The sequence below is a fragment of the Pithys albifrons genome, chromosome 3 (genome assembly GCF_047495875.1).
Source record: "Pithys albifrons albifrons isolate INPA30051 chromosome 3, PitAlb_v1, whole genome shotgun sequence".
Lineage (NCBI taxonomy): Eukaryota > Metazoa > Chordata > Aves > Passeriformes > Thamnophilidae > Pithys > Pithys albifrons.
In genome coordinates this window covers 24,894,471-25,161,858 of record NC_092460.1, presented here as the reverse complement: position 1 = coordinate 25,161,858, position 267,388 = coordinate 24,894,471, and the positions used below count along the sequence as shown (strand labels likewise).

Genomic DNA, 267,388 nt, shown 5'->3' with positions numbered 1-267,388 from the left:
CAGACTTTCTTTCAAAACTTGGCTTTGTAGGGTTGTTAGTTTGTTGCTCGTAAAAGACAATCTTTTTTAATGGTGTGTAAAGACATAAAACGGCCTAAGCTCATATGACTTGTTAATTAAAGTCACAGTCAACAAGCATAAAATTGTACGCAGCCACCCAAAAAGGGTGAGTGTGCCAGTCTGTGCAATTCAACATCCATTTTAAATCACATCTATTAATAGCCAACTTGTTTATGGAAACCAGACCAGTAGAGCAGTTTATAACTTTAACAAACATTCATAGAAACTTTTTTTGATTTCTTCTTAATAAGCTACTCTAGGAGCACATGAAAGCTGACGTTATTAGCTTGCCTGAATATTGCTGAAAACCACCCACAGTACCTGACTCTGGGATTTCTTTTTTATTGGTGTGTTTCCTAGAAGAAATCACATGTTTAGTATAAGTCCAGAGCATTGCTGGTTATGCAGCTTGGCATGCAAAGTGTTCTGGGAGTAAACAGGCACTGGCTAGCAAAGGCAGTGTCCCACAGGCAGCACCCTCCTCTTCCTCCAGCTGCTACATGGAATTGGAGCTTTTTTTGCCTTTGCATATGGAATTAGAGCCTTGTTTACAAAGTCTATGAAATAATTCCATTTGAATGTTAACTTAGCAGAATGAAATGTTATTTTATGGTGGATATAGTTGTATCTGTTATAAACAATGCTGCTTTTTCAAAAGACAAAAAAATAGTGTTACTATTCAAAAGTAGAAAATGACATTATTATTCACAGTGGAAAATGTCATTGCTGTGCTGATAGCTGTTGACAGGTACTTGTCGTGGTTATGTGCTGTGATGTGCTAATTATTCTGAAGTTCAATCAGATGGCATTTTGTGTTTTCATTTCAACTGTAAAAACACAGTATTTGTGACATGTTGACGAGTGCATGTTTAATTGCTCTGTGGATATCTTCCAAGCTCATGTGTTTTTCACTTACTTTGTGAAGAAAGGTGCGTAATTAGCTCTCAGGCTACAGGACATGTTGCTCATTATTGTATTTTCATTTCCTATGCAGTGATAAATCCAGAGTGGTGACAAATATGAAAATCCATCTTTGATGCTGAATGTTACCTCAATTGGATTGCAAAGGTGGAGAGTTACGCCTGATTTTGCAAACCAGGATCATGAACCACTCATGGTAAGAGCTTCTTTTCCTTCTCAACTTCTCTCTGCCTCACTTCCCTTCACAGGTCTAGAGTAAGAAAAAAGGATACACATTAATCAAGCCTTTAAAATGTCATCATATATCTTGGGGATAGACTTTATCATTCATACTACTCCAGATTATATGTGTTGTCTTCCTTGCTTATCTCTTTGCAACTGTGTTCATTCATCTCAAAGGTGTCAGGGTTATGGTGTTCAGTGATGAAACAAGTCAAACATTACAATTGCTCCAGTCCAGCTGAAAGAAAATTAAAATTGGGCAGGTGAAGTCCAACATTGCTTTTCCCTGAATTTAAGGGGGTCTGGATCTAAATACCACAGCTGTTGACTCTACAGGTATAAAATGTACAGCCATTTATCGACACTGAATCTTGTCCCTTGTAGGTGAGCAGGATAAATGTTTTCCTGTGGTATATGAGCTCTCAGTCTGGAGCTGCGCAGGCCTGTACTCAGTGACTGAAACTGCCTTCTGGTCCTGTCTCTTATGGGCCTGCCCATGGTAAGGAGGCAATTGACAAAAGACTGGACTCAATGTGGAAGTTACAATTTTTACTGATGCCGAAAGCAAGGAGAGCTTTGAAAAAGCCTACTAACCAGGATGTGACTTAGGAGAAAAAAGCATCAAGATTACATACCCTTCCTCCTTTGCAAGCATGATCTTCAGTTGTTGTTCATACCAAGAAGAAGAGGAAGGCAATGGTCTTTGGGTGCACATATGCATCTGGTTGGCATTAATCAGGATTTATTGCATGCCTTTGTACAGAAATGATACTTCAGACACTTGGGTTTGTTGTTTTGTTTGGGGGTTTTCTTTTTGCCAAATACATGATATTGTTTGCCCTAAAGACAGATACACAAATCTCTTTTTTAGGTTAATTTTTTGTTTTCTGCTCATTTAGCAGTGCACCCAACAAGATACAGAAGTATTCAGGCTCACAGACACATGAGGGCAACCAGAAAGCTACTGCTCTGCTGCCTGGCTTGGTTTTGTCCTTTCAGAAACTGTCTAGATTGGAAGCATCATTGTCCCTTGCAAAGGGATTCATACTTGTTCATAACCTACATGACAGAGTTAAATGATAAGCTGGTGGTAAAAATCATTCTTGTGGCCTTATCTACTTGATATGGAAGAACTAAGTACATAAAGAACTTTCTCCTGCTCTCCTTCCCTGCACTGCCATCCCCTCCTGACCTGGGTAGCTGCTCTCTGGGATGAACCTGCCTCTCCCTCGTGCATCAACATGCTCCTCCACAGGTAGAGTTTAAATATAACAATTTGAAAGGGAGACTAGTTTGGTGTGGCTATGTGAAGGTGGACCTTGTCCTGTGTTTCTTGCGTGGTGTTCCATGACCGAGCATTAACTATATTAGGGTAATTTTAATGTTGAAATACAGTTCTGCCTCATTAATTCTTGCTATATTTAGAAATTCAGAACAGCTAAAGTGTTTGAAGAATTAGTCAATCAAGCTGTTCTCTTCTTGTTTGTCCCCTTTAACCTTGTAATTCCCTGCCTTTACTTGGCTAAAACCCTTGTGTTCCAAGCAAGCTGGGAAGCAAAACAGGGGCTCATCTGAAAGGGACAATCTCTCAGCCTATATTTCAGTATGCTGTCCCTGCTGCTTGAGCTGGGGGAGGAAAGGATCTGCTATTCCAGTTACATGCTTATGTAACATCACAATAAGCTTGCCAGGATCCTCCAGCAATGAGTATGCAGCCATGGCTTAATATTTATAGCCTATATAAAAGTACAGGGGAAATAATTTAATTAAAAACACAACAAATGAGAAATAGGACATATTTCTCCTATTCCTTTCTTTGTTGATGCAAAGACTAGCCACTGTGGTAGAAGACATGTCATCATCTGAGCCTTCTGCTTTTCTTTTGGAATGACCATATTCTGTTCTCCTTCTCTGCCTCCTAATGCTATTTCTTTAAAAATAGCTTTTTTCCTCACAAGACTAAGTCAAATGATTTTGATATGTAGGCTCTTACTCTGGTACTTGAGGGAAAATGCATTCATTTGTTTTCATACACTGATATACTGGCAGTGATCACATTTTGGATATACAAGCTATTCCCTGCTTTCCCCTGCACTGTGACAATTTTTGAGTATAATAGCCAGTGAAATGAGTGTCTTGTGGTAGTATTAGGAAACATGAAAATATTTAGCAGTGCAATTGCCATGACTCTCATGTGGCATGTGGAGTTTAATGTTTTTAGCTTGTTCAAAACTCTTTTATAGACTTGGTTCCTTGTGTTATGCTCTTGCCTGTACTTGGCAAACAAAACAGAAACTCTTGTCATCTGTACACAAGAATGACATTTTTCCTTCTCTCGAGGTTGACAGAAGGGAGACAGTTCAGGAGCTGTGGACTTTTGCGTATTTCTATTTTACACTAAATTTGTTTATTCCTATAAGATTGTAGATGTCCAGTGTTGTTCTTCTGATCAGCACTATGCATGAAAACAGACAGAAAAAGGTTCCTAAGTTTCCATATACACAAACACACAGAGCCAGAGCAGGCGAACAAGCCTGGGATTAATCAGGTTTCATCTTGAATGTGTTGCAAGAGAAAAAAATATTACTGTTCTGTCAGAGCACTCATGGGGGGGGGCTGCCACACCCTGGAGATGGCAGGACCACAGAAATATAAATGGAAGTTTGTGTTGCTATAGCTCATGCTACACCTGTTCTGCATATGAATGGAAAGCTTGAGTCCCTGCAGTTCTCATTTTGGCACCCTTTTTGCATTTAAATGTTACTTTGTCAAGATTTTCAGCTTTTTACAACATAGCAATAGCTGTTCCCCAAATGCCTAAGGAATACAGGGGGAGAGGTGTCTCTTCCAGCCTGTTTTTGCGTCAGTATTTTGGGGCTGTACTGGCACAAACACTGGTAAGTATTTGTTCCTTCAGAGGGAGACTGACTTGTTATGGTTTTTCTCTTGTGTTTGCTGGAGTGTTTAAGGGGGCGTCAGTGAATAAGGAGTCGGTCTGGCCTTTGTGGTTGTGACCTGACCTGGCCACCTTTGTGTTGTGAGGACTCAGCTGTCCAGTGATGCAGTAGATGCTCAGCAGCCCTGAAAACCATCACATCTCCTATGAATGACTCACACCAACCATCCAATATGCAAGTGGGCTCTTTCAAAAAACTGAAAATACAGACATTCCCAATATTCTAAATTGATAATATTCAGTTTATGGGTTTTATTGAAAGAGAAATAACCCATACAGTTAGCCCTTGACCTATGTACTGTTCAGAGGAGATACTTCTGGTGTTCCAAATCTGGCATATTTACGTTATATTCTGCCCCATAAATAATTATTCTGTAACAACTCAGGATAGTTACAAATGTACACTCCTAAGATTTACAGTGTTTCCCTACAGAAGGTGTGGAGACCTCACATATTTGTAGTAAAGGCTGTGATATTTTCCTGCCTCATAAATGTTTAAATTGTTTGCTTAGTGGGTGCATCAGCTTACTTTTATCTATATTCTGCTAACTCAGGCTTAATGAAAAAGGTCTTCAGACTTAGGTCTGGAAAACAACATTTACTATACAAAGTAATTTAAGGTCCATTCTTGTTGTCAGTGAAGCAACACCAGAGCAATTTTTAAAGTAGCTGAATTGCATTTAATTAGGTGTCAAGTGTTGCAATGTTCACAATTAAGTTTTTCTGATCCCCATTTTTCAGTACAAATCTCAACTGCACTTCTAGTAATGTCAATGTAATATGTTGTTGGTTAGTGATGTGAGGCTTGATTTTAACTCATTTTTTCAATTTTCATGATTTCATTAGTCAAAAACAAAACAAAGACATGATTGTTAGGCTACAAGGTTCATTGCATTGATGTCATTTATTTCTCCATGTACAACTATGTGAGGGTGAGCTACCCCAAAGATGAATCAAAGAACAGGGCTACAAGGACACTGTGGCCTTCTGGCTTAGATTTCTGAACAGGTTCAAACTGAGTGGTAATGGTTTTATCAATCAGCTTAAAATGTGGATTTTTGTTAATGAACATAGCTGGGATCCTTTCAGCCACACCAGTACCTGGTGTACCTGGTCAGAGTTCCTGGGACGAAGACTTGTACTTCAGATGGGAATTCTTCTCCCCTTGCTTCAGGCATCTAAAAATGTGCTTCTAATCAAGTTTAGGCATCAGGCTCTGCTCTGCAGCTGATGCAGAGAGGGAAAGGATGAGAGGGGACAAAGGACAATTCTTCCCACTTTTCTTAGATGTCTTTAAACAGACTGGTGGAAGAGGTAACTAAGTTTGATAAAAACCTCGACTACAGCATTAAGCAGTCTTTGGACTGTCTGTCTCAGGCATGAACAAGGTCTCAGGCTCTTGAGGCAAGATGATGCTTGTGCTGATCTTGTACAAAGTCAATGTTCTTGTTATTGGGCACTGAGTGCCTTGAGCATCATTTTAGAGAGAGCTGTCCCCACCAGTGAGGGTCAGTAGCACATCCCCACATCTGCATATTTAATCTTATTCAGGATGCTCAGAGATGACAATGAGGAAAGTCACATGCCTGTTCCCTGGTGTGGGAGCTGGGGAATTTGCTTGTGTCTTCTGCTTTCTCTTGGTTTTGTTTTTTTGGGGGGGTTTTTTTTGTTTTTTGTTTTTTTTCAATTTTATTTTATTTTTTCTCATCTTCCCACCCTACACACTTGACTGATGCTGAATACAGCCCATCCCTTTGGGAATGTAACTTTCATTTTTAGTAGGGAAATGGTCTTGCAATCATAAAAAATTGATGGCTGTCTGAAGCAGAAATTAATCTTGCTTGAGAACTGCATCATTAACCTACAGCACAACATACACATTATGGACACATTTATAAATGTGAGAGAGTGCAGACTTCAGTTTCTAATTTCCTTCTTGTGGAGGCTCATAAAAATCAGAGGGAAAACACTGCCTTTGACATGTTGCCCTGCCAGACCTCTCTGCTTCTGCAGTTCCTATCAGAAGAACGATGGTTCTCTGTAACCATGTCAGTGGACTAGAACAGAAGAGAGACTTTTTTACTGTTCCTTTGTCATGTGACTTTGACATCTCTGCAGAGATGCCAGATGTAGTGAGACATGTACCTATCACCACATGCAGCAGCCCAGAGCTGGGGGCAAGCAATCTGGAAGGCTCAGTGGGAATTTGGGCACAAAATGCGCAGCCTGTCAAGCTTTGGTCATCAGATGTCTTGACTGGCCCTGGACACCCAGGAAAATAGTTTCTCACCCTCAAAATTTCTGAGATGCTTATTCAGTTGGGATGTTGAATTTCCTGTCTGACCCTCTCAGCCCTCACAAGGCATTTTCCAATTTGACCATCTCAGTCAAATAACTTTGTTAGTCCCACCCATGATGTGACCTGAAACAGTAGGTGTGTCCTGAGCCTCATGAGAGGTCACATCATCAATAACAGGACAAACAGTGGGGGGCATCCAACACAATGTTGGGTTCTCCCTGCATCATGTTTACTCTGAGCAGTGGTTTAATATCTTCACTCACTGCAGTAAGCCCACACATGTGTGTCCAGAGGCACAAGGTGCTCTATTCAAATCAGGAAGGTTTGCTCCACATGGATTTTCTAGCTCAAGACAAATCTGTTTTCTTGTGTTGTCTTTTACATCCCTGTCTTGATTCATTTCTTCATTTGTGAAAAAAAGAGTAACAGTTTTTCCTTCATCTACCATTTGTTCAGACTAAACAAATGTTATCATTTATACATTATGTAAACTTTATATTAAACTGACAACACATGAGTAAACTTCAACCAATTTGCCCTATTCAGTGACTGAGATATGCTTTTTGTTCTGAATTGGTAAACTTTTCTGTAAAGCATTTTGAGTTTGGGCTTTTTACGAGCAACAGATAAACACGAATGTTTCTGTATATTTCAACTGAAAGGCACCAGTTTAAAAAAAAAATCACCATTCCATGCATCCCACTTCTTGGGTGTGTTTAGTCCATTTTGGTAGTGCAGTGGTACTCTAGAGGAATCTTGCAAGTTAGAGATAATAATGGAAAAGATTCCAGTCTGTGGCAAAAGAGGAGTTTTATTACACTAGGTACCCTAAGCAGTACAATTTGTTGTCTTCTGCCTGTTTTTCAGAGACAAAGACACTGGTTGGAACTGTAAAAAGTGAAAAGCAGTGGCTGAAAGCTTGCCGTAAACAAACATCTTATCAATCTGTGTGCGTGTGTCACTTACATATAACCTCGGAGGTGTTTCCTGATAAGACACAATGTGCTTGCTGTTCTCATAGTTTAAAAACGATGGCAACAGTACTCCAGTTCTGCTGTATCTTTTACATGTACTTTTCAAACACATAGGTGAGTGGCCCCCAAAAATTTTTTTCCAGGGTCTGTTGAGAGCTTGTAATTGAATGTCTTAACTCTCAACCATACTCCTAAAATTTCCATTCCTCCTTGTACATTCACTATGGAAATTAATTTGGTACAGAAAGGTTATTCTTGGCAAAACAGAGATTTGTCCTTGGGAAGTTTCATAGTGCAACCAGTCACTAAAACCAGACTTTGCTGCCCAGCAGCATACCTGTAAACAACTGGCAGTGAATAGAGAGCTTAGAAATATCCCTATGCCTAGTTTTTATTTTTTGTTTAGAAAACAAACAAACTGGAAAGATTTCTTTGCTCAGGAAAGGAAAGGACTGAAAGTTCTAGTGATAGCTGAGCTTAGTACTTGTAGGAAATGCATGAGTTACATTCAGTTCTACTAATGCCCTGTGTACCTGATGTACAGAAGTCTGCTATTTAGCTGGATCACTCCCAAGCTGTAGGATAAATGTATTTTCCTTACACCCTCAGCTTGCCCTCTTTAACCACTGATAAATGTGTCTCAAGGGACTTAAGTGTTAAAGGAAGAATCCTACAAGACTGTGCCCACCAGTAAACAGAAGGGAGAACATTCTGAGACCCAGATCCACCTGAGACCTCACAAGCTCTGAGTGTTGGATTCAGGGTTTGGCTGGACCCACATGTCAGCACCAGTGGGGCTTGACCCTTTGGGATAGTCACCACAAAAGAAAGGAAAGCTGTGAACTTGCAGCATCCACTTTGTTCTACATTCACTCACTGAGCAAGCCCTGTGTGTGCTCCCTGTGTATGAGGGAGGTTGTTTTGCTCCTCATGCACTGACAACAGAGCCATGTTGGGAGTTAATAGGCTGTGCGCTGTAAAGCACCAACTTGCTTGCTGCACACAACCTTCTTTGAAGGTGATATGCTCATCCTCTGCCAGGGCCAAAGTGCCTGTTCCCAGCATGTGCTTGTGAAGAATAGTCTGGAGTCCTGCTGTGTGGCTGAAGATTGTGGGGACTACAGTAACACAAACTGTATTGGGCAACTAAGGCTTTCCTCTCAGGCTGGACATTGACCTTCTGGGTGACTGTGGAGAGTCATCTCATCCCACCCATTTACCTTGCCTTGTCTTGGTCTGCTTGTCTATTTAACTCTTAAGTGCTGCAAGGAATAACAAATATTTTTAATCAAGTAATTACTAACAATGAAAATTATTTTTCAATTTGTTAGTAATGGAGGTCATGGGAGATTTCCACTTTGGAGCTAACTGTATTATATTTAAATTATATACTATTACTGTTCTATATATGCCTCAGAAATGGACTCAGCCACTTGCAGGTTAGTGTCAAAGCTGTGTTGGGAAGACCCTTAATGTGCCAGCTCAACAGAAGGAAAAGCCCTGAGTTTGTGTGCTGTGAGGTTTCTCCCATTCATCTCTGCTTTCAAAGCAGCTGAGGACATCTGAAGCTGAGTGTAAGCCCGGCATTTAACAGGCTTTGCACTCTATCCATGTTAAGTCATTATCAGAAATTGCTATCCCAAGGAATCTTAGAGGTACTAACCCTGTGAGCCCAGAGGCTTGTCATGTCCATAGGGTTGGATTTTTCTTTTGGGCTCACTGTTTCCCACTGCACCTATTCTCCAGATCTTACATATCCTAAGAGGATTAATTCCTTTTTCATGTTGAGATAGATCCTGCCATCTTTCAGCAGCAATACAAGCTCCACAATCAGACCTTGGTAGAAGTCCTACCTTGGTCAAATCTATGATAAATGGCAAGTTAGAGGGTCCTAACTGTCCAGTCTGGTGATTCTTTCCAGAGAGTGACAAATTTGCTGTCGGCAAGAGGGGCTTCTATATTGCAGACAAACATCTGCCAGAAACCAAACTGGGACCAAGCCAAAAATAACTACTGGAGGTTTAAGAAAGTATGTCAGAATTTTGCCCTTTGAACCTCAACTCCTTTACGTCACTCTAGATTGGAAGCTTATTTTTCTTGTTACAAATTAAATAACAATGACAGAGGAAAGTATAGTGAGTTATTAGAGTTGGTAGCTCAGTCTGACCTTTTCCACTCCAAAATCTAATCGCAAAGAAGCAGGGTTCCTGGAAATCTAATATTGCCTTCGAGGCTGATTAATTATTTGATCATGTAAGTGTTGGCCAGCTGAACAGTTTGTCTTTTCTGCATTGCTGCTGTTCCAGTTAACAATGTAGCCTCAGAGAACTGTCAGTTTAGAGTTTAAACTGAGGAGCTGTACAGAATTTCACACATTGTAGTTGGATTCACTCCCACACCTGTTTCTTAAACAAAAATAGGTGTCTGTATAAACACAAAGAAACACAGAGCTTTTGGAGGAATGAGGTGTTATAAACAGCTATTTAGATTGCTGGTGATATGACAGAAATATTTATGTGGTAGATATTTTACAGAGAATCACTTGGTTTTAAACAACATATATTTGGGACCGATAACCACTCAAAATGTGACAGGATGACAAAGCCAAGTAGCTCCAAGTGCTGAAGGGCGAAGGCAATTTAGGCACAGGTCACTGGCAGGAGAGCACTGCCACAGCTCTAACACAGTGGGAATAAGGCAGAGCATGAGGCTGGGGGCCAGGGTACCCAGTGATGCTGGCAGCAGGAGCTGCTACTTGCTCACTTCCTCCCACTGCCAAGACTTCAGACCAGACAGCAGTCCCTGCACCAGCCTTGAGGAGGCCTCTGCATGGGAGCTGAGCCATGCAGGGAAGATGTGCTACCGTGCTTGCTCTCTGCAGCCACTGAGATTATCCTGCAAATGCACAGGCTTGTGAAAATTTTATCATCTCTTTCTCAAAGTGTGTAACTGAGTGAAATGGCAATTTTTTTGACTTGGCTTATGGTTTTCTGCAGTGTCAATGGGAAAACATGTGAATAGGTATCTCATGCATTTGACATCCTTATAGTTTTTGTGCCCAGAAGTTTAGTCAGGTGGCATTTGAAAAATTTGACTACTTTTTTTGAGTTTTGAAGTGACCATCAGTTTTGCTGGATGCAAAACCATGCAGCATTACTGGCCACACCACCTACATGTGCTTATTTCTGTCCCAGGAGTTGTGCTTAGACAAAAAAATTCCACAGCAATGTGGACATGCCCACTGTAGCAAGGGCCTTTGCCCTGTAGCCTCACTGCACATATAATATTCTCTGGCAAGAAATGGCAATCCTGAAAAAACCTCCCACTTTTCAGAATAACCCTCTTTGTAACTTGTCATGCATCCCTCTTGATGGCATTTCTCCATTTCTGCTGCAACAAGGGCTCATCTGTAATTCTCAGTAGAAGTCTACATTATAAATACTTCCATATCCCCTGCCAAAAGGTAAAGGTGGAAACAGCAAACTAGTTGAGAAAGGAATTTTGTTAAAAGTGTGTTTCTCTCTATGGTAATGTGGTCTGGAGAATATTCTGTTTATGGAGAGTGCTTTCTCTCAAAGGGAAGTATCTGCCAGGAAGAATAAAATACTATGGTGTGATCTTCTCCCTCACCCTTTTCTGTGTTCTGAAGCCCTTACATGCCAGTTGTCCATTTCCCCTTCTAGTCCCCTCTGCTTGTGGCTTATGGGCAAATCTCAGTCATGTACTCTGAGATCAAGTTAAGTGTAGCAGGCCCAGCACAGGCTGGAGACATTCCTTATCTTATGCATGTCTTCCTGATCTCTGCAATGATCGTCTGACAAAGATGCAGACAAAAAAACGTGTTCAAAGGATTTGTAGTATCTGGGGCAAGAAAGAACTTCTAAACAACCCGTCTCATCTCACCTGCTGTCAAAACTCACCCCAAAAGGTCACATGGATGATCATATTCAAATTAGTAAGAGAAGGTTTCCTCTGAAATTACAGAGAATACCCACTAATTCCTTTTTGGAGCTGTACACATGGTAGCAGGCCCCTTCCCTCTAAAGTGATGTCGCAGTGCCTGTTGAGTTTGGTACGTGCCGTTGATGGGGGGCAGCAGAAATGTGGTGTTGGTAGTAGTCTACATGGGTCAAACCTGATTTTAAAATTCAGGTGAGCATTAAGATCACTGGTGCTGCTTCAAATCTGAGATGCTCTGGTGTAACAGCAAGGACCATCTGAGTGAATTTATCAATGTAAAATAGCAAAGAGAAAAGGCAGGATAAAAGGTGCTTTTACTGTTAAGCTTTATTTATAAAGGCATGGTCACCTTCAGCATAGCATTGTTATACCACTGCTTTAGCAGCTTCAGCTTTTGTCCAAGTGGAAAAAAGCTCTCAGGTCTTCACCTCTGCAAAATACCACATTGGTAAAGCAGACAAAGCTCCTGTATCCCTGAAACAAGCTTCAGGTTGTGAGTAATTATTTTGGGAATGAGGGAGGTGAAAGCAGCTGAGATTTTTTTTCCTTCCCATTTTCACACTTTCATTCTTTTTGCTCAGCAGCTCTGATATCAGGAGAAACCTTAATGTGAATTATGCTGGAGTACTTGTTCTTCTCTCCACTTCTCCACTGTGGGACTCATGTGAGCTGATCACAGAACAAGATGCCATTTGCACTCAGCTGCTGGCCAGTTATCCCACATTGAGGAAGGTCCAGGAGCTGAGGGTGCCCAGGACTTCCCTCTCCTGAGAGTGAGGTGTCCCTGCCTGGAGCCACTTTGTCACGTAAGTAACCCCACTCCTGCAAGTGGCTGCTGGCATGGGTGCCTCCACCAGGATATCCTGAGCAAGAAGTGATCCACAAGGATAATCAAGTCCAGCTCCTCACCCTTCACAGGACAGCCCCAAAAATCACACCATGTGCCTGTGAGTGTTGTCCAAACACTTCTTGAACAGGCTCATGGGGCATGTTTTGGTGCCCAACCATCCTTTGAATGGAGACCCTTTTCCTAATATCCAACATACATCTCCCATGACACATCTTCATGTTGTTCCCTCAGGTCCCATCACTGGTCACCATAGAGAAGACATCAGTGCCTGCCCTTCTGCTTCCCCTTGGGAGGAACTTACAGACCACAATGTGGTTTCCCATCAATTCTCCAGGCTACACAGACCACGTACCCTCAACTTCTCCTCATACATTTTCCCCTCTAGATCCTTCACCACCTTCATGTCCCCCATCTGGATGTGCTTCAGGAGCTCCACATCCCTGTCCCACCACGGTACCCAAACCCTCATGCCTTTCACAGCATGGTACCCAAACCCACATCCCTGTCCCAGTGTGGTACCCAAACCCACATCCCTGTCCCATTGTGGTACCCACCCGCACTCCTGTCCCCCCGCAGTACCCAAACCCGCATCCCTGTCACATTGCGGTACCCAAATCCACATCCCTGTCCCCCCGTGGCACCCAAACACATATCCCTGTCCCACCGCGGCACTCAAACCCGCATCCCTGTCCCCTCGTGGTACCCAAACCCGCATCCCTGTCCCCCGCCGCGGTACCCAAACCCGCATCCCTGTCCCCCCCGCGGTACCCAAACCCGCATCCCTGTCCCCCCCGCGGTACCCAAACCCGCACGGGCCCGGTCGGTGCGCACAGCCGGGACCCGCAGGTGCCACCAGGGGGCGCCGCCGCCTCGCGGGCCCGGCCCGAGCAGCGCTCCTTGGAGTTACCTGTTTAAATGGTGTTGAACCTTTAACTCCTGTAACAGAAAGAACTGAGGGGGGGGGGGGAGGAAAGACAGATAAGAACTTGTATTTTATCTAAACACATGTACTTTCCTTTTGATGCTAAAAAAATCTCAAGTTTCACATAATATTAGGAGCTGGCACAATGAGGCAAAAAGAGCTGTATTTCAACACACACACAAAAAATAATTATACCTGAATTTTTGGGAATGATAGTTGGCTTTTATTTTCTGTCCTAATAGCTGGAACAGAAGATGTTTTTCTGAAGTTCCACTGACATCTGCTTTGTATGCATCACATCTACGCATCTTTGTGTGTCATCTTTCTCCTCCTTGTCAAGAGTAAAGAACCTGGTCATAAACTTGAACTCAATATTCAGTATTTGTGCAGGCCGTTTGCCACCTCCTCTGTGCTCCCCTGCACCTCAGAGGGCAGGAAACCCTGCTGGCCCCTCTGGGGCTCTGCAGTAGGAGCAGGTGGGGTTTGATTCCCCTTCCATTCCTCAGGGCTACAAAATTCAGTTTTGCCTGGGCCTTGATCTGTTCCTGCTTCACCATCTTACAAAGGAGGAGGAAATTGCAGTTTAGCAAAAGGCCACCCAGTTAGCTGTGATCCTGGGCCTCCCTTTTGGGAGCAGCTCAGTGCAGGGGAATTCCTGTCCCAGCAAATGAAGCTCAGTGTAGGCAAGAGGGCAATAAAGAAGTCAATTTTCATGCCTGAGTCCTTATTTTCTATTCCTAAGAGACCTAGGCGACTCTGTTTTTCATTATGGTTTTCATTATATGTAGGACTGGCCCTGGGAGCCTACAAAAATCCAAAGTGCCTTAAAGGTATAGAAACACCAGACTCTCCTTCCTTTGTAGCAATCTGTTTAGTAAGCCAAATTTTGCAACTGAAGTTCATCACTGATTTCTCCCTAAGACCCAGAAGCAGCACTCAGAACTCCTCACTCCTATTTGTAAATGTGTGTCTGCTTGGGGGCAGAAAATGCTCATTTGGTCATCGAGAAGGGGCAGCACAGGTCTCCTTATGTAATCTAGATCTAATACAGCATCCCCTCAGGCTGCCCTACGGCTCTGCCCTGCCTCTCTGGTGGGGAGAGGTGGGCAGTCCCTTCTGTCCCAGTGTGCTTTAAACCTAGGCAATGCGATGGCTGCAGCAGCTGCTGGTCCAGGAGCTGCTGTGGCTGCCTGCCCTGGGCTAAGCAGGCTGAGTTGGTGTCAGGAATGTGCTGAGATGGTCCCTTGTGGGGAAGCCAGAACTAAAGCTGTCTGGAGTGTTGGATGCATCAATCTGTGGCTGATATTCAGAAGAGAAAAGGGAATTAACCAGTCACACATGATGTCTGGAAATGTTGGGGTAAGAACCAGTTACCTAATCATTGTCTTTTACCTGTATTCTCTGCATCCACATACTGACCCATGGTCACCTGCAGACTTTAAACCCTCTGGGAGAGGTGCTGCTTTTTCATTCAAGATGTATCCAGTACAAGATGCTGTGGTGGCCTCTTTCACTGATTAGAGATCTGTAATGACACGCTGGCTAATTATCAATGATGCACATTGATCACAAAAGCAAGGAGTGCAGAACGCAATGAAGAAACATGTTGGAGAATAGATGAGACAGGCCATAAAGAGCTGTTACTGATTGTGGGTGATACTGAAACAGTGCAAGGAGGGAGGTGACTGCTTCTGTAGGAACAGCTACAGAAATTCATTGGGATGAAAATATTGAAATGCTGTATTGTGCCTTGCTCTCCTGCTTTTGGTTAGGCCAGAAGTCTTTCCTCTTTCCTAAAGCATACAGGTGGCCCTGTACAGCAATAGCCACATTATCTGTACTTTGGAGGTAAAGGAGCTGAGGCACAGAAGATGAAGCACTGGCCTTATGTAGGATCTTAGAGGTAGAGGTAGAAACAGAATAAAAGTCTTCAGGTGACAGTACTAGAAATACTAGCTTACTTTTCTTCTGTATGGGAGAAGAGAGTACCTGGAGGACATGATGGTAACATGTCACTCTGTGTGAAGGATAGTGCTAGTTTAGAACTGGAGGTTGTCTTAGTGTGTACTGAACATAAATAATTTGCCTGGGAATCAAATGGAGAAACAAAGAATTGCACCAGCTTGCCTTTGAAAAATTGCCTTTATTAGACTGGTCTTGCAAAAAATTGCTGGGAGTAACAGATTCTGAAATTGAGCTACTGAATTAGTCTAAAATGGACACTGTGACAGCCAGACTTAAAGTGGAGAAAACTGGATTTAAGAATTGAACCTTGGGCATAGCAGGATGTCTAGGAAGTTGCTGTGTTGTAGCTGATGAACTCATGTGGAACACGGATTTCATGCTGGTGAATAGCAATATAGTAAATGTTCTACAGAAACATTACAAACACAGGCTAGAGAAAATCCCTTTAACGCGGTGACCCAGGTGAGAAAATGCTTTGTAGACAAGTAATCTGCTGTGAGCAAACTGCAGTCCTGGAGGATTACAGTTACTCTTACAACCGTGTGTGGTATGTTCCCAACTCATGAAGTAGGAGGAAGGAAATGCTCTTAGTGAGAATGGAATGGGCAAGTGCTTTTGCATGATTTCATGTGTGCAAAAACATTTCCAGGGTCAGGTTTCAGTGATAAAGACTCTTGAAGGAATGCACCTCTGGTAAATCAGGAAGCCCTATAGCAATGACAACAGCAGGTTCTGTCTCCAAAGGGACAGATAAGGAAAAATTGAAGGTAGATATAGAAAATTTTGAGAGAGTCTCAACACTTTGATAAGTTAGGTCTGAAAGGCTTTCTGGAGAAGACAGGAAGGTTTATTAATGTTCTTCTAATACCAGTTTGGTTCCTTCACACAAGGGGAAAAAAATCCATTACTATTACCCAACTCACAAGAAAGCATTTTGCATGGAAGAAGAATCTCTTTGAGAAATACTTGTGAGTACCTTTGGCTATTGGGGTGTAAAGGGGCATAAGGGTTCATGAGATTAGCACCTAAAAGGCAACAAAAAACCTCCCCTTAACAGTTCTACAGAACAATATTTTTTTCAAATGGATTCTCCTACTGATATGCTATATAACCAAATGCAGTACCTTTGTTGTATTAAACTAAAGGTTGTTGCAGGTTTTTTGGAGATCCATACTGCAGGTCTTTATCTGCCTGCTGGTTTCTGTATTTATATTTGGTGTCAGGACTCTCTCTAGAATACAGAAGTCATTCTTGGCACTAGCTATCAGTATATTCCTCAAAATAATCAAATGAGGTCACTGTGGTTTTTTTTTAATCCTGCATATAAATTAATAGTTTCAGCATTTTGAAGTTACTCTGTGTTAAAGAGTCCAGATCCACTGGCAAGCGCTGAGCAGAATCCTGGCTTAGCTGACAGTTTTAGTGCAGACTTTCTGTGTACTTCGGGTGATTTAACTTAATCCATCTCTCTGTCTCAGCTCCTTATCAGCAAGATGGAGGTGATAACACTACCCCATGGAGGTGACAGGAGGATGAATGTAATCAAGAGATTGTGCAGAGGTTAGTGTACTAACAACCGCAAAATACGTAAGATTTCTTATCTAAATATGAAGGTTAATTGCAGTCTTGAGAGGTGGCTTGCATTCTTTTTAGCTGATAACAGGGAGGACGCTTTGTCCAGTTTCAGAGCACTCATCAAGAATGCAGTCATATGTGACTGGACTTTTCAGCTGCAAAACGATTGCCATGGACAAAGCACGTGGGTATGTAATGCTATCCAAAATGCCAAGGATTGGATTTCCAACAGAGCTGCACACTCTAAATGGAAATTTGGCATTTTCTAAGGGATTCATCCCCCATTGAGAACAAAAAGAGACTCTGGGAGCTTAAGCACTTTCAAAAAAAATCTGGCCTCTTTGTGGGAGCTGAGCTTTCTCAAGGCTGAAAAAATGGATGAAGGGTGTGTGAAATCAAACCATAAACGAGCTTGGAGCAGCAGTGCCCTGTGACCTGGCTGGCAGATGGAATAGCCTGAGTATAATGTGCACCCTGATGGTGAGAGAGAGAATCATCACAGAACCGATGAGGCACCTGGATCAGAGTTTCAAAAGGTTAATATGCTTGTCAGGAGACAGAAGTTGGTCTCTGCTGGCAGCAATAGCTCTTCAATGCTCTTCTCACTGTTTTACCAGTGCTCTGTGCATCAGGATTGTGATTTTTAGCCACATATGTGGCCTTTAAGTCCTAATCCTGTTCTGGCTAGGGTCAAATTCAAAGGCTTTTCTCTGCCCCATACCATTAAGCCTCTAATATGACTTTTATTGTGAAGCAGTCAGGCATTATACTGATTCCTGTGTATAAAAATCACAGCTACATTTTTTTTATTATGAGAGGCATCCTGCTCTGTTCACACACACTGGACACTGTACAAGGTTTTTCCTTTTGCTTGGGTTGGAGAGCTTTGAAACTACCCAAATGATGATTTTTTTTTCCATTTCTGAGTCACTGCTTTTTTGCTCCTATTCTGAAGCAGTCTGTCACAGACATGCTGGAAAACCCATACACATCAAAGTGTAGCTGTCTGTCCTTTATAGCACCCTTGCCTTGGAGCTCTGCATGCCATAAAAGGACATGCCCAAACCTACCCTTCCAAATGGTCTTCTGCAGAAGGAACCAGCTTGGATCAGTAGGAATTAGTGTGGTATATTCTGCCTTCTATCAGATAATGGGTACCTGTATCTGTTTCTGTAGCAATACAAGTTTTCAGTAGACTTTGTTCGCAGTTCCTCTCAGTCTGTATGGATCCTCCCTCAGACACCACTGAGTTTGCTCTATGTAGTTTTCAGGGGAAGGTTTGCCATTCTCTGTGCTGTCATGCTTCCTTCCAGCTCTGTCTCTTGCCTTGAAATTCTGACCTAGGCTGCATAGTGAAATGCTCTTTAGTACTGGTCCCTGAGGTGTGAATTGCTGATATGTTCCCAGATGAACTACCTGCCATAAACAGAGGAGGCCTCCAAACACCTTCCTTAAGGAGATGAATTTTGTTAGATGCTAAACAGTGGTAATGGCTGTCTCTTTTATATCTCTTCTACTGTGCTGCTCAATGTCCACTCCACAGGTAATACCATGGATGAGAACTCAAGCTGTGAAGAGCAAGTGTATTTGCCCTGTGGTGTAGACAGTCCAGTTTCATCCAAGGACACTTGCAGTGTGGTTTCACCTCTTGCTCTCTGTTCCAGTCAAGTACCAGACCCAGGTACAGCTGTTGCTTGTGGCCTGCAGAAGATCCAGCCCAATGGGGATTATGACTTTACTTTCCTCTCTTTGTAACTGACAGGTTTTTAAATTGAAATGCGAGACACCATTAAACTGACATTTATTTGCCTTCCATCTTGGTTAACTGGTAGATTAATATTGTGGTTGAGAATATATTTTATGCTAAATACAATATTTTACAATATAACCAAACTGAAAACATAGAAGAGTTTAAATGTTTTGCTCTTCAGGTTTCATGTGCAATAAAATGATGACTGGTATCAAATAGGTGTAATGTAATTTTATATGACTGTTTCTCCCTCTCGAGTTCTCAAATAAAAGGCTCAGCATCTTTTAAAAGGCCCACCTGCACTAAGAGACTGCTTTTTGTTGGCCTCTAGAGCACTAGATTTAATTTGCTAACAGGAAAATATCTTTTGAAGGAGGATTATACAAGCTAAGAGACATTTTTAGAATGGGAGAAAGTGAAATAGCAGGCAATGAGTTCCTAGAAACAGACTCAAGCAGAGTATAAATGGGTGCAGACTTAACTGTGCATCCTCTTCTGCAATATATCTTCAAACTGTTTAAATTCTTCCCCTCTTACTTGTTGTACAAAGTGGGTCCTTCAGCCAGATTGTTCTGCTGTTCCTTGTGTTGCAGCTAACAGGAAAAAAGAGTTGCTACTGGTCTTTATAAAGGTGTTTTAGATTCTCTAAACCATTTGGTCCTGCTCATAGAAATCTCTTTGGTTGATCTTGCTCTTCATTTAGTCCAGGGTGACCTTCCTCTGCTATTTGGTTTGTCAGCATGTTTGGGATGCTGCGCAGAGAGGAGCCTCAATACATTTCTATGCAAGTGCAGATGTGGGAGGTACTCTCTGAGTTCAGCAAAGGGAACCCTGCTCTGCTCCTGGAGCTCCCTCCGTACTGTCAGTGCCAACATCTGTGCCATGCATGAAGTCAAGCAAAGGTAGCAGAAGGCCCACACTGGATGAATGAGAAGCTCCAGGCAAACGTCAAATATAAAAAGGAAGAATACAAGAAGTGGGAGCAGGGACAAGAGGAATGTAGAGACACCATGAGCGTGTCTTAGCCCACCTGAACTCGAAGTCAGTGAGGGCTGCAAAGGGCAACAACTTAACTGCGGGCTCTCAAGCTGTCATAGCCACAAAGAGAATACATGGAAAGGGACAAGACACAAGATGCAGTGTCTCCCACACCACCCTCTGAGGATGGCTCAGCACTCTATTCCTTGTCAGCACTGAGCATTTCTCTCCCCTGAGAGTATGAAGATCCCTATGTGAGGTTAAAATACCTAATTCCTTTCACAGATTTTCTCCTGAGAAGCTCCTGGTGCACAGCTGTGGTTACATTGTGTTACTTGTACATTACCTGTTTTTCTAACATGAGGATTTGCTGAATGAAGTGTATTTCTTTGAACAGGAAAAACATGGAAACCATCTTTCTTCTCAAAGCATATATATCCACATAACACAAATATAAATAAGATTTCAAATAGTTAGGGATTGCTGAACTGAGCTCATAGTCTATTGAAATTAGTAAAAAAAAAATTAAAATCTTACATTTCTTGTTGCTGTTTAAATGGCTCAAGCACACCATCTGCTTCTGAAACAGCTCATGTATTTTTGGATTTGGTTACAAACTGACCACAGCATTGCAAACAGCATTAGTCTGCAGAGATATCTGTTTTTATACACAACAAGAGACTGGCAAGAGAGATGTGTCTAATCAGTGTCAGACAGGAATGATCTGACTCTGGCTGGCACAACCACGGCCTTGTCATTTCAATCCAATACCACTTAATTTGTATAAAACAGGGAAAATTTGAAATGGATGTTACCATAATGGGAGCATCTGGTGAATCCCATCTTTGTGGCAAAAGAAAGCAGTCCATCTAAGCTGACTTCACTTGAGCCTTCTGTGATTCACATGGAATGTAGAATTACAGCATTTGTTTTTAAGCAGAATTATGGATGAGGCCCAAGACTAACTGACAGCCAAGTTATTCCTTCCTGATGCATTTCATTAATTGCCCCTGCACAACTCACCTCTATGAAATTGGCAGCTAGTGAGGTGCCTGTAAGAGGCTAATTGCCTCCAGAGCCAACTGTCCTGTCATTTGTTAATCTGCTGGTGTTAATTGCCAAAAGTGGGGGAATTCAGAGCAGGCAGGGGGCATAGGAGCTGCTTGCATATTAGAGCCATGTAGCAAAATGCAGGTGTTCCGCTGTGCTCCATGACACCACAGCAGAGCTTAGCCGGTTGAAACATAATGAGGCACGAGCTGAGTGTGAATCCTGAATGTTTGGCTGCATTTTTCATTCATCACCTTCAGATTGCTACTTTACTTGCAAGTTATAAAGCAGGTGGGGTGAAATCCGGGCCCTGAGGAGGTCAAGTTAAAAATATCAGGGATGCCTGTATGACCTGATGTTGAGATGACACTCACATCATCGTGTTGGTTTGGGAAAGAAAAATAACAGTTGTGTAGTTTAGTTCTCTGTTTTGCCATGGCTTTTCAATTTGGTGTTTCCAAACAGAAGACTGAATTTAATCCTAAGGTTAAATGAATCTCTGGATCTCTTCTAGTAACTTCACTTGAGTTGTTCCCATCTCCACAAAGGTATGTCTATAGTGTCTTTGGATCTGGTTTTCTAATATTAGGGGATTGCGTACCTTTCTGAAAGAGAGAAAATTGTGTTACTTTTTGGATAAGCTGAGATGCATAAACAACAATGAAAATTGCACAGACTGTAGTGTAAGCCAGAAATCTGACCCGTGTTTATGCTTTGTTAAGATAATGGGAGCAAGATATGTTTGATAAGATGTCTATTACGCACGTAATCTGTTGCAAAAACCCCTGTTACAGCTTCTTTTTCAGTCAGTCCCACTGGTGACTTTTGAGCATCCCAGTTTACAGCTTCTGTCTAGACTATGGTTTGACCTTTTGGTCCTGGTGTCAGATGGTGACTTTCAAGAGCTGGAGGCTGCTGCTGTTGGGCCAGGATGGAAGTGTGTATTCCGCTAACCTGAGCAGCTGCAACATCTGTTGGGGGAATAAAATGGTCAGTTGTTTGTCTGGATGTTTGAGTGATAAGAGACTTTGGTTGGGAGGCTTTTTCAGCATGTGTGACAAATGTTTTATCTCCCCTTTTACAGTATAATTCTTCTAAATAAGTACAGATTAATTTAGATCTATTTTTTTTTAAATCCCATTTTTTTAAAACCTGCATCCGGAGAACAAAACTGAAATCTTCTATGACTACTGTATATTGTAATGGACAGTTTCCAAACTAGTAACAACAATTACCAAGTTAGCTTACAAATTCCAAACTGCCTACATAACTCAAGGGACAGAAACACTCGGGGAAAAAAATCTCAAGATTTTTTGGATGCTGGTGACACAAGTGGGAAAATTAAAGAAAAAAAAAGAAAAAAAAAAGAGGAGGAGCTAGTATTACCACTTTGATAGCGTTATGGTTATTGAGCAGCATAACAGTTACTGATTCAAAGAGCATCTCTGTTTTGATGTAGTTTTCACATTGGCTACAAACTGTACTTTTAATACACAGTGTAGATATGCTGAAGAGCCATCTACAAAGCTCTGCCCGTCAGCATAATTTTTATTTTGTGTAATGTAGTGCATTAACTTGTATAGGAGCTGTGAAGGGAAGAGGAAATAAGCTTTGTGACCCAGTTTTATACACAAATTAGAAGGCTTAATTTGAGGTACAATCATTTCATCAGGTATGTGTTGCAACTTAAATTGGTGGTGGGATGATTGGGTCCCTCGAGAGAGAATTTCATTTTGATTTACTTTTTTCTTGCCCCAACTCCAAAGCTACTTGATATTTGCATTAATACATGTGGAATTGACACCTGCAGCTAGCATTGTGACAGATAGAGGTAGCTACAAAAATTAACATAAATTTATAAATAAAGTAATGAAAAGCACAACTGCAAGGATTAAGCTAAAGGCAGGGCCTGCCGCTGAACTTAATTATTAAAGAAATGACCTGTTTTTCCTTTCTTCCCTCAAGTCTCTACCTTCTGGACAGCCTGAAACTACTAACATCAAACCAAAGCAACAAAGTTTCAGGTAATTTAGGGAAATCTCTCCTATGGAATGGAGATGAGACCCTCTTATAAGGGAGCTTCTCTAACTGTCCCTGAAATTGCAGTGAAGAGAAGTGCTGTCCCAAGCCTTTGTTTGTTGCTTTACTCTTGCTTGCTACCCAGAGAGGAAAGACAATCTCCTGGCATGCTGCAGTATGCTCCCTCCTCATTGAGGCTGAAAGCCTGAGAGATCGACAGCCCCCAGAAACACAGCAGTGGCTGCCTGTACCTGATAAGTGCATTTTACCACAGTACACCTTAAAGAGGACTCTCTGCCTTCCATGCTCAAAGAAACCCATAGCTGGCCTCCAAAGGGAGGAGCTCTGCAGGGAAGCAGCTAGCGTGAAGAAGACCAGAAGCACTATTGCTACTGCTGAACACTTCTGGCGTTCACAGCCTCATGTGGGATTTCTGCCAGTGGCCTGGAATACTACTGGTTCAGTTCTGTAAAGCCTCAAATCTCATTTCAGTATAAGTTGTGTTAATGTGTACCCAAGCTGTGCGCACACTGCTAAAATCCACTTCCCTAAAGTGCTTTCTGGTCATGGTTTATGTTCTCCTTAGACTAAATCACAGCTGTTTTGTTGTTTGGGTTTTTTCCCCCTTAATCCCATCAGTTACATGGTGGGATAGCAGGCTTTGGTTTGAACTGGGTCTCTTTCATTTTTTACTTCACAAACAAACATGGTAATGTGGGAAAGGGAGGGGTTGAGAGGTTTATAGTCCAAACACTCAAAGGATGATCATGTCTACATCCTCAGTGTATTGACCTTATGTGTCCAGGTTTTGATAGCGGGAGGGCTGTAGGGGTGGCCTCTGTGAGAAGACACCTGGGGGTCTCCTCAAGCCAGATGCAGCTGGCTCTAAAACAGACTCACTGCTGTCCAAGGCTGAGCCCATCATTGAAGCTGGTGGCTCCTCTGTGAAAGTGCGTTTAACAAAGGTTGAAACATGCAGTTGTGAGAGAGAGGAACAAGGGGAAAAAAACCCAACAAATAACAGCCCTGCAGGCACCAAGGTCAGTGAGGAAAGACAGCAAGGATGGGCTCCAAGCACTGGAGCAGAGGTTACCCTACAATACCTGGAGAAGGCTGTGATGAAGCAGTTTGTCCCCCTCTAGCCTATGAAGGACCATATCAGACCAAATATCCACACTGCAGTCTGTGGAAGACCCCCATGCTGAACAGGCTGAGGAAGAAGGACAGGCAGAGAGGAACTATTACATGGACTGACCAGAAACCCCATTCCTCATCCCACTTGGGCCTCTTGGGGAAGGAGAAGGTAGAGGAGTCAGGAGTGAAGAAGTGAGCTGGAAAGAGTGGGATTTGGGGTGAAGGTGAAGTTATTTTTGTTGTTGTTGGGTTTGGAGGTTTGTTTTAGTTGGTTGGTTTGTGGGGTTTTGTTTTGGTTTTTAGTTCTGTCTCTGTTTCTCACCATACTAGTCTATTTCTAATTGGCAATAAATGAAATTAATCTTCCCCAAGTAGACTCTGTTTTGCCTCTTACACTAATTGGTAACTGATTTCTATGTCTTCTTTATCTCAACTCACGGGCTTTTCCATCTTGCTGTCCTGTTGAGGAGGGGGAATAACAGAGCAGCTGGGTGGGGGTCTGGCAGCTGACCAAGGTTAACCTGCTGCTCTCAGTTAAAATATGGCCACACAGAAAGTTTATTTGGCAAATGACCCACACAAAGGCAATGGAAATCTCTGGTCTTGGTGAGAATGAAAAGCTAGCACTGTGCAGAGACACAGACTTCTGTGAATGGATCTGCAGACAACACAGTGATCTCTCCATCCTCCACAGGCTGATGTCCTCCAAGAAAACCTCACTCTCCCTAGCAATGCCAAAAGCTGTCTTGATTGTATGGCACCCTTTACTGGGCACTCTGAATAGATCAGTTTGCTTTTCAATAGTCTGAGTTTGAAGTTCTGTCATTCAAATTGACCCTGTACCAGTAGGTGTTATTTATAAAGTGGTTTTGAGTCCTTTTTGTGTCACTGAAAAGGGATAGTTTGCAGTTGCATTGACAGAAAACTGTCTTCTCAGGGCTAGCTCTGTAGATTTTTTGGGAAAAACAATGTACCTTTCAGAATGCATTTGTAACATTATTTGATTTTGAGAGTCATCAGTCATAAACTTCTGCAGTCCAAACTATGTATATGCATTTTTTATTAGTTTTACTTAAATATTGACTAGAAGAGAATAATGAGACAGCACAAAGTCTCCAGAAAGCAGTTCTGGTCTATGTTTGTTTTCTTTTTTAATGATGAATTACATATAACAAATGGTCATTCTTCTTCCTGTGCATGGTCAGACAGACAGCTTAATGGTATGCGTTCCTCATCAACCTTTGACAGATGTAGAGTCAATATGGATATGTTATCCTAGCTCATCTCCAGGAAGAGATAAGCTTTGAAAGAATTATGGCTCATGTTTCATAAATCAGATCTGAAATCATACCAGAATGGATCAAGAAAATGTATTGTAGTTGCTGCTGTTACTCTGGAAAATGCTGTTAACTTTCTGTTCCAAAGAAAGGTGACAAATATCCCTTTCTGCCTTCTAGACTGCAGAAGGAAGACTTGTTGAATTACCAAAACTGGGCAACCTTTCTACTTGTGTTAATTTTTCTTAGTACAATTAAACTAGTGGTAAACTCAAACTTTTCCTCTTTCTTAGGTCAAGATGCTCCATATTCAGCTATCAACAGGGTTTATAGATTCTCTTTGCTGTAGCTGAGTCGTGTTCTGCTTCACAAACACTTCAAAGCACAGCTGGAATTGTAACTCCAGTGTAGGCAGTTCCTAAGAATAGGGAGCCACACCAGAGGGAAAGGTAAGGAGTACCTCCTTACACAAATGTGATACTTGTGGAGTGACGAATGTGTGATTTACAAAAATGTCTTTGCAGGTTGGATAATATTATTTCAACAGCTGCTGTGTGATTTATTACCTCCGTTAGCTCTCCTGTAATATCTCCTAGACATCCTTTAAATAGAAAGAGTCCCTGAAGTCACACATTTTCATTGTGATCGGATGGCGAAAGAGAAAAAATACCCTAACACTTAATTAGCTCTAGAAAATGCTTTCCTTTTAGATGTGTTTCTAAACTGCTTCTTATAATCCCATAGTACTTTTCACTTTAGCACTTCTCAAGCCTAAGGTCATTGGAGTTTAGACAGTGAGAAAAATCCTACTTCTAAGTAGGAATTGCTGCCTCTCCTGCTCAGTCTGATGATCTTCAGTAGTGCAATTGTCCTTTGGGCACAAAACCTACCTTGTTTTCAACTTTGGATCTGTTTTTAACATCCATACTTCTCCACTGGCTTCAGTGGATTTTTTTCTCCTAGTGCAAATGTTAAAAGAATGAGACATAGGAAAAGCATAACATCATAAAAGGTATGTAACTTTCCACTTAAGACTGTTGACTTGCTGTTGATTTTGGAAAATCTTCAACACGTGTGAGTCCTAAGGACTTTAAGCATACAATTAAATCAAATAGGTACATAAATTGAATATGTAGTAATGACACATGTAAAGTAGAATGAAAAATTGCATAGAACTCATTTTACCACTGAAAAATAATACAGGATTTTTCCAGCATCTGTTGACTTTAAATGGTCTCCTGAACAAGTTCCAGGTAAAGAGGATATGTGTTTGTCTTCAGTTTTAGCAAAAAAGGAAAAGAAAAAAAAAAGGGATTTACTGACAATCATAATGAATTAATATCTTGTATGAAAGTATTGAATTTTGAGATAGGGTTAACACTTTTAATAGGAAACATTTTATAAAGGAAAATATCCGATTTTTTTTTTGGTAGAAAAATTATAGGAATAGAGAGGACATATTATTGACCTAAAACAATCTCTACTGAAATTAACATGGTCAAGTACAATGAAAAATGTGGCTCCCACCTTTAACTATAAGGAAGGTGACAAGAAAACAGGATAAAATGTTGAACATTAGAGCACAGAAAATATGAGATTTGGCAGCATTTCCTTCAAAACAAAAAGAGGTTTAGAGGGCTCTGTTGGGATTTGTTTTCCCTAACTTTCCCCATGTACAATATAAGTGTCTGTAGCAGAGCTTGACATCCAGGAGTTTTTCAATGGATAAGCACTTTTAGGGCATGAGTCATCTCATTGTACTTTACATGTCTTAAACAGGGAAAATTACTTGTGTAATGTAAATGTGTTTTCTTTCCTGTTGACTAACCATGTATTGATGTTACACCAGTTGGAGACCAGCTGGATGGAATATGAGAGCTGGTGAGATGGATCTACCCTAGAAGTGACAATGATTAAGGTTTTGAAAGAGACACTTTAAAGAAAATACCAGCAATTGATTTACATACTCAGAAATAATTACAGACTGTTTCAGAAAAGCCTAAGAATCATGATAAAGTACTTCTAAAGTCCATAAACACAGAGGATTATTTTGGTTTTAATTAAAAAAAAATATAATTGTGACAGTCTGAGTAACTATTTTTACAGTTTCCTTTTTCTTTTTTGGGTGGGGTAGGTATTTTCCTTGTTCCCCACTCTCTACAATAATAATTTTTTTCTATGACTGTCTTCATGTCTTCTGCAAAGATTTTTGTTCCTTTTTAAGTATGTGTGCATGTTCCTGTTCAACTGAATTTTTTCCCCCACGAGTTACGAGCTACTCCAGCTCCTGGAGACAAATTGATTTGGTCCCGAAAGTAAGTTGTTTGAAGTTGAGCTGGAAAAGTGCTGCAGGGTGAATGGAGGAAGCGTGCTTATATTTTGTAAAGTATATGCAATTTGTGTTGTTGTGGTGCTGTGCTGCTTCTGCCATCCCATAGCCACTGCATCCTGCCTTCCTGGCTACTGGGTTTGATTCTGACGCCCTCATGCCTAATGAGCAGCATACCAGGATACCAGCAATATGTTATGAAGAGCATGAGTTATCCCTGGTGCCTCAGAACAGAACTGGGATGAGCAACCACTTGAAAAGTCAGCAATTCCTCTTATTTCAGCCTCTCTGTGCTCTGAGTCACACTTAGATGATGCCCCAAGGCCAGTCAAAAAAGAGATCTGAATTTCAGTGCAGATTAAGGGTGCACTGCCATTGCTGAGGAAAATACTTGTCCATTTAAAAGTCCTTTTAACAAAGGCAACTACCTAAATACAAGAGGATTTTGCATGGGCAGAAGAGTTTGTCTTGTAGCTGCTTTGGCCTTTACATTTGTTAAATTTTACTCCAATAATTTCACTTCATAAAAAGTGTCCTTAACTAGCAGTGGGGAAAACTGCCATGGAAGTATACAGAGGGTGAAAAAAAGAAGAGAGCTGAACTTCACTGGAATTTGGCAAATATTTTAATGTCTGCTTTGCCCAGAAATTTGTGTTGGCTGCTCTGGTTGTAGCTGTGGTGACAAGTTGCATTGGAATTTTTCTTGGATTTAACTTTCAAGGGGATGTTCCCCAAGTACAGCCATTTGCATTGCAGACAAAAGCCAAGCTCTACCTAATAAATGTCTCAATAAATGTCAGTCTTTTGGCAGACTTGACCACTTCTACCTGTTGCAGGGCAAACTGCTGTTTCGCCTGAAGCCAGTGAAATTGTCCTGGGCAGTGCTGGACCACTGAGTTTGATACACTACAGCTGTTGATCACAGTGGGCAGAAAAGATCTATCACCTCTAGAAATTGCATCCTTCAAAACAAAGCCTAAAAAATTGCTTCCCTGCCTGTCTATGTTTTTTCACTAAGAACTTTGCAATTAATATCGCAGTGGTCTTGAATGAACCACAGATTTTGCTTGTAGGTCCTACTTTAATCTTGAATACATCATATATTGCTTCTCTTGATTACTTCTCCTTATGAATTAAGTTGTTAGATGTATGCTTGTCTTATGTATTTTGTTTAACTTAACCATCATCCTGTATTCTGCCACCTTTAAATCAATCCAGTTCTACAACAGAAACTCCTTGTCAGCATTGTGAAGTCATTTAAATCTACAGCATTGTTCTTGATTTTAAGATACAGAAGCACATGAGAGACTGACAGCAGCACAGCTTAATGTGCTTGCACACCAGGCATGTACCATTCTGGCAAAAACATTTCTTGCAAGGGTTGCACTAGAGAGGAGCTTCATAAGCTTGCCAGGATGTTTTTCTATTGAGGATAATAATAATAAATCATTAATAATACACATATTAATAACAAACAGCAATAAAAGTAATAATAAAATTAATAATAGATAATACTAATAAAATTACCCTATGCATTTTGAAGGTGGAAGTGACTCCATATTTAGCTCTGCTCCCCGGCTTCTCAAACTCTTCTCAGAGAAAGAAGAATCTGTTCCCAACACAGGCCAAAACTACTAGTGAGTTTTGTGAGGAAGCAAGGAAGCTCTAATTCCTTAATGGACAAATAAAGTACAAATCTGACATGTGGTCTACCAGTACAGGAGAGGGGAAGACAACAATGCCTTTCAGAAAATACACATTGCATTCTTAAAAACTCTGTCTCATCAGTCTGGCTTCCATCACCTGGGGGACATGCAGTGCAAGAAGCCATAAACTTGTTCCTTCTAAATCAAAGGCAGATGAAATCCTCTCTGAAAGAGGAGGAACACAGCTGGGTATCAGAGTGACATCTAATACAATATATTTTAAAATGTGAAAGAAAAAACATGGTAACCCTCCTATTCACGGAAGAGGACACTGGAGATCTACCTGGGACCAAGAGTCTGATACTAGAGGACCATAGGCTTTCTTTCTAATTCAGTCCTTCAGGTTCAACAGGGCATAAAGATATTAAGGCATTACCTAAGGAGTCATCACAGAAAATGCAAGGTGTGTCAAAGTATTTCAGAAACACAGCAGATGCTTTATCATTGGGAACATGTTAGATGTGGGGGGTTTCTTATTTGGAGGCAAGAAGAAGGGTGCAAAACATCTGCTTAGTTCCAGAAAGGATCGTCTTTCATTTTTCTGTCGTTGTGGCCTTTTATTCATGGAGACAGTGAATTGCTGACTGAGAAGTATGTGTAGGGAAGTGAGCTTTGTCCTAATTCCACTGAAGTCAGCTGGGCTAAGGAAGTTCTCGGTGACTTTTAAATGAGCTCAGAATCAGTATCTTAAAAGACTGTCATACATTAATGTACGCACATACATTTTGACTGACAGGCAATCCTAGGCTGCGCTACAGTGCCCTGCAAAGGATGAGGTGGGAGGTGTGTCTAACTATTAACATGGACATTTGTTGTCTTCAGACAGCACAGCTTAGGGCAGCTGTTCAAATGCAAGGTCCACTGACTGGCTGGAATCATTAAATCAATGTGCTCTTTCCTTGCAGCACAAACCCCAAGACCTAGTCTATGGTATGGCAGTTTTAGGCAGAGAAAGTTAAAAACTATCCTCACATATCATAACCAGAAGACATGTCCAGAAGACTTACTCATCCACCTGACTAGACTGCTTCACGCTGTAGTGATCAAGAGTTGTGGTGGGATTGGAGTTATAACTGTCTCAGGTTAGATAGAGTCTGAAATTTGCTGTTTTCTGTTTCAGATCTGAAGGCAGTTTATGTACATAAAGCTTGTACATATTTCTTCAGTAATAAATATTAGACATTCTGTAAAATTTTCACCTTCTGTTTTAGGAGGATGCAGCTAATCAGTAAAAAACAAAGCAAATTCTTTTCTGACATTCTTTCCTTACACAGGAAAAGTTGCACAGACACCCATGTCTCTCACAGATACCTCTTTTCTAATGGGTTTCTGTTTCACATTTCAATACGCTCTTCAATATAAGTCTGCTTTCTTTTTTTTGACAAATTGCACCCTGAGTTTACTACATGCTGTATTTCTGTCTGTGCTGTTTTTCAACTGCAGTTTTGCTATTTTTAGAGCTTTATCAATAAATAGTGATGTGGGCAGTTTTGTTTGGTTAGTTGTTTTGGTGAAGTTTTTTGTTATACAAAACAATCTATAAAACACTTTCTGTATTCTTTTTGATGTCACTGGCATCTGGTTCTTAATCTCTTAAGTCTTTCTTTACAGACATCTCTTGGATACTCAGAGATACCTAATGCTGGTTATTGTCCTGGGAATGGCAGGTGATCACACCCAGAGGACTGTCTGGATTTCCTACTGCTCTAGAGCTGCCGAAGTTTTCACTCAGGAGTATGTTTTAGAAGAAGTGCCTGAGCTGTTCATGTATCTATTCTATAACTTGGTATCTACCTGGAAAGACAACTGTGTTTTCTTACGTTACCTCAATTATGCTCTTTTCTGTAGGAAAAACACAGCTGTCTCAGTCTCTAAAAAATAGGCTGCTGCATTTCATTGTCTTGACTCACTAGAAAGGTTGTCATGGTTGGAAATTTGCAGAGATGATGTAAGCATTTGGGTGGATGTTAAGTTTGTAATCACAATGTCCATAATGATGGTATTGCTTTATAATGTTCTTTTAATAGTAAATGGCAACACAGCTAGGGATTTTCTTCCTGCTGCTTTAAAATTCTCCATCATTCCATCAGAGGATGATGCTCAGGGAAAAAAAGATAACTATTGTTAAGCCCCACTGAACAACTGTCCACCTTCTCTAGAAGCATAAAGCATTTCTCTTCTTGTGTCACTTGACTGAGGATTGAGTTCTAGGCATTTGCCCTCATCCCTCGATGTCTTATCCAGATTCCTGGATACAGTCCAGTTGCTTCTGTTAAAAATACTGCAGTTGCTGTTGTGCTGCAGCACACGTATTGACAGGGGATGCTGAAATGCCAGGCTCTGCTTCTGGTTGACTTTTGCTCACTGCCTTAACGATCCACCACTTCAATGCATTACATATTAATACTTGTCTTTGTCTAGTGTTTTTCGTAGAATGCTTTTTATTACATTTGCATTTTGGATTAAAAAGAGGAAAATCAATTTAAAGTTTCCTTTACATTAGGAAGACTAGAAAATGGTCACTGCATATTAAAGCCACTAAAAGAAAAAGAAACAACAGAAAAAATCTACAAGAAAGTAAGCAAAATACTCTGTAAAACCTTCCTTGATGAACAATGGAAATTGTTGGTAAAAAAAGGAACTCTAGGCCAACTAAATAATCTACTCTGTTACAAATGTCTAACTAATTATTGGTTTATCCTTAAGGTAAAATCTTTTTAATTGGCTTGTTTAAAAGTCTGAATGGAAAACTGATGACTTCATATGTTTCAGTCACAATTACTCAGAAAGGAATACTCATACCTTTTGGATCTGTTGCCTGTTTGTTTTTTATTTTTGTTTTTTGGGGTGGGGGGTTGGTTTGTTTTTTTTTTTTGGTTTTGGGTTGGGGGTTGAGGGGGCGGGTGAGATGGAAGTGGAGGGACTTTTTTTAACTTAAAATGTTTAACCCCACTTGCTTCCCAGCTTTGGACTCAGTCTGTTTAGGGCTATTTTTATTTTACAGACCCCTCCCCCGCAACTCGTGGGAAGAACAGACAGAAGTATGAGGGGAAAAAAATCCTTTTACACATGAAGATGGCAACAGCATCAGTAAAATGATTTTCACTTTAGCAAAAAGAAAGCCAGTAGCAAACCGGTATTTGGGTGCATCGTGGGAACCAACAGAACAGTTAACACTGCCCTAGGATAAACAGTATGTTGTTAAGAAGACATTTTCATTCAGCACTGTACTTTTCAACACCTGTCTAGTTCATAGCAAGAAGGGAGTCCCAGTTTGGGAGCTATCCCGTGTGGTTCCTGTTGGAAACCTCGTTCGGGACTCGGCTGACCCGCAGTTCTCACACCCCGCGGCTCAGCAGCAGCCCCAGACGTCCCAAACCCCGAGGAACGCTTGGACACGGCAGATGCCTTTTGTTCTGTGGCTCGGAGCTCCTCTACATTCCTTCCACGTACGGTCTCGCATCTCATTGCCTGGTGCCGCTCCCGGCTCCCCAGAGGCAGATCCACCTTCGGTGCGCGATCCGCGGGGCAGGGACCTTTTGTTGGGCAAATGAGCAATGTTAGTTAATGCAGAAAACTTAAAAGTCTCTCTCACAAACAAACAGAGCTTTCATTTCGGACAGGCCAGGTGGCACTGCTGGCTGGGGATGGCTCGGAGCGCCGGGAAGTTGATGTGGACACCGCCTGTGACCACGCAGGGCTCCCGGCCGGGACAGCGCGACATCGGGAACGCAGGGCGGCAGCGGCTGCGTGCAGCATAACCTGGAGCCAGGGAAGACCTGGGCGGTGGCATTTAGGCTTGGCAGAGTGACAGGCATCACACTCATAGCGGAGTGAGAGAAGTGAATTCCTGCCCACAAATGGGTCGCGGGGCAGAGCCAAGCGGGGGTGGGTGCTCCTGCCCAGACCCCAAGCCCCTGAAGAGGGGGAGAGTGACCCCCAAAGTTCGGGGGCAGGGCCGGCAGCGCCCGGTGCCGGTAGACGGCGAGAGGTTCTGTAGCCGTCCCTGCCGGGGCTGTCCCTGCGGCCGCCGCCCCCGGGGCCGCCCGCGCGTCCCCGCCCGCACCCGCCGCCGGGCGGGACCATCTCTGCCCTTGGAGCGGGGGGGGTGGGCGCGCTCCGCCCCGGCTCCCCGCCTGGCGCGCCTCCCCCCGCGCGGCGCAGAGCGCCCCTCCGCCTTGCGCGCGCCGTGGTCACGCCCAGCGCAGCATTACCGCCCCCCGGCGCGGGGCGCGCGCCCGGGCATCCTCCGGCGGCGGCTCCGCGGGGCGGAGCGGGGCGGGCGCGGAGCGGTCCCAGCCCGGCCGTGCGCCCTCCGCCGCCCCTCTCTGCGCCGCCGGGACACGCCATGAAGCCGGCGGTGCTGGAAATAATGAGGATGAACCGGGTGTGCAGGATGGTCCTGGTCACTTCCGTGGGCTCCTTCATCCTCGTCATCTTCTATTTCCAAAGTATGTTGCACCCAGGTAGGGCACCGGCACCGCAGAACCGCACCGGCATCACTGGCCGCGCCGATGGGAGGGCAGCGCCTGCCCCGCGCCCGCTCCGCTCCCCGCCGGCGCAGGTTGCGGCTTCCCGGGAACGCTCGGTGGCTGCCGCCGGTCGTGGCTCTCGCCCCCCGGCGCCGCTGCGGCGGGCGCGGGGCTCGGCGGGGTCGCGGGGCACACATCTCTGCAGCCTCGTTCCGGCCGCCGCGGGAAGGTCGCCTCGCCCCCCGGTGAAAAACTTCCCGCGGGAGGGAGGAAAGTTGGGTTATTGCAAAACTGTGTTGTTTTCCTCTCCATGCCGGTGCAGGGGCGCGGCAGCGGCTGGTGACCCCGCCGCGGCGGAGAGCGGCGCCGGGAGCTGCCCGGCCCCCGCGGGTCCCTCCCCGCCGGCAGCGGGACCCCCAGTCCCCTCACCCGTCCGGGACCGCGGGTGTTCGTCTTCCCTGCTTTTCGTTTTCGGAGTTGACAGGGACACCGCGGCCGGGCAGCGGCACCGGCACCGCCGGCAGCAGCTCCGCGCAGGCTGCCCGAGTTGGCCGGAGCGGCGGGGACGGCTGCCCAGCCCTGCCTTGCCCTGCCTAGGCTATCCCTGCCTGCGGGCGCTGCTGCCCGGTCCTGCCTTGTCCGGGTGTTCGGACGCCTGAGGAGCTCCGGGTGGCCGCTGGCTGGGCACGGGTGTCCGGAGGGACCCCGGCTGCCGAGCGCCGTATGGGGTGCGTGGGTGTCCTCGGATCCACCGCCGGGTACCTAATGCGACTTCACTTCTCCAGTTTAAAAGCTCGGTAGAAACTAGGGATGGAGCTCTATAGGGGTAGCGGATGCTCGCTCTCGTGGAAGTCCCACGTAGGTCAGCTGCTGATTCACACAAAGGTGGGATGGGGCTGTGGAAACTGCATGCGATGTCCGCTGTGCGCACAGACTCGTCGTGGATTGCAGCGAGGCTGCTCTATACAGCTTGGCTACAAAATCTGTCCAGCAGGGCAAAAAAAATTAATTTTGATCTGTCTGTCTGTCTCACTTTTTCCCTTTCCTGCCTGAAAAGTAAGGTGGAAATGGCAATTGCAATGTTTTTTTTTGTAGGGATCTGACACGCTGAGCAGAGGAGCGAGGCTTGTAAGAGGGAGTGATACCTCTTGCGGGCCAACAGCTGTAGCTGACAGAGTGGCCACACTCCTCGGCAGGCGAGTCTTAGCCTTACTTGTTAATCTCTGCTGTCAGCTCTCAAGTGTCTTGGCTACACGCATAGAGCTGTAGCTGATAAAGGAATTGCAGCTTGGTAAAAAGAAAAAGGACCTATTCAGTTTGACTCTCTCCTTTGCTGCTTATGTCTACCATAGTTGCCACATGTAGATGTGGCACTTAGGGGTGTAGTTCAGTGATGGACTTGGCAGCACTGGGTTAATGGTTGGACTGGATCTTAGAAGTTTTCTCTAATGTAAATGATTCTATGAAAAATTATTTTTCCTTTAAGTTTTGGTAGACATTTTTATCAAATGGTTGAGGCTTAATGCACTAATAGAATTAGGAGTCAGTAGATATGCTGTTCTGTGGTGAAGCCAAGTCCCATTTGGTGTTGTTCTATCAGCTGTCTGCTCCTTCAGAGTTGGTATCATTTGCTTGATGGATGTGTTCTTGTATTGTGCCCATCTGTGTTAATACCTGCCAACTTCTTGGAAAAATTAGCATATTTTTTCCTTTCCTGCTGTGTCTTCCCCGTGCTTACTGGTTTCACAAGGAGTGCTCAATCCTTAGCAGACCTGGAGAACGCTTTGTTTCAGGTCTTCAAGGCACTCTGCAGAATTGTTGATTGTAACACAGCTTCACCAGTTTAATAGAATTCCACTGATAATATCGTTTGCACACATATTCCAAAAATTTGGCCAAGATTTATTATTTCCCCTTGTGTCAGATGAATTACACTGCTGAAATACAGACTCAGCATGCAGTAGGTGAGAGATTGGGTTAAATCTTCTTCTGTGAATTTTTGAATGTAGGAGAAATGCCTTTTAAGAACTCTCACTGTGCTCTGTAGTTAACTGTTGGAGATTATGGCTTTATATTCATTGTATTGTGACGCTATAAATAGGTTGAGATTTTAGTACAATTCAAAGGATTTAGCATAAACTCCGAGGAGGGAATGTGATGTTGTGAAATCACTGGAAGGATAACATGCACCCATTTTTGACACATATTTAGGTTGTTAGTGTGAGCAGAGTAGATATGGAAATAAATAGATCACCCTTACTTAGAACCCTTACTGTACCTTTTTGATCATAGCTGATTCTGCTTTTTTGTGGGCTGTTTCTATTGTGGAAACTGCTGGAAAGCTATTAAGCCCTACTCTAGTCCTGTATAGAGCGTGCCTGCTTGAGTTACACATGGTTTGTAAGGCTTGGACAGCTGCTTTCCCAGGTATCTATTATGCAGCTGTATGTGTTACCACCTTGGTAGTGCAAGTGAGAGATGAATGTAGAGTTCTTGAAGGATCTGGAGAGATGGAGGTAGTAGACCAGTCAATGTGATGTACACTAGGCAGGAGATAACTTTTAGGAATTAGATTTTTATTTTAAGATAAGCCCTTGTAACCCTTCTTGATGTATGTCTAAATTCACTGGAGCTGGACCCTGGGCAGTGTGCATGTCAGATGGGATGGGGCTGGATGTATTAAGAGCTTTCAAAATTTTGGCTAATGTCCTTTTGTTGTGTAGGGTGTTCTAAATTCTGGCTGGTCTCTGCTGAAGCAAGTCTTAGGACAGCTGCTGGAGGGAGCTGTCTCTCATATCCCGGCTTGCCAGCATCACTGTTGTTGGTAGCTTATCATGCTCTTTAGCATGAGCAGTTTGTAACCAGAATTAGATGAAAAATTCCCCCCCATATCTTTTGCTTGGAAAAAATAAGGTTTTCAGTTAAGTTTTCTGCAAGAATTGTCAGCTTCTTACTGTCAATTTCTTCCCCCTTGGAGTTCTGTTGGTAAAGAGGAGGCTCTGCTTACAAAGCTTTCTGAACAAGTTTATCTGTGAGACAGCGAAGGTGAAAGATGCCAGAAGGCCACCAAATGATGAGTCCAACCCCCTTGGGAACAAGACAGCTTTCCTTCTGTTAGATGGGAATTTTCCATTTTAGGAGGTCTGAATGTGGAACTCTTGCTAGAAACACAAGAGACAAATTTGTTCTCACAGCTTTTTATTTTCTTTGGGATAAATAAATAAATGACAATTAACAGAAGCCTTTCTTTAAAACAAACAAACAAAAAAACCCAATACAACACAAACACACACAAAACCTGAAGCTGGGAAGATGAACTAAGCTTCATCCCAAAAGATTCTGATGTGTGGTCCTTGTGCTGTATCTTAAATGCCACCATATTCGTATGGACATATTGGAAGGAGATCAGGTATTTTTTGCTCCCCTCCCCCCCTTTTTTTTATGGCTCCGTACCCATTCTTTGTTGGGGAGCCAGTGGTAAATGTGAACAGTGAAGGTGAACAGTGCTGCTCTCCAGAGCTCAGGAGCACTGTAAAGAAGACTTTGGAGATGATTCTGGCTGTTGTGGCTTGCCTAAGGAGTCTGTTTGTTCCTGTGGAAGGAAGTGGTAGTGTCGCCTGTCTAGCCTTTTCTGAAAAAACATTCTGCAGTGTTTGCTATAGCTGGACATACAGCAATGTATAGCTAATTTTCCCCTGCTCTTTTGCTCAGAATATTTTCCCCCTTCACGCTCCTGCCATGTGCTGTCTAGATAACTGAGTGCAAGCTGATTATTGCTCCATGCTCCTGGATGTTCTGTCTGTGTGAAATAGGTCAGTCTTTGGGGTTTATATGACAGCCCATCATAATTTTATCTGCTGCTTTTCCTGTGAAATCAGTTTGCTCACTAGTCTTTAGCCTGCTTACACTTTCACAGATGTGTTTTCTTTCTTCTGTAGGCATGCCAGCTGCAGTGAGCAGAGGGACTGTGAGTCAGTCAGTCAGGCAATAGCTGCTGTGCTAGGCTGAGAGTCAGACTGCCAGTGTGTTGGGATCCTCAAAATGTGAAATTCCTCATAATTAGTGCTATCTTTATCTTACCTGAGACATGTAACTTATTCTTAACCTGATCTCCTCCTTCCAACTAGAAGTTTTTTTCTTCGTTTTTCATGTCCTGTTTTAGACTTTCAGTGCTCTCCTGTGGATGCTGGCAAAGGTTAGATCCTCAGACCTGCCTCCTGTCCATGATCATCTCAGTTACATATGCAACACTGTATGACAGATATCTACCTTTGCTCAAATGTCAGAACAACTCAGACTGCATGGGAATTTTTTCCTTGTATCTGAAGACAAGCTCACCGTTGGTTTTGATGGTAGATTCTGTTTGAAAATCAGTGCAGCAGTCTCCCATCTTGCAATTGATCCTTGCTTTCTCCCCTGCTTATAAAGGAGAATGAGATCTGCAAAGCAGTGGGTGTGTAGCATTCCTTTGATGGACCCTGTATACTGGTTTTAAATTATTCTGTTTGGGATACAGAGAAATGGAGTTCATTTGACAGCCACAAGAAACTGGCCCTCATTTAATTGCATGCAATGAAATTCCTCCCCCAGTCGCAGGCACAGACCCTGCTGTGTGCCTGGGAGGGGACTGTGCTGTATCTTTCCATTGGTGTCCCTGCAAGCATTTCACAGGTTTCCATGCAACTGTCATCAGTGTGAGCAAACTTACTCTGGTCCCTCTTCTCAAAGGTAATAGTACTCTGGAACTGCTTTGAGAGTTAAACTGCCCTTTGTATCTGGTGAAAATCTCCCTGGTTGGTGAATATTAATCTTACTGGAAGAGCAGCTTTTTCTGTCGCACTACGTGTGAGCATAGCCTTTTGCAACAACTGCTTGCTGACCTTAAGAAATACAAATCTCTGTCTCTGAATGTGTTTAAGTAAAAATTACCAGAGTAATTACTGTCAGCAGTAATGTCTTATTACATTTTAACTTATCAGGATATTTATTACTCCACAGTTACATTTTTTCCATGTAGGTTTCTCTAAGCAATTTTATTTTTTTTATTACTGTATATCAATATTGGGAAACTATGTGCCGACTTTCAAAGCATTGACACTATTCACAGATGTAAAAGTGTCATGACTTAGCTAAAGTAACTTTTACAGAGATAATGTGAATGGAAACTGTTTTTTCCCTAGCAAAAAAGCATATAGAGCAGAAATTCCCAGTGCTTTTTATGAACAAATTAAATAATACAGTCGATCAGGTGCAACTAGTATCTCAATTTTATCTCGTATTCAGAAATAAGAGCATGTTTCTGAATTCTTAAATTGTTTCCATTACTTTTCAGAAGTGATAGGTAGTTTATCTTGTACTGTACCATGGAACTAACTCTAAAAGTGGTTCAGAGAATTGGAAGAAATTAGATCCATGTTACTTTTTCCAAAGCCAACACTACTGTATTTTGTTTGACTCTGTTGCCAGATGTACTACATCAAATCCTGCCTGACAAAGCTGCTGCAGTCGTCCTTGTGTGAATGTCATTTCAGCACAGTTTTTCTCCTCTCAAGCCTTTTAGGCTGATGCATATGTATTATGTATCAACTCTAAGTTGATCCTGAGGGAGTTAAGGACTGGGTTGGGGGACACAACCGTTTGAATCTGGTGGTTTTTCTTTCTGATTATTTGTGTTGTTCAAAGCAAATGTTTGAGTTCTGCGTGTGACTTGTCCAAGTGTCAACATACATAATATCAGGCATTGATGCATGGGTGATGGGCCCAGTTCAAATTAACCAAAAAGGGCAGAAGTTTCTCCCTTCGCATTAAAGAAATAAAATTAAGTTTAGGAATCGTCTACTTTTGTAGACCTGGTGTGTCCAGGATAAAGGAAAAGAGATGTCTGTGGTGGGTCATTTAGATTCAGTAGGAACGTAGTAAATTACAAGGATAACATTTCAAAGCTCGCTCATGTTTTATTGGTTGTTCTTGTTCCCTGTGGAGTCCGCTCCTGTAATATCTTTGTGGACAATGTGTTTGTCCTTACAGTTGCAATTCAAATTGCAGAGTTTGGTTAATCCTCATTGTGTTTCAGTATTCAGGTTAGAGATAGTGCCCTTTTGTTAGGGGCAGAATGCTTGCATGTGACAAAGTGTTGTTTCTTGCACAACCCTCATGCTCTTAACTAGAAGATGAGACCACCGGAGGCTACTGCAAACCAGTGAAACAATTCAGTTCCTAATTATCTCTGGTTCATACCTCCAGACATAGGGATTTTCTTGGATTTCAATTTTGTGAATGTAATCAGTGAAGAATGCAGTGTGTTCCCCCTTTCATGTAATTGTTTGGCACCTGAAACTAAGGTTTCATGGATAAATCAAAATTTTACTGGATATAGGCTTGGACTCTGGGTCACTTCTCTTGTGTAATGTTGTTATCCCCCATTTTTCATCTAACTCTGATCGATGAATGTGGTTTGCTTTCTTGCCCTCTCCATATGCTCCCTTCTGTCAAACTCAAATTGTAGGTTTTCGTATTAATGGACTATGTTAGATTTCAGCTCCCTCCCCACTTGTCCTCTCGTGTTGTCACACCACCTGTAGTGTCACTGGGAAGTACCTAATGAAAGGTGACCTCTGCACAGATAATGAGCACTTATCTGTAAGGAATAAGAGCATGGAGGGTGCTGGCAGTCCTGTGACAGTGTAAATCCCCTGCTCTGCCCGTTCTGGGATGTCCAGTTTGGTCCCTGCAGGCTGGTGGGGAGCCCCTCGGACAGAACATGGGAATTGCAGGCATGTCTGTGGGAGCTGGTTTATTTAACCTCTGTGAACTCAGAGGACTGGAAAGCTCTGTGGTGGCAAGTGTTGGAGAGCCAGAGTGGATGACAGGGCTCTCACTTCTGTAATACACTAACTTTGAATAAACAACATGGTAGAAGTAGGTGCAGCACAAGCATTTGTTATTTTGCAGTAAGCAAACTTTGTGTCATGTGAGTCAGGGAGGCTTCCTTGTATTGAATAAATTTCACTGTCTTATGCATTTAACATTTAAATCTCTAGGTTTTATTAATTTTAAAATAATAATGGGGTTTTTGGTTGCTTTTTTCACTGTGCCAAATGTTAGCAATGAAAGTAAATTTTTTACAGAGAGAGTAATCAGGCATTGGAATGGGCTGCCCGGAGAGGTGGTGGATTCACCATCCCTAGAGATCTTTAAATGCAGATTGGACGTGGCGCTGGGGGCCATGATCTAGTAAATGAACTAGAGTTGGACCAAGGGTTGGACTCGATGATCTTGGAGGTCTTTTCCAACCCAATCGATTCTATGATTCTATGATTCTATGATTCTAAATGACAGATTTGCTTTTGGGCATATTAATTTTACACATTAGAGATGAGGTCTTGAATGAGGTATTAACATTTAGTTTGTAAGCATCAAAGGGGGATGTTATTTAAAAGAAATACCATTAGATGGCTGATACTGAAACATTTGAAGTAAAGTGTTCCTAATTAACTACCATTGAGGCTAGATTTGGAAACTTTGTATTTCATTTTTTTTCCCTGACAAATTTGAATCTCTGCACTAACAAAGCTGAGCATGGGCACTTACAAAATGCTGACTGAAAAAAAAAAGGTGGCTACACACACGAATGTGTGTGAATGTGAACGTGCACTCACCCAACTTCACACTCTCTACCAAATCTGTAGTTGGTGGCCTGAGTAATCCAAATGCATTGATTTCTGAAGTACAAACCCTTTCTCCTAACAAGGCCGCTGTAAGGAGTATCAAGTTCTTTGTTATTAAAAGTAATCCCAGAAGCACCAAAGGCTCCACATAGGTGTCTGTTATTTTATTAATTGAAATGAGTAGTAAGTGTGATTTCTCCTTTCTGTTATTCCTTCTCAACTTATACATGTTTGGAAACACCCAGCTTGACAGATGTAATGATTTTATGAATTCTTTCTAGGCTGTGGAAAAGCAGGAGTTTTTATATTTTATCAGTGTATCAGTTTAAACAGTAAGAGTGACTCTTCAAGGTAGCCTTCATCTTTTTTGTGCTGGGCTGTAAACACTGAAGGATGACTTTGCTCCATTACTATCAATCACTGCTGCAATGGCTTCACACTCCTATGAAAAAACGTAAAAGAAGGTGCTGGGGGAAATGGAAAATACAAACAATGCAATTGAACAGAATTTCTCACAGCACTGTGATTCCGGGGGCTTGGGAGATGGTAACTCCATCCAACAAATGTCACAAAGGTAGGTGGGCTGCACTGTACAAAAACAGGTATGAAATGCTCACATCCTGTAAGTGTTGTCTGCTCTTCATTTTGCAGTGAGAAGTAGCCTTGATTTCAAGGATGTGAGCAAAGCAATGGATGTGTGGTTTTGCAGGACCAGGCCCCCCTTCTCTCCTCTGGTGGATGAAGGAGGAGGATATTGTTTTCCTCAACTGTGCTTAACCTGCAGAGGAACTGCTGCTGCTGTTTTGGGCTTTGTCCCAGGCTAAAATATGCCATATTAAAATATCTTAATATCAAAAGATTGTGTCTTTCTGTGTTTCTTGTCTGAGTGGTGAGAGATGACAGTTTTTAATTGCACAGTCCACTTATAAACACCCACAAGGAATAAAAGGCTTTGTTTGGTTTCAATTCACTTCTCAAACACATTGTATTCTTTAAAAAGTACAGGATTTTTTTCCTTTATTTTAAAAGGAGTTTCTATTAATTTTTAAGACATTGACAAATCAAGATATGTTTTGTAGATTGTGGAAAGGTGGGTTTCTCAGGACCCTCAGAATAATGCCTTCTGAATTCATTTAATAAATGACACTGTAGCTAGTCATTTCATGCTGTTTGGGCTGATAAATGATTGTATAAGGCAATCGAAAGATTTAAAATGGATAGCTTGTAGGGGTTTTTGAATTAGGCAAGGTAGACATATAATTAATAAGGTGACTATAATTGGATCTTATGGATGATACCTTGTCTTAAAACAAAGAGCTTTAAGTAGTTCAAATCCTTTCAAAGACTATTTGCACTATAGTACTTTAAAGTATGCAGGCAGAACAAAAATGTCTGCATCATCTCAAGTGACCTGACATGGAATAGCACATTCTGCACCCACGCTGGTGGGTAACAGGAGCCGAATATGTCCTTCTACTAATCTATATTTTTACAGCCTGTTTGGGAAGTGGGAGCAGAGAATTTATAGCAACTGAGGGAGTGGGCCTTAACACTTTTTAAACACTTGGTGATTAATAAAATGTGTCAGTTGGGGTCATAAATATAAAACTGATAAAACCTGTCTTGATTATGTATTTTGGTTTTGATTAACTTCTAAGATACATTTGAGTTTCCAGATGGCGATAAGCACTTTATCTTTAGAATTAAGCATGTGTATGTGTGCATGTAATTATGAGGTTGACGCTATTGCTGATCAAGTGGGACCCATACACCAGAGAATGGTGTACTGCAAGGGTGACTGTGGACACACACACTCTGCCTCCCAGGCTTTGCTGTGCCCCATTCACTGCTTTTAGTACTTGTTTTACAGGACCAATCAGCCAGACATTGTGCCAAGTTCCTGCCACTGTGGCACTGGCAATCCTGTGGACTGTGCCCACATGATCTCTGCCTCTGCACATTCCTTCCTGCATCAGATTTGGTTATCCTTTGTGGCAAGGTTAGGGAAGCTCAAATGGGATGATCATAGCTCCCTGCTGGGCTGTTGGGTTTGGGGTTTTGTCTTGGGCAAGCCATAAGATTTTATGACTTTTTTTTCCTGAATGATGTACACTGAGTGGTTTGAAATTGCTGGTGGCTGGATTGAATGATGGACTGGAGGAGTCAATGGTCACTTTTCAGTTGATTTTAGTGAGTAGTGGGTCAGGCCTACTGTGCTAGAGCAGAGGTTTTTTGAGTTGCTTCAAGGGCACACACCCCCTGTGGAGGAAGAAATAGAGGATGGCAGGCTTGGGTGGAGCTCTGAACTGTTTCTCCCTTTTAAATTTGGGTCAGTTCCATTCACTTGGTTCTACCAATCCTGGATCCAAGGTACTGTAACAAAAAGCAGAATTTTTCTCATTGTCTTCCTACAGAGCAATATACAGTAGAGTAACAGCTTTGCTTTTCTTTTTTCCCCACTTACTTATCCTTCACAGAGTCTTTTCTGCAGTCAGGTGACTGGAAGTTTTTTCCTATAGAGGTGCACAGCTGTAGTGTTGAAGGGGGTGCTGTCTATTTTCAATAGCTTCAGTAGAAATTCCATTGACACATAAGCTATATGTAACCATTAGCATGCAGATCATCAATATGATCGAAGTCTTGTCCTGCTGTAAGCTTCTCTATCTTGCACAGAAAAGGCTATTAATATTTCTGGTGTGACTGCAAAAATGTAATTGCATTAGAGAAAAAAACTGGGAAAAAGTTGGGGCTTCTGGAGCTGGTAGCTATTTTGAGTTAAAACTCTTCTGAGGTACTAAATGAGCTGAAATGGGTGATATGAGACAGACATGATTTAATTAAAATTGTCTTCATATTTGGCTGTCTTAATCCAGCTTGTGAGGGTTTTTGTGAGTTTTTTTAATCCCACAAAACACATCAGTGTTTCTGATGAGTCTTTCCTTTTTCTGTGCCTGTTTTCTGAACACTTTTTCTTAAAATCTTCCAGAGTAGAGAAAGGAGAATTTTTGCAGAGGATGCCAGGACAGTTCGCAAAACAGAAATATACGTGAAACTATGGTTTCTGAATGGTTAGTAATGCACGAAGCCCATACATCAGTATAATGTCAGTGACTTACAGCCTCATCCATCTCAAGAATGCTACAGCCAGTGTGGTAACACATTACTGTGAGAACTCTTTGTGCAACTAGAAATGCATCTCATTCCCCCCAGTGTGGTTGGGCACCAAGGGAAACAGGCCATAATTCTTATATGTCCAAACTAGCTTGGGGTTTTTCCCACTGCCAGTTTTTACATAGGCTTTTCCCCCCTTCGTTTTAGTTTTCTTTGTACTCTTCAGACCTTTTGCTTGTTTCTGCATTCATTGGGATATGACCAAGAGATTTATTTCACATTCCCTTTCCAGCCGTGAGGGGATCTCTTGTCAACAGATTGTACCTCAGCTGCTCTTACCTTGCCAAAATGGTTTATGCCTGGTGTACTTTTCCACCATTTTGGGAGCCTGGAAACACTACTGAAGATCAAGCCATAAGTGTTGTATGTGGGTTAATAGTGGGTTTGTGCTTTCTTGGTGTCTGTTGCAGTTGAAAGCTTTCACTAGCGGCAGGTCAGGAGCAGCGTTCCTGGAGATCTTTGAGAATTGGGTCCAAGTCTACTTCTGTGTTAGTAATACTTAATTTGATCAGAAGTCTTAAAAGTGGTCCACAAAGTAGGTCTGTGCTTTCTTTTTCACTCTATAGCTGGGCAAACTTGGGCATGGTCAGAAAGGGTGTGTATGCAGGTGTTGTTTAATGTTTTCCCACTAGGATAGTGGCATGTTCAGGAATAAAACTGGAGAGGAGGGTGGTTTTGCTAAGCTTGTGTGATCTAAGGGCTGGAATCCCCTATAGGGTTGGAATAGACCATAGTACAAACTAGATGTCAGACACAACCCGAGACCCAGCACTCAGGCTAAGTGACACCACTGCAGCCCCCTCCAGGTGTTCTCTCTGCTTGTGAGGATGACTCTTGTTGACTGTCTTGTGTCCTTTGTGGTGCTCCTGCCAGGAAAATGCTCCTGTTGCAGATACATGGGGCTTTGAGAGCTCCTTTTGATCACTGTTATACAAAGTGTTGCCTCCATAAGACCACAAGTTGTGCTCCAGGGCGTCTGAGTCCTGATGCTAAGATACAGGCATTCTCTGTTTGGTTGTACTACAGAGCAGAGGCATAAACAGTTCTTGTTTCTAACTTTTCACTGTGTTTGGCTTTTGTGTTTAGATTTCTAAAGTGTAAATCTTCCTCGTGTATGCCCTGAAAAATGTTGAATGACCTTTCTTTTCTGGATCAAAAGTTGAAGGCATACGTGAAAGAAAAACATCAAAGGCCCTCAATAGCTTAGGAAGTAATTCTGCTTGGTGGCTTCTAATACTTCAGCATTGCACGTCCAGTTTGAAGTCAGGTTGCATAAGTAGAGCTTGGAAGCAAGGAGCAAAACATTCACCTTTTCGAGCTGAGTACAACAAAGTTTGCTCTGCAGGAAACATCAGACGTCTGGTGCTTCCATTGCTTGAGAGATGCAGTCATTGACTACAAGCCTGATGGTAGAGGAATTGTTCCTGCCAGTTCTTTCCTGCCCCATGCAGACAGAATTTCAGCTAGTTTGTTACTCAGTTACCTTCTCCCTTGCGCTAGGTAAGCAACAGTTAGCCTTGTTTTTTTGTGGAAAGGTGACCTTCTATGCAGTGTTCAACAGAGAAAAGTAACTGTCTAGGTGGAGTCTCATGACAATGCTATTATACAACTGTCTGTTGAGATGTCATGTTATGGTTTGGGCATAGACAAACTGAGGTGGAGGCTGTGCCTGTGCTTAGAAATCTCTTTGGAATAACAAGTCTGTCTTGCTCCAGATAGTGTTGTGCTTGGACAACTTTTACCAGTGGAAGTTTTCCTGGATTGATGATCAATGTAAGTGAAAAAGAGGCCTGCCTCTTTCCTTTTTGTTTTCCTTTCCCTTTGTGTTCAGGTCTGCTAGAGGTTTTGCCAGCAATTCTATTTTACTAAAATAAGGAAGAAAATAAAAGAGCACATATAATGAAAGCATATCCTTTGTATGGTCTTCCTATGTCAGCAAAACTCTTGTGTTAAGGTTGAGGTATATGAGCCATCCTGAGTTTTTACTCACATGTCCATAACTAACATAGATGTAAATTAAAATAATTACTGTTCTGTAAGACGCATTGGTCCTTGCACTTAGCTCATTCTTATTTTATTGCAGTTTTAAAGTCCAAGTTCCTATCACTTATCAAGAAGGTAGTATCAGCTGTTTGTGTGATGTGTCACATCTTCTGGCAGCTGCTCTGCCAGATCCATCCCTTTTAGATCTCCATGTTTTCTGTGGTGGCTGTGGGACATCACTGATGTTCACTCCTTGAAACAGAAAACCGTGGTAGCATGTCATGGATGTGGTTGCTACTGCTCTGAATGGCCTCACATTTAAATCTAGAGCCTTTTTCAGTTCCTGAGAGTGTCTGAGGCATTGGAGGTAATGCTCCATCCAGTGCAAGGTGGGGAAATTGATGCTACTTAATGTGTTTGAAAGGTATTTTCTACCTCAGTCTTGGAAGCATAAAAAACTTCCCATGTGTCTTACTGAACACATGTGATTGTTTCCCACAGCTCAGTAGGACTAACAGCTCTAGTCTGTGAGCTGCAGTGAGGCATTTTGAAGAGGCAGGTCTTCCGTCAATGCTGCAAGGCATCTAGAAGTGTTTTTTTTCCTGTGTTTTCCCCCCCCTGCTGATCTACAAGTTTCTGTGTCTCCCTTATAGACAAATAAGTATAGCAAAAGATGTACCTACATCTGAAATTTTGGGCTTTGTTTGCTTCTTGCTCGTCTGTCAGAGATTAATTTTGCATTGAAATATGAAAAATGTTGCTCTGTCACAAGTTTGGGCTTGTAGTAGATTGCCAGCACACTATATCAATGTTAAATGTTCAAAAGAGGGACTAGTTTAAAATTTCAATTATAGCCTAAAAATAAGTGTGGACGCTCCCCCCTTTCTCCCCGCCCCCCTTAACTTCTGTGCTGGAAACAGCAGGGTTCTGTCATGTGTGTCATGTTTTCTAGCTGCAGGGAGTTTTTAAGCATGATATAGTTATGTACACCCATCTTCCTCAAGTGAAGGCATGTTGGAAAGGTGTTGTGGCCACGTCAAATACTGCACATGTGGAAATTAAAGAAGCTGGTCTTTGAGCACACAGCCACTGTTCACAGGTTTAATTTATTTAATAGCCCTTTCAGTTCCCATCTGTTCCTGTGCCCTTTGGCAAGTGGGTGGTTTGCTGTTTTCTATCATGTGAAAATGTTGTCAAGTTCAGAAAATAAGACTTGGATATTATAACAGACATAGAAAGCAGCAATTAAATAAGTCAGCCCTTAGGGAGAAGAGGTTGACCCCAGGAAGTATGGAAGCTTTGCCTTCCAAGGCTGTCAATAATCTGTCAGTGCAATACAAGATTGAGAGGTCAAAACTGCAAGTTAAGTTTATACCCCAAATGCATCTTCACTTTCTCATATGCAAGAAACAGCATATGAGGCAGCTGCGAGGAGATCATGGTGCAAATGGATGTGAGCTGAGAACTTCATGTTTGTGTTTCTACATTCATGGCTAAAGGATGACTAGGACTTACTGTGAAGGATATTCATCCGTAACAGAGGCTGCAAAGGTGAGTTCATATTCAAGTGGACCATAGCAATTAGCTGACAGGAAGGAGGAGCCTGTTCCTGCTTTGCTTTTATCTCCGTTTTTGGTCTTCTGCAGTGCCAGGGCCCACTCCCCCTCTGTGGCTCTGCTGAAGCAGACTCCAGGGGTGGGCACACTGCAGCCCAGATCTTGAGGGCAGGAGTCTGATGTGCCTGACGTGCAGTGGCAACACATGTAATAGAGCACCAGCACAATAGAAAAACAAGGTACTGCTGAAGACATCTGCTGACTACCAAAACTGGTGATTCTGATGGATTTATTCAAACTCAAGTGTGAGCCTGTGCATGATCTCACTTACCACTTCACTTCTGCAGTTGCTTTGAAATGGGTTTGTGTCAGATACAGACTTTATGGAAGCTCCAAGGTATGGATGGAGAGGACACTCACGCTTCCATTGCTGCCACAGTAAGAGTCCGTCTATCTGTGTCTGCAGCGTGGTAAGCCAAGCATAGATTGTCCATAGCTTCCTATTTGTGTTCTTCCCTGCCTATCTTGAAATGCCTTATTCCAACACAATGAGCTTGTGCTTGGTAGGTTGTTCAGCTGGCCTCCTTGCTGGAACAGACAGGTGTCCTGCTGTGTAGGTTGTTAGGCTGAGCTGGCTCTGTGAGCAGTGTGGACGCGACATCTGTTTCAGGATGAGCTGTGTCCCAGCACTGTTCTTGAACAGTGCTGCTAACAGTGGCTTTTGCAGACCATCTGCTATGTTGAAAGACCAGGTTGCAGTAAAATGGCCAAATCAATAAAATTAACCTCCTTCCTTGCATATGCCCATAACTACTCAGGAAGTGGCTGGAGGAGCCAAAAGTTCGATCTACCAAGCTCCAGGCTTACTACTGCGCTATCATACCTTTGGGCAGTGACAGCAGAAGGACAAGCAAGCTAGGAAGGAAGAGATGGTCCTGGTGACAGAGGTGCAGCTCTAGGGTTGTTGGTCAGGGCAGTTGAGATCTCTTGGTGCTCTCAGGCCCCTGGCAGTAGGTTTGCTAGCTCATTTTTTTTAATCTACTAATTTAGTGACTTATGAAAAAGCTCTTCTGACAGACATCACAGGTGGCCTTGTGCTGCAGAGGAGCACAGAAACAGAGTGAGCCCAGCGTGGTAGGCAGTGAGAAGAATTTGCTCTACCAGTTGTTGTGGCACCATGATCGTAAGGGTTTCATATTTTTGTAATGAGTTAACCTTGGTTCTTAGACTTGCCCAATTTTGCATGTTAAATGTGAAGATGCTTTGGGGGCAGAAAGGAAGCGCATTACGTAGATGGATCCTAGTAGGGATTTCATCATGAATATTTATGCAAAAGAAAACCAGTTACATTTTTCTAAATGGACACACAGAGCTTGGCACATGTTCAGAGAGTGTCAGGACTGACTTTACAAGCGTACAATCCCTGTCAGAGTTAGCTGGTGACATGCAAGAACATTGAAGGCCATGGCTTTTGTTGCTTCCTCTTCTTCTGCCATGAACCTGCTGGCCCTTTTATCTGGCTGTGGTGGTGCTGGAATGCAAACTACACCACTCCACTCTGTGCTGGGCCTTTGTCCTAGTTCAGCAGGCAGGACCAGTTAACACTGTGTGGGAGCGATTAAAGCTGTGTATTCTACCCCCTCTATTCATTTCCCAAGGACAGTGGACCATTAGCAGCAGCTGGCCAGGGAGTCATTAGCACCTTCACACCCAGCCTGGGGGGGGGGCATGGATACCCCATGACTCCCAGAGTTAATCACCCATTGTGTGAGTCCCCGCCCTGGGGGAGGGACTAGGTGCTCCCTGAGAGTACATAAGTGGTGGGTAAGAAGACCTTGGGAACCTCTTGTTGGATCCAGAGGAGCAGCAGGACCTCCCCAGGAGGAGACCACCGCTCTCGACCAGACTACAGCCATCACCTGCACCAACAGGTTTTTCACTTCCTTTTGCTTTGGACTTGGAGGAACCACGTGGGTCTCAACACAAGGGCCAACAAACCCCTTTGGGTTTGTGCCCCAGGACACTGGGTTATACTGCTAGGTTTTGTGAGTTGAAAGCAATTTCCCTTTGTGTCAGTGTGTTTTTTGTAATATTATTATTAAATTGTGGCTCTGACTTATAGTCTCTCTTGTGTTGAGTTCATTTCTCCTGCTGGTTTACCTTTAAACCAGCACAGACTTTCCTTACAGTTAATGTTGGTGTGCTTCTCGAGCTGGAACTGGTGGTGAAACAGGCAAAACCTGATCAAAGCACATGCCTAATTGGATTTTTACATCTTGCTTTAAAAATGTTGGATTTTTAAATACTCCCATTAGTGGTCATTAGTACTGAGAAGAAATGTGTCACCAGATAGGGTTTTTTGAATTTAAGTTTAATTAAAAAGAGATTACTGAACTTAATATTGTTAAAAGAAATGCTTTCATGAAATAAAGAACACCACTGGAACCTGTGGATGCACATAGGAAGTGTGCTCTGACCCGTTGCCTGCAGCTTGATGTTAAGGCAAGAGAAGCAATTTTTTGTAAGTACGGAAAAAGGGAGCAGATGCTCACTGAGGCTTCCTTACTCTTGGCTCTGCAGAAGGTTTGTTTGGAGGGAGGGAATTGTATTTCCAAAGGAGTGAGCAGAAGAAACATATGTGGGTTCAGCCAAGAAATGTCAACCTAACTAGCAACAGATTCTGCAAGTTTGTATTGGTATAATAAACGGATAAGTAAAACTTTAATTACTAATTTACATTTTTATTCTTTTGCTATGTATCCTAGTTAATTTGTAAATTAATATTCTTTGACTGTTTTGCAGTGCTTTTCATTCTGACAGTCACCACTGTAGGGAGTGGGTGATCAGTGCTAAAATGTACTTCAGAATAAACTGGGAGGTAACAGTGAGAGCCGTTTATCCTTAGTAGTAAGGACAAGTTCCCCTAATTCTCAATTACATGTCTCTCAATTTTATTATGACAGGAATTTATTAATCTTATGAGCAATTTAATATGCTATTTTCTACTACTGAAGACCACATTTTTAAGATGCAATATTGATTAGTATTGTTAGGGTTTGTGTTTTGCCATTCTTAGCTGTCTTGCACTTGACTGCTTTTCCTTTTCCTGAAATTTGTTACTCAGGGACAGTATCTTAAGGAAGACATTTTCATCTGTGTGCAGGACTGGAAATCCCAAGTAATTACTTGGCAGGATGGACAAGAATGCTTAGAAGCCATAGGAGAGTTTCCTAGGATGTTTCTAGCAAGACTGACCAGTGTGATTTGTTTGGTATTTTTTTCAATCTTTCCAGCATTGCTGCAAAACAGCACTAACATAGGCAGTCATGCTGCTTGGCTTTGCCAGGGACTATTACAATGCTAGAAGGAAGCTGCAGGCTACGGTGGTTGCTGGCTCTCCTGTCTTGAGGGGAGGGAGGCAAGAAGAGAAAACAGATGCATCACTGACATGAAAAATGACTGTATCTTGTGTAATCTTCATGCATCATCAGCAAAAAAACCCTCTCCTGATTTATGTTTGTCTAAAAGAGACAGATTTCATGGCATCAAAATGCTCAGTCTTGAGCTTGGAGTTCCAGAGAAGCCAAAGTTTAACTGGAGCTTAAATGGAAGGTTTATTGAGTGATCTGGCTGTAGAAAGTTAGACCTCAGGAAAAAAGAATTAAAATTTATGTCAATTTATACAATGTTGATCTCTGCCGAGCAGATCTTAATTGTAAGACTGACAATTTGGGTCATGTTTGCAACTGAATTAGGGTTTGGTCCTTGATAATTTTGAATCTGGTTCTAAAGCTGACTTGTGAGTTGGGATTGAGGATCAAAGACTAAATAACACTTTGTTTCCAGTTTGAGTGTCAGACTGAGGCATCTTGTTTTAAAGCGGGGGTTTTGTTGCATACTGTAACTTCAAGTGAAAAATGCACCATTGTACTGAAAATCTTCAGTCTTTGAAGCTTAAAAGACTTAGTGAAGAGGAAGGTGAAACTCTTTGTGCACTTTTAAACATTATAAGAAGAGACCAGTAAGAACAAAAAATTGCAAGTGACATGGAGAATTCTAGCTAAAGGGAAACATTGTCATGGAGTTAAAAGATGGATCTCTTAAGGCAATGGCTTTACCTATATTTGAAATTGGAGCAGTTGTGAGTAGGGATGCTCTGCCCTCTCTCAGGGAGGGAGGCCATGCAGGATTTGGTGGCCTTGAGAGGATGGCAGCTTGTAGCTGCCACTGCATCAATACATAGCACCAATGTGCTTATGGCTATTACGGTGATGAAAGCCAATGCAGAGAATGTTTTTAGAAACAGGTTTACAGACACTCCTGTAGCTGTAAGTTACACCTTTAAATCATGTTTACAGACATAACTTTCTAAATCAAGTCATTGGTGTAGCTGAAGTGGAGATCAAAGTCTTCTGTCCGATCCCCAATGGGAAAAATATTCATCCCATAGAATAATCTTCTTGCCTCTCCTCATCCGTGTGATGTTCTACAGCTACTACAGTGTGACAGCTGGGAGGTGAGGACAAACAGCACAGGACTGTCGGGAGGTCACAAGCAGAGAGCATAGGGAAATACTTGTGAAAAGAATTGAGGATAAAATAACTAAATGCGTGTGAAGAGTGAGTTTGTTCATTTTCTTGGACCCATTCTGTGTTTCTTACTTCAGTTATCTATATGCCACCTAATGCATGTCACCTGCATCCAGTTGTCTTTGTTCTGGGTTGTCTGCTCTGGCTCCACTGCTCTGGCAGCTCTGGCACTTGCCTGTTTGATCAGGCAGTTCGTCAGAAACCTTTTTTCCTTTTTGGAGGGGTGTATGTGCATGCATGTGCCCCAGGTAGTTGGTAGTGAGTTTACTGCCTTGGTGCAGGAGGTCAGTGTGCTGTGGTGAGCTGCTGGGGAGCTGTGGATATGAACAAGTGGTGAGGTGGGAGTAGCTGATACCAGGCACAGCCGCAGCCAGATGTACCTGTCAGTGTGGCCCTATCTCGACTCCATCAGAACTGATGAGTTTCAGCAAGAAGCAGATTTACTGTCATCTTTAATAGTTTCTCTCATCTATTTTCCCTTTCCAGTAAGTCGGTCTGGAGTGGACTGTAACAGAGCCAGTTAAAGATTGGTACAGGGAAGAGGCATGTCTGTTTGAAAATTGCAAGAACGAAACATTTGGCAATAACGGATATGTCTTTTTTTGGCAGGATCCAAAGAGCTCAGAAGGAGTTTTTTCTTCATTAGCGATCCAAATTTTATGATCGCTCTTGTGTTTTGGAAGCATTTTTGGCAAGGATGAGTAATTACATAAATTGAAGATTTCCTATTTTTTTATGAAGAACTTCAGAAGCCTTGAATGTGGGCTGGGTGCTGAAAACAGTTCTGGTTCTAAGTCACGTTTACATCTTCCTTGGGCACAGACAGTGCTGAAAGCCAAGAGGATCTATATCAGTCTGAGCTGCTTTAGGGTCTGCTGTCAAGCAAAGGCTTCCTGGGAATGCTTTGTGATGTGAACACAGATGAGATGAGAAGTGTTTTCTTTTATTTTTCTTTAATTTTTTATTTCAAGCTTAGTGTAAGCTTTGTGACCTCCAACATGCTCCTAACAACACAGAATTTTGGTGGTTCTAGGAAAACTTGATTTTGTTTCAAACTGTCTCTGGTGGCTTTCCAACAAGCCCCAGAGTCTTAATTAAACATTTTTGATCAGGCATGACTCCACAGCCAGTCAAATCCTTTGCCTTTGGTGTTTTATTTTATTTAATCACTGAACTGTTCCTCTGCATAAAACACTGCAGCATTCCCATTCTATTTTATTTCTTGGTGTTAGGAGAGCTTCCATTAAAAATTACTTCAACTGATCTTTTTCTGTCTTTTTTCAACTTTTCAATCTTAATGACCTATTCCTTTCTTTCTTTTTTCCTATGTCCTGCTGCAAAAAAGGGGTTGTTTTCAAAGTATTTATTGCTTTTCTGTTCTTGGTCCTTTTTCCTGAACCCTTTTTTTGTATTCCCTTCACTCTGGTATTGCTTTACATACAAGTCAGCTATTCCTCAGTTACCCACTAGTGGCTTTATCACAGGCGTAGGTGTGGGTAAAACTTCTTTGAGGAGTGAAGAGTTGCACTGTCAAAGGCAGCTTTGGGATCTCTGTAAATTATTTCCAATTTCAGTTAGTAGTTTTATCTGAATACATAATTCATCTCAATTGTGTAAAAACATACATAGAGCAGTATTTGGAATCATCCTCCTCCTTCTCACCAGGCTAGATTTCGCAAGCTCTGCTTTTTGACAACCCCCACGTTTGTTTACTTGCTTAAGGAAGTTGAAAATGAGAGTTCTATCTGCTTTTACCCAGTTGTGATGAATGAGCATCCCTCAGATGGCTCTCAGTGAAGCAGAGGACATTAAACTTGTGACTCTCCATTTTTCAGAAGGGAGCCCATGGCCCTCAGCTGTGGGTATTGGTGTCCCCTCCACCTTGTGAAGCTGTTCTTGGCCAAAGTGACTCTATAACCTCGTGGTTACACAATTGCCCTCCGTCACTTTTAATTGCTGTCTTCAATGAACAGTTTAATAAGTTCCTGCTTTCACATCTGCTTTGTGTTAGAAAAATTCAGCAAAATGAGAGAGGGGAAAAACTTTGAAACTTCTTTTTTTTGTGACATTGTGATAAACTATTTAAGAATAGACCAAAAGAAGATTTTCTCATGACTTTGTCACTAAACTAAAACAATGTTGGGTGGTTTTTTTTATTGCGTGGTTTTACAGGATCATTATTATCATTTGGCTCACCTGCAGCATCTGAAATTGCCAGTTCTCCATAGCAAAGTTCAAAGTGCTTGCCAGCTCAGTTGTGGGCTCTGCCTTTTGCTTCCTCATGTACTGTCATTAGCCTGATCGGAGTCCACGATTGAGATATAGAGATTAGAACGTGGTCCATCTTCTGAGAATTCAGAGAATTCAATACATAAAGTATTTACAAAATGCTAAAGAATTCTTAGACCTCTAACCAAATTGTAATCATATATATAATTTTTTAAATACAGAATCTGCCCTTCTGGAATGGCAACCAGTCCTCCTCCTTAGAGACAACATTAAAATAGATTTGGCATGTGCTTTATGTTGACTGAGGGGTTGCAGGGCATTAATGATAATTTGTGACAATGGTTATGAAGTATCAGCTGGCAAATGAGGGTGTTTCCTTTATAAATACAATGTTTCAACATGCCATGCTTTTCCTGCTGTATCCAGTGCTTAGGATGAGGTCTAGGAGGTTATTTGAATATAGATTAGCGCTAATGGCTCCAAGTTTAATTTGTGTTGTCCCTGTTGTATTTAGGAATTTCCTCTTCTGTTCTCTTCCCATTTCTGCTCCCGGGTATGTGATGACAGTGACCAATTTTAAGTCATCCTTTTTATCCTTTAAGTTTCTATTGTGTGATTTTTTGGTTTTGATGTAGTTTGACATTATCTGGGTTCAACTGGTGAATGTATCAACACAATGTTGGATCTATAGCAGTGTCTGATAATAGTTGCTCTGCGCAGTGGTTTCCAGCATTGCATTCGCAGTTCCCTGAAGTTCAGGGCAACACTGAAAAAGCCTAAAACATGGTTTAAAGTTAGCAAGTTTTTATGTGCTGTGAGACCAAATCTGAAACTTCTTGAAGGGCTTCATGCTCGCCAGAAAACTTCAAGAACTGCATGTGGAAAAGCCTGAAATTCACTGGTATTGGCTCACTTTTCCTTACTCTGCAGGAGCAACATTGTACTGAAGCAAGGCACTCCAATTTTCCACAGATTTCTAATAATGTTTTGGATGTTCCTCATACCCAATCTAACCCTTTCCTGGTGCAACTTGAGACTATTTCCTCTTGTTCTGTCACTTGTTACCTGGCAGAAGAGACTGACTCATACTTGACTACAACCTCTTTTCACTCAATAATGTCCCCAAAGCCATTGCTGAAGTAGATAAAATGTTTTACAGATGGGCAAATTTATCCTGAGCAGAGTGTTTGTTGGGAATAAATGAAGAAAAGCTTCATGACAGGGACTGCTGGAGGTACTTGCTTTAGCTCTGCTTAGACAAGCAGTATCATATGTTGGATCCAGATGTGGAGGCTGTAATGTCTCCTATCACATGGAAAAGCCACATGATAAAAATCTGACTCGCCAAGGAACCTCTGGAGAATTGTGTGATAGGCACAATCTTTGGCTATGTGAGTTGAGCAAATTAAGTGTCTGAGATGAAGCCATGTAGGTGGAAGAGCAAGATGAGTTGAAAGATGTCAACCAGGTATGCACCCTGAAAGCACTAAATGGTTATGAAACCCCACCCCAAAACTATCCTATCTCATGGTAGGCTTTACAGTATATAATAAAGCACATGACAGATTTCCTGAGGATTTGCTGTAGAACACCACAAGAGCAATGAAACACTACTAATAATTAACATCTTCAAGGCTGAATTTCAATGTGAAGCCTATACCATTAAAATGAATGAATGCTTGAGGGAATGGCTAAGGGAAACCTGTTTGTCAAACAAAGGTTCATGTTTTCAGATCTGCTCTATATCTCTTGGTAAATAGATACTGTAGGCGGAGGTGAATCAGTGCCCCTAATACGTGAAAGAAGTTTCAATTCCGATTTTTAAAAATAATTAACTGACCAGTGTTTGAATAAAGACCAAAATGTAATGAAGCATAACAAAAGAGGCTGCTTTCTTCCCCTCTCCTAGTTAATTATTTATGACTTCCCTAACAGTTCCAAACTCATCCATTCCATTGGATGCTGGGAAACAAAGAAGGAATTTGAGTTGCATACCTGCAAGTTGTTGAGTGTAATCTGTGGGGTGGGAGGTCACCTGGCTTTGTTTCCCGTTTTTCAGTTTGTGGCAGGGAACTGTTTGCAGAAGTCAAGTACTTAGCTATGGCTCAAACAGAGTGGGTTCTTCACTTTTTTCAAAGCTTACACTTGTATTGTTTGCACTGAGAGAGGTGCCTCCTTTGAGAGTGGAGAAATTTACCCATTTTGATCATTCCAAAAGTCTAAAATATGACAAGATGACGGCACAGTTCATGGGGTTGTTGCTAATGGCTTTTTTTGGCCAAATCACAGATCTCTTGGGGGATCTTACAGAGTGTAATGCAAAAGGTGCACATAGACTAAAGCACATCCTGAAAATGTGGAAAAATTGCAAAGATCTTGTTAGAGTTCTGACAGCAGGTTTTCTCTCTAAATCTCTCTGGCTATAACAAACTGCCACTCCCTAATAAAGTTAGCTAAAAGAGCATTTGGCTGCATCTGACTAAAACTGGTTCATCCTGCTGGGTATGGTTAAGCATTCAGATGCTGTGCTGAATCCTTTCTTGCAGCCTGATCCAGTTAAAATTGAACACAGTTCTTGTCCTACAGCCTGATCCAGGGGCCTTTGCTATAATAACAGTGCATTGTTTTTCCCACTAGGATGTGCCCATGAGACATTAGCTGCTGTATAAAAGCATTTTTCTAGTAAAATTGGATGTTGAGATGAACAAGGTAAAGTAAGCTGTGATATTAACTGCTTTTCTTCAGAAGCAGCAGAAGTCAAAGGAAGTCAGTTCAGTTCACTAGTTTTGTTGAATCTAATTGAAGTGACCTGATCTAAAAGAAGATGCTACTCCTTGATAGATCCTGCTTCTATGAAAGCCTTATGGAGCAGGAGCCACCATCTCTTCCTGCCTTGAGGCCACTTAAGTCAGTGCTTCTCTGCCTCGTGACTGGGACTTCTACAAGCAGATAATTACCTTGTGAGCGTGTGTGTCTCTGTTATCTTGACCTTGCAGCTGTCTCTCTGATCATAGACCATGTAGTACAACAAAAACTTATTCTTTCAAGCTGGTGGCAGTTCTCAGTATCTGTACAAAGCAGTAACAGAAAACTGCTTATTGTCACTGTTGTGCCAAAATAAGGCCAGCCTAACATGATAGAAGTTGGAAAAGGTTGGACTTGTGATACCATGGTAAATAGTAGATAAAGCTTGTGTTGTTTGTTTTCCCTAGTTGCTGTTCATCTCTTCTATTTTTCACTGGTAGTTTGGACCAAGGATGCTTTTTAAGCACGGTGCTGCAAATTGCTTATTCTTGTGTTTTAAACAAATCATTGTGGTTACTTTTGGTCATGGGAGCACATGACTTTGAAGCACTCCAACGCAGTAAAATTAATTTGAAAAAACTCCAGGTGAATAGTTGCTCTGTATAAGGCAGAGGCAGCCTAGTTGTTTTCCTGTTGCTTTTTGCCAGGCTCTGTTACATTGCAGTCATAGATGCCTTGTTTCTTGTTAGGAACTAGAAAGATGTCTTTTCATAACTTAGTAACTCTTCTCCAAGTATTTTGGTTCTTCCAACGAATATTCAGATTTTTTCTGTCAAGATTTCAAATTCACTATTGCTTTTCACACTTAACTTGGTTACTGCATAATTTCACTTGTGGGCTCTGGAAAGTGGGAGCTGTTCCGGGTCCCCAGGCTGGAGTGAGAGGTGTGTTGGATCCAACAACCCTGCGGTGCTGTGCAGGATCTGGCCTTCCTTGCTGTGGGCTCTGTGGGTGTGAGGAGGAGACTCCAGGGTTCAGACTGCAGAGGGGTTTGCCATTTATCATCACAAGGCTAGAGCATCTGAAGTAGAGTGACTCATCCCTGTCCTAGTGACTCACTATATGTCTTTTTCCTGGGTGGAAAAATAACTCCCTTGTTTCTAATGGGAGTGCAAAGTGAGAGTCAGACTATAGATACCAGTTTGTGTCAGTAAAAGGCAAAAACACATTTAAAAGTATTTTTATTACAGGAGTCTTGGTATCCTAGCAAATGCTTGCTCATTTGGTTTGAGACAAGAACTGAGTCAAAATGTGTATTCTTTCAGCTGCCAGGACTGGAGAAGGATGCTCTGGCACAGAAATGAAGTAGCTTGTACGCCATTGTACTGGGTTCAGTGCAGAGTCAGGCAACAAAATACATCTCCCCGGTTCATCTCTGGTCCTGTACACCATCAGCCACTGAATCTCTGAGTATTTCAGCTGAGTTTATCTTTTCTCCTCTGCAGTATGTCAGTAGAAGCAGACTTCTTTATCCTATATCACTGATAGAAGACCCTCTTCCTGTGTCAGTTTTCTTCTGTTTACTTAGTTGTTTTAGTTAAAGCACAAAAAGTTTCTCGTAGAAACTCTTATGCTAGTCCCCCACTGAAGGTCTGCCTCCACTGGTTTTTCAGTGTGGCATTGTAGTTGCAACCTTCCCTCCCCTGCTCTGGTGGTGTAGTCTCGTGTAACATGTACACTGAGGACCTGATTGAGCAGTGTCTGACTGTGCATTTACACAGAAATCTTTAATAGGGTTAATGAAGTTGAATTTTTGTCAAACCAAGTAATGCTGTCTTATGTTTTCATAGAAGTTTTCTCTCCTGATTTCGAATTTGCTTTTAATGTCTATTTCTGCCTATTGTCTGAAACTTTCAGAACCACACCACAGCTGTCTCTCTCTGGAAGAGCTGCTGCAGTACTTTTGCATTACCCTCTAATGTAAGCTCGCTGGTGAGGCTGCATGTACCTGTGTGGTCACCTTCTCACTGGGGAAGGCTGTGCATCACAGGGGCCCTTTGCAGGTGCTGGATCCATAGCCTGGCTGGGCAGCCAAGAGGGTGGGGTGGGAGCAGGCAGCTGACAGGAACCACTGCAGTTACACAGACCTGCAAAGTAGTTTACCTTTGAGCAGAAATAGATTAAGAGTTTTGTGGAAGGAGGGTGCTGAGAGTTCAGTGTTTTCACAATAATTCTGTTTCTTTCTGATAACTCTAAAATAAAAGCTTCTGCTATTCCTGCTTGCTAAGACTCGGCACTCAGATCTGCATATATTAGCCACTCCCACTTACAGCTTACTAAATTCTTTTTTATTACTTAGATTGAGGCAACAGTGAATGATAGAAACTTACTCTACTGGAAGTCTAAGTATGTATGTGCTCAAAAGTGAAAAAGTCACATTGACTGGCACCTGGCATGTGGATAGCAGCTTGGAAGTTCTGTGCCCCAGGCTTTGTGTGCATCACTGAGGGCCATGGGGTATGTTTGTGTTGATGTGAGGCTTCTGCTTGTTTGCTGTTGCTGTAATTTTTGTTTCGCCTTGTGACCCTAGAATGGCATTGCTATTGCTAATCTTAACTTTAAACCACTTGATACTATTTCATATTGGCATTGCCACAGGCAGCGGTGGGGGGTGGGGGTGGGGGTGGTGGTGTCTGGCTGGGGCTTGGGGAAGATGCAGGCACATCTGGTTTCCCAGATTTTCTCTCAGACACTTGTGTCACAGGGAAGGAGTAAGGATGTGGGCAGCTCTGTTCTGGTCAGAGTGTTTTGTGCTGAATATTGTTTTCCGTGGCCACTCATGAAATCATCAGGGTAGTTCTGCAACTGGCATGATCCGTGTGAGGGAAATCTTGTCTTCCATCTGTCTGGGAAGGAGTTTAGTGAGGCAGAGCAACATACCCTAAATATTTTACTGAATAATAAAGAGCATTTTAAACAGGAATGAATAATACAGATGCTGTCCATGTTCCCTTTGGCTAGTCAAGATAGCAGATCCAGAGTTTTCTGTTTCGTCAAACCACTGTGGTGAAGAATTGTGAGAAGGCTGGATTTGGGTTGCAAAGGGTGACGGGCTCTGATCAGGAACTGAAATAAAAGTCTGTCTGAACCATAACAAGTATTTTGTCAAGGTGATGCTTTTCCCAGCCTGACACTGCATTTCATTGCTTCAGTGTTTAGACTGAAGTGCTTCACACTATTTTTCAGCTCCTTTGTAACCTTAACAGCACTTTTCCCCCAACATAAATGACCTTCAAAAATCAAAGTGTCAGTGTAATAAAGATAGATGACTTTTAGTTGCAATAGCTTTTTGTTTGCTTTGCCTAAATTGAATTGTCTTGAAATCAATAGATGATTTATTTGAGGTTCACACTGTGTTGTTGACTTATTGATACTTTAAGTGCACAGTTTATTAAACATTAGAGTAATCCTCACAAGATCTGCTGGTTTAAGTTTTGAAATTTTTTGCATTAAAACTTCCTTTCTTTTCTAAAACCTTCTGGAAAGTCATTAACAGCTTTCAGCCCACAAAATTTATATAAAGAAGTTTTTGTTGACTCTGAATTTGTTAAATCTACATTAGTGTGAGATGTTACTCTTTTCTAAGCCAGTTCTTGTAAATTTGATTTAACATGTTCAGAAACATGAGACAAGACTGTCTTCAACTTGGAAAAAGATGATTCAAGATACTCATCTCTTCTAATGAACGATTGTCAGAGGTTGCTCAGAGTTCATGGGAAACCATGTAGCAAGTATGGACATGTGACATATGAAGGAAACATTTTTTAAGATGGGTTTAAGGCATTGCATCTTTATTTCAGGATTTCAGCACCAGGATTTGAAGTTCTTTTCTCTCCTTTTCTTTTCCAAATGTTCAGATTTGATGTAGGTGGCTAAAAAGGGACCAGATTATTGAAAAATTCATAGAACTTCGTTTCATTGAGCTTCTTTTGCAAATCTGGGTAGCAACTGCCCCAAATTCTGCTTCTGGACACTTTGCTTTTTCTAAATGGTCTTAGGGGATTTCAGAACAGGTTAACACGTTCTGAGATCTTAATGAGTAGCATTTACTGTCTTGCTGCACTGAACCAGGAGAGCAGAAGAGTAGCCAAGCAGCCTGGTCCTTTCAGATAGCATCAGTGGTAAAAAGTTGAGGATAATCCCTGGGCACCCTGGCTCATGGGTGCATATTGTAACTGTTGAGGAAAAGCGTACACTCACCAGGTACTGAAATAAAGAGTTTATATTTTTTCTAATCATTGCATCTGTCTTGCCAACCCTCAGAGTACAAAAGTATTGGCTTTGTTTTGGGCAACCCTTTCCAATAAGCCCTGCAATGCAGAGACTACATAAGTATGTAGGGTAGAAGCAGATGATAAAATCCTAGTTAAATCTAGAATTTGCATGTTATCTGTTTTTTGTGTGTGCCTGTTGGGTTTTGTTCTTCAGTTGCTGCTTAGCCCAGAGGGAGGTCAAAGTGTGTGTCTGCCATGCTGTGTCCCTTATTCTGCCTGCAGTGCAAACAATCCTGTGATGACAACTGACAGAGAGGCCTAGAGAGGCTGGTCCACAATTTAATTTTCATTTGGCAGTGTCTGATTATGGCATAGATGAAGGAAGAGGGGAAATTACATTTAAGACCAAACTATGTTGTATCATTTCTTTCACCTGTTTTTCCTAAACAGTCTGTTTTTTCTCTTTCTTTTCCCCTGCTCCTCCTCCTCCTCCATCTAGAGAGCTAGGCATTGCAGGGTTTTCCCCAGTACCGTTTGATGCTGATGTGTGGCCACAGGCAGCGCTGGGGCAGCAGTTCCCCAGCAAGCACTCTGCTGCACTTGGGTCTGCCTGAATCGATCACTTGGTTTCAAAAGGAGAAAAATCACACTATATTGAGAAGGGCAAGGAGAAACTGGACAGAGCCAGGCTCCTACAAGCCTGTAACTCTCAGTGGGTGCTGAGATATGCGAGGTGCACCCTGGTGGGCCACATCTGGACTCAGGTGAGCAGTTGGACACAAGGTCGCTTGTGGAGCTTGCCCAGCTTTGCTGCATGGTGTCTGCTCGGGGCTGCCCTCTCATTTGTCCTGTCCCAGGGCAGGTGGGCTGTCTGAACCAGCATCCTGCTTGGCTGCCTCTCTGCTTCCCTCCCTGTCCTCAGAAAGTAAGGCTGGGCACAGTGCTGCTATTTGATGTTAGTGGAGACCAAGCTAAATAAACATCCTCAGTCTATCAGTGAAGAACATGGCTTCACAAAGTAAGCAGTGGGGGAGTCCTGGGGGTTTGCTTGTGCTTGCTTCAGCACTCCTGTTTCTCCCAGGCACCATCTCCTCTTCTGATCCCCTGGCAGCTCCCCTAGGAAACACCATGAGTGAAATATTGAGGACTTTTCAGAAACAAGATGGAAGTTTTGCAAGAGTTGCCTGCAAACAAACATGAGGCTTGCAGTACTTCCTCATAATCCATAGGGCAAGAAACCTCAGTCGCCTTCCAGATTCCTGCATCTGTCTGACTGCCTGCTGTGGCTCCCTGGTAGATGTGGCATGAGCAGAGTCTGGGTTGTGCAGGGGCTCCTGCCACTGCTTTGGCTCATCTGCAGCCTCAGGGTAGTGGCCCCAGGTCTGTCACTGAGAGCAGCTGCCTCCAGGAGGGAAGCTGGAGGTGGAGACAGCATCCAACCATCTGCTAATGAGGCAGATGCAAGATTTATTTGATGCTGCTACAGTCCAAGTCCCTGGACACTGAGAGGAAGAGAGAGAGGTAAGGACTGCATTTAGTTTACCTGGCCACAGGTGTATAACAGGAGGAAGCTGGAGAGAAAATAAATGAAAGTGCAGATCCTGGCCCTAGCTGTTGCTCTAAACAAATGAAACCTGTGCTGCTCTTGGGGAATGTGTGTTTCCACTGAGGCATGGTCTGTGGAGACAGATATTTAGTCGTTCACACTGTTGGAGAGACGCTGTGACAAGCAGAGAGATCAGCCCCACAAATAAGACACATCTTTCCAGTGAATGCATTCCCCAGAGTGCAGCTGTCTTGCTTGCTTGTGCTGCTGCCTGTGGGTGGATGCACTGCCTTTGTAATCTCTGCAGTCACATGGGGGATGCTTGATGTCCACCAGGCTCCTTTACAAGGTGGAAAAACCTTTGTATGACTTTACTAGGCTTCTCAATCAGAAGGCATTGCATGTCACAGCTGGCCAGCTCAAAGATTACCTTTACTCAGCCTCCAGCCAGCTGAGAGCCTTCACATTTGAGGAGGATTTGAACAAGGAGCACTTCTCTGGTCAGCACCTGAGACTCTTCTGTGGCAGCACTTCATTGTGCCAGAGACATCTCAATACCTGTCCTAAGGGCTTTACTTAAACTGATGAGAAGGGAAAAGGTGGGAAAGACAGCATCAGCATGGAGGGGAATGCAGCCAGCCATAAAAGATCCTAGGTTTTTGGTTTCTCCTTCAGAAAACCTATTAATTAGATTTTGCTGCTGCTTTCTAAGCCCCTCATTGGGATTGGCTGTTTTAAGATCTAATGCCAGTTTTGAGTTCCACGTGGAGGTTGCTGTTGAATTATTTGACGTTAAAGACTTTCTGATAAGAACTTTTCATTGTGACTTCCCATGTGTTTAAGGCATTGCCATTTTAATTTTAATGGCTGTAAGGGAAATACCTTTGTGGAACATTAACCTTAATTGACTTTCTTTTAAGAAGCCAAATACAGAGCATAGTTTATTCTAGCTCATTCTTTGTCTATAGAGATCTTTCTTGTGTAGTAATCTTGTCAAAATTTTGTCCCAGACTCCCAAGAAAACTCTCTTGGGATGGGGACAGAAGAGTGTGGCAGAGGAGATAAAAAATAACAGGAAAGATTAAGTGTATTTTGGACTCAGCAGTCTATTAGTACATACTACCCCCAGTGCAGCTGGGGGGTATAAATGAGTGTCCTACACAACCAAAGTACAAGACTGCTCTGTGTGGTGGGTAGCACCTTGCCGTGCAGGTAGTCCCATCAGCTTCAGTGAAACTACTTGTACTGAAAGGTACTAAAAAGTGTGAGTAAGGGCACAATTCATCTGCTGTTGCACTGGCACCAGCTTAGGGGTGTATGTTTGCTGCTTCTCTTTGAGTATTTCTGCTGTTGCTCCGTGTTCCCTCTGTCAATCAGCTACCTGTGTCTGTCTCATTGTGCTCTGTGACTGATTTGAGTTTGGTTTTTAACCCAGTTTATTTCACAGGATCAGAGGAAGGCACAGGAAGGCATATTTTTGATTGTTCCACTCAAGTTTGCTGTTAGCTCTATCATCCTTGTTGTGGGTACAGTGACAGAAATAACTTATCACACAGGCTGTTGATTTTACTGACTAGCCTACAACAAAAGGTAAAACTTCAGGGTCTTTTCTGCATTTGCAGTATGCTTCCCCAGTCTCCCTGTGGCAGGCAGTATTGACCATGCTCTTCTGCTCTTCCATCTCCTCTCAAGAGCTGGTGGCCATGAACGAGCAGTGAGTCACACACTGCTGGTAGATCAGGATGTTCCTGATGAGCAGGGATGAGAGACAAGGACAGAGCTGGATGGCATCTCTGGGATCATGCATTCAGCTATTCAGGGATTGGAGGAATCCTGCCAGGGAGTTGGCTCCTCAGCTGCAGACTGCTCTGCAACCACCTGCCTACCTTGTGACGTGGTGTGTTGCTTCTATATGGTGCAAGAAGACTGCAGTGGGCATTGTCATTGCCAGATCATCACTCATGAGCTTACTCCTGGATGTTGTTAGATGTAAACTATAGAGTGCTGGTGTTTTTCACAGTCGTCATAGAATCACAGAATGGTTTGGGTTGGAAGGGACCCTAACAATGATGTAGTTTCCACCCCCCTGCTGTGGTCAGGGACACTTTGCACTAGACAAGGTTGCTCAATGCCCCATCCAGCCTGGTGTTGAACACTTCCAGGGATAGGGCAGCCAGAACTTCTCTGGGCAACCTGTTCTGGTGCGTCACCATCCTCACAGTAAAGAATTTATTCCTTATATCTAATTTAAATGCACTGTCCTTCAGTTTAAAACCATTGCTCTTTGTCCTATCCCTGTGTGCCCAAAAGTTCCCTCCAGCTTTCTGGCAGGCCCCTTTAGGTACTGGAATGTGCTCTAAAGCCTCCCTGGAGGCTTCAGTTCTCCAGGCTAAACAACCCCAACTCTCTCAGCTTGCTCCAGCCCTCTTATCATCTTTATGGTCATCCTCTGGACTTGCTGAAACACGTTCAGATCCTTCTTATGCTGGGGACCCCAGAGCTGGATGCAGTACTCCATGTGGGGTCTTAGGAGAGCATAGTAAGGGGGCAGAATCCCCTCCCTCACCTTGCTGGCCACACTGCTTTTGATGCAGCCCAGGACACAGTTGGCCCTCTGGGTTGCAAGTGCACATAGCAGCTCATGTGGAGCTTCTCAGTCACCAGTACCCCCAAGTCCTTCTCCTCAGAGCTGCTTTCAACGCATTCTCCTCCCAACCTTGATTTGTACTTGGGATTGCCCTGACCTTTATGCTTTAATGACAATTATTTATCACACTTCTGGTCTTGTACTGCTAGCATGTAGCACTGAGATCTCCTGCAAGGCTCAGATGGGTATCTTAATTAAAAAAAAAAATCTGCCATACTGTGTATAAATACATTTAGAAGTAATGTAAGGAACTTGGATAGCTGCAGATCTCCATGAGGGTATTTTCTGTTTCAGAGAGATTGCTGCTACTTATGGCAAGACATCTGTTATCTGAGCAGCCCTGCAAGGAACTGAACAATAGACCTGTTCTTTGGCAGGCCTTCACAATCACCAGCCTCCAAGAAGAGCATATGGAAGGTCTCCTCTCTATAGCAGTTGATGTTGATGCATACAAGCAGCTGTGTAGTTTTATTCTTCATCATATGGAGACTAAGACCTTAGTTGCTACAGTTTCTAACTTAGGACTGTTCATGGTCAAATCCTGGTACAACACTGGAGAAATAACCTCTATGCCCCTTCTGTTCAGGTGTATAAAAAGCCCCTTGGAACAGCAGAGTACACTTACCCACTGCCAGCACTACTGTGGGGAAGCTTGCTGCTACAGCAGTGGATTTTGTGCTAGGAGCCTCCTTCCATCTCACCTGTCAGCATCCCCTTCAAGCAAAGTTGAATTTCTGCTGTATAATGAGGGCTAAGACAAGTGGCAACTTTTTCTTTATGGAGAACAGTGGTAGCCTTTTCTCCTCTGCTGTTTATATTCCCAGGAGTTCCGGGATACTTGTTCTGTAGAAAGTTGGAGATTCCTATGTCATGTTTGGTTCAAAGTTCCCCTAAACTTAATAGGAAGAGGAACATGTGTATAGCTAGGCTTTGTCTTCACAGAAATACTGTATTATGGATGGAGAAGAAGCTTATAGCTTAGAAGATGTTGTTTTGGTTTTCTCAATCCTATCTTCAGGGTTGGTAAAAACTGGCAATTTCTGTCCCACTGGTATCATTGATCTTTGGGTGGAAAAACCTGAGACTGCTCCAATGCATCTAGAAATCGGAGACTTGGAACATTGAATTGCTTTCCCTGCTGCTGATTTTCCTGCAGGTATCTTTCCCCATTCCTGGAGGCAGTAAGACTTGGGTCTTTAAATCCATACTGGGTGGTCACAGAGGAAAGAACCATGTGCCATTTGAAAGCTAATATGTGTAATTTTTATAATTGCCTGCACACCTGATTTAGTTTCTTGGAGAAGGAGAAATCATGTGACAACATGCCCAACACCAAGAGGCAACTGGACCACTAGGCCTGAAGTCTTTCTAGAGACTCATGAAGTCCCTGAGAAACACTATAGTTGAGTATGTTCTTGTTTAGGAACAAGGGATCAGGGGAGAGAGCCAGAAATAGGGATGAAACTTCAGTTGATTTGAGCTGATGTCACGTTTGATCAGGCTTGCAATAGCAAATCTGGTGTAGAACAGGCGAGATGCTGTACAGATGGTCTGAAGGAATGGTCAAATAGAAGAAGTGAAAACTAAGATGAACTGACAATTATTCCTGCAGTTTGGAAGAGTATCCTCTTTGAGAGTGGAGTGGCTTCTGAGTGCGTTTTCTCTAGTAAATGGAATATTTTATAGCTCGAATCTGGTCTAGACAGTTTAGCCACAAAATTTTAGCATTCTTTTGAGATCATTAAAAAAAAAAGGTTACAGCCACACTTGAACAAATGGCTTTTCATTGACTGCTCACCCTTACTTCAGCCATAAGACTAAAAGGTTCTTTTTCTCCCTGGTGATCTGGCTGCCAAAGAGAAGAATAATTGTCCTGTGGACTAAATGTGGGGGAACAGGAAGAGGTAGTGTCTTTTTGATAGCTGTGTGTTTATTAATTCTCAGCTCAGCAGCAAGCTGCAGGGTTCAGGTGACAACTCGCTTTGCTTTGGGGCAGAATCTGCCCTCATGAGTTCCTGTATAAATCTGCAGTAGCTCCAATTGCCTCAACACTGATCCTGGTTTAGAAGTGACTGTCCCAGAGCAGGTGTGGGATAAAGATTTCCTGTGTCAATTTCATTAATTGTACGTCTCAATCCTGAGTAAAATGATGAAAAAATAAAAATTGAGTTAAAAAGTCACACTATACCATCACCACCAAGAGTACTCCAAACAAAAAACCCCCAAACTCTGCCAGTTAGCCTTATATGCTTTCTAGTGATTGTAGTGAGGTGGTTGGAATATCACTGAAAATAAGCATTCATTTAAGTGCTTGCAGAATTGGAGCCTAGAAAAGGGTGTACCCCTCAGAAAACAAGAATATGAAGTTAAATTTTACTCCTTTTCAGGCCTTAAAAAAAAGGAAGAAGAAAAAGCAAAGTACCCTGCCTCATTTTGTCTGATCTACTTTTGTAGCATTGAGTTTCCAAAGATAGTTTTAAGATGAAGGGCTATTCTGTATAGGGTTTTACAATGTTTTTGTATTCATTCTGTTTCCAGGAACATTATAAAAACCATCCTTGAAAAAACCCCCACATTACTATTTTTTACTGTTTCTTCTCTGGAAAGCTATTCCAGATTGTTCAGGCAGGACTAGATCCACATAAAGCCACATAAAGTTAGGCACCTGCTGGCAAGCTAGTTCAGTTGTGTGCTGGAGACAGGGCTCCTTTCCCCATCACTGCTGGGGAGTTATTGCTTTCATTATCAATAGGAGCAGCAGGGACTCAGTGGTCTTCAAACTCAGGCTGCTTTTACTTTATAAAGTAAAAAAATATGCGCTAGAATTGTTAGCTGGTATTGAAGTCCTGGAGGGTACAGTGGATATTTGTATATATTGCACTGCAGTGATATGACAGTTTTAAAAACATTCATGGAGTTTTTTTTTTGTTTGTTTGTTTTGTTGCTGTCACCATTCAAAACAAAGCTGGAGAGGATTTGTTCCTGCTGCAGTTACTGCTACTGTATTTCTGTATGTGGCTTTTCACTGGATCTGTAGCTGAGCCATGGTCTGTAAAGAGAGGGTAAGGAATAAAAACAAAGACAAGGACAAACTTTTAGCAGGGCCTGTTGTGACAGGACAAGGAGAATTGGTTTTAACATCAAAAAAGGTTTGATTTAGATTAGATATAAGGGAAGAAGTTTTCTGCAGTGGGGGTGGTAAAACACTGGATTGGGTTACTGGGAGAGATGGTGGGCCTCCTCCCTGAAAACATTCAAGGTCAGGTTGGACAGCCTGATTGAGTTGAAGATGTCCCTGGTCACTGCTGGGGAGTTGGACTAGATGGTATTTAAATGTCCCTCCCAACCCCATTATATGAATCTATGTGGCCCCTGGGACTTGTGCATATGTGCACTTAGGCCCTGTTTTCTGTTTTAGTGCTGATGAAATACTTCCATTCCTGTGCAAACATTTGTTCTATTTCCAAGTTTTAGTGGGCCAGTGGCGGGCCAGGTCCTTGGCCAGGAGGTATTTCACAGGCACTGATCAAAGAATGGGTATGGACATGTCCAGACTCAGACAGCAGGAGGAAACTAAGTAGTTTAATGTGAAGTGACAAGAGCACTTGTGCACGATGAATGAAGAGGGAAAAATCCACTTAGAATATATGTTGCTCTGTAGATTATGCAGAGATTGTGGTATTCCCTGGTTGTAGAGTAAGGGATGGGCAACCATCCCTTAAAAGAAAACAGACCATCAGAAGATCCTTTTAAGGAGGGAGTCAGGGAGAAATGCACACCGTGTGTGAAACTTCTCGTCTTTTAGGGGGGTTCAAAGGGTTTGCCATCTGACAGAGTTTGGGCCCAAGCTAATGAGCTCAGGGAAGGATTCCTGTGTGAGGAGTCAGTGCTGTGCAAGCAGGCAGGTTAAATGGGCATCACAGTCCATTTTCCCAGGTTATATCTTATTTGCAGGAGCTTTCCCTGTGACTTTGGCTAGTTGAGTATTTTCCTTTCTGTCCCATGTCCAGGTGTCAGCTGCAGAGCTGGACACCACCAGCTTGTGTGGGCTGTGCTCTGTTAGTTGCCCTTGCCCTCTGCTCATGGGATTTCTCCTGCCCATGAGGTTATTTTTGCAGTTTTGCAGTGCACATGGTCAGACTGACAGCTCCTAACAGTGCTTTTCAAAGCATGTAGACAAGGTCAGAAAAACCTTGGCTTGTCCTCACCTGCTATCTGCAGCACAAGGTGAAGTTTATGCTACTTTTGTTTTGAGAGCCACATGTCTCTGAAGGAGAGTGGGTTCACTTTTGCTTCATATGGTAATAAAAACTGCTGGTAATGAAAAGATTGCTTTGTTGTAACTGTCATTGTCACAAAATTGGTCACAAAAAATTATCTATTCTTTCATCTCTAATTGTGTTCCTTCCATCTCGAGACTTTTTTTTTAAATAATTTTATTTCTTCCTTATCTGGAATAAAAGTTTCAAAACCAGATACCAATATTGATGTTCAAAGCTTGGGAAAGTGGAGAGGTCATATGGAATGTTCTGACTATATCACTGTCTTTGCTTCACACATCAAAGCAATTCATCTTAAAGAAAAAAAAAGGAAAGAAAGAAAAGAAAGGGATAAGATAATCAGGAAATCATGCAAAGCACAAGAAAAGCATTGTTTAACTAAGAACAGGATTCTCAGAGCACTCTGCTTGGGGAATTAACTCCAGAGAATTTAGGAAAACATGTTTTTATAATGAGAACTTAAACTAAACATATTGGCTTCTTCATGAGAAAAGAAAACACTGGATTGTAGGGTATAACTGCTTCCACAAGGAGAACATCTCTCTTCCTGGGGGGTTTCTTTGCTTCCTGTGGTTCCATGTTAGTCAGCACAACTCGATCAAGAGGGGGGAAAAAGGGTATTTTTAACAGTGAATGCAGTGAAGCAGTGGAACTGATTATCAGCGATGTGGTAAATCCTCGGTTGCTCGCAGTGTTTATTTAAATTAGACGGAATTCTAAGTAATATGCTCCATGTTAGATGAAGGTTGTTGAGCAAAGACAATTGCAGTGAAAATGGAGGCTTGCTTTACATAGAAGATCAAACCTGATAACCATCAACCCATTTTACTTTTGCTGGAAACGGCAATCTGTCAAAAACTGGGCAGAGGCTGCAGCCCATGTTTGTTTCTTGATTGAAGCTTGCAGGGACTATATAAGACCTCTGTGATTTGGTTCTATTTTTGTTCTGTAGCTGAAAGCCAAATGCGATTTTATGGGTTTAAAAAGCTTGTGGGTTCTTGGCTACTTCTGTTATATTTGACACTGAAGGAGAAAGACTGAGTTGTCTGCTTGAAATGTTTTTAGCAATGAGATCACTGTAAAGCTGAGAGTAACCAGGTTGTTACTCACTAAAATCACATGGAAAAACTTCCAGCTTCTGTGGAGTGAGTTGTGGTGAGAGTCACAGATGGAGAATACATTTGTACCACATCTTTTTAATTTGTTCTCCATTTCTAGGAGTCTCAGTATTAATTAACAAGTGTCTTGGGAAGTTTTTATCATAGGGCTGGAGGAGGAGTGACCCTGTCACTGTGGCTTAAATGGGAATTTGAACTCCAGTTCTGCAGTGTGTTCCTGATGAGACCCAGATTGCACAGGTCCTCAAAGTAGAGCACCTGCTCCTCCTTCAAATCACTGAGTGACAGCTGCTACTGTGCCTTTGAAGGCAGAACTTTCATCTCTCCCTGAATCAGCTGCCTTCTGTGGAGTGGCAGCTGGGAAGTGCATCAGAGCACCCCTGTAGGACACAGAGGGTGGTTGGGTGGTGTACAGGGATGCTTTCCTGAGAGGTCCTCACTGGGGTATGTTCTGTAGCACAGCAGGCCCCTGGTTCTATTCTAGAGCTGCTAATTGAAGCTTCTGTTTAGCAATCACCTCATAATCAGTCTCCACCCCCTGCCACAACTGGTGCAGAGTTTGCCTTTGCAAGATTGAACTGTAATGTTCTGCTACCCATACAAAACAAGCACACTGTAAGTTCAGAGAGGGGAAGCACACTCTCTTGATAGCACTTGGATGGTTTACACTATCAATTTTGTGGAACTGCACTAATTCCTTTTATAAACAGGGCAAGGTAATAGTCATGGAAATTTTAGGTGAAAGCTAAAGTGTTCTGTGAAGTTGAAATGATTTTGATTCCCCGTGGCAGATTAAGTAGTTTAGTGTGGGACATTAATATTTATTGAGATTGGTAGTGATAGAATGAATTTTGCTGATTAATCCTTGTAGCTTTGTAACCATTACAGATATAATTTGCTAGCTGTGTAAATATACCAGTGTATACACAAAATGTTACCCTGGTTGGATAAAAATACCCAACTGTTTCTGTGCTTTTACTGTTTATTCAGTGAGCAGTTCTATCCATTTTGCTGTTACAGAGCAGCTACCAAAATGACCATATCTTATTCCAGTGGAAACTATTAGAAAAAATGTCTGTGACCTTTAATAGCAGCAAAATCTGTTCCAGTGCTAATACTTTCAAGTAACCTTTCTCAGGATAATAATGTACTATGGTTAAACTGTGTCTGTCCTGACGTTTAGTAGAACTTTCATCTCACCTTTTGAATCTACTACTTATAAAAAAAAGATAAAGGAAAAAAATTGCCTGAAATTTTGAATTTAATTGTTTAAATGGATTTATTTTTGGATAATGGTGCCATGAAGATGGGGGAAGAAATAGAAAATGACACCCTTTTAATATGTTCTTTTCTAACAAAGCCACATGTTCCTAATCATCCACTTTCTAGATTTACTAAAATTAAGTTTCTTATGCTTGTTGATGTGCAGGGTCTACAGTTTACTTCCTAGTGAACTTTAAGTTAAGAGATTTCTATCAGTTTAGTTCCATTGGGTATTTCTTTCATGTGTTAATGTTTTAGCTTTTAATTAGTCCAAATTAAGCTCATGCAACTGACTTTATGGCCTGTATTACATGAACTTTATTTAAAATGTTTAACCTCAGACACCTTCTAATAGTATATCTATTTAACTTTTTCGTAAAGGTCGATCTTGAGTGACTTCTGCATGGGAGGTCTCTTAAAAATAATTGGAGATATTCTTCCGAGTCCTCTAGACCTTTTCAAAACTTACCCAAATTACTAAAAATTTCATAGACAGCCATGGTGCATTGAAATAGCTCCCTTGTTCATAGAGATTGGACAGATGCTGAGAAGAAAAGGTCCCAGTGAGAATATTTATTCTGGTGCAGTAGCCAAATCTTACAGAGAATGAGAATAATTTTTAAATCAAGGTCTCCCTACAAAGAATTTTTCTGTGGTTTTAACTAAAAATTATGTATATTTTGTGGTGCATTTGCTTACTAATTTCACTCCAGAAATACAAGTTTGGTTCTTGCTATGTTCTGAAGGCACTACCAGGCCACTGAACAGAAAACCAGAGTATGTGGAACATACTGCACCCTGCTCTTGTGTGCCCTCTAGTTCTTCTAGTGGGTTCATAGCTCATTTTTTGGCAGCAGCAGCTGAAATAAAATACTTAACCCTTTTTCTTTTCCTTGTTGTCCTGCAGCTCTTTGGGGTGATGGGTGTGTAGAACTCAGGCTGAGGGACGTGCACACGGAACAGTCGTATGTTGGAGTAAGGAAAATGTGGAACAAATTGGCAACCTTAGAGGTCACTCATTTTTTTTTGTTTACATTTTTTTTCCTCCTCTTTGTGCATTGTATAATAAAGAAAATACTGATTGGAGAACAGGAGGCTTGGAGAGTAAATTGGCCAAGATTAAAACTGGATTGTAACAATAGTGATTTTGTTTTTCTTCAACCTTATCTTGACAGGGTGGTTTCTGAGTATTAGATTTCCAAAGATTGCATATAGAGTTGTACATATGTTCTTCATTAACAGGTAGAGCTTTTCCAACTGAGTCCCATGCAATCTGCCATGGATTTTGCTGGATCTGGAGGTCCCAGGAACTGCGTGATACATTCATGAGTGCTGTCTGCTGGCACCTTTGCCTGCTGGCTGATTACAGATGTATAGACAGAGGCAAACACACCAAAACCAGGGAGAGGAGGCCCCTGCACAGTTCAGCTCTGAGCTGAGCCTGCACATCCCACATCTGCACTAGGGTGCTGGGTGCTGCAACATGGTAGGAGCAGGCAGGGAGGGCAGTGTGCTTGCCTTGGGATCTCTCCATGTAGCTGTCCCTTCTTACCAGCCTGCCAGGGCTCACATAGGAGAGACAGCAAATGGGAGCTGCTGCTGGATGACATTCCACAATGTTCAACATCGATATCTCTCTTCATTTCTGCAGTTTCACAGCTCTCTAGTTTTGGAGAACCTCATCCTCAGTTACAGGAATTTAGAGGTGAGAGTGGATAACAAGTCCAAATGAGGAGAAAACATGATGCCCAGACTGAAGCAAAAAGCATCTGCATGGTATCCCTTCATGTCAAGGGTTTTCTTTGCAGTTAAAATTATTTTGCTGGGGTTTTTTTCTGCTACCAGAAGTTTTAAGTTGTTTAGAAACAAAGCCAATATACTGTTTTTTTAAGGATTCGGATTACGTGGATGTTGAAAGTCTGATACTTTTGTAGACTGAGTCCCTGTTCAAATTATACCTCTTAAAAGCATTTGATCATAGAATCATAGAACATGCTGAGTTGGAAGGGACTCATCAGGATCACAGAGTCCAACTCCTGAGCCTGTGCAGGACACCCCAATAGTCACACCGTGTGCCTGAGAGTGTTGTCCAAATGCTTTTTGAACTCAGACAGGCTTGGTGCTGTGACCATTTCCCTGGGGAGTCTGTTCCAGTGCTGAGCCACCTTCTGGGTGAAAAATCCTTTTCCTTTTGATTTCATCCCCTGCATGGTAAAGTCATGTGGCTGCAAAGCATCTTGTATTTAAAGACCACCTAGTGAAGGGAGGCTCTGACAGGCATAATGGTGACTTGGGAAGATAAGTGTCATCAGTCCAAACGTGTCCCCCTGCCCCGTGTTCTTCCCCAGCTTTGTATGCTGAGCCTGACACCATCTGCTATGGAAAATGCCTTGGGTCAGCAGGGGTCAGCTGGCCCAGCTCTGACCCCTCCCAACTTCTTGTGAACCCCAGCCCACTCTCTGATGGGGTGGGGTGAGAGGCTGAAAAGGCCTTGACTCTGTAAGCTCTGCTCAGCAGTAACTAAAACATCCCAGTGTTATTAACAGTGTTTTCAGCACAAATCCAAAACACAGCTACTGTGAAGAAAATAAACTCTATCCTAGTGGAAACCACTGCAGTGTGCCAGGGGATACAGTCTGAGCCACGCATGAGCATGAAGGACATGGCCTGATTCATCCTCGTGTTGCCTGCCTTGTTGCAGCTGCTCTCTGCCCCATTTGGAGCAGCTCATGGGGCAGCTTCACCTTTTGAAGACAGATTACCTTTTCCTTTTGCTCCAGCTGTATGCTGTTCAGAAAGGACCATCCATGAAGTTTTGCTGGTGATGGGTCCCTTCAACTTTTTTTACAAAACTTGGCATTTTGTCTCACTTTAGTCTTGACATGCCATTGAGTGCAAATATAGGTGTATTAAAACTCACAGAATTTTCTGAATACTAATGCTATTGAAGCCTATTAGTGCCAAATCACTTCAGTAGCTGTAAGGCTTGCATAACACCACAGCCTAAATTTAAAGAAGTGCTGGGGAGGCATCATCTTTGACAGCCACTCAAGAGCTTAATGCTGTGTGTTTTGCTGCTTGTCTGAGTGAACAAGTACAAGCATCATAGGGCCCCATAAGTGCAAAGATAGGTGCAGGGTTTATTATCTTTGAGCTGATTTCTCTGGAAATTACCATTTTTCTTTCAAACATTCTGGTGAGATGCTGGTGGAATTGAAGGAGTTGTTTGGGATATTGTTGAAGACAGAATGGTCACAGAAAGCCATTGAAGATAAATTGGAACAAAGGCATATGTACTAAAGATCTCTTTCTGTGTGTATAGTTCATGTCAGTCCAATGGAGAAAACTAAAGTGACTGCCTAATCACTTGTAGGTGACAGTTTGGGATATTTTTTTATAACTTGTTTACTCACTGTGGTCTTGAGAGCAAAATTGATTTGGGCTGCTTGCTGATGTGAATCTTTCCTTCCTTACTTCTCACTAGTCTCTGAGAAACAAATATTTTTCTTCAAACTAGTTGTTTTTTTTTACTAGTACTATTTTATGTTCATTTGTTACCTGTCAAACCTTAGCAAGACATTAGAAGTGCCATGGTGTTTAGAGTATGCTCTGTTGCCCTTGTACTGGACATTTATCCTGTGCTGCTCTGCCTTTCACCCATGATACTGGTGAGAGGGGCAGTGGCTAAGGAAATATATAACACAGGTATAAGATTCAAAACTGCTCTTAAATACAGGAGAGAAAAGTGTTGAGGAAAACCAGTCTGGATGGCTTGATTACACTGTCACAAGTGTGTCTCAGCACTTGGGGATGTAGACAGTCCATTTAATGACAGTCATTGCATTCAGAATAAAACTGTGTCTTTCTGCCTTTTCTACTGAGAACCTATTATCAACTGAAACTTTCATTGCTATTTTTGTGTCCTTGCTTTAGTGGGACACGTAGGCACGTGACTTAGCCTGAACATGTACTGGAGACAATGGGATGGGAAGTGGGCAAACAGGAGTTCAACAGGATTCAGTTCTCAGTAATGAAGTGGGAAGAACATTTACATCCTCAGGGAGGAACAGAGCCTTTTGAGAGCTCTAGTGAAGATGATGATCAACATTTCACTGTCTGTGCTGGTGTTAGTGAGGAAGTTGATGATGCAGAGCACTAATTAGGACTTCTGTGAAAAACACCCTACCTGGTTGTTTCATGGAGAAGTGCAACCTGGCAGTTGCAGGTGGATTTGTGAGGTGCAGGGCACATGTTCAGTGCAGTGTGTGACAGCTCCTGGCAGAGGTAACAAGGGGTTCCTGGCACTGTGGCACAGCAAAATGTTTTATTCCCTTCTGCAGTAGCATTTGGTGAAGTATTTCAGCAATCAAAATCATTTTACTACATGTTGTGTACATGAGGTATTTGCCAATGTTTTATGTAGAAGGAATGGATTTGGAAATTTCCTCCAGGGAGTCAAGATTCACAAGAGCTAAGTAAGATAGGACAGGCTTCTAGGCAACACAGAAAAAGAAAAGTCAAAACTTCTTAATTCCTGCATTATTAGAAAGAGGGAAGGAAAACTTCTGAAAAAGGCTTTTGAAGAAACTAATGCAGAGAACCTGAAAGACTTGTCCCAGAAAAAATGACGGTGATAATGAAGATATTTATTTTGCCATATTGGAAGAAGAAAAAGAAAAAGCTCATCACTATTTTCTTTAACATTCTGTGTTTGTTTCCATAGTAGTCCAAATGTAAAAACCCGAAAACAAAAACAAAAGCACGTTTAAGACTATAAAACATGTAAAATTTGAACACAATAAGAAAACATACAACAAAACACTACTGGAATATGATGAATAAGCACTCAAAGTGGGTCTTGTGGATGTTTATCGATTTCCTTATTTTATGTTGTTGAGGAAATACACTCCTTGGTTTTTGTAGCTAACTCTGTGATGTCCAATGGAAACATCCTCTCCAGCCTTACTGGTCCTTTCCAGCTATAGCAACCCCTGGTTTGGTCCCCAGTTAGGAGCTGTGCAAAGCCTCTTTTCAGACAACTGCTGGGTAACTTTGCTGCCTGACAAGGGCAGTGGCAAAGCAAACTTCTTTCAAGAGTCCAGATTAATTACAAATTCTAGGAAGCACCTTTTCTTTCTAAAAAAAAATAGTTCACACTTGAGAAAGCAGAGTATGCCAGTTGTTGGAGGAGAGATCTGCTCACTTCATGCTAAGCTGCATGGTAGCTGTGAAGGATTTCCTTCTGTTTTGGGGGAATCCGGATCTCTGTTGCAGCCCTAGGTTTGGCAAGATAATTCTTTCTCTGTCACATGCTGTGTGCCTGGGCAGCATTTTCTGAAAACATGACTCTGAACCTACCTCAGCCACCAGTCATACTTGCCAAGCCACAAAATGGGTGACAGATGAACGATGAAATAAAAGCCTGAGCAACACTATTTGTTGTCTGAGAGAGAACTGAAGGAATCAGGTGTGCACATATGGGAATGCTTTGTTATCTGAGGGCTGCTCTGCCAGGACAGCAGTAGCTGCTGAGGAAGGAGCAAAGACAGGTTATTTATTTTTGAGGAAAAGAGTGTTACATATCTGTCTCCTGTGCAGTGCAAGTGTCCCACCAGTTGCCATCATTCAACATCATAGCATGACACTGTATGAGCTAAATGATGTTGAAGGAGGCTTTCTTGCTTTGGGCAAAGTGGCATCCACAATCTATTAAACACCTTTTCCTGGCACCCTCTGTACAAGGCACTCAAAAACCCAGATGAAGGAGTGATTTCCTTCTTCTTTTTCTTTTAGAAAAAAAAATCAGCTAGCAGTTACCATCTTCACAGATTGAAGTTTTTTATAACTGCCCTGATCTGTCATAAGATTACCCTCTTCCCCAAAACAATCAGTAAGGGTAAACAATTGGCCAGCGTGCCAGATGTGTTCCCTGTTATGCATGCACTGGGCAGAAAGCAGACTGCCTTGGGCTGCCTCTTACAAGGCAGAATGTAAATGATTTTTCTCAGATTAGCAGTGTCTGAAATGCAGAAGCTCCAAATGTATTCACTTGCTTTCAGAGAGGATGACAAAGAGTAACTGCCAAGGCATTGCACATTCCCTGGCTTGGTTACTATGTCTTAAAAGTTTACTTTTCTTGGTAATGCTGTCTCTTACCCCAGGGGTGCTGCTGTTGAAGGACAGTGTGCATCAATGGGGTCATGCAGGAAAAATTAGGAGGCACTTTGTCAAAAAGTATTTTCAGATTCTGCTGTGAATGGAGACTGTAGCCCTACAATATATATATGTAGTTTCGTAAGGCAAAGTAGTTTAGATATGGAAAACCAACAGTAAGTCTTCACCTTTTCTAATGAACAGTTTTAGGAAATCTTGTTTTATGCCCTATATTTCACCTCAAATAAGTAGTTTAGCCAAGGGAAAAGAAAAATCCTTTTTTTCTTTTATTTGAACTATCTCGAGTTATTGACACTCAAGATTTTATTCATCCAGTATCAAACCACAGTAAAAAGCCAGAACAAAGTGACTTTAGTATTCCAGCCCTCATGTTGTAGCAAAAATATCAAAGTCACAGATAGGAGAGTATTCTAGTTATTTGTATGGTGTCCTTATTTCCCCAAGCCTCTGTTGCATCACTTCACAGCTGCAAAGACCTGTGTTTGGAAAGTTTGGAAATTGACGATTTTTGCAGCGAAGTAGCAACTCCCTCAAGTACAAGTACGTTCAACCTCCTTTCTAAGTGATGTTTTCGAAATCATTATAATTCATCTAATTAACTGGCATATTCTTTTTACGCTTTTGTGTCAGCAAGTGCAGTATCCAAATTGGCAGGCATGTGGGAATAAAGTCAATTTTAATATTTCACCCAGAGGATAAAATTGGCCTCAAAGTCTCATTGGGAAAGGTTGCTAAGAGTGACTCTGTTTCATGGACCACACAGCAATTTCTTTCCTTACACTTTTCCTTATGTCCCCCAAATTAAAATCTCTACTTCAGAAATATAGTAAGCCGAGTAAACAATAACATCTCTTGCTTCTTTTCACCCCAAAAGTAAGATTAACATAGCCTGGGAGATTGCTTGGACCAGATGGCAAAGTTTAAATTGCAGAAGTGTTTACCAAGTGATGAGAAAATATTTTTTTGAGAAATTAAACCCCTTCTGTGTAATGTCTTCCTTTTCCCTGAGACAGTGGCTGCGTGTCCTGCAGTTGTAGTTCATAGCTTGGTCTTAACCATTTCCTCAAAACTGGAGTATTGAGGAACAAAGGGGGGATAAAGGTAGTTTGAGTGTGCACGTGTTAACACCTACATTATGCCTCCCATTTAGCATCCCCTCAGTGCTGCTTTGGATCCTTGAGGAAAAAAAACAAACACAAAAGCAACCTAAAAAAAGTGATTAGTCTGGCTTTACTTGTAATTTGATTCCTTCTGTAATAAATATTTATGTTCTTCTCCAATACACACATATCATCTTTACATTGTATTAAGTGGCAAGACAATCAATATTTCATTTTATGCAAGCCTTAAGCAAAACATGAGGTTAATGAAGTTTACATTCTTGCCAGATAGCCGTTAGGGATTGGTTGGTTGTATTTTAGCCAGTGTAATGAATTGCTATCTTGTAGAACTGATTAGTTTTTAACAATTTACTGCAGTTTAAACAGCCTTGTAAGACAGAGTGACTTGGTTTATGGTCCTTTAAGTACATAAGCAGAAGAAATCTAATGCAAGTTTGCATTTGTTGTTATTTATTTTTTGAAATGGATGCAATGTGTGTTCTGAAGATGGTGATTTTTTTCAGAGTGTGTACACTGCTTCCTCCCCTCCTCTTCACCTGCATGTGAAATGGCTGATGGACATTTCAAAACAGGTCTAGCCAAACACATAATAGAAGCAGAACAGAGAGGCTAAGCCTTGGTGGTCTTCAGGACAGGGCTTAATCTGTTAATAGACTCCACCTAATCCCCCTTGTCATAATTCCAGCAGGTAAACTGACCCTCAGTGTTTACCTTGCTCTCTTCTGATGTGAGAATCCTGCTGACCACCTGTGGAGCTCATGCCGTTGCAGCAGCCACCCTTTCCCAGCAGGGACTGTCAGTGCTCTCTGTTCTCTGCACTCTCTGGCCAGAGGGAGCTGGGGGAGGAACAGGGTTCAGGTCCCCTGTAGGATGCAAGGCCTCCAGATCTGTGATTTCTGCTGTTAGGCCAACAAGCTTCCTGCAAATGCAGAGCGTTCCTGAAACCCAGGGAGCAACGTGTTGAGCTGAACCACGCCAGCTGGAGGTGGTTTGGTTTTTGTACAGAAGCCCTTTGCCTCCCTTCCTTGTATTATTCTTGTTAGACAATGAAGAAGTCAGTGTTGGAGAGGTCAGAAGTACAAAACTGCTTAATATAAGGCTTGGGGGAAGATAAAAAGATGGAGAGAACTGAACTAATGTGTCACCTATGGGAACTGTAAAGGAAAGGTGGTTGAGCTCCTGTTGTGGGATGAAGGAGAAGGGATGCTCTGTGTCTAGCAGGGAAGGAAGGCTTGAAAACCTGGTTTTGCTCTTCTCTTATGACGAGTACATGGAAAATGGTCTTGACCTGGCATAATTTTAGGTGTGGCTAGATAGTATTTATTATTAAGAATCTATGTGTGTAATCATTGGCAATTGAGGGAAAGAAAGCAAAAGTTTTCACTGTAGTTCTGCTATTGAGGCTGGAAAAGCAAGTTCAAGTTTTGCGAGAGTCCAAGCATGAAACTGTTTCCTTAATTACCATGTTATTTCTTGTAGGTAAAGTATTGTAGTATTTTTAGCTTTAGGTTTCTTTGCTGCTCAGGGCTAGGCTGCAGCCCTGCCGTGTACCAGTGCCCGAAGGGTATGAGCTGTGCTGTGCAACCAAGTTCTGCAAGGGTTCCTTTCATCTGCAGAGAATGATCTGAAAAAGTTAATGTAAGTGTAAATAAAGCTGACCTGGAGACTGTAACTAATTTGAATTTTCAAAATTTTCAAAATTTCCTTAAAAGAAGCTCTTCCAGAAAATAAATAGCCACAGAAGAAGGAGGCAGTTTAGCTAGGAACTAGGAATTGTTTTTGTAGAAAGCAGAGTAGAGAGTCAACACAAGCACAGTTCTTGAGTTGTTAGTTAACATTATTGGAGGTGAGTAATCTAGAATGAGGGCTAATTTGAGAGAGATCTGGACAGATCTTTTTTTAGTAAGAGATTTGAATATATGAACGTATGAGCAAGAGCATGTAATGAATTAATGTGTTCAGGCTGTTTTTATCCTAGAAGAGAAGAGAGATCTTGATTTAAAAGAGAGAGAAAAAACATAATTCTTCAATCTGACCACGCTTAGTATTCTATAAAGTGTTCTATAAAAGAAGTTGTTTGAAGTCAAAAGTGTAGTTGAGATGACCTGTTATTATTCCTCACATTGAGTTCCCTGGTCAAATACGTAAGACTTAAGTTGGTATGGTAATGATACAATCACTACTGAAAGACCACGGTGGGCGCTAGGACATAATTTTCTCTTTTGTGTTCAGCCCAGCACCAGATGCTTAATTGGATCCTTTCACTTTCTGTAGAAACACAGATGGGGCCAAAGCAAGCTGCAAGGTACTCAGGTGGACTAATTATCTTCTACAGCAAATTTTATACTTCTCTTCAAAGTTTTGCACTTGTTATGTATTCTTGTATAGGTCTCCTGCCCTGATTATGGTACGGACATGTGAGTCCACATCTTCCATTGGATTTTTTTCCTTCTCGGAAAGCTATTTTTCAAAGGTCATTTAGATCGCTAAAGCTTTCTCCTTTATTTCCCCTTTTTAGCCTCTGCCCTGCTATGTGCTATCAGGTTTCCCAGACCTCTTCTGGCTTTGTACTCTGGCAGCGTCTCTCCGTGTGCATCCGCCGCCTGTCTTCTCTTCATCAGTGAATCCAACCTGTGCTTCCTCCAGTGCTTTGTTGCAGCATGTCTTGTCAGTTTTCCTTAATCACAGCTGCTTTTTTATTTCATGTTTCTTTTTACTTCTGGCTCCGTTCAGTGCTTGTGATCCAGCCAGTCTGAAAACACTTGCCCTCTCTTTGATCCCTGTGTGTTCCCTGGAAGTGTCCTTATCTGCCTTTGCTGCATGGGATCTCGATTCATGTCCCTCATTTTGCTGCCTAAAGGCTCGTTCACCAGTTACAGAAGTCCTGGCTCACAGCTGTAGCTGTAGCTTCATGCATTAGCTTGCTGGTTTTCCTCTCTTCTGTTTTCCCTGCCTGCCCTCAACCTTCCTTGGTTCTGGCAGTGTAAATCAAGACAGGGATCTCTTGTTGTATCTCCTCTGTCTTTATCACAGAAGTTGAAGTTAAGTCTGGATTTGCAAATTGCAGTATTTTAAGTGTCATAATTGTTGGTTTTCTTAAATAAAGGCCACAGTAGAGACTACTCTTTTGTTAGTGCTTCACATCTATGGTGATCCACTTCTTGGTGTTACTTCTGTTTCTTCAGTTCATGTGCTAAAGGGACAAAGATACATGTTCTATCTTTCCATTTCACAGCTTGTGCTATTCCAGTTGCAGGTTTTAGCAAGGCAAATTAAATTAGAAAAATTAAGTATTTTAATCAGGGTAGTTTTCTTGGTTTAGGTTTAGAAGTTGGGTAAATAGTTTGAAAATCCCAGATTTACACTTAGCTTTCTGTTCTGCTATTTGCTTTATTTTTGTTACATAGACAAAGAAATGTCAGTAGTTTTCCAGTTATGCCCTGAATCAAGATAGGAGACAGAACTCCTCCCATTGAACATGTTTTTAAATGTGTCATCATTTAAAGTCGTAATTAATTCCAATTTACACTGTCCCTTTGTATATGTCCCTAACTGGGTTGTATAGGCTGCAGGAGAATATGCTGCTAAAAAATGAAATTAATATTTCTCACCTTGTTTTTTTGCATAGGCTGGGGAGGAATTAGTCCAAGATTCAGATTTTCTATATATGCTTTTGAATTGTAAGGATGCCTTTTCAGATATCTACATAAATCTGATTGCTTGTGTATGGCCTCTACTCGCTTGCTTTTGGCAGTATCTGCAGTCAATGGGGCCCATATTAAATGCAGCTAGAGTGACCTCACCCTCACTTTCTTTGAGTCCTGGATCAAGACTCCATGTGAGAACAAAACAAAACCTTTCCCTGCTGTGATGGCAGTGCAGCTGCCTTGTGGCTCATGTCCAGTTCGATGGCAGGAACTGTCTGTGATGTGGGGTGCTGGCTCCAGGCTGCAACCCAGATCCTTTCTGTTCACCCCAAAAGCCCAAGTCAGGGTGTTTCTGCAGGGGGTTCTGTGCTGACAGCTGCCCTGTGCTGTCCAAATAACATCCCACCACACTTTACCTCCTTGCTCCGTGGATTTGCTTGCTCCAGCAATTGCCTTGAGCAGCTGTAAGGTCTGTCTCAGCACAGAGGGTTTTGCTCTAACATGTTTAGCATTCACTTGTACATGTGCAGCCTTATCGTTTTACACTTGCTTGTGATGCTCTGTCCTGTTAAAAATGTGATTTATATCATCCATGTGTGGCCGAGTTATCTAGAGAACCTGTAACTAGATATTTTACAACACATGCCTGTGAGGCTTTACTTCTAGCAGGTTTTTGGTGCTATTTTGGGGTCTTTGTGTTATTTTCGGTGGCTTTTCATTTACTATGAGAATCCTAATTTGGAAATAACTAGATGTTTCCACAGTTTGTGGGATTTTTAAAAAAATAGTGGTTTTTTTTTTTTGTATCTTATGTCCTCCCTGCAATCGTGGTTTCATGGTCCTTTGAATAAATTATATATGGACTCTATATGTTGTTTTTAGAAAAGTGACACATTTTGTCTGCTGTCTGTAGTACATTGTTGTCCCATATTAGTAATAATGAGTCAGTAGCAATTTTGAGGGAATCTGTGATACTAATATTTAACTTAACTAGCTCAATATTTTTTGTTTTGTTTTAAATATTTTGTTCTTCTATGACCACTGTTTCATTTTGTCTGTTATGGCTTTGTCCAGAAAACGTAATCACAATGACTGCTTGCTTCCAGTAATGGAAGGCAACTGTAGGAGTGTAGGCAGCAGCCAGTGGTTGCTGTTATTTTAAGCAGCATGTAGTTTTTTCTTTTAGATTTGAGAAAGGCACAGTTTTGGTTTTGCCTGGGTGCATAGAAAGCTATGTCAGTATTTTCAGTTTTATCAGGAGCAGTCAGTGAGTTCTTAAATAGGAACCAAAATTTACAGTGTTACTGTTTTATTTGTAATTGTTAAGGCTTTGGGTCCAAAGCTCCAGCTGCTTTAGATTCATATAATGTTGTCAAAGTTAGTGGATTTCCTGAGATTTTTGCCACCTGTACATGTGGCTCTGTGTCTTTTGATAGCACTGGAAATAATTAAAAAGAACAAGGGAAAAGTCCTTTTTTTTCTTTTTCTCATAAACACCAGTTCTTCTCTTTTCTCAACTGGTCAGAAACCTCTCTTGCCTCCAAGCGCTATCATGTGTGCACATTGAGCAATCTCAGATGGTCCCTCACTCTCTCCTGCAAAGGCTGTTCATCCTGCCAGGGTGATACTTCATTGCTCTGTTTAATGAATTGGTCAGGAGAGACTTAGCAAAGTAGCTAGGAAAGAGTTGGGTGCTTGCACAGGTTAGTCGGTCAAGACCTGCTCAATCAGGAGTTGATTAAATAAATGTTTATTATTCATCAGGTGGCTGATCCCACACTGTCTTTTGTTCCTCAGCTCATGGGGCAGTGCATAACTTAGAATGAAATTCAATGAGAAGGGCGAAGGGATTTGCTACTTGTGGTAAGCTCTTATGCTGGTTACAGTTGGAAAAATCATGAGTTAGGGCAAGTTTAGAGGTTATTTCCATGGGCTTATGCAGTAGACACATGTAACTAACACTACTATGGTATATACTGCTCATTGTGGTAAGGCTTCGATATCTGTGCTTTATTAATGTGGCATCAATCTTTGCATCTGTGTCCCTGGTACATAAGTCTGTAGGGTGGAGAAGAGGATTAAAAATTAGTGTATGTTTAAACACAAAATTAAAACTCTTGAAGAACTGTTTTACCCAGGCTTATTGTCCTGCAACTGGTCCTCTGAGAGGTTGTGTCAGTGTGGCTGAGGGTTTATCACTTTGCAAATGCAGCAGATGTTGTCATCCTGAGCAGCAGGGAGTTGGGGGGAAGTCATGAGGAGCCAGCAGAGAGAAACTGCTGGGAAATGTGACTGTTTTCCCAGTGTGTTTGTGGCATTTAGGACAGCAGGGATGGAGCAGGGTAACAGGTATGCCTGTTGCCTGTGTTTTGTGGATGCACAGAGAGGGTTGTTCTCATCTGTTTCTCACCCAAACAGAAGTGGTTCAGGAAGACTCAAATAGGGGATAGTCTCTTGTGTTGTAAAGGAACCTACTGTTGCTATTCATAGAATCATAGAATCAGTTGTGTTGGAAGAGACCTCTGAGATCATCAAGTCCAACCCTTAATCCAACCCCACTTTGATCACCAGATCATGGCACTCAGTGCCACATCCAGTCTCACCTTAAAAACCTCCAGGGTTGGAGAATCCACCCCCTCTCTGGGCAGGCCATTCCAATGCCTGAGCACTCTCTCTGTAAAGAATTTCTTTCTGGTATCTAACCTGCACTTCCCCTGGCAGAGCTTAAGCCCATGCCCCATTGTCCTACTGTTGGTTGCCTGAGAGAGGAAACCAATCCCCACCTGGCTACAGCATCCTTTCAGGTAGTTGTAGAGAGTGACAAGGTCTCCCCTGAGCCTCCTCTTCTCCAGGCTAAACAACCCCAGGTCTCTCAGCCTTTCCTCGTAGGATTTCCTTGGTGTTGGTGTGTCCCATAGGTGTGCTTGATTCTCATCACTCATGTTATTGATGTAATGGGCATGGCCACCATTTTGATAGGTGAGATTTCATTTCAATGAACTTTGGTTTAAAAAAAACCCAAACACAACTCTCTCTTTAAATCTCACAATGTAGCAGATGTCATCCTGTGGCAGTGCTTTTCACCTTGCCTGTCTCTCTTTCAGCAAGCCCACTGACCCATGGAGTCATTGTGTAGGTATTGCTGGCAGTAATTTATCCTGTCACACATGCAGTGAGGAATTCATCATCAGAAATGTGAACTCTTACATATTTGTGAAGTGTCAGTTTGACAGAATTACTGACAGCCGGCATCCTTCCAACAGACTGGTAATTGCTTAACTGTGAAAAACGGCAGAAGATGGACGAATGTATTGGAAAAAGAAAACCTCTACAACACAGAAGTGGTGCTAATGTGGTATAATTCATAACTGGTTGCTGTTACAAAGAGTCACCTTCAAGCATTGGAAACTATTCTCCTTTTTTCTCTGGCAAGCGATTTACTTTATGATAGGTAGCTCAACAAACCTATCTGTCGGAAATCAAATGGTTTCTTCCCTTGTTTGGTCCTTGTCCACCTTCTTTGCCCATATTTTGAGAGCAGGATGGAACTGACCAGACTAAATGCATTTTCCAAATACTTCTGTCAGGTTACAGAAGAGCAGCTATTAAACATTAATTTCTAGTGAGGCTGAAGTGGGAATTTAAATATTTAAAGGAGTCATTTACATAAAGGGAATTTCTACCACTTCCTAAGATGAAGATTTCTCATAATTTGTTTTCAGATATCAGTGTTCAATTAATCTAAAATTTCTATTGCTTTAGTCTTTCTCCCTTTGCATTAGCTCTTTATATTAAAATGTCTTTTCACTACATGCCAGGAGGACTGTATTTTCAGCTAGTTATGATTGTCATCCTTATCATAGTTGATTACTTTTTCCCAAGGACAGAAATTGTTGGGCAAGTGGCATGGGGGTGGAAATTGGAGCTCTGAGCCAACAAATATAACAATGACAGAACTGGGACACATTACCTGATCACTGAAATGACTCAGACCACTTGCAAATGAATTGTTTCCCTCGTTGATTCATGCACACGTGGCCTGGAGGTTAAAAGGCTTGATCTTGAGATCAGCAGGTCTCTGCTTTATTTCCAGCTCTGTCATCAGTTTGCTTTCTGACCTTCAGCAAGTCATGACTGCATCAATATACTTGCATTGATTTTCAGCTCATATGCATGATGTGAAGTGAGTGCTTCAGTATCCTGCTGAATTCGGGCTGAAGTGATACCCCCAAGGTTACAGAAGAAGATTGTGAGGGAACCAGAAGTAGAGAGCAGAAGTAAATTCCAGTGGGAGGTATCAGCTATGGGGCACCTTTGCTTCCTGGGCGAGAATGTTGCCCCAAGATTTGAGTCTTATCCATGGACTTTGAAAAGTGTGTATCCAGATTTAAGAATAGGGCACAAGGTATATGATGATGATCTGGAGGAAAACTGTAATAGGATTAGACACTTCTCAAGTTGGATTGGTTTGCTCTTGCTAAATAAATAAGAACTGTTCTTTAAGAATGTTAAATAGAAACAAATAATAGTCATAGAATCATAGAATATCCTGAGATGGGATGTAGAGGGGTTTTGTTGCCAGTGGGGAATCTAAAGTCTGAGTATTTTTTGCTGAAGCTCTTCTTGAATTCTCTGTTTCAGACATGGTGTGTTTTATCATCAGCTGTGTTCTTTTGTTTTTTAATAGTGATATTTTGCTGTTTAGTAACTCAAAAATTCTTTGGGCCAAGAGTAAGAGTCACTGAAGTCAGTCATGGTGGGGGAAGGATGGTGGGAGGTAGCCAGTGCTGAGTAAGGTGAGTAGTAGTTCTGTGTATAAATTTGAGAAAGGCAATAGATCTGTGTCTCTTGCTGCTTTTTTCTCTTTGCTTCATACTGGAATTCAGATTTTAAACATTGAAAATTAGTCCTGTCTACCAGTGACTGGTTTGCTTCTGTCTTCCATATGGATATAATCCTAGTTGCATCTTTTGCCCCACTGACATTGTTAACTCTATTTTGGGTCTTCTCCCATGTGGTTTTTTTGCCCCAGCCCTAGACCTTTGCTGTAACGGGGATATTTTTGTCTGTGATGCTGAGAGCAGACTGGAGTTGGCTTGTGGCTGTGCTGCCATTGCCTCAGACAGTCCATCACACTTTGCTTTTCCCTGGAAGGGCTCTGCAGTGTGCATGGCAGTGGTGGAGCCAGCTGGGTGTCTGTGTGACCCACGTCTCTGCTCCCACTCGCCTGAGGCCGCTGTTGGGACCCCTCCACCAAGCCACACAGATTCTCTGCATGGCTCCCTTCATCTGGGTGCTTCTCCTCACTGCAGAACACGGGCAACAAGATAGGCAGGTGATTTGTGAAGTACTGTGCTTTTTTTTTACTCAGTGTAGCCAAGGCATTGGTTGTGTAACTCAAAAGAACAACTTAGTAATAAACCCCTGCTTGCATTCAAAATCCAGGCTGAGTGTCCCCGTTTGGCAGTCTCTTCTTGCTGCTGCTCTCTCTTTTGAAGTGGTTTGGATAGACATGAGTTGGTCATGCATTTGGCTACAGTTGGCAGTGTGGCACCAGCTCTTATTTTAGGAAACAGCCATAATTGAGGAAAGCTGTTGTGTTCAGCACTGGATTGTGCAATTTGTATTTTTAATAACCTTCTGGGTGTGACTTCATGTAAATTCAGTGCCACTGGTGCCTGTGTTGTGACAGCAATGAAATTATAGAGTTGGGTAAGAAAGTATACAATTATTTCCTGTAATGGCTGTCATTAAAAATAGAAAGGTAGTAGCATTTGGTCAGGGTTTTTTAAGAAACTTTTTTTTCAAGAAAAAAGCTTTTTTCATTTATTTTGATTTGTACCAAATAGGCACAGCTTTTAAAAAGTCTTATTTTTGCTTTGTCTCTTCATGTTTCTACAGGAGAAAGGTCATGGGAAGAGGAAAGGGGTGATTTAGGGAGGTACAAGTGTTTGCTCTTGCTGTGTTCTACACTTCTCAAATCAAACAGTAACGCTGGTTGCTGTGATGCCATATCTGTTAGAGAGAAATTGCCTTATTAGGCACCATTGAGGGTGGCCTGCAGTTCATCCTGCTTATCTCCTCTTAGTGGGATTTGGGAAGCAAGATGTTTCTAAGTGCTTGCTCGAGGTGTTAGCCTGGAGACAGTGATTTCACCAAGTGACTGGTGCTGGGGATGGCTGTCACCCTGTGCATTGTTAGCTTGGCACCTGGCCTTGATGATTGCTTTTAATGGCTACTTTTGCTGGGAAGCTGAAAGTCTTCCTTTGGCTTTTAAAATTTCTGTCGCACGTATTGTACTTGATGTGGCCAGTAAAAGACCTTTTGTATTTCAGACATTCCCTTACCTCTTTAATCCTGACCTAAGCTTTGCTGTGAGGAGGAGAAATAGCTTTGCTGGGAGGGAGCTTCTGGGAAGGAGATTGCAGGGCCCATGTGGCTGGCGTGACCACGTTGTGTCTGGATGGTGAGGAAGAAAAATGCTGTTTGGGTTTGGAAGAACCATTTTGGTCACTTGTTTCTCCATATTAAGGACTATCTGACTTTCTTAATCTCTAGTTTAAAGGGAGAGAAAAAGCCTTTGTTTTGTTTTGTCTGCGGTGAGCAAAGAGTTGCTGTTTGAAAAACATGGGAGAAAGGAAATGAAGTCTTGTGGTTTCTTCCTTCAGTGTTATCCGAGCAATAAAAATCCACAAGGGAGCTTGTTGACTTTTTGATTAGACAAATAGCATTGAGAAACCCCTGGTACTAGACACCCTTAGTCGTGTGCAGAGCTTACCGCTGTCTTGGCTGTACAAAGGGCTAGCAGATGAAAGAGAGAAACGCTTGTGTTTTGTTGAGACTTGCTTATGTTTCATTTCCCTTTTTCTCCTCCTGCACTGTGTGTTTTATTTGGGGTTGACTTAAGGATAGGGATGACTTATGGCCAGCGGTGTGTTTTTGAGGCAAGCAAATTGGGATGAGCTTCAACCTGCTCCCAGCCCAGAGCACCATGCAAAGGGTGTCCTGAAGATTCAGCTCCCACATGCCAATGTGGAAGCTTTTCTGAGGCTTCTTTGCATGGAAAATGGTGGGAATGTAACCAGGGCATTCCCACCCTTTTCTGCATAAAGAAGCATTGATGCAAAGCACCATTTCAAACAGGGAGTCTCTGGAGCAAAACAGATGGTTGATGTTGCGTTGTCCAACTGGAGAGAGGTGTTTAGCTGTAGCTGTGGTGGAGGTGACAGTTGGAAAGTTGGATGCTGCCATAAGATGTTTTGAAGAAAGCTGCAAATGGAAGCTTATGATGGAGTTCACATTAAATCCCCAAGCACATATTATTTCTAAAGCTTGCACTTTAGCCTAACACAGTTTATTTGAATTTCAGTACTTACTAGCATTACTTTTTACAAGGGCTTGGAGTGACAGGACAGGGGATAATGGCTTCAAACTGGAAGTGGGTAGATTCAGATTAAATGTAAGGAAGAAATTCATTACTGTGAGGTTGGTGAGGCACTGCAACTGGTTGCCTAGAGAGACTGTAGATGTCCCATACCTAAAGTGTTCAAGTCCAGATTGGATGGGGCTTTGAGAAGCCTGCTCTAGTGGAAGATGTCCCTGCCCATGGGAGCGGGGTTGGAACTAGCTGATCTCTAAGTCCCTTGCAGCCCAAACCATTCTATAATTCTGTGATTACTAGTATGGCAAGATGACACAGGTAAGGAGAACCTTCTACCTGAAAGAACTTTCCTCAGTGAGACAGGAATTAAATAAGGTCCTCAGTACTGGGGCTGGGGTGGGCAGATGCAGGGTACAGGCTTGAGGGCTGTTGTCCTCTCTTTGAAGAAAACTAGGATAGCTGCAAGTTAAATAGTTGTCTTAACATGGTAAGCAAAGTACACAGCATACCACTCTGTATTTTAATTTCCACATAGGATAAGTTGAACACAAATGAATGTATGCAGAGCATGCAATTAATCCTGTTCATGTGGGAGTATCTGAATGATATCACTTGTTACCTTCACTCTTTACTTATATTGCAGTTACCTCAGGGTGATCAGAAGATTTGATTTTTAAGGTTCACTCATATCCTCATCTATAGCCTTTGTATCCCTCATTATTTTGTGGGCAATGTGAAGCAGCAAAAAAAAAATACAGCTAAGTTCTTGAGCAGCAAAATTAGTCAGTGTTAGTGGTTTGGATTTGATTTTTTAAAATACACATATTCAGCTCTCCTTTGAAATTAGCACACATTTGGTGGTAGCTACAAAAGCAATACTGCAAATGCAGTTTCCACAAGGTTAATGGCAATGGGGTTACCAACTTGTGGTGTTCTCATTTTCTTTTCTATTCAGGAGTCCCATTACAAGAAAACATTCATAGCTGCTGTAGAGGTAGAGGTAATAGACAGTCTTCATTTACCTGAAATTTTTGTTTTTCTAACATTGATTTTAGCTGGAGCAGAGCCCTGGTAGGAAGAGTAAAATTCTTGTTCACCCTGTTATAAAGTAGTAGCATGTAAAGTCTTGGACTATTTTCCATATTCATAGCCTTTGTTTGAGGGGATGACTGCTCTTTGTTCAAACACTTGGGAAAGAGAATTGAAAGCAAGTATGTAAAATGGAAAAGCAAAGCTACTGTTTACTGAGAAATGGGGAAGCACTTGGCAACATCACTGCTGAACCTCTTGTCTGGTCATGCCTTTGTGTGCCTGTGACAATGCTCCCAACCTCGAACTCTGTCATCTTTCTTAACTATTTTAACTGCAGGAAAAACAAAGCCCCGAGCAAAAACTATAAATAAACCCAGTCATGCCTCGTGGCCTCCCTGCACTGTGGCTCTTGGCCTTGTAATTTGCCTGCCTCTCAAACCCCTTGTTCATTATTTTGCGTTCCAGCTGATGCAGGCTCCTGGGTAATGGGGTCTCCTGGGAATAGAGGGGAATGTGTGGAGTGACAGCACTGAGCTGGGAGTGGGGCACTGAGGTAGTGGGAAGGCTGCCAGGCTCAGGGTTGGGATTAAATCCCCCAAAATTTAGGGGGACACATGGGAGAGGGCTGTTTTCTGCTGCTTCTAGAGGAACTGAAGCAAAGCCTCCAATCTCTTCTTCCTGCCACCCTTTGCCATCCCTTGCTCTGTTTAAGTGGGACCAGGTTCCTGGAATGGTGGCCAGGTTAGGGAGCAAGGTGGGATGTTTTTCTTGGCTTGTTGGAAGACAAAAAGAGGTGAAGCAAGAGAATGATTAACAGAGAGTGAGCCTAAAGGCTTGGTAGACGGGTGTAGGGGCAGCAGCAAAATGCAAAAGGGTACAGTTTAGTGAGGGAAGAAAAGGAAAGGTCAGAGAGGAATAAAGAGAGGACAAAGATGTCAGCAAAACAGAACAGGTTTTGATAGGAAAATATTATGTCAAGACCTTGATTAAATACAATAATTGAAAAACAGGGTGTTCTGGAAAAAAATAAAGTTATTAAATAAGAGACTGCTATTAGATGAAAAACTCTCATTGCTATTTTCTCTGACTATTACTTAAGCTTTCAGCCTGGGAGCCCCCTAATGAAATAGATAGAAGCAAAATACAGAAGATGGAAAGGAGAAACCAAAATAAACTGCTATTTAATTGTTGTATTTGAACAGTAGAACATGATGCAGCATGTTACAACTCTTGAAAATTAAGTAATTACAAAATAAAAAAAATACCAGCATTTGGTGCTGGGTAAAACACTGGTGTGCTGTGTCAACATCAATAATGCAAGTATGTATTTACTCATATATGGGTGTAATGTAGTCACTCATATCATACCTGCATGAATAGCCCCATGTAAGCACACAAATGGTGTCCTTCCCAGCTGAATAAAATGATTTCACTGCTTTGCCTCCTGAGGACTCAAGCAGTCAATCTCAGTAAATCTTCCTTTCACTGTAGACAGTTCAGGTGCAATTCCCAGCCATGCAGAAGGACAGATCTGTTTGCGTTCATGGAGCTGCGATGGTTTATCTCAGCTTGCATAGGGGTAATATGTGACAACTTCTTATTGTAAATTTGAAATCAAATCAGGGTTTTTTTTCATTTGTTGTATTCTGTTGTTTAACAGAGCTTTTACATATGCTCCTTGGTAGTGGCTGATTAATATTCAATGAAGACAAATGGAGTTTTCAGAATAAAATTTAAAGATTGCCCCAAAAGCAGCAGCTGTCTGAGACTGTTCCCTTCAGATCATTCCTCTCTGCCACTCAACTCTGTGGCTTGAGAGAGCATCACTTAAACTGTGATTTTTATTCTTTATATCTTTAAGCTGAAAGTGTAAAATATTTTGAATTAAAATGCAGTTTTGTTGTTTCAGCTTCCAAAAATTTGTAATAAAATTAACCCATGCAGAGTTGAGAGCAAAGCAGGGCTGGAATACATCACAGAAGACTTCTCTGGAAGCCTTGAAGGGTTAAAGACAGACTTTTTCACAAATAAATGTTTTAAAGTTAATTCTCCAAGCTGATGACCCTCGTTGTTTTAATAATACAACATTTGAGTGTCAGAATTATTCCTATAGAGGTGTATATGGGACTTAACAACCCAAAAGTTAAATTGGCAAGCAAATGCATATCAATCTGGCACACATAATACTGATTTTAAAAATGTTTGACAGTTTGTAAAAATAGCTGTAACTAAGAAATCATCACTAAGCAGATACATTTCCCATGGGATCACTGATGCTTGTTAAATGTTCTAATTTATCATCCATAACAAAACATTGTCATTTATTGACCCGGTTTACAAAGGATGCAAAAGTTAGGGCAATGGTGAATGGAGAGGAAGAGAACTGCAAGTCATTAATACAAAGTTGTGAATACCCAGTAACTTGGGGGGCAGCCCAATTTTATTCCTTCTTGTAGGGTGGAAATGCATAGAGGAATAAAATCTAGGTGATGCTTACTTAGTAGAGGATAGTCTTTTGTTGAAAGGCAGGTCTGAAAAGGGATTTGAGGGTGATGATTCACCACCTGGCCTGCCTGCTGCCTGGCCCACAGGACAGCTAATGCATCCCAGCACAGGAAGGAGTGGAAGACAGGGCTGGAGAGGGAAGGTGGCACGTGCTCATCCTATGGGTCCTGCCACAGCCTTTGCTGTGGTACTGTGTGATGCAGGGCACCCTGGTTTCAGCAAGTTGTAGTGTTAGCTTTGAATGTGTTCAGCAGAAAGGAAAAAGAGGGATAAAGTGCCTGGAAGACTTGCAGAATGATGGGAAGTTAGAGGGTGCCTTGATCATAAGGAATAGGTTCCTGCATAAAAGAGAGGAGACAGATGTACCACAAGATCCAGTGGCTGGAAAGTGTGCATAGGTCACATCAGCTTAGCAAAAAGATATGCCTGGGGAGGAGAGTTTTTCAAGGTGAATTTTCTGCTCCTGGCAAATTTAGAAACAAGATGAGTTTTCTTTCTGATATATGAACTTAAATATAACTTAAAGGGAATTATTTAACTTCTGAAATAAGTACTTAAATATAACTTAAATGAGAATTATTTCAGGGAAGTCTTCTAGAAAGGGTGCTTTCCTTTTTTTTCCTCCCCTGCTTTTTCTGTGCTTCTCTGCATGAGACCTCACAAGTGCAAGGACAGCACTTGTTCCCTGTGGAAGAACTTTTTAAGTCCATGGCTTTGACAACCAGTTTTGTTGCCTGTCTCCTTCAAAATTATACTATTAGAGAGATCCTGGATTTTAGACACTTGCTGGTCACCAGCTGCAACACTAATAGAAATTCCACTGTATAGTTGGCAAGCTATTAGTGATGGAAACTAAAGCCTGGTATTTTGCATGCTAATTACGAAATGCTGTTATTACTAGTAGAGATCACATAGGTATCCACTATTTTGGTGCCAACTATGTGTTGAAATGCTGTGTAGTTCCTTCATTCCCATTTGATACAGAAGAAAGCTACTTGCATAGTGGCCTCAGGCTATATGTGCTTATTGCTTATATATGCACATACCATATCCATACTACTTGGAGGAAGAGACCCTGCCAATTGAAAAACTTAAGTCTGTCCAGCATCCTATTTGTTGGTGATACAAGAATGTGCCTGTTTTGGTTCCCCTTTAAATGCTCTCTTTGCAAGGAAGATCACAGAGAGATCATTCCTCATTCACTCCTTTTTCCTCTGGGATGTGCCTTCAGTAGGTGGAGTTGGTGTGCTTGGCCCACCCCCTCTGGTATGTGTGGGGCATGGCTGCATTTCCTCACTGCAGACAAAGTGCATCAAAAGGTTTTAATTAAACTCATTGAAATGATGGGAGCAATGGAAGGAGACAAATAAAGGGAACAGAACTGCTGAAAGATAAGCGGGTCCTGAGAGCTCATGCATTCACCATTCTGAGTAGTTTCCTTGTGTTTTGAGAATTCCTCCTTAGAGAAAGACAGATCCAGAGTGCTCAGTGCCTCACCCGAGGTTGGCTGTAAAGCTGGGCTCTATAATGGAAATAGAGATTATGCTAATTGAGATAAAGTTTTATAGTGCTAATGTGTATTTTACTCTTCTGTGTGGTGAAGTGCAGTCTGTGTCTGTGGGAGCTGACAATGTCCTATTCATATGTAAAATGTTGTGAAGGACCTGTGGTTTGGGATATTTCAAAACTGCTGCATGAGGGGATTCTTGCATCTAAAAGCAATACTATCCGTGTAGAGCTCATTGCTATCAGAGAGAGAAGTGTGTGAAAGCAGCTTCCCATCCTCCGTGTATGGGTGTGTGGATCCTGCTGGAAGAAGGCAGGAGTGGTGGAGAACTTCTGTGGTCCAATGGGGCTGGACATGGAGCCAGCAGTGCTCTGCAGACCTGGACCTGTCCTGATCCCGGTCAGCTGAGGCAATAAAGAGCTGCTGGGAAAGTAAAAGATCTTGCAAAGAAGCTGATTGTGTCTCTGTGCCTTGGGATTACTTGGAATTTAGAAGTATTAAACAGAATAAACTTGTGGAATCAGTCAGTAAGCCTGGCTGTGTATTAATTATTGGTCTGGACAGCTTGCAAATCACAGAATCAGGCCTTTGCTGTCTGTGATACTTTTTTCCTTTTAATATCAGCATTTGGCCCTCACATTGCCAAGGAAGTAGCATCCTTAATTTGTAGGAGCTCTTGTGCTTATCCAACAAGCTGCAGTCATAATCCTCTTTGCCATAATGAATGACTGCTCTGGAAGCGATTACTGCAGGATTTCTTACTTTCTTTTCCGCTTATCAAGTTCTTTAGTGTTTCTTTTTTGTAAAGAAAATTGTTGTTCATAAATCACAGTGAAGTATCAGGAGGATGTGATTGCACTAAAAATACCTGGGGCACTGCTTCAGAGGTGGTAAATCTTGGTCCAGCTGGACATGTCACTTGGACAGAAATGACCTGTGTCCCTTGATGTCTGTTTGTGACGGCCCAGGTGTGCATATATGTGTGTGCCTCAAGGTCAGAGGCCAAAAGTTTGAATCTCTCATGGCTCCAGGTTAAAATGACTGCTGCAGCTCTGTTTTCTATTCTGCTTGACTTCTGAGAATACTTGCTGTGTGTTTCAGTATATTCTTTGTATATGATTTTGTGTTTCATCTTCAATGCACATCTGTTGAAGAACAGCAAAGAAACAGTAGCTTAAATAGACTGCAGCTGCAGCAGCCGTCGTCTTCATTTTGACTATGATTCATGATAAATGCTTTTAAAATTACAGCTTTCTAAAGAAACCTTCCTCCTTTAAGGGTTTTTCTATCACTTTTTTTTGTGTGAGCTCAAATCATTTCTGTTGAGTAGACTGGTACAAACAGTGTGATGGAAGTAGTGGGAAATACAGAAAAAGAAATCCAGCTTTATATTTTTTAGGACAATGCAAATGTAGCTTTTTTTCTCCTTGAATCTACATTTACACACTTTATGTTTGAACTTACATCAGAGAGATGGGATATAGCCAACTACCTACAACCTTGAAAACAAGGCTGATAAGAAGAACAGAGGAGAGCATTCAGTTCTTTGCTGTAAAGACAGCCCAGCAGCAGATGTGCCTGCTGATGTTGTTACACGGAGTATCTAGAAATTGGAGGGAGGCATGTGTAGAAACCTGTACGTTTCACTAGAAATTTTCCAACCTTCCTAGGTCATTGCAGTCTCATTTTGCAAAACACATGGCTAACTTGTAGTGGAAGAGTAGGAAAAAGTGTGATGTCCAGAAAGTTTTTCTTTGCATTTGATATACTGGACCCACAGTGTCCCTTTGTGCAAATACGTGATGCACATGTCTGTTTGTGAAATACATACAGTTAAAATCACAGTTCCTAAGTTTCTAACTTCCTTTGTAGAATGTTGCATTTGAGGAAAAAAAAAAAGGAAACAAGGAAATTCTTAAGTTGATGTGGATGGTAACATTTTTAAAAATTTATGTACAAAGACTTAGAAGTAGTTTGGTAAGAAAGGAAATAGGGCATTTTGATCAATATTTTGGGACTTCTGGCTTTGCTAATGGATGGCATAAACCAGGGCATACACAGAGTGAGCAAACAGCCAAGGTGGTCACTGATCCATCCAGAGTGGACCTGTGAAATATTGTGATGCCCCCAAATCTGCATTTCATGCCAGAGGAAACAAGGTTGTATCAGAAAAGTTCTGACCAAGTCTAACATAGTTTGTAGTTTGCACCCACAAAATCTTAACCTCATTAAAAGCAGCCTGTGTGTTCCAGAGATAAACAAAATAGAGCCCTCTTCATGGGAGAAGTAAAGCCTATGGAAAAGTCTCTTGATTTAGGTTTGTGGATGATTTCTCAAGACTTCTAAAGAAATGCCGTATGGATTAACATTTTTAAAAAATTACTGGAAAAAAGTTTCTCATTGTTCATGAACAGGAAAGAGGTTGTGCTAATTTATGCCACATGCAGTGTCTGTGGGGTGGCCAAGGATCTAAGTCTCTGCATAATTTCACCCAAGGATATTAACTTCCCCACTGTGCCCAATTAAATCCATCCCCATGCTAATCTGAGAACAAACAGGATAAAATACAAATTTATTTCTGGAAAACTGTCTAAACCAAAAAGGAATTAAATATATCTCTATTCTTTGGGGGGCTTTTACAACCTTTGTAATTAGTGATTAGAGCTAAGAAACAAATGTTGAGATTCATTTCTTTACTGTGCCAGAATTTATTTCATGTAACTTCAACCATCTAGAGTTGCTGGTCAGTGGAAAGGAGAGGAGCCACCTCCAGAGCTGCATGGGGTGACCCATCTTTGCAGCTGTGGTTCTCTGTTAATTGCTTAGATTAATAGCTTATAATAGAAATCTCACTTCCTAACATGAATTCAGTCTGTAGCAACTAATTGGTTTTGTGGAAGTTTTTAACCTCTTTGCCTCTACTTTTCTGACCTGAGGATTCTGGTCCCTGGCCCCATAACTTGCAGCTTTTCTGCCCTTCTCAACCATAATAATTTCAGTAAGGTGTGATCTCTTCATTTTTCATCCTTCACTTTTGTTGTATCCATTTTTGTTTGTTTCTCAGGCTAAGTAAACCCTTGGTTTTGTACTTACTCTCTAATGTAAGGTAAAATCTGGCTCTCCATTAATATAGAGAATAAGAATTAACACGTTCTCTGCATTTAAGACTCTGACATGCTTACATAAAATGCCTAATCTGATTTTTACTTTCTAAAAATATGTTTGTCAAGCTCCAGCAAAGAAAGCTGCAGTTTTGCCTTAAGAAACTGAAAGAGGCCAGATGAGAGGTTAGTCATAAATCCTTGTACCTGTGGTCTCCAGATGAAAGACCGATAATTTAGTCTAAAATCTTTAGTGAATGCAGAAAAGCACAAGGCCCCAGATGTCACAAAATGTTGCTATCAATCCATAGATCTTTGTGAACCCTTGCTGAAGGATTAGTGTTCATAAATCATTGCCTGGAGAGCTATCTCAAAGTCTCCTTACTCAGGCTCTGGAGCCAGTGCTGGGTGACAGCATTTGCATTCACTCTTCGTGCTCCTGTTGCTGATTAAAAATTAACCGTTTCATACCATTTGGTGCCCTTCTCCTGATTAATCTGTAGAAGGGAGCATAGGAATTTTAATGATATTTGAAATGAGGAAGTCTTTTTGTCGCTGAGTTTCCAGTTTTGCCTGTGGTTTGGACTTGGCTGAAGTCTTGTTGTAAATTATTATGGAAGGCTCATTTTCTTGAAGCAGAATGAGCCAGTTACTAATAACAAGCTTCTTCAGCATGATTTTAGCAAACTGTCTGAAAGGTATGTGGACAGGATGCTCCAAACTGCAAAAAAATTTAGTCCAAAACCTTTGGCAAACTCTGGAAATGAGCTGCTTCCTAGGGTCACTTACTTCAACTTTGCCCCAAGTGTTCTCATGCTGAAAGAATGTTGCATGTGCAAAACGTTGTTGGATTGAGCCTTGCTTGGTTTGTATTCAGATGTGACCAGTTTGCCCTAAGCATAATTCTTGCAAATACAGGCAGAACAGTAGTTTTATAATACCATTTACAGACGTATGCTTATGACTGAGCTGTGTGTATCTCCATTTTTTGTGTAGTATTTGAATGTGTATTTCAACGCGTCATCCTATGTACCAAGCAAAAGTAATTTTCTGTCCTGCTTTAGGGTCATAGCAGAAGTCTGTGCAAGAAAAATCATGTCAGAATTTTTAGCTGAAGAGATTCTCTAAACCTTCAGTATGGGTATAATTAATTATTCTTACTTTGCTTTAAAAATTCAGGAAGTTTGAAGACAGTAGTTTATATAAAAATGGCTAGAGATGCCGAAGATGTTTTGATACTACTACTGTCCTGCCTCAGCCAAGTGGCACTCATTTTTCTGTCTAGGTTGAGCAGGGAATGTTTAGGTGAATGGCCAGCCCTAACCTAGTTGTTTACAGCTCGAGGAAAAGCTACTGTGTTATGTACCTGTTCTTTGCTATCAAAAAGATGCTCCATGGGAAGCATTAACTCTGGCCTGAAGTTAGGGGTAGTTGGACAGGAGGAGAGCAGTGGGTTAGCTAGAAAGCAAAAGAAGCAAGCAGAATGCTGTCCATTTACAGCCTCTCATACAAAAACTGGACCAAAAAAATCCAGACAAAATGAGGAATACATTTGGTGACTTTTTTCTTTAAAACAAGAATAGGATCCCATCTTCAACCTTACCCTACTGCTGCCAATGCATCCTTTTTCCCTTCTCAGTGAGACCACTTGTATTCCAATAAATGGAATGAATTATGTATATCAGCCCTAAGCAATGCTGTATTAGGGAATTTTGTCTTTGTACTTTAGAGCAGTGTAATGAAAAGTTAAATATTAATATATCCTCAGAACTTCTCTCAAATATTTGTAATATGAGACTGTTAATTTAAGAGGCAGCAAAAAGAGGTAAAGGTTTTACATTTGGCTTTTGTTATCGTGCCAGTAATTAGAAGAGTCCAAGCAATGTAAATTAAATGTAGAAGCAGTTGCTAGCTAGCAATTGGGAAACTTTTATTGTATGGAATTCTTGGAAATTGGAGCCTCTGACATTTACAAGTCTGTAGGATGGTAGTGATAGAGGTGGCTGCTGAATTCATGCACCCAGCATTTGGAATGTCACTTGTCTCTGTAAATCCAGTGGGAGAAGTGGCACTTGTTTTGTGTGTTTCTTCCAGCAGAGTCCCCTCTGTGACTCGATCCTAAACAGGTTTGTGAGAAGGTGACCTTTATGGTTGTAAGCCTCCAAAAGTCTTGGTTCCCATATTCCACACCCCCCACCTCCTTTTCACTTCTGTCTAGGTAGTCCCAGTGTTTCACATACCTTTTTAGGCCAGTAATCTCCCAACAGAAGTGCTACTATGTCCCCTCTCTCATTTTCTCTGTAGCTTCTGATAAGGAGAGGCAGAAATTGCATTGATGTGGTTTCTTATTTTTGATATTTTCTCTGGAGATCTCCCATTTTGGGACAGGGTTTTTGTAGATTACCAGGTGCATTATAAATGCCATCTGCCAAGTAGAGGTGACAATGTAAGCTTGGTTCACATGTTTTCATGTGAATGATCTTCAGTTTCTGAAATGTCATGCCAAAACATGAAGGCTTTATAACACACCTTCCTGTGTGTTGCCCTTCCCCACCTGTGCCCATTATTCTAAGCTAGATGCAACCTGGTGGTGCCTCTTGTAGATGCCAAGATCTTGCAGGTGCTTTGCTGTGTGCAGTTACTCTGTCACTTGTAACCTCGGCTCTGCCATCATGGGTTTAGCACCTGGGGGCCCTGGGGAGGAGATGTTTGTAAGCACATCAATTGTTAGACCATGGCATGAGTTTCAAAGGATACCTGGCTTTGGGGCAAAACCTTTGGACTTTTTTTCTAGATTGTCACAAGAAAAAGGAGTGCAGTGTTCTTGTGTTCAGTGCACTGGAATTCACAGGTCAAATTCCTGTTTTTGGTACTCATGGGTATAAATGGAGTTTTCTGGAAGTTGTGCACAACTGCTTCTGTTCTGAGATGATTTAAAGCCTACATATGTAGTTTCCTTCTTTCTGTGTTTATATACAAAGCTGATTATTGTGTTGATAAGCGGGGCTGTTTATCTTTCTCTTTTGAGAAACTGAGATTTGGTGCCTAGATAACATCCTCTCTAAACTTCCTATTAGATTAATAGCTAATGATTCCAGAGATTTTAGCATGTTGGGCCAAGACTGCATTTTGGACAAATCATTCCTGGGAATGGAAGAAAGGTCGTGTTTTTACAGCTCTTGTATTTCAGTAACAAACTAACAGTCCATCCAGTTGCTCACACTCCTGGCTGAGTTCAGGATATTCATGTTTTTGCTGCACTTGCAGTGTTAGCACTACTCTTTAATCGTTAAAGGCATTGAATGCTGCTAATCTTAAAGGTCTTTTCCAACCTAAAGAATTCTAAGATTCTTTGTCAGCTGCTTCACACTCTTAGTGTGCACGGACATGGTCTTTTGATCAGTTCTTGGAGCCATGCATATGCAATACTTATCATTAGATTATAATTAACTGTAATTATGTATGGAGATCAGCCCAAGCCATAAAATGTAGATTTAGATATTTACTATGCTAATAAGAAGATTTGGTGAGGATAAAGGGCTTGATTTTTTTAAATTTTCACTACCATAATAGTGTGACGGATTCTTAGCAAAAGCGTTGTTAAAATTATTATAGCTGAAGTTACCATTTATATTGGCTTTCTTACTGCAGATTGCTATGAGTGAGATTCAGGCTCAAAATGTTGTCATTTGCATGATGAAGCGCTGCCTCAAGAAGCTGAGAGGGTAGAGAACTGGTTGCAGGAGCCCAGAGAGATGAGTTTGTCCCCAGACATGCCAGCAAGGCTGAACAATATAAAAGCATTCTGTATAGCTATTCACCTAAGGACAATTCTACAAACAGTGCAAGTGGGAGTTCTTCTGGAGAAAGGGGAATATTCACCTTTATTTTGATGCTGTAGTTAAATTCCAGGCACAAGTATTTTCCAGGTGTGCACAGAGGTGCTGTGTACAGCTGCATCAGGGCATGCTGTTCCTGACACCAATAAACAAGGAACTGAGTGCTGTGTTGCTATGCTAACCCTGCAATCTGCTTCTCAAGGCTTACTGAAAAAAACCAAAACAATTAAGTAATACTGGGAATGGTAAAATAGATTGAGTCACCTCTGTGACTAAGGCTCTACACTAGCATTTAGCTTTTGCTGGAGAGGCAGTTGGTTTTTTATTGCTGTCTGTTTACATGTGGAAACAGATCTTGCATGTTGTGTAAATAATTTAATCTTTATTGCTGTTACTGCTGCATACAAAGTGTTGCTGTGTTGATACCTGCTGGCTAAGTGAACCAGGAAGGGATACATTTATCCACTCTACTGTTTACTGTATTTAATGGAAATGAAAAGTGAAATAATAAATTAGGGAACACCACACTAGAATTATTATTTTTCTTCATTTTGGAACAAAGCATCAATGTTCTAGGATCCTAGTTAATCACAGTCTAATGACCTGAATACACTGAAACATTCCCCTCTTCCTTTCCCCCTGCTGTGGTGTTTTAAATGGAAACTGTGTGGTTTGCTGTTGAGTGGAAGGCTTCATTTTTGAAAGATGTCTTTTGTAGGGGTAAGTGCATCCCTTAAGGAAAGCTGTTTGGAGGTTCTACCTTAAAGAGAACAGAGCTAGCTGGAGTATGTGTGGTGGCTAAGAGACCAATAAGAGGCTGTGGTGTATGCAAGGTGAATTGGTTAACCAATTATGTGATAGCATGTTGGATGTGGGAGTGCATAAAAGGTGTGGTTATTACTGTGTGTGAGTCAGTCAGATCTAGATCTACTAGGATGTGAGGTGATGTAATAGGAACTAATAGGATCTAACTTCTACTGTGAGCTATAAGAACTGTCTGTTAATCTATCTTGAATAAACTCTTAAGTTGTGAGCCTTCTGATGACTGCTGTGCTGAGCTCCTCTGACCGTCAGTCCACAGCCCAGCTCGGTATAAGGGGCTCCCCCTATAGTCTTTAATGAGGAGGGGGCTACAAAATTATTTGGAAAGCATCTCTGGATCCTGGTACAAGAGTATGGAGAGGGATGACAGACAGGGGACAGGATGGAGAGGAGCTCTGTAGTTAGAGTGGCTGCTATATGCCTCACATCCTCACTTTAATGTTTTCTTCCTAGAACCCCTTCCAGGCTTTGGAAGCTGACATTAGTCATGTGAAATATTTTTAAAGTTTTAACTTTTAAAAACACATCCTAAGTTATCTTTTAAAAGGGCACATTAGCACAAAAATGGAGGAATTGCAATACTTGTCTGCATGACTAAAGATGTTCAGAATTTAATCAGGTGTTCAATTGTGTCAATTGAAATTATAGCTTCTAGTAACATTACTGTCCTAGTTGTGAAGAAAATAGAAACATTTAGCCAGTTTGTTTACTAAGTATGTATGTCTGACTCCCACCACAAGACTCGTGGAATCTGCCTGCTCAGGGAAAATCAACCCAGCGTTTTTTTAGATAATTACCTTCTATCGAAAAATAGACATGTAGTGAGTGAAGGAATCAATTATGTTTCCAGGGAGGACTGTATACAGTTTTCTATGGTTTATACTACTTGATGTATCAATTATGATTGCATATTATTAGCCCTCAGTATTAGAACAGACTGGACTGTATTCTCTGACTTGGCTTGAAGCTTGAAATACCATGTCTGCAAGTGGTGCAGCTTATTGCTCTAGGACACTTCAATAGCTTCTGGTTACAAAACGTGGCAAGAGGTGATAATAAAAGCATGCCTGACCCTGCCTAACATGCTGTTCCCAGGAGGAACATCTCTTTATTCCTTTTTTTCTTGACTATGACTTAATTAAACCTTGATGAGACCAATCTCCCCTTGCTGAGATGCCTCATGTGGGCGTCTGACAGCTTGATGCTTCTTCCATAGTTCTGAGGGCAAGCTGAGTGCTGAAGAGTATTAACAGTGGAGGATGTGGGCCACCTGAGTTTAGAAGCATGCTCTTGTTTTCCTCCTGAGTAGAGGAGGTGCGTGGAGCCAAATGGCTTCCCATGCAGAGTTTTATGGCTGCAAAGGTCTAACTTGAGACTGTTGATCTCTGTACCCACTGGGACTCAGATCAACATTTCTCATGAAAGTTGTTTTGCCACCCAAAATTCTCCTTGATCAGACTCTTGACAAAGCCTCTGGTTTGAAAACCTGCTTGTCTCCATTGGGGATAACAGAGCATATGCTGGTTCACAGATCAGTCAAATTTCCAGTTGTAATATGTAGAGCAAAATAGTTAGGGGTAAGAAGTGTAGCAGTGACTGACTGTATGTGTGTTGTGTACTCTCTGTTCTGGAAGAAACAAAAAAGTTAGTCCAGCAGCTTTAAAATCATGTGTTTTATTATTAGGTTTCTGTGTATATCTGTGTTGAGGCTGAGAGAGGCTCAGACATTGCCTCTCAGAGATGTTCCCTATAGGAATCTGTCCAACTCCTCCTTGATGGTGAAAGAAGCAGGTACCTGGCACTGCTGAAGATTGTGTTGCTTTGGTCCCTATGCTTGAATATTTGTGCACCCAAGCTGGGAATTGTTGCCCAACAGCTTTTATAAGAGAGCTTTTGTTTTTAGTAACTTCCACAATAGATAAAGGATTAAGCTCTTGGACAGTTTCTAGGGAAAGTAAAATTAGGAGTTAAGGGACAACACTGTCTAGAATCCCATGATTGCTCAGAAAATCTTTTCTTACTGTAGGTATTGCAATTGATTACTGCTAACCAGTGTTGCTAACCTGTATTAATTTCAATTTCCCCTTGCAGTAATGCGTAGAAATCCATTCGGAATGGACATGTGCTGTCAGAAAGGATCCAGAAGCCCACTCCAGGAACTATATAATCCCACCCAGGTGAGTGTCTTGTGGCTATGATCAAGCTTCCCAGCCCAGCATACAAATGCAGTCTCTTCTGAAGATACTTTGATCTGGTTTTTTTGCTCATTTACATGCAATAGCTGCCTTCAGTATGGAGAACTGATCCTGGGACCTGCAGAGTTTAGCCATAAAGTTCTACAGTTTGAGCTAAGGGCCCAATATTTAAACATTTTAGCCATCTAATGATGTGGACTCCTGCAAAATGTCTTCTCAGTTACCCAAAAGCCTTTAAAGAGTATACTTTTTAGATCTAGCTAGAAGCTGAGGCATTGTATGAACATAGAGTGGGAGGGTGGATTGAGAAAATGTGTCATGATCTAAATGAAACAAGGAGTGTGGTAAGACTGTAAATTGCAATAATCATACATGAATATAATTTATATGACTTTCATGTAGCCAACTGCCTTTCCTGTCCTGGTTCATTGCTTGTAAGAAGTCTAAGCAAACACTGTAAGCTTGTGCTCTTCCTTATATTGTGTGCTATTCAACACCTGACTGTTCATGGGAGCTTAGGATAACCTCAGTTATTGCTACTCTTGTGACAAGCAGCATAGGAAAGCTACCTGAAATTCATGCTCCTGCTTGCTCCTCTAGATCAATTTATTCCCTACATGTGGGCTGAATTGGCACATTCAGGAGCAGCATTTCCTGTTGGCAGCCAAGAGGAAGTGCTGCCATTGAGAGAAAATGCCAGCTGACTATTAAACATATTTATTAAAGTTTAACAACCGCCTATTATATATTTATCCATCAATGAATACATTGAGTTTTCCTAAATTGGCTATTAAGACAAGTGACTATCCCAGTAAATCTAACTTGTTAGATTTAACAAGGCAGTAAATGTTTTAAATACTATTTGATTATGAAGAGACTCACTATACAGTGTGCAAAACAAAGTCTAAGGGATTTAAGGTATTTACATAAAGAATTGACAGCAGTCCAAAGATATGTGATATCTGTTGTGTAGCTCAGTAAAGCTCCATTTGCTCGTTAGTTTTGTTTTTATGAACACAGGCTGACTTTCTAATTCAATTTGAATTCTGCACATGGCTGAGAATGTAAGTTTGTCATACTAGTATAGTGGCCTTTATTGACCATTATGGGAGTCAGCAATGCATAAATGGAAAGTGCACATAAAAGCCCTGAACAGGAGTAATCCAGTGCTACGAAGGAAAACTGTTAGCATTTGCAGGTTAAATTTAAAGACTCTTTGCAGATGGCTCAAGAAGAGCGGGTAAGGGAAAAGAGACTGAGTAATTAGTGTCTCTGGGGTCTGCTGTGTGTTAGTCGAAACCTCTTTGTCCTTTAACATCATTGAAGGCCAACACATAAGTAAAAAACATCCCCATCCATTGAAGGGTGGTATTCCAGAGCCCTTAGAAGCTTGGACAACTGAAAAGATTTCCTGAAGCACAGGACACAGCTGGCAGCTCCTTCACTGGCCCTCCTTCCTTTCTGTGTGCCTTGACCAAGCAAACCATTAACATCCCTTTCCAGGCTCACCGGTGAGTCAGCCAAAAGTTGGTGTTCAAGGAAGTGCAGCAGTTCTTGCAGCTGATGTTGAACTAGGGATAGGACACTTTTTATGCAGAAGTGTTTCCATCACCTAGCTGACATCCATTTTTATCAAGCATTTGGGTTTTGTTTCTTTCTTTGTTCTTAATTGGTGTTTGGTTTTTCTGGAATGGGCTTTGCATGCTGCACTCAGCACTAGAGAGACTGGCAGTGGCAGACAAACGAGTGCATGCAATGTGGGAAAACAGTAACAAGAAAAGGCAGGGAGTAGAGGCTACCAGAGAAGACAGCAGAGTGGAGATGACCTCTAGAATATTTCATCAAATACATGGTTCATCTTTCTGTTTCCATTTTTCCTACCTTTCTTAGGATGGCAGATTAGAGACTGGTCTGTATTCTGGCAGTAGGGAACTTGTAAGGATGGAGGTTGGACTTCTAACCTTTCCTTGCTGAAGCAGTCACAATCAGCCATTTGTAAAGTCAGCTCAGAAGTCAATATATAATAAATATGCAGGAAGACAAGACCAGGTTGGATGGGGCTTTGAGCAGTCTGGTCTGGTGGAAGGTTTCCTTGCTCATGGCAATTGGAACCAAATGATCTTTAAGTTCCCTTCCAACCCACACTGTTCTTTGATTCTATGAAGATGCTTTTGGTCAAAATCTCTCTTACCGATCTAGATAATGAAAACACCACTTAGATCTTTAACCTTTGACTATCAGAACCTCTTGGACTCCTGGCATTAATCCACAATTCTCTCCTGGGTGCTGATGGCTGTGTGTGCCAACACAGAAACTCTCTGGCACTCTGAGCTGGTTTAGCTGCCTCAGAGGAATAGCAGAGCTGATTGAGCAGGTATTTGTAGTTCTCCTTGTAGTTCAAAGTAATATGTGTGATTCTGAGAGGCCACTGAGAGATGCCCTGAAGATACAGTTTTGGATTACTACAAGCTACGTGTAGCTGATTTTTTAAGGATAGGAAACTTTAAATTTTAAATGGTGTTAAGAGCTCATATCACCTTGCATGCGGTGTGCTCCTGGCTTTTACCAGTCTGGGGAGATGCAAGTTTGACCATAGATTGAAATAGGTGTCAGGGTCAATACTGTCTGAGATTTAAAATGCTGTATTTTAACGTGAATAAGGTTTTCATACTGTGTGTTTAACATCAAGTTGCACCACCCTCATAAAACCATATGTAGACATGTTGATTTACACCAGCTGAGAATTTGACTGTGGGTATTTACTGTGTTGACATATAACAGCTTCTCTGATCCTGGCCTGTTTTGTTTCCTTCTATGGAGTTCTTCGAGATGTTTGCAGATGCCATCATTTGTCTCTTGAATTTCTTTTTGGCCTGGTGAGTGATAGTGGAAAGGAAGAAAGAGGAGAAGATAAGGAAGATTTGTTTCAAGGACATGCACATGTAAAAATGATATGGAGGTGACTGAAAGGGTGGTCTGGTAGCTGGTAGGAGCTGAATGTTAGAATTGCAGTCAGATTTTCAGAGGATTCATCATAATTGTTCATATATTTGGTGGAGTTAAAGAGGACAAACAGGTGGAGATAGCATTTGAATTAGGGCTCGAGAAAGCATCCATGACAAAGCCCTTGTGGTATTTTTGTCTCAGTTGGGTGTCTGGCCTTGTGATCATTGTAAAAGTAGGAACAACGCTTTTGCTCTTTTGCCCATTGTGATGGAGCAGAATGTGGGAAGTGCATTTGTCTGCGGACAAAAGATTTCTTCTCTAGGGCTTTCACAGCAAGATTTTTCATGAGCACTGATGTACCATGAGGGAAAGAAAAGTCAATATATAAGCAAACTGGATTTACACTGAGTAAGTGGATTTCCAGGCTGTGGTCTCCACATACATGGCAGGCAATGTGCAGCATCTCTGAGACAGTAGCTTTTTTTTTTCCCTTTCATTTTGAGGTGCAGGTTTAGTAATGAGCTGCAGAGGTACCAGTGGCAAGTTTTGAGGGCCAAAATGGGCCATTTATTTAATGAGGTTTTTAAAAGCTACATAATTATAAATGGAAAGAGAAAGAGGATTCAAATGCACGACAAGTAGCAAAGGAGAGAATGTAGATATAACTGAACACAGATGAAGAACCTGCAGGAATGTGACAAAAACTTCCATTTTATGTTGGGTGGATTTGGTGGGGGTTTTGTATATGAAACTTTGGGAATGTAAGAATGTGAGTAAACAAATAGTTGCAAGATGTATTCTTAGAAGGCAACATACACAACTGTGTCTTGTAATTTACATGGCTGTGTAGAGCCCCACAGCTCCAAAAATAACAGATAATTGTGGATCAGCCCATGAGCTGGAGTCACCAGAAGTTCAGAATTGGGTAACATGATGTGCACTTTAGTGGTTAGCATTGATCTATTTGCTGCAATGAATGTGCTACTGAATTACAAGAAGTTGCAAACCAAAATAGATGAAATGTTAAAGGTTAGGAAATAATTGCATCTTTAAGGTTAGATTTTGTCTTCTAGTTGTCAGGATTAACATTTAATTCTCATTAAATATAAGCAGCATAGTTAATTTGGTCTAACTGTTTAGACTCCTAAGAGGAATAAAGAGATACAGTCTTGTATCCACCAGGATCCAAATCCAAGGATGAGTTTACTTCAGTTGCTAGTTTGACATTGCCTGACGTTAATTCATGAATCCACATGACTATTTTGCTAATGGTCATGCTGTTTCCCATTTGTTACCTGCCTTTTCAAACACATTGCTTTTTGTTGAGAAGAGGTATTTCTAGGTGTCTGCTTTTGGTGTAGCTGAAGCCAGAATATCTAGTGATTTGTTAAATCTGGTGAGTCAGAGCTGTGGACCTTGTGCTGCCTTTGTGTTATGAAGTTGTATTGGACTGGTTTGGAGCAGTCATTCCAAAATGACCTATTTATTTTATTACTTCTACATGTTTTTTTCTCTGCTCTTGCTCACCAAGTGAAAGGAAGGAAGCAAACTGTTGCCTTGCAGGCAGTGTTTGTACATCCTCAGTCGCTTCAGGCCACAATGCTGCTTTTGTGAAGCTGCCCTGTGGTTATCTGTGGCTTAGACTGCCTGGATAGCATCAACAAGTAACAACCTAGTTCAGCCCACATCACTCAACTTTCACCTGGGCTGGTAGTTTCCCATCCTCAGTTGATTTCTCACTCACTAGGTTGGCTCTATGGGCATCTCTGCTGGTTCCTGGACAGAGATTTGTGGGGAGCTTTGTGGTCTGAGCTCTGTGTGCGCATCATCCACAGCACTTTGGATCACAGGTTCTGATGCTTAAAACCTGGTATTTCTGCCCTTGGTGACCCTGAGCTGCTGAGCACTGTCCAGTTTGTTTCAGTGTGCTTTGGCTTCTTATTCTCAGAAACACCAGAACCAAAGGTCACCGAGTAGGATGAAAGGTGTGGTTCACTTGTGTTTTGTCTTCAGCAACAAGTGATGAGACTGCAAGGATAAAGAACTCATGATACTCTTCCAGCACACAGCAACCTGTGGGTCATGAGCTGCCTGAGCCAGACTTGTGTTTTCATCAGCTACATCGTGCAAGAAAAGCCTGAAACAACAGACAGTTACTATATCACTCAAAAAGTATGGGGGGAAAGTAGGTCTCTAAAGTTACTTGCCTCCTGCAGTAAGACAAGAAGATTATACCAGCGCTGTACAACAATGCTATAGATTAATTTTTCACTAGTTTTCACATACATATGTTCTGCATTCCAAATTTCCTTCTTGGGACAGCCATATAGCTATTCTATGAAGTGAAATTTAGAGTTTGAGCAATAGTGCAGTTTATCTAAAGAACAGTATATTAGAATTTATTAATGCTTTGCAACCGAGATGAAGAGTCATAAATATATATGTGTCCTTCTCCAGGGCAAGAAGTGGCCCAAAAGTTTTACCAGTACTGAAAACATATGTTGTGTGACTGATGCTGATATTTGTAGGCAAATCTGTGCAGATAATAACAGCATGGTAAGTATGGCTCATAATCACAGTATTGGATTGATCACAGATTAAAAACTTCTTAATGGAAAAAATGCAGAATGGAGGCATAAGGAAAGGCAGTGAATGTGCAATGCCACTCTTTGGGTACCTTCTCCTGTTGGTAAACAGCAATTTTATATGTAATTAGCCTCACTTGCTGCAGCAAAATGCCTGCTGATGAAAGAGGAACTAATTGATACACTCCATGGATGACTTTTTATGCAAAGACATCACTTACTGTTGTGCTTGGAAGTCATAAAACAGCAGCTGGCCTGGGATGAATTATTACATTAACCTTAGCAGAAAAATTACACTAGTGAGAATGGTTTGTTATTAATTACTGATTACAAATGATAAGAGCCAGGTTTAGATGCTGAGGAAATGGCTTGGGGAGGGGAGGGTTTCAGGTATGGTGTGCTTCATAGAACAGTTGTTGTGATATGATAGATACCTTTGTTAACTCAAGAGGAATTAATCAGACAAGTATGTACAGTAACTACCAGCACTCGAGGCCAGAATTATCCCCAGGACATGTTCATTCAAGTTACTGCTGCATGTTGGGATAAACTTTAGGGCACCTGTGTTTAATGAAAGACTTGTTACCTACATGAAATGAAAAAAAATAGTCTCACTCAAATTAGCTCAGATTTCCCAGACAGAAAAAGAAGCAGCAGAGACACATCTTTTTAATTTCTCCAGTCCTTGACTTACATTTTATCATTTTGAGAGAATATGGATTTTAATATAAAAGATTTCTGGAGGCATAAAAGTATGAGAGGAAGGATTTAGTAATACAAGAGAAATGGTCAAAACCAAGAGTGTTTTATTTGTTGGAGGTGAAAGAGAATGAAAGAGGATAAAACAGCTTTCAAAACTGTGTATCTGTATGCAATGTGTGGACTCCCTATTTGACAAGCACTTGGGCAGCTGGGTGGAGAGACCTGAGCTGCAGCACTCTGACCTGGTGCTGTTCAGTGGCTTTTGTGTTTAATTGTCTCCAAATCAGACCTCTGGAGACATGAACCATGTTGGTCCAGTCAAATGCTTGCTCAGAACTCAGTAATGGTCAAATGGGGCACCCCACCTGCCTCTTTCTCTGCATGAAGTTTGTAATTTTTCCTCCCCAGAGCTGGACAATCATACTTCAGCATGCAGCAGGATATGGCAGTTTGGAGGATTAGGAAAGTAGTGCAACAGGAGAATATCAGCGTTTGGAAATAGGTGTAATGAGCACAGATTTCTGCCCCTGGCCCCTGCAGCACAGAGTGTGTCCTCTCTGTCTGTGCCTCGAGCATCTCCAAGCATCAGCAGTTATCCAAGCACTCCAGCATTGCTAAGTTCCTGTATCCCAGTATTCTCATCCCCAGACCTTGTAAACTGTGGTCTCTCTTGCTCATTTCTGGTGCAAGTAGTTTTGGGGCAGATTTCTCCGTTGTGTGAAAGAAAAGCAGCTGTGTTGCTTAAACATCTGCCTTCTTTTCCCTGTAATTTTTTTTTTTTAATCAAAGAGGTTTCTTAAGTGGAACAGAGTTGTAGCCCACTAATGACAGGGCCAGATGATCTCTTTAAATCCTGAGAGCCCAGCTGCAGCCTCTCCCTCCCAGAGGGACTGTAATGTGTCCCAGTGGATGTAACTGTGAAAATTAGAGAAGACAGATGTGCAGTCTATCTACTGGTACTTTTAATTCTTATTTACTGCCTGACTTTAAGGAGGGGAAAAAGAAGTTTCTAGATTTGCAATTAGTTTCAAGGGGTTATATACCACAAGTCCCATTTTTGCAGACCTAACTGTATCTGATGCAGCACCTCAAATCATACAAAATGCCCTGTAATATCCATTGATCCTGTATGTAATGTCGATATGCATTATTCATTCACTTTTTAGCTTTCTACAAAATAAATTAACCTCAATCATTTAATGACCTGTACCTTACCAAGGCTTTCTTCAGGAAAAATGCAATAATCTTCTTGTCTGTTTATACGTAGAGATTCCAGAATGTTTCTTGTGAGTGCCTCGGACACAGCAAGATTAAAATACTTCTCCATAAAAGAAGTGGCTGCAGAAGCCAGTGTGCCTTTTGGGACTCCTGTACTAGAGCAATTCATGGTACTGTGGGGAGATGGACTGTAGAGTTTTTGTACAAGTGTGTAAATCATTGAATCAAGCACAGATTATTCAAAGATGTTTTCTAAGTAAGTTTTCTTTTTGATGAAGTTTTTAAGGAAGTGTAAGGTGGGTCAGGCCAGGCGCTGTGGTCTAATCCGTACTGTTTGCTTAGCATATGGAAAAGCAGTGCTTCCTGTCCAATGGGGCTGCTCTGCCTGGCTACAGACAAGGCTGAGCAAAAGGATCAGCTGGAAAACAGGCAGTTTGAGGATGGCTGAAAGCAGTTGTGAATTTGGTCTGAGTTCTTCCAGTTGAAGTAGCTGGGAAACACTTGTGTTGACTTGGGGTTAATCTGTCAGATGTGTGTGTGGGTAATGATGAACTTGAGGTGATTCAACTGTGCATTCCAGCCTGGCCAGCAGAGTGCCCAGGTCATGTATACAGGTGACACAGTGCAGTGGGTATCTTCAGTCCTTCCCAGTTTTGCTGTCATGCATTCTGAAACTAAACAGAAAAAATGAGTAGAATTTCAGGCTGACAGGCTTTTTATTAAGCCTCTTGTGATGATGATCTGAGGTTATAATAGAGTAAGAGCCATGGTCATTTTAAGATCTTGTGTGGTGATCTGTTGATCTAGTAAAACAACGGGAAAATTCTGCCTTGTCCTGTCAGTCTTGTTTGATAACATCAAACCCTTGCGATGGCAGGAATTAACAGTTCACTGAATCCAAAGTGCGAACTGGACGGGCCCCGGCTGTTCCTGCAGATGGTCAGGGCACTCTCCTGTAATGGGAGAACTGGGAGCTGAAACCCGCAAACAGAGGAAAACACCTGAACTGCTGGTTGTTGGAGTTGTCCTTACATTTGTTTTATCGTCAGACTGAAAGATTGGTTGGTTGAGTAATCATCACCTGGGCCAGATGCACTTAAACTGTTTTTATTCACTTGTTTTCAGACCTTGCTTCTTACTCATAAAACAGGTGTGGAAAGAAAAGGAAAAAAATATACAAGGTAATACCTATACAGCATTTGAACACAGCAAAACCAGTGTTTATATTGTGTATGTCTTTTTCTCCTCTATAAACAACATAGTACCTGACGCACTGGAGCTACTCACGTAGATCTTTATTGATCTGTCAACCTGTTGCAGTTGTATATTCTGGTGTGGATGTGGTCTTGTAGAACCATTCCTATGTTCATAAGGCAATGGCAAAATAGGGGGGGTAGAAGGAAAACAAGGTTTTATTTCCTTCACAGTGATGCTTTTGTGTAGTTGCATTAGAGGGGGAGAGTGGCTTTGTACTGTAGGTTTTCCAGCATGCTGTCAGTGTAGATGTTTCCATCCATTCATAACCTTGGGAGAAAAGTGAAACTTGATCTATTCAAAATTGATGGCAAAATTCCTAAGCTCTAAGGAGGCCAAACTTAAAGTTAAAATGGCTGATCCAGGAGATTAGAAGGGAGCTATATTTGTAGACTCTTTTTTATGTCTTCTCACCATTCCGCACATGCTATTGCATTAGAGAATGCTGAACAGTGTAAGTCTGATGATGAAAAGATTTCCCTTTCCCCCCCCCCCCCGCTCCCCGATAGTGACACAATAAATATAGCCAGACCAAAGAGAGCTGGCAAATTTACAGTGCACTGAAGTTGATGTGTATTTCTGGTGGGTGGAAATCCAGGTAGCAGGGTTCCTTTCTTTTCAACCTTAAATCAAGTCTGAACAGTATTTTTAATGTGGTCCAGCATGGGGCTAAAAGTGAAACATTGCATCTCAAGTTTTAGAGGAACAATTAAAAAGTCACTATATTCCTGCAGTCAGATTGCCTGGCTGCAGAGCAAATTAGCAACCTCTGTAGCTATCAAATTGCTGCCCTAATATAAATCTTTTCTCTTCCTGTAAACATGGGCTGTGTCTTAGATAGTTTCAGACAAGCATCTGGGGATTAGTAAGAGGAAGTGAGTATTAATTCAATTAGAGGACAGAAGGTGAACATACAAGCTGGTGCGAGGAATTGGCACTGGGAGCCAAAGTAACAAAGACATCTCTGTACCTGGGAGAGGACAGTTTCATCTCTTCAAGTTAGACTTGGCTTTTGCCTTGCATATATTTTACTTATGCAATAGTAGTTGAAGGAGTTGTATTTACCTAGCAATACAATTAATGTCATATTTTGTGAACTAAGCCTTGATGTCAATAGATGGATGGAAAATCTTGAGAGCAGATGCATAGTGGTAGCTTTCAGTTCATTTTGCTATGTTAAATATTCATAATAAGCTCAGCTCAAGGAGAAAAGAAATGTTTAGTTGAACTGGTAAGGAGAAGCTGAAATCACTGGTACTTCTCCGGGAGTATAATGTCTTACTTAATGTAAACTGAATGAAGGTTCCTGTGGTGAAGGTGAGATATACAATATTAGGCACTTCCACAAATGCTGATTTCTTTCTGTTAAAGATTTTTGTGCCAGTGACATTGTTCTACAAAGCTATTCTGAGCACAGGAGTGGCTTTTCCCTTCTTTTTTTCCCCCCATAGCTTTAGACCTACAAAAGCATATATATGCACTTTCTCACACTTAAATGCCACATATTTACAGCCTGGAAACAAATCCTTTCCATGCTGCACTTACCAGGCATGAGCACACTGTCACAGTGGGGGTAAGTCCTGTATGTCTAGGCTTCTCTCACCCTCTCTATGCACACTCCCATTTCTGCATGATTTTCTACCAATCTGAATCTTCAGCTATAAAGTGTGGGCACTCTGCTCAGCTCCCTGCCTGATGCAGAGTTGTGAGTCTGCAGAGATGCTTTCGCCTCTGTTTCTGTGCAGTTTCTAGCCCAGGTAAAACTTGGACTCTGGCAAGAACTCAGGGCCTCTGGGGCAGTGTGAAAAGCTATTGCAACATGACCATACAAATGTGTGGTGGTATGTGTTTGGTATGAAATTTTACACCTTAGACAGCTTTGCATTGACAGGATGATGGTGGAGTGTGATGCACACAGCTGAGCCTTGTCCAGCTCCCAAACAGCCTCATGGGGCTCAGTGACACTGCACTCAGGCTATCTTGCTGTAGGGATAGGAGTGATCCTACTGCTTTCTCTGCAGATGTTTTTTTCTTCTCTACTTCATGTAAACTTGGATTAATAAACTGTTGCTGAATTTGCAGCTGTGTGCAGGGGGGTGAGGCTGTCTCCTTGCCAAGACCTACTTCTTTGTTCTTTCCATTCCTGCCCCCTCATTTCTTCCAGCCCTGAAGCCATCTTCTCAGTCTTAGTCCTCCTCAAACTTCAGTTCTTCTGTCTCCCTCTCCCATTCTTTCTTTTATCTTACGAAAACAAATGTATTTTTACATGAGTGACTGTGCAGGTTTATCATCATGACTTTATCAGAAAGTGGTGGAGCCAGACAGTGAAAGAACAAGTAGGAGAGAAACTTCTCCCTCTGAAAATTACTCTCATGTATTCATTTATTTTTAGACAACTGCTGCAAAAACAAACCAGGTAAAAGGAAAAAAAATCTGTTTGCTGGTAAAGAGAACAAGAAAGTGTGTCAAGAAAGTAATGGCAGGCCAGGTCTGGTGTTTATTAAAAATGGAGGGAGCTAGAAAATAGGCAGTGCAAGACCTGCACTTTCGCCTCCAGCAGCCTCTAAAGAAGTCATGGGACACTGAGATTTAAATGAATTGACAGACTTGGTTTTCAAAAGGAATGTAACAGATCACTCCCTGCATCCTGCTTATGATCTCTGAATCACACAGCCACTGATATATAGCAGGAAGATTGGTGGAGTCTTCAAGCATCACCTTCATGCCTTGCACAGAGTATCATGTCCTGGTCCTCTTTGAGAGACCCACTTCGATTTTCACTTGGGCTGTTAAGTGAGTTACTGTATAAAATATTGACACTGAAGGAAGAACACTGCCTTTTTATCCAAGTGTAAATGATCTTGTAACAAAATACATGGGATAAAAGAATGATTTCTTAGGCAGGCTTAATGAATAATTGATTTCTGCTTCTTATGACATTATCAGTGTAATTAAATCTGTGGCTAAAGAAGTAAGACAGAAGGTATCATCTGCTAAGACACCGAATCTCTTTATCCCACCAGTGGCAGAGTACTGTCATCTGTTATTAAAGGCCCTCCTGCGGGTTCAAGATCTCTCTTGTCACTAACAAGTCAGTCTTGTGTAAGTACCAACAGGATAAAAATCCGTGTATTCGTTATCTGTGTCCAAAAATAATGTAAATAAGCTTCCTTCCCTGCCAAACCTCCTGTCTTTGGAAGCTGTACATTGAAATGATTCTTGCTTTGTGCGAACTGGCTTTGTGCAGTGTATACAGATATTGAAAAAATCAGAGAGGCCTGAGGAATAAGAACAGGGGATAGGAAAGCAGTCTGGATGCAACTGGGCTTGGCCAGTGTGTGTATCTTCAGAAAACAGACTCATACAGAGCTGTGGTTCTTGACATGGGTTCTGCCTTGGAGAAATAGGGCATGGAGGGTAATTGCAGAGGCCAAGCAAGGATAAAACTAAAGGGGAGAGCTCAGCCTGCAGCTACAGGCACTGTAAAGTAAACCACTGATTTAGAAATTAAGAGTTACAGATCTGTTACAATTATCAGCTACTATTTGCTTTATTTTGAAAAATGAATTCTGAGAATCAGCTTTTGACTTAGTCCTCTAAGTAACATCTCCTGGGCACTGCAGTGGTCTCCTGCAATAATTTGCTCCCTTTTGCATCCTCACAATCACACACATCAGCCTTGGATCCCTTAAACAGTGAACTGCTAGACTGCATTTCCTGCAAAGCTACAAGTCCACATAGACTTGGAAACCTAAATACTGTACTATGTGGTAGGTCAGTGTGTAGGTGCTGAAATGGTTTGATGTATTTTGAAAGTCAACAGAGATCTTTTTGCTGGCTCTTGCGGATGTCAGAGCAGCCCCTTGTATCACACATAAGAGGAGTCTCATTCAGCAGCTACTAAAGTCAGCAGAAAGACTCCCCTGTTGCTTTCTTTTCCCTGTTAGATGCAGAGTCTTAAGGCAACTCCACTCACATTGTTAGCAGCTTTTATTGTGTTATAAATACTATGTTGAACAACGACACTGAGGTGTAGCCCTGGAGAACTACTGTCTGTTCAGTGACAGCCAGCGCTTTCTGTATGTAGTCTGTGTCTCTGAGTGTGGCAACATTAGTGCTTTCCTTGAATCACCATATAAATGATAATACAGTAATCATCAGCACATCAAAGTGGCAGCAGTATTGGCCTGGGAAGGCCTGCTGTGCTGCAGGATGTTCGGCCAATGCCCTTGTCTGAGCTAGTCTGCACAATGAGCACACCATACATTTTAATGCTGGTTTTGCCATTAGTATTTTTTGTCATCAAATCGTTACGTCTCTGATTCCACACTTGTAATGCCTGTAACAGTTATGCCTGTTTGTCTGTTTCTCAGGGGCATACTGGTGGTATAATTATTGCCTGCATAGTGTTTTGATCATAAAGGATGACAAGTATAATTGCTGGTTGCAAGTTAAATTGTGCATCTACCAAAACTACACAGCTGCCATGTGGTGTATGTGTTAAATTCCTTACTTACATGAAGGCAAGCCCAGTATTTGCTCCTTTCTATAATTATGTAAAGCAAAATGTACCCATTTGATTTTTCTGACATATAACTTTGTCACTGCAGCATCCACCAATACATACTGAGTTGGAAGTGTTCATCTAAATGACTCCAGAGAGAGCCAGTGTTGGTGTGGAGGCCTTTACAGACCAAGGGCAAACTGCTTTCTCGTGCAGAAAAATGAACATGCATGTGTGCATGCCCCAGCTGCTGCAGAAATCTATGAATTAGGGATGTGCTCAGTCCTGCCAACAGATTTTGTACCAGTCTTGAAAAGGGATGGTTTTGTATGCCAGTGCTCCATTATGCATACAAAATACATATTAGTAAACCTGAATTTTGATTCCACAAGATGTACTTGCATGACTGATTATGGAGGGCTTTTCTGTACTCCAGCTGCTGAGCTTTGAGCTGAAACAAGTATTTCTCAATGGGAAGAGTAATTGTTTCAGCTCAGAATTAAGTGGCTAATCATTAGGAATTCAATTGGCATGAAATGCACAACATTAATCACCATGCATTAATGTACCATCAGTGTGGATGTAGGGTGTGTGCTCCACTGAAATTTGCTAATTAATATTTCTGGGTTTTATTGGAAAGGTTTAATGTGGACTCTGTTGTTAAGCAGGATATGGGAGTGTCAGAGCTGGAGGGGTTTTAGAGACTCCCCTGCTGTTCAGGACACACGTTAGTGAGGGCTGAAACCCTTAGAAAGGTGTGGGGGTTTTTTCCCCCTGAAATCTGATGCTAAAATTGACACCAAAGATGTTGCTTGAATAAAAGTGCTGTACATGCCCTGGATGTCCCTTATGCCATGACAAGGGAGTCCCAGCTTGCACCAGGAATGCAGCTGGGACGTTTCAAGTAGGGGATAGAGGCGCTTGTGCTTTTTGGAGATCTGGTCTGTTGTAGAGGGAGGTTGGGGCATTGCCACCTGCCTGAGGGCTTTCACCAGTAACCTCAGGTCCCAGAGGGGTGGACCAGCTGTGGAACTGTGCATCTAATGCTAGAGAGCCAGAGTCCTGCTTCTGGGGCTGTTTCTGCACATTCTTGCTCTCACCTGTGTTACCCTGAAATGTTTTTGATCTCTGTTCTTAAACTACTGAAAATAGGATACTGTAACATAACAAATGATGATGAAATTAAACTAAATAACATCTGACTTATTCTAAATAACTTCAGATAAAATGTTGCTATTTCCCAGTATTATGGAAAATTCCCTTCTTGCTAACCAGCAGCTACTGCATGTCTCTGAAACAAAATTATTCTTTGTATTCTTTGCTTTGCAGGCATGTGAACTCCCGTGTTGAGAATTTTAGAAGTCTCCTATGTTTAACACCTGAGGGCACAAATGTAACCTGTTCAAATATCATTCTTCAATTATCCTTTGAATCATCTGCCTTCCAACTCTTCCCAGGTTCTGTAAAATACCCTTCTGACTACCTATCAAAAAATAGTACATCTGTTATTTCAGTTCATTTCCCTAAACTGTAATCAAGCACTGTCTGTGTAATAAAAATGAAAAGAAAGTCTAGCTGGAACAGCATTCTTCACTTTTATTATTGGAAAATGCGTTAATGTTCCCTTATCAAATATATCCATTTAACAAATCATTCCATTGCCTTCAATCTTGAGCCTTTAAAAAAAAAAAAAAAAAGAAAAATGCACAGAGAGCCATTCTTTCCTGATCATAAAGGCCAAACTTGATTTGTTTCTTCTGCTGTAGTTTCACGAAACCTAAAAATAGATTATGGTAAATAGTCTGTTGACTTCCCTTTTGTTTAAACATACCTAAAAGAGTATAGATCCTTACTATATCTGGTCTAACGTGCTATTTATACTAAAGTGGTGTAGCGCAGACTGTCGGTGGGAGTTCTACTTAGGCATAGGTTAAAAGCTTGTGTGTCTTTGGTTGAAGTCTATTTTCAGCCTGGTTCCTGCTATTAGGAAAAAACATGTGATTCATTCAGATTTCTGGTGCATAATTCTTGGGGACAGTCACTCTGGCACTTTTGAAAGTGCTTCCTTTTCTGTCTTGACTCGGAGGAAAAGAAACGGAGGGAGCACTTCCACAACTCAGCTTGGAGGCTTGTTGTTTTGGGTTTTTTCCCATTTGATGTAGAGGCTTTATGAAGTTCCTTGAGTAGGGAAGGGGACTGCAGACCAAGTGTCTTAGTCTGTCAGATCCAAACAGTATCATTTTGCGTCTATTCTGCTCACTTTCTGCTGGCATAAAAAGTTACAGCAGGCTCAGGGCAGCGGAGGGGTGGCCTGAAGCAGCCACAGCCAGGTGTGTTCTTGTAGGTCCTCACAAGGCAGCAGAAATAGCTAGACACGTCTGACTGAGATTTGCTTTTGGACAGATTCCAGCCACACCTTTCCAGGCAGGATGTGTCCAGCCTCAGGAAGTATTGTATGAAGAGAAATGGTGACCACCCAAATTCCCCAGCAGCAAAACATGGGCTCTCCAGTGCACTGTCTCAACAGCTGGGTGAGCTGGCACTCAGCTACACCAAAGGGAACTAAACAGTGCCAGGAGACCAGAGAATCTCCTTCAGTGATGGCCCATCACCATTAAAAAGCTGTGTGTCATGCCTGAGGTCTCTTTAGCTCAGGAAGAGGGGGAAAATATATTGGTTTTAAGATAGATAGTGTGTTCCCGAAAGGCTGAGATACCTTGGTTTTTCTGAGATTCCCAAGTGCCTGGTATGTAGGGACTTGAAAATCTCACTCAGGGACTGGGAGGCAGTTAAAGCATTCATTAGCATCAGTCTTGGTGAGCACCGAGCAGTGTTAAAACCTAGGCCTGGCATTTAGGGCAGTCTGCAGTTTCCGGGGTGGAAAAGACCTGTAAGCAGCAGAGTTGTTGCATTAGCATGTGATACTCTTCGTCAGATCAGTGCAGAAGCAAAGCACTTGGCATCTTCTCAGTGACAGAGTAGAAATCTGTTCAGTCAAGTGAAGACAACTATATGCTCATATTGAAGGCAGTATTCAACATCACGCAGTATTTAATTACCAGCATTTGACTCTTCTTACAAGTGCTGAAATCTGGGAAGGATGTGAGGTTCGAAACATCACATGTGTGCTTACTTTAATATGTCTGTAAAGAAAACCCACACAAATATAACAGTTGTGGGAAAAATAAGATTGTGGTGAAATTAATAGGTTTTTTGACCACTAGCTTCAAATAAAATTTAAAATCTGTGATTGTTCAGTAGCTAACTAAAATAGAGGCATGGCAGGAAAAAAAATCCTGCTGATATGCCCTTTTAGAACAGAGCTAACATCAATAATTCTTGCTCTGTGCATTAAGTTTTAATGTGTAGACAGGCACTCTGTGCATAGCAGGGTGTCTGTGGAGTCATCAGTGAGAGCTAATAAATGCCTGTCATATGAAGAATACATTACAGAGAGAGCCAAGTTAAGTGAATCATTTAGTTACCATTAGTCATTTTTCATTAATATTTTTAACTGTAGTATTATCCACTGCGCATTAGGTAGGATAGAGGGGATAATGCCTGTGATGTGCTTTATTCTAAAAACACCGATTTTTTTTCTCAAAGGGGGGATCAGGATGAATGTTTCAGCTGTGATCTTGCCAGTGTCCTTTTTATTTATTTAATACTACAGAAATCCAGATGGTAAAGGAAATAATTTCATCACATGGCTTGGCATTAACCAGCACCCACCATTTACATTAATGGCAATTGAATAGCAGTAACTGTGCTGGAAATGGAACATCCATAAGAGTGTTTAATACCAGGGATTAAAAATAGCATCTAGAAAGGAATTTCCACAATAGCAAATGCAACATTGCAGTGCAGTGTGTCCCATTTTGGTATATGCATCTGGTCCTGAAATCCTGTTCAGCTGTAACCTTTGAAGCACAACCCAGCTGGGACCAGTCGGGGCAGAGGTGGGAGAGCACAAGGGAACTGTCCATGACCCTGCAGGTCCTGTGCTGTACTCGAGTCACTGCTGGGCAGGACTCCCTTTTCTTACACATTGCTTGCTTGAGGTCTGGATGAGGCTGGATTCCTGGCTGTCTGTCAGCATGGAAGAGTTAAAAGAATGAATGTATTGGATCTAACTTATGCTCATAAATTTTCCCCTAGGATAATGTGCTCCTACCAACTCAGGCTTTTTCCTTTTAATCTGTTATTTTTCATTACTGTCTGTTCAAAACTCATGGATTCTGAATTCTAAATGTATTAATGGTGTGGTTGGGCATACATGTGAAGATGTATCCTTCTCAAGATGCTGAGCAGTTAACAGAAAGTGTAAGAGGTACACACTTTATATGATAAAGACTTCTTAGCCTATTAGGAATACTCTCAATTTTGCATCATTCTCAACTTACATCAGTGCCGTTCCACTTGCAAAACCACTCTCCAGTAATCACAGAGGCTCCAAGGAGACAGGGAAGAAATAAGAAAAAAAATGTAGAAACTCTTATAAATTACTTTGCACAGCTTTTTCTCAACTGTAACAAAATTTAAAGCAAAGTTTGATGGTTCAATATCTCTGAAAGTTAGAAAGGGAGATTGTAATTCTCTTTGGAAAAACAAGACATTGCCTTTTAGAGCATCAGAAACTTTGGTCTCCGCTTTTGATGAGTTGTAAAATATCAGCTCCAAAATGGGTAATTGTCTTGGAACTAAAATTTACATGTGTTCCAACTCAGTCTAATATTATCCAGTGGGGAATGAATTCGCACTTTAGAAGGAAATACTTGCAATGTTTTTTCCTTTGTGGAGCAAATCACCCTTGCTACTATTATCTGTGGAGAGTGTCCCAAATTTTTTTATTCTGTGTGTTCCAAAAGTAGTTTACTTGTATGTATGGACACAAATTTTTTATTTTCTGAAGGATGTGGAACTGCCAGATGTGGATTTAACCACAAATCGGATGCATTACAGTGTCTGTTGCAGTTCTCTGGGGACAGTCACACAGGCAAAAAGAACAGTATCTGGCCATCAGTTCCTTGCAGCATTTTCTGTGACTGCCAGGTAATGCTGTGCCTGGAGGATCAGAATGTGTGCCCATGGTGAGTGGGACTGCAACCACAGTGTTTGTTTCTGTGCACCACTAAATGAGTCCTAAATTTTAACAGCATTTCTGGTGCAGCACTAACTTTGTCTTTACTGCTTGATTTTAGAGTAAGGTTCATGGGGGTGACCCCGAGAGCCCCAGACAGGTACAAGCACTATGGCCTTGTGGTGCAGAGCAGTGATTAGGACAAGGGCTGTAAATCTATGGGGGAAGTAAATTTAAGGGATGGTATCAAGCCACAGACAATTTGCATACCAGATGAATCTCAGGAAAAGTGATTTGGGCACATAAATATTCCACCTTTCTGGGCTGTGTCTGTATGCTGACTATCGGCACCAATAACTTCTTTAATGAGTAGAAATATTTCACTCTTTCACATTCTCCAGGGCTTAATTTTTGTAAGTGAACTGCTGATTCAGTTCTACCTCACAAAATAACTCAGTTTGGCAATAATTCAAGGCTAAAAATGTGAGCTGTAACTGCCTGCTCTTTATCAAACAAGCAATAACACGGAACAGTGCATCATTCCATCGAACAATGTTTAAATTCTTCTAATTGTGTTTTGTAAAGTAATGTCTCCTGGTTTTGCTTTGTTACTCAGTGACTCCCAGTACCCTGGCTGTAGGCAACCCAGAACTCATCAGAAACTTCCAGCAGCCCTCTACAGTGGCTCTTTGGGATAGTGTTTTGTCAGGGCCTCGGCAGTTTTGAAGGGTCAGGGTTGGCAAAGACATGCTAATGTGGTTTTTTGCTACTGAGGTTATTGATCCTGTAGCTAGACTGAATCATCCAACTGGGTCTTCATCTGCTGTGTCCTCTCCCTCACTCAGCAGGCACTTGGCACGAAGGGTTTTACAGGAGTATGGCTAGCACAAGGTCCTGTGTGTATTCCTACGTCATCTGTGTATCATCTGTACTTCTTCAGATCTTATATAGAAAGCTGCAGGGATTTATACCAGATCTAGATTTTTGACCTTAAGACTTGGATGGACCCCTTTGTCATCAAAGACCCCTTTAAGATCATTAAATTTGAAAGGCAGCATATGTTCAGCCTGTCTGTTGGTGGTGCTGCTGTTATTTACTGTATTCATATAGCCAAAGCTACCCTTTGCTTGCCTCTCATAAGGTAAGTAGGCCATGGAGTTAAATGGTGTTTGGATGGGATGATCGTACTCTAGAGGTGGTGAGAGAAGCTTCCCTTGTGTGCTCATTTCTGAAGCTGTGCTGCCCGGACAGAGGTGAAGGTGTGTTGACTGGGATTGCTGTAAATAGTGCTTTAGGCAGCCATCACTGGGGAGAATTTGAAAATGTAAGTCTGGCATAAACTAGCTGTTGTACAAAACCTTTAAATATGTGGGTTGTGTGCTCTCAGCTGATGCTGGAAAGGGCTTCTTGAGTTTCTCCTTCTGAAGCTCCATTTGGGCTCTGAAAATTGGAAAAAAAATTCCCATCTTCTCCTCCCTGCCACCCTCCGAGACAATGTAATGAGAAAAAAAGTTTCAGCAGCCCACAGGGTGGCTGGGGCAAGCACTGTAGTTTCCAGGTTGGTCTCTTTTTGCCTCCACTGCCAGTGTCTCCGAGATGGAGTGCAGTAACTTGGCTTAAGTCCATGTCTTTCAGGTGTCAGTAATTGTCTGAGTCTGAAGCACTCTCAACAGGATTGTTTGATGAAGGAAAAGGAGAAGCAGAATGCAAGCTGGGCATTTTTTTATCGGGGCTGATTTTGAAGGGTTGTAAACAGTAAAATCCTGCAGAAATTCAGGTGGTGGGACTTGAACTTTAATCATTTGGCATTGTGTATAAATAAACAGGTTTGTGGAATACAGTAGTGCTATATTTGCATTAGTGCTTTTAAGAGCTAAGGCATGTTTCAAAGGAAGAAAATTATCCTCATTTTTAGCTTCTGTGAATACTTTATGTCGGTTTCATTATTTGGGTGGAAATACAGTGATCATTATTAAAAAATTGAACATTTACTACCAGTTTAAAGCTAAGCCTGGAACAACAGAGAATTTTCCTGAATTTGGAATATGTAATGCTTCTGCCAGTTGAGACAGTGTGATCTGATAAGCAATGATCTCTGTAGAGCCGTATAAATTAATATCTAAGATCATATGGAAAACATTTCCTTTATAGATAATTCTCTATATTTTGATAAAAACCTTGCAAAACGCTGGCAGAATACTATTTCTTTTGCTTGGTTATTTTTCCTTGGTGTTGCAGACGTTCTGGCAAACCCAAAATTGAAGTCCTAAAAATTGCATTATGCTGTCAACCCCTGTCACAAGAGTACAATAGTTGTTTTATCGTTGGCAGCTGCTACTGTAAGTAATGAGTTCTAAGCTATACCCCTAAATCTGAGCAATGTGCAGTAAGTCATGTATTCTGAATCAGTTTAAAATGGAACAGAGATGAGATTCCTGCCTGTTAACGTGGGACTAGAAAGGGATTAATAAAACCGAAAAAAAGAAGTCCATTATAGCCGCTGCAGTCATAAATAAGGTTTATAGTTCTGTCTCCCCACCAAATGGCAAGGAACCCCTGGTACTGCAGTGTAGTAATTTTCAGTCTTGTTCCATCACTTTATAGGATAGAATTGCATTTGCCAGGTGTTGCTCCGGCTGTGTGCTTCGAGAACTCTCTCTTTTGACCCCTTTTTGATGAGTTGACTGCGTGTGAGACACCTGTCAATTACTGCTGTTTAAAAAGCCTGGGCTCATGTCACCAGGTTAGGAGCATTGGTGACATGTCGTGACTTGAATAGGTGCATACACTAGATAAATATTGTGATACAGGGAAGGCTCAAGTGAAAACCAACAGAGAAAGCCCCTCTACCTTCTAGTAACCCAGAGCAACATTTGAATGTATTCTTCAAAACATGAAAGGGCTGGGGTCATCACCAGGGTTCATCTGTTAAGCTCTTCAATCTGTATTATGTGAGGCTCTGTCAGTGTTTTAAGGATTTTTATTGCACCCCTCACCATAATTTCTGGGCTCTGCTGCCTTCTGCATTCTCCTGGCTCCATGCACTGTTGGATGCTGAGACCTTCATTCTTAGTCAAGTGCTGAGCTTCAAGAGTGAAACTGAATAATTTGCCCAATTGAAGCTCGTATGGGGCATGCTGTAGTGCTAAATCTCCATCCTTTTTACCTAAGAGATTGGCTGCAGTTGCCGACTGCCAATCTGACAGTGTGGGTGAATGCTGAAGAGGCAGTGATTAGGGAAGCTGAACTACATGGTTTTTCTTCCTTTGCTTTCTTCATTATTCATAAATTCACGGTTAGTGTTCCTGTAGTTAATAATTCTCTGTACTTATGTACAGCCTTCAATCAGAGGATCTCTAGTACTGTGTGAACATCAATGAATTATCATCTCACTTTCCTGTGGGCACTTTTAGTCCCATTGCAGTGTCTTGCCCAGTGTGCAAGTGTGCTCTGTGCTGGCCTTGGAACACTTAGCTTTTATTTTTTAAGGTCATTACTCCAATGTACTAAAAGAAGCCATCTAACTATCACAGAATCAAAGAATGCCATGAGTTGGAAGGGACGTTAAAGATCATCTAGTTTCAACCCTCCTGAAACAGAGAGGGACACCTTCTGCTAGACCAGCTTACTCAAAGGCTCATCCAGTCTGGCCTTGAACACTTCAGGGATGGGGCATCCACAATTTCTCTGGGCAACGTCTTAGAGTGTCTCATCACCTTCAGAGCAGAGAATTTACTCCTTAAAGTCAAACACATAAGGTAGAGTATAATCTAGCCTTTTTTTCTTGTTACTTCATGGGCCATTTAGTAATCAAATCCAAAGAAATATATATATATTTATGTATTTTATAAATCAATTCAAGAGGAGAACAGCAGAAAAAGTGTTTAACTCTCAAGTTTTAGGTAATTGCAAAAAAACTGAAAAAGGAAATTTGAGTTAAATCTTTAATATACACACTTTCTCTCTATGGCTGAGTGTTTAAAATTATACCAATCTGAATCGTCTTTGGGCTGCATGGCCCAGGAGAAGTCATCAGAGATGATTTATGAGAAGAGATGCTCACTTTGTCTTGTAGGAAGCTGTTTGAGACTAGTATGCACTCTGCCTGTTGTTGTTCCTTGCTTTTCCCCAGTTCAGCTGGCAGAAGGGATTATGTGAGTGTTTACTCAGTCATCATTACCTGGGGTTTAGGTTAACGTGGTGATGAAGGTAGGAGGAAAGTGGCTTCTCACATTGCCTGAAATACTTTGAGAGACCAACCCACCAGGGCTGCCAGAGCTTCTGGCTGCTGCAGATGGAAGTAAATGAAGGGTGCTGTTTGCTGTGTCTGTGCTTTGGAACTAAAACCCAGCAACTTATTGTTCTATATAATGCATGGTGCATTTACCAACAAAACTTGTTTTTCACTATTAGATCCACAAGTCTGGCAGAAGGAGAGTTACTGGTGGGTTTCTCTTACCTGTTGGTGTGGTGATTGTAGCCAGTGTTTCTCAATGTGAAGGACACAGCGTCAGGTCTGTGACCTGGAATCATAGTGAGTTGGAAGGGACCTTTAAAGTTCATCTAGTCCAGCCCTGCTGCCATGGACAGGGACATCTTTTGCTGGGTCAGCTTGCTCAGAGCCCTGTCCAACCTGGCCTTGAATACTTCCAGAGATGAAGCATCTACAGCCTCTCTGGGCAACTTGTTCCAATGTTTCACCACCCTTGTTGTAAAAACATTTTTTCCTTGTATCTACACTCTTTCAGTTTAAACCATTCTTCCCTTGCCCAACCACTACCTGCCCTTGCCAAAAGAACTTCTCCAGCACTGGGGCACTAGTTTTTGGAGTTAAGGCATCTTGGATCTATTTTCCACTTGAATAAATATTAATTGTTTGTACAAAATTATACCACAGAGTCTGAACAGGCTGTAACCATTTTGCCTGATAGCTAAGCAGTAAGAGTTGAGTGTGAGGGGGAGAGTACTGTGAATCATCCCATATATTGCTCACTGCCCTTTGGAGTGAAATGGGAACCTTCATTTTTCCCACTGTTTTGATTTTCTTTGCACATGAAGAAGTTGTTCCGATTTTGTGTTTGAGAAAAAAAAAAGACATCTGGTTTGGTGAAAAACATCACATTTTGCGCCAGGCAATAATTTGCTTATTTCTGCAGATGTGTTTCGACAGCTCTGGGTGTTTGCTATTAATGTAGGGTAATAAATAAAGCAAAGGGTGTTTGTAACACATAGAGCAGAAAGGTTTTGATCTAGGAGACTGAAATAAATGAAGTCTTACTTAAGAGAGAATGAACAAATTAGGCCAACTGAGTATCCTTACATTCATGGGAACCTTCATCTGGATTTGCCTCCAGTCTCCTGATTTGATCAGTATGCTAGCAGCCTTCCTAATTAAGTTATGTCTTATCTAATAAGCTTTCTAGTCTTATTAGGCAATGCCTAAGTTTTAAGATAAGATTTGCAGCTAAGAAGGAGAAAACTCTAACCATTAGAAATCACTCCAACAAAGTGGGCAAGTTTCTGTAGCACAGAGCAAACTCACAGCTGGCAGGATTTGAAGCAGTCACAGTATTAACACAGAAAAGTGTAGTTTGCAAATGAGGATCATTGCTTAGAGAGGAGTGACCCTGGCAGTTCTGGCAGTACAAAGGTTTAATTTCTAGCTTCATCTTTAGAGGACTTTCACTTCTCCCTCACGGATTTTCTTCGTCAGCCCTTTGCACGGTGCACTTTAGTGGGATTGTTTCAGTGCTGCTCTGACATGAACCTACTCATGCTTTCATCAAGTAAGGTGTTTCTGATGACACGCTCATTGAAATCTATCCCCATTTGCCTGATCTTGATTGCATTCAGTTCTCAAGGTGATCTGTTGTTTGATTCATTAAATGACTGATACATGCTAGGCCTTTTCAAGATTGACAAAATAGGCATGGTGAGAATGTCAGTAATCTTCTCCAGAAATGCCAGTCATTTTCCTATCAGCATGCTTCCATACAGCTTTTGTGTTTCAGTTTTTTCACTCTCTTCCTACTCAGCTTTCGTAACATAATAAAGTTGCAGCTGTAGCCAGAGATGAGTCTGCTGTTTCCACTCTGGAAGTTACAGCATTATGGGATATTTTCCCTTTCCCCTACTTGCTCGCTCTTTCCTCTGCCTCTCTGTGCTTGGTGTTTGATGCTATGAGTCAACAGGGTTTTATATACAGAGAGGTGGAAGGATGGGGCTGTTGAGGTCAAAATCTGTTTTCTACTGAAACACGCCTGCTGAAGTTTGCCAAGGGGTTCAGCTGGTACCCTCTGCCTCAAGACCGTGGTGTTTACTGTTGAGAGTCAACTCTTGCAGCAGTTTCAGCTCAAAAATGACTGCAGAAGCTGCACATGATGCCTTGCTGCCTCCTAAGCAGCTCTTTGTGTAAAACGAAAATTCATTGTCAGCATAACAGCTGAAGCAAAATGTATTTGTAACCTGTACAGGATTCTGAAGGAAACAGCAATAACATTTAAAGACAAACGTTAATGCAGATTGTACTGTTCACAGGAGTCCTTCTTTCAGATTATCAACTTTACATAAATCTGTTACTAAGAAAAACATGCAGGTGGAATAACATGACTGTTAATAAAAGCTCCGAAGGTAGCATGTAGATTTTTATAGCAAAAGCAGACAGTGCCTGTAGAGCTATAATTCTTCCTTTTGTACATACACATTGTTTCTCTTTAAAACACTGAGTTTATATTCTAGTGGAAACAGAGCTAGTCCTCCTTTGCATGGGCTCTCATGGTTTTTTAAGGTCAGGGAAAGCATTTCTGGGAAAGCAGAAGTGGACTTCTTGTGATTTCTGCTTCTGTAGCAACTAGAGTAATATACATTTGTCCAGAGGTAAGTATTAAAGGCACCAATTTTCCCAGAAATGGGAGAATAAATGGGGAGTGTGTTGGTGACACCTGCAGAGTTTAATCTTATATTATCTGTCATCAATGCATGGCAACCTGGAAGTTTAAGGAGGTGGAAAATTTTGACTACAAAGTAAATTTCTTGCTTCTGTATTTGTGTCCTGTTCACTGTGTTAATACCTCCACCAACATTTCAGACAGCAAAGAGGAGCAACACAGCTGCCAGCCTGGGGATGCATAGGCACTCCTTCCACACCCCCTTCGGCATCCTTTACAACCTGCCATATTTTCTTGATGGTTTTAGGTTGGTGAGGAAAAAGAAGCGCTGCTAGGAAATAATCCAGAAATATGTTTTGAGACTGCATTTATCTGAAGGATGGTAATGTTTTCAGTTATTAGCCCAGACACAGCTTTGGAGGAGGCTCTTTGTGTGGAAGGGATGTTGGAGCTAAAGGCTCCTCACCACTCAGGCTGTAGCTGAAGACGGTGAGGCTGCACCTGGTTGAACATAGGCAGAGTAAGTTGGTTCTATTCAGGCTTCAGGGAGAGGGGGAAACAAAGACAGCTTGAGGAACAAAAAAATCCCATCACATTAGGCAAGGTTCAGTGTAGCAGCTCATTATGGCTGGAGTGCTTTACCTGCCACAGCCACGGTCTCTGGTGGCTCCAGGGGACTCCCGATTCCCCGTTTGTCAGGATTATGGACATCCTACTTAGAAACACCATTACTGGGCATACTTCCCCTTTGGCTTATTAGGAGCTGCAAAAACTGTTCTAAATGTGCTCTCCACATAGTCTGTCATTTGTTTGGTCTTTGTGCTGTCCAGATAGCAAACTACACGGTTACACTTGCCAAATTGTTATTAAAATGATAAAAATACCAGTAGTGTGCTGGAAAAAGATTTTTTTTCTTTTTCCTTTTTGTGTCTTATTTCAGAAAAAAAATTATCCTTTTAAGTCAGGATCCCACTTTGTGGTGTTTCACTTAGTCTACCTCTTAATAAAGTTTGGAATAATAAATAAATCTCTAGACAGCCTTTTGCTTTTACAGTGTCACTCTTCCCTTTTGCTTCATCCTATTTCTGTTTCTACTGTCAACAGAAATGTTCATCTCTTCTATACCTGAAGAGAGAGAGAGAAATTAAGACCTCCCAGCCTAGTCTGTATGCGTTAACCCTTCTTTAGGATGACCAATCCCTGTAAAATGAAGAAAATTATATTGGACAAACATTGCCAACTTATTTCAATGGATGATAAAAGTGTTAAGAACAAAAGGTCAAATACTTGGCTGACTAAATAGACATAATAATACTGAATGCTTCTGCACATGATAGTTGATATAGAATTTGACCTCTGATTTTATGTTAATATTTGCCTGTCTCCTGCTGCTTCTGAGATGTTACTTTATTCTAGCTCTGTAATTGAATAGCATTATCTTTCTAGCCAATTATAATAATTATTATTAATATTATGCACTTACAACAGGGCTTAGAAGGTGCAAATTGGGTAAAAACTGTGCTTAGGCAAGAAAAGCTGTGTTGCTCTAGTGGATCAGAGATAAAATTCTAGTCAACTGAGACAAGCAGAGTTGGAGGCAGCTGTGATATTTCAACTTTAACTGTTCCTCCAAACTTTATATTTCCATGAAATATTTAATCCACATGAATTTTGATTTCAAATGGCAGCTGTTTCCTTTTAATTTGCACAAAGATACTGCAAAAATCAGAGGACTTTGTGTAATGAAGTTTTAAAGTCTCTCCTCTTTCCCCCCGGCTGTCCCACTGAGGACAACAGTTACTGCTCTTCAGTGTTACTTGACAGCCATCAGAGTCCTTTTAGAGACTACAGGGGGACCTAAATGGGGAAGGCTTGGGTTTGCTCTGTGTCTTTGTTAAACCAGGCATACCTTGCAGGAGCACCTAGGAGTCAATTGAAACCATGGCCTGTTGTACAAGGATCTCACCCCATAAACAGGTGAGACAGATGAGAGGTTCCCATCTCTGTTTACAGGTGGGCAAATGAAGCATAGAGAGATTACATGGCTAGGAGGAGATCACAGAGGAAGCCAAGGGCAGAATAACAATGGGATCAAGGTCTCAGGAAGGCTGTTCTTTGCCTTCAATTAGTCTGTCAGAAACATGCCATAGTTTCTTAAACAGTCTATCAGTAATTAGAAAAGCATACACAGCAGCCTATGTTTGGAGGGATGCCCAGACAGGAAAACAAAACTGTTTGTTGAGCAAGTAATGGGATTTGTATGAAGGCATAATAAATGAAATTTATTTTAAGGTAGCTTAATAGATAGACGGCACGGTGAGGCAAGGCGTACTCCATACACTGAGAAAATGCACTAGTTATCTTTTTATTAAATTACAGTATGAACATCCCTGCTAATTTATTAACAAGTCTTTTAGTGGTTTTCCGTGTCTGGAAACATAATTATAGTTGCTGGCAACAAGTGCCACATCTGGCAGTGGAGAAAAATGTCGCACCTCTTATTACTGTGTTCAGGCAGAACTGGAGCTTGGTGCCTGTGGCTGTGCTGTGCAGTGTAGTACGTAGTGTCTGTCCCCAGGAACATGCTCATCTCACTCTTTTGAGGCAAAAAAAGTTAAAAAGCAAAGTACCTTTATAGAACCTGCAGCTTCTCGTAAGGAGAGTGATAAAAACTTGGACCAATACCTGATCCTTTCAGTGCCATAGATACCTGTTCAGAGTCTTTCTGTTAACCCTGTAGAAGGGTTGCCTGACTGCAGCTCTCTGAATTGGCAGCATTATTTAGAACCCTGGATTTTGTAAAGATGATCCCTTAAAGCTGAGAGAGACCAGCTGATGGCTTTTTGATGTGTGTGGATGGCAAACAGTAACAATTTTGGTAAATTAAATAGCTGTCTTAATATTTTCTTTACTAATGCTGGCTGAAGCTGTGATAGTTGTGACATATCTGTCCAGGTGATCTGAAGGACACACTGGAGTGTGGGTGAGTTGGAGCTAGTCCCCTTAATCTGTCCCTTGCCATGTCCCTGGTAAGTCTGGCCTTGAGGACCATACCACAGTAGCAATCCTGAGCTCAGTACCCATCTTGGATGGCCTTGGCTCTTCCATCTTTCAGCAGGGCTGTGTTGTATCTCTGCTCAGTGAAATCTGAAAAAACAGTCTTGCCAGGTCTCTACACAGACCTGAGCCCTCTCTTACTTGCAGGTAGAAGTTGACTGGTGCGGTCTGCTGTTCAATACAAATTTGCTGAGAGTTCTCGGAAAGCCATTTTTCTATTCAGTGTCATTTCCATACATGACAGCAGCCTTTTCTGAAGGAACACCCTAAATTACTAGGAAAGTTGACTCATCTGTTGCCTTACTGAAGAATAATTATAAATTCATGATCTGTTCACTGTGGGCTGGGTGCTACTTAGCCATGGATTTGAGAGTTTGGCTTGTTTAAAGACTTCAGTATTAAGCCTGCTGTGTTTAGTTGAATGTTTCTTGGAACATAAAAGCTTGGGAGGCTGATAAGGCACACGAGTTCTGCTATTAATGATTTATTTCTTTTAAGACATACTTATGTATGTGCTGCAGTTGTTGAAGAATAAAAGGACAATGTACGAGCTGCCCCACACCTCTCTGGAGACTGTGGGCGTTTTGCAAAGTCAGACACTTAAAGGATTCAACAGTTAATATACAGCTGATGATAAAAAGCGGGGCTTGACTTAAAACCCCACCAATGTCAATAGAAATAATTCATGGTAACTTCAGGAGTGGACTTTAGATCTGACTGTGCACTCCTAATGCAAGACAGTGTATGTGTTTGAAGTACCCAGATTGGACAGTCCTACACATGGATTGTCTGCTGCTGACAGCAAAAGTGATGGAGGTTCACTTGGAGAATATCTCAGTTGCTCGGGAGAATGATGGATGCAAGTGAAGGTCTGCAGGTGAAATGTTCTCAAAGTATTCAAAACCGTCTCACAGTGTGTACTGTCTAACTTCCTGGACTGTTTGTTTTTCAGAAAATACTGTTGAGAAACTTCTTGGATGTGTTGTTTGGATGTATTTTTTCCTTGCCAGACGTAGAGGAAGTCGTTATTGATAATGTGTTCCAGCAAGTAGGGAGACTGCACTGCAATAGGTTTACAAGAACCATCCATGTCATTAAATCTCCATGAAAAATGACAAATTGGATTTAAAAAGTCCAGTTTATTTAAGTGCTTTACATTGTTGAAGAAATCTTTTTTTAAAAAAACACACCCCTGTTGTAGTGTGTTGTAGTTAAGAATCTTCTAAGCAAATAAAAATTAACTTTACATGAACTTAAACAAAAATATTTTAATTATTTGCCTTCCTGCTTTGACATCTGATTACAACTCTTAAAGGGATAAGGACAACTCTCATGATCTCATCCTCTTTGGGATACCTTAGGAGGCAAAGGGAAAGGACAAAGGTGTCTGCAAATGAGCCTAAGTTGGAGTCGATGCCCTGTAATCGCATCTCATATGCCTGGTTGTGTAACTTCAGGGTGAATACCTGAATACGAAGCAGCTGGGAAGTTCAGTCCTCAGTCCTAAACCTGGATTTGGATTCATTAAGTCATTCTTCTTCTAGTGTATATCAGAATTACCTAAAGTATGCTGGGACCCACCGAAGCTGATGTTAGGGCTTTTACCACAAGACCACACCATGCCACACTTGACAGCACTGAAATGTGTGTAAAGAAGGAGAAAGCCTGGAAAAGTCTTCTGGATGAAACTGCAAATCCCTCTTCAGCCAGAACAGCCTATCAGGGGTGGAAGAATATCCTTTTTTATGATGTCTGTGCTGAAATATGCAGTTAAAACCAACTTCTTCAGAACCAGCACAGTTTAATGATGATTTATGCACTGAAGGTCTGGCATTTAGATCCCTACTTGGTTCTTTATTATACTGTTATCACTCAGGCCACCTCTGAACTCAGGGAAAAATAGCTTTTTGACTAAAAGTAAATTTTTGCAAAGGTGTCTCAGTTTCCAGTAGTAATGTTTAGGGTTTTGTTAAGAGCAAAGAGCCAACTGAATGTCCTCAGCCCAATACAGCAGTCAGAAAATGAAAGGCAGAGCTGCATGTTTGCATGTCTTCATGTTTGCAGCTCTGGAAGGGAAAATATATATATACAGCAAGTAAACGCAGCATTGTAATGCATGCAGCAACTTCATATTTGGGTGATGATAATAGTCTAATGATGGCAACATCAATCTCGGAGCTGGTCAATTTATTCTGGCCAGCAGCAGAGAATGTGTTGTAGATACACCCATGACTGAGATGATATCAGAAGAGCTGGAATATATGTGGGGAAAACTATATACTGACAAAAAAATTTCAAAAGGGTGTGCCAGGCACCTTCTAAAATGGATTGCTGGGTGTCCAGATTGGTCGTGCAAAGCCTTAGAAGTTGCCCCCTCGATATGTGAAAAAGGATCTGTTAAATGAAATTGAAAAAAAAGACTATGGAGACAGTGTGTAGTTAAGCAGCTGGATGCTGTGGAAATTAGTAGCACTAGTCCTTTCAAGTCCTACTGTCCTTGGCAATTTTCAGTCACCCGGTACAGGACAAAGTAAAACACTGGTATAAATGTGTTAGCAGGGAGAGCTGAGCATAATAGCAGGCATTGTATTCTCCTCATGCATTCAGCAACACGCTGTAAAAATTATCAGAGGAATATGTCAGCAGGATGTAAGCATTTGTTAGTCATCTGTCTTTTGGGATTTCAGCCTGGCAAAGGCCCTCTGATACATAGTTTCTTACTTCTCAGTATCAATACAACAAGTATTTGAATATTTCCATATAATTTATTCCGAGGGGAATATAAAGGATGTGAGAGAGCAAAAAGAGACTGAGATTTCTCTTTTACTCAGAACACATTTTCTCCCCACCCCTCTCCATCAGTAAATTGAAAAACACCATGAGTTGAGGGGAATGTTTTGTATGAAACAGTAGTAGAGATGTCCCTACAGCATTTTTATTCTTCAGAGCACTGCCCACCAGGGCCCAAAATCCCAGTAGAGAGCAATGGTGGCTTTTTTGCTTTGCTATCTTACATCAACCACTTCAGTGAATTTTTGACCATGGTTTCAGCACCTGGTTCACAACACATGTAAAAAAATAGAGGTGACATCCAGGTGTGTCATGAAGCACCACCTGAAAATGCATCCCCTTCTTCTGAGAGGCATCTCATACCAGTGAACATGGGGCACAGCTGCTGGCACAGACAGTGCATTGTGTGCTCTCAGGGAATGAACTCCGTAATCAGGGAGTCTGTCTCCATCTCGTGCTGCAGTGAACAGTGTTTTAAAGGCTCCATTCAGCACTCCAGTATGTCTTTAGTGCTGCAGCTCATAGCACATGCCAGGCTCCTTGAGACAGCAGTGGCCAGGGATAAACACAGAGCTGATAAGCAAATATCTCACGAAGGTCTGTAGTAATCTGCTGATGGAGAGCTATCCCCAACACTCTTAAATAAAGAGTAGTTTTTTTGTTACATAGGATCTCTCAGGGAGAGGTGGAATAGGAGTCTTTGGGATCAGATGCTCTCTTGACCTGGTATTGTTTGCTCAAGTTGAAAAACTTGGTAGCCTTGATCTTTCATTTAATTTTCAGTTTTATGTATTGCAAAAAGCTACAGGAAGAGGTACAGCAGTTTTGGCAGAGTTTTTGTGCTGTTTATTAACTGCGAATTTTAATATGTGCTTTATGTTTTTTTGTAAGGTAGGAAGACTAAGTAGCTCTTCTTCGTCTTCAAGTCTGCTCTCCATATTCTTTCAGACTACTGTTGAGGTTGTACCCATTGAAATGGGTGTTTTTGCCTCAAAAGGCACATGCCACGAGATTGCAGGTGGACAGGGGGTTCAAACTCTAACTGCTGTTCTGGGGAACAGATAAATATTTTAGGTTACACTTATCATACAATGACCTGGGTTGGAAGAGACCTTAAAGATCATCTAATTCCACCTTCAGTCTGGGCAAGGACTGCCACAGTGATCCTTAACTGATTGGGCTTTGTGTCAGTCCTTGTGTGGAAGGAAGCCTTTGCAACTTATGGCTTTGTAAGCCATAAGCAACTCAGCAGCTGCTCTGCTCAAGTACTCTTAATTTTAAATAAGTACACCTTCATCTCTCTTTGTACCATTTGTCACCTTGCAAAACACCTTTTAATCTTTTCCTGGTTTCAGAATGCCAGGTTCCTGACCACCTGTTGCATATCTTAACATTTTCCCTGACTGCCAGCGAATTCCCATCTTACTGTGAGTCGCCTTCTCCTGGAAAGCTGTCTGCCATCTTCACCATTCCAGGCAGGCTTCACAAGCCAGAAGCTGAGAGGAATTGCAGTGAGGTCACTCAGCTTTGCCTTCTCATTCATTCCTCTCGTTCCCTCACACTTTAATAGTCACAAGTGGTAACCTATTTTTGTTGAGCCCAATTATAATGAGACTTTTTTAGAAATTCCTGCAGCTGGATGTTTATATTGGCACCAAGGTATGCTTAATGCATACTTTACAAACCAAAGTGGTGATTTTGAGAATCGGCTAGCAGCATTTGAATGCCCCATTATAATACAAGCATTTGTAAATTGAGGCTTTGAATAGGCTTGGTTTAAAAGCTGAGGGAATGAGATGGTCTTTAGACCTGGCTGCAAGTTTAGCCTCTAATATAAAGTCAGTGGAAAATCAATTCATGTTTCCATTTGCTTTAATGGACTTCTGGATCAAACCCATATTCTTAAAAGCATTTGAGTGCATGAATAGTGTCAGGTTTTTAGACAGGTTTTTAATTTGTAAGCCTGAGTGGTTGGTAGTGGAACCCCAGGTATGTAGACATCTGCAGACAGGGACTTCTGCTTCTGACTGACTGCACCAGAGCCTGTGTATGTTTGTATCTGAAAAAAGGAAAACCCTGTTCAGCCCAGTCTGAAAATCAGATGCTTTTCTTCTATAAGCAGTTTATTAAAGAAATGATACTTTAGAAATATTAGTATAAAAAGACAGTCTACTCACCTCCTTCCTTAAGGAATGCTGGAGGTTTGGACAAAAAAAGAGCTTGCTCTGAGCCAACCACTGCAAATATACAGCAACTGCTTTCACCCAAATGCCACAGAGGCTGAAAGAGTACGAGCAAAGCCCTGTAAAAGACAACAGTAAGTTTCCCTGTGTTAAAAAAAATATATGTAAAGAAATAAACCAACAGAAGCACTACTAATCTACATCATTTTGCTATACATCCTTCAAATGCAAATGGTTTATTACTTTGCCCGTACAATAAATGCACTGCAAAAACAACTCTTCACGTTCCTTATGTTTTTAACCTTGGCCTTGACTGCTAAAAATGTTCTTTATTTAATGCTTCAGTGTTCCTACTGTTTGGCAAGCTTATGGTTCAGCACATAAGGGAAACTTGATTGAAAGGCTGTGCTACATTTAGGACCAAATCCTTAGTGGCCAAGTCACTGAGGGTGCAGCACAGCTCAGGGAACGAACTGCTAAGGTTTATGGAAGCTGAAGTTTGCTCTACCAAAGAGCAGTTGCCTTTTTAGTTAGTGTAAATTGGCAGAAGCCTTCTCTGGCAGGTGCCCTGTTGATCTTGCCCCCCATTTGTGTGGAACTATCTCCAAGAGTGGTGGTGCTGCCTGGATGTGCTGTGAAGCCTCTCGGAGCTGGGATCTGCCTTAAGGTGGGGGAGAGCAGCTTTGAACGCTGAATCTTGCACCTCCTGCATATGGATCTAGGCAAATATGAGATAATATGGTTCTGCAGAAATGTCATAGAATTTTTTATGTACTCCATGGTGCATGTGTGCATGCTCAGGATATAAGCATTTGCCAATAAAATAATTTGTAAAGGTTCTTCTTAGTTGGGATCTTACATGAGTTTTGTTGTTTTAAGTCCAGTCTGACTGCTCTTGGATACTTGGCAGTGTTCTCTTTTCTCTGTTTCTCACCCTCATTTGACATTTCTTTATGTCGGAAATCAGAAGTAATAAAGCATAGATAGAGATACTTCCATGAAAAAAGTCAAAGCCACTTCTTGTATGACTTTTATATTTCCTTTTGTTGCATTTGATTGTTTATCTTGAGGCAGGAAAGGGAGGTAGGAAATTTGCATGAAGATGGAATTACTTTCTACACTTTCCTCTTTGAATTTACATGGGCTACTCAATTTTTTACTGGGGCCTGAGGGGTAATTTCATCAAGGTCCGCCTAGGCAGGAGACAGCACATGAGATCAGCCTTCCTAATGCTGCAGGTGGCTTTGATGCTGCACTAGGCAAGAAAAAACACCTATGGTTTCCTGTGCACATGCAGTAGGAGTTGTTTGTCTGGGACTTATAAGATTCTGGCAAAATGTGCTAGAATTGTAGCTGATCAAGAGGGTCTACACCATGTGTAGACATTGGATAGTCCAGGGGAAGCATGAGAAGGTCTTGGAAGTCTTCTCAGTTCTGCCTTGATGAAATCTGACTCGACCACCATCCTGGAGAGCTTATGTGCTTTCCCAAATTTGAGCTATAAGCAAATAATGAATCAGTATTATAGGTGTATTCCTCATCTTTAATCATTATTGTGTATAAAGATATTTGGTATTATTTGTATGGAAAGTTCCAGCTGTAAAGAGCAATCCTTGCTCTTATCAACACAGTGACTGCAGATCCTGTCAAACTTTTGGTTTGGGGTAGTTTAAAACCAGCTCACTGTCCTCATTTGCAATCCAAAGATAAGTATTCCAGCACTTTTGAAAATGCATTGCTGGACACAAATACTTTTGAACTTCCAACTGGCTGCCCAAGTCCATACAAAAAGCTAGTGGTAGAATAAGGAATTTCACCAGTTTTTTCCCCATCCCATATTATATCCAGAGAGCTGCACTACTCTTTCTGTAACTGTACAGTCATGGGAGAGGAAAACACAGGCCCTGTGTAAATTATTATTTTTAAAGCAACTTGTAACCTTTCACAATTACTCAGTTACTTCTTTTCACGTTAGTAAAAATCTAACTTTCAGGATAAACAAGGGCTCAAGGAAATGTGCACAAGGGAGCTCGATGGCCAAATTACCCTGAAATTCTGTAGAAACTGGGTACTTGACCTCCTTCCTCTTCTGAAAATCTCAGCCTTAGTCCCTTCATTGCAGTGGGAGTTTGTGCAGTCTGATGAAAAAATATTCCCTTTCAGAGCTAAGTAAATTGTAATGATTTAAATCCCATCTTTTACATGTGTTTGGGGGCAGGGGAGATGTTTGTTTATTTATTATAGGATACACTAGCTGGCTGTCTGGCTTGCACTTCCGTAGAGAAATGCAGTGAGAGACCCTATTCAAAACCAGTAGGAGCAGTGGATGGAGCCTGTGGGCAGCAGGCTGCAAAGAGAAGGTTGCCCAAGTTACCCTTCCATACTCTATGTTTTTGCATGCCTCTTCAATGAAATTTTGGACAATTGCATACATATTTGGTTCGATTTTATTAGTTTTCCTTTTTTCCTTCAAGGCACTTAAGTTTGCTCAGAGTGGAGGTTGAGAACTTGGCTGATACAGTGTGTCATCAGTGAACATTGAGGACAAATGGGGGTGTTAAGGAGCCACTTTGCCTTTCATTTTGTCTTGTTCCTGAGCCAAACTATCTGGATCGTTCAGAAAAAAACCCTGAATGATCTCTATCAGCATCAATGTTAAATTCATGTGATTTTTGCACATTTCACTTTGCAGCCCAGCTTAGGTGCACTAAATAAAGGCTTTCTGTGAAGGATTGTGTGGCCACCCTGTCATACAGTCTGTGACTAGCTTGCATACCTTTATATGGTTTCTTTGGAAAACACATGTTTTGGTTAGGGGTTTTCCCCCAGTTTTTTGTTAACAGCTGTTTAATCTTGCAGAAGGCTTTGGGTTTAGCTGCTGACAGTTAAGACAGTGAGTTAAAAACCACTTCTGGAATGGGTTTTGGCCTACTGTGAGGTATTTTGTCTCTGCAGGGGACGTGGGAGCAGATCCTGCTGGGCACAGTACCACTCATAGATCATTAGGATGCAGAATCGGGGCTGCCTGTTGGGTTTGAAGTCCCACAGCCCCAGCACCACGGGACTAGCACAGCTTTAGGCATGCTTTGCACCCTGCTGTTCTCAGATTAGTTGCCTACTGACCAAGCATATGTCAGCCTTCCCAGTCTGAATTGCTGGGAGCTGGTGTAGGGCAAAGAGAGAAAATAAGGGAATAGTTCATCTGCATGGAATAATACAGACTTATCATGTCTCATTTGCTTCCCTCTTGGTCCTTCAGGCAGTGTGGTGCCCGCCTGTGCCATCTCAGTTCCTTGGGAGCACAGTTCCTTGGCAGTGTGATGTGCTATTGAATCTGAGCCTTCAGATTAGGGCCCAGTGTTCAGAGAAGTGTTCCAAAAACCTGTCTTCTTGCCACCTATGTGGTCCTGCATGCAAGTACAATGTGCCCCTATAGTCTTAAAGCCATTTGACTTAGTGTGGGGGATTTCATTCATTTAAGTTGCATGGACTGGAAGTAAACTCTGTAGGGCTCCTTCCTTCACTGTTGCTAGAAATTTATTTCCTTCCTGAAATTACAAGTAACTCATCACCACTTTTTTCTTACCTCCAGCAAAAATCAGGGGACATCCCCTTTGGGCAGAGAAAGCAGCTCTGAGGTCGAAAAAGCCCAAGGCAGTGCTTCATGCCACCTCAAGCCTTTGAGGCTGGCTGGCTTCCCTCCTGCCCTCTGGCCCCCAGAGAGGGAACCTTTGCTCCTTTGAAATTTCCACCAAAGCTTCTTTGCTTCTTCTTCCTTTTTAATCATTTATTTACAGAAATTTTCTTTCCAGAAAAATCTGCAGGATGTGCCCTGAGCACACCTATGTATTTTTAAAGAGCTTTTAGCTGATTCCCCTGGTGTGAATGATGAGATTGATTAAGGGAATAAAGGCCTGTTAAAACAGAGAAGTAAGAGGTCATTCATTACCCTATAGTACTGTATACTGCTTGGCTTCCAGCTATTAAGAATACATGACATACAGGGCTGTTGGAAGTGGACACACAATCCTTACTTTTATACTAATGTAGACTTTAGCCCATGTAATTTAGCAGTGTCCTAAAAGTCCGGCTTATATTTTACAGTCTCATGCTTTGAAGTGTGATACTGTTAGCGCTCAAGATGCAATGGGCATTAAATTTCAGCACTTGTTAAATTACGAATAATTGTCTCCACACTTCTCAGTTTTGCATGAGGAAAGAGCCAAGCAAGATTTCCACATTAACCATCCAAGCTCAGTTGTGCCATGCCTGTCAAGTAGTGGAACATGCTCAAGTTCCCCATTACATTTCCACTGCTTTTTTGGATTTGTAGATATTTATTCCTGGCTAAGGAAGTTTGAGGACTTCAGGGTAACCTGTTGGAAATGTGTGGGAATGTCTCTCAATGAGCAATCTGTGACTGCTTTGGCTTAAGGTAAAATTTAGCATCCAGGCGAGCCTGTAGAGGAATAAAGACATGCTTTCTTTCCCGCTGTGGTGCACAGAGCCGGGGCTGAGAGGTGAGTGTGGAACAACACCGACAGTGTTCCCGGACACTCGGCTGCCTCCGCTGCCGTAGTTTTCCACAGTGGCAGAGGGAGTCAAGCAATCTGCAGAGGCAAGGCAAGCCTTTACAGGAAAATTATGTGCATAGAGAGAAAGAAAACAAGGCAGGGTAGTGACTCCCAAGCCAGCATCTTTGCTGTGTGCCTTCAGTCAGTCTCCAAGCAACCAACAACGTAATAAGGACACAATGAGTCAGACACAAACAGTGCCGTTTATGCACCTTCATGTAGAGGTCTGTATATATTCAGTCTCTACAAGCCCAATCTTAACTTCCTTATCCATGCTAATTTATTAAATGTGACAAGCTGGCAGGCAGCTGGCCACTCTGCATGCTCAGTGTAGGCTCCTCAGCCAGATCTCCAGCTGGAGTGGCTGGGTGACACGTCATGGTCCCCACTTCTGCCAGGCCTCCTTGCAGCCATCCTTAAAGCCTACAGCTGATTCCCAAAGACTCCTTTAATTTTGCAGCTTTTCCAAAGCTTTGTGCTGAGCCTGTTAGTTTTCCTCATGTAGATTTTTGGCATGGCAGGGCTTTGAAAGATGAAGGTGCATGGAGATGGGTAATGACTTACCTGCGAGAAGTCCCTGAACTTTTGAGTGCACATGGGGAGTATAGATAAGAGATGCACAGAGTGGATTTATTGGGCCCGTCTTGGCAGCAGCATTGGCACTACCTGTGCTTGGCACAGGTAAGCACTTTGCTGAGTGACTGGTCCTGGTGCCAGCACTGCTGCCGCAGACAGCACAGCTCACTGTTCGGCCATAGGGAAACACACTGGGGCAGTTTCATCTATTTTAGGTGCGTCATTGGAACTGGCTCAACACAGATATAATAAAAGCACACTTTATAGCAGAGAGGAAACTACTGAAAGAGAATACTGTTGCAAAAAAAGCATGAAGGAAATTTCCACTGGTTGCAGAAGCCCAGCTAGGCACAATCTCCAGACCAAACCTTCTTCAGTCCCCACTACTATTCTTTCAGGCTAGATCAATATTTATGATTTTTTTTTTCAATCAACCAACTCTGAAGGTGATTGATGAATGTTAGAAATCATAAGTAGGCTGCTTTGTGCCTGAAAAGAGTTGAACAGACTGTCTCGGTTTGAGGGGAAAAAACCAAAATGTTTTACCCACAAGCAGGGGAGGGGCCTCCTCCACGATAATCACACCACTCTTTATCAAATTTAAGAAAAGGAATTTTAATACAAGAAGGATAACTGATATATATATATATATATATATATATATATATATATATATATATATGTAAACAGACTAGTGCAACCCACTCCCCCAACACCACAAGAGAAAGAAAAAAAAAAAAACAAAACAACAACAAAACCCAGCAGGTTTTCCTCCGGGAGAAAAAGGTTATACTTAAGTGTTCATGTCACAGCCCGGCTGGCTGCAGAGTGAGTTTCAGTCCCTCTCCAGCGAGACAAACGAGCAGTGGGCTTTCAGATGGACTCAGTCTCTTCCCCCTGTGTTCCCCGTCCAAGAAGCAGAAAGGTACGAGCAACCAGCAGCAAATCCAAGGCAGGCAGCAGCAGCAGCGCGGCACGAAAAGTAGTCCAAGGTAGGCAGCACCAAGACAGCCAGGAAAAACCCCAGCAGTAACCAGCAGGGCAGCCTGCCTCCTTCGAGCCCCCACTCCCCCGTTCCGCCGAGCCAAGGCTCCCGAGAATATCCAAAAAAAAACCCGAAAAGAGACAAACCTGCCCCCACCCCAGCGATCAACAGTTAACTACTTCTTTTGTTAACCGCTGGCCTGGGCAGTTAAGTGGCAGGGGAGAGAATTTACATAATAATCCCAAACTACAACACAGACACATCTGGAAGTGCTTATGGCCAGGTTGGATGGGGCTTTGAGCTACCTGGTCTACTGGAAGGTGTGCCTGCACATGACAGGGGGTTTGGAACTAGATTATCTTTACGGTTCCTTCCAACTCAAACCATTCTATGATTCCATGATCTACATTCTATGATTCCAGGACAGCCCCAAGCTGGGGTCTGTCAGGGTGGCTACCCAGATGGGGGTTTCCAGCCTCTTCATGTCTGGCTGTTGGCACAGCCACCACTAGCTCTTGTAGCTCAAGTGTAGAGGCCCCCCTTAAAGCTGGGACATCACACCTGGTCCCACCCAAAAAGCTCCAGCAAAACAGAACAGGGGAAAAGAAGAAAATTTAAAAGCATTTATTGTTTGGTGCGACGCATTACCCCTTTTCTGTTGGCAGTAGTTGTGGTGGGCTAGTAGTGAAAGCCAACCCAAACCAACAGCACTGTGGGACTGGTAACTTTTAATAAGGACACCAGTCCAAGCACTTGGGTTCCCTGCGGTATTTTTAGTATTAAAAAAACCTCCTCTTCACAATAAGGGTTGGTTCTCATCTAATGCAGGGAATGCAGGAGCCCATGGAGAGCCCTGCCCTGACAGCAGTGGAAGCCACTTCACGGCACACTCCCAAGAGCTTCCTAGTGGAAAAAAAGTGTGTAGCCGTAGGCTCCCAGCCCCTTGAGCGAGGAGTTGGCAATACCTTGACAAAAACTCAGGATTTTGGCACAGGTAAAACCCAAGCCTGGACTCTCTGTGAGACACACCAGTGCTGTTGTGTAGCTTTTGGTGGAAATTATGGTCAGCCTGTCACAGTAAGTGCAGTGCTGAACTGTTATGGCAGTGAGAGCACCTCCCCCTTTCTGAAGAGAAATGCCCCCTTCTCGTCAGGGGTTTGAGCAGCCAAGACACTGATCTTAATTTAGACAGCCTCTACGTCTGTTCATCTCCATGATTGTGTTTTCACCCATCTGGCCAAGATTTGTCATTTTCTTTTCTTGAATGATGCTAACCTTTTTCTCCTCATCTTGGGTGGCAGTGGAAATAAAGGCTTTTCTGAAAAATAAAAGAATCCTTTCAATGAAAACAGCAAAAAAGTTTATGTACTAAAATAGAAACCTTTACTTTAAAAGACCTGGCTATGATGTTGATTCAAAATATATTTATTAACTGATAAAGTCTTGATCCGAAACAAAAGATTGCACTTCATAGATAAAGAGTCACATTTATTTTGTAAATTCTGGTACATGTTCTTTTAGTCTTCTGGAAAAAAATCACCAGTTTCTTTTACCTTTTCACTATTTCTTACCCCTCTCCCCCATTTTTTTGAATTTTAGTCTCCATGATCTATAAAAGTAACCCAAATTCTCCTCTGTTCTGAATAAACCCGTTGCTATTATAAACTAGAAGAAAAAGGCCCTTTCATATTGTTGATATTGGATGTTTTTTTTAATTTCAGTGGGGCTTTCTAAAGGTGTAATGCAAGTAGAGTTTATTACTATTTGAGTCTTTAATTGCTGTAGTAATATTTTTTTACAGCTCCTTATTTTTATGTTTAAGGGTCCCCAGACCCTTTGATTTATTGGCATTGCTAAATGATTGATAAATAATTGAGGTTACATAGGAAAACTGAAGGCATTGTATGAAATAGAAATGGTGCCAGAATGCCCAGGTAGGACCCACCAGTATATTTAATGTGATGCATATTACACAGCTGTTAAAGCTGCAGCCAAAGCTACCACAAATATCAACTGTTCCCTAGGAAGTGAGTAAAAAATGTAATAACAATAAGAGTGGGGTGTTTTCCTGCTAATCAGGAGACATGTGGTTTGTTCTGTTGCAACCAAACTTTTCATTTCAGTGTCTCAGGATGTTTATTTCTGGAATATCACAACCACAAAAAATAAAAAAAATTTAAAAAAAAGGTTACGAGCAGGGTTTTCACAGATGCCTAAAGCAGTTACACACCTAATTTCTGTGACATTTCGAAGGGAGCTGGTTATTTTTCTCTCTTAAACTCCTTAGAAATAGTAAACAAGGTTTTCTGTTTCAGGCTTGTTGAACTTCCTTACAGCTTCCACTGCTATCAGTTGTTATTCAGCTTACAAGCAGATTTTGGTGGCTCAGGTACCTGACAGAACCTGTATTCTTATATTATTCATATTTAGAACCTAAATTCCAAACAGTTTACTCTTAGCAGAGTAAGAAGTGATGGGTATTTATTCCTGGGCGAATACAGAAGATGCTTTAACAAAATGCTTCTCTTGGTAGCACTCTCTGTACATAAGATAGCACGCGTTAAGTCACTTCAGGTTGCTTTTTTTTCTTGACTCTTAAAATACATGGAAAAGTTGGTTCTTTAGGAGGAAAAACAGATAAGTGTGGGATGCCTGTGTTGGAGATGGAATGAGCAAACCCCACAAAAGCTGAACATAAACATTGATTGTTTTTCACCTGCCGCTGGCTTGTTACTTAATTCCTAATATTTAAAGCTCTTGATACTCTTCCCTCTGGAGCACATTTAGGTAGGTAATAGCTCCTGGGGTGGGTGGTAGGTGCTCCTGGAGGGTCAAGCCCCTTGCACAGTGCAGAGTGAGCCCTGATAGCTTTGCATTTGTGGCAGTGTTTCGTGGAGCCATGTGGGTAGCTGGGCACAGATTGCCCCCACCAGTGTTTGTGTCTGATCTGTGAGCAGACCTGATTGAGGCAGTGCCGGACAGGGCAAGGGAACCGGGAGAACCTGCTGGGCAGGAGTCCCCCACTGAACGGAACGAGGCGTGACACAGAGCTGCACCCTGACAGGTGCCAGCTGACTTCAGCTGGGATCTGGAGCAAGCCCAGCTATGGCATATGTTCGCAATCAAAAAGTAATTAAAAATTCACATTGACAAGTTACTCAGTTTGGAGCCTGTCTGTGAAACTGTGCACTCCAGCCGATGCGGTAGCTGGGGCTCAATGTTCCTTGATAATCTTCCCTAATCCTACGAATCTTCAGGATATGGGAGAAAGATACTTGTCCTGGTTGGATTTTCATTTTCTTAATCTTAAGGGAATGATTTCCCTTCCATCGGGCTTGGCACAGACGTCCTCTGAAAGGCTTAGCTCTGAGCATCATCTTTCTTGGCACGCAGTGTGGGGACAAAAAAAAAAGAGTAATTAATTTTGTCCCTGAATTAATTGTGTGGGCTAATGCAATCCTCTGGTTTGGACTCTGATTTTGGTTGATAAATATAAAAGTAATTAAAAGGGTTAGTGTTTGAACCCCCCCATGTCAGGATGCTGACATAGGAAATCCATAGGAAGCAGGTCGTTCATAAGCACCTTAGAAATGGAATGAGGTGCACAGTAACATGCAATGAGTTAGATCAAAACAAGTTTTTTATGGGTTTATACAGCACTCTGGCAATGAAAAATAATTTGATCCCGAAAAAGCAACAAATTAGAGGCCGCGGTAATTTGCTGTTGGCAGCCACACTTGTGCTTGGGTGCAGTGTGATTGACAGGTACTGTGGGCTTTCCATGAATGTCAGTGCCACTTGGAATTGCGGTGGGCATCGCCCTCCTCTGTGGGCAGCTTGACACTTCCCATTAAATATTTCTCTTGGTCCTGTCTTTCTCTTACAGAGAGTGTCACAGGTGCCTGCTTCCCCCAGGGCTGGATTCTCTGGTGGCCTCCCATAACAACTCAGTAGAGATTCCCTTCTGGTTTCCTACACAGCACCTTTCAGTGAAGGTGGAGATATAACTGAAGTTTGTGCTGTCCTACTTACCAGGATTTCAGTGCCACTCTTCTTTCTGTCACTGCTCTTTCAAAGGTGCAGACAGCCCTTGAAGGAAGCAGAGAAGTGGGAGAAGATGATCAAAAAGTCCACTTTTATTGTATTTCAGGGACAAATTCAGCCCAGGAGCCATTGCTTAAGAAACCAAATCCTCAGCAACTTCTTTGTGGTATGACAGTCTTTGGAAAAATGAAAATCATTAAGTAGTCAATCCTTGCTCAGAGTTGAGCTTTGGATAAATTAGCAACTCTTCAAGGCACAATTTTGTTAATCGCCAACAATTACATATTTTGTTTTTACATTAGACCAGCTGTGCTGAAAGTTTCTGTGCCTCTGGTGCATTTTCCATTTTTTAATGGGCTTGGTATTAAACCTCAACAATCAGGAGCTTGTTTTTATGTTGGAAAAAGTTCTCTGTGTGATTTGTAAAATTAGCTGGGTAATTTTAGCTCTTCAGTATTATTTGTGGAGTCTTATTTGTTTGTTTATGAATCTCTTCTTCCCTCATTCTGGGTATTCAAGTGTAGTCTTTTTGGCTTTGAGGTTATTTTTATGTGACAAACACTTACTTGATCGCAGAAAGAGATGCTTCTAGTTTGGATTAATACAAGTCTGAAAAACTTGACTGTGTACTTTTGGAATATGAAACAGCTCGATAAGGTGTGAAAATATGTTTTTTTATGTTTATTTCCAGATAGTTAAATGCAGTGTAAACCAATTTCTGAGTTTATTTGCTTTTATGCATTTGCCCTGAGATGCACACTAACCTCACTTCTGGGATATGACAAGGACAAACACAGGACTGTGTAGATGAAATGGGTGTGTTTGCCACAGCTGGACATGTGGTTCCCAAAGTTTGGATGTGTAAAAATATGGAGTAAAAACACTGGTGGCCTGTGCCAGGCAGACAGTGCCTCTGAAGGGTGGGGCTGTGAAATGCCTGTATGGCGTTTCCTTCCTTTATTTTTCCTCTTTGGAAAGGGGAATTGGCACAAAAGGAAAACTTTCCTCTCCCCTGAATTAAAGAGAATGTGTACAGCAGCTGAGGGCACCATGGCTGTAAGACATGGGTTGCTCCTGGAGCATCAATACTCAACTCAAAGCATCAATACTGGGCTCTGCAGGGGTAAGATGGGCAGAGAGGTCCTCAGCACAAGCTAATGTTTAGTCCATAAGGGCCAAGCAATGACTTGTGGAGTCCATATCAGAAGTGGAGGACTGAGGTCCCCATGTGCCAGACCCGGGACAGGAGTGGGGTGATCAGTTGCCCTGGTACATCCCAGGTGTATTGGCCTGTTTCTTGGGCCTCAGCAAACCTTGCTCGAGTGTGTTCAATGTATCTGTGTTTCAGGAGGTGTGAAAGTGTGGGTCATTCCTCAAAGTACCAGAGTAAGCAGGTCCAGGAAAGAGCATCCAGGGACTCTCCCAGCCTAACTTGGTACTGGAAAGTTGACCAAGGCCAGCGATGGTTGAACTGACGCACTCTCTGGAGATGTCACCAGCAGAGGTGACGTTCAAGTGAGTTTGGATGCCAGTTGTTATCACAACCATGTTAGGTACTAGCTGGCACCTTTGCCAGCTTGGCAAGGCAGAGCTTGCTGTGGTTAATATTTTCTAGTAGTGGTGGAAGAGAGCATAGAGGCATGCTGCTTTCTGCCCCTGCCTTATTGCCCTAGCAGCTCTCAAAAAAACCCAAATGCAAACAGGAGTTAAGTTCTTCATTGAGTGAGAGGCTGACCATTGCAACAGTGAAGCTTTACTTCTTACCAGAATAACTCTTCTTTCTTTTTAATACCCATTGCAGGAAGTTGGTGCTTGTGGGAGACTCTTATATCTGAGTAATAAATTTATGGTTTTCTGAAACTCTCTATAAAATAAAACCTGCTGTGGATCTGGTCCAAAGCCCATTTGAGTGAATCACTCACATGGACTCCCATGGATTTATCAGAGTTTATGAATCAAGCCCTATAGCTTTCAGTATATTATAAACAGAAAACTCTGTGTTACTATTTTTGGTGAGTCACTTGCTCCTAGATAGCTTTTACTGGCAGAGCGGCACCTTCAGACAGTGCTCTTACCCCAAGGAATTACCTCTCTGCCCCTTCAGAAAAGCAACTTCTGTTCAATGAGGCGGATTTTAATTTTTGTAATTTCCGTAGTTAACCATTTAGTACATTAACCTCATTCTTCTTTCATATATAGGGTCAGTTCCCATTTATCCAAATAGCCAAGCAGCTCTACCATGGAAGTCAGGACTGTGGCAAGCCCTTGTACCCCTTCCCAAGCTCATGCTGCTACAACCCCTGTGCTGCCAGCTGCTACACAGAGTTGTTTTGCCCATATGTCCTGGAGGGACACCTCTCCTCTCCTCTTCATTGATGGAATCTGAAGGTTGAGATCATCTCCTGTTTTTTCATAACAAACTGTTGGCAGATGGGGCTTTTGTCTCTACTGCCATCCAGCAGCAAGGCAGCAGTCCAGCCCCATCCTCAGGTGCCACCCTGGCATGATGAAGGGTGGGATGGATTCTCACTTTATCCTGTGTCATATCTTGTATGCTGAGTACAGTCTTTCAAAGGAGAGTAACAGGAAAGTGATTTTGCCACTGCTGAGGCTCTCTGACATTATTGAAAATAATCTTATTGAAAATAGTTATTGCAAATACATAGGCTGGCTGTCACTTACCATCTTAAACTCTTAGTGCAGCCCCAAAGGGCCACATTTCCCAACCATCCAAAATAATAATGAGTTGTGTGATTTTGAAACAAAACACCTAAAGATGTGTTTACTTTTATTTCCTCTTTAGTTTTTGAGTCTCAGGACATGCTTTTTCACACCTGATGGGTCTCCTACAGCTATGTCATTTAGATGAGTATGCCATCTAGATAGCCTAATCTCTTCTCCCAGAACATACTGGTATTATGAAGCTTGCTGTGTAATTGAAGCAGCTGACAGCAAGACATTCTCAGATCCCGGGTCTTCAAAGTGCAATCTCTTTTAGAAAAAACAAAACTAATTCAAACCAAAATTTTCTTGAACTTGGAGATCACAAATGAATGGGCTCTTGACAGAACAATTGATCCTTTGTAAATTGAATTCTTGGAAGTTCATCTTGTTCTAGAGGCTGAGTGATAACTAGTATGTCTCTTATGCATAATGCAACTTTGAAAAACCAGTGCATTCTTAAAGGAGCACTGGGCTTGGCTTTGGGGTTTTTATTTCTATTCTTATTTTTGCTTGGATTGGCTCCAGGAAAGAGTTACTATTTTGAAATGGCTGAATGGATCTGCAAACATCGATTAAATCAATAAAGTAGTGCAAGTTATGCCCGATGCACAGGAGAGCTTACAACAGGTTTGCTCATCCAGACTTCCATCATACAATTTTAGCAGTGAAAACAGAAACCTCCACAGACTTAGGATGTGCAGACTGCACAGGCTGGGTAGCTCTATCAGCCCCTTAGCAGGCTGGAAACTGTTCTGCAGTGACAGATTGGAGCATGACTGTTCTGCAACAGGGCTTAGAGAGCCAAATCCCCAGAGCAGCGTTTGGCCGGTCATTTGGATTGAAACAAATGACACATTGAGATTACCCCTTCGTGCTCCTGCAAAGTTTCAGGCAGTGCTGCTTTTATTTTTGTTTGTTTGTTTATTGATGTATTTAAAAGAGGAAGGTATTTCAGTGCTTGTGGAAAGCCAGTACCCAGCAGGACTGAGAGCAGCCTGAAGTGATGCTGGCAAGCGTCAAGGCATTTCCCTCACCCAGCTAAAGCACCCCAGGCTTTCCCGACAATAGTTCTATTCCCTCCCGTGCCACTCCTGGGCAACGATTGAAAATTGCACCTCTGTGTTCATTTCTTGTTGTTGTTTTGGGTTTTTTTAAATATATAGTATGTATGTGTTTTAGTCTTTATTAGGCACCATTAAAAAGTAAATGAAACTAGCAACAACAAACAAAGCTTTTATTTCAAGTAGAGCTAGGTTAAACAAATGATCAGTCCTTCAGCTGAAGGAGTGAATATAGTGGTTACAGAAAGCAGACCAGAAAACATACAGAACTGCTTTAGAAAAAGAAAAAGACCAACACCCCCAGACAGTGTGAAACAAAGAGTTATTCAATTGATCAAGTGATAGACGCCTATGAAGGGGTCAAGCAGTGCAAGACCTTGTGAAGAATAGCATTTTATTTTAAATACCCCAGCTTAAGCCTTTTCACGGGAAGGGAATTTATATTGGAAAAGGCAGGATATATTACTGTGCCTGTCAGCAGTGACAGGGCATAAAGAGCAGCAGTGTTTGATCAGACTTTCACAGGTAATGTAATGTTTCCACTAGGAATTAAGCATAAAACTTTTTTAGGTTTTCTAATGCATAAGCAGGCAGACTTGTATCAAACAATAGTCTAGTGAATGTTTGCAGCCCAAAACAGCACATTGAAAAGGAACATAATAGTGCTATTGCTTTATAGAGGTAAGGCACACCCACTGTCTGCACACGGATCTGTATGATCAATGCCCATGTGCAGCAGCCCAGGACACAGAGCTGTTATAATTTTTAAAATTTAAAAGACAACTTCAAATGTCTCCCTGAAAACCATAACAATAGTATTATTGATATGACTCCTTAGTTTTTATTAGTGTTTGAGTGCACTCAGGTGAAGGTGAGGGCATACACCATACACATTGTGGATGAGGAGCCATCTCTCCCATGAACTGTATCTGCCAGAGGCTGCTCAGAGGCAGAGCAGCCTGACAGAGGTCTGGGACTGAAACAAGAGCAATTCCCAAGTCCCCAGCATGGCAGAGAGTGACAACACTACTGGCTGACTCCTGCATTCTGTGCTGTAGCTAAACTTCCAGAAAACTAGCCAGTGGCCATAGGAAGCCTGAAGATTTGCAGAACCCAGCTTTTCTGTCCTGATGTACCCTCCCCTGTAAATGCAGGGAAAGAAATAAGCACCTGAAAAGCTTTTTTATAAATACCTGAATGATTAAAGATTTGCAAAATGAAACTGCAGACTTTCCACGGTGATATGCAGCAGAAGTATGGGATGAATTTTCTTTAATTAAAATCTTATTTGCATAGTCCATATCAAGTCAGTGACAGGTTGGTTTCAATGTTTCCCAGATTTTAGGGTTGGTAGATGCCCTTTAAACCAGAATTTCTTCTCCAATAGGCATTGCATAATAGCACACTTAGCTGAGAGACATGCAGGAGAGAAGGAACCCTGAGCCCATGCCTACCATTGACTCCTTTCCTGCAGATTACCAAACAGCCAAAGCTTGTGGCTTAGCCTCTCTCAAGGTTTTGCTAACAGCAGGGTGCAGGGATCGTGAGACACCCAGGCTAGTTCTGAAAGGTCTGAACCTGGGAGTCGTGTTATGACATGCAACGTAATTGGGATAAGGTTTTTGTACAGGTATCATTGTTTCTAGTGTCCAGGTTGCCAGCATAGGCATCTCTGCATGGTACTGCATTGTATTATGGAGAGGCCATAATGTCTCTAGAGATCCTGCAGACTGAGGCATTCTGTGGGATATGGACTTTCTAAAACTGGGTTTGGATATCCACAGTTGTCCCTCCCTGTAGTGGGAATCTTGACCCTGCCTGGTTCCCCAAGGAAGTTTTCTGCTTGAGAACAGGAGTCTGCACAAAGCATCTTCTTCTGCCCTCACCACCACAAGTCACACAATACATCCTAATACCACAGCCTTAGGTCTATAAGGGAACAGTAGAAGCCAAAAGCACAGTGAACACAGCAAAATAGCCTCCCCCTCAAACATGGATCGTAACATCCAGCTGTGTTAGTTCAGAGAAGAGATGTGAGGGAGGACCAAGGAAGAAATGTCAGGAGAATCTGTCTGCTTTAGGGGTTTTTTTTCTCCATGATTGCTAAGCTGGCTACTGGATCACCAGGAGCATTTTATGGTGCTCATGTTAAAATTTTTAAGCTTAATGATTAATTATTTGAACCAGCATTTGATTTCCCACTGAGGTATTTTTAAAGAATTTCTTTAGCTAATCAAAATAATATGCTAAAAGGAAGACAATCCTAAAATGCACAGTGAGGGCTGGAGGATGGAACAGCAGATTGAAACAGAGTCAAATCTAGCAAACTGTATTTAACCTTGGGTTTAGGTAAGTAAAGAGATATACTGACTTCAGTTGAGCTGTTGTCATGATGGCAGACAGAAGAGATCCCAAAGGCAGATATGCCTGGTGCCAGTAAAGAAGTTTAAAAAGTTTTCTGCTACAAAATGGAATCATACCTGTGCAATTGGCATGTGTAAAAATTAGGGCAAAAGTCTGCCCCAAACAAGTAATTGGCAACCCTTTTAATTATGAGGTACAAGTTATGATTCTTTGGAAGTTTCAACTTGCATTTCTCTTTGCCTTTTAAATAAGTCTAAAAAAGACCAGTGTATTTCCTTAGGTATGCCCCTACTTTCCTCTCTGAAGATTTCCATTTATAGTTTTTGAAATATTGGCAAGTATGCAGAACATGTAGGCTGTGCTATTGCAGAACCCAGCACATGTCAGCACCAAGCAATTGCCATGCAGGGACCTTAAATTAGAATTGTAGCGGGTTTGGTAGTGGTTGAGCTGAATACTTGATTTTTTTCAGCTGGTTGGCCAGTCCAACAAAATAAAGAAAATGTATCTGAGGTGAACAAAAGAAAGGGATTTCTCAATTAAAATGAAATCCAGTATGAGGGGAGAATTATTTTTTTGTTCCTCGGCCCAAGCTGAATTTTTTTTTTTTTGTGGACTAGAAAAATAATTTTTTGCATTTTAGTTTTCTTTCTTCTGCCAGTGACCTTAAATGTTTTTATATTAAACATTTCAAATTCTTACCTACTAAAAATATACCCTTTTTGATTGAAATAGTTCATGGAATTTGTGGCCGGATTTGTTTGACCTGAGGTATATTTTGAAGCGAAAAGAATTACGGCATGAAATTTGCCCTACTAGCTAGAATTTCTACACAGTCCTTTCTGCTTCCCAGGACACTAGTTCCTTATTTCAGGTTTACTTAGTTTTCTTTAGGGAGAAGATGGAGTGATTCAAGTCTTTTTTAATGCAGTAATTGCAGTTTTACAGAATGAGCGAAATGGTTTGGTGTGTCTCTCTGTTCAGGTGCTTATACTCATGTGTATGTCTGGACTGGCTGGGTCCTGGCATTAACTTCTGGACCCACCTTTTATGAAATCAACTTCAGGTCATCTTAGGACTGTTGAGATTTCCAAGCTGTGCTATCGTCTGATGAGCCTGCAATGCTTGAGGCACTCCTTCGTTTAGATTAGAAACTTTAGCACAGTAGCACATCCCCATCACCAGCATAAACAGCTGATGAGCTGGTGTTTCAATCATTCGTTCTCATCTCTCCAAGCTACTAATGAAGAAGGTGGCAGTACGTGCAGATACATATTAGCAGGACTCAGAAAAGGTAATTTCTAGAAATGATTGTTTGTTACTGCTTCCACAAGTTGAGAGCAGAATGAGGGCATTCAGTTTAATACGAAAATAAAACTTCACAAGGGGTGCTCTAAGTATGAAAGTGTAGCAGGTGAGACAATTGTTTGGGAACAGTGACATTATACTAATTTCTTGCTTTACTGTAGTTTGTCTAGACATAATTAAGGTTGAAAAGTGCTTGCTTTTCTTCTTCTAGAGTATAAAATGTCTATCAGAAGTGTAAGGCAGAAGTTTTGTTGTCCTGTTTTCAGCACTGGCCTGTGTAGATCTTTTGTTATGTGTCAGACAGAGAAGGGTTATTTCATGAGCTTCGTAGTCAATAAATACAGTTTTGGTGTGAAGACTGGGTGACATTATATAGCATACATTTCACAGAAATATTTTAGTTGCACGGGAAGCAGCAGATACTTTATTCCTTGGCTTTTTAGCAGTGCTCCATAATCTGTTTAAGTTCTTCTTAGTGACTTGTGACTATAGTTATGTAAGAAAAACAAGCTTTATGCAGTTTCATATCAAACCTGTGCCAGAGCAATAGGTGGATAATTCACTGGTGTTTTAAATTTGAGAGCAAAACCAGTATTTTCCGAACTCCTGTTTCCCTGAGTTAGGTGTCTGGTATCTGGAGAGCACAGCTCTGAGCAAAGGATGGTTTGATGAGAGCTGTGGGGCTGGATCAGGGCAAGAGGCTTAGGAGCACTCCCAAGTCCCACTCAGGGATGGCTGCCAGGATGGGCAGTGCATGAGGATGTAGCTTATGCCAAGGGGTTGTGCTCAGCACAGCTCAGAGGTGTGGAACGGGAGAGAGAGTTAAGGAAACCATGGGACTCTGGAACTGTTTTCAGACCCTGAAAGCAGACCGTGGTTTCAGACTATAATATTATTCAGCCACATGAATAGTAAGTTGTCCCTGCCTTTTTATACAGGCTCATGTCCTCACTGCACATGGTGTGCACAACTGATGTTTGGCCAGATACTTAACCTGTTTGCTGCTGGCTTCATTTCATGACAGCCCTGCAGTGCTGCAGAGATATTGTGGTTCAGAGACTGAAGCTTTGTTTGGATTTAAAAAACCTTGTGAAGGGTCCTCAGGATGCCACCAGCAGACTGCCACTGATGTGTGAGGCTTGTACTGTGGCTTCTCAGAAGTTTTAGCAGTGCTAAACACACCATCTGTGCCTGGCCAAGAGTCACACAATCATTTTTCCTCAGCAGCCCTGGCTGTATGAGTAGGAGTGTCTTATGTGCCTGGGTATCTCTATTCACTTGACTTATGGCATTGTTTTGGGGGCTGTCACCCTGGCTGTGTGATCACATGCTGCCTAAACCCATTCCTCAGACCCTCAGAAACCTGAGAATTTGTGTCATGTAGAGAGATTTTATCTGTATTTCACATGGGAACATAGAATTACGCTGGAATAGTTGTACCAATTCAACATCTTGTGTGACTGCAGTTCCACACAGTAGGTGTAGGATCTATTTAGCTTTATAGCAGTAGGAGCAGAGAGCTCATTTGGATCTCTTAACTGAATTTGTGTAATCAGCTCCTGCTTGTAGGCTGCCTGATTAGGCAAGTTTTTGAGTTATTACTATGTCCATTTTGTGCTTCTAAATCGAAGCTCTGTGGACAAGAGCGGCAGTCTCAGTCCTGTGTATTCACGTATAAATATGTATTTAAACTCTCCAAATGTAGAATATGGTGTGTTGGGGATACTCAGTGGCACTTGATCCACAGGTGGCCTTCCCAGAGTTCCTCTCCATCCACAGTGGCTGGTTGTTGTGTGGTTCAATGATGGGACCACCTAAGCAGAAGCATCCTGATGAGAGAGATAATACCACTGGGAGGCAGCTGCCCTACTGGCATGGTGTGATGGGAGGAAGGCTGAGATTTGGGAAGCTGCCAGAGGTGGATGAGGCCCAGCAAAGGAGGCTGCTGCAACCATCAGCTCCAGCCTTGGAGAAGGCTAGTGGGTCTTCAGCCTCCCATCCACTGTCCTCACTTCTCCCCATTTCCCATCCTCAACCTGTTTTTTTCATGTGCTGAGACATGTTCTGCCTTTTGTTGTTGGGGGAGGGAAGGAGGCTGGTATTTTGTTTTTAATTCCTCCAGGAGCTCACTCCTCACTGATACTTGCCAGGTCTGAGCTGTTATAGCAGACACACTTTGAGCTGAGTGAAGAAATGTCTGCGGGGATAAAAACAGCTGGTTGGTTTTGCTTTAAAAATAAAATAAAGGTCCCACTAAAATTCACCCGTGGGCCAAGAAACAAACATGATAAATTGCAGCCCAGAGAGTAATTCTTCTGGAAAGGTAAAATCATCTAAAAATAGCACCTTAGAATGAAAGTGCTTCATTGACAATAACTACAGTGTTGCTACGGTGATGCTGGAAAAAAATGATCATTGATACTTAGACTGCCACAGAACTGCTCCCCCACCTTCCATGGCATGAATCAACTGCTAGTATTAAAATTACAGACAAATTTTGTGTTATATTTCAATTTTTTTCCTTGTCTGAATGGTTCTCTGTTTTACTGTATGTTCCGCAGACAAATGAAACGCCATCAGGGGAAGGCATTGAAATAAAATCTATTGGTCATCTCAGTGTGATTTATCTGTTTATCTCAATTGCAACTTGTGCTCTTTTATCGGAGCAGCTTGCTTCAAGAGCAGGGAGACAGCAGTCAGAATGAGACCCAGAGGTAATTGCTTGATGGGACTGCTCACAGATTATTTTTTTTTTAGCCTGGAGCAAGTAAAAGATAAAACACTGGTGAAATTGAGAGCCTTTTGTTTAAAGAAGTTTCAAGTTAAACACCTCCCAGGATACATGCTATCCTGCTTTGTGAGGATTATGAGAGATGAGAAAGTGGAAACTTGGAATTTCTTTTAAAAAAACATAGTTTGTCAATAAAGAGTTTTGCTTTCAGCATTCATACTAACAACAGAAAAGCCGGGTAATACCCTTTTGATATACTCAGCCCGTTCAGGCCCAATTTGGGGGATTTGAAATGCAACACGACTTCAAAACATTTATGGCTCTGCGGAGACTATATTTGCAGGCAGGTAAAGCTTCACAATCTTTTGTGTGGCAGCTGAAACCTACTTAACCATCTGCCTTAGGTGAAACTGGTAAATGGTCCTGTTTATACAGCAGCTGCATCTCAAATGCAATCCATACAGCTGGCAGCGGACCAGTTGCGATGTAGATGGTATTTTAATTTCCCCATCAAATGCTGTCTGTAATTTGTGGGGCTTTCCTTAGACAAATGAAGCAATATTAAAACACACAGCAGGTACTGTGTGATACTTCCTGCCTTCCTTGAAGAGCCTGGAGTATGCCAGTTACACTGCAGACAATGTTGTATGGATGTAAAAGAAATATATATCCATGTGTTCTTAAAATTAGATTTAATTTCTAGCTACATATAGAGTCTCTGACTTTCTCCATGTTGATGTTGGGCTAGAGCCATTAGTATGCAGACAATTACTTCTATATATCACCTACCCTTAGCTAGAGAAGATACAGCGTCAAAATCAGTCTCATGGGGTCAAGAAATTACATAATTAGACTTCTAGGGGGGTTGTAGCCCTCTGAAGGTAGGAATTAGATTTTATGAAGGGTAATTTTAAGAGTGGTTGACTGGCAGTGTAGGAGGATGGAGCCTTAGATGGCAAAGGAGGAGGGTTTTATTAACTGCCTTTCTCTGTTTTTTGCTTCAGAACAATTATTGGTCCAAAATACATTGAATTCAGAGGAGATGGAGACATCTGAGATCTTGTCATGTTACATAATCTTTTTAAAGAGTGACTCAAACTCTGGCTTTGCTATCTGGAAGGTTTAGCGCTCTCCTTTGTAGCTGGTATTCCAGCGGTGAGGAAGAATAAGAATGTACAGGAAAAGTGAGGCTGGGTTTAGTTTTTCATACTGCACTCGTAAAGATAATAATGGGCTCTTATCATGATGAGGCACTGAGTGAAAGCATTCAATTCACCACAGCATTATAGGAAACATAAAGAATTTCCTAATGCTTTCCTCCACATGTTTATATATAGCATATTGCTTTTGTTCAGCTTTGCAGTGTTCAGTTATGAAAGGCTGTGTTTAGAAGGTATTGTGATTCAAGTTTAAAGTGATGCTGATCCACGCTCGCTGAAAATAATGGGAGACTTCCTCTGACTTCAGCAAGCTTCAGACTGGGCTTACAAGGCAGGGAGCTCAGACCCAAAGCCTCCCTCATACATCCTAATGCTCCAACACAGATTGCTCCGGCTGAAAACACTGGTAATGGAGAGCAGAATTTGCACTTCTGAATGTCATTCAATGCAGATCTGCTCTGCTCCCTGCAAATACTCAGAGGGAAATGGGTATGCCAGGGTACAGCAAAATTTGGCACAGCTACCAACATGGGATGTAGAAACTGCAATTTGTGCTGTCCAGTTCAAGGAAGTGGTCTCCAATTCCAGGAGGGTCTGAAATTCAGTGGGGGCCTTGCACAGAGGGAGGATACTGCCAGGCTGCTGCCAGATGTGATAGTGTCTCTTTGAGAGGCAGCTTCTCCCAGACACCACTGAGGTCCTGCTGGTCTGTGTAGCCCCTGATTTGGGAGGGGCAAAGCACATTCATCATTCTCCTGTGCTGCACCTGCTTTGATTGTAGCCTTCTTTGTAGCTCTGAAATGGAATTAAATCAATACTTTGAGAACTGAAAACCAGCATTTCAAAGTGCTGTTAATTCTTGAAGAGCTGGTTGCTTACACAAAGATATACAGGTGTCTGCCATGGTGGACCAAACTATGTCCTCCATGTTGAATCTGGACAGATTATGAAATTTTAGGTTTGCTGATTGTAAATCGAAAGAAAGGTCTCAGTGGAAACTTTTTTTTCCTGACTGGAAAGTTAGTTCCTAGTCTTGCTGGTGGAAGGTAACATTTACATGCTAGCAGAGTCAGATTCCTGGACGAGCTTTAGGTGGGGTTAAACCAATCCAGCTCATTCATTTTACAGGATCTGCCTTTTTAGGGTACGGGTAATATAAGATGGTTTGTCAATTTACACAGAGGCCACCATTATCCTCTCCTGGAATCATCTTAATGTGGGTTATAGTTGCTGAATACTTTGCATTAGTGTGAAAACAGAGATTCTACAAATAAATCATCTGACCTTTCTGTTCTGGGGAAAGCACCACAGGCTAATGAAGAGTAGTTATCTAGGATGTGTTTATTTTACCTCTGGCAGAGTAGTTGGTCTGAATGCACACTGTGTAATTCAGGGATGCCTTAGGGTTCCCTTCAAAGTATGCTAAGCACCATCTATGTATTTCTCCTCCTTTCTGTAATGACTTACTGACTTTAGTCAATATATATAATTCCTTTCTCTTCTCCTTTGATGATAAGTGAGTTTTCTTAGCAAATGACTGCCCAATGGTGTCCTCTTTGCTCTCCTTTCTGGGCTTTGAAACTAAACATTTGCTCAAAAATTTGTAAAAGGTACTGTAGTGTTAGCCTGAAGCTTGAAAAGCTTCACCTATCCTTGGATGAATGTGTGTAAAGGAAAAGTTACTCAGAGGGCACGATCTGTGATGGCCTTCAGAAAAGACCCTTTGTGAATAAAACAACCAGTTAACTCTGGGCTTTCATAACAGTACAGGCAGAGTATTTTCTATGTAGAGATACAGGTTGACAACAGGATCAGATACTTGAAGAGAAGATAGGAAATGGCATGTGAAATTCATTTCTCCATGGAAGGCTAGCACATAATCTGTGTCCTCTTTTAAGACCCAGAGAAGTCCTTTCTGCTAATAGGCTGCCTCTTCTGAGAGCTTTTCCCTCTTTTGCAGAGGATGACTGCAGACCTTAGAAAAGCACCTGCATATACTTATAAAACGTGCCTGACACAGAGCTGAGTGCTCACCCTGAAGTCCTGGTGTGGAGTCAGATTTTTAGGATAGACACCGAAGACACCATTGCTTGCAGTGGGTTGTGTCAGTACCCGCTCCACCAAAGCACCTCCCCAGTCTAGTCTGAGAGGCACCCTGAGCTCTTCCATTCACTTCTAGGCAGCTCCTGGGCATGGGGCAACCTGGCTCTGAACAAGGCAACAGAGGCAAAGCAGGTGAAAGTGGAGCACCTTAAACAATGGACCTCAGCCTTAGCAAACATGCCTTACTGCATTCACATTGTCCTCCACCCTCTTTATCTATTTCAAATAATGTCAAGTTGAGGGCAAGTGAGGAGCAATAAGGCATGACCTAGCCCCTCATCACCCTGAGTGGTTTCTTCCCTTGAAAGACTCTCACAGGCCCAGTGTTTCTGATTGATTTCCTACAGTAATTACAATGGGTGATGTTAAGGGCCTGTAGTACCTGCTGCATAAATTGCTGTGGCAGAATCATTGCATTTTATATCCACTGGGATCAAACTAATTTGTTGTGTTATGCTGAGAATTCAAAAAGTAAGAGGAACTCTTTCATACATTACAGCCTCATTTAGTAGAGGTTATCTAAAACTTGTTTCTGGATCTTGCTGTATGCTCTTAGGAAACAGTGACCATGAATGTTGATCTGTGATACACTCTGTGACGTGGGGTGCTTACCCTGCGGTTAGTGGGGATTGAGGAATGTGAAAACAGATGTCCTTGAGAATGATCTCAGCCTTGGCCTGAAAAACAGTGACCTCTCATAGAGTGTGATGCAGATATATTAATTGCTGATCTTTTAACAGCTCCAGGTGCTGCACTAGATAATTTCCAGGTGCGTGAAATATCATCCTTGTGTATTGTGTTTCGGCAATTGAATTCATGTAACAGAAAGCTTCAAGTGGGCTGCAGACTGAGATTTTATCTTCCCTGCAGCATCAGCTCAGCTGATCTTTGAGTCCTTGACCACACACAAAACCTGCCCTTCTGGATGTAGTGATATGTAGGAGATGGGGCAGCAGGTCCAACTGGAAATATATTCAAATACTCCTTTGCTTCCAGATGCTTACTGGATCTCTCTGCATCAAGGGTTCTGCCAGGACCATCTGCCTCTCAAGCAGTTATATACTTCTCATATTGCCTCAGGATCTTCTGCTATTCATAGTGTTCCCAGAAAGAAAAACAACCTCACTCTGTTGACTGCTAAAGAGCTGATTGGGGAAGCCCAAGAGGCTGGGTGATTTTCCCCTACAAGGTTTTGCTGTGCCTGATGCTCTGTGTGATGCATCCATGAGGATGTACTATCTCTAGTAAAGTTTTGCAGGATGTCCACTCAAAACCAGCTTCAGCTGAGCAAGGCCGCCAGTCACCCAAACTAACTTAGCAGCAGAGACTTCTCTTTAGTGATCAAAGTCAGCACAGACTGTTTTGTTGTCTTGAATGTTGTTTTTGCTTAATGAGAACACTCAATAGAAATAGAGCTATAACTCAGGCTTTCAGTTGTACCTTTGTAATTCTGTATATAGCTCTATAAGTCTCATGCTGTGGCAGAGATCCTGACAATTCCATAAGCCTACAAGCACTTACCCTTATGGACAAGACAGAGTAGTTTTGCTCTGATACTTCTTTGGTATATATATGTCTTTGTTGCAAACCAGGCCTAGGGAGACTGCACACACCAATGTGATGTTCAAGCAAATCCCAAGTTTATTTGAAAACACAGGTATATATGACCTCAAGTGACCCCGCCCCAGGTGCGGTGCTCTGACTCCAATTGGTTGAGGCTGGAAACACGTCCTTTTAAGGTGAAAACAAAACCTGTAATGTGGTCCTCCAGACCCACCTGAATCAGGGGCTGCAACATCTCCCCCTTTTGTTTCAAAGAACAAAGCAAAATCGCAAACAACATAATACACATCATGCATATTGCAACTTGAACAGAAAGGCTGAAAATTTTGAAAATTGAGAAATAACATTTTGAAAATCTTAAATTTTGCTAATTCAAGACTTAACAGGGTATTTGCAGGTTACACATCCCTACCTCCCCCTCTCTTTTCAAAATAGACTTTCGGAAGGAGGTACAGTAACCTTTGTAAACTAACACAAACTAATACATGACTAAGACACGTATGTTTGGAATTTGCAAACTTACAACTAGTGCAAAACAAGAAACTTTTCTTTCACGCGTGAAATTGTGGGCTTTTTGTGCAGTCGTCGCCACACAAACCACTGTAAACAAACTACAAATTTTATTGAACTTTGTGCAAAGTGTCCAAGAGTGCAGAGTGACTTCCCTTAGCAAAGAAGCAAGTTCAGTCCAGCTGAACTAAATCTCCTTATGTTCAAGGTCCATTCTCAGAACTTCTGTGTGGCCATCACAGAGGTTTGAGAATGAAGCTTTGATTTTTAGTCCTTATACACTCTTGGTAAAGCAGTAAACAAGTGTGAATTCACAGAGGAAATTCACAAAGGCTAAACATAACTACTTACATTCTGCAGAAAATGTTCAGCAGCTGAGGGGACAGGTGTTTTTACCCTTACAGCCTGCTGGGCAACTTGGTAGTGCAATAAGCTCAAAACTGCACTTTAACTGAAAATTAACAGAATTTCAAAATACAGGCTAAACACATGCTAACTTGAACTGGACTGTTCTTGTTTGATTGGACAGTTAATGACTAGTCCTGCAAATAAGAACAATCAAACAAATCATAATAACAACTAGGATCAATACTCCTTGAATCAGTGCTGCTTCTTGCCAGGTTATTAGGCTTAGGGAATGAACCCATTTCTTTAAAGGAGAAATGTTAGCTGTTAGCTTGTCAGGATTATTTTTCACTGCTTGTGCTTCTTTGGAGTGTTTGCTTAATTCTGTGGAACATATCCCTTTAAACTCATCACATTGGTAACCATGAATCATCAACAAGAATCTTAGGGCTTCTCTGTTTTGTAATACTGCTTGTTCTATCCTATCAGCATCTGTTGAGAAATCATTAAGCATTTTGGCAATGATGTTTAGTTGCTCTTGCACCCAGTAGTTAAGCATTTGCACTAAACGTAATGCTCTGTCTACACCAACTGGGGAAAAAACTGCTGCTAGCAAATTTCCTGTATCACTCCAGTGTTCTGTGGTGTTTTCCTCAGCTTGAGGACTAGACCACTTAACATGCTCTTGTATTGATTGTGTAAATTTGGTCAGCTGGCCTAAGTAACAAGGTCCACTTTTTACCTGGACAGGTATTCCAGGCCATGCTCTATTACCACAAATTAAGAAATATCCAGGAGGCAACGCTCTTCTCTGGTTACCTTTTGTGTGAACCAATCTTGTTTTTGGGTAACTTGTATTTTGTGAATCAACAACATTCCAACACCAACTGCTATTGGTGTAACTCTTATTATGAGGAGTGACATCTGTGCTTCCCACAGGAAAATATTGCTGTGACCAGTGTTTGTTTGACCATTCTGATACACTGGAATGCACAGGGTGAAATTTAACACATGACTCATTTCCAGGGAGAGCTCCTACTAACTTTAGCTCTTGCAGATCTCTCTCTAAGGAAGTATTCAATTGCCATATGATGTCTGCTATGGTTTCTCCAGTACCACTGCAGGACACTTTTGCTTCCTCAATACCAAAAGGAATAAAATCTTTGATGTTATGATAAGGTATTCCTATAAGGCACACTTTGTTTGGTTCTCCTGCTTTAACCATGTTATCTGAGCAGAAATTTTTTAGATTTGCCTGTTGAGAAAGCATTATCCATACATTTTGATTAGTAACAGCAACAAGACAAGTTACAAATGCAAGAGATACACTTAGATACTCTCTGGATTTAACTACCCTTTGAATTATGGTGGCTAGATGCTTTCCATCTGGCTTCACCATAGCTGTGAAGGCTTCTGAAATGGTCTTTTGAGTTACCAGAGGCTTCCCTGTTCTAGGAAGGTTAGAAAAGACAGCTAAAGCAGCATTTTTGGATCTTTCAAATCCCTTTTTTACTACATCGTGATTCCCAGCTCCCCCCAGCATGTCCCAAACAGAGGCTTCTATGTCCTTCGATGCCATGCCTTTAAACGGCTGTGTTGTTGCTCTCCATTCTGGGATACAGCTGGTGGGTGTGGCTGTCGGTGATGGAGGCTGCAGGTACCAGGTTGCCGGCGCAGGGGGTTCCAGTGCCGGTGCTGGCAGCTGCGGGCAGCGCACGGCTATCGGGGAGAGGGTCCCCGCTGGTGCTGCAGAGCTTGTCTCCTGCGCGACTGGCGCTGTGGGAACTCGTTCTCGGGACGCTCGCTCTGTGGGTGGCGCACAGTGAAGGGAACGTCCAGGGGGAGTTCTGGTGGCTCCGCTCCACTGGGGAGGAATCTCTCCCCTCTCCATGACGCAGTCGATCCACGTAGGAGGTGGTGGGGGTGGTGCGGGAACTGATCTGACCCCGGCCCCTGCGGGCTGCGGCGGACCTGCGCCTGGCGCATGCGCCTTGATTGGCATGCAGTAGGGAGGGGGGTTGGGCGGTCCTTGCGCCTCGTGGTAAGGGTGCGCAATTCCTTTGTTTGATTTCGCGGGCTTTGCGATCACGTGGTCTCTTTGTTTTCCTGGCCACGCGGTTTCGAGTCCTGCCGAAATGTCTCCCGCGGCCGCCTCTTGCCGCAACGGAGCGACTCCGGCGTACCCGCGGGGCGGCGGGGAGCGCGGCAGCGGGGCGACTCCAGCCCCGAGGTACCCGCAGGGCATTGGCGGCGGCGGCGGCGGAGCCGGCGCCGAAGGTGGATGGGCAGGGGGAGAGAAACTCCACGGGGTTTGTCTCCCCGTCCACATGTCTCTCTCGGCTGAGGGCATGCCCCATCGCGCCTTCTCGGAGTTAGGATTTAAATAAAACTCACTCACGGTTTGGTTTTCTGCGGCGTGTCTCGTGGTGTTCCAAGTTTGCTGCTGAGGTCTGGCCGCTTCTACAGCGGCAACCGGTGGTCTCATTTGCTGTGCATAGGCTGTTTCTTGGTAGTTGTAAGGCGGTGCAAAGACGACTTCTTGGCTTTTCGCGGTGATGAACGGCGTGGAAAAGCTTTGATTCCAAGGTTGCTGTGGTTTTGTCGGGTTTTCCGGAGCGGGAGCGGGCGATGCCGCGTGTGGGTACCGCGGCGGGGGTCCCACAGGCGGCACGGGCGGAGAGGGGTACCGCGGCGGCGTTTCTGCGAGCGGCAGTGCCCACGGCGGTGCAGAAGGGTGTTCAGGGGAAAAGCTGCTCTGTAGAAGGAGGCGTTTTTCCCTTCTCTCGGGTAGCTCGAGGTTTTTACGGGCTCGTTCTACCTCTAACAGCATTTTCCTGACAGCTGCATATGACGGAATGAGCTGTAAAAATTCGTCGGGTGCAGTTTGCAGTAAATTCCACAAATCTGCCCCAATTTTATCACACAATTCTATGGAAAGCGTGGAATTGGCATCTGTTAGGTGCCCTTGAGTGAAGCACCAATCCAAAAATTCCTGTAATGCTTGTCTTTCAATGTTTGTTTTTGTAACACGAGCTAGTTTCTCAAATTTATCAAGCAATAAGTTCGTTTTAGTCGAGATGGAATTTCCCATGTTTCTTTAACTCACTGGTTCGAAGGTCATGGTTCCTTTAGTCCACGTTCTTCCAGCAGCTCTCAAGGCCACTACAAAAAACTCCCAAGTTTACGGGAGACAGAAGCTCTCGGAGGCTTCTCCACAAAGCACCCAAAAAAACTGGGGCATAGCAGCTCTCAGAGGCCACTTCTTAAGGTTCTAGGCAGGTCTGCAGGTGGGTTCCATGTCCTCAGATCACGTCGAGGTCCTACCAATTGTTGCAAACCAGGCCTAGTGGAGACTGCACACACCAATGTGATGTTCAAGCAAATCCCAAGTTTATTTGAAAACACAGGTATATATGACCTCAAGTGACCCCGCCCCAGGTGCGGTGCTCTGACTCCAATTGGTTGAGGCTGGAAACATGTCCTTTTAAGGTGAAAACAAAACCTGTAATGTGGTCCTCCAGACCCACCTGAATCAGGGGCTGCAACAGTCTTTTTCTAGCTGATTGCCCCAACAGTGGAGGCCATCTGTCCTTTTGTGTGAGGCTTTAACTCTGAGTGTGGTGTCATCCCAATATCCCTGTTTTTAGCCTTGAGACTGTCCATTCCACTTGAGGTAGCTTTTCTAAACATAATCATCTTAGCTGCTTCCAAGACTAGAAAACAGCTTTTCACAGAGCCTTTTTTTTTTTAAATTAAACTCAGTTAAACTGACCCTGGTTGAGGTTTTGAAGACCACAGATCCACAATTTAGACCCCCAGGGCAGAAGCGGTATAGTTAAATACCTGACCACTGAGCAGAACTGACAGTGAAGAAACCCTGACCAGTCAAGACACTGGTTGGTTTTGAGTTGGTTTCATTACCCTCCCTGAAGGTGCAGGAGATATAACAGCCTCATGGTGTTGGCCTGCCAGAGGTGAACTTCTGAAAAGAGTCTCCCTTGACCAGTAGCTTATTTCCTACAGTTAAGCTATATCTGGGAACATGCTGATATTGATTGGACTGACAGGCCTGTGAGTCAGTTTTGTGAGTTTAGCTTTGAAAATAACTGTGTTTAGTTCCAAGAATAAGAGCTCTATTGTTGCTCATGACCTGCTGTCCCCACTCCAGTAATTGACTGAAATAGTCAGCATCCTGAATAGCATGCGTTTTAAAACCTACATTATTGCTCTTGTTGAGAGAAAACCTCTTTGTATTCTGTAAGAATTTAGTGCATTTGCATGTGTTCGAGTTGTAGAGTGCTTATGGGGATTAGCAAAAGATCTTTTATCATGGGTAGATGGCTAAAGCAAGTAATTCTCATTAATCTTTGTAATTTTCCCCTATATTGACATTTCTTATTTTTTTCACAATTTAATTTAAAACAATTTTCTTAGCATGTCTGAGGATGATTGCTTTCTCTTTGGAGCATCTCCTGTTGCCTTAACACAAATGCTCCCTTGACTCTTTTTTGTTCCATTGCTATTAAAAGTCATGGTCATCACTAACTTTAAGTTTAACAGGGCTACATGCAAGAATGCATGAAAAAAAGGTCAGTCTCTCAGAACTTAGAAAGAGTAGGATTAAAGATGCCTGGTAACCTTAACACAGTCCCTCTGGGTGTTATAAAACAGGCTTTGATTGTGTAGTTATATGTAGCCCGGGGGCTTTTCTTACTTGAGCCAAACTAATGCGTAGCTCAGGACAACAGCCAGTGTGGCATGTGCTTCAGCTTTCCTTCTCTGTTGCTCCCAACATCCTTTGTTTACACAAGAGGTGTGAGGCCTGTTTGGCTACTGTTCTATGCCCGGGAGCATTTGCTGCCATGCCTGTGGCATTCCCAGTAGGTTATAAGGGGAGGTTTCCTCACAGGGTGCACTTTCACAGACTTTAGACAGCAAACTGTTGATTGGACTTGATGGTCTTAGAGATCTTTCCCAACCTAAATGGTTCCATGATTCTGTGAAGTACAGAAAGCAGCATATGGCATTATAAATTCCTTTCCTGTCTACCATGGAGGCAATACAGTCTGTAAATACACCACAGTGCAAACCTAGCATTTTGGGGGAGCTGTAGGTTACTGTCCCAGTAACTGAAGGACAACCCTGTGCTTACGCATCCCTAGCATTACTTTTCAGGGCCTAGAAACAGTCTTTCTTTGAAGCAAAAGTTCAAGGAGACAGGCTGTCAAGCTTTAAATCTGTCTGAAATGTATTTGTTGGATTCTAGTGCTTGTGTATTAAGAAAGCAGATGCTTGGTCTGCACAGGTTATGAGAAGACATGATTTTGCTGTCACAGCAACTGTGCTGATGTGGAGTGGACCTTGTGTGAGGAAGATGTGGGCAGTGAGAGTGCTCCCAGCTGTGCCTCACAGCAGATCCACACCAGGAGAAGGGCAGTGTTGGTGGCTAGCAGAACATTTGGCACAGGAAAAGGTCTGGGTCAAATGGTACTGGCTCTCCTTACTCTTGCATCTGGCTGTCAAAAAAGTCAGTAAAATACATGGACTGATGACCAAGTATATGATCTCTGCAGTACCAGAGGACACTGTTCTCTGTTTGCTTGTGGGAGAGAATGCGGGTGTAAGTATCACAGTAGAGGAATAGTTGGTCCCCTGCACCAGAGTCTGGAGCTAAACCCATGATGAACCTGCCCAAACTAGAATATTTGTTGCTGCCCTGATCTTGAGTTGACTTAAGTGATCAACTCCACTGACTTTATCACCTCAAGCAAGCCCTTCTCAAACACATCAGCAACCAGTTTCAAGAAAACTTCCTCAAGGAAGGTGCGTACTTCACAGATACGTAATTCTCCATTCCCACTGACTAGTTTGGGAAGATGGGAACTATGAATTTGTGTCTAGTGCAGGACTGTTTTTTGGTTTCCATCTCCAGTTTGTGGTGACATTTTGGATCACAAAGCTTTTCTCAATCACTTCTTAAGCTTTTAAAGGGAGTAGCAGTAGAGGATGATGGTCGTCTAGAAGCTAATATTTTTTAAGGGAAATCAAGTGGCACATACCACATGGCAAGATTTTCTGGAATGACATATTTGCCCTCAAAATGTGAGGATGATTGCACTCTCATGTGATGAGAAAGCACAGCAGTCATGGGAAGATATAGCCGCGGTGATGATTTTGTAAGGGCTTCCAAGATTCTTAGCACATTATGGGGGATTAAGTAACTTTTTCTGTTACTTTTTGTAGCTATTTCTTCAAAAAGCAGAAGGCACAGTTTCTTCAAAGTGACAGAACAGCTGCTTGATTTTTATAACAGCTAAGCATAGGCTTAATGTTAAACACACACTTCAGTGCAGAGCTGTGTCAAGATGATGAGCTAAATTGAAGTCTGATATTTTTTCAAAAGTGTATGTAAATAAGATCTGTAATATGTGATCTCTTCAGGCCACTAACTAAATCAGTGGAATGCCACTTCATGGATGTGTGCTCTGAAGTAGACAGGGCCTGTAATGTCCATCCATACAAACAGCTCTTTTCTCTCTCCTAAATGAAAGGCGAAGCTTATTCCAACTTAAAGAGTGATGCCAGTTGAAGTGCTGAACGTTTGAAACGTGTCTGTGTTACTGGCTGAGTCTCTGATTTGCTTCTACATCAGTTGTGATGAAAAGAATTTATCTTTATGAAAAGGACTGAATGAAAATATGCAATTGCATTTTGTGAGCGAGATTGAAAACAAAGCCCAAAATAGCCCAGGAGTCTGTGTAATGGTCTGGCTAAAGTGGGTGTCTAGTATTCAGTTTGGGAGGAATATGCTGGTAATGGTGAGAGAGCTGTATGTTTAGACTTGGTTTAATCTGCTAAATGATAATTTCCCAGCAAGGAAAAACCATAGCAAAATTTCACAGGATTTATTGTGTTGTTGTTTCTGTGATAGCTTTTGTTGCCAAAAGTCCAGTTTGACCCAGAACTCTATACACACACTACTGTACCAGACTCAAGGTATGGTTATATAAATTTTCCTTTTTAAACTTTTCACAGTGGGTTTCTAATTCTCTTGTTATCTGAAGTGAGAAGGATTTCTCTGAAGCTGCAGAGCTACTTTAGTGCAGAGGAAATTCTACCTCTTTCTCTGTAGGAGGAGGAGGACCCCATGCAGTCGTAACATGGTGATGGGCCAGAGAAGCTCAGATGGTGGAATAGGAGTCTTGCACCATCTGACACAGAGCTCAGCTCCTTGGGGCTCCTAGAAGGAGGTTTTGAAGGGGTGGAGGAATGCTGCTGGGTTCTCTGGCCACATCCTGAGCTGCTCCAGAGCCTGGCAGAAGGGGCTGCTTACGCTCCACATGTCTCCACCAGCCACCCATGGTGCTGACAGAGACTGCTGGCACTGAACCCGCAGGATTGGCTGTGCCAGCCTGGCAACCTTGTGGTTGGAGGTGGAGGCTTCTTGGCAGGGCTCAGCAAGATGGCTCTTCACTGGATCCAACGTTCCACCCTCTCCAAATCCCATGATGCTCTTCAGTGGGAAGATGAATGGTTGATCCTCAGGGAACCCACCAAACCCACAAACTATAAACAAGCCAAAAGAGTAAAGCACAGAGAAGCAGTAGTTCAGGTTCTTTTTAGATTTCTATAAGGAGATTTAAAGCTATGACCCAGTGCTTAACAGGTTATGGTGGTACTCACTGCATTTGCTGTGCTTTGGATGTTGTACACTTCAGCTTTTCAAATGTATCATGCCAGCACCCTGCATTTCCTCCTGCCCCATAAAGGACTATGTGGTGTGGTGGGCAGTGAGAACACCCAACTGTAAAGAGCATTGAGAAAGCAATCAGCAGGTACTGCATTGTTGTCATGAGCTGCTGGAGATGAGCCTTTGAGACTCTGGACAGTTGTTAAAAAAGGAGAGAAGACAGAAGAACACAAGAGAGATCAGTGGTTCCTGTGGAGCTGTAGTCTGTGCACCCACTGTCAGACACTTCCTCCCCAGCAAAAGGGGTTAGGTGACAAGGAAGGTGCCTGTGGCATCCCATCTGGATGTGTGTGTGAGGGAGGCCACGCAAGTTGCATGAGACATCTAGTTCAGATAAGGCATCATTACAGAAGGCTGTTACCACAGTGTGAAACAGGCTCTCGACCACCATGAAACAGGATTCTTTGCAAAGGTTTAGCGTCTAAAGCCCAATATTACAATGGCATCCAAGGGAGTAAATGTAGGCCTGTATCTAGCATGAAGGCTTACCTGCACTGAACTAATTACAGGATCGATATTAAAACATGAATCACAGTTTTGTGTGATCTGTATCAAGAGTAACAGAAATAAATCAAGTAGCGTGGCATATTTATTCTTCTAAATGTTGGGAAAATGCATACTGTTCTCCATGTTAAGCAGCAGTAGGAATTGCCTGCGTTTTGTAGGAGGGGAAAACTGTGACTAAGGCTTAGTGCTCCTCACCTGGAGGTGCAAAAGGTCTTGGTAAAAGAGGCATTATTCCCAAGTACTTTTTTTTTTTAAACTGAAAATCCTGCTTTTCTCCTGAAATGTACATACCATCTGTCCACTCTGACCTTGGTAGGAGGCAGCCGGGATGGGAGACTCCTTTTCTGCCAGCACTGTTGGGGTGCACTCCACCTTGATGCCTGGTTGTACACAGGGAGTGTGCCTCTAGGTTGTCAGTTCTGCTCACTTGTTCTCTTTATCTTTGTACTCATGTGGTTTCCATTACTTTTGTTTCTTTCAGTTACTTGCCTTTAACTGTCCATATTATGGTGTCTTATGCCACCTAGTCCTTGGCACCATCCTATGTGGCAACTCCTGCTAGCAAACCCTATCCTGGTAGTTCTTCCTGCATAGGTTTTCCAAAAAGTGCTGGGAAGGCAAAAAAAATAGCTGATTTCACTTGTTTAACTTCTCAGTGATACATATGCTCCAGGCACCTTCAGCCTGAAGGACAGACGTGCCTTCCAGGCAGTGTTGTCTGGGAGCTCTTTCAACAATCTTCATGAGAATTTCAGAAGTTCATCATGTGCAGTGCAGAGGGCTTAAGACTGACTCTCAAACCTAAACCTGGCATGACTGCGGTCTTACTGTCCAGCAGCGTCCAATCCAAACTTCATTCTCACAAAAATTCAGGATTGTATTTGCATTATTGTTGGAAGCACCCCCAGAATGGGTATGCTTCCTCGTGAGGCTAAAAGGTGGTAGTGAACACTTTGTGCTCAGAGCATCTCAGGGGGATGTCAGGTAAGAGGATGGCAGTTAGAGAAGTGGGCATTATTGGATAAATACTAATAACACTATTGGGGTCTTGGTTGTCTGGTCCCCTTTGAGCAGGGCTGCTTGTTGGAAGGGCTTTGCACATGTGTTTTTGGATTTCTATGCTTGTATCAAGTGGCTTCTAATGCCATAAACATGGCAGTTACTGGCATTATTGACTAAAGCAGAGATAATTTTAAAGGGATGTAAGACACTAATTTTTCAGGCGAAAAAGGAAAGATTGGGATGGAGGGATGTCCTTGAAGCAATGCTTCTTTATTTAGTGTGAAATGTAGCTATGTGAAATGTATCCAAAAAGCATTGATTTTTCCATTGGAGATTTTATTTCATTCACCTAATTTACCTAATTATTCTTAAAGGCAAAGACTTGATAAATGGACTTGGGTTAACAAAACACTGGGATTTTCCATCTATGGCAGAGCAGTGTTAACTAGTTGGAATGGGGAAAGTATCCTGTTTCTGTGACTCCCTTGTCATCATTAATGGCACTGTGATTGGCACTGACTTGGAACCTGGATTGCTCATATGGGTCTATAAATTGTGCTGTTCCTATTCTCAGTTCCTCACCAGTCTTTCAAGAATATCTCCCAAACTCCTCCTGCACCCACTTCCTCAGCTGCTGAAACACCTGGGCACAGCACTGGGAACCACTCGTGTTCCTGCTGCTGGAAGTTACTCTCAGGACCACTGGGAAGACCTGTTATGTGGAGAGAGGTTATCACAGCCTAAAGGCAGCCTACAGATTGAGTTATTGTGGGACTAAATTAATATTTTTTTGTATGTCAGGAAGGTTTATGTGTTGTCAGTGAAAGTTTCTGAGCTCTTTCTCTGCAGGTTCCGTGGGCCAGCCTCACTGCAGATCGTTTCATCACTAACCCTAATGACTTGCCAAGATCACTGCATGCATTGTGCTTTGTGAGTGTTGCTTTGGGCAAGTAATTCCACTGTACTGGAAAATCTGGTGCACTGAAATGCATTAGATTTGTAAAGGTTTCAATGCACGGATTAAAATGATGGGCAACATCAACTGTTTCTTGTAGTAAAAACCAGAAGACCAAAAAGGCTTTTAAAAAACTCAAAAGCATATCAGAGTATAGACCAATACGTTTTGCTTTTCAGAGAAGAGAGAGTAAAATCTTGTGGTTTCACAGCAAGCAAAGAGACCCGTCACTGCTCTCTCGCCCAGAGATGAGCTGCTGTGGCACAGAGTGCTTCTCTGCAGCTCACCCACCTCACCTCCCAACTAAGACTGCTGTGTCCAAACCATCCAAATGGCTCAGGTTGGAGAAAACTTTTGAACCATGCCCAGGGGCTGTCTGGGAGAGGGCTGCAAGGCACTGCCACAGGGATGGGCACCACAGACCAGTACTTGGGGGCAGGGATGAGTTTATCCAGCTTGATCAGCACACGGAGTAACTTTGGACTTGGAACACCGTCAGCTGAAAAGGGCCGGCATATTAATGCACTGAATTAGATTTCATCAAGTAGGCTCAGTATTGAACCCATCGTATATGACTGCACAGTATATGACATATTAGTGGCAAAGTAACCTTTCCACCTCACCTTGGAAGAAAGAGCAGGGCAGGACAGACCTTTCCAATTACCCCAAACCTTGCTGTGCTGTTGGATCATTTTAATCTGAGAAACTTCATCCTGTCAGCCAGCTGAGAGCATAGGGGTAATGACAAGCAGATCATGAAGAGATGTTTGATGTAGCTGCTAAATATATGAAACCTGTGGAGTCTCAGTTACCAGAAGGGAAATATGGTGAAGGTCTGTTTTAATTACAGCACTCAAATATGGTGGTAGTGGACAACATTATAAATCTCTGTTAGAGTTGGGGTTTTCATTATGTTTTTAATGAAATACTGATTAGCCTGTGCTAATTGACATGAACCCTGAGCAGACAGCAGCAAATGAAAACAATCTGGCAACTGACTGCTACCATGCATTTGTTATGCCCAGCCTTCCTCACTGATCATTGAAAGCAGGCTGGTGGGATGCAAGGGATGAAGTGAGGTAGTGGCAGGATTATCAGGTCTGTTCAATGGATTTCACTATTTAAAGTGTCCTTTATCTTTTTACTTTCTTTCTCTTCTATTTCCAAATTAATTTGAGTTAATTTCTAATACCTGCTTCACTTACATTTTTGTTTGCTGACTTCTCTGGGCAAGCAATGGCTTTAGGCAGCCAAGTAAAATAGACTTGTCCTCAAGTCAACCATTGGTGAATAGATTTTGTATGTGGCTTGGTGGATTTTCATGAGAGCTTTTCAAGCTTGGTTCCTGTTTGCTCTCTGCTTACTTCCAGGAACAGGATTTTGTACAAGCTTAACATTTTTGTTTATAATCAGTATATTGAATTTATGGTATGTCTGTAGCTGAAATGCAAGTACTAGATGAAATATTTCTATCTGAGGGTAGGTGCCTGACAGCTTTAGCAAGATTGACCTTCCAATTGGATGTCTAGTCCTTAGAATTAACTGGCAATTAAGTAGTTTCTTTGATTTTAAATTAGGATTTTCATCCTAGGCACGTAAGCCCAAGTTTCGTCTTGAATCATCTTAACCTGACTTTCAGAAAGTCGGGTTAAAAGCCCAGTGCCTGCTGAAAATTAAGCTACTTTAATTTATCTACAGTTTGATTTTGATGGTTTGTTATTCACTTTAAAATATATAGGCCATTATCTCTTGCAGTGTAAACACTGTGGAAAATGTCACATTTAATAAAAACTATGACCCCATTCTCAGCTTAATTTTAAAGGAGTTTCATTATTTTACTCAATATATTATTTATTCATGTATTGAAATATATTTTTTCAGTGAAGGCAGAGATATTTTGATTAATTCAAAGACTAAATGCTCTGTACTTTTCATGCAAATTTCCCCCCTGCAAAAAAAGAAAAAAAGAGTAAAACTCCCTCTGTTCTCTGAGGCCTAAATGCATCATCAGAATGTAATGAATGTTCCTTGTGTGCAGTCAAGAGAGGACTCATGTTACCATGAATGTCTCTCCATGGCTTTTATTATTACAGCAAAAATAAAATTCAGCACGTGGGTTATTTATCTGTTCAATGCTTATTCATAGACCCCATTTAAATGGGGTGTAAGTGGTCAGATGAGCCTTGACAGTTACTCAGGTATTGCAGGATGATGCCAGCATTTCTTTGCTATTATTTCTACAATTCTACCAGCCTTGCTTTTCTCAACTGAAATTTAATAATTAAAAAAAGAATCCAACCAAAAACACCCACATCATCCTGCAAAGCGAGAGAAGTGAGATTTTCAAAAAATACTTGCCCTTATATTAATGAATTTCCCACTGAAGTGTTGAGTTAATCTCAATGACAAGACTTTGGTGGGAGCAGAGCTCCAGCCGATACTCAGCATTATTAGCACTCAGAGCAGTGATGTGTGGTAAAGTTTGCACAGCTTGACAGTATGTCCAGGTTGTGGGAATTTGAGCAGGCTTAGACCTTAAAGGGGCTTTGTACCAGGCCTGTTACTTTCAACTAAGATTACTCATAGAATTTCACAGATTTGATTTAACTTAGGAATAAAGCCTGGTGAATTTTGTTTCTTTTGGTTTTAATACATATTTAGGGCAATATGTAAGCTTTCTAGAGCACAAGTCCTGTGAGAAGTAGCTGAGGAAGCTGAATGCTCAGTGGTCAGGAAACCTTATTTTGCTGATAAGCCTGATCCTGCTGCTTCTCCTGCCCATCCTGTGGTTCCTGACAGAAAGGGAAATGCTGGTATCGCATTGCGGAGTAATTTTATTACAATTCCCCATCTGGTGGGCCTGACAAACAAACATCTCACGTCTGTGAGATGTGCATGGAATACTTTCATATGGCCTGCTGTAATGCAGGTACTGTTCACAGAATCATAGGATGGGTTGGCTTGGAAGGAACCTTACAGATCATCTAGTTCTAACCCCGCTGCCATGGGCAGGGACACCTTCCACTAGACCAGCTTGCCCAAAGCCTCCTCCAGCCTGGCCTTGAACACTTCAGGGATGGGGCATAATCATATCTCTGTGATATGATCCCAGAGATATAGCAGATCCCAGTTGTATACCAGGCTGCTTGCCTGAGAGGCTGGCAGTGTTGATCTGATCCTCTTCACAGATTGGCTGGAGAAGGGTCCAAAGCGGTGGAAACCCAGTGCCCGTCTGCTATGCAGTGACAGACAGTGGCACGGTTCTGGGGTTTTCCTGAGCACCATCCAGAAAACAGCCTTTACAAGCAGAGGGTGAGAATTTCACTCTCACATCTCTGTACCCATCTTTATCTCTCACATTATATTTGGACCCCAAGAGGGATTTTCACTGATATTAAGTGATCTTCTCTGTGTCACAGACCTGAAAGCAGAAATTCTGTGCTCAGATTGCCAGAGTCTACGCAGAGAAAAAAAATGACAGCCTGCTGCAGCTTTGTACAAATCACTGGTAGAAACAGGGAGTTTTTTGTTCTGGTTGTCCATAGATCAGCCCTGAAGCACCAGGCTGAGGTTTCCCACATCCTTGCATGCACCACCAAACAATATCATGTAGAAATTGTGTACAATATGGAAAATTATGTGATTATGTAATATGGAAATTTCCAGCAGAGGTGCCTTTTCCCCTTACCTATGATAAGGCCTCCCTAGTCGTTTACAGATATGCTGTAGTTCATCTGAACCATGAAGTCCAAAGCAGATGATTTTTTTGATCAAGGTCTAAATTAGAATATTGAAATAAGAGCATTTCTCTTTCACTTGAAATATTTCTGTATTGCATTAGCAAGATTCTGCATTACTAAATAGTTTTTAGCATATGAAGCTCAACAAGGCAGTAGCTGTTTGTGTATCTAATAATAGATAAGCTTTATCAATAAGTTGAAAGTATCCATCTGTCTACTGAGGCACATTCTTCACATAAGATTTGCCCAAAGAACTTTCTGTTCCAAAAATCTGGTGCCAGAAATTAGATTGTTACTGGGAGCATGGAAATACTGAATTGGCATGAACCCCATTGGCTTCTGGTGACTGAAGTGGCAGAAAAAAATGACCTGCAAGGCTGGCAAAACGTCTTCAGGTCAGAACTTACCAACCCTCAACATCTTTATTATGTTCTTCAGAGTGAGAGAGTTTAAAACAAACACCAGCACCACGAGAGGCACCTGCAGGGCACTGTCAGTCTGTTGATCTAGACATCAGATTCTTCTCATCTGTTTGCAATCCTCAGTCACATCACTGTGTAAACTTTCAAGACTGGACTCATGCTTAGGATATCAAAATCACTGTCTTTGCCATTTTTTAATTCCTCCTGTGTGAAAACTTCAGTGTGAAACTTAATAATAAAACCTGTGGGCAGCTCTCCTAATAATATAAATCTCCCTCGTGTTAGTGGCTCATCTGCTGAGCCCTTGGCAAGGCCCATTGCGTCCTGCAAAAATTATCATAACTTGCTCAGGTAGATATTTTCATAACTACTGGACAATTTCCATCATTTGAGACTGATGAAACAGAGCAGCCCTATGGAGGCATAAGGTTTGGGAAAATGTGTAGATTTTTTCATTTTGTGGGGTTTCTTTACAAAAGACTTCTGTGCATTCCCTTGTTATAAAAAGTGGTCCTTTTCCATGAAACTGCAGTTGATGCACTAGTCCTAAGGCATTTGAAAGAAAATCACTCATACCCAGTTTTGTAAGGAAAATAACATTGCCATAAAGAGGCAAAACATGTTAATGTTATTTGCCTATATTCTCACTGTTTCTCTTTTTTTTTTTTCCTTTTGAGTCTGCTTGGTTTCTCCATTATTTTTGTTAATTGTTGGAACAGCACTTACTGGTCTCAGCTAGCAATCAGCCCTTCATGGTTCTGGACATTGCACAAATACAGTAGAGGAAACTCTGAATTCCTCAAAGTCACTGACAAGCTTGACATTAATTTCCATAAGACCCATGATCGAAACCACAGCCTTCTTGCGGTGAAATGCGGACATGGTAAAAAATTGTGCTGTGCTTAGTTCCAGCCTGGCCAATGGCAAGCACATTTGTACTGAGAAATAAGAAAATTGAAAAGTGTGATGCAAAAAGGGAATCTTTGGATGAGAAACTGGGAAGCCTTTACTTTGGTTGTCTGGTTACTTTGGTAGATTTACTGCTTGCAGAAGAAGCTGTTAATGACAGGAGACCAGGGCACTGTTGGGTGCCAGCCTTGGCTCTGCCACAGACTCACCATGACAGCATGACCGAGTTTTGCATTTGCTGAGCAGTGATAACATTTGTGCTTCACAGTGGGACTGAGAGTTTGTGATTCTGAGGACTACCCATGCTCCCACACAGACATAAACTGTCTACTTCTTCACAAATATTCCCAATGAAGACTGCTGCTTTATGGTTGGGTGTCAGATGAGTTTGGTCTAATCATGTTTTTGTTGGTGTTCACCTATTGGGTGTACCACAGTGAGAGTGCTGCTGAGTGTTCTTCTTTAATCTCTAAGTAAAACACAAGTTTTCTTTATCTGTAGGTCTTGCCAGATTAAACATAAAAGATAGGTTGCTGTGAGTAATCGTAGTGTAAATTACCATTTTCTGTCTAGACTTATAACTTGAGTCTCTGATTTCTAGACTTTGTTGTGTTACAGAGGGAGCAATGCTTGATGACCACAACCAGAACTAGTTGAGTGGTTTATTTGATATAATTAGAGCTTGCTTTTATTGCCATTTAAAGATCCAGGAGAGCAACTGAGTCCTTTTTGCAAAGTTCAGGAAGGCCATGAAGGCACAGAAAGTGGGGCCATAAGAAAATGCAAAATGAAGGTAGCAGCATGTGCATCTAAAAAACACACTTATAAATTTCCCATCCAAAATTGTACTTGTTGTTCTTCACAGTAGCTATATAGGTGTGAGATGCCTATTGAATGACTGTAGCATCCTTGAACATAAAGTAAATGTCTTCAGAAAGTGTTTTCTTATGGTGCCAGCCTCTACCCATCCTGTCTGATATCAGAAGCAGAGTTTTTCAGATCTCCATGATGTCATATGTTACATCCCTAACTGCATTTCCATGATTTCACATATCCACACGTTTTGTTAATTCTGTTAATTTGGCAGCAAAGTCTGTCAGATTGGCCAATTCTGGGAAGCCAGATGGTTAGAAATGCTCAGGGGTCTGTGAGTCACAAAACACCAGGCCTGGTTTTTCAGAGACACATTCATGAGTTTGGCTCTTCCAGTGTGGCCAAGCTCAGAGGATGGGTCACTGCCATTGCCTCTCCCTGCTTTGGTCGCCTGCTGACTGTCCAGGTGGTTGGGGTGACCTTGGGCAAGTGAAGAGACCCATTGCTGCTCCTTTCCAATGGCACAACAGGGACAATCAGACTTCTCTGTGGGCTTCTGGTCTGCCTCAGCTCCTGGTAAGGGATAGCCCAGAATCCTTCTCCAGGTGTACATCCTGCTCCCACTGATGGCAGTGCTGGACAAGAGCATTCATGAGCCAACACCACAAAAAATTGTGTTGAGCACAGTTTGTGGATTTTCTATAAAAAAGTAATTATAGCCTTTATTGCTGAGTGCCAAATCCACTTTCCCCTCTTCTGGGAGCCATTCAATAAACTTAATGTTCTGAGGTAGAGCAAAACTGCCATAGTTTAATGCAGTGTTTTATGTGTCTTCCCTGCACTCTAACACCTGATTTTTTCTAATAGCCCAGTGTGAATTTTCTTTTTCTTTCTAAATTATATTAATAGGTCTGAAATGCCCTGTGACTTGGCATTTCCCTCTAGACAATCACCCTTTCTTCCCCAGGAAGAAGCCAGTATTTCCAGGTGCCTGTACAGATTTGTCTCATAGACAGATGCCATCTTGGGGTGGGATCAGGCCAGGTGGCATCCCCACTGCACTGTCATGCCCTCACAAACAAAACTGGGGTGGGTTATCGTCAGTCCACTGCCCCTGTGGGACACTCTGTCCCTTTCCCTGACTGCCCTGAGTGTGAAGAAGAACCCTGTGAGACCCCACATACTCTTGACCCAATGTAGCATTGGCTCAGGGTGATCATCCCTCTTTAAGTCAGTGCTGGGTGCTGGGAGCTGCTCCCATGGAGAGGGTCTAAGCAGAGGGTCTGCACAGTTGGGCTCTCTGTGCACCATCAAGTGCCAGGCGTGAGGACATGCTCAATCCTTGCCAGAGCAAACACTCTGTCCAACATGATCACTTGTGAGGAGGGGCTGCCAGTTTACATGGAATTTGTAACTGGGCCTGAGGACCTGCGCTGAAGTTACACCATGTGAAGGCCTCTACCTGGGAAACACTGTTTAAGAAAAGAAATGGTGCAGATGGTAGGACTTTTCAGATGACTGGCATCTATGTTTGTGCTCCTTTCACAGAACCATTGGACTTTGTTAGTGCAAGTTCTTGGGCATAAACCAGAAAAAACCATGCCTGGAAATGAAAAACAACACTATCTAAAATGAAAACCCCATCCAAGATACACACATACAGAGCAACAGACTCAGAACTGAAGTTGTCACAGTGGTTTTCATTCAGCCTTTTTTAACTGACCCATTTCCACATTCATGGTCTTCTGGCCATGGGAATATTTAATGGATCAAAAAAAGAAGGAAACAAACTTTAGCAGAATATCAGAAGAATATTTCTCAACAGAAAAGCACCAGGATTATAAAACACTTTCCTCCTCAAAAGCAAATGTGCTTCAAAAACAAGACTGGAAAGGACATTGAATATGACACAGCAGGAAGTGAAAACATCTTTTCTAGCTCACAGCTGTCATGGGAGAAGATGTTCAAAGGCCTTAAAAAGCCATTGTGCAGTAACTCAATAGGCAGTTCAAAAATAATCATCTCCCCAACACTGCAGGTAACGCTCCCCAACACCCCACACCAGGATTTGGGATGAACCGTCGTCCTCTACTGAGCAGAGAAACTGGGCAGCTTCTGGCAGTAACCCTTCAGTTCTGTAGCATCTCTCTGTACCATTGTCTGAACGATAGGATTTCTTTTGAAGGAGATAGTGGTGGTGTGCATCTCTTAATAACATCAAAAATTCCCAACGAGTCAAATTTTCAAAGCATTTGGAATTCAAGAGGAAATTTTTATTGACTTCAATAACTTTTGAATTGGGTCTATATGTGAGGTTTTTTGTTTTTATATTGTCTGAGACAGAGGGGAATTGGTTTTTTGATAGTACAGCACCAGATTGCAGGCTCTGCATCTTGTTATTTTTTTAAAGTCAGAACAACTGTGCTTTTATTAGATTTGTGTTATCTCTTATTTTACTACAATCTTTTTTGCATTTCATAAATATTAATTCCCCAGAAGTCTCTTTTGTTTAATAGTTTTCATCTATCACAGCCTTCTCTATTTTCCGTTCCTCTCTCATCCCAGAGAGATGTCATCCCTTGCCATCAAAAACGAGAGCTTCTCAAAGGAAGCTCTTTAGCCCAGAGATGTAGGAGCAATATTTTTACTAGATATCATTTCTGTTTTCTTCTTTGTGTTCCTTCCCCTTCACTTTCTAATGCAGAACCAGACTCTAATTTCACTTGCTTCCTTAGAGGAGACTGTGATGCTTTCAGAAACTTGTTTATCAACGTTGTATTTTCTCCTGTCATGCATATACAGATATTTTAAACCATTCATTCATCTTTTACTGACGTTGAGGTACCCAGCTGCTTTGCCAGATGCCATTCAAATCCAGTGAGCTGTTTTCAGGCAGCCTGTGGTTTTGTTATTGTTTGATTTCTTTTACATGGAATTACTGAAACTACTTCTTCACCTTCTCTACTGAGTTTCTACTTACTTTTAACACAGATGAGTAAGATGTGGTAAGCTGAATCAGGTAGGCAGAGTTGTAGTACTTGTTTAAGCTGTACCTACTAACCAGCTTCTTAATGCTACTTCTCCAGATTGAACTGGTTTGGCTTAATGTCGTCCAACCTATTCCAGACAAAATGTTTGCTTCTCACCTTCCTGTTTTTTTGCAGTAAAACAGTACTTTTCCAGAAAAACATCTAGTGTTACCTCTTAGTTTTTGCCACAAGCTTTATAGATCTACCGGGGTCTTTTTTCAGTAACATGCAGGTTAATTTTTAAGGCTGTGGCAAACTCATAATATCAAATTAAAAGCCAGACCAATACATGTAACTATACTTCTTTGTTTTCCAAGTGATTTCTTTGAATCCCAGTACAACATCTTGGAGCAGTCTAACTGTACTTAACTCTAATGATTTGCTGATTCCAGCATTCTTTACTTCCACAATTTCTCACCCTGAATCTTGAGACTCTGGTTTAATCCATTTACTTAAGCTTTATGTAACTGGAAGGACTTAGAAACCTCATGAAGGACAAATATTTGAAGAGATATTTTGTTATGAAATTCTCCTAGAGCAGGACTAGGAGCCCAAGCTGAAAAATAAACTATATTTTCCCATCTTAAGAGTTGAACAGGATGACAGAAAATTGAAAAGTACTGGTAACATTGTGTTGGCTTGTCTTGACCTCTCGGTTGTTCTTGAACAGAGAAGGGATATTGGGAGAGGACAAGGTTCAGCTTGTGAAGATGGTAGAAAAATGCAGCAACACTGGATTGGTTCTTTGTGGCTTGTTCCTCACATCTGGAAAGTGAGGATGATGCATTTTGCTTTAAAGTTTACAGATAGAAAAAAGACCAGATAAGTACTGTTATTTTTATCCCAGACCTCAGTCTGCAATAGCAGCTCCAGATGCAGCTTCAGGAGGAGTTATCCATCCTGCCAGCACCTGCAGATCCCTCTGAAGTTTATCTGAGGTTTATTTGGGAGTAAGCCTTTATTCCCATTGAATATGTACATTCGTTTCCTTCAGTCCCTAACAAGGCCAATCATAACTAAAACATGCCTATATTTTTTAATGGACTCAGGTCTGCTCTGCTACCTTACAGGAGGGAGCTGAAAGAGCTGAAAGATGTCATAGTACTTCTAACGTGCTGCAATTTTAGGCTACAGTGGAGTTCCTGAGATTTACTGGTCTCAGCTGAGCCACAAAAACTAAGTGAAGAGGGGAGGATGAAGGGGCCCAATCCTGTCTGCAGTGGGTAAAGATGGAACAAAAAATATTGTTAGGCTGATGTGTAGGCTCTGCTTAGCTTAGCTGACTGTTCAGCAGTTCAGGTTTTCTCAGTTAATCTTGGCAAGGATTTTCTTCTGGAAACAGTGTAAGCAAACCTGAGGTTTATCTCTGCTCAGGTGGTCCTTCTCTCTAGAGCTGCAGACAAGAGAACATGAGTCATTAAAAGCAAAACAGGAGCAGATGTTCTACATCAGGTTTAAAGTAGTAGTGTATGGTAGCTACTTTATCTCAATCTCCTAAGTACATGTGTGTTTTGGAGCAACCTCTTATTCATTCTGTTTAACATTCATGTCTTCCTTTGAAAATGTTTGTATCTTCCCCACTCTTCTCTCAGTGCTCCCATGGGTTTGAAAGTTCAACTTGAGCTCCAGTGGTATTGAGTGCAGATTGCAAAAGGGGTGCTGGAGGGCTTAAATGAAGAGCAGTGAAGGAGAGAGAGATCAAAGAGCAGTGAGAGGCACAAGTGGAAAAGCAGCTCAGGCAGAATGCAGAGTTAAGGCTAACCTTAAAATAACTGGGATTACCTTGGACCCTGTATCACATTAACCAGGGGCTGAGAGAACACTGTGATTTTAATAAGATGAGTTAAGGGGCCCTAACCACTTCTGAAAGGCACTGGGAAGAAGGACTGAAGTTGTGAGTTTGAACTTGGATGTGCATAAGGAGAGGTAATGGCAAGCTGGAATAGGAGAGTGCCCAGGAGGACAGAAGAAACGGAATTAAATTACAGTTTGTTCCTGGAAGCAGAGAATCCCACATACTGATTTCCCCTGTGAACAAAGCTTATTTTTAAACAAACAAAGCCAGAGATAAAGTTAGGTCATGGAGCAGGAAGAGAATGTCTCTGAAAACAGTAGAAGCTGGGAAGAGGCTTTGTGAGACTTCCCTGCTCATGCTAGCTGGGATATGCAGCAGTTGACAGATACCCATGGGGATGAATTGCAGGACTGGATATTGGGTTGCAGATACCAGATCAAAAGTGTTTAAGTATGATCCTTACAAATGGCCCTTCATGTGGTGACCTGCTCCGGCTAGTATTAACCACCAGTAGGGATTTAGAATCAACAGGATAAACAGACTTTCATCAGTTTTTATATTTGAAATGCAAAACTAAAAGAGTTGAGAGCAGTTGGATGCCATTATTGAACTGAAGGTCAGCTGTGCTCATGCATCTCATAAAAGGCAGGATACATTCAAAGAGCAAAATCCACTGTTAATTATCTGCATGTTTGTGGGGGGCATTTGTGCCATGGAAGCCCCCCCATGGCGTGAAGGGCACAGAGCACTTGGCAGCTCTCCCTGCCTTGAGAGGACAGGTCCTGCAGCAAGTGATGCTGCAGGTGGGAGGGAAGAACCTTTAACTCTTCATTCATGTATCCCGTGGGTGGAAGTTCCTGCTCAGAGAATCTACAATGACAGCTCTCCTAGTGAGAAACTGTAATTTAGGTTTACTTCTCCTGTCAGGAATATTAGCTCTTCCTGCACAGTGCAAACTTGTCACTTTTCCCTGCTCCTATGACCATGTCACCTGGCAGCTCTGGAGAAGGACAACCTCCATTCAAAAGGCCAAAACATCATCATCAAGTGTTTCTCAGGAGCTGTGAGGCATCTCTGCTGTCTTGATGAAATCAGGAGAGAGGTGGCAGCAGTTCCAGGTACTGCCTGACTGGAGGCACCATGGATGCTTCTCAGACCATCCTACTAATCAAGATCTGCAGCAGTGTGTGTTTTCCCTCCATTGTGCTACTAATTTTTTTCAGTCTCACCTCCTTACACATCAGAGTGTTTCAGTACTTCAGTACTGCCTGGAAGCGCCCGTGTGCCCTGGTCTGTGACCCACATAAGCCATTGTGCTATCTGGGTGCTTAATACTGGGATATGAGTGGGTATGTATGTATATGTATGCATGCGTATGTATAGAGGGAGATGCATGCATTCCTGCCCATCTTACTAGCATTAGTTGTTAATCAAAGAGAAAATAAGCAGCTGATAAAAATAAGAAGTCCTGGGAACAGTAACAGACTAGTAAGGGTGGTAGAAGCTGGGTATTGCTAACCAAGCAATCAGCTCTCCCCCACGAGTACATTTCCAAGGCTGCAAAAATAAAAAACAGCACAGTGAGTGTAAACTGTCAGGACTCTCCATTTCCCCTGAGCTGAGGAGAAGTTGCCCAGGGAGCAGGTCCAGGCAGGGCGCTCCCTGTGCCCCGGAGGAGCCCGCGGGCGGCGAACAGCGCTGTGCTGTGTGTGGACAGAGCCGCGCTGTTCCCCGCGGCGCAGCACGGCAGGGCACGATTCCACGGAGCACACGCTCTTGGCTCCCTCGCCCGCGCCGCTGAATGCCTCGACTCACTCCTGGCTGTCAGACCATGTCCCCTCGGGCTGCGGGTTGGCACCTCTCTGCTTGCTGGCTGCTCGGGCAGAGGGGGGATAGCTTCCCGATCTTTCCATGCCCTCCACTCTGGCGAACGCCACGAGTGCCTGCTCAGCGACAGCAGGGACCCGCTTCAGGGGGTTCTCCGTGCAGAGCAAGAGCTGGCTGAAAACTTGGTCTTGGAGGTCTTTCTTCCGATCTCTGCTGGCATGGGGTAGCTGCAGGTGGGGTAAGGCAGATGACAAGGGTACGAGAGCCACAAAGAGGGAGCCAGTCCTTTCAGCACATAGAGGCGGAACTGAGGAGAGCCTGGCGTGCATTCAGCATCTGTGAAAGGAGCAGAGAGCAAGGACACAGCTCTTGGCTGCAGCCAGGGAAGGATCCCGACAGCCTGAGCTCAGAGGGGCCTTTTCTCCTTATTTTCCTAGGGAAGTTTAAAAAAGAAGGAAAAAAGGGGAAATGAAGATGATGTGCAGTTTCTTTCAGAGTGTAGTTGAGGGAGCAGTTTGAAAAAAATAACTGCCATTTAAATAAATACTAAGGATTTGTTCTACTATTATAAGGTAACGTTTAGTATGCAGTCCCTAAATGGATCTGTTATTAGATGAGACAGAGAACCCTTAGAAATCACAGTAAACACAGCTGTAGAGATGAGGAAAATGAACAAGGACTCATGCTAATATTTTTACCTTCCAGTTGTCTTGAATAGCTGATTAAAGTTACTTTTAACATTGTCCTCATGCTCCAAAATAAGAGGGCTTAATGTAGCGAGTCAGATGGATAAAAATGCGACCCAGTCACACTGGGCTTGTCAGGATTTAAAAAAGATTACTTAGGTGTGTTTTCTGTTCTTTTATTGCTGTGCTGAGGTCTCCCCACTGCAATGTATAGGGATCCAGGGGGATTGGAAGTTACCAGCAAGGGCTGGTGGTCTAATCCACAGAGTGCTGGATATGTGGAGTTGGCACAGTGGATGGAGTGTGTTGGAATTTGGGAAGAGGTGTCAGTAGCCAACAGAGAGAGCAGCCTTACCTAGATGCTCTTTGCTTCCCAGAGAAGCCTGTGGTGGAGTCATTTGTGGTTGGCTACTGGCAGTGAGTTTCTTTTGGTGTACAAAGACTGAAGCATCTGAGTTTTTAAACAAAACCAGAAGATACTGAAAAACAAACAACCTTATCTCCTGTATCATGATTCTTCTTCAGTCTTTTGCCTTGGTCCCTTATTGGGCTCAAGCCTGACAACATTAGAGTTGGGTTAAAGGACTGCTGCTGGCTTGTTCAGGACTGAGCATCCCTCAGGAGGGAGACACTGGTATTTATCTCAAGGTAGAAGAAATCAGACCTGGGAAGCTATTGATGAAATAGGCTTTCCATTTTAACCAAGAATCTTATTTTGTACTCTTCCATTCTGCAGCAGGAAGGTTTCCTGGGAAGCCTGTTGTAATTAAGATTATAAATGACTTCTGGCATTTTAATATAAGAGGCTTTTTGTCTTTTCAAGCAGGAGGTCATCTAATTCTTTTTGTACAGCAGCAGAAAGGTGAAAAGTTTCTGGTTAACTGTAATTAAGGCTGTGGAGAACAAGTAACCCTGGTTACACCTTCTGCAAGCATTAGTGAGCAGCATAGCCAAAGGTGCCAGGAAAAGTTACCTGAGAACAGCAAGGTTTAGTCTGAACAAAATATAACCTCATCAAGGGTAAGTAAAATAAATTCAATGTTAATTTGTAATGGTTTAGTCAAGGAGAAGAAAATCATTATCCAAAGGATTTAGGTATTTTGCCAGTCTGTGTCAGGATGAATTAATTCAGATCATTATAAGAAAAAAGAGTCATATTGAGATAGGAGATGAAATCTCTTCTTGTTTCTGACACTGACCTGCTGGGAGGGTGAGATTAGCTCTCCCTTCCCCATCTCCTCTGGACCTTTGCACCATTGAATTAACAGAAGCAAGACTCACAGGGGAGAGTTTACACCAGGGTTATACACTGTCAGGCACGATCACTTCTACTTCCAGCATCTTACCTTAAAAAGAACAGCATGGCATTTCTTGGTGGGGGCCTGAACCTGTCCCTGGCTCATAGAACAGCATTCACCTGAACTGCTCAGACATATTGGAAGGGGATATCCCACAGTGTCCCATGCAAAGTGCCTGCCCTGGTCATGGGAAACAGGGACTCAGCACACTCAACACATAATTACAGGGTTCCCCTCTCCTCAAGTGGGTTGCTAAAGCGCACCAATTATGTGTAAAGAAAACAGCTATGCAGCAACTCTCCTATTTTTCCTATTTGGGTTTCCAAAGCTCTAGAGTAATATTGGTGTGTTGCACACTGAGTTAAAAATTGGAAACATATTACCTTGATTTAGCATGGGACTGAGTAAATTGTATTCACTTAAAATAGCAGATATCCTGCTGAGAAGAAAATAAGTCTTTCTGCCTGACTGTATGACACCTAAACTGCACCGCGGAGGTACAGAAGGAGGATTTGTGTTACTGAGAAACCCATTAACATCGTCTGGCAGGTCAGAGCTGCCGGGGGGAGCAGGGCACGTGTGTCCCCGACAACTCCAGGCATTCAGGCCTCCTGCATCTCCTCCCCGTATCCTCTGCAGGGTCTCACATGGTTTCTGTCTGGGTGCGGTCTGAGCTGCAGTCTGGACTCTGCCCACCCTGCAGTTTAATGACGTTTCTTTTTCTTAAGGGAGGTTTCATTCACAGCGCTAACTGGCCTCTCCACCCATGTGACTCCACAACATTTGCCAAAAGCCTTGTCTCCTGAATTGTGTAAAATACCGAGGTTTATGACAGCAAGCTTAGTGTACAGAAGCCACCATCCTAGGTTTCTGAAGTGTGAAGGACCTGCAAGATGACACCTGCCTGCCTGGTAGGATCATTTGTGTGCCTCTGACACCTTGGGCAAGTGGAGGTTCCCAATGCTGGAGATTCCTCATGCTATTTCAGCACAGGCATATCTTATCCCTTCTGTTGGGATTTATCCTTTATCTAAACTGCATCTTTCTTGTTTAGCTCCATTACTACTTCTCCTAACCAGACTGAATCCAGACAGGAGATTATTCCCTTCCTCCTTGTGGAATTTCTTATGTATTTTTGTATTGACGTGTATGCTCCATCCTGTTTCCCCACTCCACCCAGTTTATCTCACCCCTACTACCACAACTCCTTGAACAGAGAAACAAATCTCAATTTTTCTTAGTCTGTTTTTCAAGGGCTACTCCCAGCTCCACCCTGGCTGACTCTATGCATCCCAAGCCCAGTGCTCCTCCTGGTGCATCATTTGCAGATATCCATGGCATCCCTTTTCCTAACCAGTTCTCAAGCCTCTCATTGAAAATCACATCTACAGCTCCTACAGAAAAGACAAAATATCAGAGTACAACAGCTACAGGTCACTTGGCTTCAAGCTTCCCCACCCATGTGCTTTTCCTCAGGCTTGGGTTGTCCCAGTTTGTGTTTCATCTATGCCCCAGTTGTAACCTGGCAGCTGTGAGATAAAAGTGGAAGTCTCTTTTACCCTGTCTGCAGTCCCTGGTCACTTGGAGACAGTTCTGCCAGCCTGGCCCTTTCCCAAGCAGCTGCAGGCAGAAGTAATGTATCCTTGGGAAGGGTCTTTCCCAGACAGGACAAGTGCAATCAGCTCCCCCTCAGCCAAGGAGATTGAGTGCAGCCTCTTGTTCTCTTGGATGTGGCAGGTCCTGTGTCCCACCACCAGCCCTCACTTCCTGTCCCCCACACATGAAAGCAAACTTGCTCTGCTGCTGTGTCTGTCAATCACGTGTGCATGTAATTAAGCCCATCGAAGGTGATGGTAGGTAGGGACACCTAAGGGGTACTTGAGGCAGCTTTGAGTGGCCAGTGATCATAGTGTAGCAGTTAAACATCCGTGCCTGGGACCAGGAAGGGTTAGAAAGACAATGTTTGTGCCCCTGTGTGCTACAGGTTACATGCACAGGTCTGGAGAGTGCGAGCTCAGCTTCAGCACCACAGTGCATGCGTCTGTGTTCGTGTGTTGGGGGGAAAAGGACAGAAAGTTTTCATTGTAAAATTAAATTCATGCGATAGCCAGACCTTTCAGCTTTTTAATACAAAGAGTGATTTATCGCTGCACTTAAGGAATGAGCCAGGAGCAAACAAATTCATCACACGCCGTCCTTTTCCAGGTTGCTGTGGCAGCGGAATGGAGAGTTCGGGGTCGTCACAGCAGAGCCTCTGGCAGGGGAGGCAGCACAGCTGCAGAGGGTCCCAGCCTGGGGTTTCATCTCCTTCTTTTTGCTATGAGAAAAAAAATAACAGGACTGGCCATCTACTAAATTCCCCACCTGCCCCTTCCTTTGGCTGCTGCAAAGAGGATGCAAAGTGCTCTTTGAACATGCAACATGAGGCTCCAAACTCATCTTCTATAAATTAAATCCCAATAAAGCCACCAACTTGAAGTTTGTTTGCTTTAAGTATTCCCAGCTCGAGGCTTCTCCAGCCTTCCTGATGATTTCTCACCTCTCGCATGTATTGCATTTGAACTCGGTCACTTCCATTTTGCCTGCCCTGTGTTTGTAATATTCCCTCAGAGCTTCAGAACAGCAACATGCACAACAGCACACCCTTCACCCACCATGTGGACAGGCCATAGGTCTTTCTGCTGGATCTTCCTGAGGACTTCCAACTTTTCCCTCTCCTGGGTCAGAGGAGACATTTTACAAAACTTATACATTCATCTTACTAGCCCCAAGCCCTGTGTATGGTATGAATGTCAACTCCACATAGTTCCTAGCAGGGAGAGTGGGAAAGGACAGTCTTCTGAAGATGTTTGGAATTATACATAAGAAGGTGGCATTGGAAGGAAGCTGGTTCTTTTCTTCTTGAATCTGTACCTTATTGTGTGTGGGAGTTTCGAACAAATTAAAAAGCTGTTTTTAATATACAGCTGGTGCCATTTGGTGTCAGTCTGTGATCTTTCAATATTTTTGCATCATTTAGACTCCCTGTGATTTTCTCTCCAAGATGAAAAGGCAAATACTTACTGACCTAGCTGTGAAATTTTCCCAGGAAATGTGTGGATGCATGTGTGTCTGTTGACAGGTGTTGACTGGTTTAGTGTTGTTTCTTTTCTAGCACTCAACTAGTAGTTGTCTAGTACCTGCACAAAAAAGAGTTAATGCGTATTTGATGCAGGTTTGGGAGGTACTGTTAATCAGATAATTGTATCCCTGGTCCCAAAGAAATGCAACTGCTGAATTATCTCACCCTTCTCTGCTACATATATGCACTCAAGTGCACACAGACCAAGTCAGAGATGTGCATAGGAAGAAGAAGGAGAGAATGTGTATGAAGCAATACATGATTTTTGACAATACTGTGCTAGCAACTACTGTGTATGATTGTTTTACTCTTGAGAGCTTTGATTCTTCTTTTCATAGCCCTAGTGCATTCTGTACCATGGGAACTAAAAATGTGTGGTTATCTTGGCTTGCAATACAGAGAATTGAAAAAATGTGTATTCGGCCTAATCTTCTCCATGGGGGAATAAGTTCAATGCATGAAATGAAGAAAAGAAAGCAGCTTTGTAATATTTCAAGAGTTTCCTTCAGATGATATAATTTGTCTCTAAAAATGTTCTTGATTAGTAGAAATGCGCCCAAGTTAATATTAGTTTTGTTATCTTCTGTTATCCAGCCACTCTGTAGGGACATTTTCATAGCAATTTCATATTCCGGTTTATCTGTCCACAAGTTGTAAGGGAAGATGTGGAGCATTTCCATCTCCAGTACACACAATGTTCTTTTTCTTGACAAATATTAATTGAGATTTTGGTGAAGTTCTTATTTCAGTGCTGGAATTTTCTGAAAAATTACATCAAAAATAATATGCTATGAAATGTGAAATAAATCAAAGTATGAAACTGCAAAGCTGTTACTTAAAAAAAAAATGTTGCAGTCCAGGTCAGGTTAATAAAATCCCTTTATTCAAAATGCAATTGTTTTTTTAGGTGCAGTGTTTTGATTCACATAGCTACAGTTGTCTGACTGTCATCTTAAAAATCTGCAAAGAGTAATAGTTATTTGTGATTTGTGGTGATTTGAGAAATGCTTCTGCTTGGGTTGTTGAGTATGAAAAATTGCTACTTCCCCATTACTGTCTAATGATGACTATTTTTAAGAATACAATCTAGAATTTGGTGTATAGCACATATATACACTGAGTAGTGTAGTTATGGCTACAAACTGTAAAGTATTAATATAGTTGAAACTATGTTTGTAACTTCAAGGCTGTCCATAAGGATGCAAGAGTCTTAATGACACTTTTAATGTGGAAAGAGGATTGGAAACGTGCATGCATGTAACCTCATGTTTAAAAAACCCTCACCCTTTTAGCATTCGGGAAAATATAAAGAATACAAAAAACCATTTTGTATATTGAATAACAAACAACTCCTAGAACTCAGATGTCATGTTTGATGGGCTGGGGGAAGGAGAGCTGATAATACCTGAGAGATTTCAGACAACTGAAAGAGTAGTCTGTCTCGGTGTCACATAAACCAGGACCATTAGTGCCACCTATAGTTAGTCTGACACTTCTCCCTATAAGACTTTTTTTCCAGTGGATTTTTGAGCCTGCTGCACACCCCTTCTGAACCAATGCCACTAAGAAGGATTTGGTGGAGATGAGCTCTGGTTTATACTAAGGTTAACAGTGCTATGGGATAGACCCAGCTGGGTGTCAGCTGGTTTGTAATTGATGACTGCTTGGACCACAGGTGAGGGGATCACCCCGGCAGCTTGCAGGGTTCTAGCCTAGGACAGAAACCAAACCTCCAAACACAAAGGTAACTGAAGAATTAAAGGCAGATGCAAAGTCTTTGTTAATGCAAAACTGAAGAGAAAAAGCAATTTAGCAAGGCGTAGGACTGCAAACCCCATTCACAATATCTATCTTCCATATTCCATTCTAAACTATTTTGGATAATTTTGCCCTTTAATCTGTCATGACCAAATGTCATGTTAGCACTTACAGCATAGGCTGGTTGTGAGCCTGGAGACAGCAATGTACAGAACTAGCTGCAGGCAATGCAGTAGAAACAAATAAAATCCTGCCTTGTAAATGTGGGGGTTACTTCTTTCCACACTATTTTTTTATAGTGAGACAAATTTTAATTAATAGGCTTTTTGAATGACACTTCAGTATTGCCATCCTTCTATTAAAAAACTGCTTTCAGTGCAGGTACCTGTGAATTGGTTTGATCTCTGTGCTTAGTTTGCAGTACACTACTATATTCAGAAAAAAAAAATTAATAATTCCCTGTCTTTAAATCTGTACTTGCTGCTTGGCCCTCAAGCTTGGAAAGGTCTTCAAAGATTATTTTATCCTGCTGTGCCTAAGTAACCAGAAGAAAATAGCTCCCATCTCATTACTCTGGTTTACCTTGAATAACCTTTGCATGCCATGAGTTTATGATTGCCAGTTGGTCAGCATATGTATTTCTGGTCAGTCTGTTCTCTAGTGCTCCACACAGAAAGCCTTCCTGCCCCCTGTTCCCTGCACACACACAGCTCCCTCCCACTGTACAGGAGACATCCACATGAGCAGAGTGTGCTGGATTTAGCTTTCCTCCCTTGTTGTTAGGTTGGGACTGATGGAGATAGAAAGCTTCTGGGATCAGAGCGTCCTCAGACTACATTTTTCTTTCTCTTTTTTTAAATGCCACTGAGCTTAGGAGTCTCCTGGTGCTCATGTTGCTTCACTGCTCAACTTTGTTGCTGCATTAGAAAAGAAAGGAGAAATTTGATCTTGACATGTCCTTCTTCTCTGTCCCTCTTTACAACTTCTTCAAGGAAAAAAAAAAAACATGATTAAGTGCATCTGTGGTGACAGTCCTTTCAGGAAAGAACATATGCTTTTATCAGATGCCTTCCCAAAACCTTTAATGCCCAGATGAAGTCCAAGTCGAACTGTCAGGGGACAGACCTGAGCACTGACTTTGTCACCATCCCCATGCTGCTCTCAGGGTAACCTGCACATAGGCTTAAAAGTATCCTTTTCCAAAGCAGGGTAGATTTAGGTCATTACTTATTGTGGCTTCTAGAACTGAGGGATCAGCAGGACCTCTGGTAATGAACACAGACACAGCAATCAGTGTCCAGGCAGGAGCTCCACTGTAGCCACACCTGTAACAGCTTTGGAGGAAGACAGTCTGTGACCCTAATTGTTTGACTTGCCCTACACCATGGGTATAAAGGTATCTGTCCCTTGGATCTTAGCTCTCTGGATGCTTAAATTTGTAGGGTATATCTTCCTCATTAGCCATGAGCACATTTGCACGTTTTCACTGGCCAAGTGGACCTCTAATATAAATGAATGTACTTCCAGTCTTGTGTAATCTTACTATTTTCCCAGTTCCTCTCACTGACTTCAAGAGTGAAATTATTATGTGGCTTAAAAACCTTGCCTGTAACTTCAAATGAAGAGAAACTGTATTAGCATCAGATAATTCACTGTTATATAATTTCAAAATACTAAATTGAAAAATGCTGTTATGATTACCTTGCATGGTGCTGTAGACCCTAGGGACCATGGAGCATGTCCTCTTTGCAAAGAAGAGTTCGGTGGTTCTTTCTATTTCCTACGTGGCCCTTCATCCATCAGCCATACCAAATGGTACTGTCATTTATGAGAACAAGGCAATACCCTTTTGCTGTTGCTTTGCTATTTAATACGTATTCTGTGTGCCACCAGGCAGGCCAGAGAACATGCAGAGCTGACCGTGGGGTGTTGCTGTATACTTAGTAAATGTAGCTGACCAAACCTGTATTCCATGTCTTCATATTTTTTTTCCATGTTAAAAAGAGTGAGAGGCAAGTACCACTCGAAAATGCACAAGTGTAATCTTTTAAGTGAATTTAATGCAGTACAATCTCATTTGCAATTTCAAATACTATGGCTGCGGTTTTCCCCTTTCTTGAAATGCCTGAAAATCTCATTAATGTTAATGTATGGGAAAGAAGTGCTTAGCCTATTGATGGAGGAATGAAATCAGGAGTAAAGCGTATCTCTACAAAGATTCATCTGCAGATTAGGGTCTGAAGCAACCATTAGATTATCAAATCTGACCTTCTGTCTAATACTGGCCATAGAATCTCATCCACTTAATTCTGTATGTATCCCAAGAACCAGAAAATCAAATATAGTGCATTGACATATTATAATGTAGCAATGTATTCAGGCTTTTTTTTTTTTACTTTAAAACCAGAGGCAAACAGCATTACTGTGCTATATGGTTATTGATGAAAATCTGCAGGAGGAGAGATTCCAGCTTTTTATCTGTCTGCAGAGGAGAATTTGTATGTCTGTGTGCTTGCATAGGGTTTTGTTTAGTTCTTTGAAAATTATTCACTGGTAACTGTAACCATTATAGAGCTGGTTGAGAACCATTAGTTCTGTTTTTCTCTGAGGACAGCACAAATTGAAATAGGGATTTTTATATATTTTCAACAGAAAAGGAATTTTTCTTGAAAAATCTCTGTGGTCCTTGACAACTGCTTTCTAGCATCTTGTTTGGAAACTCTCTGCCAGTCAGTTTTCCTAGGAAGCACGAAGCACATTTCACATCTGGCTCCTCATCTCTGACTATAACACAAAACTGCCCTTGAAGTGCACCTGGGAGGGGTCCAGGGGGATACCACACACACACAAAAAATGAGCCAAGCTGTCTAAAAGACCTGCAACTGGGCTATTGCATGTTTTAACCATTAGCCAGTGTTTTACTGAACAAAGAGGCTAAAGAGATGAGACGAGGAAAGTATCAAGGCACTCAGAGGAGAAATGGTGGGTGGCACTGTACAAAATATAGAGGTCTCAGAGTTGGCACATTAGTACTCTCTGAAATCCTCCTGCCCAAGTTCAACGTGTCCCAACCCATGGTGTTCATTCCATGAAAACATTTTTCTGCAACCTACCACAGCCCAAATTGGAGGAGAGTCTCTGCTGCTCACATGTTGCAAAAGCTTTTGCTGCCCCTTGGGTGAATGAAAGCTGGGCTCTGAGGGCTTGTCTATAGCGATGCAATTTCTGTTTTCTTTCACTCAAAAGCTCAGAAATCCTGCAACTGGCTTGGTCCCATCTTGGAACTTCATTTGGGTTTTGACTCAAAACTGCATTTGGATCCTATTTTTTGAGTTTTGGGTTGGTTTTGTTTTGTTTTGTTTTTTCTTTAATATGAATCAAGTACTGCTATTGAAAGCAGATATTTGACCCATGACTGCAGGAACTGGAGGTTCAGTATGAGCCCCAAGCTGGTGCAAAACCATTTTCCAAGGACAAGGGATATTGCATGGCATGTAATGATTTTGTCTGGTATACTGGCAAGGAGGAAGACCCCTATAAGCAAGGGAAACCCCATAGCAGATGCATATAGTCTACCTTGCTTCAAATGCTTCTTTGCACAGTCCTGTGGTTCCTGATAACCTAAGTGGAAGGTACTACATAACATACTTTTGAAAGACTGAGCATGCAAGAAGGAATCTTAGACCTTCTTGCGTATCAAATAGGAAGGTCAATACTTGCCATAATTCTTGGCTTTGAGGATAAATTAATTATTGAGCATAAGGCTCTTTGAAATCCACAGGTAAATTGTGTTAGATAAATGTAAATAACATTACCCAAACCTTCCCCCTGTTGCTTTGATGCAATTTATTCACAGTATGTAAAACAGCATTTGTAGTGCTGAGGGTAGGGCTGCACAACAAAACACTGTACCATGCAGAGACACCTGAGGTGGCTCTGAATAACCAAACACAGGAGCTCTGCCTTGGCATGGTCCTTTACTTGGGCTAATATTCCCTATTTCCTGGAAGAGCTCATTGCCTGCCTTAGCAGAAGTTCTTGCTGTGGTTGCTGGACACAATCTGGGCAGGAGGTGGCTGAGAGTGGCCATCTCTGCACAGCTGCTGTGTGGGTCCTCCTAAAACAATTAGAGCCTCTCCAAAGTATCCAGTAGCACTAATAATAGAAAGTTAGGGCACTGATAACAAAATAGTAAGGGGATATGGGTGAACATAGAACTGTGTGTGTTAGAAGACCACGCATTCTTTCTTTCTCTGTCAATATGGCTTCAGCAGAGAGGCAAATGTGAATATTCTGTTCAGTGAAGAAATCATACCTGAGTCAATGTTCCAGTTGAACAGTAGCAGGAATATCCATGGGCTTCATTTATTCCTCCAATGTCATAGCCAAGAAACAAGCCATGATCATTCAATTCTCTTAATGTAAAAGACATCAGCAACAAGAACACAAGTTGGTTTTATTTTGGCAAATTTTCCATCTCTGATGCCTTCCTACCCCATGTCAGCAGCAAAAGGTCAGGTGGGGTCCCACACTGTTGTAGCCATGGGATGGGCTGCAGAGTGGCTAAGAAAAGCAGCAATCATGTCTCAGGATGAGTTCTGTAAATACACTTGCTGCCAGGTTGTGTGAGTACTTGTGCTCCTTCGTGCTGGCTTCAAAGCAAATCTCTGGGTGCTCTGTGAACAGCATTTAAGCAGTGTGTATCAAGAAGTCTGGAGACAAAAATAGTTTATCTTCTAGAATAGGAACAGTTGTACTCTGCCACATAATAAACTGTTCTATGCAAGCAGAAATCTACTCCTCTATGAATTTCTATAATAAGCAAAAAGTGAGAGATTCCCAGCCACTTGACTTACTGGTGCCTGTGCTTTCTTTGCAGTTGTCCAACACAGCAATTCTTCATCAGATTAGACGAGACCAAGTGACAGACACCTGCCGAGCTAACAGTGTGTCCAGCAGGAAGCGCCGCGTGCTGACACCCAACGATCTCAAACACCTGGTCGTGGATGAAGATCATGAAATGATCTATTGCTATGTTCCCAAAGTGGCCTGCACAAACTGGAAGAGAGTCATGATGGTTTTGACGGGAAGAGGCAAATACAGTGATCCAATGGAAATCCCAGCCAATGAAGCCCATGTCTCTTCAAACCTGAAGACCCTCAACCAGTACAGCATCCCAGAGATCAACCATCGCTTGAAAAACTACATGAAGTTCCTCTTTGTTCGCGAGCCTTTTGAGAGACTGGTGTCAGCCTACAGGAACAAGTTCACCCAGAAGTACAACACTTCCTTCCACAAGCGATATGGCACCAAAATCGTGAGGCGCCAGAGGAAAAACGCAACCCAGGAGGCTCTGCGTAAAGGTGATGATGTGAAGTTTGAGGAGTTTGTGGCATATCTCATCGATCCACACACACAAAGAGAAGAGCCCTTCAATGAGCACTGGCAGACTGTGTACTCCCTCTGCCATCCTTGCCACATCCACTACGACCTCATAGGAAAATACGAAACTCTCGAAGAGGATTCGAATTACATTCTCCAGCTGGCAGGAGTAGGCAACTACCTGAAATTCCCCACCTATGCAAAGTCTACGAGAACTACTGATGAAATGACCACAGAGTTCTTCCAGAACATCAGCTCCGAGCACCAAACGCAGCTGTATGAAGTCTACAAACTTGATTTTTTAATGTTCAATTACTCAGTGCCAAGCTACCTGAAATTGGAATGAGGGATGGGTTGGGGGGAGAGAGGGGAGAGAAAGCCTGTTTTATTTAAGATTTTTATTTGTCATAATAAATATGGAGAATGGGTTATTTTGTAAATTAATATTTTCTTTCTTTGAATGATGCTGCGAGCAGCACAGTCAGAATTATTTAAATCAACTGTAAGAAAGGACAGCTCTCTTTGCAGGGTAACAGGATTGTGACGATCTAGCTGTAGAAATGAATAATACTGCTACACTGTTTAAAAAAAATGCTAATTGTGTTCTGGTGAATTTCATTGCTCTTGCATTCCTCCAATTCTAATTAATGTTATTTATACTTATTTAAAACATTGTCTCTTGGTAGGTGTCACTTCAGCAGCAGAGATAACATAACATTTGGACAAAAGGAGTCTGTTTTTGTGCTTTCCTCAGTTGAGCTTGTCTCTGGGTAATAATACTCTGCCATTAGCTGTTGATGCAGGTAAATACAGAAATTGTTCTTGATACCGCACGCTTTGAGAAGAGTGGTGGAAATAAGTTCTTCAGGAAGTGATATTGCACTCTATACTAGTACAAAATCTATCCTTCTAGCCCTGAAAAGGAAAAGTAAAACAGACTTGGGTAGATTCGTGCTATCTAAAACCCATGAGTGAAGAAATGTGAATGTATTCCTCGGAAAGAGAAACCATGAACCTTTTACAAGTCTTAATGAGTTTCTCAAGAATATGACCAGTCCCGTTATCTCTTAGTTTGAAGCCTGCCAGCCCAAACAAATGCAGATTTGCAGATGGTCCATCAGAAAACCCCCAACATTTTGGAAGTGACTGTAAGAGATTTTTTTAACATGCAAAGCAATTGGCTTTGACTTAATTCATATCCAGGATGGGGTCGGGGGAACTTCATCCTCTGCAAGTCATGCCTCCCTAATCAATCTAAAGATGGACAACCAAAATTGGCTTGAGAGACACTGGTCACTATATGTTGCTATAAATGATCTGGGCTTGTCATTTGAAAAGTTAAAAAGTCATCTTCATGTTGATAGCATGCAAGACAATAAAAAACGTCTCATCTTCCTACATGCTGGTTTCATGGCTTTTTCCTAGGGGGAAGAGGGAGTCTTTTTTCAGTTGATGCCTAAACACTACTGACAGGAATGTTTCTAAATTCGAGTGGATTAGAAATTCATCTTGAGTCAGCTCCAGTGTGAGACCATGACCTTTTGTCTCAAGGTGAGTGTCTCAGTAGCAGTTCTGTGTGTAACATCTTGTTGGGGTAGCAGATTGTAGCAGTCGCCACATACTGAGCAATTGTTTTGGGCAAGCAAATAGTAATCTATTCATGCCAAATAAATAATGAAAAATGAGATTTCAGTGGGGATCTGTTAGCCAGCTAGTGAGAACAGAAGTTCAAGCTTCTCCAGAAGTTTGTTTCAGTTTGTTGCAGGTGAGGTGCATGGCCTGGGGAATGCTCTGTAGCCACCTCAAGCTGTCCTGTCTCGGGATGACAGTGCTGGCAGACAGCTGGAGGGCTAAAGTAGGCAGGGCGTTAAACTGAGGCACTTGTGGGAATCTAAAATCTGTTTCAAAGTTGGTAGATGGTTAAAGTGGGGTTTTTAACTTGCCTGTGTGTCAATCTTATGATCAAAACAAACCCCTCCAAAAATTACTTACGATTTAAATAAACTCAGCTAAAGGCAGAGATGTTTTAACAGTATCAGAGCCAGACCCTGAAAGTGTATTGTTCAGTAGCCAATAATGTCCACGGAATTACATTAGTTTCCAGGACACAGATGTCATTAAAGAAGAAAAATAGTTTGCATCTTATTTGATAAAAATAAGTTGCTGAATAAATCTCATTGGAAGAAAAATTAACATAACAAACAGCAGCTGAAGTCCTTTCACAATTGGATTTGGTCTTCGGCAGGATTTGGGTCATTATTTTTTGTATCACACCATGCAAATTTATCTCTCATCCATTCTGGAACAGCCACAGTTTTCATAACCCAGGTCCTATTTATAACCTGGAACACTGGCCCAGTGGCAAGCAAAGGGCTGGCTGGCTGTGCCTGACTGCCCTGAATTCCTGATCCATTGCTGACTGCTGGCTGGTGTTTTATTTGAAAGGAGTTTTGTCTCATTTAGAGTATTTGGAGCTCTTGCAAGTGCCTCTCACGGTGTGCCCTGACTTTCTTATGTTCCTAGTTCAATGGTTGTATGTTTGTTAAAAAAAACAACTGAGGGTAGATTCCCCTTTCCCTCTCCCCCTCCAGTACTTCCTACAAGCTATTTGTGTGCTTGTTTGGTCTTGCATCCAGCAGTGCCCATATTTGGGTCCAATTTTCTCCTCAGTTGGCTGATAATTCCCCCAAAAGAATGTGATGTGAATTTTTTCATTTAAGACAAAAGTTGCTTCCAAAAGAAATTATTTTAAAACGGTGCATGCTTCCCCCTTGTTTCTTATCCTTTTCTCTGGCATCATCACCACGTTTTTATCTGTTCTGAAAGACTCTTTCTAGTTTCGCAGCTTTGGAGACACAAAAGCCCTATTTGACAGGTATGATAGAGAAGCTTTAGGTGAAAAACATATTCAGGAGATCTGAGGAGTGAGCATTGCTCCAGCCAGGATTTTTAGCAGCAGTTTTGGGTTTGATTTACCCAGATTCTGCCTTCCCACAGAGGGCTGCTCTATGGGCAGATGCTCACCACTGAGATGAGTCTTATGTGCACTTAAGTGGGTACTTTTAAGTCACTTGTTTTTTAAAAACCTTGATGCCAAACTACTACAATCTGGCTATTTAGTGTGTTATAGCTACTTTGGGGTGCTGTGAATGGGCTGTAGATCTGTGTTTAAAATGAACAGCTGGCATGCTGGATATGATCATGCAGTGAGCACAAAGCCCTCGCCAGCTCAGAGGAGGATCACAAATGTTAAGGAATATCCTTTTCTTTTGGTCTACTGAGTGTGTTGTTTCAACTGAGCCAAAAAATATCTCTTTCCACTACAGCCACACAGGAGGACGTTCAGGGTTGTTCAGCCTCTCCTCAGTGAGCTGGCAGTGCCCACCTGCAGTGAGGGGGCAGCTGGGGAATCAGGCTGGTTTTACCCCCACCTCTTCACTGGGTCTCCCAAATGGAGGAGAAGGGTCTGGTTTGCCCCTCACGGCTTCATTTCTGCTGTGGCCACAGCTGGTCCTGGGAGGCAAACAGGCAGCACTGAGCCCCAGCAAAATGCAAAATATAGATGTGCTTGTGGGACTGCAAGGGCCACCTGAGGAGCTGCTGTTGCAGAAGGATATGCATTAGTTATGATCGAGTTGTGATGAGCACAGAGAGGACTCAATGGGGAAAGCCCTACTTCCCACCTCTGTCCCCAGCCCCCTCAAAGCTGCTGGAGCAGTGATCCTCATCTCAGAGCAGTGATACCTCCCCATCCTTTGGCATGGCCAGCACTGAGCCCAGCAGTGCTGGTGGGTCCACAGTTGGCACAGCACCCACAGCCAGGGGTTCGTTCCCCCAGATGGCCCCAAGCACCTTAACCTGGAGTGCAGGCTGGATTTGGCCCATCTGAACATGGTAGTGCTCCTGGGTGGTGGGAGGTCCCCCCCAAACCTGACTTGGTCCATGCTTCAGCTTTTTCATAAACCACATCCATTACCACAGAAATGTGCAAACTGCCTGACCCATGCGCTGTGTACAAGTGAAATTAATAGTCCACAAGCAGAAGTGCTTTTAGAAGTAAGTTGACCCCAGATGTTTTAGGGTTTCACTGTAGTCTGCTGCACTTTTCAGGTACAAAAAGGGACTGTCCTTACTATTACTCTTGTTACAGAGAGTGTTATTTTCTTACATGCATGCACAATACAATGTGTACGAATAATTTAACATCAATGTGGGGTTGGATTTTTTTTTAACCTATTTGTATGCAGTAGAAGGCTTGTTGTAGAGAAGTATTTCCTCATACTTAAATATACTGTTAATAAAGAAAAAAGCTAAATTATACATTGCCAACACAAGTGTGAACTGCTCATGAATCTTTCCTCAAAGAAGCCATTCAAGCCTGATTATTTTTCTAAGTAACTTCAATTAAATTGAAGAAAGAAGTTCCTCTCTGTGTGCTTTATTTCTGGCTCGTGCTTTCAGGGTGGATTTTTCAGGGTGGAATTTTTGTGTGCATTGCTTTGCTTTCTCACATGAGTTATTGTGGCAGGACACACTGAAGACTTAAAATTATCATATACCATGGAGCAGGAAAGCTGAAGTCATCTAACAGAATCCTCTTGTTCCTCAAATTCCCAGCCAGCAGGGATGAGGGCTGTCACTTGAAGACCTGATGCATGCCCAGAAACATTGTTCTACCTCAAGCAAAGATGATTTAGAACCAGCTAGATGTCATCATGGCTAGACTTCCCGGACAAAGATTTGGGAAGGGCTCTCCCCATGTGGGTGTGCCCTTCCAGCCTGTGCAGTGGATTTTTTAGGTAAGGCACAGTGTGCACAGAACTGGCCCCACCCTTTAACTCCTGAGGTTCATCTGCCATGGCCAAGTGAGCTTGGACAGTGACAGTGAAGTCCTTCGGACTAGAGCCTACAGCCTCCGGTATTCCCAGGAGGTCTCCCATCCAAGTACTAACCGAGGCTGACCCTGCTTGGCTTCCAAGATCTGACAGGATCAGGCATCAGGGTGGCATTTAACTGCCCTCAGCCAGATGTAAACTCCAGATATCTGATGAGCTTCAGGCCATGTGCTTGCCACCTTCCTTCATGTACATTCACTAATAATGACTTTGAGTTTAACATTTCCAGCAGTCCCCAAGCAGTCCCTGGTTTTCACTGAGGCCACATTTAACCCCAAAGTGGAAACTTCCAACTGAGCTTTGAAGACAAACTCAAGATCTCTTTGTAGGTGACATGATTTAGGTCACTGAGCATCTTGGTATTCCATCACTATAACCTTTCCAGCATCTTAGCATCACTCTTGAATTGGGGAGGGCCCCAAAACTGGATGGCCCATCACCCTGTGCTCCCTAATTAACAGGCAGAACTGCAGCACTGCTTCCTGAAACAGCAGCCTGGCTGTGCGCTATTAAGAACCTTCACCTGGTGATTTGTCTCTTCTACAGTTTCAGTCAGAGGGAGATAATTAAAAAGGTCTTGAGAAGGGCTCAGTCTGAGTGATTAGCCTGGCCCTGGCCGGTCTGCTGATTGCTTTGCCTCCCTCAGCAGCTTGGCAGGTCAGGGCAGGGAATGCACAGGCTTCTAAATGATGCCATCGTGTTCTGGCAGTACACGGGTCTCAGGCCACCACACTGCCCTGTCAGCCCATTGGCTGCACCAACACCTGCATTCACAAAGTGGAGTGTGGTGTCACACAGAAACCAGGGCCAGGAGAACTCCGTGGCTCTGGGGGGGTCAGTGGGGCAGGGCACACCAGGGAAGCAAGCCCAGGCAAGGGGGACCAGCAGCTGCAGAGCTCTGCCATGGAGGGACGGAGTGGGGGGGCTTTACAAAATTGAAATCACATCCAGACAAAACAGGAAACTTCCATTTTTGAGGCGGTGGGGTAAGAAGTGGCCTCTCTGCACAGCTCTTGGGTGTGCAGCTTTTGGGTGATTTCCTCCGTTGCTTGTAAAATAGCGGAGAGAAAAGCCCAGTCCTTGATCCTGCCACAGAGACTGATAAAAGCACCAGTGGAAGGAAGCTTGAGGATCTGTCCTTTTGGCAAGCCTCAATTCTTCCCCTAAATAATTACAAATTTACAAAATCCCTTCATTTTGGTACCCAGGCAGCTGCTGTCCACAGGAGGGCTGGCAGGAGCAGAGCTTTGTGCAGCACCCCCAGGCACTGGGGGGATGAATGTGAAGCACTGGGGGATGCGACTAAATGTCAGGATTCTGCACAACTGAGGTGTCCTCTGGCCCAAGTAAGTGAGTAAGTCCAGTGGAGATGATGCAAAGTTTGAAGAAAGCCTGTTCCTGTGGCCATAACATGCTCCCTGTGCAGACATGAACTCCAACACTTCCCAACCTTTGTTTGGATGAAAATACATTTCATTTAATTCCATCATAATTACAAAAACATGAGAATACAGGAAACTGGAAGAAAAAGAGAAAAAATTAAACAAATGCAGCCAGCAGCAGAGTAGACACCAGAGCATATGCTGCTCAGCCAGCAGCACTGTGCTTTTCTCACTAGCTGTGTTACACATCATCACATACAAGACTCCTGATGCCACACAAAAATATGTTGCTTTTCCAGTTGCACCTACATCTTTGCCAAAGATTGAAAATTTTGAAAAATTAGAGTCTGGTTTTATTCTTCAGTGCACTGAAGGGCAACATACCCAAATACTACTTCCCAAAAATGCCTGCAAATCAGCTTTTAAAAAAAAATCTGTGTTAAAAGAGAAAAATCAACTTCATCGTTCCTATTGGCTTGACCAAAAGCCAACTGTTTCCCCCATTACTTGAAATGTCACTCTATGGGGGTGCTCAAGCATCCAGACTGTAAGATTCAACTTGCATTTAGGACCAAGACTAGTGACTTAATCATGAAGGAAAAAAGAAAAGGAAAATATTATCATTTTACCAATATTTAATAATACTGCTGACTTTGACATTGAAACTGATTCCTCTCTCCCTATTTTCTGAGTAAATGCAACCTGAGCTAACATTTCTGTAGGTGGTCAGGAGCCCATGTCCTATCACGGTGGAATAAATGGAAAGATTATGTTGGAAAATGAGACATAGCATTTGAAGTAAAATTATGTGGGTTTGAAAATCCCATTTTTTTAATTAAAAAACAAGCAACCAGTAAAGCTGTTTTCCTCTGTCAGAGAAAAATCAATCCAAAGTTTATACCCTTGTTTCTATATTTTTCACTAATACATAAAGCTGTCAGGGTAACATACAGCTGAATAATAACGGTTTTGCCATTAGGCTTTGGCTTATTCTAAAAACTAGAGTTTTATTGTGACAATTCATGACCTTTTAGCAGCAAGAAGTCTCTGTGCTGTCAGCAGATATTTGCAGCCCCACATCAAGTCAAAACCTGCCACCCACAACAGCCCAAACTTCCCATAAAAGACTGTGCAAAGACAGGGTTTAAGCTCTAACCCTAAGCCTTTCTTATGTTCAGTTTAGTCAGACTTACTTTAGCAGATAACTAACTACTCTAGCTAAAACAGGCTTAGTTTTATGTCTAAAGTAGCGGTGTTGGGTTTTTTTAAAAAGTGATTGCTCTATGATGGTAATCAATCACCGCATTTTTTTCATCCTTTTTTAAACTTGAAAGAAATTAATTTAGAAAGAAAAGTCAAAGCAGAGCAAGCAGCCACAATATAGAGATGAAAGCATTGATGGCAGAGGTGTCCAGCTAAATACTGAGACACCCATTGAAGTCAAACAAATTATATTCCTTTCAGGAGTTACAGCTATTCATGATTTATTAAGAAATTTTCCTTCATTTATATGGAAGGTCATAAAAATTTAACTATTCTGAATTAATTTTACAATGTACTTTGCTAGTTTATCATAAAAATGTTACTGCTGTGTATGCAATATAATTTTATGTGCTATATGTATCATTCCTACAGCAGGTGCTTTTAAACCCTCCCTTTTTCACTTAGGAAAATTTCAAAAATTAAATCTACAATTTTTTATTGAAAAAACCTCTTGAAGTCAATGGTGCAAGGATTAGGAGAGACAGCTGAGTGCAATTCAGATGAGAAATTAAGTCTGTATAACTACAGAAAAGGATTGCAAGATGGGAGGAAATGTATGATGAAAAGTCTCAGTTTGGGGAGTCTCTTTGTGAGACACTGAGAATTAAATTAGAGGAAACATTTGAGAACAATCCTGTTTGCTTATTGTAGTGTGTTTCATGTTACCAAGCAAATCTTTAGCAGGGATACTGGAAGTTGATTAAAACCTATAAATGCTCACATATAAAATAGTATTCCATGCTGGGAAATGCAGCCAGAGAGGAACACATAGGCTCTGTCCCAGCTCCTAAGCCAGGAGCTACACAATTAGTTAGCAGTGTCTGGATTTCAGTCTTATTTTTCATGATGTGAAGAGGTCAGATGGAAAGCATTCAGGTGAACACTTACAATCAACTGATTTCACATTTAAGACATTTTTGTGCTTGGTTTTGAACAGCAGAAGCTCCATTTAAAACAAATGGAACTTTCACATAGGAATGATGTGGCCTCCATACCTTAAACCAGGATAAGGCTGCAGTCAGCCTTTTGCTGGGGGTGTTGTCATAGTTCCTGTGGTGGGTGTTACTGTTAACTCCTCCACTATTATCAAATTACCATGCAAAGTGAGCTTTGGAGGTGCACAGAGATTTCCAGCTGGAGACAGACACTTTAGCTTTCCCTCCAGCAGGACATTTCAGTAGATGTATTCAACCAGGTTTGCTTGAGTGAAATAACATGCTCACATTTTTCCTTTGATCAAATAAAAAGCCTCAGGATAATTAGCTGAAGAGATGATGGTGATAACTAATGGTTTCCTTCTGCATCAGAGATCGTGCTGATGCGATCTGGGTATAAGTCATGCTAGACGTGAACTGAATGCAGCCTGTGCTGCACTGCCAGAGGCTTTCTCCCTTTTCAAGGCTGTCAGACAGCAGAGGCATCCTAAGCCTGGGCAACCTATTCCCCCATCACTCATGATCATTCATTTCTATCAAGTGACCATCAGTCTGCCATACAGACCAAACATAGCTCCTTGTCTTCATAAAAAATTTTGAAGTTAAACTTATTGTGAGCTGTTGCCTAAGGATTGCAGGCCAACTGTACCATTTCACAAGAGGAGTTAAATTGGTATCAGTGTTATACAAAGCTGCCTCTGCTCCATGGCCATGGGCATCCCCCTGCAGCCCTGAGAGGCACAGACCTCCTCCTAGCTATGGCAACATTCCTTCTATTCCAAATCCTGAGGGCTTGTGTTGGAAAAGGCACTGCCAGTTATTCTTCCTGCAAACAGGTGACACCTGCCCTCAGAGTGCACAGAGCGTGCACAGGTCTGGCCTAGTCCATACAGATGGAAGGCAACCTTCCTAAAAGCAAAATAAATGGGGAAAAAAGTCTCCTCTTATGTGTGGCAGGAGCTTTCTATATAGAACAAAAAAGTGGATAACAAGAAGAAAACTGGATTACAAGAGTTAGCCCTTATTGAGCAGGAGACTTGACCACGAACATATGTGAGGGATGCACATGGCATGGTCAAGGTAGCAGGGTTCCTGCAGATGTGCTGTGGCTCTGAAAAAAAATCAGATAACTAAAAATGAACTTTTGCTGAACACCTCGATTCCATAATATGCCAGAAAACTGGATGCAATGTTGTTAGAGCTGAATGAGAGTCAACAACCAGAAAGATGAAGACATTAGTTTTGTCTCATGAATACATGTTGTGAGAGGGTTCCTGTGGTAATTCTGCTTCTAGTAACCAGTGCTAAAAATACTTGTCTAAAAGTGATAAAAGTGATAAAAATTCCAGAGGTATGTGTGGATTAATCAGTGCTTTAAGTGCAGCATCTGTATCCATTAAACATTCATGTAATGCAACAATCTTAAGTCAGAAGGACTTTGAAATATTTACAGGTTTCAATAAATGTTTAAAATGCAATTTTTGTAGCAAACAGCCGAACTGGACTTCCATTGAACCGCTGGACATTTCTGCATCTTCCTATGTCTCTAGTAAGATGTGAAAAAAAGGAAGATGTGGGTGGCAGAGGTATCAGGAAGCTCCCATCCCATGTGAAGTCAGCAAAGTAAAGGAGAACCTAAGCACTTGGTTGAGACACCTTGCATGGGGCAGAGCAATGGCCCATGCAGCAGAGAGGGGCAAGATCAGTAAATACCTTGAAAGGGGTAGAGGAACAGTTCCATGGATAGCTTTTCTTTCCCAACTTTCAGCCAAGTCTTTCTATGTGCCAGAAACACAGTGGGTGTCTCAGCGCCAGCTCCTCCAGCTACAGAGCCATCGGGGGTGAAACCCCGCAGAACCAGCACTGCACATTCAGCACGTGCCAATCCAAGGCAATGCCACAGGCTGTGCAATGCCAACACTATACAGTCAGGCTCAAAGCAAGGCATTTAGTTCTCTCTGAGGAGTGAACACAGTCATAGCTCATGTCAGTCTCATGTGCAGGGCACACAACCAGACATGGTGTCCAACAGAGATGGGTTTCTTGCTTTTTGCCTTGGTAACCTTAGAGAGCTTAAAAAAAGCCTTTTTTTAAAAAAAAAAATGCAGCTTTCTAATGTGGGAATAGAGCAAAGGCCAGCTGGAAATGAAACGTGAGACTATGTAATTTTGTATCTGAATTCACAGCATTGTAGATCTTACACTGTGCACAAATGACATGCAAGTATTTTAAGGGTGTTTTTTAAAAAGTCCTTGCTGTCTTTTGTTACAGAGAGGGACCACAGTCCCCATACATATGTGATAGACTTACACTACCATAGTACTTAGTGACCTTAATGGATTGGGTCTAAAGAAGCCACAATGGCAATAGCAAAGCATTAAGATGAAATAAATGAAATAGAACTTAATGTATTAGACAAATATAGAGCTTGCTTACATCTCCAAATCATCCACACTTTTGTCCACAAATTGGTACCTGAGCTGGTCTCAGTTACCGAAAAGTGGTCAAACTTAACAAGTTCACCTTGATTTTGGAAATGCTCCAGAGATGCCCGTCTATTTTAAGTGAAAGCTACCATTCCTCTCCCAACAACTAGAATTAATCAGACATGTCTAAGTTTTCCCATGTAATGAGTAAAAATTGTTTCAGTCTTCAAAAAATTGAGATGAAGCATGTTCTAATGTTACTCCAGAATCTTGGATACTACAAGGTAGTAAAATAATTACTTGTGCCAGCACAGGGGAAAACACCTCCTTCAAAACCAAAGAGGAAAAAAAAGGGCTTTGGATGATCTAAAGCTAACCATAGTGTGAGGATTCATAGGAAAACAGTGGGTGCTCGCTTCTCAAGTATAAAACAAGTATTATTGCTCCTAATTTTTGAAATACCATTTAGAATGTCCAATTTATTAAAATGCTGTTCTATGGTAGATGGGACATGGCAACATTTTCATTAATCTGAACCAGGAGATGACAGAAAAAAGTTAGTAAACAGACTAAATATTTTTAAGATTCTGTTCAGAGTAAAACTTAGAATGCAAATCTGAGAATGTAGAGATATTAACCCTTGAGGATCTGTTCAGAAGTCAGTAGCTGTCGACCATATAATTCATTCAGAACCCTATTTTACTTACAAAAAGCAGATTTAAAAATTATGCAAGGAAAGCACTTCCTTGACTTCTCAAGACTTCTAGGGACTCTTGAAGATGAAGCAATCTCCCAAAAGAGCAAGTTGAGGAATGCTAAGTAAAGGAAGAAGCAGATTTCAAGTACAGTCTGGACTGAGAAATAAAAGCATAAACAGAGGACATGATGAACTAGCCTGCATATTAAATAAACGATGAGCAGGACTTGAAATCAAATTAACTTTTTAGCTGCAGAGAAGGTAAAACTCATCTAGTCCAGGCACTGCTGAATGATTCCTGCCTTTGGGTACCCACCCAGAACACAGCAATCTTGTGTATTTATGAAACACAGTGGTTCTTAGCTTTAATCATGAATTATTCATGTCTTGCTAATACTAGATTCCCTGGAGTATTCATGCACAGCTTGCATGATGATCAAAATTTCATTGAGTTTAACAGAAATACTTTCCTTTAGGACTATCAGAATGAAGCTTTAATGAAAAAACACACATCTCTCCTAGCTCTTCCCTCTAACTATATGAACAAAAAGCTGATTTTTTAACTTCAAATATATATGTGAAAATGATAATCCAAAAGATTACTGAGCAACAGGTTGATGTGATTAGGAATGGATCAGAGAACACAATTAAAACCATTTGTGTCACAAAAAATATAGCCAGAAATAAAAGAAAAATCCTACTAAGAGACTTCAGAGTTCCTTGGGTACTGTTTGGGAACATTATCTTAAATTTTTTTTAAGCAGGTTATAATTCAATTACCATATTCTGCTGCCATTTCCTGCACCTCTAAAGAGCCCATCTCATTTAAAATAGTAGTTCTACCATTACAATAATAATAAGGAATTTCAAACACTTCATTTCACAGACTGCTTATACTGCTATTTCCTGATGTGTATTGTGGTCTCTTCTTGGACTTAACAGAGCTTTTTGTGATGCTCAGAACTGAAGGGAAATAGCAAATCCATTAAAAAGATGACAGGTCTTATTTTGAATTCTGATTCTGCAAAATATCCTGCATTTATAAAGCTTTAATCCTCATGCTGTTCTAATCTTTGTATAAGAAAAGTCTAATTTTGTTTGAAATTATAAAAAGGAGTGAAATTAATTTGCTGCTCACCACTTTCTCATCAACATTCTAAAAATCCCAGTGAAATTAGTACATTAAACATGGGAGTGGAAGAGGATATTGCCAATTTAAACATCACAGATTAAGACAAGGTTTATAGTGATGTTATAAAAATCAAAATATTGATGTACATATGTCAAAAGAAGAATCCTCCCCTATACCAAACAGCATAATAAACCTGTGGAACTATCCCAGCTATATAATCACTCTGAAAAGAAGCTGGAGTTATTCAGGCATTCATTTGGAATGCCAACAAAATTTCAAAGCATTACACAGAAAAAGAAAACACCTCTAGTATGAAACACTACTGACTCCAAATTTTAAAGCTGTATTTGCTTGTACTTTACAAATGAGATTATCCCTTTCATACATGCTCTTAGAGCAACTGAGATGGTCACAAAGCCCTTGAGAATGGAAAATGACACAGATTTCAAATAACCCCCCTGTACTTCTACTTTCCCTGGAGATATTTCTGAAGCAGAGAAAAAAAACCAACAGACAGTAAGAATGATCAAACAAGACCATTCCAAGCATTACTGAGCATCAGCTTTTGGCTGGTCCAAATGGTACAAGAAGTTGCAGGAGGTGCTTTAAGATGACCTACAGCTTAAATGAGATGAATTAGCTGATATAAGTAAGAATCAAAGAAAGTGCTCCATACTGATGCAAAAGCAAATAGATATGAATCAGCCATAGCCTTAATTAGGCAGGACATCATAAAGCAAGGCTTGAAAGAATCTTCTATCAGGTGGAAGGGAGGATAACATCAAGAGCCAACATTTTATCTGCAAGATTATAAAATATGGCTACTACGATAACAAGACAAAGAATAATATCTCAGGATGTCCCTTTCAATTGTATGTTTTGAGCAGTACAAAAAGCACAGTTTTTCTCTGACAAAATTTCTGGTAACATTTCTTACCCACACATACAGTGAAGTAATTCACTCTTCCTGGGCTGTGTTGAAGAAATCAAGTTGGTGGAATACTGTGAAAAGGCTGCTTTGACTAGAGTTAAAATTGGTTTAGGCAGTACAGCTTTTGAGTACATGATAAAATTCTCTGTTATCCAAGTACTCTTTTGTGCCACCTCCCATATTATCCTCATGGCTGGAATACTACTTCCCCTAGAACTCGTGGTAAGAGCTTTTTGCCTTCTTAACACGAGGTAGAAGAGTTTTCAAACCCTGTAAGTTTCTAAAATGCTCCTTCTACATAGGAATCAAACCTCTTTCCACATCATAGATTATTTATTAACACCTTATTCTTCCAGATGTCAAGACTTTCCCTGTTTTATCAATGTCATACTTCTTTCCTCACTCAAATTCCTCTCTAATCATATCTGAGAGCATTCACTTCCACTATTCCCCAAAGTATCTCTTTTTACACCTCTTCTCCAAGTCCTTTCAACACCAGTTATATTTTTATTCCCTTCCTGAGAAACAAGTTTGGCTGTGCCTTTTGAGTCTTTTCTCCAAATAACTTCCTTCTGTTTGCTCCTGCCTCTCATAATGAACGCTGTGTGGAAGTTTGCACCTTTTTCTTTCCCACAATATGGGTTTTGCTCTCTCAACCACGCAACAAACTTTCCCCTTTGTGAAGTACCAAATTTTCCCATTACGCTTTCCAATCACTTACTGTTTTCAAGCCCAGATTATTCCATTTTGTCAATGTATTTTCCTTCTTCAAGTTTTACTGATTTTGACCCATGTAATGTTTTTTCCCTACTTCAGTCATCTAAACTCTGAGTAATTTGTCAGCAAACTGTACCAACAGCTGCTTACTTACTGGGAAAATATTTAACACACTAAGGATATTGGCATGACTAAATACTACAACACCCTCACACATCAGATAAGCACAGATTACAAGTATCTCAAGATATTTTAATTTTTAAGAATCCTGCAATTCACTTAAAAATGACCTTAAAATCCAGTAACTCCAGTAAAGTGCTTGAAATGCCACTTTAGTTGATTCAGATGGCAGTTCTAACAAAAGCAAAACAATTTGCATCAGCATAAAAATAAATAATCATTATTGAAAAAAGTACATCTATTCCATTTTAATCCATTTAATAGGAGTATTTCCCGCAATGCTACATACAAGAAACTATTTTAAATAACATTAATACAAACTAAGAAAAGTCAGAGAACCTGAAGTCAGGAAGATTTCATCTTTCTCTCACATAATAAAAAGATGTGGTACATATGATTCATTCAAACAACTACATTATCATAACTGTAAGAAAAAGCTTAAATAAAAGTGTTTAAATGAGGGAGCTAAAATCCAGGCATCTTAATCCATGTGTAGGCACTGAATAGCTGGTTTAATTTTCAAAGTTGCAAACACTTTGAACTTCCAAAGAGTTTAAGGTGACCAACACCTATAAAAGTCCCATTAACACTTACCCACATAATCTACTCATCTGGGTAGGTCCATCAAATTAAAAAGGATTTGTATGCATAAAGCACATGACTACTGTTTACAGGATTAAAACATATGCTGATATATGGATTTAGTTGTCTAATTTAAATCTCAGAATTAAAATTTTCAATTACAATATTTAAAATATGATTTGTTTATTTAATTATGCAGTTAGGATGTATGCTATAGTCTTTAAAAACATATGCTGTGAGGAACTCCCATTAGGTTTTAAACCAGAGCAATTAGTACCTTTTTTTCAAAGTGGCAACCACAGTCATCATGATCAGTGTATTATTTGAAATATTGAGGTCTACAAATAGGAGAAATCACTCAGAAGCTGTCATTTTCCTTAGTGACCATATTACTTCCATGGTTTGAAAGCAGATCCCCTGTTCGTGGAGATTTCTGCTTAGAAATGGATGACATAGCTCTGGAATTTGAGAAGTTGATGTAACTTCCTAAGTGCCTAAAAAAGAAACTTCATCTTTAATACCCTAACTTTTAAGCAGGGATCCATATTTACAGTTGAAATCAACACCTCTAAATACTTCATTAAAATCAGGATACTGGCCATGACAACACCATTAATATCAGTGGGTTAAACATCTTTTAGTTGCTAAATGAACTTACACTTTCCAACACAAGGAGTTTTAATCATTCATCCATTATTATTGATCAGGTCAGTGTCACATTATTTGCCTTTACTATTTTCTTGTTCTAATAAATCACAACAGCAAAATAATTAGGTTGCTCTTTTAGCACAAAAAGAACGGGCTCAGCCCTGCAGACACTCTTCAAGTATCTAATTCGATAAATGCTGATGGTCATATTAGTATACAGAAAACAAAGCTTGTGACAAAATGAGTGGACAATCAGGGTTCTAATAACCATAACAGTCATTATTGATATCAACTCTGCAATGGTCAGAGAGCTACAGCACTGAAATTGCAAAATAAGAACATATCATCAACTATTCAGGTAATGTCTATGAATTGAATTATTCTGAGGTCTCCTAACCACTCCTGTGGCAAAATGAATAAATATTCCCACTTCATCCCTGGGAAGGAAAGACAAGACAAGCCACTGATTGGGTCTTATCCTCTTCTTCATCACCACTGAATGAGCAATTAGATTGTTCTGGTTCACAATACAGGTAGGGGACTGTTCTTTTAAAAGACCAGATCTTTTGAAAATTTAAAACTTGATAAAGGATGGATCTGCCCCTCATTGTGTCTACTCAGATGTCTTCAACTACGAGCAATTCACCTTGGTTTCGGTATAAAGGTCTCAAGTATCCCAGTTCCATCCAAGTATAAACTAAAATCATTAAGGCTGTTCTATGTCTGTGTCAACTGGATTTAGACCAAATGGAACAATCACTTTGAGGATCTTCAAATGGAGTGATTGGTCTTGTCAATATTCCAGGAAAAGTCACTGCATCCACTGGAATAATTAGTCACCAACATCACCATCTCTGTCACCTATGAGCCACAGAAAATGAAAACCTATAGCTAATAAGGCAGTTCCAAGCAGATCTCCCAGTGCAGTAAGGTAAGGGATAGAAAAACTGTCAGGATCTTTTCCTTTTTTCCAGAAGTGGTGCACCATCCAGTCAGCAATCCATAACAGAGTAAATACCTACATAACATCAAACAAACAAAATCTGTATTATTATTACATAAGTTATATCAAAAGGAAGTCAACAACCAACATTATTCTCTCCTTACTATGCAGAACTATTGTATACAACTGCTTTTGAAAAAATATAGATAATTAATATGAATGAATTTCACACTAAAACTCCCCACAACTAGAGAGAGGGAAACTTAGCCAACTTCTCTCAATCTGGAAGCAACATATCAAATCACTGACAGCATTCTTGATCCAGTCTATGCTTGGGAACTTCCAAAAAAGGCAAGAAAAAGCAAAAAGTACAACAAAACATGCCACTACACTTCTCACATAATACATCACTCTGTACAGAGAGAGCATAAGTGGGGTTTTGAGATAATTCAGAACCGAATCATGTCATCCCACATGAATACACTCAACCCAGGCATAACTCCTGTTTCCACAGGTGTAGCACGGACCTGAAATCAGATGTGATATAAAGAATAACAGGTCAAATTAAGAACAGTTTCCTCTGGGTTGTATGAACTGCAGAAATTGCCTAAAACCTATTTTATGCCTCAAATACCATCTTCAGCCCTTCTGTAGTAAGGCACACCTGCAATATATATCATGACATTTTCACTCCAGGCTGAATTTGTCCCAAAGTAAAATATTCTGTTCCCAGCTGTGAATGTCTGAATATCTGAGGGGCTTGATCTTAATACCAAAGGTATGCATAATCATTAATCCAATTTTAGAAAAGAATCCTTTAATGTTGCACAGCTGTATGATAAGAGATTCTGGTTCAGTGGAATCATGTGGTGTGGTATGGCACAAGATGAATGGAGAAAGGGCCACTAACTGAGTTCCATTTCTTGTATCTTCTAAAGAGGTGCTTAAGATGAAATAAACACTGTATTTTATGTATTTTTAGTTACACAGATCTTTAAGAAGGGTGAATTTGAGACAGTTACTACCAAAATTAATTTTTTAAAAATTCCATTACGTACATTTAAAAGAATATGAATCATCAAAAGTAGTAAAAAGTACAATATTACATTTTATTTAGTAAATAATCAATTATTGGCATCAAAAAACATATTTATAAATGTGTACACTCATTTATTGAAACACTGATGTTGCAAGACACTTCTCCATAGTAAATACAGCAAAATTAATGTCATACAAAAAATTGTGTTGAAAAAAAAATTCAATTAATCTTTGCCTTGAAGAAGTGTATGTTAAAATACAAGCCTGAATTTCTAATCCTTTTTCTTAAAGAGAAAGGAAGGAGTATTTGCTTAATGAAAAATGCATGGCTTATTTATATAAATGTATCTTCTGAAAAGGGAACTCTGTAGTCTAAGCTAATTATGCAAGTCCTAGGTGTGCTGCCTGGAATCCAAACAAATATATTTAAAACAGATGTTTTCTTTGGAAGACTATCAGATTCTCTGAGTCAGCTCCTTCTTCTTACAGAGACAAAAAGAGGCCTGTTTATAAAAGATCCTGCACATTAACATGTCCTGCAGGATGTGCACAGAAGACCCTGCAGTGCCCCACATCAACAATAGTTACGGACGTTCCATCAGGAGATGAGAGCATTCATTCCAAGAAAAATATATACTGCATTTATATAACACAACCAATTATACATAATATATACAGTCCAATTTAGATGACAGTATACACTTTTGACTCTTAAAATGTGAAAACCATTCCTTTGTCTATATATTTTCCACCCTGAAATAGCAGACTTGGACTTCTGTGAAAGATTAGGAGTTTGAAAACTAAGTTTTTGTGAACCTTCCCAAATAATTATTGGGAATATATGTGTATTAACCTATGGGTGCACAAAAAGTAATGCAAATTATAACAAGTATGGCTTCTGTAAGTAATAGAAAAAGGTTATAACATACTATATTAACTGAAGCTTTTAACAGTGTATGATGGCACTTGGGCTATAGTGCTTACAGAGTAAGTTATGAGACTGTGTTCACCAGCCTTTATTTCTGTGAGGGAGTAACACTATCATCCATCATGCATGTGCAAGGCTAGAAACTCACTAACATTTAAGAATTATAGGGCTTGGTATTTGGAAATAGTTACTTATTTGGCCACATTACTTTGTGCTGCAAGACAGAAGTAATCAATTAATCAATGTGACTTAAATCTTTAGTAAGATTTTGCTTCTCATCACACTAAGAGGGAGCAATAAAAGTAATCAATTAACTATTATTTCTGGAGGGGGGGGGGAAGAACCCTACCATGAGTTTTTAAAAGACAGTCTTGACTTTAAAATCATAAGTCGCTCACAAAGACCTGACAGATCAGAAAAAAAAAAAAAAGAAAAATCATAAAAAACACATTACAAGACACACTTCACATTTCTGAGATTTATCAGTGACAGATACTTATGTCAGCAAAATAAGGCAGATCGCACAGAAGTATGAATAGTGTGCACCTCTGCCCTGCACTCATGCTATGAAGAAGAAAGCAGTCCTACTTCCAGCTGAAAAAGAGCTGGTTTTGAGGGGAAAACATAGAGGGACCAACATCACAGAAAAGGCTATGGAGACAGTACAAAAATTATGTGTTTAGCATGAAAGCTTGTGAATACATGCAGAACATGTTCAAGATGTGAGTTAAAATTACTCAATATACAGAGGAAGACAACAATTAAGTGTTTTCTGAAAAAAAAAAAGGAGATGAGTAGTAGTAAAATTATGAAACAGAGCTCTAGCAATTCGTTCAGACTGTGAAATGAAGTAACTGCAAGGTTTAAGAGGGGTAAAAAAGAACTATATCTATATACAGAAAAATATCTGTTTAAGAAAAGGGAGACACTCTATAGTCACTGACCAAGAAAAAGAAAAAAAAAGCCTAGAGCCAGTATTGCAAAAAATGCAAGCAAAATTCCTAATGTTTCAATATTTTAAAAGGAAAATCATGCTATATTATTATTTTTCTGGGAAAAAAATTAGAAGCAAAATTGAAGAAAATGAAACTGAAGACATGATCAGATTTAGACTACATTTCTAAAATGACCCTTTGTCACATTGTCAAAACAAGTCCTCAGAAGACAGACTCAGCAGAATACAGCAATAAGCATAAGAGGTAGGGAAAGAGCTAGAGTGAATTCTTTATCAAATCCTAATAATGTAGAAAGTAAAAATAAGGAACTTAAGTATCCATATTATTTTGCACAGCAAAGAACAGAAATAGAGAGTAATTCTTGATATTGAACTTTCTGATTCAAATGATGAGTATCAAACTCCAACTGAATATAAATGCTTAATGAGTGAGCTTTGCCATTTAAAGTTCAAATCTTACGACTGCAAGACTAAAAGTGGGAACATTACACATTACAAAGCACGTTTTTTTCCTTTGTTACTGTGCACAAAATTTACTTTCATTCTTTGCAGGTCTTTAGATACAAATAACAAGATTAGCTAAGGAAAAGTTATTTTTGATCTTTTGCATGTAGCACATCTGCATTTTCTCATGGAATTAATGTCTTATGATGGCTAAAATAGGAAAAGAATGAAACTCTATAATTTAAAATAAAGATACACAACTCCTTCCAAACATTCTTAATACTGTCTAAGCTTTCTACAACCTAAATGGTAAGTCGCAGAATGCTACATTTTTATTGTTTATTTCATCTAGCATGTCCATATTTTATCAGTGAATGTACGTCAAATTCACAGTGTAAAGAAGTGTAACATTCAAATGCATAATATTTGTAAGGCAGATTAGAATCATTCACCTTTATATTAGTTTATACAGTAGTTGCTGTGATTAGTGAATTCCAACACCGAACTGGAAAATTGTATGTATGTATGTCTGTATGGGCAGACTTTGTAAAGGAAGATTTGGGCAGGGCTCTCCCCACCTGGGTGTGCCCTTCCAGCCTGTGCAGTGGATTTTTTAGGTGAGGCTCAGCATGTGCAGAACTGGCCCCACTGTTTAAGTCCTGAGGTCCATCTGCCACGGCCAAGCGAGCTTGGACAGTGACAGTGAAGTCCTCAGGACTGTCACAGCACCCGGTACTGACCGGGGCTGACCCTGCTTGAGCATCCGAGATCTGACGAGATGGGATGGCAGGGAGGCATTGAACTGCCAGGGGACGGTCCCCACTGAGACTCGAACTCAGGTCCTTGGGATTCAGAGTCCAGAGTGCTCTCCTTTACACCCCGGGACCACGCCCACTGGAAAATTAAAGTTTATATTATATAGTTTCATATGCATTTTCAGACTGGTATTATCAAGATTCAACTATAAGTTTAGTATGTAGAACAAAGACCCTTAAGCAGTTTATTTCTGGGTCTGTGGCAGTTATGCCCCAGACAGTACACCCTGCCTGTTGCTAGTAGTACTGATTGCACCTTAAATTGTTTCCATGTGAAAGTGCACTACAAAATAGTTGCATTCCGTTACTTTAGACAGGAAACACAAATGCAAATAAACTGAGATAATCTCTTTTCAAATGTAGTTTAAGTCTCCTTCACTCTCAAAATTATATTGACTCAAAATTGCCCTATAATGTAACTTTGAAAAGATCTTATAATTACTGCATAAGAACTCTTACCAGTGTATGAAATTCAGAGGTAAGTTTATTTCTTTTTAAATTATGAGTAAAAAATCCCAGTTAAGGAGCTCCAAAGACTGCTGTGTCTTGACTGTCATTTTCACCAGATTTATGGCTTAGGTCTTCTAGTGGTTTTAACCCTACATTAAGTTAATATTCAAATTATATAGTACAAGTCTCCAATTTTAAATGGTTTTTGATGTCTTCATCAGTTATTAACTAGTAACTGTGAAGTGCTTGTAATTGATCTACACTGAACTTGCTGAGTTTCCACTGTCCACAGACAGAAATCTCTAGTCAGTGAACTCTCAGAGTAGGGTCTACACACATTCTTCAAAAGCAATTTTCCTCTACTGCCTTCTCAGGTAGCATATCTGCTATGTATCACGTCCAGGAGAAACAAGGCACTATTTCCTTCAAACATACAGAGATTTCCTTCAATGTCTGGCTGCAAAGAAACCACTGAACAGCAAGTTTTTTCTTGCTGCTGTTTGTGTTGTAGCTAAGTGGTGTTGGCTACTCTGAGGTATCCAAGTACCCAGGCAGCATAGCATACATTTATTTATGTAAAACTAAAACATCACTGAAGTAAAATCTGAAGTGGTTTCTAAGTCAATTTGATTATATTGATGTAATTTTGTAAGAAGCAACTTTTTTTTTATTTCAGTTTGATTCAAATTTTTCCACATTGCCGCTCTGATTTCTTTGTAGCTTTGACAGACACCCTGGTTTGTTTGACCAAAACAGTCCTAATTTCAGGCTGTTTCTCAGCTGTCTGAATGAGATGTGTGACCATAACTCAGCGTGTCATGCTACATACACAAGCACTTTAAGCTCAGCCTTCCAGGTGCAAAATCATCTATCCCTGGTAATGACTTGGTAGGATCTGGGCTTCTACCACAGACAGCAGCACGGCTGGAGAGAAGGAGCCATTGATATCCACATACAGATCCCAATGAATCCGGTAAGTCTGTTTGTCGTGCTGCCACAAGAAAGCACTGAAGGTACAGGACTGTCCAGATTTGGACTTTAGTTTCTGTATTTCCTTGTCTCTTTAGCAGTTACACTCTCTATCTTTCCAAAGTAACCTTTGCCGTTAGAAAAAGCAGTATGAAAATGTATCAATATTTTGCCTATAAACACATCCTTCCTTATTTTCCTGTAGTGTACAGTATATGCCAGGAGTTATGTTTCCACATTAAAGGGGCCCATACCATCATTAGAATCCTCATACTAGTGAGAAATCCAAGACGTTTTTGATGTGAGCAGGAAGCCGATAGGAGCACTGGTGAATTTTGGTTTTCTATTGCCCCAAACAGCCCTGAAGCACCTCAAAAGTGACTTCACAACTCTACACATCTGACCTTCACTGGGTAAGAAGAATTTTGCAATTACTTATTTGCTTGGTAATAGCTCTGGGAATCTCCTATTGTTTGTTTATTCCCCGAGTCTTTCACATAACTGTGTGTTCAGATGTGGTTAGTAGGTGTGAAAATTCCTCAGAGGGCGTTTTACTGGCTCAGTGAGAGCACGCAGAACAGAGGCTGCCTTTGAACGCTCTGAGCCTGTGCCAGGACTGACGCTGGGCAGTTCCAGGGCTGCTCTCGCTCTCCTAAAGGCTGACAAGACAAGGATGAAACTTTGCTTAGTGCAGAGCCTCATACAGTTAAAAAATACTTGTGCCTTTGTGAGGTATAAAAGGAGGACTGTTTGCCAACTAATACAAACTTGATTGGTCAAATGCCATATTGTAACTGTGTGCAGTGCACGGGCACGTGTTCGTCTGTGATTCCTTCTTGTAAAATTTTCAAGGAAAGAGTATTCTTCTAAAATAAGAAGCCACTCACCAAATCCAAAACACGTTTAAAATCATTATAACGGTTTCCATTAAGGCACAGTGGCTTTCCCAGACACTGTATGCTGCATTATACTTACAGGGTATACTTTCCTCATAACACTTTTTATTTCTATTTTCCCCTGGTGCTGCCATTCATAAACACAGAAGAAGCTCTTCACTACAGAGCTAATTCAGACCTTCGGAACTCTAGCTGAAAAGTTTTAGTAGAATGCAGATTAATATAAATATTTGCGCAGTAAAGGTAAAGAGAGTACAGCTTTGGATTTCAATGAAATCAATTTACCAATGTAACTGAAGAACATTTCAAGAATATGTATTAGTTTACAGAAGAAAAACAACTATACTATTAGAGGTAGGAACACTAAAGTAAAATAAAATAAAGTAAAATAAAATAAAATAATAAAATAAATAAAATACTTCCTGTGTTTTCTTAAATGTAGAAACCCAGAACTGCTTTGTTCATAGAGAATCTGAAAGTATGCAGATCATAATACTGGCTACTTATACTACTTAAAATATCCTAATTTAATATTTTTAGAAACAACTGAATATTCAGTGAAACTGTACTTTGTTACTATATAGCATTTTTTCAGTCAAAAATATCTAAATTATACTATTGATAATGTACACTGTGTCACATAAGTTATTTATTTCCCATAATTATTTCAATTAAATGACACTGTGGAGAATATCTCAGAACAGGTAGGGAGGAGAGATGAAAGAAGCTGGTAGGCTTCTTGAAGAAGCAAAAATCAAACAATGAAAAAACAAAAATCAAACAAAGTATCAGATTAGGAAGAAAATGAATTTAACTCTCTGACTGGAACTTCAGTAATACTGCATAGAACTTCCAATGGAAAAAGATTCCGTTTTATCACCTTGGGATGAACATTGAAGTTTACAGACAATCTGTAAAAGTCTTGTTAAAATGCTATGTAAAATTCATATATATGTTACAATTTTACTGCAGAGATAATGTGGAATAGCATAAACTGAGAGGAAGAGAAAAATATAAAAGTAATAATCAATGTTTTTGCATTAACATTTTCTTGGGTTTTTTCCATTTACTCTAACATTCCAGTTCTACTTTTGCCATTTATCTATCCCCTTCCTCTCCATTTTAAATAAACACAGAGCTAGACAGTCAGAGATAATAAACAGACCTTGAAGTCAATTAATAATCTATTTCAGTCTACTGTAAGATATGTCATTAAATAATTTAACATCTTACAATAGTCACTTGAATTTTAAAGCTGGAAAATCCACTTCATTGCTGCTGTTATTTTTCAATTTAGCATTATTTTTTAATTTATTTTTAATTTAAATATTGCCATGATGATTATTGATCTACCCTTTCTGCTCCCCAGCTCAGCATAAGGAAGGAATTGCAAAGGTCAAGGTAGTGATACCAAACTTCCTCAAACACAGGACTGACAATAATTAACCCTTACCATGGAGAATCATTGCATTCTATTATCATCTATCACCTCAAACATAAATGGTATAGCTTGCAAGCAGGATTGTAATTTTTAACATCCATTTTCATATGCCTTCCATGTGAGGTGAAAATAAATACAAAGCCAAATACATTATAAAAAAGGCCTAGAATGCAGATCTCTCACTGCTCAAAAGACTGGCAATGGATTTGGTTCGTTGATAATTAAGATTATAATAATTAGCTGTGAGGTTTTCAGTTTTAGAGCAGAACTGAGAAAGGTCTCATTGGGAGGACAAAAATACAACAGAATTCTGGAAAAATGAGATCCGTAGATGTTGGATTATGCCAAAAGAAACGGCAGCTTGAAAACTGATCTTTACCCAGGTACATAGATGAAGTCATTGAAAAAAGGAAAGAGAAATGAATACAAATATTTAAGTGTTTTCCTTGAGAAAGGAGAAACTTAGAAGCATGCAACTGCAGTACAGAAGTACTTACAGGTAAATAAAATATGTTGAATATTTTAAGAATAAAGCAAGAAGTGTCTGTCCGAAAATTTAAAATCGGCCCTAATTAGAGATATGCAATACAATAATCACTATTAGAAAAACAGCAGAATAATTCAAATGGGGAAAGGAACCTATTAAATATTTTCAGAAGGTGTTAAAAACCGTGGGGTTTCAAAATGTAAATTGGTCAAAGATACATGAGAAATTACAGTGTGCAATACTGTTACTCAGTTTCCAAGTAAATACATCTCAAAATGCCTATTATGGCTAAAGACAGAAGATAAAGAAGTAAAAATCATCTATAAAAGGGAGCAGGGAAAACATGAAAAAAGATGTATTTCTGCTGTATAGGTGCAAAATCAAGAAAAATCAAGTGTGGCCTTATGTACTGCAGTGGAGATGCATGACCGCAAAGCTGAATATTCTAATCAGAACCTGAATTGATGGAAAAAGCGATTTTACATGGCTATACATGCTGATGCTGGGTCTGAATTAATGTGTGATCTCAAGTCCTGCAATAATGCCTTAACTTGGTTCTCAGGTAAATTTCTGCATTTCTCAAGTCTTACCCTATCCCTTGCTGCTGAAGAAAGGGTTTGTATCCCTAAACACGTTATGATTGCAGTTCTGTGAGCAGGAGGACTGGATTTATGAATTCAGGTTGGTTCCCATGTGGTATCTCCGAAGTTTAATAATGGCTGAAATCACACTGCATTCAGTACTGCTCACCTTCAGCAGAGGCATTAACAGGGACTCTTGTTCCAGTCTGTTTTTAAAATTACAGGAAATTGTTACCACCAAGAGAGCTTGATTTAGATAACCTTGACTGAAATGGGGCACAGGATTCAAAAGTTCTTAGAAAGGACAGACAGACAGAACAGACAGAGTGAAGGAATAGCATCATTTTCTCAGGAAAACACATTCTAAAAGGAGTGATAAGCCTGGAAACTAGAAATATTATGGAAGAGAAAAATGAAAAGGAATTTATATCTTTTAGTTTGATCCTCTCACTTTCAAAGGTTGGAATGTTACCAGTTATGTTCTACCAAAAAGGTATAAAATTCTCATTGAAAATAGTAACAGTTTTTCAAACCTGTCCTTATTGAAATAGTAGTGTGATAAACAGAGAGAAATCCAGAACATTAAAATTTATAATTTTATTAAGGATTCACTGCTGATAATACTGTGTATATTTTAACACTAAATTGGTCACAATTTTTAGAAGCAATATGTATATTTACATAATGGATATTTCAATTACTTTTTTGCTGTGCAGCAGGAACAGTCAGTTTTGGGGTTTAAGGTGCAATGAAACATTATATAGTTAATTCAGCTAGGTTATGGCTAAAAATTGGCTGTGGTTTTAATAAAAACATTTAATTTTGTATTAGTGATTTCTCAGAATGAATTATTTCACCTTGAGACATTGCAATTTCAACAGGCACCTTTCAAGAACTGCCCTTGCTGGGTAAGAACATACCACTAAGGTAAGACCAGCCAAAATAATGTAACAAAGTTCAACAATTAATGCAATTACAACTTCTTGTACAGTGCTCACTGTCAGACTAATTTAAACTTTAATAAATATTAAGAACACACCAAGGGAGCTGTAACATTCTCATCTACTGGACTACATTAACTAAAACAGTAACATGAACCACTTTAGGAGATTTCTCTCAGAGTTATCCTTGAAATATTCATTATTCACAAATGCTACATTTCCTTCTTTCCATTTCCCCTCCAGTTGATTAAAATGATGGAGGGGTTTAGATTTAATGGTTCCAAGAATCATGTGAAAGATGCATGCCTGTGAAATAATGCAGTCAAGTGTCTTCTGGAAAGCACTCACAGTACAGATAAACCTGTGTAAGCTGTCTGTATGTGGAGATAATTAGTTACTTCAGAACTATGCTGAAAGCCTCTATTAACCCATATCTCCTCATACCATTCATGAGATTTTAGAAATCAGAAAAAATGTGGGTTGTTTCAAGCACTTGACTTTATACAACCATTTGTAAGTTGTACTTGTTCTTACCTGTAGCAGAGCTGCAAACAAATACACTGCTATAAAGATGGGGGTTAAGGAAGTATGTCCACTTTTCATTAAGTGGATTGTATACAAGAAAATCAGGTGTCCAGGAATCACCAAAAGAAGCAGAACTTGGGCTGATTTGTTATTTGCTCCTACAATTAAAAAAAATCAAGACTTGGTTAAGCTCTTCAGTTAATATATCAGATTTTTACTGTCTACATTTTTGGAGCTGCAGTGACCTCCTAAATCTTCTTTGGAAAGACAATCTTTTGGACTCCTTATTCAAGACATCCTCTAAAGTACCTTATATTTCTAAAAAGTAATCCCATAATTACCACTTTCACATCTGTTCCAACTCATTTAATAAATATGAAAGTGTAATACACACATCACATTTCACCACAGTTACTACATCATTAGGAAAGTGGGAAATACAGGGGAGGAATAAGCTGTGAAGCAACAATCCAGAAAGAAAATGGCAAACTGGAAATGGAAATCAGGGATTTGTCTTAGTAATAAAGTTATATATGAATTTTGGTCCTAACAGGAAATTGGTTTGAACTCCTGGGGGTAAATGACAACAGTTCAGAGCAGGTAGGCAAGCTAAAGAAAGATGCACGTTGAAATCCTTCTGAGTGGGTATCACAGCATCCTGCCTCATCAGCCCTTATCTTCAACCCCTGCCAGGGTTACACCCTTCTCTGTGCTCCTCTCTACTCATTGCCTCCTCCAGGAGTTCCTTGAGATTCTCACAGGCAAACAGTTGCAAGCAAAAGAAACTACCAAGCCTCTGCTGCCTTCAAACTGCACACAGCAAGTTCAGCTCATTGCCATTTCTCACTGGTGGCACAGCCTGGCACACAGGAGCAGAGAGGAGACATAAGACAGTAGTTTTACCTGACTAATACATACCTGTGCCATAATATGTTCTGCATGGATAATAGCAACCTTTGGCTTCTTCTGGAAGCTCTCCAGGAATGCTATGTAAATGGAGGTAGGTAGAAATTCTGCTAGCTTGAATAGCTACTAGATTACCACCAATACCTGAAATGCAAAAGGAACAAATGAAAAGCTTTGAAGTATTGTTTTTTCCTCTAGTAGGCAATATTCTTTGCAAATGTACCAACCTCCTCAATGTTTACCACTGTACTCTACATACAAAAGTCAAAATGAGAAATATCTTTAGAATGTGTATTAGTTACAGACAGGCTACCACCAGGCATTAAAGTAAGACAAAAAACTTGGGATACAGTTTGGTGTACCACTAGATATTTGCAGACCAGTTTTGAATCACAGCAAGTGCAAAAAATTCCAAGCCTTCCAAAAGAATCATCCTTTTGCTTTCTCATAGGTGAAACTCCCTTTTATTGCTCCCTTTTTTTTTGGAAATCCCTCTAAGAACAACAGAAGTTCTACACAGTTGTACTCCTGCTGGATTACCTTCCTAGGTCAGTATTCCTGGCAAGTATATGTAATGAAAGCAGATGCACTCACTACCACAAGCGTAAATGCAGATTTCACACACAGAATCACAGGACTGGAAAAGATTTTGAGAGTTAATATATTCATTCCCCTTTGACACAGAGCAGGATTACCTATAGCCTTCTGCCACTCATAATTCGGGTTGAAAGAATAAGATAAGTGACTGAATACCTGACTTTTAAAAGAATGGTATTGATGGACATTCTGCCTTCTTTTTTGTAATGGGCAATGTGCGCAAGTTGAGCCACAAGACCTTTCCTTCCAATGTAAGAAAGAAATTTCTTACAGAGAGAACCATAATTTCCTGGAACAACTGACATGGTGGAGTCGCCTCCTCTGGAAGTTTTCAAGACGTGACTGGACAGGATGCAAGATAATCTCATCCAGGCTCCCTTTCCCACAAAAGGTTGAACCAGATGACATTTTAAGGTTCCTTCCAATATGGGCTGGCTTATGTTCTATGAATTTTTACTTCAATTAATAGAAAACTAAACCAAGTTGTTATATCTACATTGCAGAATGCAGTGGCACTAGCATAAAATCCTCCCGTTGTTATACTCAGCTTGCTGTCTACTCGCACAGCACATGCTGTTTGTTTCCCCCCCCTTCAGATGCTGTACATAGCAGTGGGTTGCTCTGAGAAGGAGGAGAAGTAATGCAGATTTTGTCCCTGCTTCAGAAGGAGAAAGCCCTTGTTTATCATAGTTGAATTAATTTGTTTATCTGATGCTTAAGGCTTTGGTTGCAGAACAAATATCTGTGGTGACCAGAAGGCACTATTTGCCAAATTCTTTTGGTGACTATGGAGTGGTTAGAACAGAGATATACTAGTAAGAACTCAAAGAACTTCTGCCTCATCACTGCTTAAAGACAGTAAATGATTGAACTTAACAAGGATGAAGGTCTTTTGAGCAATCTTCAGATATAAATCAGGAAATGCATGTTCCCAGTCATGAGATACTGGGGCAAAATATGCACTACTAAAAGGTTGTGTCAGAGTTTGCAAAGAAAATGAAAATAACAGTAGCTTTTTTTTTTCAGATGAACTACAAAAAAAGTAGTAAAATAAGGGATTTATCTGAACAACAAAAGAGGATTAAATAGATTAAAACCAATCTAAGTAGGGCCCAAAGTCTGTCCTTTGACTGAGAACAAGAAATTGGAGATTTCTGACTAATAAGGTACAGAAAGAGAGGTAGAAATAAAATTAAGGATCAGTGCAGCACATTTGGATAGGGATCAGAAAATTTCTGTGACTGAATTATAAAAATGTGTTATGTAAAACTGCTTCCTAATACAGCGACAAGCTGGGGATGGTACCATATGACTGCAAAATATGAAACAATTTCTGTTAAAAAGAGGACATAAAGGTAATATGGGTAATTACAAGCAGGCTAACAATTGCAATGACTGATATATTCAAAACAATATTAAAAGGAAAAATTAGTAAACTATTTTGTCACTGTATCTCTTATAGCACTACAAAAAGAAATAAAATACGGAAGTAAATATGGCTGTTCTGAGTTTTGTAGCAATGCAACCACAAACCACATCGGCACAAACCTCCTAGATTTTAAGCATTTCCTAGGACATATGTAATTTCTTCTTAGGACTGATAATTATATTTTCAACAAACTCAGACACTCAGAGATATGACAGATGATCTGGACATTTTCCCCTAGTTAATAACAAGGGAAACTGAGTGATATAAAAGAATTAAGGAAAATGGAAATTTGCCCACTTGAAATGGTGGTTAAAAAAACTGTCTGGACAACAGAGACATGGACAAGTCTATGAAAGGAGGGGTAAGATTGGTTGTCCATCCTTTGATGAACAGCTATTAATCCCAAGACTTTTCATCTTTATAATCATAATTTAGAGAAAGTATGCCCCAAGCCCTATTACTCATGTAGATAACAAGAAATTATTGAAAAGTATTAAATGTGAGTGTAAAAACAAACTGGCCAGCCATGGAACACTGGTAAAAGGAGGTGATACCTGCTCTGCAAAGTAAGGTGACATGCCAACCAAAACATCCAGTGTGAAGCGTGATTTCAAGAGTAACTACAGCCACATTGAACCTATACAATCTATTTTAGCTAACTGGAAATGCAATACTTGTATATTAAGCAAAATTATTTTAAATTTCCTTTGTCTGAGTATCAATGATCTAATATTAGTGGTGTAATTTTAACTCACAGAAGATAGGCAGGTTAAGTGTAAGTGCTTCTAGAATCCATACATCCAGTTTCCACCAGCCAACAATGTATGGTGATGGGCAGTGACACTGCCTTTTACTTCTACCTACTGACCTATCAATTATTATTTTTGAACCTTGGGGTCAAATTGAACCATTTTTGACACAAGGACAGAGATGCTAACTACCTCCAAGAATGGTTAAACAAGCTACCAAAAAGGAAACAGTGGCTAGGTAAATAAAGGGTAAGATTCAAAGCCATGCCCTCAGTGAGACAAAGGCAATAATATGAATTATATAGTTAAGGGCATAAGCATAAGCATGCCAGCTGGTTGGTCAGCACCTAGCTTGGAGCTAGGCATGATGCATCTTGCTCAGCCAGTAACTCAGTGACACAGAAAAGGAATGATGATGTTGTGGAAAGCAGAGGGAAAATGGAGAGAACTAAGTTGTGCTTGCATTGAATGAATCACTTCACTATGTACAGAGATACTCAGTTTGTTTGGTAACAGCAGCTACTGTGCATGTGAAGTTACCATCTTAGCTATACCAGATTAATCAGATCCCTGCAAGAAGCAGAATACAGATAAAACTGTGTAGGTTGACAAGATGCCAATACACAAAACTGATAACTTCTCAACATCTTCTGATGGCATAAAATGGTCATGTGCTCAGTAGCTGCTCATATTAAAATCTCTGTAGACACATATGACTACTGTTTCCATGAACATTTAATTAATCCAGAAATTTATTATCCTGGAAAACACTATTGCAGCCATCATAGCAAATACTAAATTTGCAAAGACTAACTTCATTAGCTTCTTTTCATTCTCATAAGAAGCACAACACAAGAAAACAATTTATTTCAAAAGCAAAATCCAGCAACTGTTACTTCATTCCTCTCAGAACAGCAAATGTGTTTAACTTCAATATGAAAGTGGTACTTTGTCAATAAGCAGAATAGACATTGTCTGCTAAAGTGCAAAGAAGTCATGCTGACTTACGACTTTAAAACAAAATTGAAAACCTCATCATTTTATTGAGGCAGTTAAGAGCTAAGCAAGAATATTTCTTCTGAAAATTGTTATCACAGCTCTTTTGTCTAATAAGCACAGAAAACCATGCTCTGAGTAGAGCCAAAACCATGTCATGTATTTGCAAACAGGCCTACGGGCATGATTCTATTTATCATCATCTGGAAAAGGGACTTTTTTCTAATAATAGAAGTAACTGTGCTATTTGGAAAACCACATTAAAGGTACTTTACATTAATGCATTTTAAGCAATACTTCAAAGCAAACCTGTAACTCATAGCCCTCAGTACAGGTAAAAAGACCCAGAAGTTGAGGGAAGCTGGAGGGGCCTTGCTGACAAGGATTAGTCTGAGACCAACCACTGCTCCCAGTAACACACCACGTTGTTTTTCACCTTGGATGTTATGCGGTGTCTTTTGAGAAAAAGGGTAATATTTTCCAGGAATTACTGGGAAGAGTAGTTGATAAACCACATGGCTGTGCTGCCATTCAGAAAGAAACCAGATAGGCTTGAGAGTTGGGTCAAAGAGAAATGTCATGAAATTCAACAAAAGGAAATGCAAAATCCTCCTCCATCTAGGTAGGAATAACCCCATGCACCAGTATTGGTTGGCAAGCAGCTCTGCAGAGAAGGACATGGGGTACTGAAGGACAAGAAGCTGATCATGACACAGCAACCCACGTTCATGGCAAAGGACAAGAGCATTGTGGGCTGCATTAGAATAGAATCATAGAATCAGCTGGGTTGGAAGAGACCTCTGAGATCATCAAGTCCAACCTTTGGTCCAACCCAATCCCTTTTCCAATTAGGAAAAGTATCACAAGCATACTCTGCGCTCTGCACTGGTCAGGCCACAACTGAAACAGTACATCCATTTCTGAGCTCTCCAGTACAAGAAATGGACTAACTGGAGTGAGCTTAACACAGGGTCACTGGGACTGAAGCATCTTCTATATGTAGATATATATACATCTTCTATGTGAGGAGAGGTAGAGACCCATGACTGTTCAGCCTGGAGAAGGCTCAGGAGGAACTTATGAATGCGTATAGATACTTGAGATAAGGAATGAAGACAACAGAGGCAGGCTCTTCTCACTACTACTCACTGACAGGACAAAAGGCAATAAAAAACCCTGAAACACAAAATATTCCATCTGAACACAAAAAATCCCTTTTTCCCTTTTTTATGATGAGGGTGGTCAAACACTGGAACAGGCTGCCCAGAGGGATTGTGGAGCCTTCATTTATGGAGATATTCAATACCCTACTGGACACAGTATTAGACAACCTGTTCTATTGCATCCTGTTCACACAGGGCATTGGACTAATCTCAAAAGGTCACTTCCAACATAAATACTTCTGTGATTTTAGAAAGAAGTAAATAAATCTACCCCTTCCTCCCAACTATGTTTGAGAAAACACACTCAGTTGTAATGACCAGTACCATAACTGTTCACAAGACTTCACACGACATCACAGTTGCATGATGGGGGCACACAAATAATTGTGTATGAACAGACAAACCAAACCATTGAGATTAAAGACTTCTAGAAATCCAGTTCTATGGAGAAAGATTAATCACTCACAGAATACTGTGTTGTTCCCAAGCACCTATAACACAGCTTCTGCAAAGGGACCAAAATCAATTAATATCTACATAAGGAGAGAATTAGGCCAACATAATTCCCAAATTAATTTTTCTTGTAAATCTATCAAGAGAAGGAAGGCAAGAATATTCCCACTCTTGCACACTCCTGAGCACAATCCATAGCTCAAAACAGTTTTGTCAATTAGTCTTTCTTGAAGTTCAACATTTGCATCAAAAAAATTAAAAGGAAGCAAAAGAATCTCAGTTACAATGGTGACCAACAGCTCTAAATTTTGGAATAATCATATTAGCTTTCAGAAAATGCAAGATGAATTTTTGCCCTGACCTCCCTATCACTAACTTCAAAAAATCATGTTTTATGCAAGGGAAATACTTGGATTATAAATCTACCTTAAATAGCTACCTATTTATATAGTTTTTTCATACATATTTCTCCTATCTTCCATTTTGCTTTATTTCCAATGCCTAATAAAAAAATTGTTCTTCGAGGGTCAAAAAATGAAAATATTCTGGATATAATTGTGTTGTGAAAACTAATGATTACTGAAATCTTTTTAAAAATGTACAGGTAAGACTTCCAAGAAAGATGCCATGTTCCTAATAGCATAGAATATGCAAGTTTATATGTACAGGTTAACAACTAAAAAGCAGTGAAACTATCACCCAATAATGTGTCAGAAGTAAATATCAAAAATCAAAGCCCTCCTCCTTACTGATGCCAAAATAAAGACTGAATAGTTCTCGCAGAGTGTAAGTGCCTTCTGAGACTAACACATTCTTTCCAATTCAGGATGCACAAAAATTATTTGCTACTCAGCCAAACTGCTCTACTACCATAAAGGTACACTAATGTCTTCCCTTGTAATTTTCAGAGGCAAACTTCAGATGCTCAACTGTCTGAGGCAATTGTTATATTCTAATCAAAGCACTACTCTGTTGCGGGAAAACTCAGAGTATAACTATGCTAGAAGAGATTAAAATATACAGCATTTTATATTTTGAGGAGGAATGGTTTCTGGATATTTTCTTTTCATATTCTCCAAAACACTTTACAGCAAAATCTTTCCAAAAAACCTAAAAGTCTGTCATTCAATTTACCCTTACATAAGCCTAATTTTCATCTCCTAGACAACTGACATTCTTTAAGTTTTGTGTTAAATTTTCTTATATATGTTTCTCATGTTCTTTGATCTAAATTTATTTCCTCCTGACAGTAAATACTTTTAAAATACATACAGCCAAATAGTAGGAAATATTAGAACTGGTTCATATTACCCATGAATATATTACTGTTTTGAACCGCCTGCAACGGCAAGTTTTTTGATAGAAAGTATTTCCAATTTTCAAGTGTTTTCAGAATTAATTTGTAGAACCTCCGTTCTTCAAGATGCATAAAAACAAGGTAAAATCTACTGATATGTTGGTTATTGCACAGTAACTCATGAAATGCAAATACTTAGAAGATATCTCACAATGTTTTTTCTAAGCATACACTGAAAATGGGAGGCAAGTGGCTCTGTCCAGTAACTGCACCTTAGTTCACTTCTTTTGCATATTCAGAAGCATATAATTGTTTAAGGTATTATCTCTTTTTTTCCTGCACAAAAGGAACTCAGTTTCTTGCAAATTCCAATTCCTGAGCCAAATTCAACACACTGTGATGCTGTAAGAGGATTTGCAAATTTCAACAATCTCATCCATTAGAAAACATAATGATTAACTTGAGTATCTAGACTGAAGTACAGCCACACTTGAGCTTAGATATTTTATTCAGAACTTCAGTACATCAAACAGACATCTAAGTCCCAAGTAGTTTGTAAGTACTACAAAGGCTGAAACAATAAAATTATTTATTTATTTTTAATAAGAAGCCAATCATGAGTCTCTTCTCCCAGGCACTCAGCAATAGGCCAAGGGGGCACCGGCTTAAGTTCTGCCAGGGGAAATTTAAGTTGGATATCAGAAAAAAAATCTTTACAGAGAGAGTAATCAGGCATTGGAATGGTCTGCCCAGAGAGGTGGTGGATTCACCATCCCTGGAGGTTTTTAAACTGAGATTGGACGTGGCACTGAGTACCATGATCTGGTAAATGGACTGGAGTTGGACCAAGGGTTGGACTTGATGATCTCAGAGGTCTTTTCCAACTCAGTCGATTCTATGATTCTATGATAGAATTAAAATAATTACTAATCTCAATAAATGTGTTTAACAGTGCAAAAGTGAAAATGTGGTTGTGAAATACTTCAGGCCACCAGTAGTAAAACAGGCTATAAATACTTGTCCGCTTAAAAATTATTTTAATATTGTTGGAAAATATTCGTACTTATTGTTAATAGGGGTAGGAACCTTTGAGGTTGCTCAAATTCCAGACTAGTATTTGTTAAACTGAAAGATTTATGGCTCCACACTGTAACACATGATGAAAGTAACTTGTGTCATGTCTAAGAAGATGCAAACCATCTAGGCAGGACCGGGCTGAAAGCTGCTTCATGGTGCACACAGCAAGCCTAACACCTGACAGCTTTCTAGTACACATTATTCAGGTTTGTGAGATATGGAAACTGGTACTGAAATAAACAGTGACAGCTGGAAATCCTGGACAAATGTATACTGCCCTCAGAACTTGGCTGGACACAATCCCAATATGATACAGGATTTCTTTCAGGTTCTCTATGCCATAGGACTAACAAACTTTAAGGCAAGAGACAGAAAAAAGGCATCTTAAAAGCGTTTTGAGGGGGAAACCCTCAGCTCCTATCACTACTTAGGCTTACAATGAGAATTATAAGGCCAGTAAAGCAGCAGTAGAGAAAGCTTTCTGAAATGGTAATATGTAAAAAGACATCTGCTAATTCACTTAACACACCTTTTATGTCAGTAAATGAGCGTCAACTGATGTGCTTTTTTAACTGAAGGACTTCCTAAACCCAAGTTTACTACACTGTACTGACCAGCAATATCAAAGGGTGTCAGGAGAATTATGAAACCCAGGAGAGGTTAATCTAACAGCAACCAAAAAAATCACCTACCTACAATTTCCTCTTCCAGATGTACCATAAAACAGGCCCAATCTACATCCTCTATACAGAACATATTTTCTCTATGTTTTTCAGTAGAAATGCCTCTATTCTTATAATTCTGAGCCAAGCATGACTCCTGGAAAGACTGTTTCTCTCCCTGTCTGCTCCAATACCTGCAGCTTTCCCTCTCTTCCACATGCCTAATTCTTCAAGGATCTTTTGACCCATCAGCTCAACATCCAAGGCTATGTAGCTTTTGGCTATTATTTTCCTATAAGACAGTTCAAAAGAATGCATGTGCATTGCCTTAATTCTGTTGATAAATTTATAAAAGAAAAGATATAAAAGAAAACAAGAAATAAAGCAGTACGGTTACTCCTTTCTCTAGAGGCATGTTTCCAGTAAGCTGTCATTCTTTGCAATTAAAATTAAGTCCAGTCATTAGCTAAAAATGATAAAAAGGTTAAGTTTGCACTGACAAGAGTAGTCCATAACTGCTGTAGGTAAAAGACCATCATTACTGAACCTCTGGTAGGAGCATGGGGCCTTGAGAAAGGCATGTATCCACCAGACCTGTACCCACTGCAGGTAACAAGTCTAGAATAAGGGAATCAGTAAAGAAAATCCAGAAGTATTCTGGTACTGTACTAGAGTAAAAAAAGAAACATATGTGGGAAGAGTAAGAAACAATCACCAGACAGTTGTTGGCTTTTGTAATCAAAGGATGTCATCTGGACCACTGGTACAAGTACTGGTTTGGGTACACCTGCCTAAAAAGAAGTTACTCTTAGGAAGTAACTGCAGTGGGTTTCCCAAAAAGGACTATTGTAAGAAAAGCAACAGATATAAAGCAGAAAAAAGTTGAAGATCAACATGTCTGCCTTGCCTTTTAGGTGTCTGGAAATCAAAATGGGAGCACACAAAAGTTAGATGCAAGTACTTGTAATTCTGATTTAATACAAAGGCAAGGCACAGGCAAGGAGACATAAAGGCTGAAGTGTAAGAATTTATAGTTAGCGAGGAACACGAGCGGCAACACAGAAATGCTTCATGTTAAAAGTAAGAAGAAATTAAATACAGGACCTTAATTAGAAAGAAGAGCAAGCAACATGCTCTACTGAAGACTGAAAGACTCAGTTCCTTTTGTCTATTGCCTTCATACAAATGATGGTACCTGATCACAAACTGATATGTGCTGGTGCCTGGGGATAAGTTAAATTTAGTCCTTAGAGAGCTAGATGAACAATCCATGAATTATTAGTGACCATTTTTGTAAACTGATTATCTTGGAGGTTAGAGAATACCTGAGGGCTGTAGTGGAGAAAACAGAAAATATATCTTTAAAGGGGATCAAAAAGGATGGTACAGAGAATCTGTATATCAGTGAAATTTATGTTCCCATTAAGAAGTAGAACAAATTACTAAAAAGAGAGTTTATAAGCACCCAGAAGATAGGAAATCTGTAAAGTAAAAGCTAACATGAATTTGCCAAGAACAGGCTTCTGTCAAAACAGTATCATTTCTCCCACTAACTGAACAGCTTGCCTAATGGTTGCAGCAATAGATATACTAACTCTGAACTGCAGTAAAGCTTATCAAAATGTTTTTGTGCAATCCAATGTTTTATTTCCATTAACAATGTCTGGAAAATTAATTATATCAGGGCAATGTGGTTCAAAACTAAAACTCAATGACATTATTAACATCTTGTTATCAAGGTGGAAAAAAGTGGCCATAATTCATTGAAATCATGGCTTAGGAAACAGAATAGAGCATACCAATATGGAATTTGCAAGGGCCAACTTAAGTCAAAACAGAATTATCTTGGTAACAGAGAAATGGTTTTAAAATCAACAATACATAGAAGTGCAAACTAATGTAAGAAATCAAATGGAGAAATACAAAAAGGGGAAAGAACAGTTAGGCATCAATACAGTGGGAACAGATCTGGTGATTATGATTATTGCAAACAAAATAGGTACCAACCCTGTAGTAATGAAAAGAAGGAAAGAAAAGCATTTTCAAACTGTACCAATATAAGATATTAACTGTGCTCATAAAATTTGCCTTATTCTTATTTTTACAAGATAGAACACTTAACTCAAGGACCAAATTTTCACAAATGCATTCTTACACATTTGGAAAGTGCATGCCAAGCATTGGAAACAACATATATTTTTCTTGAGAAATTTATTTATTTACCTGTAGTATCTTTGTTAGCTCTTATGTCTATATACATTACATATCAATAGCAAATTGCTGTTTTGAAAATTTGTCCTTGGATGTTCGGAAACAAGTCCCTTGAGACAAAATTGTATCTACATTTTCCCCAGCCATTAACTGCTTCAATGTAATATCTAATAATTTAATTTTTAAATATGATACTTCAATATTTACACTTTCAGTTTCTTAATGCACACTTTAGGATTCTACTTCTCACATTCTCTATCATGTTCTAATGGTTGTAGTAAAAACAGGAAGCACTTCTTAGGTGTTCCAATACAGAGCTGCTGACATCCAAATCAAAACTTGACATTAATATGCCAGATATTAATTAGCACAAGAGAAATTTACTGTAATAGACATTTCTGAAACCAAGGTATATCAATTTATATATAGTAGCACATAATCCTGTCGGAGTCTTACCATTAATTACTGGGGTATAAACAACAATTCCAACTAAGTTAGGATCAGATACAGTTGTGTCCAGAATAAGGCCACCAATACTGAAAAACAAAGTACATTATTTAGGGTAAGGCAAGCAGGACTGTTAATTAGTATTTAAAAACTTACAAAGCAATCTTAGAACATCTTCAAGCTACAGTTTTCATCTCAATTCACCTTTCCCCTTTACTCATTCTAATCTACAGACTATCACTGGAGTTATTATTAAAATTGACTTCTTGTATAAGAAAGACCACAGAATATCAGGCAATCACTCTACTTCCAAGATTCATAACTGTCATTGGATTAAATAATCTGTTAGATCAGTGCACAGTCTTGATTGGCAGCTGCGGGAGATGAGTAGCTCACATTTCCCTCATTTGATAGGCCACACTTGTCAGTCACAGATACAGTAACCCATGAGTAGTCACTGCCTACTGCTGGTTGCCCAACTTTTTCCCACTTGTGACTTGACTTTGTAACTTCTTCATTTGGGGAAGATTACTGTTTATTCACACTCTACATTCTAGAGGCTCCTTAAATGTTCCTTCTAAGTACAACCAGGTGTTAAGTAGGATGTACAGAGATAAGCATGACTATCCAGATGGTTCTATAAAGAAAGACAAACAGACTTACCTGCTTATAATCATGGCAGTTATAACAGGCTCCCATCCTGAATGGAGGACAGTTCTGGTAGCTGGGTGTTTGGCAGCTATGACAATCCCCACTGGAGTCAGAATCAAAAAAAAGGCACCAACCAAAGGAGATACATAGGAATACGTCTCTAAAATAATAATGAGGAAAAAAACAAACCTTTTTTACTTTCAAGACATTCCTATACATTTTTCCTAAAACAGAACGCTAAAATAAATTATGATCTATATCATAGAATTGAGGAATTTTAATAGTCTCCATCAGTACTGCACCTAAAGTTTCAGCTACTGCACTGAACAATATGGTTGACATCTGCCATCTGTGATCGTTGTCTACCACGTTCTCAAGGACAGAACGATCTGTACAAAGAAGGAATTTTGAAGAGAATTTTTGTATGATGCTTCATGATAAAAGTGTAATAAGGCTGTGGAATGTAAAACATTGCTTTGCAACTCAGACAAAGAAAAAGAAACTGAATATATTGAAAATGTATTTTGTTTATACACAAATTCATAGCATATGTACACCCCCTTCTTTCCAAAGCACAGATAATCAGTTTTACTCAGAAGTCCTTTAAACTGACTTGGACATAAAATGGATTATAAAAGCTACACCGTTGCTGTAATACTGTTGTAAGTTTCTTTTTGAAAATTAAAAAAGCCACCAGTGGCTCTCAGGAGTGAGGAATCTCCAAGGACAGGACACAGACAGAGCTTAGACTATATTTTTAAAAAATCTTCTGCTATGATGACATACTAGCACCTTATGGGGATTCTCTGTTTTAACACACTAGAGTGAGAGAAAGAGGCAGCCAACCATTCCCATGCTGCTGAACAAAATGGAAATAAGGTATCTATTTACAAGTTTTAAACAAGAAAACTGAAATTCATGCTGCCCAGGTTTTTTAAGGCAAAAATTATGAAAAAAACTTAGGCAAGGCAGTTGGTCCCTATCAGAACTTCAAATTCTACTGCCTGTCTATTTAGCTGAATTTAAAACAGATTTATAGAAGCAATTAATAGTTTAGAATTATGTTACAGAATCTGTCACAAATGAGCAGGCTCCAGTTACCTACAGGACCAGTGAAATTACTCAGCTCCAGTCTAACTCTTGGAACCACAGGGAATACACCAGCTGGAGAATGAGAAGAGGAAATAAATTACTTCTCTTTTGGGGTTCACTTCACTCCATTTCTGATAGATTTATAGCATGCAGCTTACATCATAAAAGGAATCTCGCTCAACCTGTCTCTGCTATAGAATTTTTACCATCCCACAGCAGAATATCAACATCTAAAAGCACTCAGCTCTTCAAAGAACTTCTGACTCTGACCTTACATTAAAAAAGGAAGGAGGAAAGAGGCAAAATCAAGGGTCTGATCTTCATTTACTTTAAGCCCTCATTCCTTTAGTAAACACTGTTATAACTTAATGTTCTAGTTCAGAGAACTCGGATGTTCAACATTTTACTCCTTGTGCAGGGTATTTACTGTGACATACTATTCAGTGCAGTGCCACTGAAAGTAACACAGCCTCTGGCAGAAATCAGAGGTAAGCTGCAAATGTGCTGCTTCAAAGCAACTGGTAGGAACATGAAAATAATGTGAATCACACAATTTGTCTTCTCAACCTGGAGAAAAATGCATATATTTAGACCACATTCTGTGAGAAAAAAGGAAAGCTTTAAACGAAGTCCTCAGGTCATTACTGACAAGTGACAGTCACCAGGGACCTCCACATTTAATATACTGGGTATTCCTATTCCAGTGCCTTCCTCATCTCTTGTTCAAGGAAAGGTGCTGGATCTCAGACACGGTCCTGAGGAGCCCTCTAGTGCTTTTCCCCGGCTATTTAACATGGATTCACAGACATGGCTCCTTTTAGGGAGTTGTTAAGAACTGTTAACCTTTTACTATTTAAATCGCTGGGTTTGATAGTTTTGTCATTTTTTTTTAAAACACTCAGATGAACCTTTAAGAAATTACATATATGATAGTGACCACACAGGATGTTTTATTCAGCCCTAGCACAGGCAAAAGTGCTGCAGTCCTTTCCCCTGTCTCTTCTGGGTATGCCGTAAGGCACTGTATCAAACCAAAGGCTGCACACCTCTGTTACAGACAAGCATAAAGCTTGTACACAAATCGTTTCCCTCCTTCCTTCCAACCTTGCCTGAAAACAGCTAGCCCTGTGTAGAGAGCAGCCAGAAACTTTTGTTTCAGACCATTTGAGCAGTCAAGCTAATAAATCATAGGGAACAATACTTAATTCTGAATACAGTTCAGAAGTGAATCCCACCAGCTTCATTACTAGCCTATAAACTGTGGATTTTCTTGTAACATTCCCACTGGGTTTCTTATTCTAGGATTGAGAAAGCAAGGAAATGACAGAAAGACACAAGAATATCTGCACTGGGTGAAGCCAAAGTTCTCATCTAGTCTAGTACCCTTTGTCTGACAGTGGTCAACAGTTCAGGCTTATGGAGAGAAGAAATATGACAGGTTTAGAGTGATGCTTGCAGCAGGGATTTCATCACTCAAGTTTCTGTCTGCATCTGTCCTCTCTGACTAATTTACCAAAATAATTTTCTCAAATCACTTTTTTCCTCTTAACAGCATAGCAGTAAGTTTTATCTCCCACTCCTATATTGTGTAAAAAAATTTCTTTTTTTTAACCTATTACTTAATCAATTTCTGAATGCCTCTTCCCTACCACTTAAAAATTTATAGAAGTCTCCTGAGCTGAAGCTACTCCATACTTTTATTCCTGATAACTATTTCATAGTTCAGATACACACATCTTGGGAACCACACATTTCCAAGGGCTTTGTGGCATGTTCTTACTTTAGAAAGACTCTATGTTTCCTCAAAGAAAGAAAGAAAAGACATTGAAAAGAATACTAAGAGCAGAAGCAGTCATTTTAGTGGCAACTAGATAATTACATACATCACCAAAAAAAAAGTATTTCCAGAAGACCTTATAGAGAGAAAATTAGAAGTAACTCTTAGAAGCACACTTGAATGTGCTAATCCTTCTCCCTACACATATGTGGGATCTTCTTGTCAACTGCAGTAACACAGTAAAATGTGAGTGGTCATGACAGTTGTTAAAGTAACAAAGGATCAGTTCAAACTGGCCCTACTTTTTTTATTCCTCTGAGACACATTAGGCCATCTAATAACTAGAGTTGTAAATCTCTGGAAATATGTAAAAGGAAGAAAAAAGTCCAAGATTCTTTCCCCATCTATTTTTAGGGGTTGGGTGCTTTTTGTTTAGATTTTATAAATTAAAAAGGAAAGCATATTATAGGAGATATTGAAATAGTAGTAGTAATTACTTACTTCTTAAAGAAAAAAGAGAAACATAGATTCCTTAATTCATATAAAGCATCAGAAGCAGTACTAATACAGGACAAAATAATTTATGTTGGTTATTTACAAATTACAAATGTAGCTACTACTAAAATACCAGTACAATAATGTGCTGCAATACCATGCAACTAAGTTTTGCCTGTGGCCACAATTTAAATTAAAAAAAAAAAAAAAGGAAAGGAGTAGAGGAGTTAAGAGTGATAAGATCTGCAAAGTAGAGTAAGACTCAGTATTAATTATTTACTTTCTTTCAGTCATATGAGCTCCACTTAGGCAGTTATATAAAGAACATCACAATGCAAATATATAAGAAACTAATATTTGCAGGGGAAAGATTTAGGAAGCAAATGAAAGAAATCACTGGCATTACAATGCAAATTTACAATGCAAAACTTTAAAAACAAAAATGAAGTTTGCAATATAGGGTAAAAGTTTCTAAGAAACTTCATGTGAAATATTTACTAGCTAACATTTAAAGCCTGAAGTCCAGCATTAATGATTTTAAATCAAACATGGTCTTGACTAGAAGCAATTTTAATCACAATCCTAGCCCAGATCTAATCTCAGTGTTTGCCGAGATTAGATGTTGGCAACCTCTTCCACCTCCACACTTACCTGGCAGCTACAACATGCCAGTAATCCCAGCTCCCTTCTGTCCAGCTTCCCTGGCACATCCTTGGCAAGCATAAACCCTAATTTTTAACTGAATTAGAATCAAACATATCAATTGATGTGGCCTGAAATCTATTTTAAGCAGAATAACCCAATGTTGTAGTCTAGATTTTGAGGCTAAGTAATAAATCTAGAAAAACAGTCTCTAATGAGATAAACTCTAATTATTGTCCCAGATCCAGCATTAACTGGGGACATCAAATCTCATAAGAATAGAGGCTTCCTCTCTGTTTTTCTCATCAGGAGAAAAGAGAGACGCTAAACAAATCTTCATCAATTCTCACTGTAAATATACAAACTTCCTTAAAATAAGCATTTAAAGGAAGTATTTGAGAAATGAAGTTATTTAATTAGAGTATAATATAAAAGATTTAAATAGTCATGAAATAAACAATACTATTTAAGCTGTAACAAAAACATAGAAAATAGAAAAAATACTTCTTTGCACACTGATACATTTAAGCTGACATTATGTTAACACTTTCTAAATACGAAAAATCAAATACTAAAAAAAAGTCACACCAGCGTAGCTTGAGTCTTATTAGAAATCTTTCCTGACTGATGTTGTAATACTTCCAGAGAACAGCTCAAATTTTTACATGAAAGAGGTTGAAAAATGAGCATAGCTGTGACGAATGTATGTGATGGGTTCAGCATCTCAGGTAAATTATGGAAAACATCATATTGCACCTGTGGTATACTATACTATAATTGTCTACAATTATGTTTTTCAAAACACAATAAACTTCAAATAGTTTCTGTGGAATGAGTTAATTGCAGCAATGATTTAATTTTTAAAAGGTTCTGAACATTCTTCTCCTCATGTAAGAAAATGTTTTCCAGTCTTTTGTTTCTTCATGGAGGAGATTAAGAAACAGCAAGAAAAAAGACTGAATTTTGAGTTACTCATTCTCATTTTCCAAGCTCCTATCTTCTTTGTGACAATCCAGTATTTCATTACATTAGTTAATATCTGAGCTTGCTTCCAGTAATACCTATATATTCATTTTAGCAGACACTGTGATTATGAACCTTCATCAGTGGTCTGCTCTTTTCCTTTAAAAAACGCAGACACTACAGGTCCTAGAAATCAGAGAAAAAAGTTTCAAGGGGAGTATATAAACATACAAATAAACTAGCAGAAGAGAAGGATTGCAGACTGAAGTAAAAAGTCATTCATAAGAATAATTAGTTTGGAACTGTTTGTGTTCAATTCACTTGTTCATAGCTATTAGTGGGAAAGGAAGTGAACAGCAAAAAGCTGTCATGAAGAAACCAGACAGAACTTGTGGATGAAATTGGATTAGATCATTGCCCTCTGTAGTCAGCAGTCAACAAAGGCCTCTCCTCTGCAGCTAAGCCATCCAGAGTGGTTATATATTTTTATACCTTTCATAGTAGAACTATTGCTCTGAAGAAAGCTACAGCCAAATACACACCTGTATGTTTAAGAGGTAGTCACCAAATTAATAAGGCAAAACAAAACAGAAGACAGCAGGGACATTATTTGGAGAAGCTGGAAGTTGTTACTTTATTTACTGAAAAGCTGAAGGAAACACTTGAAAAATCAAATACAGGTGCTGGGAACAGTAGGGAGACATGGAGGGAAACTATGAGGACAACAGGAAAAAGCTGAGGAAACTGGTTTCAGAAGCTAGAGTAGGGGAGACGAACAGGCAAGAAGGTATTGCAATGGGAGCTGGAATGCACTTGGATGGGATCAAAGGGGAACTCACAATAGTCTTTGCACAACTCATTTAAAAGTCATATCAATCACAAATCTACCTAAAATTAGGCTTCACTTCTTTGAATTTGTACTTACAGTCGACTTGCTATTGCTACTTGAATTACTTCAATTACTTTTATTGTGATTTCCAGGCATAGCTAGCTGCAGCTCAAGACATATTTGAATGGTGTCTAATACCACAGCCTAAACTAAAAATTCTCAAAGCAGAACTCTGCCAGCAGCTTATCAAGAGAGCCAGTTTAACTCCTTCCCCTCAGAGCAAGGGGAGAGCAAATCAAAAGGACTCAGGGAAGCAAATACTTGATTTAGGGGTGGGCATTCAAGAAAACATTTCTAGATGAAGGCAGTCCCTCTCCCCCAAACCAGAGTAAATTCAGGAACTACGGTTTGTAATTCACATGTAGATTGCCTGTCAAAGACTTTCAAACACTCATAGCTTGTGTCAAAGTTCAGGTTAGTGACTTCTATGATCTAATTATAAAAAAAATATTAAAAAAGCAGAGCATATTGTTGTATTCTCAGATTTACCATTTAATGGTATAAGTGTTAACAGAAGAATCACTGAAACTAAAAGGTTTGTGGAACCTCCCCCTCCCTGCCTTTTCCCCACCCTCCTAATGCAAAAGAGGTTCCTGGGAAGTCCTACACACTATGAAAAATACTTACCAAGGCAAGTATAAAGACCCTGACTTATCCATGCTAGTATAGCAAGAGTGATAAGATCTCCAAAACTTGCTGCTATAGGAGTGGCAACATTGTCAGGATTAATACCAGTCTTCTTGGATCCAACAATAACTCCAACCATTATTATTCCTAAATTCAAGAAAGAAGACAGTACAGTAACTATATTCACTGCTCTAATTCCATAGAAAATTCCAAGATTATGTTAATTTCAAACTTAATAAATATGAAGTCAATTGAAAAAAATTATATTAAATGTGTTGGTTTCTATTTTTTCCTATAAACAGCAACACTGACTTTTAAGAGACATCTCCCTGCAGAATCCAAGAGGCTACTAAAAATAAAAATCCCATTGTTATTAACAGTCCTTGGCACAACCTGAGTAAATTCCATCTCATCATATATTATGCATAAGAGCTTCAACAGTGTATGCCATCCTTTATGCTATATTATGTATTCTAGGCTACTTTAGGAGTTCACTTTCAAGAAACTGCCTAAAGAATCAGGCACCATGAAATTCTCAGAAGAACTGAAATGATCCTGTAGGATGACAATATTTCAAAACCACCTATTTCATGTGTAGGAAGATGAAACTTAGAAAGTAATTTCCTGTGCTGGTCCACCACCAGAAAACAACAAAAGTTTCTCTTCATGTCCAAATCATACATGAGAAGTGGAAAAAAATGCACTCATGTTCCCAAGTTCTCATGCTGCCCCTAATTCTGCACATGATCAAACTCAATGGCTTTGTAGTCACTAAAAAAGTGTGTTCCATACAAAACCTTAAAAATTTTGTAATTTTCACATAAGTAAGCATATCAAATTAGTAAAACAAGGAAGTTACCCATTTTACTTGACTTACTATTCTTAAGACTACTGACTACGTATTTTCATTAAGAACATGTCACAAGTAAAGGTATTTTCCTCCTCCCCTTCACATCCATTAAGTACATCTTTTATGGTTAGACAATTAGGAGGAGAAGACTAAATTCATCATGCCATATTGCTCCAGACAGACACTGGCACTCTTTGTATAGCAGGACTTGAACTTGGCCCAAACCCTTCCAAAAATGAGCCAATTTGCTTACTTCAGATACAAAGCAAAGCACAAACTAACACAGAAGCAGCGTGGGCAACCTAGAACTTTGAATTCAGCTGAGCTAATGTCCAGGCTCATTAAAGTTTAAATATAAATAAGTTTTACCTGCTTAGTACTAAGAATATATTTTGCACATTAATGAATATAGAAAGCATTGGGGAAAGTACTTCATCATGTTAGGTGAAATCTAAACCCCTTACTTTTTGGTTTAGATATGCTCTGCAGGTCATGAAAATCAAAAGCTTTACAAAGAATATGATAGGAGAGAAATGCAATATGCCTGCATATATGGAAATTGCAAAAGGGCATCATATCCTCAGCTGGTTTGCAGATGTATTATACCTTACTGGACATATATTTTTAAGGAATAGCAACATAATAAACATTCAGCATCCACAGAAAACTAACTAACTGCAAAAAGTACCATCTATACCCCACTTACCTTGTAAAAGAGACGCTATGAAGGCAGTTGCTACGCTGCTGGAACACAAAAGGACTGAGTGATCGAAGCGGTATTTGCCCTCTGGAATCCAGCCCAATATAACTGCTGCCACTGCTGCCAGAAAACCAACTACTGTTGCCTGAACCTGGAAGAGAAAAAGACAGTGAACAATTCTTAAAATATCAGACAGGCTTAGGAGGACTACAGAGCAATGGTCTGTTATTCTTTTCTCCTATCTACATTTACACTCAAGGTATAAAAGGAGCATGCTCATCCATTGTGTAGAGATGATGGCAAACTTGGACCATGTAGAAAAAACTCTTAGGCCAGCAGAAAAAGCTTTACCTGCATTTTAGAGTCTCCAGAATAGCAAAAGTAAAATCAGGAAGAGGAGCTCAGCATTTATGAGAAGCCAATGCCCAAAGAGGCTTCTCAACCACTTAAAACAAGGAAGTCACACCATAAATATTTCACCTATTTTTTGAGCCTGTTATATTAACAAGAACTAGTTCTCATTCTTAGTTGTTTTGGAGAAGAACAAGCACTCCTTTCCTCAAATGAGCCAGCTATTTAAAATGCTGTATATTATCCAAAAGCTCTATCACATATTTCCTTTAGCAGCACAAATACAGTACTAGAAATATTTAAAAGGTCAAAAATAAGAGGTTTAGCCAAATCTGAAACTTTTCTCTAATCATCCTCAGATCTTCTCTCAAAAAAATTTAAAAATTAAATATCCCTTATACGGTCACAAATAGTACTTTACCTCTTCTTCATATTGTTTTAGAACAACACTGTACAAAACAAAACAAAAAAATCACAGAAATATTGTACATTAAGTATAAGTCAGTATAGTAGAGCTAGTCTCCCATTACCACTAGCCATCTCCATACTTACGAATGTTTGTGATTTGACTTTTTTTAATAACTTGGCTCACTTACAAGATTTAATCAAATAAATCTATTATATTTACCTGTTTTAAGGCCAAATTGCCAATTATTAGGTTCCACTTCTCAATGGGAGAATCCATTTTTCCAATATTTACCTATCAAAATTACAAAACAAAATGCAGATATTTGAGTCTAAAATTCTATTACTTGAAAATGCACTAACAAGGCAGAAACCTACAAATGATAATGTATTTCCTACTTTTACTATTTTTTTGAGTTAGAGGACAAGATATGGTGAACAATACAAACTATTGCAGTATGACTATGTTTAAAATAACTTCCTTTTTGAGATAACAGAACAATGTTTTAAATTTTGAGCATAAATTTTAGTGGTTTTTCTCACATAATACTAATTTATAAGATAACATACTTCTCAAAATACAGAGAGTCTTCATGCATATATTTTTCATCTTTTGATAATTTCTTTTCAGTAGATTTCAAGTCAATTTCTTTTCCATTTTGTCTCATTTTGTGATAATAGTGACTTGTAAGGAACAAAGTATTAAAAGAAATGCTAATTTGAAAACTTAGAAATATGCTGAGACACTTTATCTCAATCTACACTATAAATATTTAATAGTGTTCAAAGTGCAGTCAAAGCTCCACAAATACATCCATTAAGTTTCAATAGGACAGGAATGTTTCAGGAAGCACAGATGAGAATTTTCTTTGCAACCTTCTCAAATATATGAAGAAAATAGCAAGCTATGGAGAGCTTCACTCTTTCTATCCTTTGAAGAAGCTGTGGAAAAATATCAAAAAAATTCCTGTTGAAACAGAAATCTTGCAAAATGCTTAATCCAGCCTAAAAGTGAGCTGCTGCCAAATGCCACAGTTCTTCTCTCCCCTATCAGCTACATGCTCCCATTTTTTTCTTGAAAAAGATCAACCAGCTCCATGAGTGAGTTTATGGTAACATAAATTTGCTTGCTGGCTTGATGGAAAGCACTTTTTTTCAGAGAGCAAAAAGGGGTTCTCTTGTATAACATTATCTGGTCCATCACACGCAGACATGTAACTATGCACAACAGCTATTAGGGTTTGGAATGGAGAAGGAGCAGGACCACTCTGTGCAGCTGCAGATTTCCATGAAGTAAGATCAAGTTCATTGTGATACTGTGAAAAAGGGTTGTAAAGTCATACTGCTAATATCTAACCCTGACAGGTATTACAATATATATGCACAACCAAAACAAGAGCCTGCACAAGTTTACAGGACTGAAATGACTGAATAAGTGGTGTTTTGGTGTTGGTTGGTGGCTGGGTGGGGTTTTTTGGCCTTTCCTTGCTCTTAAAAATTCAAAAGGAAGAGAGAGAAAAGGCAATAGTGGGAATTGAGACAATGAGAATGAGCCAAAGAACAGAACAAAGCTAAAGGGCTGAAGAACACAAAACACAATATAAATGCTGTGTTTGAATGGGCAGCTGACCTAAGTGCACCTCACACAGTTATGCCAGCTCAGCAGTGGGAGGAGGGAGAAGGGCTTACAGAGGTAGAACTCCAGAAACACTGTGTTCTTTGTTGTCTGTATTCTACACATGAAGTAACTTCTTGTGGAACAAAAATTAGTCTTTTAACAGCAGGCTGTAAGATTGCCAGTACAGGGAGAGTTAACATCCTGTCATCCTGGTCTGTATCAAGAATAGTGAGGCCAACAGGCCCAGGGCAGGGATCCTTTCCCTGTACTCAGCGCTGGTGAGGCCACACCTTGAGTACTGTGTTCAGTTCTGGGCCCCTTAGTTCAGGAAGGATATTGAGGGGCTGGAGCGGGTCCAGAGAAGAGCAACAAGGCTGGTGAAGGGGCTTGAGTACATGTCCTATGGGGAGAGGCTGAGCGACCTGGGGTTGTTTAGCCTGGAGGAGTCTCAGGGGAGACCCCATCACTCTCTACAACTACCTGAAAGGATGTTGTAGCCAGGTGGGGATTGGTCTCTTCTCTCAGGCAACCAACAGTAGGACAAGAGGGCACGGACTTAAGCTCTGCCAGGGGAGGTTTAGGTTGGATATCAGAAATTCTTTACAGAGAGAGTAGTCAGGCATTGGAAAGGTCTGCTCAGAGAGGTGGTGGATTCACCATTCCTGGAGGTTTTTAAGGTGAGACTGGATGTGGCACTTAGTGCCATGATCTAGTAATCAAAGTGGGATTGGATCAAGGGTTGGACGTGATGATCTCGGAGGTCTCTTCCAACCTAGCTGATTCTGAATTAATATTCTCCTTCTCTTCTCACCTAGGTTCAGGATGACAGGACCAAAGACTGGGTGGCTAAAGAGAGTAGCAGGAGTCAATGAAATTAATGTGAAGAATGTGAAGGTCAGAATAACCTGTTTCTGAGAGAAATGGCATGTAAATTGCAGGTCTATTGGTCAGCTTTTTGATTAAAAGCACCAGTTAGCAATGATACAATATGACACAGCTTCTCTTTTTAAAACCTGGGGGAAGAGAAGCAATCAAGGCAACTGCCCTTACTTCAAATTAAATGTGGGAACTAAGCCCAACCTGGCACCTACACGTAGTTACATGTAACAGTTATCCATAGCTTTGGGGAGTTTTTGTTGGTAATTTGGGGGTTTCATCTGGGAGTTTTTTGTTTGGTTGTTTGTTGTTTTTTTTTTTAGTAATGATTAGCAATCCTAGGGTTCCTGTGTATTTGTTTGCCTTTGCAGTAGCACTGCTGGGGAATGGGGCTGGCAATCCACCGTCTCACAGACCTGCGCACATTGCAGCTGGTGCTGACTGTGAAAAAAGACACAGCAGAGAAAGCTGGAAGACTCTTTACAAGATAAAAACCTTTTCTCCTTGCATTTTTGTTTTATTTTGTACATAAAAACCCATAAATATAATCTTATTAGCATTACCTCAATAATGAATGATCTATACTGTTGTTATTTTGTACAGTATTGTCCTCTTAAACCTCCCCTGTGTGGTGCACACACACACACACACACACACACATACACACACATTCTCTACAATATTTACTGATGAGCTCTTCACTAGCAAGAACAAATGACAGCCACCACTGGCAAAAGGGAGAACAATCAACGAACTCTAAGAAGCTTCTACCTCCTCCCTGTGAAGTATGCCCAATGAACTAATGACTAAGGAAGTCCTGGAAAATATTTCAATCACCTGTCTAGTTTAGACCACGGTTTGTCATAATTCTTGAACAAAACAGGTCATACAAGGAAATTCAAGGCACTAGAAAACAATCAATCAAAGAACAAAAAAACCCCAAACCCACAAGTGTGTTGACACAAAGCTGAGAAGTATTTGATGCCAGTGGTGCTGTGACTGGGCAACACCAAAGAAAGTGGAACTCTGACACGCCACATAGCACTGTTGAAAGACATATACTCTTCACTGATATCTTCTTAGCCAGTTAATTCTACCCTTCTAATGGCAGAAGGACGTGACCAGGGCTGGATAACCCAATTTGGCCAAGACAGATGCATGAAAATTTCTGGTACTGGGAATGACAGGAAGACTTTGTGGCATGCTTGAATGAAAACTTCTGAAGCATCAACTAATTTATATCTTGGTAAGACTTTATGACAGTGGTTAAGTGGCACTGGTAACACTCCTCAAACTAAGTGTTCTTGGTATTGAATTGAGTCTTGGTAGGATTTCAGGGCTCAAATGGCCAAATTGCCTCTGGAAAACGACATTCAAGACATCTATATGTTGAGTAAAACATTCAGTGCATCCTTAATCTACAGAATATATTATCACAGTTACTGGATACTCTTAAGAATGTCATTCTGAGCTGAGGGGAGTCACCTGAAACTCATTATACCAACTTTATTTTACCACAGGACATGCAGCCTGTGTTGTGAAAACTCCAGTATCCTTTACCTGTGTTTAGCTGAGAGAGGGGAATCAGCTGCTGGGGGTTCAATAGCAGTTGACAGATAATAAGAACTGAGGTCAGAAGTCCCACTGCAAAAAAAGGGTCTGTGTGGCCCTTTTCCAAATGTCCCTGAGAACACTGATGTTCACAAATGAGATGGCATTGGATGGGAAATCCAGTCACTGCCTGACCCAGAGAAGTTCTGGAGTTGTGAGCTGGCAGAGGTCATGAGCTCAGCTGAGACAAAGAATTAAAGATCACATTAACAGAAGTGGTGAAGCTGATTTTGACCCTCTTTTTTCCTAAGCCTTCAGTATGGCACTGGCAGATCTTGAACTTGATGTATCTTTCACTATGTAATACAAGCACTTTCAATCCTCAGACCTTGGGCTGTAACATTTAGAAACGAATTAAGCAACAAAAAAAAAAGTAAGGCAAAAGATAAAAGCATTCTTGGCTGACAGTAAAGGTAGTGAGGTTTAAACATGGAATATTGTTAAGTAACAGTAAGAATACTCAGAAAAGTAAGAGCAATAAAATCAAACAGAAACTAAGACTGAATAGCTATGGCTGACATTGATAAAGATACAACGAAACACATCAATTCTTACGTATGAAAGTAATCAATTTCTATAATGGGCATGACACACGCAAACCTCCCCAGGACTGCCAAGGCCACGTCCATCACAGTGTGCATTTAGGCAACAACTCAATATAATGTGGCAGTGACAGAACACTGGGAGACCTTGTCAATACAAGGCATTGTAAAATCATACAAAAACTGAACGTCCTTGAGAGTGACAGCAACAAAACCAGATTAAATGCAACAGCAGAAATGCAAGGTCATGCACTTATGGACTAATAATATTTCTGCCAGGAGATAGGAGTGACAGCTGGAAATAAACAAAAGCATAAATATTATGGCACAGTCATGGATCACAAAATGACTATGAGGTCTAAACCTGACACTTCTAGGCAAGTAAGTACATAGAAACCTAGAAAGTTTCAAGACCAATATTCTACAAAGATAAAATCTCATCTGGAGTTACATACACCTTTGACCAGACATGTTCTAGAAAAAATTATTCAAGTGGGAACAGGCAGAGAGTGGGGGTCCTGCTGAAGAACAGAAACACTGCATTAGGCAGCATCTTAGACAGATACCCAGTTCAGCTATCAGAAGTAGTATAACCACACTGTTAGACTGATCTATTCACTACAGTTACTCACACACACACAAAATATATATGGTAGGTAATGGAGAGATGGAACATCCTCTGAAACACAAAAAAGAACTGTGACAAATACATAAGAAAGCACATAGAAAAAAACTAGTTATGCTATAATATGCTATATTATATAAAACCTAGTTATGCAATATATTATATTGACACACACAAAAAATAAGCAGACACAAAAAAAACCCCAACCTTACCACAACAGAAAATAAATAAATTTATTTAGCCAGAAAAATAAAAAGCCCCATTTCTTGCAGTTTGATCAACAAAGGTCTGGAACAGCAATGTTACCAATGCTTTATTTTGGTGCCACTCATGTGGTCTTTATCAAAATGTGTTTAAAATATAAATGTGTTATTAACCTATTCAAACTCCCTCAAAGATAGCCCTCAGCCTTACAGAATACACATATAAGTCTCAAAAATCTACTTCGTCTGTTCTAAATGATGACTCAGAAAAGACTTTACAGAGGCAAAGTTTTGATGTGTAGAGAAGAGGGTTACCTTTTTAACTTTGACAATTTAATAACAGATTTAAACAGCCCTGTAACAGCCAGATGAAGTCATAAAAATAAAACACTTGTGTCCCAAAGATTTGTTTCCCTTGTAAAATATTTTAAACATGTATCTGAAAAGTTAAGGGGAAGAGAAAGTTACTTACAGCAGTTGACAGCCTGGATGCCAAGGTCATTTCCAAATTTCCTTTGAGACCAAGAAGTGCAGGAACCAAGATAAAGACTTCAGTAACATTCTTGAACACATCCCAATGCTATATAAAGGATACAGTGGGAAACATTTAATCTAAAAAATCCCTTTAGACTATCCACAACTATGTAAAAAATTCTGTAAATCATAACTTAATCCTCTTAAAAATTAATCATTTTATCTTATACCTAAAAATCTAAAGTCAGAACTATTATGTGTTTAGATAAAATAGATTTATGACTGCTGCTTCAAAGATGAGAACACTTTAAGTAAGAGATATAAAACTTGGCCTTACAACAAACCTAGTTGTAAAAAAGATGTCATTAATTTGAAGTACTTTTTCATGATTTTAAAAGTACCAGGTACTATGATTGCTCTTGAATGCTGGTCTTAATTTTCAATAATATTTTCATCTTTTCCCTTCCAGCTGTGTAGAAACCTCACATGTGAGGTATGTGAGCTATGTGAGCTTTTTTTACTTATAGGCTCTCTTTGGACAACAACTAATTCCTTTTACCTCTAAGTGTGAAACTTCAAGAGTACAATTTTTAAAGCAAATTCTCTAAACTTTTTTGTGCAGTGAGTTCTCAGCACTGAAATGCTTATCAACCCATGTATTTAATTTGTAATAATTTACCAACTTTTACTAAACTAACAAAACTGTAAATTGTCTTTGTATTCATGGATTTGCAACCATTTCAATTATTATTTTATTTAAAATAAAAGGATTCAATTATCAAATGTCAACAAGACCTGAGAATTGTATGTGAAATTAGATAGGTATTTACTACTAGAATAGTCTGCAATGGCTTGCAGCTTAGAATGCTTCGTTGTCTTCAAATTTTCCTTTTCAAAATATGCTGTCACATTTCAAAATCCTGCCTTACTGACATCAAGATTTTCTACTTAGTTTAAAGTGAAAAAAGATAGTACTGACAGTAGCTATTTATTTTTGCCTTTGCGTCACCTCTTCCATAGGGAGTTGACCTGGGAAATGAATAGATTGAAAGTAACACAGATGGAAAAATCAAGATATGTCTCAGTTCAGTTTAAAAACTAGGTATAAAAACACTTAAGGGAAGGATGACAAGGTGAAACATTTGGTTAGAAGCTGGTAGTGGCAGGCACAACTGTCTCTTCCACCTGATCATCATGCTGTACCATGCAGAAAATCCTATATTAATGAAGTACAAACAAAGCATCTGTACAAAGAATAAATAGGTAAGATGCACATGAACAAAGCACGAGATTAGTGAAAAATAGCCCAATGAAGCAGTAAAGTTCACATGTCAATTTTTATTTTCTTTTCCCTTGAGGTAATGAAGTGTCTTTTCATTGCAATTGATTGAAGTCCAAGCCTTCTTTACTCTATCAAGATTTTGAGTGACAAAGATAGTCACTTTTAACTTTATAAGCTCTTTAAGCGTAGCTAAAGAAAACCCAAAAGCTGAATGAAACAAAACCAGTCAGAAAGGAGACAACACCGGCACAGATTCATTCATGTACTGCATTTCTGTTTAAATATTGTGGTTATTTCAAACTTTTTAATCATTTTTGTGAATCTATTTATACCAGAAGAGAGAGAATCCATAAGGTTTGTATTTATAAGAGACTTCTGTCTTTTGAAAAACAAACTATGTAGGAAATAATATAGTCGTCAAAATGCAAAGAGAAGACAAGAAAATGAGTTAGTCCAATAAACTTTTCTTAAATGTTACTCTCTTCAGAATTTTCTTCAAATATCACTGCACAAAGAGTTATTTCATAGGCAACTGTGACTTTTATCTCCACTGAAATGCTGCTGATGTCTACAACTGTTATGCTAGAAACCAGTCCTAAAAACATTCCGTATCAGTGGGGTCTCCAAAACAGGTTTTAAAAATATTATTAAACTTTGTCTTAAGACTGAAAAAAAGTTCTGTTTTATCTTAGCCTGAATAGTCGTTGTCAGTTAAATTTGCTACCACAAACCAAGACAATCTGCCTTCTCTGGATCCATTACAATGATATTTCAAGGTGCATGTGACTTTGCAAGTCTGTTCACACCACTGATGTTTGTAATTCCAAGTTTTCAACATCCTCTGCTATATGAAAAGGTCACTTACATATACCTGAATATTTAAAAAACCCTCTAAATCACTTCATAGAAATTTCATATCATTACATCTCATTAATGTAATGCACATTTTCATATGCCATATGCATCTTCATGGACCGAATCTACACAGTATTTCAGAAATTGTACAGACTTAAATCACATAAGGAGACAAGGTACTGCAATGCATTCTGCTAATCTTTTTAAACATCTGTGTATTGTAGCATTATGACTAATTACAACTCCCACTTGGCTGTGTATACATTTATTAGTGTCAACAGAGTTTTGGACCATTATTATATTTCTATCCTTAGTTAAAGCAGGAGGTAACAGTTTTAAATCAGCAGTTGACTGTGTCTGAAGGACTTGAATTACTACAAATTAAACACGAAACCTGTTTAAGAGCATGTTTGGGGAGGGGGGGGAAGCATTTCACAGTAGCAGAATCACCCACAGGCCTAATTACACCTGAAAGTTCTAAACACCTACAATACCACACATTAGAACTATGAACCTCACAGACCACCTGTTAAAAAAACACCTTCCAAAGCAAATACCAACCTGTACAATATCCAAAACCATGCCAGCAGAAACAGTTCCAAATCCTGCTAGCAAAAAAGGTACAAGTATCTGTAATGCCATAATACTACTAGATTCTTTGGGTTGCTTTCTACTTCCTTCCACGATGACATCTTCATTACTGTCACTAGATAGATTGTCTTCCTGCAACATGGCATCTGTTTCTGAAGCATCCATTCCATCACAGTAATTATAATTGGCAAAATCATCATATTTAGGGCTACAGCTAGATGGGCTGTGTCCATTGCTACCATGAAAACTTGGTTCTGAGAAATGATGGTACTCTGTGAGCTGTTCAGACCTAACACTAAAATTGTGTCCTGCTGGTGGTAATCCATCTTGCCAGACACCATTCACCTTTTTGTGTCTTTCCTCTTGGTTTATTTGGTAAACAACAGGAACCATACTTAAAAGCAGTCTCAAAAATTTATCAGACTGAATTGTATTAAGATTTATAGTCCAGTTTGCAAAGCCTTCTCTGTCATGGACTTTGCTATTTGTTTTGGGGATGGTAGATCTGCCTTTACAGTTAGTCATAGTGCTACAGAAGTACAGGTTCAAAAGCACTTCGTTCTTCAGGTGTCAGCAAAGAAACCTTGTAGGTGAATCATCAATTGCCACACTTACACATGGACCAAAATGTTCTTCTTTTGCATGCAAAAGTGTTTTTTCATTGCTTTCAGATCTTCAACAATTCCATGAGCAAGACTGGATCTGCAAAAAAGGAAAAGTACATATATTCAAACTTTAAAATGTTTTAACTCTGCAGAAGACATGAGATACCGGTTGAAATTTTCAGATCACTCAGTATCCTTCCAAAGCAAGTATTTATGGAAATGTCAATCTCCTCCAACATTTAACTGCCTAAGTTGAAGGAAATGAGAAGGTAAAAAGGCAAAGTTGGTGGGTGATGAAGTTTCACAATGCCATGTACCTTCCAGTGAAAGATAAAGACAGCAATGTGGACCAGCAGTGAACTGGTAAAGGCCTGGCTTTTGTCTTCTTGAAGCCCAGGAAGTAAAAATCTTCAAGGTAGACAGGACTTAGACTTCAGTTGTCTTGAAGGCAGAATTTCTGCAAGGTGCAGGGGCAAGGACAAGGGGAAGCCACATGATGCACAGCGGGCCCAGTGTTGCTCCTTACACTCTATGCTAATGGCAAGGAGCCTGGGGAAAATAAGGGGAAAAAAAACCAAAAAACTTTCAAAATGCATCAGAGGTGGGAAGCCCAAAGCAATATTCTGAGTAACAAAGGCCTTATGTGTTAACAGTCCCAGCTCTCCACCCCATAAAAAGATGACAACCAATATCGGTATGTAAAATCCAAAATCATCCTAATTTAGAATCATAACAACTGACTTTTCTCTGAAGCAAACTTAGGTTAAATAAAATATAAATAAATATATAAAAAATATAAAAATATATTAAAATATAAAATATAAAAAATATAAAATAGTATAATATCAAGGAAAGAAGACAGTAATGATATTCAGACCAATTAGTGTAAAATAGTTTAAATTAGTGTAAAAAAGAAACTTACTGTACTTATGGATATGGCACATTAGAATTTCATTAAAACTAGAAAAAGAAAGTTTATTAATTAGAATAATTAAAATAAAGGCATTAAAAAATTTAATTTAGCGTGAGCTATAGGTTGCAGATATTTTCTGAAAGATAAGTTATTCTGACATCTAATAATCACTAAAAAATTATTTGATCAATATTAACACTGGATGTGGTCAGTTAGTTTTACTTTCTTTTCTGTTCAATGTGACTTCATGTGCAGTTGTTTCTACTTGACATTTCCATCATGATAGGAAATGAAACAACGATGTATTGACAGCCTCAAGTCATTTCACATTTCCTCCATCAGAAGTGACTTTCCTCTTCTTCAATTTTCATGTTGTGATAATAGTGGAGGTAATTTACTAAAAGAGCAGCCTTAATTTGACTTGAAACTTTGCTCCCTTCGGTATTTAATATTAGACTCCATGAATACAAGTAAATGATTGGCATAAAAAAAGAACCAAAGGTCAGGCAGACTACACCAGCATGATGTGGGATAACACAATTTCACCAGCTCATGACATTGCATCTTTGCAAAGCTGTGAAAATGTATTTTTACAGACTGCGAGAAATTGAAATACTTTAGAGCTGGAAGACTTTTCATCTGAATTTCCTGAGAAAATCAGGCTCCTAAGATCATACTGTTTCTGTTATGACCCCTATACTTTCCTTCCCTGTGTTTTAATGTTTTTAAGTCATTCAATATTTCTGGAGCAATTTCAGATAAACTTTAAAGTCAGTGGAGATGTCAAAGCTTTTGGCAACCAACAGCCTTGTAACAGACCCGAATTTGTGCCTTTGCATCTTCAAACATTAGTTAGGATATTTCACTCCTATAGGGCCAGAGAAAGACAACTACAAAATTCCTGCTCCTCAGAGAATTACCAGGTTTGGGTTTTTTAAGTGAAGAGATGACTCAGAAGCAACATGATGACTTTCCCTCTATCACTTGTTTATCCAAGGGAGCTTTGGCCAAGAAATTGATATTTTAAAAATGGCCATGAAGTTTATGTCTTGATCTAGAAAGTAGTCAAGTTTTGCATGAAAAACAAATCCTTTTTTCCCCACAAGACCAACAGAGGAAGTTAAATAACCAAGATATCTGCCATATCTTTTGCCACTCTGTAGCAGATGGTGCTACATTGAACCTTTTAGTTTAAGAGCATAAAAACTCCAAGGCCTCAATTCTGGTTTCCACAGACTTTAATTAGGAATAACAAAACAACTTTTGCTGCTGTCTCATAGGAGCTGTAACCACAGGCCAAAATGGTGCTCTGTAAGTGCTACAGAAAGACTATAAGAAGAGGCAATTCTGCCTCTTCCTGGCCCAAGGGTAGCATTATCGAAAAAAAAAAAGAAAGAAAAGAAAGGAAAGAAGAAAGAGAGAAAGAGAGAGAGAAAGAGAGAAAGAAAGAGAGAAAGAAAGAGAGAAAGAAAGAGAGAAAGAAAGAAAGAGAGAAAGAAAGAGAGAAAGAAAGAGAGAAAGAAAGAAAGAAAGAAAGAAAGAAAGAAAGAAAGAAAGAAAGAAAGAAAGAAAGAAAGAAAGAAAGAAAGAAAGAAAGAAAGAAAGAAAGAAAGAAAGAAAGAAAGAAAGAAAGAAAGAAAGAAAGAAAGAAAGAAACCATGCATAAAAAAGATGATCAGAGCACACGTATCATTAAACTCTCAACTTAACTACTATCCACTTCTATGACAACAGAAAATCGCTTTACAGAAGGATTAGGAGGAATACAAAGCAAAATCAAAATTTCAGGAAGGGTATGGCCTAGGGTGCTGAAGGTTTGCCAGCTGATTTATGATGATGGGAAGTGTCACACTACTCAGGAAGGTTGCAGAGGAAAAAGCTTTGGATCACTTTAGCCAGCTGAGTTTCAGCTAGTCACAGGAACATCTACATTAGAGAGACTTTGTGACAGAATTTAAGAATGGGATGTAGAATTAAAATTAAAATTGTTCATGATGAAAGACACATATGAAACCCACAGCAACCTCACTGGGGTTCTTTGGGGGGTGGTATTTTTTTAAGAGAAGGGAGGAGTAACAAATGAAGGATTTTATTTCACTGCCAGTAAATGACATTGAGAAAATATTCTGATAGCTTTAACAAGGCAGAGTCTGGCTCTCATTGTGGTTTCTTCCATATGTCCTCCAGTCACATCATCAGAGTGCTAGACCAGTGACTCATGGAAATTATTCACTGGTCCGGAACTCTAGCCAAAAATATTTGTGTTAATTATCTATATCTTTCTAACACATGGATTTTTCTCCTTGTAAGTTTTTACTTTTCATTTTTAAAAGAAATAAATCTTTTGAGAAGATTGTGGTTTCATTCAAAATAAGGAAGTGTTAACAAACAGAAATGGCACTTAAAAGGAAAAAAAATGGGGAACAGAAAAATTATTTGGTCAAGTTCCAAAGGCAGGAAGAGACTAGCAGGGATGGATGGTTAGCAGTTGAAATAGTACACAGCAGTTTTGATGACAGACATTTATGGTTTTTTTACCAAAAAGATTAAGAATGACAAAACCTGAACTAATGGTAAATGCTGGAAAATGAGAATTTAAGAAGATAAACTGAAAAATATAGAATGACACAATTGTTTAGGTTGGAAAAGTATAGTATAGTGTACAGTGAAGAGTAATTACTTCTTCAGAGCATACACCAAGCAGATAATTATGAAGCCTCTCGAATGCATTCATTTCTAAAAACCCATTTCAACAAAAATAATTTCCCAAATGTCATCTGATGCAGTATTTTCATCCTAAATTATAGGATGTTAATATTGCTGTACGTTTAGCAGGGGTATGCACCTACAAGATGCAGCAAACCACCCAAGGAACTGTAGGGACTTCCTGAGAAGCTTTATCATGGACAAGAAAAATCCCTGTGTTGTTGTGTTGTCTAGAAAAGATATGGGAGCTAAAGAAAAAAGCTCTGCTCAAGTAACTCATATGAAGAAAAGGCAGTTAAAATCACAAAAATCTCATTCCCAGTCTCTGTAGGAAGAAGAGACAAGTAAATCTGGTTTCTTAACATGTAATCAGGAAGTTATAGAAGGTAAAATACTAAAATAAAAAAAAAACAGAGAGACAAGGATCCTTTGAGAATCCAGGAAGTAGCCTCAAATTTATCATATCTGATGTTACATATGAAGTGAAAGGACACTTTGTCTTCGTCACTACAAGCAAAATAATGAGCTGTGCCCAAACTATGAAAATAATCAGTCCCTCTTCTTTATTGTTTCCTAAGTACCTGTTTTAAATAGTTTCTACTTTTCCTTCATACATCTTATATCGCAATTACTGTGTGTTATTTACCTCTCTCACTCCTGCAAACATACACAAACATAAACAAACAGTCCTGCAAACATAAACAAATAGGAAATACAGCCATAGCTTGCTGTCTGCTGAAGATGTGTACCTGAAAAATGAGATGCTTGGCAATCTAATAGAGAATAAACTAATTTTACCCACAAGAATTAACACAACTGCTGCATACAGTAATTTAAAAAATACACATGGAGACAATATACATGATTTGGGAAATGGATAGGCAGAAGTAAACACTGTGGAAATAGGACCATGAGCTGGAAGAGATGCTGACTTCAAGAAATTCAAAGCTGCTTTGGAAAAATCTCAGATATTTCATGAAACTGAATACATGACCATTACCACATTTTTGCAACCTTTGCCTTTGACTGGCTTCATTCACCTGAGAAAGATGAAGATGACAAAGAAAATGTAACTGTTCGGGAAGAGGTTCAAAAACTCTCTTCATTATTGCCCAAAGAATTGTCAACCACCTATAATGCAGTTCTCAAGAGCATGAGAAAGAAGATGTTCCTTTTGTGCTTTGCCTTGGTAGAAAGAACATCTAGTACTAACAGGATTAAGGGACCAGATTCTACAGCTGCCTTTGTTCATATAGTGATTGGACTGCTAATAATTTATTTAAAGCATGAACATAATAAATCATCATGATCTTTTAAGATCCTTCAAAAAAAGAGGAAGGGGGAAGAATTGAGCATTAAACTTTCACAGTGTCAACATTATGAAAGGCAAAACCAAATATTTATCAAAGTTTAGATGTAAGGAAATTTCTCATTTCTTTCAGATTGTGGCTGACAAAACCAAAAGACAACATCTATCAAAATAATATTGAGGGCTTTCATAGGAGCCAAAGCAAATAACACCACAGTTGAAACCCATTTTTTCTAAAAGGTGCCAGCATTTTTTTACAGGTGCTCTTTTAAAGCAATAATCATTTCTACATTGCACTTCCAAGTGGGCCATAAAAAAATACAGTCACATAAACATGCCTGTTTGAGAAACACCTCTCAGTAGAAGAACAAGCCTTGGAAAGGGATTCAGGAAATGAGTATGAAATGCTAACAAAGCAATGAACTTTAATATTTTGCCATAATAAGTAAAGACGAAGCTGGATTATTTTCTGGCTTGAAAGACTCTTTTTGTGTCTTCAGAGACAAAGCCAGACTCTTCTCACTGAAAGGACAAGAGGCAGCAGGCACAAATTGAAACACTGGAAATGGAATTGGAATGTAAGACCAAGCTGGGGGGTTTTACCATGGGAGTGGTTTAACACTGGTTCAGATAGATTATGGGGACTCCAACCTTGGTGATATTTGAAACCAAACCAGACATGGCCCTAGAAACCTGTTCTATGTGACCCTACACTGAGCAGAGGTAGCTGAATAGAAAATTTTCTGATCCCTTCTGACCTCAACAATTGTGATTCTGTAAAGTTTGAAATGTGAGGTTTTAGAAGCCTTTTTTAATTTCAGAATACAATTTACACAGGTGATACAGGGATATGCATGTCCTCTTCTCCACTATTGTGTCCTGTATACATAAAAACGTCAGTATCACACCAATACCCTTATCACATGGCTAATCATTTACACTGCTGTAGTGGACATATCAGTCAAAATGGAAAGCTACATGATATCACCTCAGAATTACAGAAAGCAAATGAACAGACTATGTATGATTAACCATTTTGTAGAATCCAGAAACCAGTGTGGTATGCTGGGCTGAGACTATTTACAGCAGATACTTAGTGTTGAGCATTGAACTAGAAAACATGCTGAAAATTAACAAATGTTGTACGCATTACACACCATTTCTTAAATATTACGCAGTAAACTGGTGTGTTTATTGTATGGCAATAAGTTATCACCAAAGTAAACAAAAGGAAAAATAAATAGGGAAAAGAAACAGAATAAAGAACCTGCAGATGCCTTCTTGAGAGTAAGACACTGAAAGACCTGCCAGATACTGAAAGACTTGTCAGGCTCAGTTTTCAGACAGGTTTGAGATGGCTGCATTCCACTTCCTGAACAAAGCAGCTTTCGATTTTGGCCCCAAGGAAGAGAAAAGCAGTTGTGAGAAAAAGATTTGGTTTGCCTCTGCATTTTGAAGGAAACTCATTTAGAAGAGATCAAAACAGAGTCAGAAACGAGGTAGCAAGGCTGTGAAATGTGCTCAGGTTGTAAGATCACCCAAATGGAATACCAACGTGAAAAACACCAGGCAAATCACATCCTGCAGCCCATAAAAAGCAGGTAGGAAAAGTATGAAATAAAAGATATAATGCAGTCCTCTAGATTAAGTAACCAGTAAGTACTTACCAGGATGAGTCCTAACTGTACTATTTGGGATCCTGATTACAAGTTTCTACTGTCATCACCAAGGAAAGATTAATTACTTATTAACTCAAGCACTAGGATACAGACTTCACATTGTTTTTTGTGGATAACACCCCAGAAGTATTTGAAAAGAAAATGATACACTGTTATTTTTTCCTTCTGGAGTGTCTACTAGTCATACTGCAGTATTTATGGATCCAGTTTCACAATCTTTTTAGAGCAGTAGATATAGGGAATGCTGCCAAAACAGGTTGTTCCACCTGCTTTCATCTTTTTACCCACATTACTGAACTGGGAAAATGAGAATAAGTAGGGATGTCTACCAAGTACTGCTAGGACTCTTCCTAAAGACTAAACAATTATTTAAGTTTATGTGATCCACCTAGGATCATAGGTGAGTGATCAAATGTGAGTGAAGAAGACACAAAACTGTTAACCTGGGCAGTGGGGTGGGGGAAGAGGAAATTGTAACACTCACTGAAATTAAAGAAATAGACAGTGACAAGTTGAACTTAATGGAGAAATAATGAGAGAGTAGAAAGTAAAATAGAGTAAATGAGAAAAAGCTCCTACATTTTGGCAGAAAAGTGTGGAAACGGAATAAATGTACCATCACATGTGAAACGGTTGTAAACAAAAAAGGAGATGATCGTTAAAGTCTGTCCATGTGCTGGTCGGGCAGAGGCTCCTTGCCCGTCTAGCAACTGCATCCGCGGTGACAGTCTGGCATGTTTTATGGGTGCAAAGGTGGGAGAACAGAACTGCCTGCACATACGGATGTACGGAGTGCCAGGGAATAGGGGCCACTGGGAATGTTGGGCAGGTCTTGTGCATGCACGGAGAAACCAAAGAAAAGGCTCATTGTCCAGGCTACCTGGAGCAGTGCATAATTACGCGCACATGACGAAACGCGCCCCGGGCTCCGAGGAGAGCAGGGTACCGGGAGAGGTCGGCCAGACCCCGGAGCATCCGCGCTCCGGGCGCAGGACCCCGGGCAGGCCGAGGAGGGGCCGGGGGGCGACTGCGGGGCGCAGGATGCGGGGGAAAGGGGTGCGCGGAGACAGGCTGGGAGGGCGGGCCGCTCAGGGCCCGCAGCCCGGGGGAGGGCGAGTCCCACCGCTCCGGGGAACGCCGGCCGGGAGCGGGAGTGGGGTCGGCACCGCGCGGGCGCCCAGCGCTCCGCAGCCCCTGCGTACCCCGGCACCGGGGCGGGCGGCACGGAGCTCCGGGGGGTGCGGAGCCGCTCCGGGGGATGCAGAGCCGTTCCGGGGGCGCGGAGCCTCTCCGGCTGGAGCCGTGCCGCTCTGGGGGCGCCGAGCTTCTCCAGGGGTAGTAGTGCTGCTCCGAGGGGAGCGGTGCTCGCCACTCGCGAGGAAACTTCCCCGCCGCGGCCCCGCCACCTCCCTCGCCCCGGGGCGGCAGTCACCGGCCCGCCCGGCCTCTCTGCCCTAGCCGGCGCTGCCCCCGCAGCCCCCTCGGGCCGCGCCCTCCGCTCACCTGGGTGGGCGCGGAACCGGCGGCGCGCCGCGGCCGCGCTCCATCGCTGCGGAGGGAGGGAGCGGCGCGGCGGCGGTGACAGCTCCGGAATAGGTGAGCGCCGCCGCCTCTGAGCAGGCGCGGAGCGGCCGGAGGGCGGTGTGCGGGCGGCCCCCGCGATGATGTGGCCCGTGATGCGCTGCAGTCGCTGCCGCTGCCACGGGCTGCTCCGACCCGGCGGGGGCTGGGGGGGGAGACCAGGGCACGGATCGCTCACAGCCCGGCCCGTGTCACCCCGCACCGCGCTCCCCACACGGCCCGGCCGGCGCCCCAAAGCCGCGGGGAGCGAAGGGCAGCGGCGAGGGGTCCGGGAGCTCCTGGTCAGCGCCGCCCCCAACAGCGCCTTTGCCGCCGCTGGCAGAAGCTTTTTTGGCGACGTAGCGCAAGAGTGGCTGTTCTGTACTGACTCCACATTGTCAGCTACCAGGACACTGTCGCTCGGTGCTGCCAGTTGGCTAAAAGCGGCTTCCTCAGGAATCCAATTTTTCAAGTGTTTGGGTCGGTTGGAATATCCTTGTGCTTGCTCAGCTACACTGTATTCCCTGCAAACAACATGTAAGTCTGCAAGTAACTCCCTTCCTAAGAACAGAGCCAAGGCCTTGCTTGGCTCCTGTTTTGACACACGTTTTTTATTATACATTGAAACAGTCAAGCTAGCTAAATCTGTTGTATTTATTATCATTACTAGTAGTATTCCTTAATTGTTGTTCAACACCTTGAAGTAGTGCGGATGCCTTAAGCGGAAGATAGAAAGAAAACTGGGATTTAGTGATGGGGGCAGCAGCCAAGCCTATGGCATCCCTTTTTCTTTCTACAGACAGAACAAAAGACAGCATGGGCAAGTCACCAAGTGTCTGACATAAACTGGAGCTAGCTACGGTGGGGATGCGTGGAAAAGCAGAAACTTAAGCACAGGAAAATGTATTTGCAGGACTGGGGCCAAAACAATCTGTGCTACAAGAGGGAAATATATGGCATCAGCTTGAACACTTGAGTCGATACTGCATTAAATGAATGAAGCAGCGCAGACCTCAGAGCTATCAATTCAGCGCAGACCTCAGAGCTATCAATTCAGCTCTGATTTACTCTAAATTTGAGTTACAGATACACTTGCTTGCTTATCCTAGTAGTAACCATAAATATGCCTTGTGTGTGCTCATGTGTTACACAGCGTGCATACTTAGGCCACCTTGCAAGTCAGATAATGATCACATCTGTCTCTGCTGCCAGCAGGTTAGACTGTAAACCTGAGGTTTGGGAGTAACACC

General features: G+C 41.0%; 2 protein-coding genes across 6 annotated transcripts; one reads left to right on the top strand and one right to left on the bottom strand.

Annotated features, from left to right (window-relative positions):
* The first annotated feature begins 33,166 nt into the window (after positions 1-33,166).
* CHST11 (carbohydrate sulfotransferase 11) lies at positions 33,167-204,479 on the top strand. Of its 3 annotated transcripts, none has more exons than XM_071551051.1 (3): positions 33,167-33,398; positions 105,708-105,793; positions 199,557-204,479. In XM_071551051.1, the coding sequence occupies exons 1-3, from the start codon at positions 33,296-33,298 to the stop codon at positions 200,403-200,405; spliced, it is 1,038 nt and encodes a 345-aa protein (XP_071407152.1). In that variant the 5' UTR covers positions 33,167-33,295; the 3' UTR covers positions 200,406-204,479. The 3 variants fall into 3 exon arrangements, with proteins under 3 accessions (XP_071407152.1, XP_071407151.1, XP_071407153.1); XM_071551050.1 differs by having other exon boundaries at positions 33,167-33,413; XM_071551052.1 differs by lacking the exons at positions 33,167-33,398; positions 105,708-105,793 and adding an exon at positions 196,414-196,492.
* A 10,196-nt stretch (positions 204,480-214,675) lies between these two features.
* Positions 214,676-266,175, bottom strand: SLC41A2 (solute carrier family 41 member 2). 3 transcript variants are annotated; one of them, XM_071551048.1, is made up of 12 exons: positions 258,894-258,933; positions 258,289-258,520; positions 257,337-258,068; positions 254,637-254,744; positions 248,913-248,984; positions 247,940-248,084; positions 246,384-246,530; positions 239,911-240,058; positions 239,257-239,336; positions 228,179-228,310; positions 227,270-227,418; positions 214,676-216,865 (listed from the first exon to the last, which is right to left on the bottom strand). In XM_071551048.1, exons 3-12 carry the CDS (start codon positions 257,889-257,891, stop codon positions 216,680-216,682), a joined length of 1,722 nt encoding a protein of 573 aa, XP_071407149.1. In that variant the 5' UTR covers positions 257,892-258,068; positions 258,289-258,520; positions 258,894-258,933; the 3' UTR covers positions 214,676-216,679. The 3 variants fall into 3 exon arrangements, with proteins under 3 accessions (XP_071407149.1, XP_071407147.1, XP_071407150.1); XM_071551046.1 differs by lacking the exons at positions 258,289-258,520; positions 258,894-258,933 and adding an exon at positions 266,082-266,175; XM_071551049.1 differs by lacking the exons at positions 258,289-258,520; positions 258,894-258,933 and adding an exon at positions 266,082-266,175 and having other exon boundaries at positions 257,982-258,068.
* Between the last annotated feature and the right edge of the window lie 1,213 nt (positions 266,176-267,388).

Bases quoted from the DNA above. Each gene is read 5' to 3' on its own strand.
- CHST11 (XM_071551050.1), top strand. From the start codon at position 33,296: ATGAAGCCGGCGGTGCTGGAAATAATGAGGATGAACCGGGTGTGCAGG. The intron at 33,414-105,707 runs GTAGGGCACCGG...TTCCCCTTGCAG, and splicing joins CCAAAGTATGTTGCACCCAG to TAATGCGTAGAAATCCATTC. The intron at 105,794-199,556 runs GTGAGTGTCTTG...CTTTCTTTGCAG, and splicing joins AACTATATAATCCCACCCAG to TTGTCCAACACAGCAATTCT.
- SLC41A2 (XM_071551046.1), bottom strand. From the start codon at position 257,891: ATGACTAACTGTAAAGGCAGATCTACCATCCCCAAAACAAATAGCAAA. The intron at 248,085-248,912 runs GTAAATATAATA...TTTCTCTTCCAG, and splicing joins GCAATTTGGCCTTAAAACAG to GTTCAGGCAACAGTAGTTGG. The intron at 227,419-228,178 runs GTATGTATTAGT...TTTTAATTGTAG, and splicing joins CAGAACATATTATGGCACAG to GAGCAAATAACAAATCAGCC.